General features: G+C 33.4%; 2 protein-coding genes across 2 annotated transcripts; one reads left to right on the top strand and one right to left on the bottom strand.

The window, feature by feature from the left end:
• Positions 1-6,922: 6,922 nt before the first annotated feature.
• Positions 6,923-147,870, bottom strand: Ibm1 (IAP-binding motif 1). Its single transcript, XM_073077455.1, has 3 exons — positions 146,996-147,870; positions 36,728-37,050; positions 6,923-12,166 (listed from the first exon to the last, which is right to left on the bottom strand). The coding sequence occupies exons 1-3, from the start codon at positions 147,144-147,146 to the stop codon at positions 12,011-12,013; spliced, it is 630 nt and encodes a 209-aa protein (XP_072933556.1). The 5' UTR covers positions 147,147-147,870; the 3' UTR covers positions 6,923-12,010.
• Positions 147,871-190,230: 42,360 nt separating this feature from the next.
• LOC140745223 (uncharacterized) lies at positions 190,231-192,118 on the top strand. Its single transcript, XM_073076959.1, has 2 exons — positions 190,231-190,487; positions 190,732-192,118. The coding sequence occupies exon 2, from the start codon at positions 190,740-190,742 to the stop codon at positions 192,033-192,035; it is 1,296 nt and encodes a 431-aa protein (XP_072933060.1). The 5' UTR covers positions 190,231-190,487; positions 190,732-190,739; the 3' UTR covers positions 192,036-192,118.
• Positions 192,119-250,194: the final 58,076 nt, after the last annotated feature.

Below are 250,194 nucleotides of genomic sequence, written 5' to 3'. Positions count from 1 at the left end.
TTTTGTGCGTTATTTTTTGGTATTGCTTATTTATCAGAAAAAATGAAGACAACATTTATTTACCAAAAAAATAAATAATTATTAGACGTACAGTCTACAATGAAATTAATGTTTTGGATACATAAGTTATTCTAAAGTGTATTTAATTCTGTTACTTATTGTCGTAATCCTTTGTAAATATGAAAAACACCCTGAAACCATTCGTGTAGTACAGCGCGACTTACCGGAATTTGGTAACGCACTCCGTGTTTCTTGGTTGATTTGATATAATAATTATTATAATATTGTCGCTGTATTTAGGTAATACCTTAATGTTTTTATAAATTTATATTTCGTCGCCAAATTTAATCACATCTTATCACATATAGATATCATTGTTTTATATTTTTTAATCCATTTCTATTTCAAACTTTTCTCTTTCAATCTGGGTTTGGCGATCTAAGACCTAATCTACTTTGGTTAAAAAATATTTTATGCTATACGAAAATTATTAATATTCATAACATATTTAACTACTTATTGATGAATATTACTGAACAAGAAGAATAGAACATAACCCCTCGTTCACCGTGGAAATATTATAACCGAACTAAAATCTCATCAAAATATTCCCACAGCTAATGACTGGGCGTAAAAAACCTAATCATTTAACGACACGTGTCGAAAAATGAGCCCTTTTGTAACAAAAGACGCACCTTGGGTGATTTGTTCTCGTGTGGTGAGGTAAGGGTTATCTCATAGGAATATTAATTTTTAATTGGATTATTTTGCCCACTTTAAGGGCAAATGGGGATAGTGCGGTTATTAAGATTAATAAGCAATTTTTAATAATGTATTGAATACAAAATTTAATCTTATGCGATTAAGTTTTGCTCTTTTTTCATGTTTAAAAAAGATTTAAGTGCAATTGAATCTTATTCATGGGGAAATTATGCAATTAATAAATTATAATACATGGCTATACTTACTTGGAAAAAGTTAAAAAATATATTTAGAAAATGTAGGAGTAAAAAATACATACATATCAGTCTCTAAATAAAAGTAGGCTAATAGTAAAAATTACATAAGTATCAAAATTTCATTTTTTGTGAACAAGCACTTTAATTGTTGCGCCAAATGACTATTAAGTAACTAATGGCATTTTACCGTTAAAACGTATTAGATTCCGAAATACGACTTAGCGCGTGAATGTCAAACGCTGAATTCCAGTACCTTGCACATTCACTTATATATTCATGTATGGTTATTTGATATTACAACGTCCACTAATAGACGCCTAAGTGTCCATCAGTGCATTATCTAACACTAATTCGGTCTAGCGCACCGAAATAGCCGGAATCAATCATGACGCGTACATTCGCTTCTAATATCACTTAAACACGCTGCCGCCAAATGGGAAGCCTTAATAATATTCGTGTAGAGCCACAGAATATATGGTGTCAGATGATACAAGTAACATAAAATATGAAAAATATCTTTCTTTGTGTAAAAACGTGAGATTTTCATAATATAATTCTTAAAGAAATGCTAATCAGACATTACCATTGAGGTAATATTAATACCATTTCACAGATTTACCTAGTTACCTACTTTATAGATTAGTATTTAAATGTGATGGAATTTTCAGGCTGGTGTCGAATAAATATCTAATATATCCTACCATTAATTAATATGTCCTACCATTTAAACCTGACTTCTGTGTGATAATCTAATCTTTGGCATGTAAAATCATCCCTTAATTGTAGGTAGTACTGGACATTCAATATCGATGCAAATGTCTGAGCGAGGGTGCGTGTTACTATGAAAGCGTTATTGGGTATAATTTTACGAACAAATGAAAATACAGTCCGAACAAATCATGTGTGGGGCGGGGCGGTGATGTTTTATTTTCCGGTTATTAGCAATTTAAATTTGGTATGGAAGAAACGAAAATAAAATAAAAATATTTAAGTAAAATTTATTCCTGAATTTTGAGTAGGCTTTGTAAGTAAACTATGCTGTTACGAGTAAGAAGATAATTATTACGTAGAATAAATAATTTTTAATAATTGAATTATCCTCATAAACTATTCTTCTCCTTTCTGATAAGCGTTACATGTCGCAAGAATACACATAAATTTTCTGGCATATACGCTGCACAGATTGCTAAGATATTTTAAATGTATGATTTAGACTCCAAATATGATTTAGATATGATTTATCAATATATTAATTATGGAATTTTGATACTTAAGATAATAATGTACACATAGGTATGTGTAGGTAGGTACCTACATAATATTATTTAAAAAATGACAAATTCTCTCCGTCATTGTTTAGAAATAAGTATCTAACCGTAACACCACAAGTCGTAAAACAAGAAAAAGGAATAATGCCTATTGTACACTCTCGCCCATAATACTGCTTTAATGAAGTAACACGACGCGTCAGTGTATGACACAACCCCTTTGTCTGTGGCCTTATTCTGTTCGAATATTTTTGTCCAAAATTTTTATTAAAAGAAAATCTGAAATATAAAAATCCTTGAGTGAAAATTTAGGTTTTCGTATATATTTTATTCTTTTAAATCTTTCATTTGGAGATTCGGGAAATGTTTGATTAATTTCAATTAAATAAGTTAAAAAATAAATCTAATTTTTTAAGAAATTTAATTAGTAATGTAAAATAAATATAATACATTTTTTTAAATAGAGAAGTTTAGCGCAGTTTAGATTTTTTCTCCAATATACCGTCAAAATTGTCACTGTAAAAATGTCATTTATTATTATTTATTTATTTAGTAAATAAATTATGTATTACTTGATTGTATATCGCTGTAGTTGGTATACACAATATTTTTAAAATTAATTTAGAAATATACAAACGTACTGTTTAAAAAATATTACAAATTACAGAATAAACCTCCCACAACCCGATCCAAATAACGCACCCCGAATCAAAAAAGCAATATGTAACAAATTTGTTTTTCAATTTCGTACCAATTTTGCATACGGGACTCGGTGCGGCGTAACGTAAGCAAATAAAACGTTGTATTGTGGTTTTTATGATTCGTGAATGTTATTTTTTTCTATTTTTTTCCAACTTTTATAGGCACAAGGTGGATATGAAAAGCGGATTTCTTCACCATAAAGCCGTGTTATTGTCACAGAAATTCGTTAATAACGGGGTGCGGGCGGTTTAATTTTATTTTGTCTTTTTTGCTTTGCACCTCGCCATTGGTTTATTTGATATGTCTGACTGTTCCCATTTGTGATATTTTAATTACTGGCGAAAAATGTGTGTACACGTATAATGTTTGTAGAGTTTCCCCATTTTGACTTCGCAAACGTAGAGAGCGAAACAATATAGCTGATTTTATTTATTGATGATACTATTCTTGTATGCAGTTTGTTGTAGTAGCACAAACTTGTGCAATTATAAAAAGAGACGAAATTCTGATTTTTAATTATGTATCTCCAATCACTTATATGACGTTCAACGAGAAACACTGAAATTAAATAACATTCTCAGTGTATCTTGTCATACAATACATATAAGTGTATATTAAACATCTTAAAATTCCAAATCTATTCTTTCACGAACAGCAGTCTTGTTTTTAGATTTAATAAGTTTTATTTAACTAACATTTTATCTATAATAATACACAGATATATTAAATGTTAATAATAAAAAACAACCAGATCCGTAACAGATAAACAGAAAGCAATCTATCGTCATTAACATCATGAGAAAATACACCGTTCGCTACACCCCATAATCACACCATGGATAACCCGATAGTATTGAAATCATTTGATCGATGATCGTCTTGTCTATATGCAAATAACACGCAGTTTGCAGCCAAAAAATTTGAATTTCAAATAACTATTATTTGTTTTTTTTCCCTACCTAATAGTGCGTACAATATTGCAGTGTGAATTTCGTATGCAAAAATCTCGATTTGCCGAGTTACGACATTTCACCATGCGGCCGCATAATTTACTTCGATTGGTTTTTGATGGATGCCAATCGGTTTGACGGTTTATTTGTATTTAAAAATTGATGACGAAATAATTGTCATTTTGTAAAATATGAATTTACTATTGCTCTCTGATATTATTATAATATTACAAAAATGCTTATAGCATTAATTTTAATGGCATTATCGAGTTGCCACCATGAAGTATTTTTAACTGTAGATAATGATTTATAAATTTTATAAAATTTTCCGATAAGACTCAAGTCTGTTCATCTTTTCTCATGACCATCCTAGGCTAGGAACAATATGTTAGAAATTTTGTTGAAAATAGGCAAAATTCCCTCAAATTCCCACACTTACTAAAAAAATACACAAATTCCCACAGTCGAAAAGTTACATTTGGTCTGTAACATGAATTTCGTGATTGGGAATATCTAATGGGGTGAATAATCAACAAATTGAATATAATCGACACGTTTTCGGAATTACTAACCCGCTACCTGCTGGGAGACGAATATTCCCACAGATATGTTGACTGTTTATTTAGGGTTCGATTAACTTTATATATAAATAAAAGAAAAGCGATCTACGTTTGTTTTTGAAAATATTGATGACCCGCATGGTGTTGCGGTGGCATGGTTACATTACTCCGTTACGAAGAGTTCCGAGTTCGAGCTCTAGCCAGGTAAATAACTCATGATTATGAATATTTGTGATTTAGGCGTTTCATTGATTACATAAATTATAACTCATAAAACGTTTGCGTTCAACAAATGCGTTGTTTTATTTTTTTATGTATGTCACTTTTGTTTCATTGATTTTAGGTTATGTGAGACTGATAAATTATATGTAAATAAATAAGCCCATAAATTAACTCAGAACCCAGATATAGATTCAGGTTAGTGGCAATCCTTGTCGGATATTTAAAACTCATAACAAGATTTAATAGTTATGTAAAAACCTATACTTTTCCAAGGCGTTCCACCTTAGTCCTCAGGGATAGCGGCGTATCTGTGGCCGACCTCAGGTAGGAATATCTAATCCTATCTCGGATTCATTACAAACGTCCATGGACGACAGTAGCCACATACCATCAGGTGGACTCCATGCTCGTCTGCTACTCCTATATTATTAAAAAAAAAACAAACGCCGAAACCGTCACTTTATAATCTGAACAGCCATTACATTGAAAAAAAAGACATTAAATAAACAACTAATTGACACAAATTACTTCAAAATAGACTGCATAATTAACTAAACCACCCTAAAGTTAAACAAAAATAACAGAGTTCAACAATGGTTCGCATGGTTGGAATTCTCTTAATTGAGGTGAAAATAAATTAATACAATTTATTGTTATACTCATTTTAAATGACTTGGAAAGTAAGTTTTAGCTTGTGACATGAATAGTTGATATTATAGTGTGGTAATAGAGTAATTTAGGAACTCGCGGCTTTTTGGGCAAAACTCATATCCTATCTGGTTGATTATAGATTTAGCTGCGATAGCTATTTATCATCAGGTGGACTGCATGTTCGTTCTTTTTATTTATTATAAAAAAACTTGCAACCTTCTTGTCCAGTCAACTGTAAATTGTTCAGAAAAGCGTGGCTGCGTCTGAGGATTTTAGACGCTCCATAATTATAAGATAATTACTATCTTTCTTTTACCAGACAATCACACTTCGCAAATTAGGACATAGTGTGTGACAAAAGTGATTAATATAACGTTTAGAGAGCCTCGCTAGAACTAATATTTTTTTTATTAATGTCTACTATGGCCCAATTCATATTTTTATGGCAAAAAAAAATTTAAACTCATTTATCTTTGTGTGAAATTCCTATATTGTAATTCTCATTGAACACAATAGATTTCGGGATGTACGAAATTTATTCATTTAATGATAATATTTTCAAATAACAGTTAAATACATCAAAGTTAGCAATTCGTAACAAAGTTTTGAAGTATGTGGCTGATAATAAAACTATCAAAGAATCGCTAAGTGATATACATCAAAACTAACTGACCACATAAAGTTAAGGTGCAGGTTTTCAACAAAGACTAACTTAACTAAACTATCTAACTTAGACGGATAGTGCTCAAACAGATGAGTTTGCTAACATACGAGTAACTTAGTACGTTAGACTCACTTTTAAAATGGTGCAGATAATGGTTAAAAGTTTTGATGGGCAGATTTAGGTGTATGTGAAAGACTTATATATAATTTAGTTTTAAACTAGAAATAAGTTAAGTTTTCTCGATTTATTTTTAAACGAATTGGAAGGATTCTGTAATTGGCTGTGCGTATTTTCTCATATACGCCCGCTGCGTTCTGGTTTGAATAGTGTAGTAAGGGAGACATACTTTTCCGATGCGTCCCAGCTTAGTCCTCAGGGTAGCGGCGCGCCTGTGGCCGACCTTTGGTAGGAATATCCTGTCTGGGGTTGATTACAGATGTCCATGGGCTGCAGTGGCCACTTACCATTAGGTGGACTGCATGCTTGTCTGCAACTCCCATATTATATAAAAAAAAACGCTTGTATAACAAACAGAGACCGATAGGTTAATGTACTTATCCTGCGAAGCACGAAAGCACGCATGTTAACCACTATCGTTCACCCATCCACCTATCGACCACGTCAATTTACTTAACTTTTCGATAAGTTACGACTAGCAGCTGGTCAGCAGTAATCCAGAATTCGATAAATAATTATTAATAAAGAATCCTTCCTTGATAACTCTGTAAAGTTCCAATTAATACACATTTATTGAGAGAGGCCCCAGAGATCTTTGATCTGACTTGACTTAAATCTCTTTCTATTGTGATAATAATTATTCATTATCATAGTAAAGGTTAAAGTTTTTTCTCTCAGTGAGAAATTCCTCTATTACTTACTATAACTTAGGTACTATCTCATGGTGAATAGATTATCAATGATTGTAAAATAAAATAAAACTCCAATATTATTATTTATAAAAATTATATATTATTTTTAAATAAAGTATAAAAACAAGACATATACATCAACTGGCAGTTGATTTGAAAATTATACAATAAAAATCTAATTAGCATACAAACTGAGAAGAGAAATGAACTAATTGATACGATATACAACTGAACTATAGTTATTTAACTAAACTAACATAATCTAAACTATACAGGCCGTTTAAAAATTAACTACGAAATGAAGATCACACTTTTTATAATTATAAAGTTAGTAGACAGAATGACAATTATATTTATAATTCATTTATAAATTTTAAGATTAAAAAATATTATAGTAATAATTTCAAGCGTAAGGGATTTGTTGTACGGCCGAAGAGTAACGAGAAGCGATGAAAATCTTTATATAAATTATGTATCACTGTGTGTATAAACTGAAATTCATAGAACTAAATAGAAGAACTACATGGATTAAATTGTGTGGTGTTTTTGTAATACATGTTATTGTTGTTTACAGCTTCAAATATAGGATACTTTTGGACCCAAGGAGTGACATTGTTGTCGAGTTCTTTTCTTGAGACAGATCAATATGTATGCGTTCTCACTAATATAAATCTAGACAATCCACATCCAAGTAAGAATTTCAATGTAAGTAATAAGCATTTAATCTTTATTAATAAGTCAGCTCTGGTACGGCACATTGGAGAAACAATAAGAATCGCTTATCGTTACTAGCTCGCAGTTCAACAAATCAGCAACTGAATATAAAAATATTTAGATAATATTAATGATAATTTTAAAAATACATGGGTTACTTAGAAATGGTAGGGAGTTAACTTATTACCTATGAGTAATTACAATTATATTGCTTACAGTTCATTAATTATACAAGTTATAATAGTCATGTTAAAGTAGCAGAAAGCAGGTTCTTATTCTGAAGAAAATGATCGTGATTGGTGGCAGCACTAGTCCTTTAACGGTAGTTTTAAAATAATTATTATCTTTGTATATTTTTTAATTTGGAAGTAACTAGCAAGTAGTTTAGTAGCTCATCTGATGGTAAGATACATTACTCCTGACCATGATGGAATGCCTCATATGCCTCGTCTCTATCACACCCTTCAAAATACTGCATTTCTTGACACAGTTATAAGTCAGGAATGTGCAGGCAGACGTGGCGCGGGTGCTATCACGAATGATTCTACCATATTTTTTTTAAAGAATAAACAATTAAATTATATACAATAATAAAATTTTCTATGAGTGCTCTAATAAATTCTAAAACATTCACATTCAATGAACAATTTTAGCCAAAAATTTATTCCAACACATCATTGTCTTCACAACAAGATATAATTGTCATGTAAAGCGTTAATATGGAAATTTAGAAAATTTTCTCTACATATCTTATAAAGAGAAATAAGCATACCAATTTTAATTTATGTACAAAACTCTTAATTTGCTTAAATTCAACTTATCGAGACAAGACGGTAGTAAATACAAAATTTAAGATTCAACAGTGAAAATTATTTACTAACAAATTCTAAATAAGACGGAAATAAATTTTAATCGCTATTCCTGTATTTTTTCCAAGAACTTAGCTGGAATGCTTCGTATAAGCACGTATAAGTGTAGCGTAATCAGTAAATGATATAGAAAAATACCGAAAATTTTGAGAAATAAAATCCAAATAACGCATTTGCTACCGTTCATTGTACAAGACGTCAAGCAAACAAGAGTTTCCGAGAGATCATTAGGAAAACTTCATTTTTCATTTCTATTTAATCTCCTTAAATAAATACATATCACATTTGAACACATCCTTCATTATATTTTGTTATCTTAAAACAAAACATCTAAATAAAACTACACTTCGTACTAAATTAATATTTTGTTCCCAAAACAATGTTCCCGTTGTACTGTTTTTATTTATTTCTATGCATCAGCTATTTTTTCAATCTCTGAAATCGTATCAATAAGTACAGGAATTTTAAATTTATCTAGGTAATTTTAAAATTGCTTTTTCACATTTAAATTTGAATTGTGTTTGAAATTTGCAGGTATAAATTACTGGATAAGAATTCATGGAACTTTAACGAATTGTCTTTAGCCTGAAAATGTGTTACAAATTTGTTTATTAATACATATATAACCATATACATCGGTAAAATTTCATCATTTCAACCGATTTTAAGTGATACATACAGCTACAACTGCTTTTAAACAATACAGCATCTTAAACTATGGTTGATTACCTACTTAGAACACAAAATAGCCTATGTCAAAATTCGAGTGGCACGTAAATTGTATGCTAATGGGGCTGTAAGAGATGATTGTAAAAATGAGCTAATGCATTAAAAACATAAATTTCATCGTTGAAAACAGAAACATCTTGAAGCCTCGATAAACTTAATTTCAAAGTAATCAACTAGCATCGACCTAACAATATATTACATTTATAAGATAGGATAATTAGCAAACTTACAACTTAAGCCATTTCTATACCGGTAACGAGCCCAGTCAATCTCGTCATTTACTTTATTTATGTTTACATTTTTATACCCAATAACAGTGATGATATTATGGCAGCGTATTGAGCTGATCCAGATTTCATTTCCATCACCACACATTTAAATTGTTCATAATTGATAATCCCAGACTTAGAATATAAAATGCGTCCGGTAATTCTAAAAATAATAATAAAATACCACAAAGCGATTAAATAGCATCTGAACGTAGCAATTGTAAGAATTGTAAAAGTGCAAATTCGATTTCAAATACAAATTTTAAATTAAAATTGTTCCAATAAATTAATGAACAATTTGTCAACTCATTTAATTTTGTAATTTATTTCCAATTTATTCGAACGCAACAGATTGAACGGTAAACAAAAATGACGGAGCCATTGATCAATCTTAATTAACTTATTTACAAGCAATTACTATATTAAAATAGACCTTCTCTCATAAAATTTAAACAACTTGGCACGAACCCTACTCAAGAATGGCTTACCATAAATACTACGATATTGTCTAAAATAAACATTTTTATTACAAAAATAATATAATGAGATCAATCGATGATAATTTTTAGGCTGCTCTTTGGAACAATTTATGGGGCGACAGATGTAATTCTGATACACATAAATTACTACTTTTCACTAAAACCGAAGACCAAAAATGTTTACATACTTATAAATGTTGATATTTTCAACTGAATCTACTGTTTAAAGGATTACCAATGCTTGATGCAACTGTGTTTAAAATAGAATAAGATTTAGCAATTATTGCTCGACAAAATTTTCGTTATAAACAACATTAAAGAATTCAGTATTTTAAAATTGTTATCAACTACTCTAATAATTTTAAAATTGATTCTAGTATAAAATGTTCTTTTTTAACTCGTTGATTACTTTAGTGACATAACTGTCGAAAATTTTATAATATTCGAATAAATTGCCATCTACATCATTTCTATTATAAACATTATTATTTGATAAAATTGATACTTATACTTGTTATTGACATTAACACCGAAAGCGGAATGTAAATTGGCAATTAAATATACATAATATTCAGTTACAGCTTCATAATTTTATACTATATTTTATATTTTCAAATAGCATTCCGAAATCCGAAATATTGTAAAATATTTGAAAATCTTGAAAATAATTGAAGCACTAAACATTTTAGATAAGCAATAAAATTTTGTGCATATTTTATCGATATACATAATTCTACAATATATTTATATTAATAATGTTCTTTAGCAAAATACTTAGTATCCTTTTCATTACATTCAATACATACATATCCTTAGAACAATATTTCCACAAATACAAATATTTTTCTAAAGCAGTGAAAATTAATCATATTTTCAGGCAATACTCCAATTTGAAACATCTTGGTATTGCCAAGAACTAAAGGCTGGCAAAAAAGATCACACCATTTAAAAATACAAAACTCGCAATTTTTATGATTAAAAAATATTAACTAATAGCAAAGAAAAATCTGTAACGTTATAGGTAAAACGGCCATTTTGCAAAAAAATATATTTTCAACCTTACCTTATATTTGTGGTAATACTAGACAAAGGCAAAAAACTTCATGAGAAATAGGGAACATGTTTGACTTATTATCGCTAGTTGAATTTATTATTATTTTTACACTAGTTGAATTTATTATTATTTAATAACAATATAGAAAACCAATTTCACAAATTTAATTTCTTCGAAAATGAAATTTAAAACCTTTATTAAATTTTCAATTTAAGACCATTTCATAAACCCATAAAATTCAGATTCCTAAATTTTAAAAATTCTCGTATAAAACTTTAAGTGTCTAATTTATATAATACCAACCATATTCCCTATTATATCATCATACAAAATTTACGATCCATCGCAATACAAAACTACAAATGCTTGACACTACCGGGAAGGTCCCAATTACATTGCCAACCGTACATAATTTATACAAAATTCAAGTGTACATTTACAATATAAATTGTATAAAATATACAAAGAGTGCAAACTACTTTACAAGTTACGATACGACTTAAAAGTCGTCGATGTCTTTATGTAGAATTATTAGCAATAATTCTTAAGACTTGATTGGTTAAACACAGAACATATTGCAAAATAGAAATGTTGTAGACTTAAAAACACTTGTGTTTGTAAAGTGTCTAAAATACGCTCAACACTTAAATGATCGCGCAAATATAGCAAATACTACATGTTACTGCGGTAATTAACATATTGTACTAACACAATTTATAACAATAATTCCAAGTAAATTTTATCTGTTACCCGACTGTGGAGAGTAATGTTTCTAGGTTATATATGTATGGCACTTTCAAAATATACTATGAGTTTTTGAATTTTTCGAAATCGTTGAAGTGACATAGGCTTAATTTTCAAGTAGTCAAGTTTTATAATAATTATTTATATATTATTTCTTTAATTTATTTTAGCGACACTTTACGATGTTTGCAATAAGAAATACATTTCTAATAACAATCTGTTCTGTGTTTTAAAGCGTGGCATAGAATAATCAGTAGAATTATTTCACGCACGCATATCGTTTATGTAGTACAATGTATACATGAATTCACCGCTTATTGCTTAGAAGCTTCCAGCCCAGCATGAAGATGACAGCAGTGCAGATGGAACCGGAGAGCTTGTCGGGAATGATAGAAGAGAAGATGGAGTTGTCTTCTGCTTCTTTCTCCGGTGGAAAAGGTGGATCTGGATTTGCAGCATCAGTCTGGAAAAAGATATAGATAAAGTTAGTATAATCAAAATATGTTATTTTATCTTAACAGGGTTTTCCTTTTTAAGTCAAAGTTTTTAAAATATTTTTTTTCGACACATAGCAACCAAAAATCCACTTTTCATGGTCATCGTTGACGACGATGCGAATGAAATAAATTGTAGTTACTCAAACCATGATTTATTCTAAAAAACAAATCTTACTGAGCATGTACCTACTTTTGATTCATGTCTCATATAATACGTATACCTAGATATATGTAGAAATATAATATTTTGTGACGTGATTCCCACTCAACCCAATTTATACAAATAAACAAATCAGGGTACACGATAAAGTAAGAGAACAATACAACAGTGAATAGTTATAACAATAAACTTAGCGAATCCATAAAGACTGTAAACACTGAAAGCTATAAGAACTTCTAACTAAAGCGTTTTACTTGGAAGCTCTTTTTATAGATATTAATAAAACAATGCCCTCATAAAGTTTAGTACGTGAGTTTCAAAGACTCGCGTTTAGTCACACGATACGACAACGACACGATAGCGACGACGCATTGACAAATTACGTATTTTTTTTGTAAACTTCGTATAATTTGTATCATTTTGTAATTGTTTCTACAGGGTGTCACCGTCTAATATGCAGATATTAGATTAGATTTGCAAGTAAAGTAGACAACTGATTTTTGTCGTGGTTATTTGTGTAGGTACATGTGTTTGCGTATTCATGACACCCACAATACACGAATTCATGGTAAAATATATGCAAAGGAGGAATTTAAGTTTGATATGTATTTAATTGCTGTAAATACATATTAAAATTATTATTAGTACTCAGTGAGCTACAAAAGTCATAGTAATTGCTTCACAATACACACCTTACGATACCGACGCTTAGATCCTTCAAACGATAGAATCCAATAAAACAATCCGACCACCTCACGACATAATTATCGTACGGTATAAATACGTACAAGGTAATTCAAGTGAGTGATACACTTGGCTGTTTTATTGTGAGGATAATTTAAATGGTGTTTTTATTAGTGGGGTGGAACGCATGTGTTATTGCTGAACGGGATTCGATTCCCGGCCAATAACTGTTATCTGTAGGTAGTGTTTCACGTATTGATGTACGTTGGATACAGACGTAAACAATAATTCTGAAATATACACTATCTTACTCTAATTCATTTTGAAGAAGGAAGGTAGTCAAACCACGTAGGGCACGATCTAAGATTAAGAAGGGTTAGATGGCCAAGTGCGAATTTATAGAATCTTGTGTGTGAGAACACTTTTTATGAAAAATTCGTGATGATGCTTTACTTCACTGCTAACTGATTTTTAATTTCCAACATTAACTTTGAAAAATCGGAGGTGCGTGCTTGGGATTCGAACCTGGGATGCCTTGACTGAGAGGCCGAGTTTCAACCGAGGCTTTCTATTAATTACTAACATCAAGTGGTTACCAGCTTCTAGCATGAAATTAGTAAAACATTTGTAACAAATATATTTCCATTTATATTATAGTATCAACCGATTTACTTCTACACTTTTCCATAAGTAGAAAATTCCTATGCATAGAACTAAAGTAAACATAGGGGTTTGCCAAGGTTACACTATAGTACCTCTACTTTTCATTGTTCACTGAGTCACAGTTACTAGAAATATAAGATAATTATACAATAATTATTGTTACTAACATGTTGGTTTCTTCTACTTTCATAGTCTAGTTATGAATTGATTTACTAGTTATGACTTATTATATAACATGCTGTACCTTAACTGAGAACATCCGGTAAGAAATTCAGCGGGTTTGTCTTTTTTCCGATAATCATTATATTTATTTCCTTTTTTAAACTCTGTTAAGCGGTCCATCTGATGGTAAGTGGTCACTGCAGTCCATGGACAACTGCGAAAACTATATATAGAAAATGGAAACTACCTGAAGTTGATCACATATACGTTGCCACTCCTAAGGACTGGACTTGCTTTACACGTAAAACTTTTAACACTAGAATTAGGTGTGGCGATAGTATATCCCGGTCAAACTATTATTGTACCTTTCAACCACCATTTCGTTTAAATTTTCTTATTATTGTTATGCTAAAATATTGAAATTTGGGAAGGCGGGTGAGAATCTATTCTATGTCAAAACAAAACGTGATTTAGTATCATAAATAGATGTAAAGGAATTTAACCTCCTTACAGCCTCTGGATTCGGAACAATCGAATCGCAATCGCCCTTAAATCACAACTGAAATCAACATCATAAACTATTAAATCCTTTGATAAAGATTGATCCTGACTAAGGGTTAAGATTGTAACATAACAATATGACTATGAAATAATAAAATAAATGTAATGCAAACAATCTTAAACTATTTTAATGGTTTAGAAGTAAAGTTGATTAATAAATAAATATTTTAATTAAACGAAGTATATATTATATTCCTTCCAGCGATAAAGTCGGTTGATTTTTAAAGCTTTTATTGGAATCCAGTTTAATGCTATATAAATTCCAAAAATATTATTAAAAAGAAAGTATTTCAAAAAACACCTGCGCTGTACGTTCAGTGTAAAATAAAAAAGACAAATTGATTAAGTATTAATTATTAAGAAAAATCAGTAACCCAACCCAATTTTTCATCACTTAAATACAAGGATGTTCCACAGTGAGTGCACAGCATAACACTTAATTTACCGCACGCAGCCAACATTATCTGAGACTGCTCAATAAAGCGATAGTGCTCTTTGTGGATATACCTCTAATGCTTTCGTAATTTATATTGTTTGCTCAGTAAGATTTAGTTTCGAGATTGGTAATATGAAAATTCCTTGCCATAGCTTTTCGCGGGACTATTACTTGGATTGAGATTGTACTCGTAATAAAGATAGGAGAGACTAACAATAAAGTTTATGCTAGAAATGATAAGACTGAATAAGCATCGCCATTACTAGCAATTATAGTAAAAACAAAATAAATTATTACTGCCTTTAATAGATGGAAAGCAGTCGAAGAACCTACGTGCTAGAGATTGATTTAAAAAGCTCTGATTCCTGATCAGGCTGGAGTTATTTAACTTCATTTTATTTTCGTTTAACAAAACTTTTAATTTCATACTCATATTAGTGCGTTCGTTATTTTGGATTTTAGTAATTTAATCTTGTATTGTCATCCAAGACAAATGAAATAAAAGCTTGTACAAAAGTTACTAATGAAATGAACATAAAAAAGTAATCATAAAACATTGAAAGTGCTTTCTAAAATTACGTATTTGTAAAATTACAAAACAAATTTCACTCAAATCGACAGATGTCTGAACAATAAATACGTAAGCTTTATGCCTGTCCCAATTTGGAGAGATTACAAACCACAGGTACAAAGAACCCCTCATAAATAAAATTAGGAATGAAATCCTCTTACTACATCATCCTGTAATCGAAACGTTAGTTGAACTGTATAATTTTATTATACCAAATTTCGCTCGAGCAAATTGAATACGCGCTACAAATTACTTTTTCTAAGATTGGGGGAAACAGACAGAAGATACAAATTGGTATGCAAATGAAAAAGACAGAGATATACCTGATAATTTACAAACGGCATCAATCGCGAAGAATCATTTACATTTGCATACATTTTAAGAAGTAAATAAAAGACAGAATGAGAATACCAGTATTCGTTACCCTCCTGATTTAAGATTGCAGCAATTTGAAACCAAAGCTAATGATGATACAATGCAAATTGGTTTGAATGTACACTACGTTTGTGACTTTAAATTTGCTCTTTAAGATTGAGTCGTAACTTTAGGAGATACAAAATAAACTGCATTAAAGATAAACTTAAGGATATGGGTAAATATAAAATCAAAGAAACCCATACTTAAATTGATGCAAAGACATTTTTGTCAAACTATTTGCTATTTGTTTACAATACATTGGAAATGTACCCCAATTGAAAGGATTTAAATCGGTTTTCGCTGATAACTGAGTGGAATAATTGAATTTATTTGCTATCAATAAAGGAATATCAGTAAGTCATTTGATGTATGAAAATATTTGTGTAGTCAAATTATTTGTTTTCTAATATATAAGAGTTACTTGTAAATTTTTGAAGCTATCCGAAATCTATTTATAGATTAGTAGAAAACAATGTATTTAAATAATATAACGGCTTCAATACTGAATAAACTATTGTCACATAAACGGATAAAGCCACAGATAAGCAGCAATATAATTAATTTGCTTCTTACAAGTTAATGCACAGAATTCTACTACGACGTGACAATATTGTAAAATTTCCTAAAAAAAACAATTGCAATAATAAGTTATTTGTGTAAAAATTTTACACACACTTCGAATATTTTCGCTTGATAATCCCATCTCATTGTAAAATTCATCAATTTTATTAAAACTCGAACAGGTAAACACCAGTACGCAAATCCGAGATCGTACTGCGTAATAAAAAAAAAGAATACCTTTGAAGCATAACAAAAGACGGCATCACGACAAATCGGTTCAAAGGGATTGGGGCGGATAATTTTCACTCGATACCGATCCCGCTACTTGAAACGTAAAATTCAGAACCAAATTTAAATTCTGTTCAATCGGTGTAGAGTTGAATATTCCTTGTAGCAATTTGAAGCAATCTGTCAGGTTATTTACAGTGTCGCGAAGAAAAGGTTTTATAAAAGGAGTCTCGAATGCGAATACGAATCATATTTAATTTCGCAATACTTTTCGCTTTGCAAAGAAATTGTAGTCGTCTGATGTTTACTTTTGTGCGGAATTGGGAGTTATTAATTTTGGGGAGCAATGAGCGTATTAATATAAATAGGTTTCTACAATACGCATATGTGGATGTTTATCTTGTCTAACAAAGCATCAGTAGGAAACATTTATGCGTTGTTGAATTCAGTTTGGTATTGAAGAATATTGGTTGAAGATACCTATAAATAATTTAATAAGATTTTTAAAATTTAAAGTTTTGAGATATATACAGGTACTTTCTAGGTCAATACGAACAAAATTTGATATTTTTATGTGCATCCAAAACTCTTCAGTTAACAAACATGTTACTTAAAATGTAAGTTAATAATTTTATTTAATAAGTAATTTAATAAATTAATAACGATTATTGTGTAAAGCAGAATGTCACTAGCCTATAATAAATTTACTGTTATTTATTTCCATTTAAATTCAGTCTTCCAACTTCAGTCTTAAAAAAATTACTACGAAAGTTACTGACATTTATTTTTACCATGAAATTTACGTAACAAGCTAAAACTAAAAGACCATATTGTAGTAAAAGTATTCATAGTAATAAAACATTGGCATACGGCTGTCATCGATATTACGACTGAGCGTCGTTCACGTTAAGTTTATCCGTTGCGATGGAATTGAAATAAACAATGTTGTTTTATCTTTGATCCTTGAGCTTATTTACTGTTCCCGATCTCAGTGTCTTATGGTTTGAAAGGAGGTACTTGCATCTACATGTTAGCTCGATATATAATATGAATTGCAGTATCGTTTCTGTGTACAAAAACTACGGATTAGTTCAGTAATTGCATTATTTGTCGATAAAATTTCATCGTTTGCGTCATCGAATTGATCATTTTATATTATTGGATATCTTCTTGCTTACGTCGTTGGGTAGGAGACAAAATGAAGCCATAGTTTTAGATTAATTAGATTTAAATTAAGGTTTGAAGAAACTAATATTTAATAATACAACATTTCCATTGGTTAAAGAATAACACCATATTATGTAAAACAAGGGCAGCATAGCCTCCTATGAATATTTTAAGTTCCTATATCACTATTTGATTTAAATAATAACTTTTTTCTGATTGGTCCTAAATGGCTTAAGCACTAATCAATAAAGACAATATCAAGATAAAATGAGAGTTGGTGCCGATATCATACATTGTTTCCGATAGTTTCCATTGGCTGCCTGATTGAGCGTTACTTGACGTCTCGGTACTAAAATAACAGTGAAGTGAAGTTTATCCCGGGTTTATCGCTCCATCTATGAAAATATATCGCTACTGAAGTTTTATTGATAAGTAACTTCGCCTCGCTTCGCGTATAGTATTATTGATTTCCATATTCTGTTATAAGTTACGCCATGTGTAAAATTTTACAAAATTTTGTTAAAAATTTGATGTTTACTTAGCTTTTTCCAAGCTTACTTTTTTATTAACTATTTTTTTTAGAAAAAATTATAAGTAGGTATTTCATGCCGCTTATGACTTCAAAAATCAAACATATCAATAGTATTTAATATTGATATGTCGTTAAAAAACATTCATTTTCAAAACCTATTTTCTATTTTATTTTTTAAATACTTCATAGGGCAAAACTTATAAGCTCAAATGTTTAATACATTTTTGGGTGGGTATTACCTCTATAGACAAAATAATAACACCTAAAAACAAAGCAACAAAACAATTGTAAGAAACGAACGACGCAAACTGTCAAAGCTGACATTTCTGACCGTCGCGGTCATTCGAAATCGCGATCTTGTTATCATCGTTAAAGTCCGCGACCAACAAATAATAATCTCCAGCACAACGCACATTGATGCTCCACATTGACGTTTACGAGCACACAAATAAATTAAATACGACAATAAAAAATATCGATACAGCGCGCGTGGCACGTTACTATAAAAAATGTCTGACCGCATAAACGCGTCACAATAAAAATGATGAGTTATTAGCTTTTTTTATTTTTATTTTTCCACACTGTTCTATTTTTATTTTTAGTGGCCGGTGTCTTTGTCTTTCTTGTTAGCGAAAATAATTGAAATTAAAATTTGGTTGTAAAATATATTGAAAATCATTTAATTGGATTTTTCATGATTATTTCGATTTTAATAATGTTATTTTTTTACTATTATAACCAAAAAAGTTTTTAATGTTTATACCATACCAGGGTTCTTATCATAATTCGGAAGAATATGATCAAATATTACTAGCCTTAATTAATTAATGACTACAAGAATTTCATATCCAGAATACAACTCCAATCATTTCTTTTCGTGGCATGGACTTTGCAAGAATATATTGTGTCACTAATTTGGGATCCCAAAGTAAATAATACATCATACACAATCGTTACATAATCGAATTATATGAATTAATTATTAATATGAGGTTTCCCTACATACCTAAGTGTTAATTTTTTCCTTCTTCTTACTTAAATCATTCACTATTGATCCCACACCTCATACTTTCAATCATACCAGTTACATCAAAACTCCAAAAAACAAAACATTGGGCCATTCATATTTTATGAGCAAGTCATAAGGATTTGGACTAATCGCTACCCCACTATAAAGATGAGCCTGTACATAAACCTAGGGAATACTGACGTCATAAACTGTTTATAGAACGGAATACATTATTCTGTTATGTTTTGATTTTTATTATCCAATAAATTGAATAACATTTTTGTAACGATTTTTTCCCTTATTTCTTTATATATTTCAAATTTCGAACTTTATTAAACAAAAGTTAGTTAAGATAGATTATTCCTAAAAGGCATAAATTCCTAAATAGGTAAATACATCCATGATACTCATAGTACCTATATAGCGTTAGACCGCTCGGTAGTGTTTGTTTCCATGTATGACTCGCTATAGCATTTATTTTGTCCCAACTAAATACTTATCTTATATAAAATAAATATATTTTAGTTATAACTAATTAACTTACTAATAGCACAAAAGGAGGAGAAAAAGCCACAATACATCTTAATTCGCAAGTTCACACAACAAGAAGACAACAGGCAAAACGCTATAACCCACGAGATTAATTTTACGTACGATAATAATTTCGTTTGAGCACATAAAAACGCCAATTAGCACTAAATACCTCGATAATGGACGCACCCTTTATCACAGCCATACCAGCCGCTCGTAAAAATGTTACAACTCGTGTTATTCATAAAACTACGTTATGTCATTAACATATGCGCACGCGTCGCTCGCATAAAATCGACGTCGCTATAAATCGTTGGAAAATAAAAATGTGATTCTGTTGTTTGTTCCTGTATCTAATATTCTCTTTATGGTCTATTCGCTTTGTCTAGAATATATAAAATAAAAAAATAAAAGTACCCAAAATGTATTTTATTTGTTTTTACATAAATTCCCAATTATTTATTCAGAATTAATCAAAAAAATTGTACGAGTATAATTTAACGTTTAGTGCGACATTTTATATAATTTACCCACATTTTTAAGTACTTATCGTATATCTATACCTTCATTTAACTGAGCGTATACATAGCGGTAACGTAAAGTAAGTAACTATATGTAAATATAGTTACTTATTATGTGTATGTGTGTGTGTATATATGTAAATAGTTACTTACTTTCCATTAAATTCAAAAGTAACGAGCAAGCCCACAGTAAACTATAGTGCTGAATAAAAATTAAACTTTCATGAGTCTGTCCAAACCACTCGAATATTTGATGCCGTAAATTTTGAAACCGATTTTCGAGAAACTCATTAAACTCCGTTTATTGACAGTTAAACGCCTAAATGACGTTCGATGGTGTACTAAATGCAATGCTGTGTTAATTTTTATTGGGTCCTTCTATACAATTTTACAATTCGTTCCGGAGTGTTATATAAATGGGACTCAGTATTAAAATTCCAATTTAAAATGGCGTTGTTATACGATTAAATTTGCTTTAAATTGAGTTTCCTGAATTATATTATGGAGGTGTTAATATGTTGTTTTATAGTTATACATAACTATGTACAATATATAGGGCTTTTAGCCTTTTAACATGAAATGTTTATTACATCTTTCTTTGTAAAGTAATTACTGACATAATTACCTTACTTCATTTACAAACTTATCGTCTTCTATTTTACTGTAGATTAGCCTTACATTTACGTGCTTACATTATTTTGCTTCGAACTCATCCAAGATACCTGTAATAAAACGTCTAATATCTTCCAATAATAAAAACACCATTATCCGAAATTTATTAGAAGGCTCACAATCCAATTCCTCATCTTCATTTTGGCAATAAAAAACAACTTTCAAACATTTTACGTTTGTTTTATGCCGCGCTTTTTAAAATTCGAACTCTAAAACAAAAATGGCGAGATAGGGCCCTTTTTAGAACAATAATAAAAATTAAGGTGACTGTTTCTTTAAAGTCACAGATAAGAGGGTTTTCTTAAGAATTTAATTCTTATAAGAAATCTTTTATTTTCGTCTTTATGATTGAACAGTAAAGCTATAGGGTATAAAAATAACATAAAATAGGCGGATTTCATAACGGAATAATAATAAATAGGCTGTTTAGAAGGGGTGGATCTGGAATTATATCGAAATTTTACTTTGTTTTTAATTTTGTCAAGAGTGTGTTGTGCATAAACCAATCGGTTATATATTCCTGCACATAAAATTTCATAATTATGGCACGTTCTGATACAAGGCAGTGATAGCCTAGGTTAAGGAACTTGGCCTCTCGACTGAGGGATCCGGGGTTCAAATCCCAAAACCTCTGATTTTTTGAAATTATGTGCGCATTAGAAATAAACTATCACTTGCTAACACGGTAAAAGAAAATATCACGAGAAACCTGAGAGATTTAAAAAAATCTGAAAGGTATGTGAAGTCTACCAATACGCACTTGGCCAGCGCGGTGGAAAATTGCCTAATCCGTCTCATTCTGAGAGGAGACCCGTGCCCAGCAGTTGGACAGTAATGGCTTGATGATGATGATAAAACAGTAGTAGCAAATGAACATGCAGTTTACGTGATAGTAAGTACCTGAGGTCAGCTACGGATTTGTGTCTTTCCCTTACCTTATAAACGAAAATGTAGATCTGTTCACGTAACTTTTAATATAATGTATAAATATAAATGATAGGGTATCCCAAGTTGAACCAATCAGGATTCCACTTTAATTAAAAACACTTAAGGAAAGCAAATTATGAAAGTTAAAAATAAGTACAGACTTTTCCTTGAATTGTAATGAGTAAAATGAGCTCCAAAATAACATACACACACATACAATCGAAAATCTGTCGTTTATTTTTACAACTGATATGAAACGCGTTCTTCCATCTACCGATATAAAAATGGTAGTCTTAAATTTAATATATTTTTTATTGCGTAGATTACAATAATGTTTAGACTGGGGTGTAGGGGAAGTTTTATAATTCTTTTCCTATATGTACGGTTTACTTGAGATGTAAAAAAAATGTGTACATATGAGCAGCTTTATCATTTTTGGATTTAAGTTACGGACAATGATTTTCTTTTCGTAAAACCTACAGGCTATTGACTACTTTTTATTACTAAAGCTTTTACTGATAAGGCAGAATATTTGTACAATATTCAAGAGATTATATTATAATATATTACAATGTTCTGTATATTTATAATTTCTTGTTACAAAATAATTATTCGTTAACAGTCCTTCGGGATTGTAAGGCAAAATAAGAGGTTACAAGGGAAGCGTTTCAAAGACAGCCACTGATATTTAGTTTTGTAACTTAGTCCTCACAGGTTAATCAACGTATATCCAATAATACTTCGACGCCCTTTTGTTTTAACTACAGACCAATCAATCAGTAACTACCATTAGGTGTACTACATTGTCAACTTCTATTACTTAAAATATTATTATTTCAAACATCCCAACGTCATAAATTGCGCAACTTTCTTTGTTTATTTTATTTACGCTGATACTCAAATCGAACTCGCACATTTTTATGAACGCTCAAAGTGTTGATTCGTTGATGCACGCCACATGCGATTTATTGTTAATACAAAACTCACATTTTACGCGCAACACATTTGTCATGAAATATTTTACGTAGTCAGCGCCTTTAAATTTTATAGTTATATCACTTTGACAGACGGCGGTCCTATAAAGTCGCTGATAAAGAAATGCGTTTGCAATATTTTTGTAATACTTCATAAGTTATTTTGAGTTTCGAGTGTATTATGTAAAATTACTATAACTTTTCTAAAATTTCCTCAGTATTCAATTAATAGGTAGATGTTAAAAAAACAAATGTTTTGTCAGTAAAATATGAAATTAAAAAGAATATTTTTACCGCATCATATTTATTAATTAGAAATTAATAAATATGTATGATATATTTTTATTCCAATACATCATTACAGCTCCCAATCACTCAAGTAAAACTCATCAGAAAAGATAGACACGTCAAAAAAAAATAAGAAAAAAGTTGTCTTTTCCAAAAAATCAAGAGACGCGTCACGAGTGAGACGCAATAATTCGAAAAGAAAGAAATAAAGATAAAAAGACATCGCGAGAGATTTCCCTTGTGTATGGAGTTTTTTATTATTTTTAGACTTAGGCGCGTTTTCCATCAGATAAGTGAAGCAGGGGTGAATAAGACTGGATAAGGTTTAATTATATGCGGGTATAAAAATTATAAGGGAGAATGTTATGATCTTGTATGTATGCGGCGTTTATAGCTTAGTGGCATAAATTTTGCGTTGGGGATCAGCGTTCAAGTACCAGGAACCTCGACGGCGTCACCGGAATCAAATGACGAAGACCATAAATTTTCAAAAATGTTAATTCATCCGGTTAATAGCTTAGCCCGAGAACGAACTTGGAACCTCCAAAGAAAACAATACGAAAGGGTGATGTAACAAGTTATTTTGTTATGAAGTATCTTTCTATACTCTATATTTTTCAGCGTCGTACGTGCTTAAGTACTAGTTCATGGTAAAGTGTCGTTTACTTTGCATTAATTATATCTTCATTAATGAAGTAAGCACTGATAGCAATGGCTTAACACTCGGCCTCTCAATCGAAGGTCCAAACTTCGAAAACCACCTCTGAATTCTTCAAAGTTATGTGCGTATTAGATTAATTATTACTAGTTTAAATTGAAGGAAAGCATCGTCATCAAAAACATACACACCTAAGAGTTCTGTAAAAAAGTTTTTAATATTGTGTGAAGTTTATTAATTCGCACTTAGCCATAGACTTTAACCTAAAGCCCCTCTCATAGTGGAACAGTAAAGGGTTGACAACAGCGATTCATTTTATTTTATATTTAAATTTAAAATTAAAATGTATATCTATAATTTTAATATATTTTACAACGTGAATAAAGAAGGTTTTGTAAACCTTTATTATTTTGTCTTCAAAAAATATGTCAAAGAAATTCATAAGATTGTGAAAGAAGTTTATAAATTTAATTTCGTTTGGTGCTCGCAATAATGCGTAGATATCATCTGATACGGCTAATAAGATATTGGTAGCGGGCGAGCGGGACAAAAAGGCCGACGAAAAGTACTTATGGTTGCGACAAAGAATTTAGGGTTGTCACATTATGTTATTTTCTTTTTTTAATGTTATCTTAAGCCAATCTCTTCTATTTTATTTAAGTAGTAATATTTTGTTAATTATATTTATAAAAAGATTTTTAATTTTAGCATTAACTCAAATAAAATTAATTTATTATAATTGTGTGGTGTAACTTAATTGAAATTAAATTAATTGTTATAATTATTTTATACTTAATTATAAGTAATAGTTATTTTATTACGCGAGTATATTTAAGCGAGTATATATTGAGACTTAATATATTTGTTTAAATACGAGTAATTATGTTACAAAATGTATCGCGTGTTATTATTGCAGGAGATACTTTTAATATAATCGAAAGCATGGATTAGTTAAACAAAATTAGAATGTTTAGAATAAGCATTTTTTTTATTATAATTATTTAAATGTTTTTGTTGTTTATAATAATTATATCATTAGAATTCATTTGCTAAATGGTTAAAACTTTACACCAAAATAATGTGTTTCTGTGGCAGCCCTGAAAAGAAATGAATCGCTGCCATTTTTTATACATATCGTAATGAAATCGGGCGGAATGAAAATGATTATATAAAGGAAAACCTCTATTGTTCTATGTCTGTGTATTCTTTTGTAAAATTTATGCATGTTTGAAATTAAGAAATAAATTTCTTTAACGCATACTTCCGCGTTTGACTTCTTCATTTAAAAAATATGACTGCGTGAATTCTAATTTTTTATTGTTAATTTAAAAAATATGTATTTAATATAAAAATCTACAATTCATAATTAAAAAATATATGTTTAAAAATACATTAAAATTCTGTAATCTATTTTTTATTTAATCGTATATTTTAATAAATTAATATTCAAACCCAATAATATAAAATACTTAACACTTAACCACTACAAACTCTAACATCTCTAACCCTATAACGTTAGTAGTGAAAACAATACCCTACGGTATTACTTTCCGAACATCAACGGATCATCTTACCCATTGTGCGTGCAGTTCCCATGACGATACCAGTAGATCCGAAACAGGCGTTGAAAGGGTTGAACACTTGTTATTTTATAATTCAGATCAATGTTCGTATCAATTAGTATATTGTTTCGTTAACCGTCTTTGTTGAAAAGTGTGACGAATAATTGAAAATAAAGACCACAATAAATTTATTATTGTTGGTTAATTCTTCATAATGATATTCCGTTATGGGAAATAACTAATGATGTATTTGTAAAAGATATATCGCGACGGTTCGAGTGATCCATATTCTGTTTATCATATTATAAAATTCGAAAGACTTAATGTAATTAACTTACAGAACTAATATTGTAACTACCATGGTTTTGTGTCATCGTAAAAAATCTACGCCGTTTTTTATTCTTTTTTTATTTTATAACTAAACTTGTAAAAAGAATAACTTTCGAATGGTAAGCGAACGTTTTCTTGCAAAAAATAGTTAAATAAGCACGAGTTTGCCATGACAGAAACGTTGTCACTAAGAAAAAAAATACAGTGCACAATAAAAAAAATCAAGTGTACCACTTAGATCTAAACGTCGAAACTTGTATCTCATTTTAATATTTGCAAAATTTTGTACTATAGGTTCATTTAACTCTTTAAAAAGTACAAAAAATACGAAATAGGATTGAAACAAGACAATTAAAAAGACAAAAATGCAGCGCTATTTTTAGCTTTACTGCTTCAGTAAGCATACTTACGCGTCATCTACGTCCGTGACTACTAAAAAAAAATCAAAATTTTCAAAAAACGCTTATTAATTAAAGCAACGCAATCAGCGTATATTAAGTGTCGCTCTCAAAGACCGTGCAGTGACACCACTCATTTTCCATAAATAAAAAATAGAAAAAGTATTAACTGCAAAAAGTCCACGAAATTCAGCATCCACTCCGAGTTAATGATACGGTACGACGGGAAACAAAGGTTCGGGCTGACGTCACACCGTACCGTAATATTAGAAATTCGTCTGATAAATAAAAAATAATACAATTCTTAAAATAAATAATTTACTAAAATTATAAACGATTATTAGAGCAATATAATTATAACACGAATATTTATCAGAATTTGTAAACAACTACTTAGATAATTTTACAACTAAAATTGGGCAATGATATTAAAACAATGCAATGCGCTATAACTTGATGATATCCTCTTGTTTATTGACTTCTGATTTCCCATGTTATGTAGATATTAGAAATTAATTATCACTTGTTTAAACGGCGAAGGAGAATATCGTGAGAAAACCTGCATACCTGGGAAATCTTAAAAAAAAGTTTTCAAAGGTATGTGAAGTCTACCAATTCGATCTTAACCAGCGCGGTGGACTATCGCCTAATCCCTCTTATTCTGAGAGGAGATCCGTGCCCAGGAGTGGGTCAGTAATGGGTTGATGATGGAGGTAAGTGGCATACAATTATACCGAACAACAATAAAGTCCTCAACAATAAATCTTTAAAACATAATAAAAAAACTGAATGGCTCTCGACAGCGTTTATCATAGACCACTTCAAACAAAAAGCACATACGTCGACTAGCTAACAAAATCTGAACAAAACGTACCTTTCTCGAGAAGTTAGAAAAATCTTGAACATTTCCTAAAGTTCTAACAAGACCAAGTAACATTCCCTACAGTGTAACAGCCACCAGTCAAAACTTCAAGGCTTCGAGGCTTGAGACTCCTAGTGATGTCTCGATCTTTTTCTACTTATTTTCGATTCGCCGCATAACGTCTAGCCCGACTTCCTCCATCTTAAGGCTTTGAGTCTAAGTGCTTTGTTCTTGTATTTGTTTTCATCCCTTTTTCTGAATCTGGATTTTCTAATCCGACCACATAATGCCATGTATAATGAACTGTGGGAGAATGTCACGATGCTTAGTTTGTTTACTGCTAAAGGTGGTAGAGTTGTGCTTCGAGTCCAGAGACCATGCCATCTATTTCTGCCTAATAACAACAGTGTTAAGCGTTGCTGTGTTCTGGTTTGAATTGTGTGATAAGGGAGACATACTTTTCAGTTACGTCCTCAGGGGTAGGAATGTATGTTTGGCCAATCTAGGATAGGAAAATAGTCTATATGGGGTTAATTACAGACGTCCACGGGCAGCAATAGCCATTTACCGTCAAGTGGACCGACTTCAATCAATTAAAAAAAACTTCCTGAACTTTTGGTCATTCGATCTACATAAGCAAAATTTCAGCTAAATCGGATACCGGGAAGTGGGTTAAATTTAATTTGCAAGATTTGACCTGAATATACATACACTGCAAGTTAAATTAAAACTTGTACAATATGAGAAAAGCTTTTAATTACAATATCTGAAATATCAACAACAATAAATTTATATTTCAATCACATACTGTCAATATCCGCTTCGTACTCCTGATTGCTAATGAGACTTTAAGTGTGAAAGTTCTTAGAAGTAAGCACAGGTGTTCAGAGTGACGTGATACCAAATTGTCATTTTTAAAGTTCTTAAAGCGATTTGCTAATGTCCTGATGACAATTTTTGCCAACACAGAATAGTAAAAATGCTTTGAAAAAATAGTGATGTTTTTATGAAGGTTAGTTTAACAAACTACAATTTTAAGTTGAAGATAGTAGAAAACGAATAGTAATGATAACGGTAAAATGGAAGGATAACATGAAAAAATAATTTAATTTAAATAATATATGTATAAGGAACTTTTTATTACATTTTCGTTACTGTAAACCTTTTTACCTTATTACGAGTATATCTACTATTATTATACTACTATTATAGCATCTTATTGGACCTCTCATATTATTTTCAGTCTATTTTTTTAATAAATGATTAAGTAAGTATATCTGGTGCCTTATCGAACTATGTACAATATTGTAAATTCATTAAGTTTTGTCACATTGTCCTTTACCCTATGATGACGTTCAATCCTGTCATCATAGTCTACAAAATTCACCAAAAGACCATGTTTGTAGCTACTTGTAAATTTCAACTTGTTCTTTTTTCACTAGAGAAAATTAGCCCTTGGCTTGAAAGTGCTACATTTGCTAGAGGGATTTCGGTGAGACCCTTAATCATACACGCACTACAACCTTCTTTCATTTACTAACGAGCTGTGGTTTTTCAGTCGTCTTCATTATATTCTTTGCCTTTCCCCTTTTAGGCTTTCCCTCCGTTCTATTTTGTACGGATTTGGTAATCTTATTTGAAGATACATGTATTTTTTTGGAGACTAAAAAATATTTGTTCCAGAGTTATTAAGATGTATTTCGTCTGTTTATTGCTGTTGACTATTGTGGCAACAATAACGCAAATTTGCCATCTTCTAATAAATTATAGAATAAAAAATAAATACTCTTTGAAGAAGATTTACCTTCATAAAAACATAGGCATACGAGTCACAAAGTATTAAGTCCAGCTGATATTAAATAAATGCGCTTGACCAGCGGCAGTGTGGTGGATTATGGCATAAGTATGTTCTTTTCTCTCTAAAAGGAGATCTGTGCCCAGCAATGGGACAATAAACGGTTGATGATAAAGATATTTCGTTAGCCACATTACCTTTAAAAAAAGCTTATCTTACATCTGTCAAAAAAAACTTCTCTATCCAAATCACAGCTTTCCCTTTCATAAACAGTGAATCCATTTACACCTTGTGTATCAAAATCCTATGGCTACCCTACCGTCTGACTTGTTTTACGTTTTCCACTGAATTTTCTTCTGCTTTCAATTTTTATTTTAGTCGCGCGTCTCGGCTGATTGCTCCGCACAAGTGGGCATTTCAACGGGATGGCATTTCTTTTTAATCCCTTATCTTGAAGTCGAGTGGGCCCCCATTTTTGTTGGGTGGAAATTTAAATGAGTCAGGGGTTGCTGAAGGTCGGAGGAAGGACAGGACTGTGATGTTAGATGATTATCACGTTTCGAATTTTGATGCGGATTATGTTTGAATTGGTTGAAATTAAAATATTTGGATACATGAATAGAAACGAACAAGATTTACGAAGGATACCTACATAATCTTCTAAATAAAATGTGATATGGACAGACAAACCATTTAATTAAATCATATAATTCGATGGGTCTAGAAATATGAAATTTTGCAAAAGTATTCCATAAGTTATTTGATGAGCAGTAAGAAAGGATATTTGAAAAATCGTTCCCTGAAAGGGTTAAATAGGGACTGAAAATAAGGAAGGATGTAACTAAGGAAGTTGCTTTTAAATTAGTAAGCATAAGTTTTAGTACCTTATTCGTGCCCGTATACATTGATTGATACATTACTTATCAAATTCAGAAAAGGAAGTTGAAATTTATCTTCCTCTATACCAGTAACAATTTTACCAAAAAATATGTTTACGGCATGGATTTTTAATCATTTCGCGTCAGACGCAACATCACAAACGAAAATCTCAAAAATGTACCGTCAATTTTCAATTCGACATCACCAATTTATGAATATCAATGTAAAGATTTCGCAAGGAAGGTATAAAAGGTATAAAAAAGGAGGACAGCGGACACCGTAACAAAAAGCCGAATTCATCCCTCTAGTGATCCTTGAAAATACATTTTGGCGGATGACAAAACACAAAAGTAACCGTGGAAATTCTTGCCTCTTCGGATTTTCCGCTTAATATTTTAGAGTGGTCCCTGTATTATAAGTAATATCCTTTTTATTTCCATAATCATTGTTGAATGACAGTTTGTGTTCAGGATATTATATTTAAAAGCGACGGAGTCCATTTGGATTTTTTGAAGAATTATTTTTTCTTTCGTACCCTTACGTTTCCTCGTAAATTCCTTTGTAACTCGTGTTCTTCTTAGTGTGTCCTGGTATCAGGAGTGTTAACTTAAGTTTATACTTCAAGTAAATTAGAGTATTTATCTATACTCTTAAGGAGCAGTAAGTCACTTGGAGTTACTGGTCATCATTTAAGACTACCGATTGCTTGATCAGATTTTTTCAGAAGCAAGAAAACTGTGAAAACTTTTTTTCTGTTCAGTAGGTAACTTATAAGTTTTGTTTGTATCACTGTAATTCTTGGACGCCTAAATATGGCGTATAGTTTAAGTATGGTAGCACCGTCGTCACACCTATTTTATAGGTACCAGTGTTAAGCATCGTTGTGTTTAATCGATGTGGTAAGACAATCACGCTTACATCAGGTATTCCTCAGTCCTCAACGGCAGCAAGGCGCTTACCATCAGGAGGATTACCTGCTTGTTTGTTACCTATGTTTTACTTCAGATAGCAGTACCCTAAGTATGAGTTTTTACGTTTATTACAAAAATTACTGTTTTGTTTTTGTTTACGTATTTCCCATACTATTCCAATCAGTTCTGATACAATCCGCTAGGGGCGCTGATTGGAAATGTATGGGCAAATACGTAAACAAATACAAAAACAGACATTTTTGTAAAAACGTAAAAACTCATACTAAGGGTACAGGTATCAGTATCCAATATACCTTTCAAACATCTGTCATCGTACATCTGACACGTTAACAATAACTACAACAATAAACCGAATAAGCCCGCTATAAAATCCAATTACAAGCATACATAACAATAAATCGTTTCTTGCAACCAAGCAACATAGTGTAAACATTGTGTTTCAATGACTAATAAGAATTAGAACGCTGTCGCTTTAAGCGCCAGTTCTTTGGGGTTCAAATTCGTAAACATTTCGCAGTAGCTCACAGCGACAAGGTTGTATAATTTTATTGCGTTGCTTACTATGAATAATTATATGTATATAAGTATTGTATGTGTATTCGCGAGGATCTCTCCCGCTGTGAATCAGTAAACGAAAATAGAGCATGTGATACGATTATGAGGTAGGTATTTTCATAGTTTAAACGTTCAATATTGGTAATGAATTTATCAAGTTAGATTAGCCTTTCTATAAAGTACTTGTATCTTTTTGAAATGCGACTTTACACACTAGAGGTCCTAGGTTCGAACCCTAGAGTCAAATCTCGATTTTTCGAAAGTATAGTTTCGTGTATGAGAAATATAATGAGGAAGTATTCATATAGTGAGTTTTGTAAAAAAAGATGCACAGGGTTTCAGGTTTAATCTCAGGCACATCTAACAAGAATATTTGCGTATTTTGTTTAAATTTCTATTTTAGTTCTAGATGTATGATTTTTACCACTTCGCTAGAGAACCGAATTTACACAAAAATTCCACAAGATGGCGCCTCTAAACATAAAATAACTTTATTAAACATAATACAATGAGTCATTGTTGTTAATCCGGAACTCTACCATCAAATCCGTCCAATAAGGCGTAAACTCTACCCTGATGTTTTGTGGGCAATTAATTCTCTACTAAATACTAAAATAAGTTTATTTCACACTGAACGTAAAGCCGCAATGAGAGTCAGCGATGAAAAGAAGCCGGCTTGGTTAATATGGAAAGAGCTTCTTTATAACAAAATAAAATTATAAAAATATATACCTATATTTGATTTTTTACAATTGAATAGGTACTGCATTTATATTGAGATCAAAGAATATTGACAGGTAATAAATAAATAAGTATTATTTTAGAAATTTGAGAATAGGTAACTTATAACAAGTATAAACTGCTGTTAAGAAATAGGTGTGGCGGTGGCGCTGTGGTAGTAGTAAAAAACGTTTTACCAAAATATAACAGAATCATAAGATTTTTCTACAGTCACAGCCACACACTAGGATTCCCTATTTCGTGGGATAGACACATACTTTTACAAACAACATAAATCTGTGTGCATAATTAAATATGGTTCTAGGAATTGAACCCATAAAAATATGCTTTCGCTACTACACATTGGTCATTAATTTATTATACTCATCAACTATGTAAGCATCTTAGTTACAATGCGTCAAAATGTCCAAAAATATTTGACATGTTAAGAAATTCCACCACAAACATCTCATAAATCATAGCTACTACTCTACTCGTATGAATATTTTAAAATAATCCTTACATATAATCCAGTAGACATTACATCATATGTCACAACGCGTTGACCTATTTAAGATGTTACAGATGTAAGGGAAGATGCAGATAGCGCATATTAAAGTATAACGACCAAATAATGTTATTACTTTTAATACCTTATATATAAAATTCTCGTGACACAATGTTAGGTACCGTATTCCTCCGAAGCGGCTTTACCGATTTTCACCAAAGTTTATATGCATATTCAGTAGGTCTGAGAATCGGCTACTATCTATTTTTCATACCCATAAGTGATAAGGGTTGTTCACCCTTAACATTTTTTTATTTATATGGCAACACAACGTTGGCTGGATCAGCTAGTTTAAATATATTATAATGGATTATGTAAGTATGATAATAATATACCTACCGTACTTATAGTTAAGTTTTCTCCGCGATGTTGGTACTTACATCTGATTTATATCATGTCCGTTCGTTTGTAAAACATATAAGACAAACTTTTTATAGTTTTAATACCGTCCATAAATATTATCATTTACATAGAAATTCATATTAAGCATAAGCACAATATTATCACATTTATTACAATGTAAATGATGTAATGATATTGAAACATCTTTTTTTATCAAAATTCCCTCGATTTTGATTGAAAATTATAAAGAAATTTGATAACACAATTAAAACGCAATACGCTCTATCTAATTATTTCCTATTATCTGTGGATGGATGCAGTACAAACAAATAAACCGACATACACTCGGTAACAAAAATAGTCTGTTTACGATCTAGTGATTGCGCAATTACGTTGGGCGCGTTTAAATTAATATTCACACGTGATGAGAGCATTATGTTTACTGAAAATCTGTTAGAATTAGTGCAAGACTTGTAATTCTATAAGATTTCTGAAGCGTCGAAATAATTTTACAAAGTGAAATAATTTTAAACGCGGTTGGAAGTTGGATTGATGCTTCAGTGACCACTTTAAGTCATTGGTCTCTTTTTTATAATATAGGAGTAGCCGAAGAGCAGGCAGCCCACCTGACAGTAAGTGGCTACTACCGCCATGGACAGTTGTGATCAATCCCAGACAAGATTAGATTCCTGAGGAAGCTCAGGAATGCCTCAGAAAAGTATGACTTCTTTACCACGCCCTACAAACCAAAACACAGCAGCGCTTAACACAGCTGTTATTAGGCAGAAATAGATGTGGCGGTAGTGCCGCCGGGGTCAAACCACAGAGGGTTCTACTACCCAAAGGTAGAAGAACCTGTCCCTGTTATCGTTGTAAACTTTAAGCAAGGTCTTATGGGTGGTACCAACTAACTCAACTAACTATACAATACCTCTTTTTATAATTTTGTATTGGGGCAATATTGCGAAGAATTCTCCAATGTCAACGACTTATCATCAGGTGTAAACAACATGTTTAGAATTATTATTATGACTATATATATATCCTGTATTTCAATTAATTGTATTTTAAAGGTGCTTACTTTAATGTTTAAATCTTGGCTAAAATACTGACCACAAAACGACAAATGTAAACCACAAAACCGCAAACGGAAACAGATAAGACAAAGTTGTTATTAAAAGATATTTATAGTTTAGACAATAACTTTAGAAGATATGAACTAACTACGTATTATAAAGGGGTCAATACTGCGAATAAATGAATATTATTATCTTATATATAAAATTCTCGTGTCACAATGTTAGTTACCGTACTCCTCCGAAATGGCCGAAAAGTGGTAAAACCTTTCTTAGATCTTTACAACCTTGTTAAGTCTATGTCTGCCTATCAATGGCAGTTAATCTTTACTGCGTTTTTTGCTTGCAGGTAGTAAGGAAGAGACATTTAGATGAAGCGTTTTAATTCAGTCCTCAGGAGTAGCAAAATATCTATGAGAGTTCTCTTTCCCTAAAAGCCCATCAGCCCCATATAGAAGTTCTCTTCTACATATATGGGACTGATTACATCCAAGGGCGGCAGTAACCTCCACACCGTGTTAATACTAAGGTTTAATTATCGCAATTGACACAGTATCCCAGTTGGAATCAGAAATATACTTAAAAATTGGATATTTGCCAATGAGTTAGCGATGCGTGCATATAAATTTTCATATTACAAAGACGCAGTGGCCGGCTGAATGCAAAGTGGGGCAACAGTGTGATTTAAAGTACTTCCGCGTCTCGGTAAATCAATTGAGAATCTTATGAATTTACGGCATAATACTGTAAATTATAAAGGTAATTTGCCAGTTAAATGAATGTGTTACAGGTAATTTCACAACTATCACTTCGCTGCGAAATTATTACGGATGTTAGAATTAAATTAATTTGTGGTTATTAAATAGATAATTTAGACACTAAAATTTAATATCCTGTTAGTTACAGGCTTCCTTATTTTATTAAGATTAAACCTTTAAATTAAAGAAAGTCCCACTATTTCAAAAATACTCAATATTCAAAAAAGGGTTATTAAACTGTATCTATTAATTATTAAAACATAATTATAAAAAGAAATATAAAATAGTCAGTTTTATTAAATGTAAATCGCAAAAACTATTATTTCATTTACGTATAGTAGGTATATAGAGAAGTTATCAAAAGAAAAACCTTCTCCACCCTTACGTAGCAATAACAACAAAAACACTCAGATACTAAATTTTATTTGAGCGTAAACCGGTGCGTATTGAAGATTTAATTTCCGTTTCAGTCAGCACTTTTTATTTTATTGTACCATTAACTATATAATTTGTATTGTACCCCACCTATGTTACAAGGAATATTAACGACAGCGCCTGATCATTTGAAATAGCAATTTGTTGAGTGATAGAAACATTTCCGTTACTTTTATTAAAGTGCAGGCGTTTTAATTTGTAAAATTGTTTCAATTAATATTTCGATACATAGTATATTTAATAATATTAACAACACAATACAATTCACTCCACAAAAAATGCTGCAAATATTAATAATCTCATTATTCAAATAATAACAATAATGTCATTTATTCACACACTAGGTAAATAGTTATTAGTAAAAAATATTAATTTCAATATTTTAATAAAATGTTGTTATTACAACAGTTATAAACAAACAAACCGTTAAACACATAACAACGAAAATGTAAGTAATAACTCGAACAACAAGCGTAAAAGACATAAAAATATTGACTACAATGTGCCATATCCCCGTATGACAGTTCATCGACTCAGTGAATCATTTTCATACCTACAAACGAACAAAGGTTTTAGCAGAGAGTAGAAAAATGACTAGGCATGTTAATTAGGGCTGCCAATAGGAATAAACGACTTAATCCTGACTGTTAAAAAATCTATACACAAAATAACGTAATAAATATTAAAATAATAAAAATTGGTGTGATATTTTTAGCATAAGACGTTTTTTACAAAATAAAATTTGAATTTGGTATTTAATCGCAGTTTACAATAACGACTTGTTCTCTCTTTTGAATATTTTTTTAATTTTTCGTAAGTTTTGAGAAATTGTTTTGTATTTTATGCATTAATATAATTATAATCTGGCAACCCTGTTGGTTGGGATTGCTCATTGCGGCGTAGATGTCACACTTTGTTTTACTACAACACTACTACTGCACGTATATTAATAGTTCTAGTAGTACTACTACTATTAATATACGTAATAGTAATTTGCCTTATGTATGTGAGGTCGTAGTATTCGCATTATTAGTACCTAACATAGTATTTTAAACCGATAGTTTTAGTACCGTATATGGCATAAAGTATGAATTACGAACTCCTGTACTGAGGCCTGGGTTCAATCTTGTTATATTTTGAAGTCATGCTACGAATATAATGTTATTATAATAAACATCGTAATCATATAGAAAGCTTAGTTATAAGCTCAAAGATTCTTTCAAAAGTGTAACTTGTTGTTTGTGTGGTGGATAGATCAATCACTGTAAATTTTTCTTAATCCTTTCAGGGTCCCGTAAAGAGTACCCATACCATGAGTTTTACGTTTTGACAAATATGACTGTTTTGGTATTTGTTTACGTATTGGCGCATACAATTTCTAAGTTCTGATATAATCCGCTAGGTGCGCTGATTGGAAATTATATGGGCAATACGTAAACAAATGCCAAACCAGTCATATTTCCAAAACGTAAAAACTCATGGTAAGGTTACAGTACCAATAATGTCCCACGAGTCACTACTATAGATCTAATTGCATAATTACTCTTCATATATTAACAACATTTTTATAAATTTATCATAAATTCCACTTACCACATCAGCGCCCACGCCGTCAGCGACATCCGTCCCGCCTTTGTCACGCCAGTGCTTCTCGCTGGTCACCGAGAACGTGAATGACCGTTCTCGACGGGGGCTCAGCAGCACCCCGGCTGGGGTCCGTTGGCTTCCGTATCTGAATATCTCCAGATGCCGCGTGGAGAATGGGTCATTCCCATTATCAGTGCGTGGACTGACGAAGACATCGTCTTCGAGGTCCGAGTCCAGGGTCAGCGCCAGTGGGGGGGACGAAGCGGAGCGTCGACACTGCTGAGGGGGGGCCGGTCTCTGGTCGAGGTCTGATTCGGAGTACGGACGATCTGTGGGAAAACATACTGAGTTAGATAGAGTACATTTCACCGCTCTGAAACTTAGATCTACATACTGGATGCATCTTTAATATGGTCATTAAATTTACAAAGTTAAGCAACATCGAGGGGGTTACTACCATTTCTTAAAACAATATTATTTTTATCATCTTTTTTGCAGGAAATTAAACTTTTTAAGAAAAATATGATAATTTCAGTTGGTTTTATACAATGGATAAGCAAAAAATTAATAAGGGTTTAAGTTTCTTATCATCTGTGTATGACGGGAAAATTTACTGTTCTAAGGAGTAAATAAAACTTTCCTGAACTATGATGGTTTTTAAAAGAAAGTGGTAGGCCCCCAGGTCGGCATAGAATTATGCTCAGTCATTGCTAAACATGCTACCGTCCTTCGGAGGGCACGTTAAGCTTTCGTCGCGTTTATCTTAAATAGCTGTCGTTGAACCTTGTCGAAACCTACCGTGGAACTAAAAGTCTAAATACATTTATTGTATAATCTTCATAGACACTTAACAGGCAAAGATACACGCGCGGTGTAGGCGAAACGATGGGCAATAAACATTTGATTTATAACCGAGTTTCACTTGCCTTTTAAATCATTATGCCGAATGGATATAGAACTCTCCGTGGTTCGATTACGCCACTGAAGTGAGTGCTGACTTTCGTATGAAAGTGGATAGTATTATCCATTGACCTTCCAAGTGATTTTGGTCTGAACTAAAGTAACTTTCAAAGGTCGAAGATTCGGTCATTGGCCCATACGATTTCCAAGTATCAGAACTTGGAAATCCGCTAGGGGCGCTGATTGGAAATTGTATGGGCAATTACGTAAACAAATACCAACAGTCATATTTGTCAAAACATAATTATTCATGGTAAGGGTACTGGTTAGGTTAAGTGTTTGTGAAGGTACGACTGTCACACTTATTTCTAGCGCGAAGAGCTTACACTCCCTAATATTTTGACACAGCACTATTTTAAGGGCTCCGTACCCAAAGGGTACTTTTTCTAATTCGCATACCTAATTCACCTTTTTCTCATTAATTAGTATAATAGGAGATCAGCGCAGGATTAAAATTATGCAAAATGAACCAGTGAAACACACCAGGCGCGCATAAACTACAAGGCCATGACAAATGCTTACAAAAACGACAAACTGCATCTCGATTCGAAGAGACAGAACAAAGGAGGGCAATTTGTTATCAATGAGATCGATGATCCAAGTACCAGGGTACCAGAAGGCTCAAGAGGTGAAATACAGAATGTATAAGAAACACAAATTAATAAAATCTTGTGCCGTCCGCGGGCGAAACCCGTTTTCATGACACACGTGCAGAGCCCGACCGCTGTTGGACGGGGATGGAAGATATATCTGTCTCTCTCTACCGTGCTACGTTGGAATAGTATGGATGCGGTTAGATGGGTAACCGAGTAACCGCAGTGTAGGTAAGTTTTATATTACGTAAGACAAGTCTAGTGAACTCTGGTGGCCGGTTCTATTACCCTATTGTTTTTATGGCTCGCTAGTGGTTACACGTGGTAATGTATTTTTATTTGCTCGCAAAACTTTTAAGTTGTTGCAATTTTTCCACTGATGACGAAAGTATCCGTCACTACGGAATGTTGTTAATTATTAATTATTAAAATTACCGATATTTCTTTGTTGTAACAAAGAAATTGTACGAGCTAAGAATGGAGGTACCGTTTACTTAAGTACTGTATTACTAAGATATAAAATTAAAGTTTCAACAATCTATATCAACATTGGATGTTTAGTCAATTGAAAACTTTCAATTCAATTAATAAATTTAAATAGACTTTTTATTACATTATTAAACGTAGGCGATGTTTTTAACCCTAAAATAATTACAGTTATTTTCCAATTAATGATAACTACTCTTACACAAACACAAACATTTTAATAAAATCTAGGAATTTTAAGTCTTTCGTAGCGGTTGTTAGCTCCTAACCCAATTTATATAAAACTTTTATATTATCTCCCTCGATTTTATTGCCGTTATCAAAGAATAAGAGTTACGTAGTTTCATATACGAATGGGTATAATAATACTATTCATATTTTAACTTATGTAAGCACAGATACTAGCTTTTGTCTATCATTTACTTGCATTTAAAGATTTTGTTTTGAGTTCTTTCATAATAAGGTTAAGTTAGACCAAACATAGTCCAATAGGATTGTTCATATTACAGAGTAGCTCTACTAAACTCTACTGTGTACCGTAGCTTTGTAAAGCTTTATGGAATCTGCTAACAATTTAAGCAATGCACGCATGCACTTACTTAAAATTACGAAGCATTATTATCTTTTTATTTCTTACACTTGTGAAAAATAACGTCTTACGACGTGTTACTTCAATTTAATATAAAATTATTTATTATTTTTTGTATATATAAGTTATTACAATTAGTTATGGTTAGCTTTTATTGAGAACCGTTTTTTTTAAATCCGACTTAATTTTCATGCATTCTTTTTTTTCATTTTCAGTTTCCTAGTAACTTTCAATAAGCCTTACATTTATCTTCAGTCTCCTAGTAACTTTCAATAAGCCATTCTGCTACTTAACACAAAAACCTGTCCACAAGACTCTGTCCGTATGCACACTGATACGCAGAGCTTTTTTCTTCACTGGATGCGTAACACAGGTGTCTTTTAACGTAGCTATATTACTTTTACACTTCACCAAGACGCCTTGTGTAGTTCTTATGTACTCTTAATACGGATTAGTATGGATTGAAACTTGGATCATCGTCAACTATAGATGTGTTTTTTTTTGTTTATTCAACGTATTCCGTTGTTACTGCTACCCGAGTTAATGATTTTTGTATTGAAATATTGTGGAACTAAATTAATGTTTCCTTTGCATGGTTCTTTGACCTTCACATTTATGTCCTCACGACCATGATTTAACTGACCTTCGGAAGCGTTCAGACCCTTTATTTTATGTGATTTTATACAATAAACTCTATCGTACTGTTTTATATCAATTGGTACTAGTGGTAGAACTTGTTTTGTTGTTGTTTGATTGCGACCGCCTTCTGCCTTTTTAGTAGTGTTAAGTGTTGCAGGGCTTGGTTTGAAGGTGTGATAAGGGAGACCATACGAGACATTCCAACTTAGTCCTAGCAACTAATCTAAGTTTGATTCGTCAGAATCGAATCGTAAGATCGACCTAAGTTGGGACTTCAATACAATCTGGAGTACAATAAATATCTAAGGAAAGTAACACTACATCAGATGAACTGCTACTTAGGCACATCTGCTACTGAAGCACATCTGCTACTTAGACTTCATAACAATAAATAAAATAAATAATTAAGTTTAGTTCCACTTAGAACTTCACCTACAAGCGTCACCTACAGATAAGATTTTTAATGATGTCATTCCTTTGTTGTTTTCTTAGTTCTGTTGAAACTGTGGTCTATTAAAATGATAGACACTCTAAACATGTGATTTAAATTGAAAACAACTAAGTTGGAATCCCTTACCGTCTCTAACACATATATTTTTTTATATTTTTACCGTGCCCTTCATATCATGATTACACTGCTGTAATCCATCTTTGATGAGGTTGGTGTCGCCAAAATAAAGCTTTCATATCATGATGAAATTGAATCCATTTAATTAAGTCAGAATCTAGAATCTAGATAGATAAAATGTAAATGCAGTAACTGGTTGCATTTTTTAGAAAGATGTTAAGCGGCAGAGATAAGTTGCTAGGAGGTTATACTTTCTGACTGCATTCGAAAGTTCTATGCAATCCTACTGGTTTGCAAAGTGCTTATGATATTTGTACATGTGTGTGTAGACTTAGTATAATTATGTTTGTTTGTTGTTGGAATGAGGTAATTTTTATGAAACAACGAAGTCTAGATTTCTTCTATTCATTATTAATAGACCATATATAGTTATATAAAATAAAGAACTAAATATCAATAGTTATTCTCATAAGTTTTTTTACAAGATGAAGAAGCATTCGAGCATGTTGTTATGAGCACGACTTGATGGTAACTGACCACCTACGGACATCTGTCACCAGCTCCATTTAGAACGGTTACCTGAAGCCGATCTCAGATACGGTGCCACTCCTAAGGACTGATATGGTCACTTACAATAATACGAACTGACCCGGCAAACGTTGTGTTGCCATATAAATAAAAAATGTTAAGGGTGAACTACCCTTATCACTTAGGGGTATGAAAAATAGATAGTAGCCGATTCTCAGACCTACTGAATATGCTTATAAAATTTGGTGAAAATCGGTACAGCCGTTTCGAAGGAGTACGGATGTTAGTTACATTGTGACACAAGAATTTTATATATAAGGTTATGTAAACACAAATAAAGATTTTATTAATGGTCAAGTAATTTTGTTACTTAAAAATTATTATCAATTCCGTTTTTAAACTTTTTTACATCGTAAAAATCAAAATTAAGAAATGTTATAAATAAAACAACTATTTAACCCCTGTCTAGAGGTTAGTTAATAATACGCAATATCGCTAACATTTCTATCAATTTACGGACCAATTCGTTTAGGTTATATCGCCGGACAATCTAAGATTGTCAGTATGATTTATATCACTTCGATTGCTTTAAGCCCTAAAGATATAATTATGTGCTAAGATCTGTATGCACTGTCCGTCTCAACTGCCCGCTCACGGTAAGAAATGCAAAACGATTTTAATTAGGGACACTTTAAAACATTTTCAACATTTATATTTATTTTGGTTTTAGACTAATATTAATGTTAATAATGATTTCTATTTACTTATTTATGCTAGAGCTCTGTAAAACTCTATGGAATATATGGATGCCCGCAGAGATACATAAAAAAATATTAATCTAGATTTATCCATGGTGTAAACATGTAGATCTAGATAGTTGATAGTGGCAGTGACAGATAACGTGTGTAAGGTCATCAGGATTAACATGATTTTGTAACATCAGAATCATGTGGTAATTACTATAGTTGTAAGTATTTTCTTTCCCTTTAAGGATTAAATTAAGGAAAAATAACATGTCACAAATAAAAAAATAATATTGCAGTGTTGAAACTGATAATACCGTACGCCGGACACGGCAAATCTCGTAAAGGGTGCATAAACCCTCTTATTACTTAACCTCTTGTTGACTAGTATATTTCTGTTTTGTTGTCAGATGATAATGAAATCGCTGTCCGAAATGACAACCAATATCCATTTCTGTAAAAGCTTGGGTAAATCTACAATTCATAATTGCAGTTATGAATATCATTTACGTGTTTCTTTGTTTACTTTGAAAATGATTGTAGTTTTAGTTGTTTTTGGAAATCAGTAAATGGTTATATTTTGTGTTCTTTAAGAACTTTTCAGCATACGCATTAACACCATATTTAGGTATTAATTCCATATAGAAATACAAAGTACTACGGTATTCGGATTTGAAGAACTAATAAGACACTTACACAATTCGTACTCAGTTCTTAAGTGATAACACGTTTTAAACAACCTAAAATTGTCTTACTATTCGAATATTTAAAAATAGAGTATTTAGAATGTGGTCAAGTGTTCACTTATCATCAGGAGCTTGCTCAGGAGTCATGCATGTTTGATCGTCCATGTGACCAAACTCCATGTTAAATGTGGATTCAAATTTAATCTTCAGATAATGCATCTCATTGGATCCACATCTTTCTTTTTCCTCCTCAAGTCCACTAATCAGCCAATCCAATAAAATCCTAACCAACCCGATTTGATCACCTAACATCTTGCAGTACCTTGATTTGCTAATACCTGTGTAATTATAACCTAATGAGTGGGTGCGTTCTCTAGAAACGGATAATGTCCCTTTAGGTAATACAGAATATTGAATCCATTCCATTCTTTCCAGACCTCATATCCACTAATCAGCCAATCCAATAAAATCCTAACCAAGTTTCATGGCCTGACATCTTGCGGTAGCTTGATTGGCTAGTACGTGTGCAATTCTAACCTAATCAGAGTATGAGCACTTTCCTAGAAACAAATATAGATTCCAATTACCGAAATCTTCATATAGTTCAACCATATACCTGTATTTGTTTTGAGTGCAACTCAATGAATACTATTCTTTATATTATTCTCTCAAATCCACTGATCAAGTAATCAAATAAAACTCCGACCAACCGGATTTCATCACCTGACATCTTACGGTACCTTGATTTGGTAAAACGTATATAGTTCTAACACAATGAGGGGGTGAGTGCGTTCTCTAGAAACATATATGGATTCCAGTTACCTAAATCTTTATATAATCCAACTCATTGAATCCATTTCATTCTTTTTCTACCTCAAGTGCACTAATCAGCCAATCCAATAAAATCCTAACCAACCCGATTTCATCACCGGACATCTTGCGGTACCTTGATTTGCTAATACGTGTGTAATTCTCACCTAATGAGCGGGTGCGTTCTCTAGAAACGGACAATGTACCTTTAGGTTATCCAGAATATTGAATCCATTCCATTCTTTCCATACCTCATATCCACTAATCAGCCAATCCAATAAAATCCTAACCAACTTTTTGGCCTGACATCTTGCGGTAGCTTGATTGGCTAATACGTGTGTAACTCTAACCTAATGAGCGGATGAGGACTTTTTTAGAATTTGTTTTGAGTGCAACTCAATGAATCCTATTCTTTCTATTCTTCTCTCTAATCCACTGATCAAGTAATCAAATAAAACTCCGACCTACCGGTGCGAGTTGCGAGTGTGTTCTCTACAAACATATATGGATTCCAGTTACCTAAATCTTAATATAATCAAACTCATTGAATCCATTTAATTCTTTTTCTACCTCAAGTGCACTAACCAGCCAATCCAATAAAATCCTAACCAACCCGATTTCATCACCTGACATCTTGCGGTACCTTGATTTGCTAATACGTGTGTAATTCTTACCTAATGAGCGGGTGCGTTCTCTAGAAACGGATAATGTGGGGTTTGTGCAAATCTCTCCGGGTAATTTGTGTTTTCATTATTGCACGCACTGTCCCTTGGAATTCTATGTTCTGGACCTAAGTAGGTACGCTAAATCATAGCCTGACAGTATTAGATATTACTGATAAAACACTAGTTAGTTAGAAGATGCTATCTAGAATACGCGATGACTGTAATTATATATTTTAGTAGAATGTGTATAAAAAATCAGTAATAGAGATAACAAAGATGAGAATTGGGATTTTCAACGCTTCGTTCAAACATTTTATGCAATTAGTGAAAATAATTTTATAGTTCGATATATTCTATAAACAGTATAGTTTATAATCTAAACATGTATGAAAAAGTAATAATTGATGCAATAAATCCAGTACCTCGGTAGATAAACTTCTGTAAAAGGGCATAATAATACAAATATACTATTTGTATTTTAATAAAATATCAAAGAAAAAGGTTCACAGAAATTCGGCCACAGTTGTACTCAACGCTATATTCGAAATCGGGTTCAAAGATCAATCAAGAAAAATCGTAAACTTTACGTCTTTTGCATACATAAATCTTTGTGACGGCCCATTTCTAGCTACGGCCAATAAAATAAAACCTCTAAAGCTAAATAAACTGTTTAATACTTTGTTCGAAGGTAAACATAGAGGTGTATGAGAAGTAGCATCAAACACTTGGCTGCCATAAAATGGTCAGTTTTATGACGATCGTAAATCAAGTATCGATGGATGATGTATCGACGAGAGCATTGAGACACTAATACGAAACAATGACAGTACTTAGCTTGATATGAATACAATATAATAATAATTTTAAGTGATAGTGAATATGATAATAATGTTAGGTAACAAAGAAAATCAGACTCAACATTATGAGTTTTATTTAGCTAATATTAAATCTTCTAAATAATATGACAAGGAAACTATATTACCTTTTTATTGATAAGTTCAAACATTTACATGTTTTTTTAGAAATTAGATGAACAAAATAGCTGTTGAAATTATAGGCCACCTAATATTTTAAAGTGGGTGAAATTTAACAGTTAACGCAGTAACGGATTCAACAACATCTTCAGCTTTAAACAGGTTAGTTTTGTTCAAGTAACATTTGAAATGTGCAACAGAAATTCCCATACGTCTGATTCGATGATCTATTCATGCTTAATGTCCAGTAAATGACAACAAAGAAATGAGTCGTCAAAATCCAAAACCTTGATCTCTTAATGTTTCCACTAGAACGATCCGATGACTTGCCACAAAACGCCTTTACTCCTCGCATGATTAATTGTTTGGTCATCTATGCAACTGTTTAGGGTTTCTTCTTTAGGATTATGAACTGATGATCATGAGATGACATCGCTTTTGTGTTCTGTCGTCTTATTTTCTTATTTTGGTCCTGTATTTGATTCGTTCCCAAATTGTAATTCTTGTTGCGGTTTATTGAGAGTGGTTAAACTGGCTTAATAAAATTTTATTTTCAATAAAATATTTAGAACTAAAACTTCGGTCATTAATAAAGTAACTATTTTTAATCGAAGTACTTAAACGCAATTGATAAAACCTGGATGATAAAAAAATAACAAAACCTAAAGTTTTATTCCATGAAAAACATGTATAAGTGATCAGACAAAGTAGGACACTTATTTTAAGCGCACGACGAGCGGACGATAACAAATTAAATCATTTCTACTCACAATTGCTCCCAATTACTAGTACCATCAAGTACTAAGGGCTAAGTAATTGATGTCGTAAACAGTTAGCTTTATAGCGGTGAGTTAAATCTCAGGAAAATCCACGATAATATACGATATGTTAAGGTTCACGAAATTGAGGTCAAACTGGAAGCAGTAACGTACATAAGTGAGTAAAATTTTTAGAGCTTTTTAATTGTTAAACAATAACTGCAAAAATAAACAATTGAAATATATAATTGATGAAAATATGATGAAATATATTCGAAAATACGTAGCACTTTATTCTACTTTTTTATTGAAATTGAAAACCTGCAAGCACCTGTGATTAATATTAATCGTTCCTCATGTACATACTATTTACATGTACTGAAATTAGCCATACAAGCATTGCCAGTCCTGTAGGCTAAGTTAAAAAGTTTTGGCAAATAATTATATATACGATAATTGTCACATTAACACCGTGGAATAGCCACGCGAATTAGCTGGTACGGCCAATTTGATAAGACTTTACTACGAAAAAAATGAAATCGCAATGGTTTTGATACTCAGCAGTCGTTTATGACCGACAAAACTGTTGACAGTATCGTCAGTTTCTTCCCTAGAATTTCTGCTTGATCCCTTTGAAATCAAAACGTACGTTATAAACCGGTTGAACAGTTACACGGCCAGTTAGAAGATAGGATTAAGTACTTAACAACAATTAAGTGGAAGCAAGGGGCTTGATTACAGTTATAAATAGAACCGTGATCGGTTCACGTCGCATTTATTTGTACCGCGATATAGATGATGGGATAAAATTAGAAAGAGGAATCATTATGACGGCTTTGTTTGCGTTTAGGAAGCTGTTGGTTATAATACTGCTACAGTTACTTTTCTTGTAGCTTCTGAGATCTTGATAAGATGGTCAAAACGATTGAAGCTACAGGAAGTTTAACATACGTAGATTAATTTGATAACTGTAACACATATGAATAGATCGTTTAGAAATTACAAATTATCAACATTCGACAGACAATTGGTGTAAAAGGTAATTAACTGACAATAACAAATAAAAAATCGGTAAAATATATCGGTATCTTGGTGTTGAATATCTTCGATATTTAATTTCAACGATCGAATTATAATTCTTATATCCTCACCGATCTTATAATCACATAATATTAATTACTTGCATATCACCATAAATCAAATTTCTAATAAGTATTATAACCAAGATTAATCTCTTTAAATCATTAGTTCAAGACAAAATAACAAAAGTCTTAGAAAATTAAAAGGCGAAAGAGATTTATTATAACGATTTAATTGCGATCACTGTAACCGATCTTAAATGTTAGAACCACGGGAGTAATTTCAGAACCGTTTCCATACAATTACGTATTATTAAAGTTAATTGTTGGCGCTATATACTGTGATATACCAAATCACACACAACGCACCATTAGACGCGATCAAACCATCACTCTCATAGATAGATAGACCATTGATGCTTTATTTAATGGCTCTGTGAGAAAGATAATCTTTCGAGTTATCGTCAATTTGAAATGTAACGCTTCCTTTGTAAAAATAAATAATAATGCCTCCAAAATTCTTAAGATGAGTTATTACGATCAAACGCGATCATGATAATTAAATGAGTTTAAGTCATCACGACATAATGTAATAATATGTATGAATATAAAAGTAACGTTGACTGTTTGTTAAGCTTTCAAGATCACATTTCTGAACCGAAATTAATAAATTGCTTACTAAAATAGGTAATACTGGCACCCTATCGTTCTCAATAGACCGTTAAACATTGTGTAAGATCGTTGATTTTGAAGTTACAAAATGGTATTATAAAGCATTGAAATAAATAAAAAAGCAATTTAAGCGTATTTATAAAGTTATTGGTGTATTGTTGTATGATACGAGGTTGGATAACCCAGATTAAGGTAGAGCATAACAGTTCAAAATACGACACAAATATATTCATTTGCGTAGGGGTCTAATCATAATACGAAATTGCGGTTCATTTAATAAAATTGATTCTGATTCTGACCAACAATTAATTGGTAATATTCCTAAATAACTTGGCACAGTAACAAAAACAACTACTTAGGAGCCGTCTACAAAGGCTGACTGAGACAAGTAATTACTCTACAGTTGTCCAAGCGATGTCGTATGCCATGATTCTTATGTCTTAGGAAATGGGACTGAAAATAGATAAGGTACCATGTCTTCATGAGATGGAAAAGGTACAAGTGATTTCGTAAACACAGTTCATTTTCGAACGCGCTCGCGTCCAGACCTCTCGCATTGTATGCAAATTGTCTTCAAACCTCAAACTTATTAATTATTGTTGCTGCGCACAGCTATGAATAATGAGCACAGACAGACGCCAGTACGGTCCAGACGAGAAGTGGATTTTGTGAAAATATTGAGGGCGAAAGACATTGACATCTATAATGTTTAAGATACTCGTAATAAACAAAACGTAGATAATATTGTGATACTTCATAAAAAATGTATAAAGCTCATTGCTGTTTGAATCAAATGATTTTGTTTTTCCTTTAATTATATAAATATCTCTAAAAGTATTTTTTCTTTGCAGCTTTAGAGCTTAAAAGCCGTTTAAAATAAATTTAATGATTTAGTCTTATAAATCGAGAAGTATTTTTCTTAAGTCTAGAGTATTTTTCAGCTATTGTAATGTACACTTAATGATTCGGAACACACCATCAAAGCGACGTTTCGGTACTCTACCTCAGATAGAACTCCAATCCTATAAAATTGTTAACACATCTATGTATGTAAATAAAAGTAAAAAAAAATCGAAACAAAAACATCCTGCACAATTAACCACTCGCTTGTACGGGCCAAAACTCAAAACGTCGTACTTCATTTCAACTGGTCTTTCAGGTACACTACACATCATTAACATCTGTTGAAAATTTGGAACACTGTCCGTCTGTGCCACTCGAAAACAAAATACGTTACATCTGGCCACCGTACTACGCGTGCCTTCAAATGGTAATTAGCGTTTGGGACCATTATTTTTGATGATACACATGACAGCAACTTAAGGTCCGGATGCATCTCATCTAAAAATACGCATAAAAATTACGGTAAATCCAAATTGTCGTGTTTTCTAATGACGTAGACAATGTTTTGAATGATAATAATGAAAGGTTTGTCCATCTAACGGATGAATATCAAGTACCTAGGATTAGGGCTGTAATAAGAATTGTCAATTAAATTAAAGTATTGAGTTTTTAATGTAGAGCTATTCGTAGCTCGATTGCAGCGGCTCTATCAAATGTTATTTGTGCCTTAAACGTACTAGTAGTATTAATCAGTGCAGTATATTATAATTTGAAGGGCAGAAACCCTAACATGATTCATTTCAATTTGTTCAATGCTTATAATTCTATATGGATTTGCATTTTTAGTATTTTATTAATTCTATACACTTCACACATACACTTCAGCTCACAGACATCTAGCATCACTACGTCAGCACATGACGAGACAGTGACCGATAGATCCAAAACCATCCCTAAAATAAAACGAAGTTAAGCGGTTTTATATGTAAAACAACCCTTTTTCCTTGGCTATATTTTATCAGACATCGAAATTAGAATATTATCTCACAAATCAGGAGCCCATTCTCTCAAGAATGCTCCATCAAGTTAATAAAAATAAAATCGAAAAACCGCTTCCGAAAATTCGGCCCGTATGGCCCGAAGAAATTTATTACCTTCACCACAACTTGGCTTCTGAATTTTTGGCCAATTTTATCACCACTAAAACATTTTGGCCCGTATCCGAACGTCAATTCCGGGAGCTGTGGTTTCTTACCACCAATAAGCTCTAAATTACGAATGTATTAAAAAGATAATATTTTTCGTACTTGCTGATTTCGCACACGATTTTTATTACCTTTATTTTAGTTTATTTTTTTTATGTATAGCTGAAAACGAGCATACAGTTGTTAAGTCATTTCCGTCATGTTGAACGTTAAAGCTGAAAAACAGCGCTGCGCGGGATTTCTATCCCGCGTTAGCTAAAGCTGAGCCACTTCCTATTGCCCCAGCGCATGTATGTTAAAAAAATAAATATTTGTTATGTATCGTATTCTATTGTTTATGTGTATGGCAATAAATTATTTTTATGATTTTTTTTATTATGTTGGTCTCTGATATTTGATAGAAGGAAGAGGTCATTTTTATTGATTTAAAGGGACCATATGAGTGTGCAGTTCACCTGTAAGTATCTGTTTTCTATGGTCATCTGTACTCAAATCCAGATAGGATTAGAATCCTTCATCGTGGTTTTGACACAAATATTCATAATAAGAATTCGATTGCATTTAACTGTTAAATTATTTACTTGTTAAAATCATTACCAAATTCAACGTGCTGTTCCAAAAACTACCCCTAAGTACATTTAGACTGCCAACTATGCATAAGGTTAGATATACATACATGTAATATAGGCAAATAAAAAATTAAGCAGTAATTTCTCGAGTCTACATTGTATAAGTAATAAGTAACTGTAGATAAGATCATAAAATATAATATGTTATTAACTTATTATATTTCTAATTGCTAATAGGCAATCTAATATAATTAGATCCACGATCTTGCATCGATTAAATACAATATCATATTAACTAACTTATTATAATAATGGTATAATGATTGTCCTTATGACGCCTAGTACAGGATCCCTAGTATAGTTTTCATCATTTATTAATAACAAGCTGATTTTTCGTGAGTAGCTTCGTTTCGACAAGACGCCCAACATTTTTCCTTACAGCAATGTTGGTAAATGGTAGCTTGATGGGGCAGCAAGGATAAAATATGTTGACCGGACGAATTCTAAAAATTTATTACTAACCAAATTTTTCTTTGTTAATTATCAAGATAATTATTTAAATAACGTGAAAAAATATTTGTCCTACAAAATATAAGGTTTTTATTAAGGCGTCCCCCCTCTCCAACATGTATCATAAACAAGGCCATGAAAAATAATTACTAACCAGCTGATTTTTTTTTTATTGGCTGTCTACCATTTACATAGTCTACCATGCACATTGTCCTACAAATTACATGGTATGTCATCTCGGACCTACACTTAAAAGTTGTAGTACTAATACTTAATGTAAAAATAATTAGTATCAAGCTGAGTGTTCCAGAATAGCTTCGTTTCAATGAGACGCCCAACAAATTCTCGTACGAAAGTTCTCGATTGTGGTTTATAACTAAAATAATAGGGATGAAATATGTTGATTTGACGAATCAAAAAAAAATATTACTAACCGAATTTTTTTTTATTAATTATCGAGACAATTATCTAAATAACGTGAAAAAATATTTGTCCTACAAAATATAAGGTTTTTTTTAAGGCGTCCCCCCTCTCCAACATGTATCATAAACAAGGTCATGAAAAATAATTACTAACCAGCTGATTTTTTTTTTATTAGCTGTCTAACATTTACACAGCTTACTACCCACATTGTCCTACAAATTGCGAAGTACGTTATTCCAGTCCGCCAGTTTTATAGTTTATTTATATTATATTATAGTTAAATTACAAATCTTGTAGGATTAATAAAAGTTACCCTTTTTTTTGTAGGACATTGTTTTATTTAGATAAAAATTATATTATCCTATCACGTGATACCTTTGTCCTACAGTTACTAATAAAAAAAATAATCCTGCGGAATTAACATCTTTTCAGCGTAGGTCCGAGATGACATACCATGCAATTTGTAGGACAATGTGCATGGTAGACTATGTAAATGGTAGACAGCCAATAAAAAAAAATCAGCTGGTTAGTAATTATTTTTCATGACCTTGTTTATGATACATGTTGGAGAGGGGGGACGCCTTAATAAAAACCTTATATTTTGTAGGACAAATATTTTTTCACGTTATTTAAATAATTATCTTGATAATTAACAAAGAAAAATTTGGTTAGTAATAAATTTTTAGAATTCGTCCGGTCAACATATTTTATCCTTGCTGCCCCATCAAGCTACCATTTACCAACATTGCTGTAAGGAAAAATGTTGGGCGTCTTGTCGAAACGAAGCTACTCACTAAAAATCAGCTTGTTAGTAATAAATGATGAAAACTATACTAGGGATCCTGTACCAGCCGTAATTGATTCAATTTAACAATAATTGCAACTATATTAATATAACAGAGTATGAAGTTATTTATATAAAATGCAATTAACTTCTTGTCAACTTGTCAATCATTACCTTAAGATATAGGCCAGTATTTTTTCCCATGGATAAGGAAAATGTAAAATAAAATAACAATTATATCTGTCTAAGTTTAAACAATATATGATGTGATAAATAATTGCACATAGAGGCAGTGATGGCCTACTGGTTAAGAAACTCGGCCTCCTCCTTGAGGGGTCCGAGGTTTAAATCCCTGGCCTCCCAAACCTCTGATTTTTTCAATCTTCTGGCATCCCAAACCTCTGATTTTTCAAAGTTATGTGCGTTTTAAAAATTAATGATCACTTGCTTAAACGGTTAAGGAAAACATCATGAAGAAACCTGCTTACCTGAGAATTCTTTAACAAAGTAAATGATATGTGAAGTGTACCTATTCGCACTTATTCAGAGCGATGAACTATGGCCTAATCCTTCTCATTCTGAGAGGAGGCCCATGCCCAGCAGTGGTACAGTAATGGGTTGATGGAGATGATAATGACATAGAGTCATTATTTAGAAAATATTATTAATTTTCATTAATATTTTTTAGAAGCAGTAAAAAGTTTTGAATTTGAGTATACATTTTGTAGCAAAGAAGCTTGCAGTCCACCTGACAAGCAGCACTATCGCATGAACATATGGTAAGCAATATCGTCATAAAGAACAAGTGTTCTATCTTAAGGCGATAAAATGCATCTACTCCAAAGATGGTCGCCTCACATGTAAGTCATCCACAACTTCCAGCGAAACGCAAACCTGCTTCCCGCTAGAAATGGGTGTGGCGGTCCTGCTCGAACCATACTGGCTTCACCACAAACCATTGCTGTTTCTATTATTCAAAAAGGCATATGTACCTACATGTTTATTATGATTTTCTATATTTAATGAAGAAATCGCGTATGAATACGTATGTAATTTGAAATTAAAAAATTAAGTTAACTAATTTCAAGGGCATTATTGATACCAAAAAGTGATTGAAAGTTATTGAAAGTGAAACTGATTGGAAATGTATGGGCAATACGTAAACAAATACAAAAACAGTCAGTTTTGTAAAAACGAACCATACTAATAATAAACCATATACTGTTTACAAGTTGTCAAATTTTGTTCTTTGGTTTTAATATCAAAATTTAACACTTGGTTTGGGTAGTATATTATTGATATCAAGGTTATCCATCGTGAAAAGTATACTATTCGTTACATCTACTACGGTTATAAAGTAGGAACGGAGTCTAGCTACTATAACGATCTTCGCCGACCGTGCGTAGGCGTACGGCTACCGTGATGCGATACTATCGATGATAATCGCTACCGGTTTTGTCGATACTTGTCATTTTAACGCACCTTACAAGAACGCACGTTAAATATTTTCAAATTCAAATTCAAATTCAATTCATTTATTGCAGGATAAGGTGGTATACATGCGTGAAATACATAAGTTTTGTGCTCCTATCCTAACCCAAAGGGTATGCAAATATGTCATAAGTATATAAATTACATAAATTCTAATTAAATTAACCTAAATTATTTAAATTAAAACAGGACAAAGCATACCATAATAACATTAAATCTTCATATTAAACTAATAATTATACAATAAAATTGCATGTCAGAACTAATAAAAAATATTTTCTTGTAATGGCCTATACTCAAAAAGCAGACAAGATAATAGAAATAATCGAATTTTATTTATTGATATATGGCTTTGTGGTATTTTTTATACTACGGGAGGAGCAGGCGCGCATACGGTAGATGACAATGGCTACTACAGTCCATGGACATCTATAACCAGCCCCAGATAAGACTAGATTCCAACGTAAAGTCAACTACAGATGCGCCGCTAACTTGAGGGCTAAGGTAGAACGCATCGGAAAATTATGTCTACCTTATCACACTTTTCAAACCAGAACACAGCAGCGCTTGACACTGCTGTTATTCTAAATTGTGGGACTAATATGGGCTTTATTTTTTAGCAGTCGAAGATTTGCTTTTTATATAATTCTCTAATTAACTATTTATTAAAAACTTATGTAAAAAGCTAATTCTATAAATGTATTACTTACTTTGAAGTTACTTAAGTTCACATGTTTTCAAAATCAATACCTTCATTACATTCAAATTTTTTTTTTATAATATGGGAGTAGCAGACGAGCATGCAGTCCACCTGATGGTAAGTGGCTACTGCCGCCCATGGACATCAGTAATCAACCCCAGATAGGATTGGATATTCCTACCGGAAGTCAGCCACAGATGCGCTGCTACCCCTGAGGACTAAGCTGGAACGCCTCGGAAAAGTAGATCTCCCTTACCACACCCTTCAAACCGGAACATAGCAGTGCTTAACACTGCTGTTATGAGGCAGAAATAGGTGTGGCGGTGGTGTCGCCGGAGTCGAACCACAAAGGGTTCTGCCACCTTCAAATGAGATTACGATTACTGTTTAGGTGTTTATTTTTATGTATGGTTCATGAAGGTTGGTGTTATGATTAAGGAGTGTCCATATAAATAAAGTAATTGTGTATGTCTATGGCATACACACATAGGAAATCCTATACGACTATAAAGTGTAGAAAGCATTTGTCAAAACCATCGATAAGACATGAGTAAGTGTACATCACTTAAGGGCAGTGACCCAAAAGAAGAATGATATTTTATTTTTGAGATACAAGTACTATCGTGGCATAAATTAAAGGGTTTATATTTTCTCTCTTTCTTGTGCCACGTGTTTGAGATGTGAGCGAGTCTTGAGGAGGTAGGGTCTGCAAACGTACAGGAAAAGTAAATGAAAAAATATAAAAAATATCTATAATGTTCCCCTAATATATTACTTGTTAAACAAGGGGAATTGCACATTAAAATTGACATTTTCAATAAAATAATAATAATTTTTAATAATAACAATAAATTTAGTTCTTAGGCCTGGACCAAGTCTAGGAGTACCCAGGAGAAGGAGGAGATTTACGCTCACAAAGTGTAGGTTGTTAGACTAAACACTAATCTAAAAACATTGAGGTCTGTTATACTATCCCTATATTTTTATTTACCGTTAGGTTTTTTTTTCATTATTAACAGGCATATACGAGTAGCTTCAATAGCATATGAAAATTCACATTAATAATAATGGTGATTTGGAGTTCAGGCACCAATGCAGGAAGCCAAAATTCTCTTTTACTGCAGTTTCTTATTTTTGTGTTCTCGCTCGAAAATTGTAAGGGGACGAAAAGAACCATAAAGTTTTTTTCTGCTGGCACTACATTTACAAAGACATAAACAGAACATGGACATCTTCGTTCAGCGACATATATCTATAGTATATATACAGTCATACCTAAAAACTTACTTAAACTTCATCTCACTTTCAATAAAATTAATATGAAAGAGCACATTATTGGTGATTTCAATATGATTCAACTAAGTATCCATTTACTTTAGTTTGTTTCTAGAATGGTATTACCTATTGGCCCACGGTTTTACCCAAGCATTCAGATTTATACAAATTGTGACTAATTTATTAAATCTGCCAGACCAAGGGGACCTGGGAAAGGTAGTTGTACAGTTGTACTCTGTGGTTTCCATGAAGTAACTCCATCTCTATCGCTAGTCCGTCTTCCCTCCTGCGTGCAAAAATGATGAGCACTGTTGTGTTTTCTATAGGATGTAGTTAGGCATATGTAGCATTATACTTTAGATAGATTTCCAATTCTATTTGAAGTTGATTACAGACATCAATAGCTGATGATGACCACTTACTATCGGATGGGCTGCCCATTCGTTCGCTTCTTGAATTTCATATAATGACCATTACTCATCCATGTAGAATGTGCTAAGTTGATTAGAATCTAAATTCAATTTACATACAATTCAACCGAAACGGATCAGATTTCAAAGCTGACAAAACTATTTCTTTTTCAGTCGATCGAGAGACTTTCGCGAAAAAAAGACAGAGACGAAATATATTTAACAGTTCCGTGCGGACTGTACAAAATATCATCATTACCGTTTCAAACTGGTTAGCTGGCTTGCCACTGGTTTTACGCGGTTTAACTGTGTGGGTATTAATTTTGTGTAGACACGTATAACCCGTGGTTGTGTGCGTGACATTATTCGTATTAGATTGGGTTTGAGATCAGGTTCGTAAGACAGGTAGCCGATTTTGTGACTCTCCAACCGATATTATAATGATCTGTCGTCGTTATCGATATAGATAACGAAATTTAAGACTGACGTGATTAGCATGTGTCAGTTTTAAGTTATTGCTTAGTTACAACTTCAGTAAACTCGCATGTAACCTATAATTAAGGAAAATATGTACAGTAGTCGACTACAACCAAATATAACTGAACCGACTCCTTATAATACAAGGGTTCTAGATGAAATCGACCACAGATGTGTTGCTACCCCTGAGAATTGCCTAATACGTAATTCATACGTAAGTATAGTTGTTTCATAGAAGTAAGCCGCCATCCACACCTTTCAGTCGAAACTTAAGAACTACTTCCACTAGCAATAGGTGTGAAATATAAACAGACATTACCTCGTTTCCGTAACTGTCGAGTTTTAACATTTTAATTGGACTTTTTAAATAGAAGATCATCTATAGGGCGTTAGTAAATTAAATAGGTACTTAATATGTTTTAGTTTCATACAAATCGATAATGCACAGGGTATCTAAACAAAACAGTTTTTTTTTATTTCATAATATTGTAACGAATAAGGAACATTATTAACAGGGTGTACGCAAAAAACACAATAATCTCCAATAATACGATTTTCCGCCAAAACACTGTTAGGATGGAATGATTCCGTCACATCGGAGGAATAATAGATGATAATACGGCTTGCTTTGATTATTTTGATACCAGTAGGGGTGGTAATAAATAGGGTAATAATAATCTGTATTTAGTTGGCAATGTTAGAAAAAATACCAGGCGAACATAGTTCTATCCCTCATAAATCATTATAAAAAACTCGGCTGATTAAAAATAATAATTAATTGAAAAGAAAAAAATTAGACAATTAATAAATTAATTATTTTAATTAGTTAAACTTATACTTAATATATAGGATAGTAAATTGGATGTTTTTAATTAATTAAATAAATATTTTTTGTATGACAAAAAAATATTATGTGGAATCAAAGGTAACGATAGATTTTTTTTTGTAATCTATAATTTTTGATTCTCTTCGCTCAAAAACATTACTCTCCGCAGTCGGATAAAAATAAGTTGAAACTTCTTAAATACCTACTCGTAAAAATGAAATGAAAAAAGGTGCTATCATTATGGTTTCAGTGATTTCGAGGAGTTCCACGATAGTCCTGATGGGTAGCAATGCATGTATGAAACCATTTACACGCTCGTCTGTTGAGCTCTATCATTATAAAAATAGTGCCAAAAGTGCACAGCAATTTTTATACGCTAATCCAATATGGCTTTGTTCAGAGGAGTCAATGAGCAGCTAACCAGTGGTCATAAAATCAGTTTATGACTGTTTACTGCCTACATCTCATAAACTCTGCCTTTATTATTTATAATATTAGCGCGAAATTAACTCTATATTGTAGAGTTTACAACCTATAAGGTACAACCGAGGACACCATGCAAAACAGGTTTAGGACAAAATTAACGACCGATAAAATTACATTAATTGGTGAAGTTAGTTTAAAATATAGCTAAAAGCAACAGAATAATTCAAAAAGGCGAGGCAATGGAAAGACGAAAGAGAAAAAAAATCCGTCACGAACATAGGCTAGGGAGAGAAAAAAAGAAAAAAGGTTTAAACAAGTTCAACGTTTATTTTGGTTGTGCCCCTTTCACTCTAGCGCGATTTCGGTATTGCCATCTCTGTCCCGCGGGCAGAACGCTGGACACCTGTGCTTTAGTTTCCCCACAGTACCAACGACCTCATCTCGGTATAAACTCGAAAAGACGTATACATCTGAGAATCGATTCACCGAATAAAATCATAATTCGTCCCGATAAAGAACGTTTTTGGTCGCACGTAACATAATTATAGATGTGTTATTTTTCGACGTAAGGCAATTATTGTCGTATACCGATTTGATTTCGAAAGCTCAGTTAGTTTTTTTTTTATTTAATGCGTAATGTCTCGTAATAATAATAAAAGTGGAACACCTGTTTACGGGGCTAATCCTATTGTTAAAAGTTTGGTTTGAAGTAATTTAGGGGCACGATTTTTTGTTGCGAAAATGTTTTTTCTGAAAAGTACACCTGAAGTAGAGCGGAAGGGGAGTTTATGAATAGGCTTTTTTTGCGAATTTTGTACACTTTACGTACCGGTTGTTTATTTTTGGGTCAATTTTTTTGTTTTTTTTTTTAAAGTTTAACACGCCGTTGACTTGACAGCAAGAGAGCACTTGAACATAAAATAACTATCAGATAAGCTTTTTTGTTTTATACTATATAGGAGTCAAAAATGGGCTTGCAACTCACTTAATGAGTAAGTGGCCACTGCTGTTCATAACATCTATAATCAACTCCAGGTAGGACTAGAGTCCAATATAAGGTCGGCTACCCATCCGTGCATACCCTGGAGGACTAAGTTGGAACGCCTCATTTAAGTGTATCTCCCTCACCACACCCTTTAAACCACAACATAGCAACCTTGCAGGCAGAGATAGATTTGGCGTTAGAGCCTCTGGAGTCGAACCAAGACAGGTTTAACGCTCAAAGGGTTCCGGGTTTGATCCCAATCCACACAGATATTTGAATGATGAAGATATATGTTTTGGATGTGGGTGTTTATGTTTTCGTCTTTGTGTGTGAATGGGGCTGTGAGAGTAGGAAGTATGTCTTAGTGTTTTATATTTAGACTTGAATTTTACAATTTCAGTTTATCTTCATTTAAATTTCTATAATTTACTTTAATTTTTCATAACATTGTATTATATGATAAGTAAGTTATTTTCTTATTCATATCCATACTATTAAGTCCAACACACAAGACACATAACGCGTACCATTACAAACACAATGCGTATTGATGGCCACCTTTACATTTACGTACTCGTATACTGTTACCATCAGCAAACGTGTACAATGTTATTATCTGTGATTTCTATCGTGTAACTTGTTAGAGTAAGATATATCTGTGTTTCTAGATTGCTTCCGCTGTTTACGATCTTGTATGAAATGACGAAACAACTCCCGAAGCAGTGGTAGATTGTTGACGTTCAAAAAATGTTCAATATGCATCAATTTTTAATAAATTAAATTTGAATTTGATGATAATTTATACATAACTTACTTCAACCTGTATTCGCTTGGTTATTGTTTTCATTAACTCATCCCCAAGCATCGCTATCATAATCGTTTTTATTGAAAGCTTAGCGCCTCCTAATTATAAGAAATGGTACGGGGACACCATCAATATCTGATTGTAATAATGTCCTGATTTTAATATGCTGTAATAGCATTGCTTGAATATGCTATTACACTGAATTTACACTGAGTGCGCCTGTTGCGCACTCAGTGTAAATTCATTGTTGTTCATCAATTAGTTCGATACCAACAAGCAACAATTTTATTATAAGAAAACTATCTATCATAGTTAGAAGTACGAGAAGGATAATCATCACTCTGATTAGACATGTATGAAACACATTGTCACTAAATAGAGATAACCGAGACAAAATAACAAAGCTTTATAAGCACTATACGATCCGTCGTAGTAATTAGTAAGCGAAGACCTTTCAACGTTCCCGAGAATAGAATTGAGTGACGTTTGTGACAATGTCATAGCTACACTTACCAAGTGTATATTGATCGCTCTTATCAACACTTTATTTATTGCTTACAATAAGCTTTATACTTACGTAATTATAGATTGCTGATGTGTGACACCAGCATTATAATTAAATAAAAAATAATAATGGTATAATGGTATCAGTAGTATATAGGTACATAGTTTTACTTTATTTATTTTGTAATCATCTCAGAGTAAGTACAAATAATTCGCCAAGTACGAGTCGAATTCGCACATGGAGGCTCCGTACCACCATTTATTATTTTTTACTTATTTTTATTAATTTTAATATTTTCAACAATATTTAATACTTAATGAACGATACGTAAATAACGTATAATGAAATTAAAATAATTACATTAAAATATGTTAAATGGTTCTTATTTGTATTTATTATAATACCAGTTATAGTAATAAACGGATTGTAAAATTTTCAACCGTCTTCCTAGTACGGTTTAACAGTTAGATCGAAAAATGCCGAAAAAATACGGTTTGTTGTATGGAGACCCCCTTTAATGTTCAACTTTATTTTATTTTTAGTATTTGTTGTTATAGCTGCCACCGTTATGCATCCTCTGTAAAAAATTCATGTGTCTATCTATTACGGTTCCGAAGATATAGCCCTGTGACAGACGGACAGCCAGCGAAGTCTTAGTAATAGGGTTCCGTTTTTACTCTTTAGGTACGGAACCCTAAAAATTAATACAAATAAATACAAGTCGGTTATTTTGAGCAGTATAACAATGTAACATAAATTAAGAATATTTTAATACCTGTTCTTATGTATGATAATTACAACAAACACTGTTCAACAAAGTATTTATGGAACCTAATTAGTTAGCTAAAATCCATCACCATGACCGCGTCAGCATTGTCAGTTTGTTGTCTTACCGAGAATAGTAACAATGAAGTTGACTGTATCCATAACTTATTTTATTCTCATTTAAGTACTTATCATAGTTGCATACCTATTTATCCATACTAATATTATAAAGAGGAAAACTTTGTTTGTTTGATTGTAATGAATAGGCTCAAAAACTACTGGACCGATTTTAAAAATTATTTCACCATTCGAAAGCTACATTATCCACGAGTAACATAGGCTATATATTTTATATGAAATATATTTGATAAATAGATTTTGTGGCGGTACAAAGTTTGCCGGGACAGCTAGTCTTATATATATGGCATAGATATTAGTATTATTGTCTTTATTTGGTGTTTTTCTAAACACCAATACCTTAATTACTATTTCGAAATATAGTATAATCTAGTTTTCTAATAATTATTTTTTTTATATTCGATTTCTGCAGTTATTTTATAACAACTTATTATGTTTTACTCATACTCTGAGAGTATCATAAACATCGTAAAGGTACATGCAAACTTTCTTACAATAACATGTCATAAACTGCAATATATTAGCAATATTGACGTGCGCAATGTTTATCACTAACGTTATACAAAATGAGCGAGCCAGGGGTAACAAAGTAAGGCTCGCTAATGCGTCTCCGTTTGACACAACAGCTGAAATTGATTTATTGCACGGGTTTGTTTGTTTTTCTTGTGGCTATTTTGAGATGAGCCGCAAATGAGTTGGAGAAAGGATGATTGAAGGAGGACTAGTAACCCATGGTAATAATGGGATCTGTTTAATATTCAATGCTTACTTATTTTACGCGTGTTTTAATTATTGCATGTCTGTGATAATTGTTACCAGTGTTGTGTATATGCGTACATACATGATGTAAAACTCACGCAGTTTGAACATGAAAGGCAAAACGCAAAAACAGCTGAAAGTGTTTAGCAAAAAAAATGCTGACTAGTTTTACAATTAATATTATTTTAATATATATATTTAATAATAATAATTATGACTGTAACGATTTGTTCTATTCATTATTTAAAATAAATTAGCATTCAGCATTTCTTCTCTATATATACTGTAACTGTCGCAAATTTCATACTCGTCCGTCCGCGTTATTTTCGTCAAAAAGCGGTACAAAGTTTTTGCTTCACGTATTAATACATAGATTATACTAACATCTTATTAGTGATTGAAGACTAACATAAACGAGCGATACTACATTTAATATGAAAAAAATCAAGTAGCAAGAAACTTTAACATAACACCAGCATCGAACACCGATTCAAATTCAAATTCACGTTCGAAAAAAGAATAGAATTCGAAATCGTTTTAAGAAATAATCAATTAGATTTAACAGGCCGGTTGTCAGCCGGTGAAAAAAATAACGATTTATCATTCACACTATAATCATCGTATCACGTTGACATATTCAAAATATTCTCCAAAAAAACTTATTTCGTATTCGGAAGCCACTGTGGGGAGTTTTTTAATATTCTCACAAGTCACAGGTTACTAAATTATTAGTTTTTTTTTATTCTGTTGAATAATTTATAGATTCTCTCGGTTATAGGATTCAGGGTGCGCCTTGCTGATCAGGTTAGTTTGGTTATGGAGATTGATTTTTTTTATATTAGACTTCCAATTACGTATGCAGTAATTTACCCTAGAGCGCGTAACCCTGTGACTTTTTATGACCTAATGATTTTTTTCTCACAACTATGGAAGGCCTTTTTTCTTTTTACATGGGGAAACCCTGCTCGGGTTCCTCTCAGTCGCAGTCTACGCTGCTAAGTATTAGTGAAAGAAGGTACATTACGATATGGTATGGGAATTGTCCCATACCGTGCTCTACCATACCGTTTTTACCATTTTTACGTAACAGATTGCTGTTACGTAAAAAATTAAGGGTTTCGGTATTAGTCGAGACTGACTTTTAACATGTCCTCCAAAGTACGGAATCGTACATGAAATTTTACCACTCGCGGTCACCCATCCAACTTCCGACCGCAATTTAATAACAACAATTTTTTAATTTTATTATTGTAATCGGTAATGAAATTAAATACTTACAATATTTATCGATGACTTACAGAGTTTATATACACACTTATTATAAGTCGATCTGGTCAATATAACTTTAAACAAACTAATCAAAAGTTAAAAAATAAACATATTGGGAACAGATTAAAAATCGTTTTGTATCTGTGCTACCGGACAAAGTTGAGTGACCTCGGTCAATAGCGAGGCGTCGTTTTATTTTATTTTATCTGTGCCCAGCGGGAGTTCAAGTTTATTGTTTACTGATGGCTATTAAAAAGTAGACGTGTTAGATTTTTTAAGGCTTGTAGAATGCCTGATAGCTATGTTTTGGATTTTGTCACTCAAAGTAACTGATTGATTATTTGTAATAACTTAGAAGTATACTTATAGATAAAGTCTTTTTCGTTTTTTTAATCAGAAGTAATTTATAGTTATAAAAGTAACTAACTTATATAGTATGTATTCTACCGGATTTTAAAATAATAGAAAAAAAAGATCTTTATTTCATCCACACATTGCCCTTAGCATCTCTAGATATAAGAGTTTGTATAAGTCGTTTTGTACGTTTCTCCGAGGTCTCTAGTGGTCTGGAGAGAACCATTCATAGCAGTGAAATAAATAAATTTGCAGTTATATGATTCTGATTGGAGATCATGAGAAAAGAACGATTCTTTTGGTGACGAGGGGGAAACCATGAAACATCTTAAAGGGTGCTGTGGAAGATGCACCGGGCTATGAGAGATTTTTATCCACTAACCCACATATGCCAGTCGTCTCTGGTTGAGCGGTTTTAGTGTGCACTCTTTTAGTCGACTCTTACGACGCGTATGGTATATCGTGAGGTATTCTGGTCTGGAGACTACAAGATCTACATCTACTTTCAGATCTAGCCTAACCTTACCTACATCTTTCCTTTTGATACCATCATATCTAACTACCTAATAGATACTAACAGAGGCAGTTCATTACTAAACAGCCCTCTTAACAAGCGCAACTACATATATTATCATTATAGTCCGACATAGCGTTAAACATCCTAGTGTGGTGTCACCCTTAAACATCTTGCTCCCTTATAAATTTAAACTTTGAAATCTAATTTCAGCGGTTTACGGCTAGACACTGAGCAGGCGTTGAAAACATTTGGTGAAAAAACTTCACAAACAGTTGCGCGCCCCTGAGCGCCAGATGTTCCTGACCTGCGTCAAGCACGCTGCTATTTCTCATAACGAAAACGTAAACAACGTAGCGCCATTGTAGGGTTGCCAAAATTTTGAAAAAAATATCGATGTATACTTTAGTTGGAACCTAATAGTAGAGTATGAGTATTGGGTTTAATTTCCAATAAGCAAATGTGCAACTTATGTAGAGTAATTTCATTGACATATTGATGATATTTTTCAAGATTATCATTAATATAGAAATCTTATATGTAATGAGCATGTTTTTAATTTTCTTAATCTATTGTATCTACTTAGGTTATTCAAAATGACAACTTAAAAAGAAACTGTTTTTATTTTAACAGTTTTTCTCGTAGGCGAAAATTTCAGAAACAAAATATGCTATTCTTAATTTGTAAAATTTTCTAATTGCAGACGCACTTGAAAACACATATTGTTTTGTTCTTTCATTTTGTGGTTCATTAATTCGTAAACACGTACAAAGAACATCGCAATAAGAAAACAAAATTTCCTTTTTAACGAGTTGTCTGGTATTCTATTTTTCATTACATACTGTATTTACTTCATGTAATCTCATTAAATTATACATGAAGTAAATACGGTATCGATTGCTGAAGTTTTGATTAGTAATGTATTTTGAAAATAATTATAGGTACTTGAAATATGGTATTATCAGGATTTGTGTGTATGTGTAGACCTAAATTTTTTACAAATAACATCACCTAATCTCAAAAGTGCCACCAGCACTATCAATACGAATGTGATATTAGAACAAAGAATTTAACTTTCTTAAAATATTTAGCACAATCTTCTGAAAATAAGGATATAATATATACAAAAACACTCTTGTATCAAAAAGAAACATTATGAAAAAATTTCAAGTATATCCATCGCTTACTTTTCCAGTATTGCGACCACAAACATAACAAACAAACATACGGTATTTTTTTGTAAAACTTACAAAATAACACACCCGCTATCACATATAATAATTGTCAACGATATAAAATAACTAGCTTCAATCACGACTAAACGTTACAATTATCCGAGCATCTGCTATTCGAATGAGCATTTTATCATTCACTCACAGAATTTTAATAGTGGAAGCCCTATCTCCGGAATCCACGTCTATTTATCGAGCTGGAAATAACAGAAATAGTAAACAGTTTTCTGTTTGCTATTTACTATTATTATTGTTTGGTTTCTTCTCTTGTTCGGCGCCTTTGACTTCTGCCGCTAACATAGTTCTTGGGGGAACTTTCTGAAATTAATGCGAAAATGTTGCGACTACCTGTCCAGACTGATTTGTATTTCGAATTGCAATTTATTATGATTTGTAGATTCAGGAAAAAATAAAACTTTATGTTCCAGGGTAGATTCAAACTCTCCACACTTAATTATGTCGTATAGCAGAGGAGTTAACGCAGCATTAGTATATACTCACAGATTCTGATTTAAAAAACTTAGAAAGACGAGCTTAAAATATTCGGAGAATCAACATACAGGGTGGCGCAAAATTGATCACCCTATTTTGTTTTTGAATAACTTTTGTATGTATTAAAAATGATTTTGAGTAATATACGTCTTTACCAGGACCTGTAACTTGTTTTTTTGCAAATTATAAAATATGATATCTGTCAAGTGTAAAATATCTATTAGTCAAAATTACTTTTTTTTATTCAGTACAAAAGTTATTAAAAATAAAATAAGGTGAATAATTATGCCACCCTTTACATATCTACCGTCTGTTTGAGGTAGCACTCCTTGCGAAATCGAAATAGTATACAAGTATACAGTTCATCTGATGTAGAGTGACCAATCTGACGATGAACAGTCTGCGGTGATCTCTGATGAACTGTAAATAAGATTGAAGTCTTATCAGAGATTCATCATAGATGCATTGCCACACATGAGACACTTGTATCGTTACGTGTAAAATCATCCTTACCACACCTTTCAAACATTTTTAACAAACTCAACACTATTTTTACTAGACGTGGCGGGTCTTCAGAACTCATCTGCACTGAGGAATTTAACAAAAGCATTCAAGGAATTGTTTGAAGTCGAGACCTGGCGTTTAGTGTCCACGCCGTCCAAACGATAGCCAAAGCGCGCGCCGCTAATGCTTTTAAAAGGTGCTGATTACTCATAATAGCTGTGAATGTTCTAATTAACAGAGCACACGAACCTTCCTTAGCTTACGTACATGACAAAGTATACATTGACTTGTATTCATTATTACGTGTTTTGGTTGCTGGTTGAAATTTCTCTTGGTTTTAGTGGTTGTAATTAAAGAAGCAAGCAAACATTTCTAATAATTAAATGAATAGAATTGAGTTTGAATTGTTTAATATTGTCATTATATTTATATTTCACTGGAGCCAATGAACTTGCATTGTATGCTTCAGAAGTAAATTTAAAAGTTTCAGTTTCTTAGTATACCATAGGTATACTAAGTAGTTCGACTTGTGGTTGGTGCCGGTATCACTGATAAGTACCTGATAAGTATAAGTACTACTGATTATTACACGAGGTACGCCAATTTAGTATTCATAGTAAGCGACACACCAGTGGTTGATCATTGTCGCTGTAGTTCCGGGACCAGAATAGGGCTAGGGTATCCCCTGCCTGTCATAAGAGGCGACTAAAAGGAGGCTTCCGGGGTTGTGGACGGCTCATTAAAAAGATATGTGGTTGATCATGACCACCTAACATTAGGTAAACTGATTTCATATCACAACAACAATGGTAAATTTAATGATACTTGCCACTCAAAATTCAACTTGTGTGCTTCAGCTCAAATATTCCCACAATATATAATATCTTACGGAAGTGTTCGATACTCGAAACGCTTCTAAGTATTTCGTTCACAAGTCCATTCAAAATCCTGTTCACAAGCTTTGTTACCAATTAGGAAGCAACGGCTAAGCTTACATATCAAGCGTAAAAATCACTTGTAATTCCACCCGAATACATATTCACATCGGCTACGCTACCATGTTTAGTGCTGGTCATTGATATTTTGATCAAAACAAAACATTGTTTGACTTTCTCATCGATATTTGTTTAATTCGTATGCTATATCACGTCCACACCACCTATGGTCTGTAGGCGATTGACCGATTGTGGCAATACGTGAAGAAACTATAAACAAAACCAACGAAGCTTGGACTGTGAAATCTAAAGCAGGTCTAACAATAACAGTCTTATCTAAACTGGTCGCAGTACTCAAATCAGACCAGTAAAATAGATCCCGAAAACCAGCTACATAGTTTTTGAATGAGGATCTTCTTATGATGGCGATCACTAATAATATACCGATTCATAAAGTCGCTTTAGACAGACTAACAAAGGGAACTATAGGAGACGTGTAGTTAAAATTTGCACAATCACAATCACTTAATAGTATAATACCTACTTCACAGAATGAAACATGATCAAAAATAATGGTCATTTAAATATCTTTAATGGTTTTAATACATATCACTTGTATTATGTTAGACATGGCTAAATTAATTTCAGGGAAAATGGCGTTAATATTATAAATAAAAATCTTGAGTGTGTGCAATTATCTATTAATTAATATAATGTAATCAAATTAATTAATTTTAGAAATATTTTTACTAAGTGGCTGACAGACAACATAAAGCTTAAATTAGTGACTCTATACTATAATAAAACCTTCATTTTCTTTAAGGAATACATTAATATATTTTTTTATAAATAACAAAAGACCTTTTCGTTTTATAGTGGCAGTATATTATCATGTATGTTTACAACATAAAGTTGTTAATTAAAGCTGTGTAGTAAAAGCATTTTTTAATCAACATATTGATTATTATTAAAAGAGTACGAGGCGTTGATTGAAACAATAAACTTAATATTTACATCGAGAAGAAACTGAATAACACAATAACGATCTTAAGAAGAATATGGACTTGTTTGACCGTGTAAGAGTAACGAGAAGACAAGTAAGCAGGTGATATATGACCAAATTTTTAATTTAATGGTAATTATAAAATATTACTATTTATTACTAGCTGACCCGGCAAACTTTGTACCGCCTCAGAATCTATTTATGATATATATGTATATCATATTTACTCACCTTTTGAACGTTCCCTAGACTTCCACAACTTATCGTATACTAAAATAAGCCAAATCGGTCCAGACGTTCTCGAATCTTGGCGAGACTAACGAAAAGCAATTGATTTAGTAGCTACTGTCGCACACGGATATCTTTAAATAACCCCAGATAAGAGTAGAGACCGAAAGCCGGCCAGAGATACGTTGCTACCCTTGAGGACTAAGTAAGAACGCGTAGGATAATCATATTTCCCTCACCCTTCAAAGCAAAACACAACAGCGCTTGTCATTACTTTTATTGGGCAAAAGTGAGTGTAGCTGTGGTGCCTCTGGAATCAAACCACAAAGAGTTACGTAAAATGAACTAGACTGAAGTTATTAATACAACAAACTAACTATAACAAATCCAAATGATGCATTGGGGTAAGTTGGAGCGCATCATAACAAATAATTTACCATAAAAAATGGGTACGATGGCACTCGTTTACCCACTTACAATGAAACAACTGACAATTCAGGAAGATATCGCTAAAAATAAAACGTAAACAAACGTAAAGGCTGTGCGCATCGAAAGCCTGTTTTGTGATGAGACTTGGTTTAATTTTTAAGCGACAGCGATAACAATGAAAACAACTGGGAAAATAAGGAGAGAAAATTACTTTTGATATATAAAATGACATCTCGTTTTAAGTTTTGTGACAGCAACTAGAGAATTATTATATATAACTAGCTGACCCGTGAAAGGTTGTGTTGCCACATAAATAAAAAAATGTTAAGGGTGAACAAATCTTATCACTTAGGGGTATGAAAAATAGATAGTAGCTGATTCTCAGACCTACTTAATATGCTTATATAATCGGTAAAGCCGTTTCGGAGTCGGCTAAAAATGATCGCGAATTTGTACGTTTTATCAAAAAGTTATTTTGATTACCCGTTTTATTTCACGGTGATTACAATCATTTCCAGCAAATTTATTATACTCGTACAAACAATGTATTAATTTAAAATTAAGACTTAGCTTCAAAATACCCGCTGTCGCTTACAACTTGGCCACTCAACTGCGCAGGCTGCAAAGATCCCGTTAATTTTAGTATCTACAAACAGCGCATTACGATTCAACCCGGTCACTCAGCGATACCACGTATGGATACAATACATTGGACATGCAACCGAGTCATTGGTATTCGTTTGTAGAATCGATTTTTGATGTTTTAAAAACTAATCTACAAACAAAATTTGTGACTTACAGCAGTTCTAGCTAATCGTATGCAGTGCTTTATATGGACGATATTCACTGGTGGATTCAGGAATTTTGTTTGGGGACTTGACCTAGCTGAAGGAAGATTTTGATCGCGAAAAAAAGGTATAATAAGAATTCAGTCTTCGAAAGAAGTCAAAAGTAATAAAAGAAAATGTCTGAAATTTTGTCCCCCTTAAAAAAGCTTACGTATCTACTTAAGTACCAACTAAATTTTAGGTTTTTTAAGCCACAGAAGATATTAGCTATTATATATACCCATTCCATACTACTGATTATGATGATCCAAATGCGTATTGACTTCATACATGTTTGTGAACTTTTACCAGAAGCTTTCAAAAAAGTTCTCAACCAGCGTTAGCTCATATAAATATTTAAATGTTTATGACATACCTATTATTATTACTTAAAACTATTCTAAAAAGGCTTAGTTGTTAAGTATATGATTTTAGACTAAAATTATCGCGGAATTGAGACATTTTATTATGTAACGGGTATTCACGATATGCGTTTTTAGTTAGTTGTGAGTTGTTAAGCATTTCTACTTTTAGCCTTAATTTTATTTTCTTTGAAAATTTACTGCAATTTGGTTTTATACATAATGCCTCTATACTAAGTACTTATAAGTTATTACTAAGTACTATACTAGTATTTTCTTGAATATGAAGTAAATTAAAATAGCATAGTAACGACGTTACAAGGAAAATCTTGTCTCTATGCTGTCTCGTAGAACTAGGCTGTGGAAATATACGCTACTTTATAATGAGCGCAATTAATTAATAGTATAGGTATGAACTCTATATCAGTTAATAGAAATAAAGTTATGACCATATAAAATATTAGTTACTTAGACAATAATATATTATAAAGAACATGTTGTCTTTGACTTTGAAGGTGGTAGAACACTTTGAGGTTCAACTCCGGCGGCACCACAATACCTCATAACAACAGTGTTAAACGCTGCTGTGTTCTGGTTTGAAGGGTGTGGTAAGGGAGGCATACTTTTCCGAGATGTTCCAGCTTAGTCCTCAAGAGTAGTGGCACATCTGTGGCCGATCTCAGTTAGGAATACGAGTATCTAATCCTATCTGGGGTTGATTATATTGACTGGCAGTAGCCACCTACCATCATGTGAACTGCATGCTCGTCTGCTACTGCTATATTATAAAAAAAATCTTGACTTATATAATGAGATTTTGAAGATGGTAGAGACAGTATGATTCGATGGAGGTACCACTGCAATATCTATTTATAGAGTAGAACAGTTCTTGTTTTTATGGGAGGGAGGATGCTGGCTGACTTACATATGAGGCGGCCATCTTACTCCTTAGGTATCGCAACGCCTCTGTGATCGACTTCAGGTACAACCTGTTCTATATGCTGTTAGTGACTGATATCTGGTGGACTGCATTCTACTTTGTCAAAAACTTAATCTTAATTCTCACAATTATTTATTTATATTTTATTTGATTTTATAAACTTTGTGGATAACCCACAATTTAAAGGATGTCGTAAGGGAAAAAATATTTGCACGAGGTATATCTTAACCCTGAGGGGTAACAATGTTGTTTAGCTGACCTCCGAAAGAGCTTCCACCCCTCTTGTGGTAAATTAAAAATCTGTATATAAGCGGCAGTAACTGACTATCACTTAGAATCATTTATTGCTTCAATAAAACGAAAAAAATAACATTTTATATAAGCAACAAGGTACAGACGGACAAACAATTATTTTCAATGTATATAGACCATGTCAAGTAATGCCAAGGGCATATTGAGCTATACGATTTTCCAGTTTCCATTTTCAGTAAAAACACGTTTTGATATGTTCGAGATATGTATGGACTTGTCCTTATAAGTCCAAAAAGGTTTATCTTCCATACAAATCCGGTTAATATAAACTTTACGCTACTGGAACTAAGGTACATTTTCGATTAATAAAATCAAAGGGCTTATGTTACTATACCTAGTTAAAAGCCATAGGGCTATAGCAACCAAGGACTACAAGTCCACAACTTGAATGTCAATGTTTTGTTTATATTTCTATAAAAAAACATCATCATCAATAATGCATTATTGGTAATTTTGTTTTTTATGCGCGTTTAATTTTGATGCAATATAATTGTGTGGTTATTAGGTTTAGGTTTGTTGTGATGTTGCTTTTGCGACTTCGCCTAAAAGGAGTCAACAAATAATTTTGTAGTGGTTACAACGAAATTATAACCAAAAATATGACGGTATTTTAACGCAGATCGGGAATTTTCCCAAAACATTTTAACCTTATACAACGAACTCCTATACAAAATAATAATCGTATTACATACATCGGTTATCGCCTGTAGTAATAAGGTTGTTGAACTCTCTATGGTTGGACTCCGGCGGCATCACCGCCACACCTATTTCGGCCAAGTAACGTTAAGTGCTGCTGTATTCTGGTTTCATGATTGTTGTAAGGGCGACATACGTTTTAAGGCGTCCCAACTTATTCTTTAAGAGCCTGTAGCCAAATGCCGGTAGGATTCTAATCTTGTCTGGGATTGGTGACAGATATCCATTGGCGGTTGTAGCCACTTACCATCACGGGAACTGAATGTTTGTTTGTTACTTCTTTATTATAAAACAAAATCTTTACAAATTATCTGTTTATCTATCATTCAAACTCTTCAAACTAGAATAGAGCAGCGTCTATCGCTCATACGAGTATGTCTGAAATAGGTGTGACGGTGGTTCCTCCGAACTAAGGGTTCTACCAACTTCTATTCTATTGGTGCTATTTGTTATAATTCTACACAAAATTCAGTTAAAGTACTAATGTACCAAGATAATCATATCCAAACGTTTGCAATTCAAAGACAAATTCTAATTCTAATTTCTCAGTTGTGTAAACCAATTCTACATAATTGTGGTTTCGATTCAGAACGAATTCGATTTGAAGGTTTGAATTGAAAATTGCGCAGCAGCCTACGCGAGACCGTCTGGTGCCTTTGTTTAAGACTGGGAGACCAGGAGCGATGTGGGAGAAAATCTATGCTAATATTCCACGTCATCGTCATCAACCCATTATTGATCCACTGCTAGGTACGTGTCTCCTCTTAGAATGAGAAGGATTAGGCCATAGTCGCCGTGCTGGTCAATCGCGTATTGGTAGACTTCACATACCTTTTAATTTTTCTTTATATAAATCTCTCAGGTGTGCAGGTTTCCTCACGATGTTTTCCTTCACCGTTTTAAGCAAATGATAATTAATTTTTAATTCGCATATAACTTTGAAAAATCATAGGCGCGTGATATCGTTCGAGATGCCGAGTTTCTTCATCATTAAGCTATCACTGCTTTCCAATATTATAAAGAGGTAAAGTTTGTAACTTTGATTGTTTGTTTATTTGTTTGTTTGCAAGGGCTAATCTTTGGAAATACTGGACGGATCATGAAAATTCTTTCACAATCGGAAAGCTACAGTACTCAGACTACTCAGGAATGCTATGGGCTATATATTATAATGATTGAACAAAAAGCGGGCGAAGCCGCGGGTACTACTAGTAGTATATTTTAAATGGAATGCATAACATAACAATTTTTTTATAATGTTGAAGCAAACCAGCATGCAGTCCACTTGATCGTAAGTTGCTATGGCGGCTCGTGGAAATCTGTAATCAGTCCCACATAAGATGAGATTTCTAGCAGAGGTTTGCCACAGATGCGTCGCTAAAACTTTAGCTGAATTGGAACCACAAAGGGCTGAATTGGAAACACCTTCAATATATTTTTTTTATAAAAGGTCGTAGTAGTCCATTGAAATGTTACATTTTTTAGGCCTAACCTTGCGTTTTTTAGAGGACGCAATTTTATTTTTTTGAAGTGTAGGGGGGGTCAGTGTAAAGCTAAAACCAAGTTTGTGGGGTCGCCGCCCTTGTCCCACGGCCGCCATCTTGAAAATAGGGGTTGAAATGGTTTTTATGATATATCTCTTAAACTATTTATCAGATAAAAAAAATGTATAAGCATTCTTTGTTGCAAATTAAATTCTCTACTACTTTGGTACAGTAACTTTTTGTCGTAGAACTATAAATAAAAAAGTTATAAGCGAAAATGTTAAGAAATTCGAGAAAAGAAATTATATTTTTCGATATAATTCCTTTTTTGATCATTTTATTTCGTAAAATGATTTTGTAGCTGCAGACCATTTTTGTAGCTCGTTTTTTGAGGAACAAATTTTATAAGAAACATTTTTTTATTAAGTCAATAGCTAAGGTTTTACAGCGCTCTGAAGTGATCTCATCTTCACTTCCTCCGACACTTTTCAATGGACTATAGAGTCAGTACGGTACCGGGTATGTACAACCACCTTATCTATTTCTAGCGAAGAACTGTTCTTTTGCGATTCGAGACGACCGTTTTAATCCCCAGAGCCAACGGATTTATCATCTTCTTCAGGTGAAATCTTTACCAATTACCATGAGATGAGCTGCATACTCGTTAAGTACGTCAACTTTAAAAAATATATAATAAATATCTGAATATGGGGTTATTAATGTAGCGTCAAATATACTTTTGCCATAAAAATGGCAAAGAAATTTACTATAAATTGTTATACGTAAATTCCCGCAATAATTTTACAACACCAGGCTCTTGTACTAAAGCTTTGTGTAAGGTAAGAGCACGTTCTGTTTTTACAGCCCTTTCTCTCAAGGTCTGCATGCGGCCTTCGCAGGTGAACAGACCGTAAGGCCAATTTTAAAACAAAAATATAACGTGCCTCGAACAGGATTGTGGATTTTAAATCGTATTTATGAAATCATGATTCTAATTGTTCTACTGTAAAATTTATCGTCATACGATTAATACAATTACATTATTTGTTATGGATTACGAAAATTAAATTAAATACGAACATAAAAAACGATAGTTAACACAAGCAAAAATGAAGCTGAAAACAACTACCAACTAATTTTAAAACAGCACTGATATTAAGATTGGACATAAAGATAACCATATGAGAAACTTCACACCTTTGATAAGAATATAAAACAAACCACACTTGATCACAGATTAATAAATAGTTACACTTGACACACACAGGCAAACCAAAAAACAACCAAATAATTTTCAACAAAATTAACTTTATAATATGTTACTTGTTACAGAACAGTTACAAGAATTTTCTAACAAAGAAACGTTAAACGTAAGCATTAGTTATTAATCTTGCTGCCATAACTGAAACTAACGGACAGACCATTAGCGAATGCCTTTGCAACAGATCACAAACGAAAGGAAACTATTGTCACTGTTTGTTGTATGTTGTTCGTTTCTGTTTGATTATTTTAAGATGACACAGATTGTTCATTTGAGTAGTTTTCGTACTATGTTCCTCGGGAATTTGGATTCGTTATATAGGATATGACGTCACTATACAATGTGACGTATTTTCTTGGTTATAAAATGGGTGCAAGGTGTTTATAAAACTTGAACTATTTATAAAAAAAAATTATACCACCATTATTGATATTAAATAAACAAATTTACAAAATGTAACATTATATTAATTTCATAAATATTTATAAATGAAAATGAAAATCTGATTTTATAGAAATTGATGAACTTTTAGCCGACTGCCAATTTTATTTATTTCAAAGTCTTCATGAAAATATTTAGCTTCAAACAGACACCTTAATTATGGCAAAATAATGGTAAAAGCTATAGGAAATTTAAAATAATAATTCTTGAAGAATAAAGTATTACGTAAATTAACTTTCAGTACTCATAAAATGTCACTAAGTATTGCAATAACAATACAATACACAAAGACAAACTTAATGTTACTTTCGTAACAAGATGTTTTGTAAGTAAACATCATAACATTTACAATTTACGCCAATATTTCGTTCACTGAGGCAAACCGAGATACAATTTCATATGTTTATTATTTCACATCCGGTGGAAGACTTACTTTAGTCTCTTTAGTCTAATATGGAAACACTTAAGACATCAACAACTCAAAAACTTGTTTTAGTAACAGTTGATGCACAATAAGTTGAATTAGATTTGCCAACTGTTTTGTTATCCCGGGATAAGTCCTGTTTTTTGATGTCCTGGGATATCCTCTTTTGTATCGCTGTATTTTTTTTAATTTGCGTGTACTCTAATTCTAATTTCTCAGTTGTGTAAACCAATTCTACATAATTGTGGTTTCGATTCAGAACGAATTCGATTTGAAGGTTTGAATTGAAAATTGCGCAGCAGCCTACGCGAGACCGTCTGGTGCCTTTGTTTAAGACTGGGAGACCAGGAGCGATGTGGGAGAAAATCTATGCTAATATTCCACGTCATCGTCATCAACCCATTATTGATCCACTGCTAGGTACGTGTCTCCTCTTAGAATGAGAAGGATTAGGCCATAGTCGCCGTGCTGGTCAATCGCGTATTGGTAGACTTCACATACCTTTTAATTTTTCTTTATATAAATCTCTCAGGTGTGCAGGTTTCCTCACGATGTTTTCCTTCACCGTTTTAAGCAAATGATAATTAATTTTTAATTCGCATATAACTTTGAAAAATCATAGGCGCGTGATATCGTTCGAGATGCCGAGTTTCTTCATCATTAAGCTATCACTGCTTTCCAATATTATAAAGAGGTAAAGTTTGTAACTTTGATTGTTTGTTTATTTGTTTGTTTGCAAGGGCTAATCTTTGGAAATACTGGACGGATCATGAAAATTCTTTCACAATCGGAAAGCTACAGTACTCAGACTACTCAGGAATGCTATGGGCTATATATTATAATGATTGAACAAAAAGCGGGCGAAGCCGCGGGTACTACTAGTAGTATATTTTAAATGGAATGCATAACATAACAATTTTTTTATAATGTTGAAGCAAACCAGCATGCAGTCCACTTGATCGTAAGTTGCTATGGCGGCTCGTGGAAATCTGTAATCAGTCCCACATAAGATGAGATTTCTAGCAGAGGTTTGCCACAGATGCGTCGCTAAAACTTTAGCTGAATTGGAACCACAAAGGGCTGAATTGGAAACACCTTCAATATATTTTTTTTATAAAAGGTCGTAGTAGTCCATTGAAATGTTACATTTTTTAGGCCTAACCTTGCGTTTTTTAGAGGACGCAATTTTATTTTTTTGAAGTGTAGGGGGGGTCAGTGTAAAGCTAAAACCAAGTTTGTGGGGTCGCCGCCCTTGTCCCACGGCCGCCATCTTGAAAATAGGGGTTGAAATGGTTTTTATGATATATCTCTTAAACTATTTATCAGATAAAAAAAATGTATAAGCATTCTTTGTTGCAAATTAAATTCTCTACTACTTTGGTACAGTAACTTTTTGTCGTAGAACTATAAATAAAAAAGTTATAAGCGAAAATGTTAAGAAATTCGAGAAAAGAAATTATATTTTTCGATATAATTCCTTTTTTGATCATTTTATTTCGTAAAATGATTTTGTAGCTGCAGACCATTTTTGTAGCTCGTTTTTTGAGGAACAAATTTTATAAGAAACATTTTTTTATTAAGTCAATAGCTAAGGTTTTACAGCGCTCTGAAGTGATCTCATCTTCACTTCCTCCGACACTTTTCAATGGACTATAGAGTCAGTACGGTACCGGGTATGTACAACCACCTTATCTATTTCTAGCGAAGAACTGTTCTTTTGCGATTCGAGACGACCGTTTTAATCCCCAGAGCCAACGGATTTATCATCTTCTTCAGGTGAAATCTTTACCAATTACCATGAGATGAGCTGCATACTCGTTAAGTACGTCAACTTTAAAAAATATATAATAAATATCTGAATATGGGGTTATTAATGTAGCGTCAAATATACTTTTGCCATAAAAATGGCAAAGAAATTTACTATAAATTGTTATACGTAAATTCCCGCAATAATTTTACAACACCAGGCTCTTGTACTAAAGCTTTGTGTAAGGTAAGAGCACGTTCTGTTTTTACAGCCCTTTCTCTCAAGGTCTGCATGCGGCCTTCGCAGGTGAACAGACCGTAAGGCCAATTTTAAAACAAAAATATAACGTGCCTCGAACAGGATTGTGGATTTTAAATCGTATTTATGAAATCATGATTCTAATTGTTCTACTGTAAAATTTATCGTCATACGATTAATACAATTACATTATTTGTTATGGATTACGAAAATTAAATTAAATACGAACATAAAAAACGATAGTTAACACAAGCAAAAATGAAGCTGAAAACAACTACCAACTAATTTTAAAACAGCACTGATATTAAGATTGGACATAAAGATAACCATATGAGAAACTTCACACCTTTGATAAGAATATAAAACAAACCACACTTGATCACAGATTAATAAATAGTTACACTTGACACACACAGGCAAACCAAAAAACAACCAAATAATTTTCAACAAAATTAACTTTATAATATGTTACTTGTTACAGAACAGTTACAAGAATTTTCTAACAAAGAAACGTTAAACGTAAGCATTAGTTATTAATCTTGCTGCCATAACTGAAACTAACGGACAGACCATTAGCGAATGCCTTTGCAACAGATCACAAACGAAAGGAAACTATTGTCACTGTTTGTTGTATGTTGTTCGTTTCTGTTTGATTATTTTAAGATGACACAGATTGTTCATTTGAGTAGTTTTCGTACTATGTTCCTCGGGAATTTGGATTCGTTATATAGGATATGACGTCACTATACAATGTGACGTATTTTCTTGGTTATAAAATGGGTGCAAGGTGTTTATAAAACTTGAACTATTTATAAAAAAAAATTATACCACCATTATTGATATTAAATAAACAAATTTACAAAATGTAACATTATATTAATTTCATAAATATTTATAAATGAAAATGAAAATCTGATTTTATAGAAATTGATGAACTTTTAGCCGACTGCCAATTTTATTTATTTCAAAGTCTTCATGAAAATATTTAGCTTCAAACAGACACCTTAATTATGGCAAAATAATGGTAAAAGCTATAGGAAATTTAAAATAATAATTCTTGAAGAATAAAGTATTACGTAAATTAACTTTCAGTACTCATAAAATGTCACTAAGTATTGCAATAACAATACAATACACAAAGACAAACTTAATGTTACTTTCGTAACAAGATGTTTTGTAAGTAAACATCATAACATTTACAATTTACGCCAATATTTCGTTCACTGAGGCAAACCGAGATACAATTTCATATGTTTATTATTTCACATCCGGTGGAAGACTTACTTTAGTCTCTTTAGTCTAATATGGAAACACTTAAGACATCAACAACTCAAAAACTTGTTTTAGTAACAGTTGATGCACAATAAGTTGAATTAGATTTGCCAACTGTTTTGTTATCCCGGGATAAGTCCTGTTTTTTGATGTCCTGGGATATCCTCTTTTGTATCGCTGTATTTTTTTTAATTTGCGTGTACTATACAAGATTGCAAGCGAAATTACATAGACGTGAAGTTTTAAGTTACAGTAATTAAATCTATTCGCGGTACTACGATACTCTTAAATAATATTGATTTAAAATCGATTTTAAAAATCATTGTATAGAAGTGGTAATTTGCATTAAACAAATTAATTCCATTCATGGACTGCTTTTTACAAACTTTTATTTAAGTTTTACAGATACAAACATTTGGAAGCTAATAAAAGATACTTTTCATTGACTTTGTTTTCATATTACAAACTATTGCTTCTATACTATTTAACCAAAATGGAGTAGTCCCTTCGAATCCTAGTTTTGGAGTTAAATATGGCAACCCTAAGTTAAATAAGACTAAAGCCGAGTTCAACACAGAAATAAACTGGACTCTCGCAGACAGTATGACGGCAGACCAAAATGGTCAGCATGATTCTTAGCAACGGAATCTCATTTCGTGCCTTGTTAGTATACAAAGTGCTCTGGTTGTTTACTTAATACCCACAATCGATTTACTTTTGTTTTATTAACATAATGCGTAAGCTAATGCTGTATTTAGTTTACATGCAACTTTTGTTTTAAAAGTAATAGGTATTCCCGAGTAAATATAAGGCAGTATAAAATTGGTTAATCGTAATACGTTTCTTATAGGAGTTTTACAAGGTTCGATGTTAGGGCCTCATATTACTATCTATTATATTTTTGTGGACTCATGACGGAGTAGTTTTTATGAAGGAACCAGGTTCAACTTCGGTCAGGTAAAATTTTGAATAATGAATTTTGATTTTTGCTCTGGGTTAGGGTATCTGTATTCTATGCGTCCAAGACAATCATGATATAAATAAACTTAGTGTGGTACTATAAGTATAAAAAGAATTGTCAATTGATTACTTCTATAATGTACATTTTTAACGACCCCTTTTACTTATTGTAAATTGGATTGTTTTCAAACCTATATCTTACTAAATTTTGGAATAAGTACAGAATTTGTTAGGTATATGAGCTTTAAAAGTTCATAAGCCTACGCGGTATCGCTAAGACGTTTAATAAGACAAAGCCGAGTGCTGAGTTAGTACAGAAATAAACAGGACTCAGCAGACAGTATGGCGGCGACCGAAATGGTCATCATGACTGTGGGCAACGGAATTCCGTTCCAAGCCTTATTCAGAGGATTAAACGTTATGGGTTCTTGAATCAGATTCAAACATGCGGAATATTTAAGAAATGTAAGCTTGGTATGGGCTGCAAGGCTTATACGTCCAACTGCTGGACACGGGTCACTTCGTACATCTGAGGAGGGTCTGAGTCGCACTAAATTGCTTTACTTTAATGTGAGGTGATATACGACCGGGTAAGAAGGATTCCCGGATGGATAACACGCCTGGGTCAAAAAGAGCCCTAATGGTCAGGTGGACTGATGACTTTAAGAGGGCGGCGGTTACCCGCTGGATTTAGGCAGATGCGAGGAGGCCTGTGTCTAGAAGTGGACTGTCAAAGATTATATGAATGGATGGAAGTTGGTAAATGAACACAACGTATTGGATACAAATATAGGCCTTCATCAAATTAAAACTGTTTTTAAACGATAATAATTGGCTCTGAAACTTATTAGCCAATAATTAGCTTAAAGGACCTATTTAGCCACTAGCGGTCATCCCACTCACAACAACACCTTGTAGATCGGTTAAAATCTATATAAATCGCGGAGTTACGCGTTTTGTTAAATTAATATAACTATCAAAGTTTAATAATCCCTGTTTAAGAGTATCAATTAAAATGTCGGATTTGCAATAACACACCCACATAGGTAACAATTATAATTACCGATTTATAGAACAACAAAGTAATTCACGGGATAAATTATAGTCAGACAGTCCAAAATGGATGAAAAGGTTTAATCTGATTACAGATAAGCAAATACCTATAGGCTGTAGAACAATTTTAATAATTACTACAGGCAAGACATATTTGGACAATAATTATCAAGGAATGCTATGTATTCTCATACAGTTTGAGAGTTTATTGTAATTAGTTCTGGCTTTAATAGGTATTCGGAGAGTGGGTGTGATTCATATAGTTCCAGGTAATAATTTAAAAACTATACGTATGTGCAAAAATGTTAAAAAACGTAGCTTCAGGATCAAAATGTATTTAAGGAAAGCTCTTGGTAGCAAAAATTTTTGTTGACATAAGTAGAATCCAAAATTCCAAAATTGGTAGTAAAACAGACTTTTACTTAGTGTTTTTTTTTTAAATCAAACAGTGTTGTAACAATGATTTTTTATTATGATGTTATTAAATCCATTTTAAAACAAAGTACACTTTAAACAGTAGAAATAAAACAAACAGACAAATTTTCATACAACGATTTTTTTTAACAGATACAGTATACATAACTTCGTACGCATTTTCTAATTTAAGACATCTATCAGTTACTTCAGAACTCAATCAAGCTTTGCTGAACACGTTTCAAGTTTTAGCCCAAAACTAAAATCCATTTACGGGCATCCAAATGAATTCAAATCGTCCGTCATGTCGCTGTCTTCTGACAAATTCCTAGCATTTCCATCACTAACAACACTGGGAGTAATTCCAAGCGTTTCTAACAAAAATACTTCTGCCAAGGGGACATTGCTATTTAACCTGAAATTAAAATGTCGAAAATCAATGTCCCTGTCACTCTGAACGGAATATGCATCTATCACGCCAACAGTCACTTTTTGTGAAATCTCCCGGGATTTGGGGAGACTAAAATAGTTTCTGACTCATTGAGAAAAGATTGGTTAATTGCTTTCTAATTTTAATTTGATATTTTTTGTTTGGATCGCGGTGTGGGATTTGGTCTCGTAAAAATGAGGTATCTATAAAAATATAGGAAGACAAAGATAGGATTCCCATTATAAGATTCAGAAAAACTACAAATGAATTGACATTTTTTTCATTTTGCTTTAATGATGACATGACATTTTAAATTGTAAGCGAGTTAATAAGTATATACCAAAAAAACGTCTGGAAAACTTATAATAATACGTGTCAAAACATCAAATTTAATAACCCTTTTCTATTATTTCTGAATATAATTGTATTACAAATTCAAAACAGTCACTTAAAGCTGTCGAATTAAAATGCTTAAGTCAATTTTAATTATGAAATGCAAGAATATTAATAGCAAACAATATTTCTACCGCATTCAAAGAAACAAAGCTTCTCTATGATGAATGTAATAAGTTTGGTCGAAAATAGTACAATAGGGTGCCGAAAAAACTTAATCTCAACTAAAATCTTCTGAAGTTTAAATGAATATTAATAAAGTGGGGACAAAAGCTCCCTAATTTGGGGTTCTACATTCAAATAAGTCAAGAGACAAAATGCTACTTGGTAAATACTGAGTAGCCATCGTAAGCGGTGAGCGATGAGATGTAAAGAGAAAATTGAGTTTAATCGCGACATGTCTGACATCAGATCGTCAAGTTCTTAATTTAATATCTGAATATGAAAAAAATCTACAGCAGAAAAACACAAAGACATTTTTTCTGCAATATCTATAATGGAGTACACACAGTAGAATAGCCTGTTTTGGATAACTCTTCTTATCAGGCATAATGAAATACTTTAATACGGGATACTAAAAAGTATGTTACATACTTACATAATTATGCAAATCAAATGTAAAAGAAGACGATGTGAAAGAAAAGGAACTTTATGTTGCATTAAAAACTACTCTTCACAATTTATCACATAGCAATAATAAAAATAAAAGATTTGTTATAGGAATTATTGAATAAGTAAAATAAATAAAATTTTATTCCTATCTGTATATTAAGATAACAAATAACTACTACAAGATCTCTCGACGATATTAATTACAGTTTTAAATTCTTTCGCTTCTCGTTACTCTCCGACGGTAAAACATTATACACCAGCTTAAAATTAATGATTGTTTTTTAAGACATTTTTTCGAAGATGTAAGAGAGACAGTCAATAAATTTGGGTGTAATTATACTTAAGGGTGTTTTGTTGAAAGGCAATTTGAGTTAAGACGGCATCGCGTCGTTAGATTTATTGGGAAAACAATCAGGGAGCTGATGATTAATGGTTTAAAATTGCTTAAGAAACGAAAAACTAACTGAAACTATTTATAAACACGGTTGAAGTCATGTCAGGAAAGAATAAGTATAGAAGTATGAAGAATTGTAATACATAAAAAGATGTTGTACTTTTTATTCTAGTAAACATGTGTATAGTACTTTTTAATCCTTATTAATACTAATCAATATTTCCATTGTTTTGTTTACCGAAGGTGGGTTTAACAATTTCTGCCTTCCTGATATTGTTAAATCCAGTTAAATTTAAATAGAATTGTATTAATAATCAACCTAAAAGTAATAAACAAAGAAAAGCAGAAAACATCTACTCATATTTAAACATGAAAATTAATATTGTGTAGGTAGGTACGTAATTAAAAAATATTATGAAAATAATTTTAATTATATCACCTTCAATAATTTCGATATTTTTTAGTTTCTAATCAGATACTTTTATCTATTTGATATATAAATATATATCAAATAGATAAAAGTATCTATTTGATTATTTTTAAATTTTGAGGTTGATTATAATATAATTCGATTTCATATTATCAGTGCTATAATAATATTCTTATTATTCTAGTCTTTAAAAGTTGAGACTTAACCATGCTTAAACTCTTCAAACTTAAGCGCCAACAAAAATTAATTTCATTAAACTTTTACCTTACTTCAACCATTTTCGGAGTCATTATCATAAAATAAAAAGGCCATATTTTGAGTTTAACGGTGTTCAAGGAACTTAAGTCTCTATCTGGACTTAGGTGGCTTCAGTACTCGAGTCGTTTGGACAAACTTCACTCATATTGATGCCAATTTAGCTCGATAGCTGCCGTATCGTAAAACGTTATGGTCGTGGTAAGGATACGTGCAGATGGTAACTTGGCTGTAAGTTTGAAGCTTGTGAGATTTAAAATTTGTGTAGAATATCAGATTCAAATACTGAGAAGATATTGAGTGGGTAACACTTCAAAAGTCAGAGCTTAATAATAATTAAATGGTTGATTTAAAAATTACGTTTTGATGTTTCGACTGTGGCGACACTATTGTCACATTTAATTTTGAAGAATAACTAAAGTAATAAATAGTTTAGTCGACCTTCAGTCGGCTAGGACTTCAATTAAGGAGGTAGTGTACTTCTAAGTACTATATAATGTATTGTGTGTGTTGCTGTTGGCATGTAAATAAATAGTCTAGAAATCAGAAAGCTTTTTTTGTATGTATTACATTAAAAAACCTTTTGTAAAAGGCTTATTATGATACCCCATGTGAGTTACTTACTTTATTCGTATATATAATATTTTATTTATAATCAAGTAAATTTTCTAACCAAGAGTACATAATAATAAATGAGACACCATAAACACGTAAGTAGCAAATAAGTAGATCAAAGTTATCCATATACCAAAGTTTAATCCACACTAACACTTCAAATGCTGCCATAACTTTTCTTTTATCCCGTCAATAGCGCTAGCACCGGCGATGTGTACACAGCTTAAGGGGAATTGGTCGATAATTCTTCAGTTATGGCTTATTTAGTTTATCCTATGGGTTAGAGGCAATGGACAGTAGCAATGTTTCGAGTTTATTAATATTTTTATTTTTATGGAAGTTGCTCATGGATACATGTTTATAGATTTTTTGTAGTTTCTTTAGGTTATTTGCCTGTTAAGATTTGATTTTGATAAGTTTTGATTTATTATATATTTTACAAAAACTTCTATTACTCCTCGTAATTATAAACTTAATAATGAATTTCTAAAATACCAAATTTAATAAAAGATTAACATATCCTTCCAAATAAAAAATATATATGTTCTTATTTATATTTTTTCAAAAGTTACGAACGAACTTGGGACTGCTTAAGAATGAATGAATAAACCATTAAGTTTTTATTTCTAAAGGCAAATAAATAAAAAAATGTTTTAAAAACGACATAAAACTGCATCGCTCCAAGTCACAAACAATCACCCAAAATTGACCAATCCAAAACCTACCCTATTGAAACTTAGACCAAAAAAAACGTTAAATATACCATCCACCCCACCCACCTGATGTAAGATCACAGAACGCTATTATTTTGTTTAACAGCATTGTTTGAAATATAACTAGGGGTGGTTAATCCCCAAAGCCACGTGGAGACACCCCGACTGAGTTATTTTGGAATTAGAAAAAAATAATGGTAGAAATCACATAAGGGAGTCACTATTATTGCGTTTTGAACCGAAATGTTTAATTTTAAACAGTTATAAGGTAAATAGAGTTTAGAGGTAAATACTTCGTGGTTCCACTGCGAACATCCTTTGTAATAGTATTACAAAATACTGCCAAATAATAGTATTACAAAATCTTTTGGTATGAACAGTGAATCAAGGTTAACTAATAAACGAGGCGTTGCAACTTAGTCCACGAGGAAGGCAATGCTTCTGAGCCGGGTTTGTAAAGGTGGTAAAGCCACCGTTATATGTAATTTTGTAGAATAATAGTCGTATTAAGGCGTGTATAGTAGGATTTCAATCAATAGTATAATTCGATGGGATGCATGTTTATTAGCTTCTCTTATTTTAGAAAACAGGTAGAAACACCTTTTTAAATATTTTTCAATATTTTTTTTATGGTTTTGTGACAAATATCTCAGATAGGGCAGTGATAGCCTAGTGGAAGAAACTCGGCCTCTTGATTGAAGGGTCCGAGGTTCATTTCCCAGGCACGCACGTCTGATTTTTCAAAGTTATGTGCGTATTAGAAATTAATTATCACTTCGATCGAAAACATCGTCAGGAAACCTGCGTAGCTGAGAAATCTTAAAAAAAAACTTTTCCAAGGTATGTGAGTCTACCAATACGCACTTGGCCAGCGCGGTGGACTATGCCCTAATCTATCTCTTTCCGAGAGTAGACCCGTGCCCAGCTATGGGACAATAATGGATTGATGATCAGGAAACTACATGTTCATTTTCGACTTTAACTTCATAAAAAATAACACGTCGGTTGGTAACGTAAGTACCAACACCCATGAGAGCAAATCTCTACATACCATCATTATACCATAGCACATAAAACCTAGTCTATTTTTATCGACATGGGAAATCGTTATGCCACTTGAAACATTATTACATCGAGTACTCCTGAATCCAATTCAAGAAAATAACTTGGCTACTTAATGCTTAACAACAGCCCTTGAGATGTATTATTAGTTCAATGGCAACTTATTATATGATACCATCTCGGGTCTGCAAATGATTTTGAATTATATTCTATGGGAATAAGGTTGAATAGAAAACGTTGAGTGTAGTGGATTGTGTTATGTAGAATGCATTAATTTAAAGTTATAGTGTTTGTTACTGATTTATTTTTGTACGGTGGGAAAGTTGTATATCATTAAATAAGAGGTATACCTTATCATAGATAAGGAAGTAAATTAGGACAGCATTAGGACGATAATAGGACATAAGGAAGGCGACTGTGATGCAGCTCTTACCAGTTTGATATAATTGAGTCCCGGGTTTCTATATGATATTCTTCTATATCTTTATCTTTTTATAAGATTTAAGTAGCAAACGCATTCTACCAGATGGTAAGCAGTTACTCTCGTCCATGGACGTAAGACAAGGGTTCTTACGGAAGCCAGTCATGGTGTATAACTCCTGAGGACTTAGATCGCATCGTAAGGAAGCCGCTAGTCCACATCCTTCCACAGAAACACGAGAATTGAACCACGCTAGAAATAGGTGTGATGGAGGTATCTCCCCGTAAAACCATACGGGCTCTACCACTGGCAACATATTTAAAATACATATAGATATTTAAAATTATAAATTTAGTAACCTTTTTGAAGGTGGTAGACCTTTTGTGGTTCTACTCCGGCGGCACCACCGCCACACCTATTTCTGCCTAATAACAGCAGTGTTAGGCGATGCTGTGTTGCGTTTTGAAGGGTGTGGTAAGGGAGACATACTTTTCCGAGGCGTTCCAGCTTAGTCCTCAGGGGAAGCGGCGCATCTGTGGCCGACCTCAGGTAGGAATATCTGATCCTCTCTGGGGTATTTACAGATGTCCATGGGTGGCAGTAGCCACTAACCATCAGGTGGACTGCATGCTCGTCTTCTACTTCTATATTATAAAAAAAAAAAAACCTTAAGTTTCAGAACTTAAACATAATGTTCACGATTTATTACGAGTCCTCATAGACATTAACCATTTATTATCAGAAACTACAAACGATAGGCCAATTCTAGCTTTATATATTCAAAAGGTGTTCTTGTACATGGTATAATCTTTTCTATGCAAAAATCCTAGAAAGTATGATTATTATCTAGTAATAAAGTTTCTTTGTAACGGATATAGAATAATAGTCTATTGTTAATAGAGCCTGATTCCCACAGATTACAAATGTCTTAATTATCATATAACTGTAGATTGGATTATTTTTGAAATATAAGTAGCAAGAATTTAATAAAATCTTGTAAAAAGTATATGAGCATCAAATTTCAATTTTGGTCCAGTATTTTTTAGAAAATAGAACGGATAGACGCACGATCTTATGAGGTTTGTGTTTTTCGTACGGAACTCTAAAAAGCATGCATTTCACTTGAGTAAGTGACATAGCTTTTAGACATCTGTAATCAACCCTATATAGGATTGCAGTTCTAACAGAGGTATTGATGCGTTGCTACCACCTCAAGTCGGAAACAGGGGCATTATTCATAGGAACTTATTAAGCAGCAATATAAATAAGTAGGCATGCGGTAGTTATACCGGAGTAAAACATTAAGACTTCTATCACCTTCAAAATGTGGTTACTCCTAGAAAAATATTGTATCTTTGAATTTTCATCCAATGATTCAATGGGTTCAATGGGTTTTTCCATTCCACCGATTCAATTTTTTATGTTGTTTGCTGTACTAGCTTATATTGTTAGACCTGCATAAAAATAGACAGACAAACAACGTAAATGTAAACGTATTACCCTAGCAAGTTAATTTGAAATTACAGACAGACTCCAATTTAATTTATCATACATATAGATATTATTTTACCACCGCAATACCAGGAGCCCATGTTTACAAGGCACTCAAAACAAAAAGCACGTACAATTACATGTAAACCTGTCATTTGTGCAGCTATTCCCATCCCTCTTCCTCGTCAATTAAGCCATGAAGGTGTGAAAGAGATCGCACGAGGTAGGGTCCAAGAGTAATAATTTTCTTACTCTCATCATAGTAATTGGTGAGTCCGCTTGTTTTTACCATACCTATATTTATCGATAACTTTTCTATTTCAACTTTGTATGTGGACCAGTTTTAGGGATGCCCTTCGAACTGGTTATATATCGATAAAATTGTATGACGTATAAAATACAATAACTTTAATGTCGTATTTTAGTTGGGTTTTTAAAAGCCACGCCCATAAAAATATTACCTTTTTGTCTCCTTAAATTTAAGTAATAACCAGATTCATACCTGAAACAAAGAAAAATTTATTAAAAATAGTGCATTACAGTACAACGTTTTAAATATAAATCATTCTTGTTAATGCAACACAATTATTATTTTTAAGTTTTGAAATTAATAAAAAAAACTATTCTATTAATGCGTCTTAGTGTAAAGGGTATGACATTCGTTAGGGCGTTAGGATTCCTGGTGTGGCCTCATACAAAAACGATTACACAAACACTCAGACTCTGTACCCTTACCATGAGTTTTTACCATACAAATTCCAATCAGCGCCCCTAGCGGATTGTATCAGAACTATAGTGTCAGTAACGTCACATTAAATGTCTTTGAATTGACAAAATGGCGCTTTATGTATTGTCTCTCTTTTTTGCGAACATGTGAGGCAGACAACAAGACTTACTTATTGTTACGTTTACGCAGTCTACTGAAGCAAACGGAACAGAATAATGGATTGAATAAACGTAACATAAAATTGAGGGATGTTTTGAAAACTCATGATAAGGGTACAGATCAGAAATGTATATGAAATCAGAACCGGACTAGGTCGTGGGAGTAGGTCTATATATTACATACACTTCAATATAATATCTAGCGACAAGGCAGTGCCCTACCAAGTCGAACAAAAAACGGCACGTCCTGAAGGCTGTACCATACTTTTCTCGAAGCAGTTCAAGCCATTTTCGACCCCTCTTTAACTTCGTATAGATAAAACTAGAAGTCTGAATATTCTACACATGTCAATTATTATTTTTTATCGATAAACATACATCCCCATCCAAGACCTCATCTCTGCAAGTTTATCATTAGCATTTGACACAGGAGGCCCTGGCGTAGGTAAATTATGTTTACAGAAAACTTTTTGATTTAAAATTCAACTTACCAATGTTACTAGATAGTTTAATAATTAGAGTGACAAACTATTATAAGCCCTTTAACCCTCACTCACGGTTTACCTTTTACACCACCTTCAAGCTTATAAAGGTCCCGTAATAAATGTCAAATTTGCCCTATATATTACAATTACTACTTTTTTATGGAGTTGTAAGTAACGTTATCATTACTACATTCATGCGCTATCTATACTCATTGTCCCACACTACGATGTCTACGTGAGTGCCATGAACACACATAAAGAAGAATAACACCCAGACTCAAAACAGATATTTAAATTCATCACTCTAGTATGTGCTTGGCTAGGGTTCGAACCTGGAACCGTTGACGCATCAGAACCATATAGTGACCACTCTACAACGGACGGACGCACGGATCGTCAAATTATAACCACGATCCTCAAAAAAAAAATCTAAGTGTAAAGATTGAAATTTGTGTGACAAAAGTACCTCCAGGCATCACAAAAGGTTCAACGAAACGCTATGTAAGCATATACATCTTCATATAGTTCCACTTACCTCGCAATCATTACAAAACATGACGCAATTATCCTTTATTCTCATTAAAGCTATTATGCAAAATTAGTACTACACAATGATGATATAATTCCAGTCTAGAACCGTGTTTAGGATTACTAGTTCCGAACGGCTCGTGATTAGTTCGATGCAATAATAATAATAAATACAAATGAACGACATGACAAGGTTACTACGCGATCTGGCGATTATTAGCTAGCGGTGCTCAAAGTTTCCACTATTAATGTGATTTGCAATAATAAATAATTATATGGAACTTAATAAATGCGTAAATAAAGTAATAGGTTCTGTAAATTGTAAATTTAATACGAATATCTAAAACTTTATTTGCGTAATTATTATAAAATTATTTTCAATTACCTAATTATTTTCAAACACAAGTTTAAGTATTTGCGTAAGTTATTCACAAGAATCTCATTTTTTACGTAATTCTAAAAGATAACATTGATTGTCTTTATGCCTGTATATTCTTACAGGTTTATCTGGGAAAGGTCATAACAGAGCATAACTTAATTATTAGACTAGATTATTAGATCAAACTAGAGAATTAAAAAAATAAATCTCTACCCTCATTCTCTTACAAATCTGGCTAATATGACTCCCATAATTTATTATGTTGAAATCTGTAGTCTTTTCGGCTATAGGGCCTGCCAAAGGAGACATACATATATATACATGCGTTCAAAAAACATTACCTTCCACAGTGCAGGTAAAAACTTTGACAACCACAACATTTAAACAAAGACAGCGTCAATTGTAACCAAGAACTGCAATTTTTCATTTGTGCATGTGTGCGTAATTTATGAGAATGTGTGCGTAATGTGTGACCATTGGATGCGCGCGCGCAGTTTATTGCATTTATTTATTCTTACGGTTGTAAAATTAACCTTATTATGTGTCATTATGGTTATGTGGTTATGGTTATTAACTGTTTACTTTGTAAGTGTCTACTGAAATAAAGTTAGATAAAATTCATTGCGGAAACATAAATGTATTTGATGTGTGTATGAAGATAACGTATCAGTTAAATGTATCAATAATAACTTAAATGCTTACTTTGTAAGTAATTTTGCACTTCGTAATAAAATATTACAATTAGTAGAAATTACGTAATATCTGATCTCTACTGATACAAATAGCCAATATGTTTTCAAAGATTTACAAAGTTAAGCAACATGTCGCACGGTCGGAAGTTGGATGGGTAACCGCTAGTGACTAACTTGCATTTGTCGGACTTGAAAACATTCAACTAGCATTGATCACTCCCTTTCCTCCACCAATCTATCATCATCATCATCAATAACTTCGAAAAATCAGAGGTGTGTGGCGTGCCTGTGATTTGAACCTCGGACCCCCCGATCAAAAGACCGAGTTTCTATACCACTAAACTATCACTGCTTTTGACCACCTGCTTTTTATCACCAATTTATAACGTGGAAAAATAGGCTCCAAGTCTCCCCTATGAGGCTTGCTTGCTTGCAATATAAACACTATAAACACTATGATTACCAATTACAAAACCAAAACAAACTCCACGACACCTAAAGTCGAGGGAAATGTCAAGAACAATCGTTTTTCTAAACGAAAGCCTGGCATTTCACGATAGCGGGGCTCAGTGCACAATAGTTGCGACATCTACATTGGTACTATGGGACCCACGTCTAATACCTTTAACGTGCTAGGTACTATTTATATGAAACTACATAATTAAAAAAATAAGTAAAAAGTAAATTAAGTCTTCGAATTTGCACTTGGTCAGCGCGGTGGACAATGGTGTAAATTTTTCTCAATGTGACTCGTGGCTAGCAATGGGGAAGAAATAAACCTTTTGCAATTTGAAGAAAGTCAACAAATTCAAATACCTAAGAAGTTGGATAAATAACAGTGAAAACCATGCTCAACAAAAAAAAGTCCGATTTAAAATGGCGCGCTCGATACTTTTCAAGATTAGCAAAGTGTGATAGAGACTTAAGCCACAAAATAAAAACTAATATTTTGTGCTTAAGCCTCAATCTCAGATTACGCTGCCATATCCTTTCAGTACTGTTATATGGCGTAGAAATTTGCACTCAAACACAACATAACAAAGAAATTCTACCACATTTCCAACGTATATTTAGCTGACTATGTGATCTACCTCTCCCCCTGATCATGGTCAATCCAATACTGCCCCACTGCTGGGCTCAGGCCTGCACTCTTTATGAGAACAATAGACCATAGTCCACTACGGCCTAGAAAAAGTAAGATTTTTCTGAGGATTTATAACGTATATAACTTCCTTACGATGTTTTCCTTTACCGTTAAAACATAAATGATACATAATTAATTTCTAATATTCACATAGAAATAACACATCAAAAATGTAGGACACTTGACGAAAAAAAAATTATGTTATAAATTGTCCTGACAAAGTAATATCAAATTGCGATTTTTCATTTGTCAGTCATTATCAACATAAACATTGCAATGTTTTTGTCAGAAGCCCTTGACACGACTAAGCTTTAACCATACTTCAACGCACACCTGTGGCCCACTTCTACTGCCTTACCTTCCGTCATTATTGAAATAGCTATTTGCGAGTGAATTCGAATTGCAAAGCGAATTCAATATGATATTGATATTGCTATATTGCATTTGAATTACGAGCATTATTTCGGTAATGAAGTATTTTCGTTTGTTTTGGTTGTGGAATCTTTATTAATAAGAAAAATTAAAGTGTATTTTTGAGTCATTGAAGCAAAAAAATATGAGTTTTATTAAGACTTTTTTTAAATAATATATGAGTAGCAGACGAGCATTAAGTCCATGATGATGATGATAAATGATGGTAAATCGCTACTGCCAGCCATGGATATCTGTAATCAACCCTAAATAACATTAGATTTCTACCCGAGGTCGCCTGCCCCTCCAGATACTCCAGATGCTCCACTACCCCTGAGGACTAAGCTGGAATGCCTCGGAAAAGTATGTGTCCCTTACCACACCCTTCAAACCAGAATATAACAGCGCTTAACACTGCTGTTATTAGGCAGAGATAGGTGTGGCTGTGGTGGTGCCGGAGTCGAACTACAGAGGGTCCTATCACCTTTATAAACTCTTTATAACCCTCCCTTACCACTGCCTTCAGACCAGAACTCACAACTCAACATTCTTATCGAGAAAAAATAGAACTAACAGTTATTCCACTATAAGTTTTTTTTATTTCGGAATTATGCATCTATACCTATTTCGTGACAAAATAATCTTGAGTTGAATGTACACACAATTATTTATCAATTTAAGTAATGATAGCTGCATTTACGTGCGCAGCGCACTCCGCCATAATGACTTCAATTAGGGAATCATTTTTAAAACGATATTGCTGTCAGATCGCCATAGACTTTGATTTTTTATAGTTATTTATGCTTTATAGTTTAGGTAGCGGTTCGATTCTAGAGGTGTCTCTAATGCAGCTTTTCCATAATATAGGGGAATCTCAAAAAAATATAATGATTTGCAGGTAGCATAGTGAGGTCGAGTCATGGACGCGTTTCTACACCTCATAACTAAGTTGGAACGCCTATACTGTCTGTGGAACGCCTCTTGTAAGTTTCTTTATCTTACCACACCTTTCAAACCAGGGCGCAACAGCTCGTACCACTGCTGCAGGAAAAGGTGTGACGGTGGTAGTTCCTTGTGTCTGCAAAATTCTAAACATGATTGTTGGGCAGACTTAAAGGTTAGAAGCTTATACCAGGAGTCCGAACCCCGAGACCTTCGATTGAGACACCAAGTTTCAACCACTAAGCAATCACTGCTTATCGATAATTTAAACTTTTAAGTTAAAAATATTTACAGATTAAATATACCACATTAAAACCACAAATACTGTAATCACAGTCGACCTCGTAGACTCCATTATAAGGTGCATAAACATAACAAGTACTCGCTATAACCATAATGGTACATAACCATAATGGTACATAAAGTATAGCGCACGTTCACAATCGGCTATCGCCTCGTCTGGCTCGTGACTGGCTTTTGAACTCGGTGGCTCCCGTGCTACTGAAATATAGGGTTGCCACCTTAGACTTATGGTTTAAGATGTAATTAGCCATAATTACCTACTTCATAACGCAGTCTCACCAACCAAACAACTCAGAAAAAGCAGTGATAGCCTAGTGGTTGAAACTCGGCTTCTTGATTGAATGCTACGGGGTTCAAATCCAGGGTTTTGATTTTTCAATGTGCGTATTAGAAATTAATTATTACTTGTTTTGAATGTGAAAGAAAACGTCGCGCGAATATTTGCATACCTGAGAGATCTAAAATGATCTAAAAAGATTGCAAAGGTATGTAAAGTCTACCAATACGCACTTAGCCAGCGCGATGGACTATGGCTTAATCTTTCACATTCTGAGAGGAGACTCGTGCTCAGCTGTGGGACAGTAATGGGTTGATGACAACTCACAATATGTGAAGTACACCAATACGCACTTGGCCAGTGCGGTGGATTATGGAATAATTCTTCTCATTTAGGCTGATTTTGGCTGCCTGCGATTCGAACCCCGGCCTCCTCGATTGAAAGGCCGTGAATGAACTACTTAATTTAACATTCATACCTATTGCAACTATCTTATATATAAAAGTCTCGTGTCACAATGTTAGTTACCGTAGGTACTCCTCCGAAACGGCTTTACCGATTTTCACCAAATTTTATATGCATATTCAGTAGGTCTGAGAATCGGCTACTATCTATTTTTCATACCCCTAAGTGATAAGGATTGTTTACTCTTAACATTTAAAAACGGGTCCGCTAGTTTTTATATAAAAAGTAAAATTAATATGATAAAACGTGATAAAAGTAACACCCAGACCCAGAACAAAAAATCTACTTTCATCACTAAGATTGGACGGGATCGAACCCGGAACTCTGTCTGGACGTTGACCGAGTTGATTAAGCGTCTCGCCAGCCCTGGCACCTCCGTCACTTTTTACCTCCGATCTAATGACAAAGGCATCATTATCTAATCATGACTGGTTTTTTATAAAACAACCGCTGCTACAAATAAAATAAAAAAGCTACTACTGCGGAGCTTTCGAGCTTTGAAACGTTATGATGAGCTTACCGGTATTTTATGTCGATTTCGTGCACGTTTTGTGTCATTTTTGTCACACAAAAGGCGATTTGAAGGTGGTAGAACCCTTTGTGGACCTACTTCGGCGGCACCACCGCCACACCTATTTCTGCCTCATAACAGCAGTGTTAAACGCTGCTGTGTTCTGGTGTTGAAGGGTGTGGTAAAGCAAACATACTTTTCCGAGGCGTTCCAGCTAAGTCCTATGTGCCCGACCTCAGATAGGAATATCTAATACTATCTGATATACATACAACGCCCGCGTGGACTGTATCGGAACTAAAATTTTACATTATGAGTCTTAAAAAACTGAAAAGTCAATTGTAACGACATTTAATTTTACGAATATATGTAAAGAAAAAGTTTATTTTAATTTATTATTTTTCTCTATGAACTTTTTTCTATCGTCTATTTATTTGTGACGTTTAATGTAATGTCACATAAATTTAAATAGAAAAATGTTTTAGTGGAATAAAAAACGTTAAATGTCGTTTCTCTATTTTACAGGTTTGTTTATTTATTTATTCATTTATATCATTTTAATTTTATTATTGTACAATTATAGATTAATAGAATAAAATCTCTATTTTACAGAACAACAACATTCGTTTTTTTTCACAAGAAAGATCACTATTATATATAAATACAACGCATTTATTTTGACATTTTTAATTTAATTTTGATAGCGTCATTGTTCCGTTTTTGGCACTTATACTGTGGAATTTTAGTTTTCATACGTTCCACGGGGCGCTGTATGAGCGAATTCGTAAACGTTAAACGTTGTCGAGCAAACGTAAAAACTCATACTAAGGGTAAGATAGTTCTTTTTATAAGACAGAAGTAGCGCATAAACATGCAGTCTATCTTATACCACATGAAACAGAGTTTTTACCTGAGCCGTATGGTATAGGGATTTGGTTCTCAAGCATGCACCTCTCATTTTTCGAAACGCGTTTTAAATTGCTGCACTTGCTATTACGGCGAAGACAAAACATCTACTCTAAATCTATTTCTACTACTCTTTCTTCTCAAAGATGTGTGAAGTCTATCAAATCTATAGTTAATCAACGAGGTAGATGGCTAAACTTTATTATACTTTGTGTGGAAACCTGTGCCCTGTAGTGAGACAGTAATGAATTGATGCTGATAATTATAAAGTTTATCAACAAGGGCTGAAAGGCACTTATCGTTTTATTAGATCTTAAACTTAAATTACAAATTCTATTTTCACACAGACTACTCTTTTAACAGAGAGCACGTATCGTGTTACAGATAACATGAAAACAGAGCGTGCACACAACCTGGCGTTCCTTAGGGATAATTAGGGACAAATTGAACGTTTATTACCAACGCTCCTTAGACATATGGTGTAAGGAACAAGAAATAGCGTTTTTAACAGTTAACTCTTTAGTATTTATTGTATTATTTTCCGATATACATTTTCATATCGGAAAGTGTATCAAATAAAACTTCCGATACATATAAGTGACGTTAAATAAACATTTTAAAATGAATGACTAAGTATAAACGAAATATTATATAACTGCTTTATGAATAATAATTTTAATAGGTGTATAAAATGCGGATTTCTTTATTTTGAGAAATTGATATTATTTTATATCCAAATAACTATATTGTTTGAAAAAAGCGTAATTACGTAATATGTATAAGGTAATTAATACTAATAGGTCACGTAGAGTTCTCGCTTTCCTAATCTTTACTTGTTGTTGTTTGTAATTATGTTGGTCTAATTAAAGGCTGGTTTAAAATAAGTGGAACATGAATTGTATTTTTACACTTATCTATTAATTATGTGAACATACTTATGATGATTATGTTTTGAATCTTAATCAAGACATTTCTCTCCAATTTCTTTCATAATAACAGATACTTAACATTAGTGTAGTATTTAAACAGACGAATAAAATATTTTTAATATTGCAGTTTAAAGTTACAATTTTTTTTAAATACGGATAAGCGGATAAACTTTTTTAAGTTTTCAACTCGATGTTACATAACTTATTTTTCGTGTAATAATAAATTTCTCAACAAACAAGAAACTTTGGAGTAATACAACTATGAAAGCAATCAACTCTTAAGTTTATAACTTGGACCAACACTGTTGGCGTTAAACAGACGGTTCCTTTGATAGCTACCCTTGGAATCTGACACCGTTTGGAACGCCTGAACTTGAAGCCGAGATATAGTAAGTAAGTATTGTATAAATTAGATGAGATTCAATATTTAACACTGTTTTTGAAGAGCTTCTCTATTGTATAGTCTATGTTTTAAGGTATACTGTAAATTATTATACTTTTTTTCTAATTCTTTTCGGGGATATGGATAGGTTAGAAGATGATTATGATTCTGAACATAATGTTATATGTTTCCTTCGCAAACATTTGTGCCCTTTACTTTACTTTACTTTATTCCTATACGTACAATATTCTGTACGTAGTGTACTGGATTGACTTTCAATAGTTGGCAAAGTGTGAGAAAAACTCGCTCACGGAGTGTTCGGTACCATCAATTTTTTTAACGATCAGTAATAAGGTCCCGTTCTTATTTTAATTACCGAAACCTAAAAATGGAGCTATTTTTCGCCCAACAACTTTTCATCAAGTGATGTCTCTACATACATACAATCTTCAGTATAACATGTATAGTATACCATCCCATCCCTATCTTAGGGCGTGTTTACACTACGTCGAGGCCTTTAATGCCATATTTATTTACGTTAAAACATCGAAAATAATACGCTATCTGGTGGCACGTGTTGGTACGTGTCGTTAAATTTTGGAATTCGAACATCTGCACCACCCTAAATAGCGCACGTTAAATATTTTCAAAAATAAATAAACTATCATTGACGGCGTTACTAGATTTTTGAAGCCTTTTTTATTGCTTCTTTGAGTGTATGTGACCACCCACGTCAATGTATAACTTCTGTAAGTACTTACAACCTCATAAAAAATATACATCCTACTTTAGAATTAGAAAAGAAAAATGTTTTTTTATTATGGTACAGTTAAAAGACATTAATGAAAATTCCATCAAGGTAACAGGCAGTCCGTACACCGATGCGTTTGTGGTTTGAAGGATGTGGTAAGAGGGATATACTTGATATTCGAGGCATTCCAGCATAGTTTTCAGGGGTAGCGGCGCAACTGTCGTAGACCTAGTATAGGAATCTTATCTTATCTGGGGTTAATTACAGATGACCTTGGGCAGTAGTAGCTACTTACCATCAGGTAGAATGCAAGCTCATCGTTACTCTAATCATCATCACCCATCGTAACCCATCACTGTCTCACTGCTGGGCACGGATCTCCTCTCAGAATGAGAAGGATTAGGCCATAGTCCACTGCGCTGGCCAAGTGCGTATTGCCATATTCATGTAACTTTATTTTTTTAAATATTTCTCAGGTACGCAGTTATCCTCACGATGTTTTCCTTCAATATGCATTACTCGTTACTTTACAAAACTTTAGTGCCTGGGATTCGAACCTAGGGTACTTCGCTCGAGAGGTTTCAACCTAGGCTATCACTGCCCTACCTTATATTCGTAAGTAAATGATATTATGATAGCTTTATAGTTTGTGAAAATTTGTATATGCAGCTCACACGTGCATCGTCACGACTCCTAACTGTGCACTTGGTATTCCTATGTCTAGTTCCACCGACGTGGTCAGGGTGTGTGATGTACAGTCACGAACATAACTGTTGACGGATTGATGTGATGTATCGATTGTCGATCGTTACATGGCTTGTATGGTGGTTGGTGGAATACGAGATGGATTCATACAACTAAGCTACTTGAGTATAGTATGTTTATCTCTCGCTTGGTTTGTATGTATGAGTGAGAGACATATAGTTGACATTATGGATTACAATCTTTATCGAACCAAGTTGTTATAAGTAATTCTATATTTGCATTTCCGTTTTAACATACATTAGGAGACATTGATTTTCTGTAGATTTTTTTCTATAGGTAAGGTTTTTAAAAGTACAAGATAATTGAAAAAATAATCTTAGTTGTATATTTACATGTGTGTTTATTTGTGTTCGATTGCATTTTTTGTAAATGTTTTTGTAAATATGCACCATTTTTATAAAAATATTAATATCTGTACGATGATAGATGATATATAAATTACAATACTAATTCATTTTCATAATTTCAATGATTGCCTGGCCGAGGATCGAACCCGGAACCCCTTCCCCGTCAGATCACTAACGAATCCTTTCCGCAACTTGTCGTCGTCATTGTTAAAGACCACTCAAGTTACAAAAAAATAGCAAATACATATATCTAGCTTAACGTACGAGTAAATTGAACAAAATACAGGAAAAACGATTTGCACAAAGCGTGTTTCCTACGCGTGACAGAAGTGGGTCAAGAGCGCGCATTATTCATTTTCGCGATTGTGCGCGCCGCACACGTGAGACTTGTGCGCGCTAATCTAATGCTATTTGCTATTGATTTATCTTATACGTTTTTAGCGTTTTAAGTTTTTAGTTTTATCTAGTTTTAAGGAATAGGCAGACAAAAATAATAAATTAATTATTAAATGTCAATATGAAAATATTATTATGAGTTAGAACGGATGGACGATATCATAATGGAATATCAAGTGTCTGGATATTTTTACAAAACATAACATAATCTTAACACTAAATTTGGAAGAATAATTATAAATAAGAACAATATATTTTTTATATTTTTTTGTTTTTTTAACTCCATGGAAATCTCTCAAGCTTGTGGATTTTTCAACTCCTTTATTGTCGTCACAACATATCATAATAACAAGAACCACATATCATATTTATTATCGTTAGATAGCAGTTACCTAATACAATATATAATATAAAAACGAAAACAGTTCTTTATCAAAAAAAAGTCCTAAAAGATTTTTTGTAAACAATAATTTGTACGAAAAACAAAATATCGCTTGTGCTGCTATCACAAAGATTTATTTCAGAGATCATCGCTATTAGATCTACGCTAGCTACACTTAGCAGTAATAGTGCCTGATTCTACATAATATGTCTTATTTGCATTATTAGACTACCTTTAGTCGGTAAAATAGCTTCTTTGTTGCTCTACTTTTACACAGTAATCTTCGCAGAGTTGGCTAATGCTGGGCCAACAATGTTGATCCAAAATGTAGAATAATATGGTACAATCAACTATATTAGTGCAAAAATAAATTTAATTGATCCTTTTAGAATTCAGTTCGGCAAATTGGGCCAAAAAATTGGGACCAATGTTTTTAAGAAATTGGCTCAAATATACATCAGGTACAAGGCTAGGTATTTTATTAGGCGTCTTTCAGTTGTGAGGTCAGACCTGTATGTAGTGTTATTGTAAAATTGTCACATATTGTTTGAGATATTATTCCAATCAATTAGAATAGGAAGGATAGCCCTGTGGTTGAAACTCAGCCTTTCGATCGAGAGGTCGGTGATTCGAACCTCTGATTTTTCAAAGTTATCTGCGTATTAAAAATTAATTATCATTTGCTTTAATGGTGAAGGAAATCATCATGAGGAATCCTGCATACCTATAAGATCTTTAACAAAAAAAAATCAAAGGTATGTGAAGTCTATCAATACGCACTTGGCCAGCGCGATCGATTATAGCCTAATATTCCTAATTCTGAGACGTCGGAGGTGACGACAATTTAATTGTAAGTTTAAAGATCATATTATATTTTTGACTAGGTCGTTGCAACCAATATTTATAATATTATAATATTGGTAACAAATATACAAGGTTAAGATGACTACCGAGATGAAGTTCTAGTAATAATGAGTAATGATATAATAATGACCTGGATTACGAATACATACAATCTATTAAACACGTATAACCGTCTATATATCTAATAAATTTAAGTTCTATGAAAATAAACGTCGATTCAAGGTTTTGTTGAATTAAATCAAGAAACTTAACTTAAATTAAGAACATGACTGAGCGATCACCATAACGGTGTACCTAATATAGATAGTTCTGGGTTCAATTCTAACACTTAAATGCTTTACTTGTTTGCTACTTGCAAAGATAGAATAGTCCAATGCAAAACAATTTTTCGACGTCACTCAAACCCAATTTGCAGCAATTAATACCGTAACCAACGCATTTATTGCATTAACCGCAATGGTTTATGTATTTAGTTATTAAGACGGGCAAACAACCTGTCCGTTGCCGGTTCACCCACGTGCACGTGGGCGGGTGACGTTCAACCTGAATTATTTGCTAGTACGATGTTTACAACTCTTGTCGCGTAAGGTTAACTAACTTGTATTAAGTTACGCGTTACTTGTATTAAGTTTACAGCAAGAGTATGAGTTACTTTTTCCAGCCAGTACCCTTACCATGAGTTTTTACGTTTTGACAAATTTGAATGGTTTGGTATTTGTTTACGTATTGGCCCATACAATTTCCAAGTTCCGATATAAGGTTAGGAGCGCTGATTGGAAATTGTATGGGAAAAAACGTAAACAAATACCAAAACAGTCATATTTGTCAAAACGTAAAAACTCATGGTAAGGGTAGAGTTGTGTTTCTTCGAATCTTTTATATTCGACTTTTACATTTTTCTCTATTGTTTATAAGATCGAAGAAAGGAACAAACAAGCAATAAGTTAGACCATAGTTATATAGTAGATATTACAATGTTAAGTTTTTAGTTTTTCTAAATTATTTTCCTTGAATTTTATAAGATTTTATTGTATGCTTCTTCGTCTTTTACAAATAGAGGCTATTTTTTTTATCTGTAAGCAGCAGAATAAGGGTTCTACCCGAAGTTTTATTGGATTATTATTTGTTTCTTTGACAATTAATTAATTTGTAATTAATTTATTATTATTACTATTTGAAGGTTATTTTTATTTATTACTTGTAATTTATTGATTTTTTATTTTGTTTGATTTGTTATTTTTATATGTGGCGTGTGTTTATTTTTTTATTTTACTTTTATTGACATTGACTTTTTTTTTCTAATCGATTTTTAAGTATTTCATTAGATTTAATTTGTAATTATTTTAAATTTAACAATATATAATCATATCGGAGAATTGTAACTGGTTGAGGTATTAGGTGAAGTACTCTAACGCATTAGGCAACCATGTTAGATGTAAGATATGAGTAAATATATAAATAAATAAATAAATAAAAAGTCGATCACAAATGCGTTTCCACTTCCAAGGACTAAGATATCACCTGATAAATAATTCAACTGACTTCCACATCCACCCACTAAAACTCTAGACCTATCAAACCTGGATCATAACATCTTTTACAATATCCAATTTTCAAAATGAGACCCATTTGACACCATTACAGTCGCTCCTAATATAATTCAATACAACGTATCTTGCCTTGATTTATTTAAATTATACCTCAGCTGTATAATGAAGCCAGACTGTCCTACGCATGAAGCCACAAATTATAGTTTGCGAAATATTTCGCACCTGCAAGTCGCTAAAAAGATTGGTAAATAACATTAATTTCTGCATTGAAGTGAGGATTTGGTGATAGCCTAGTGGTGGAATCTCGGATTTCGACCGAGGGATCTGAGGTTTAAACGGGCACGTATGTCTGGATTTTCAAATTAAATTGCGTATTAGAAATTAATCAGTTGGTTTAACGATGAAGAATACTATCAGGAGGAATCCTACGTACCTGAAAGTATCTTCCAATTTGCACTTGACAAGCACGGCAGTCTTTTTTTTATAATATAGGAGTAGCAGATGAGCATGCTGTCCACCTGATGGTAAGTGGCTACTGCCGCCCATGAACATCTGTAATCAACCCCAGATAGGATTAGATATTACTACCTGAAGTCGGCCACAGATGCGCCGCTACCCATGAGGACTAAGCTGGAACGCCTCGGAAAAGTCTGTCTCCCTTACCACACCCTTCAAAACGGAACACAGCAGCGCTTGACACTGCTGTTATTGGTTAGAAATAGGTGTGGCGGTGGTGCCGCCGGAGTCGAACCACAAAGGGTTCTACCACCTTAAAACTATGACTATGTCCTAAACTGTTTACACTCAGAGAGGAGACCCATACCCAGTTGTGGAACAGTAATGGATTGATGTGGACGAGGATACATTAAATTTCATAAATAATAAATTTCCTTAAGTATGCACTATAGGTTATTTAAGTTCATAGCTACTGGTCACGAGAACTTAGTACAAATGACCTCGGACCTGCCAAAACGACGTAGGTGTTTGTGAGGACACCAACATTCTAAAGGTACGACCAGTAGTTAGAGGTACCACCGTCACACCTATTTTTGGTATGAAGCAGTTCTTGTGTAATGGTGGAAAAGTGGCCGGCTCACATATGAAGCGACCATCTTAGCCCTTAGCAGTGCCAACTTATCTTTGACTGAATTCAAGTTCTACATGGAGTTACATTCATAGGTGGTATTAACCATCGGTTAGGCTGCATGCTCAATTGCAATTTTAAAATTTCAAAAAAGATATTTTGTAACATTCATCATTTTTATTAAACTCATTATCAGCAGCAGTGATAGCCTAGTGGTTAAGAAACTTGGCCTCTTGATCGAAGGGTCCGAGGTTCAAATTCCAGGCATGCACCTCTGATTTTTCAAAGTTATATGCGTATTACAAAATAATTATCACTTGCTTAAAAGGTGCATACCTTAGAAAACTTCATAAACAAATAAAGTTTTATAAAGTATGTGAAATTTACCAATACGTATTTGTTCAGCGTGATGGACTATAGCCTAACTTTTCTCATTCTGAGAAGAGACCCGTGCCCAGCAGTGGGACGATAATAGATTGTTGATCAATTAACCTACTCTCTTTTGAACTGAAATCATGATATTACTCAATCCGAAAACTAAAGTTGACTATATTATGAATATCACGTAAATGCAATATTAAGAAAAGATAGTGTCAAGTGTTTTATAAATCTGTATAAATTAAAATCGAGATAGATTGCTGGTCTCCATTTGACATTAATTAATAGATTGCTTCAAACATAATTGGTACAAGTTTACCACAGCTATAAAACTGTGACAGACAAATATAAGTAATTGACATCTGTCACCTGCATTAAATATATTGGTTGTTACCATAGCTTTGGTAATAGATTTACCATAAAAATTAGTAAAACATGTCTTAAAGGCAAAAGTATCTTCAAGGTTTTCTTCATCATCAGATTAATAATTTAATTATTATTATTGTTATAATATAGAAGTAGGAACTGAAAATACAGTGCACGTAAAGGTAAGTGGCTACTGTCACCCATGGATATTTTTAGTCAACCCCAGATAAGTAAAGACTACCTAAGATCGGCTATGAATGTATTTCTACCCCTAAGGACCAGGAACCCCTAGGACGACCCCTAGGACGTTGGGACGCCTCGGAAGACCACTGCTGTTATTACACAGAAATAGTCAACAGTTTTACATAAACTAATAAACGGAATGAAAGAATAGGTATAATTCAAGTTACAAATGGCTGGTGTTGGAACACCCAGAACATTGCGCATAATAGAAATACATTTGTAGATTCAAATACAAACGTTCGTAAAACAGATGCAGTGTGGCTATACTAATTTGTCTAGATAAGTACAACATTTCAATAGCAGCAAACCGACAGGCAAATATATCACTAACCAATGCGTACGGCTTTGCTGATACTTGATTGGTAATTGAAAAGTAAAGAGATGGAATAAAATAAATGTGGACAAAAACATGCGTAATACAACATTACTGTCAAAATGTTTAAGTTGCAGAAAAGAAAAAAAACTTATTAAAAAATATATTTTATTGTTCTCTACGGACTTATTAATGATAAGTAAATGTTAATTTACGGCATAATACGAATAATCTGGAAACCCAAAAATGGTGCGATGTTAATCAACCCCGTAAGTTGACATACATTTTCTTCGGACATTACAATCTTGAATTTAAAAAAAGTACATATCTTTTACAATAGTGAGTTAGCAAACGAGCATGCCAATGGACTGATGGTACTGATATCTGTAATCAACCACACATTAGACTACATTCTTACTTGAGGACACTTGAAAGCTGAACACAAGTGTGCATAACAATGATATAATTAGGCAGGAATAGGTGTCGCAGTTGTATATTATTATTTCTTACTAGATCAACAATTCTCGAAAATTGTCTTCAATAAACAGACATAAGACAGACAATTGTATAATAGAGAAATATTACGAGAAACTGGCTCGTGCTGCATTGCGCAAACTAAAGACTTACACGATAAAGCAGATAATTCTGATTCTGAAACCAATACTGACTCTAACGACAAAGGTATTAAAGTTGTATCAGATGAAACCAATGATATATATAGAGTGGTTAATTCGAAACGGCTTTATGTCAATGCAATAGCTTCAGAGCTGATATTTAACGACCGCGCTATAATTTATGTATAGAAGATTAAAACTATAATGTTTGTATGGTGTGTCGAAAGATTGTGGTTTTTAGGGATTACCGGTTTAAGGTAATCTTAGATTAAGATAAGATAATTAATTTGAATAGCATTATTTAATAGGAAATAAATAAAACAATTACGCTTATGTCCCCACACTAAGAATTCTTGTAGGCATCGTAGATGTTCTAAACAAATACTAAAACTACAAAAACAAATTTAATAATTGTCTGGTCGAAATCCCTTGAATGATGGATTTGAATTTGAAATTTAGTTCCTTAACACAGCTTGCTGTAGGACTTGAAATATAGAAACCGATACGTAAGAAAAAAGCATTACACCAAATCCTTTCTCTTTCTAAGTTTTACTATATACTAGTAGGTATATGTGTGTGTGCGTATGCAAAAATCGATATTTGAGTAGAAGAGCATCATGCGCGGCCGGTTGTACAAACTCCATACCGAACACGTGGAAACTTAAAATCTTTTTTGTTATTTAACTTATTCTTATCACCACTCAAATTTACACCACGCAATAAATTGCAATTCATTTAATTCGACGCAAAATTCAACACAGTTCTAAGAAATAAGTATAAAGTTTTAATGTTGAGAATTTAAATAGCTACCAATAAAGTTAGACACCTAAAGGGCTTTACGATTTAATTTTCTTTCATTATCGTCAATAAAATTGCAAGTGTTTGATCTATTTAGGAATTTGATTACATTATTAGTATTCGTCGTGCTATTGCAATAATATGCTAAAAATACGAATATAATATGAAATATAATGATTTTTTTATTGACTTTGCAGTCAAAAAATCAGAGAATGATACTCTTGTAAACGTAGAATGAAAGTGTATGTATAACGGGATGGTAAGCGGTAGGTTCTAAGTTCGATCTTTGGTCAGGCAGATATTAGAACAACGAGTTTAAATTTTGCGTCTCTTTAATAAATTCAAATTAAAAACTAATTACATTAATTATTAACGTAATTTAATGAATACTACTGGACAGGTCGTGCAGATATTAGAACAATGAATTTCTATTTTGCATTTTTTTAATAAATAAAAAAAAACTATTTGCATTACTTATTAACGTTGTTGAATACTGTTGGACAGGACGTGATCAAAGTTTTGGATACACTGTTTTTAAAGAGAAGATTAATGGATTTAATTTCATCAAAACGGTTGATATTCAGCAGTAGTTAAAATATTTTTTTTCTTATCGCTGTTGCACTGAGTTTAACCACCGTCGTATGCAGTCAAGTGCAACTGCATGGAGATGAACCTGTCAAATTCATACGTGCAGTTCCTTTGTTAATGTCGACAAATATGCAGTCCGTCTGAGGGAGCCCTTAATGCAAGACAAACGGTGTATTAAGCTCGTTCAAGATAGACAGGAACAAATGCCTATGCGCCAATAATACTAATAACCGCCCGCGGCGTTGCTTCGATTTTACACTGTACTGTCTGCGCAATATTGGAGGCGTGGCGATTCATCAGTCAATGTTCAGGTCTCAACAAATTACCTTTCCATTATAACGAACGAGCATAACTAAAATAAATAGATAAAACCATTTGTAAGCGAATAAATGTAGCGGTGTATGGAAATTCTAACCTACATTCTAACCTCACCTTAATCTGAGTCTCTGTTTTGTTGTTTCTATGTACTTATATGAATATTATTGCTGCTGTTTGGATATCTGCTTCACTGTCGTCAGTCCATTACTATCCCATTGCTGGGTATGGGTCTCCTTTCAGAATATCCATATCCATAGTCCACTGTGTTCACAAAGGAAGGTTAAAAAATGCTTTCCATCACTGTTTAGGAAAGTGAAAATTGATTACTAATATAGATTCGAACCTGCGACATCTTGTTTGCGACATTGAGTTTCTATCTACTAGACTTATCACTTGCTTTAATGAACTCCTTTCTCTTCCTATTTTAATTTGAAGGTTAAGTAAGAAAGCGTTACTTACACGAGGTGTTACTAGCATTTTAAAATTAATGAATAGTTATAATATTCAACTGAACACAAGTTAAAAATATCGTTTGTTAAAAATAACGCCATCTGTTGTCAAACTTATGAACCTTACGCTCACATTTAAAGCTTTTCTTTGTGAATACGATAGGACAAAACTAGTGTAAATACAGCAAAGAAACAGCAGTAGGACTACCATGAGTTTACAAAAGTATTACTCGCTAGCGACTGCGTAAAATAAATGTATGAAAAATTGTACAGCGCCTCTGGTGGTTACTCGTAGAACTAAAATCCGTAGTGGCGTAACTCGATACGTAAAAAACCTATCGAAATCAAATTGCTAGCGAATGTCATTATGATCTATTGCCATACAAATTCGGTCCCATGAGTCATTAATTTGACAGACGTTGTCAAGAAATACCGTAACGATAGTAGTTATGTTATTCACTAGCAAAATGACAATAGTTTTCTATTTACCATTTCTATAGTGGCGTTTCTATGCCAACTCATGGTAATGCTACAGAACAGCATCAAAATACTATAGTAAGTGGTTGTATAGACGTGAGATCGATAGCATCAGACGAGAAGTAATAAAGACGCCTCTAAGCAAAATCTACCCTGGCAAACGGGTGGAATGGAGTCGCTATTGGTAAGTAAAAAATATCAGTTAGAAAACTTACTCAGTCGACGTTCTGGTCTTCCAAATTATTTAATTAATTATTTAATTTCATTATTTAACTGAAATTAAAAAAAAAATCAAAATAAATGTGAGTACCGTTAGAGTTTAAACAATGTTTTTATTAGAAATTTATTCCTGTAATTTTATACTAGATGGCGTTGTGTACATACGACTTTATTCTACATGACTTACAAAGAAAACAGGCATAAAATCATTCACGCTGTCAAATGAACATAAAAGGCACTAAACACCAAAGCGCCCAGCATAAAACAATTCAACAAAGGCTCCTAAAGTCGAGTTTCAAGGGCTTAAAAACTGTAATTTCTTCATGAATTGAATATTAAACAAGGTACTCGACTGTTCCGGAGTCAACGTGCAGTTCTAGGAACCGGTTAGCACGCTGCTTCTGCTTTTCTCTGCAAAGTTCATGTGTATGTTGGTATATCTATATGTTGGTTGGTTGTACGCCGTGCGTTTGGTATAAGTGTTGAACTGAGAGCGATAAACTTTATGCTTTTATTCATAGTAATTTCAATTCTTATAATTAATATTATGTTTAAAGTGGTTACTAATATGCTAAGGATATTTTTACATTATTTTATGATCGCAGTTAGTTTTTTTTTGCTTTAATAAAAACACTGCTTTACTTACTCGTATGTACCTACTATTATAATTGTATTAGCGAGTTTTCTACGAGTTATTCTGCACACTTCTTTGTATGAAAAATATGTTTTCTGTTTATATAATTTATGTACTATATAGAGTGGTTAGCGAAGGATGTGATTGAATAAATACTACACGTAAGTTTTTAAATAATATACAAATATTTTGTATGAATAAGAATTAAACTATTTTACTTGTACGAAATAGATACACTGGATACACGTTCAAATATAGTCAAGTTTTGGGATCTCTTATCCTGCTTACAATATGATGGCATGAAAAAATATAAGTCATAAAAATCGAATAATCTCTTGGACAAACGAGATTTTTACCGAATTTTCTCGCATGTCCTTATAAAGAGTGGCGATATTACATATCCGCTTTACTCCTATAAATTGCACCACCAAGCTAGACAGTAGCTGTTACCCTCAAGCTAGATATTTCTTAAGTTCCTGGCGTCTTGAATCAGGTTTATTTCTGTTACTTAACCTACCTCATGTTATAGTACCATAAGTGTCTATGGAGATTACTTACTTAGATTTACAGTAGGAAAATACACTATTGAAAATAGTACCTGTTACAGTAGTATGTTCTACTGCTGGGATATCACCGTAACTATCTCTGCTAATAATAGTAGTATTATGTGGTACTATGTTATGGTATGAGGAGAGGTAAACATATATACAGGGCGTTCCAACTTAGTTCTCAGCTTAGACTCAGGATCAGAGGTTTTATCTAGTAGGACTCTATTTTCATTTGGGGTTGATTACAAATGACCATACTGCGATGACCAATTACCATCAGAAGACCATTTCTATACATATAGCCCCACACTAAGAGACTAACATCCAACTTGTGTCATATATACCATAGGCACATACGCAAATACAAGAACACCCAGACCCAGATTCAAAAATAATTATTTAGTTATCTGTCTGACCGGGGATCGAATTCGGATCCCACTATGCGTCAAGCCGATTCGGTAACTGCTCCTCCACGCAGTCCTATATATTATCGAGCAAAAAATATCTATAAAGATATAGTAATTATATCTATATCTTATATGTAAAATTCTCGTGTCACAATGTTAGTAACCGTACTCCTCCGAAACGGCTTTACCGATTTTTACCATATTTTATCTGCATATTCAGTAGGTCTGAGAATCGGCTACTATCTATTTTTCATACCCCTAAGTGTTAAGGGTTGTTCACCATTAACATTTTTTTATTTATATGGCAACAGAACGTTTGCTAGTTAGTTTATCTATAAAAGTATAAATATCTTCAAGTGTATATATTACGCAATCATTATTGCAACAGCACGCATCGCCACACTTGCAGTATCTATATAAACAGACCCGCCCGATATTGACTCTGTATAAACAAACCTTTCACGTGTTAATATTTGCAAGTACATATCAGATTATTTTGCAAACACACTTGACATACGTTTACTTATACAATAGAAAATAGGACTACATTTTGAATTATTTCTTAGAATTTTTAGTAATATGTAGGTACTGGGTAAAATTAATCAATTTTAAAAGACATCTGCCTGTAATCATAAATGTGTCTTAAGTTAATGTTCTTGTGCTTATAAAAGGTTGAAAACCGATGGAGAACCTTTTGTCCGAAAGCAATTAACTGATAATAGCAGTGGTAAGCGCTGCTGTGCTGTGGTTTCAAGGATGTTGTAAGGGAGACATACTTTTCCGAGGTGCTCCAGCTTAGTTTTCAGAGGTAGCGGCACATCTGTAGCCGAACTCAGTAAGGAATCTAATCCTATCTAGAGTTGATTACATACGTCCATGGGCGGCAGTAGCCTTACCATCAGGTGGATTGCATGCTCGTCTGCTACTCCTATACATATTACAAAAATAAATATTGAATTGAGTGTACTCATCCTTAGATGTCCATATGGATTTGAGTTCATATGTCCATCGGCATCAGTAACCACACATTATCAGATGTATGTTCATTACTCACGCTAGTACTTGGCACCTGTGTCACATAAATAGTCCACTATATTGGATCTTTAAATGTATAAGCCAATATTTGCCAATCGCGGTCTAATTGTGCAAATAGATACACACTTGATTGTGTAATAAAGTTTATCATTTCTGTGCGATGCCCTCGAATATAGCATCCATTGTAGTTACATAACAGTATACTATCAATAGCATGATGTTTTCGCGCGGTTTTGCTTGTATTATTTTTCATTTACTTTGACAAACTTTTTTAAATAAACGCTTTACGCGTAAACTCTAGAAGCTCTACATAATCTTTATTATTTTCTATATCCTTGTAAAAGGTCCATTTTAAATATGTATAGTAATTTACCGTATTTATCAGTATGTATACAAAAAAGGTTTTTATGATTTTTACGTTTATTAACTTCGGCAGAAAATGTATTAATCAATTCCAAATTAATACCTATATGCAGTAATAGTGCCACTTCGAACTGTTCTATCTTTAAATATGAATCAATAAGTATAGTCCGCGCCAAACTGCTAGTCCGCTCTGAAGTTGTTGCGAGCAGGTGAAGTTATACAATTTACTATGGCGACGCGATTCATTTCTATATTCAGAGCGGACTAGCAGTTTGGTGCCTACTATAACAATATTTTGAAATACAACCAGACAGTTAAATAACAAATATAGTGTAGTAGTGCTATCGTTGAGCACTGTTTGGCTTCCTCTGATAAGCAGTTTCAATTTACATGTTGTTTGTATTTAATTTTTAGTTTAAGGCTCTATACCATACTTTGATAAAAATAATCACAAATTTATTACTATTTTCACCACATAATTTGAAAGTTAATTCAAACTTATTAAAAATTTTGGTGAATCGATAGTTAATCGAGTGATTGTTGTTTGTGCAAATGTTTTTGTATCGGAATACCTATTACGTATTTTAATGGTACATATTATTATGGAGTTTATTATTATTTGTATAAGTAGATAAATTATATTTTGATATTTTATAAATAGCACAACTTAAAAATGCTTTTTTACAGACCAATATATTAATTTGTGACAAAAATAAGTTAAGTTAATATATCTCTCGTGACATATACCTTATTTTTTATTTTCGAGGGGGAAACCTTCAAAAGGTACCCGACAACGTGGGAGCGACGTCGGGTTATGTGGGATTTTTACCGCAGTAAAACCCCCCCGGTGGCCGTCGTCGGCGCTTGTTGGAGTTGTTGTTGGATTAGTTGTTGGAGAACTCCGGGATCTCCAACGGAACACAACCGGAGTTCTCCAAGCGCGATGCCCGAATCGGGCTCTGCCCTAGGGGAGCGTTCGCTCCTCCCACAACATTTGGTGATTACGACGGTATGCGACCACACATCCGCCGTCCTTCCCGGGTTAGCATACTGGACGGTTCGAGTTCCACTCTTGCCGCCCGCAACCCCGGAAGCCCCCTTTTAGTCGCCTCTTACGACAGGCAGGGGATACCGTAGACCTATTCTAGTCCCGGAACTACAGGGACATCGTGACATATACCTACCTACCTACTATTTGTAGAAATCTACTATCATAAAAAAAACTACAAAAAAAAACTTTTAAGTTTAATACTAACACAAAATGTAGTCTCTCGCCTTAAACAGAATTCAATATAATGCAACACTATACTCTTATCACCATACTACGCCGGAGGCAGTAGTAAAATTATCTCCGCAATAGGTAGTAAATAAGTACAATGTGGTTTGGTTATCTGCGTATGTATTTATGCATTAATTCATTTATATGTATGCTTGTTTTCATGTAAACAACTCAATGTGAGTTTTAGCACACTACGGAGGGTAATGTTTGTCGAACGTATGAATACCTCATTGTTTAGTCCTACAGCCTAAACGGTTTGACGGATTTTAATATATGAGATGTCATTCATCATCATCACCATCAACCCATTTATTTTTTTATAATATATGTGTAGCAGACGAGCATGCAGTCCACCTGATGGTAAGTGGCTACTGCCGCCCGTAGACGTCTGTAATCAACCCCAGGTAGAGATATTCCTACCTGAGGTCGGCCATAGATGCGCCGCTACCCCTGAGGACTAAGCTGGAACGCCTCGGAAAAATATGTGTCCTTTACCACACCCTTGTAACTAGAACACAGCAGCGCTTAACGCTGCTGCTATGAGGCAATCAGATATGGCTGTGGTGCCGCCGGAGTCGAATCACAAAGGGTTCTACCACCTTCAAAATATATGATCATAATATATCTGCACCGTTGCATCACGTAGGTCCTCAAATTGAATCGTAATAACTTATTGCGTAGCGAGCTTTGCTTTTGAATATATTTTCCTGGTTACTGACACGTCATTTAGGGAAACATACATATTGACAAAATATTCAGTAAAACCGTTTAATAACCGATAATACATAACAATAAATATATAATAAATTGCAATTAGTTATTGCGTAGCTGTGATTTCGAATATTTTCCTGGATAAGCACCTGTTTCAGCGTTGGAGATTAAATATTGTGCGAGAAAATATAATAGAACTGAGAACTCTATACTTATATTAACTGCGGCACGCTATTTGCTACTTTAATTTCTGTTGTATAATAGCAGTGTAATGCTGCTGTGTTCTGATTTGGCGGGTTTAGTTGATAGCCAATTATACGAAGCGTTAGTGGTACAGGTCAACATTCCTCAGAAGTTATTTTTGTGGTCAAATCTAGATAGGACACTAAACCTATTTCGGGTTACATATTCCCATGGGCACGTGTGTTCACTTGCCATAATGTGGACCACGTTTTTGTAAGATACTTTAATATCATTAACGAAACTAAAACACTAAAAAGTGATTACTTATTGGTATTTTTATCCGGGCCTGTCTTTGAAATTACTAACCAAACACTTTTACGTAAAGTAACTTTACAATTAGCAAATAACAAAATACTACTATAATACCACTTGCTCATAAATAAATTACATGGATATTTTGTGCGAGATGTAAACACATTTTTAGATTAAAACTAGCTTAGGTTTATTCGCTCCTTATCAGACAATTCCATTATATAACTTGTTTATTATAATTATCATTATAATAATTATGCAAGTGTTTTCATTAAATCGCACTAAATAGATAACGCGACCCGCTTAATAAATCATTGTTTTGATCGCTAATGATCTCTTAATCTCATTTGAATTATTGAACTATTAATAATGAATTATGTATATTTGGTTTAACTATTCATACTATATTTTACTATTGCATTATTTTCACTCGAAGGCGAAAGGTAATGTTTTTCAAGTGTATGTTTGTATGTTTCATGTGTGTTTTAATATATAAGGGGTCGTTGGATTTGCTAAATTGTGTGAGTGACATTAAGAAGATGATTTGGGAAGATGGTTTGTAGGTTGTGGTAACATATTTAACCAAGGACTTCCAATTTAATCCTCGCATAGGACCGCACCTGTGGCCGATCTCTCATAGGAATCTTATCTTAGTTGGGACTGATTACAAATTTCATGGGAGGCTTTAGCCACTTACCGATAGGTGGACTGCCTGCTCGTTTGCTCCCTCTATTTTATATATAAAATTCTCGTGTCACAATGTTAGTTACCGTACTCCTCCGAAACGGCTTTACCGATTTTCACCAAATTTTATATGCATATTCAGTAGGTCTGAAAATCGGCTACTATCTATTTTGCATACCCCTAAGCAAAGACTATAGTGACCTATGTAGCCTTAAGTGGTAAGGGTTGTCACCCTTAACATTTTTTCCTTTATATGGCAACATAATGTTTACGGGGTCAGCTAGTATTATATAAATAAAAAAGAACTTGTGTATATTTTACAGACTTATAATAAAACTTATAACTAAAACACTTACATATTGAATAACTCTGTGGGCTTAATAAAATCCAGATTGGTGTTTCCACGTAATCACGTACAAACCCAAGCAGGAACACCCACAAGACAACCATAACTTATTTCGGTTGCGGTTTGAAATACAAAATTATTGTAATTGAAAATCCCAACGCTACCGAACGAAACAATACAATAGTGATTTAAAATTTGGTGCTACTGTTCACCGCAAGATGGTACAGAGGTTTTCAAAGTTTGAATGGGTTATTCAACTTTGGGAACCAGTGTTTTTTTTTTAAACTTGGTATTTTGTGTCATCTGAGTTCAGGATTGAAATCCTAAGTACTTTACCTGGTACTTTTTAAATGAGGGCTTATGTATATACTTATATTAGTATGCCTTTGCAACTTAGGACAGAAAAAAGGAGAACTTTAAATCTATTTGAACTGCATTTAACCATGCTTGTTCAATTGTTAATTACATTAAAAAGGCAAACTAACTCCAATTTTACGAAAGAAAATTATTATGAAAAACAGAAACCCCACTGCTTAGAGATATAGCCAACCTCTTATACTCTTATACTCTTACAGAATAATATGAAGAGTAAACTATACTCTTCATATTATTCTGTAATTATGTCTTCTTTAAAATCCATCAAGCCGTTTGGGCCACAGGACTCGTCTAAGAATGATACACGCACACGCTCGAAAAACATTACTCTCCACAGTCGGGTTTAACGCCAAACCAACATTAACCTTCAAAACGCGTTATTTTTCAGTCCAACTGAAACTTTAAGAGCGGCTGACCACAAGAGATACTCGCACAAAGAAAACAACCCATTCCAATATTAGATTAGCTTTCAACGCGCCGATCCAGTTACCGTCTCCGTTTATAGACCGCGTAATATTATGTTTACGTACCGCAGGACCGTTTGTTCCACGACAACTGGTGGTTAGGGATGGGGTGTGTCGACATTGATATCGATGGAAAGTGTCGAGATTTAAAACTGTATCGAGAAGTTATAAAAAATCGACATTTGATAGAGTTACATGATCCATAGTCATAAAATTTCCGAGGTATTACATATTCAGTTTTATTTTGTTGTTCGATTCTACCACCACGCGCTTATTATGTTTACTTCGACGAACTCAAAGTAAACTCACTTTTGCTGTTTTTTTAGTTTAATTCGTGTGGTTAAAATTAGCCATATAATTATGAGGTAAAAATTATGAGACCTCATCAGTCCTCAGTGGCATCTACTCGTAAGTTATATGGAATCAATGAAAACCTACATAACTTTATATTTTAATAAGCACAAAGCCAGCTTGATGGACTGTGGGCTAAACTTTTCTCGTTTTAAGGTGGAAATCGTTGGCTTAAAGATATTTTTGCAATTATTAGGTGATATCTTGCATAATAACATTAATCCATTCATAGGATTTCATAAATATGGTAGCCAACGTTTTATGATCATCTTTTTCACCCACATGATATTTAATAGGTATTAAGTAGTATATAGCATGCAGCAGGCAGCCCACCTGATGGTAAGCAGTAGATTACAAAATAAATTTAAAATAAAAATGAAAATATGTTATATCGACAAAATATCAATAAGTATTATTGCCAGCACCACACTTATCGATGGTATCGTAGATTTGCCTGCGCACGCGCCGTGCGGTGACGCCGGTAACTCAATACTATTGTATTTATTTCATCTCGTGATACGTGATTGGTTATTATGTATATTGTTCATGTAATAAATAAAGGGCAACATAATAATATATTTTACATAAAGCTTGTTTCACATTTTTGATAATTTTATCGTCAACACGTTGTTTATGTCAATTAAGTTGGAGGTAGGTTATCCTACTGCTGGGCACCGATCGCCTTTTATAATATAGAGTTTTGTCCATGGTCCGCCACGCTGCCCAAATGTAGATTGGTAGACTTCACACACCTTTAAGATTTTTGATGGTGCACTTAAAATGTAGATTTCCTTACAATATTTTCCTTAACCGTCGAAGCAAGTGAGAATCCATAAATTTCTAATTCGCACAGAATTTAAAAAAATCAGAGATACGTGTCTGGGGTTCACACCTCAGCCATCTAGATAGAAGAGTCGAAGTTCACATCAATAGACTACGAGTATCAGTACTTACATTATTCAAAATAATGTGTAGGTAGATTTAGCCAGGCCTTCAGTTCTTGTGGGAGGCGCTTACCTCCTTTATATCCTAGTAGTGGGCAACCCAGTAGTGGGAAATAAAAGAATCCCAACCAACTCAAACGGATGCTCTTAAAACCTGCTACATTTCAAATCACAATGAAGCCACTCTAAATCGAGTCTTACGCAATAATTTACTCCATTACTGCAGCGCATCTACGACAAATGAGTTGGGCGTTTTCGGATGCAGCATTGAAGCCGTGCGTTTTATTATGGTCCATTTGATTCAGTACCCTTACCATGACTTTACGTTTTGACAAATATAACCGTTTTGGTATTTGTTTACAATTTGTCCATACAATTTCCGATCAGCGCCCCTAGCGGATTGTGTCAGAACTTGGAAATTATATAGGCCAATACGTAAACAAATACCAAAACAGTCATATTTATCGAAACGTAAAAACTCATGGTAAGGGTACAGTTTTGCTTTATATTACTTACACATAATTATGTATATGGGATTACGATACAGTATGAAAGATATTTAAATGTACTGATATTGTTATACTTACCATAAAATGCATACATATGTGGTTAGAATACTATACCATATATGATACTATAGAAGAAAGCGCTGATGCTTTCTTGGCTGTATATTTGTTTAATACACTTAGTAATGCGTTTTAAATTGCTATGTAAAGTGTATCTATTTAGTCCTTTGCAGTAATAATAGATCTGTGATTCGTTTTAAGCAGAGTAGTATCTTAATTTCAGCTTAAAGGTAGAAGCAATTACACAAAGCGTTCAATTTAATATTCCACGTTAGCTATGCATCTACTACAAGCTATTTCGTTTATTTGAAGTTATATATTGGCAATAACCAATTATCCGGAGTTGGCCTGCATGCTTGTGTGGTACATTTTATAAAAAATCCTACAACTTTGTAGCATTTACTTGCTTAAAAATTACTTTGTGTATTAATGATTTCTCATATTTCCATACATAAACCAGTGATCTTTCTTTAAAGCTGAATAAAAAATTAAAACGTTAAAACTTTTCAGCGTTTAAACGCCACATGTGAAAACATCCCGTTTACCGTTGTCCGCGATACGCAGTGTGCTAATAAATCAAAACTAAACGCTGGTTTATTCGTCGTTCGTAGATGTGCTCTATGCAGCCACTTAGAGCCTTTGTTACACCGTCGCGTAATGCATTAAGAATTTATTTATTGCACCACATTACGTAACTTGTAATGTTTATTCGGTGTTAAGAGTAAATTATTTTGAAGTTGTATTTTCTATACAACTTCAAAATAAATATATATATAGGTATAGAGAAAATTGAATATATAAATAAGGGCGTTGAATAATTTTATTCTTAGTTTTAATTTATTTATATTTCGGCTCCATTTTTTAATTTATTACTAGTTGAAACTTAGTAGTTAACCGTTTTTTTATATAGGGTTTTTATAACCAATTGAACCTTATTGTATGTTTCAGTTAAGTTACTAGTTAATTGTAATATGGAATGAGAGAATAAAATAGAAATGAGCACTGCTAAAATTAACCAATTCGCTCTACGACGGGCATTTTCTCACAACAATACACTTCGGTGTAAATCTCACATTTCATTCGTTGTTTAAGCTTACATCGAGTTAAGAGTGTAGGCAGCAGTTATTCCAAGCTTCAACTGAGCGTACGTTTATGATATATCTAGGATACTTTAACGGTACCTAAGGTTCATGCGAGAAATAAATGTTTAAAGTTAAACAGGTATTACTTAAACCTGCTTGTTTGAGAATTAGTTGTTGTTGTTCATTTGTTTATAAGGTCTACTAACTACGGTGTGGAATGCGGAGCAGTGCAGTGCCGTGGTGGTTTTCATCACATGAGTAAAAGGTCCCGGGTTCAATCCCTTTCAAGCAGACATCTAAATTACGAATCAAAGTTTGATTGTAAAGAGCACTTTTTGTTATTGTGGAAAAAATCGACGCTGATATGTCTTTTCAAAATGGAGGCATAATCCATCTCGCTGTTTAAGTCCAAATTAACACATTGGAATGAGACGGTAGATATGACATATCTTTGAGAACTTTTAGATTCGAACTTTTGACCCCCAGATTGAGATTCCACGTATCACGTGGACACATTCGGCAAAAAATATTTCATCATCACTTTAACACAGTCCCTAATTACTGATTCAAACTACCACATAGACAAACCAATTATAATTAGTAGCGATCAGTAATCGACTTTAGCGTGTGCCAGATTGTACGCCACTTGGGTAGTTGCGAGTGATCAAACATCGTGACAGACTGTCTGCTTTGACTATTAGTTAATGCCTATTTCATTAGAGACTATAAGATTTTCATAACCTAAATTGACTTGCGATCGACGCTAAAAACAAAATGGTCATTTCATCTACAGACATAGAGCGTGTCAGACACGCGTCGTGGGAGACAAGATAGTATTTTCCTGTGAATTCCTGTATACATGTGAATTAATGCATTTATATCTGGCGTACCACAGACATGGGTCGTATATGTCAAAATTTTCAAAAAAAATAGTCAATAAATATACACGTGGCCCTAAGAATGATTTAAATGAAAATAGTTCTTCATTGGCGAATCAGTGATTATAAGGATAAATGGACTACATGTCAGTAAAGCTGTTTCGTGTAAGACGATGTATACAGAAAAGAAACGATTTGTTTTTACTAATAGATGGAGTAGGCGAAACTGTAGCATTTATTTTCGATTTAGAATAAAACCTAATAATCTAACCTAACCTTACCATATTTTTTACGCATACATTAAATATACTAATTCTTCATCAACATAGACAACGCGACTTGTATGAAATTTAACCTCTGCGTGGTTTTGTATCCACGTGATCACGCGTCGCCTGCGCCTGCGCATCGTCACAGCGACAGCCAGCAATAATGGCGTTGATGGCCGATTGTGGAATAAGAAATGAATTTTATATCCAGTTAATGGATGCTACGCTACACACTGGTAAATAATTTGTTAAACATGGCAACCGTATGTGGTCTCAGAATTATAGAGCTATTAAACAAATAAGCCGTAGTCCACCACCGCGCTGAACAAATGCGAGTTAGTAGACTTTACAAACTTTCAAGATATTTTTAAAGCAACTGTCATTTTATCCCACTGCCTAACATTGGTCCCCACATCAAGAGGTCTTAATGCTATAGTCAACTAAACCAGTAAACTCAGTTGCAACTTTAAAAAAAAATACTCAATGCTCAAACGTACATTTTCCTCACTATGATTCATTTCTAATTAAACCCCTCTCACTCTAAGAAGAGATCCCTGAACAGCAGTGGGACTATAGGTACTGAGCTGACAATGAAGATGCACATAACATCGGTAAAACAAAGGCAGGGTTCGAACCCCGAATTCGTAATATCAGAGACCACTACTAGGATCCAGCTCACCTTTTAAAACAATTACTTGGTCGCAATAACAACGAAGTAAACAAAATTACAGCTCCACAAACTTAACAACTGTGTGTAAAATATGCGTAAACGCATTTGAAGTGGTGAGATATACGCCGTAATGGCTTCCAACTATTACGTACTGTGCACTCTATTCCATTTCAACAAGAACCAGCTTCGTATAACATATTGGAAGCAATTATTCTTTGAATTATTACAGGGTGCGCCGAACGATTATATTACGCTTTATACAGCAGTAACAGAGACTATTTTAAAATAATTTTCTCAGTCATAAAGTTAAAGTTCAAATCAATTGGTTGTTTACACTTCTTGGAGGTAGATTATTAAAAAAATATGTAAATATTAACTAAGTAAAGGCAGTATCGAATAATTTGAAATAAGTAATTGAGTATTGTATGTTACGGAGTTGCAATGACCTCTGATCAATTGTATTAGTTGAATAGATAAGTCCTATTCTATGTTTGTCTATTTGTTTACTTGTCGTTGCTTATATTTATGACACTCATTAACTAATCTAAAGACACCTTTTAAAATATCTGTCATTGAATACTTATTTCATTATGTGTTACATATAATATAATTTTCATCACACGCCAAAACAAAGATGTCTTCAATACTGATAGTATTACTGACCAACCAATATTAAATTGTTGTCGAATAATTAATAATGAGATGGTGTTTTTTTAAGTTTAGTTTTCTTATAGTTGCTATTGCACTAAGTAGACTTTAGAGGTTCTTATTTTGTCAAGCCTAAAGCTTAGCTTTTTTTATAATATACGAGTAACAGAGTAATCCACCTGATGGTAAGTGGCTACTGTCGCACATGAACATCCGTAATCAACCCCAGATAGGATGAGATATTCCTACCTGAGGTCGAACACAGATGCACCGCTACCCGTGAGGACGAAGGTGGAAAGCCTCGGAAAAATATGTCTCCTTTAGTCCCTTCAAACCAGAACACAGCAGCGCTTAACACTGCTGTTATGAGGTAGAAATTCAATAAAGAACCTATCCAGAACAAGATTCAGTCGTGTTGTCCCGGCCCGGAAGGGAAAAGCGATAATCTATCGTTTTATTCTCACGCGTAAACCCTTCACCAATGACCACGGAACCCTACATTACACGTGGTCTCTATAATTTTTTCATATTCCTCCCCAAGAAATCAGAACGATCACTTACAACGATTGCTTGTAAGACAATGAGCCATTGCAACGTTGTAGCTGGACTCATTAGAGTAATTGTTAATCCCTAAGGGCGTTACCAAGTTACCTTCCATCTAAGATATGTTTAGAGATTTGCATAGACCTCGCATCCTGTAATCAGTTATTCTGTAGCAACGTAAGTATTGTTGAATTACTGAAAAATGAGAACAAAATTAGAATACGTAGTATGAAATCTATGGCCGCTGACTAGTCAAAGGTCAATGATATCGCTGAGAAAACAGCAACACGTTTAATTTACATGATTAGGAATCGACCTAAAGACGATAGATAGGAAACAGACGATATAACTAAGGAAAGAAAATGTCCACTTATAAACTGCTTAAAATTGCATATACCTACTAGTCAAATAATTTCCAAGATTGGCCTTTACACAACATAACTTTTGCAGTTTAGTAGACACAAAAATAATTATACAACATGAATTTATATACCTACTCCTGATATGACAAATACATAGAGCGAATTCCATGTCATCAGCCATTGAGTATACAGGTGGTTACAAAAAATCCACATAAATCCGAAAAACATGACGCCATTCTAACCAACATTAACAAAACATAATAGAGAAACACTATTAAGCCCACCATATTATTATGGCTATTATAACCGACATTATGGTGCAGTAAGTCACAGCTAAGTACGTAAGTAAATTATTGCATGTTAAAAAGATCCCATCAATCTGTTATAACCACATAACCGTTAAAACGTGATATAACTCGTTTCATTCGAATTTACATCCAAAAAGCCGGTGTTTCTATTTGTCTCTCTTTCGTTCTTTGTTATCCGTGAGCGAGATGAAAATACAAACGTGGCTATTTAAAATTGCGTTTTTATTTAGACAAGGAACGTGGGTAATCGCAAGATTTAAGATGTTATTTTTAGCAGAACTAACAGATTCAGATTTGGATACTAAAGGTGATAGAGCTCTTTGTGTTACAAACTTCTCGGCGCTTTAGGTCCTGCAAACACTTTGTCAACCTAAGGGTCAGACTCTAACTTAAGCATTACGAAGTAATATATGACTGATCTAAATTTAAAAAATCATTCAAAATAAGTCATTACTATCATGCACATATGCACATATAATCCTAACCAGAGTATCGGAGAAAATTAGTTAATTTACTCACTTTTTCTTGCCTTTTCGTGTTTGTCCTAGATGGACAATATAAATTGAACGTGAGACTCTTCCTTTTTGACCTAGACGGAAATTGTCGAACCTCACGACATATAAATGATTTAAGCTTTTGCAGCTAAAAGAATGAAATAAAAACAAAACCCACAGACACACGATCGAATAGAAATGGCTCATAAATCTCCGCATAGCCCGTTATCACCGCTCGTGATGTCAAGCATATTATAAGTGCATTCATAATTATAATCGTTCTTAAGCCCATGCTATGCATATGCTTGAGTATTCATGTTCAAATGTGTCATCAACGTCATATTGCCGATAGCGTGGAATCGTGACTATTCGCAAATGCTCCCTCCATTAGTTTTGATAAGCGGTGATGGGTGGTGAATTATTGTTATGTTTAAAAAAAGTTAGTAAATGCTTAAAAAAGTTTGACACTTAAATGTCAAACATAAAAGTATCGAAGCGTGAGTAGGCCTCTACGTGACAAGTATCTATGTTATTCAGATTGCGTTTAATTTGAAAAATAATACATAATTTGAAAAGTATGACATTTAGTTATAGGGTTTGAGTTTAAATTCTTAATAAAACAGTAAATTTAATACCTTAGAGCTTAGACTATTAATATAAAATTTTAGTGGGCAAAATTTTAATGTCTTATTTATTACATATTTTATACAGCAATCAGTTACCAGCGATCAAAGAGATTAATGTTATTTGGATATATTTGCTTGTAACTATTGCTTGAAGCTTACTTTTAATTTGCTTGCTAAAATAATTTGCTTACATAGTTATAGATATCACTTAATCTTTCTTACTAATACAAGGTACCTAATCGGAAAATTACCCATACAATATACGATCTGCTTACTTCAAATTTCAGTTCAATAAATTCATTGCAAGTAAAGAAAAATTTACCATCATTAAATTTCAAGCGGTTAATTTTCGTCGAACATTAAATGTCATCGCTAAATCAGCCATAAGGACTACAATACGCAATTTCCCGATAATGAATCTACAGCTAACAACACTACAACATAACAAACGGTTCTAGTGCATCAGCAAAGTGCCAATTTATCAGAGCAGTGCCATCAGCAAGAAAATGGAGTGCACGCATTAGGTCCTGCGACGAATTTTAGTAAAAAAGGAAACACCAGACGCTATGGTAAATGAATTCGCTATACTTTTGCTAAATGAAGCATGTCGCTGGTTTTGTGTGCTAGACGATAGCTTACTTTTACAACTTGCTTTTTACTTTCAGCTTCAGTGTCACTGGACTTAAGATCTTACTCCCTATCCTTAGGATCGACAAGTGAGTATTATTCTACACTATCGTTTAATAGAACCGTCACATATTGTCTATCGGACGTTACACTTGCTGCTTGCAAATGATTTATGTGTTTGTTCCGGTTTTTCTAAGAGTGTGAGGAAGATATTATGTCTTTTGATTAGTCTTTGATGACTATGTTGTTAGATAGGTTTCTTAAGTTATTGCATGAAATATATTTCGAAAGCAATATAATTAATTATATAAAATAAAATATATAAACGTCACAATTACCCCAAATTTATATTATGATGGACAAAATTTCACAAATATATTACAAGAAGCTTTGTAGTAGACTACTAATTATCTTATATAGACAGTGTGTTATTATAACTGCTGTGACCCTGGTTAACAATTGCAAGAAAATTCAAGTACGCTTACACTTGAAGTTTATATTATTCCAGTTCTAAGTACCAACTCCTGAAGGGTCTTCTTACTGTAAAAAAACATAACCCGATCAACCTATAAATTGTTTTACCAACCTTTGCCTTATCTGTGCGTTCGATTCAGATCTTCCCAAGCTACATGAATCTTAAATTCAACTAACGCTTTCTCGTATCAAACTATCGTCAGATAAAACTCGTGTCAAATTACGCTTCTTATTTCAAATCAGAAGTTAATCCGACGTCTAATAAAGTTCGTATGATCGATCGGCGGTGCTTCTTACAAATTTGTTTTTGCTGTTACCTATATCCCTTAAAGACCATTTTCTACGGTATGCACTGTAAAATAAGGCACATATTCGTTTGTTTTGGTATCGTTCGCCGCAATTTTAACTTTGCTTCTTTGACCAATGTCACAGTTTTTTGTTATAGGGTTACAATGGACGAGTAAGAGTATAGAGAAGTGTGATTGAACTTTATGGTTGACTTAATTTAACGGATCTGTTTGGGACGGCTTAAGATACTGTTTATTATGTCTATCTGATTGTGTCACATCATTCTTCAATATTAATTATATATTAAAAGAGACTTATAGATGTGTACTCACCAGATAATATAAAATTCATCACTCGTGAGAAATCTCAGGATTTTGAATAACAAATGATCTTACCTGAAACAAAAAATAAAAACACATATAGTAAAATTATATCTAACAATGTAGTAATTATAGTAACTATGATAACAAATTCAAACATGAGTTTTAGATATTTTGTCGATGGCCTAAGAACAAAAAATACTTCATTTTCAAATAAAAATCAACTAAAGCTTTTATATCTTTAAAAACACAAGGCACATTCCACAAACTAATTGCAAATGTGTGAACTTATATGCTTACACTATTAGTTATCTAAGGACCCTAATAATTATAACCACTGCTCTGACTTACGAGAAAATAATCATCGAAGCGAGTCAACTACGAAGTAAACTTAACCCGGGGCATGTAAATGTAGCAACAGATTTTAACAGCTTCCACTTTGTAATTGTACACCAGAGCATAGAAACTGATCATTATATTATAAAGTATAGTGATTTACTACCGGTAGCGCTTTACTCGGGATAGAACCAGTTCCCGTCGATAAACCAGGTTTTATGAGTTAGTTTTTGTATTAATAGCTCAATAGAACTAAGATGGTTACAGTAAATATAAGAATATTGGACACACATTTGAAGACTCAAAAAAGTTGAATCAAAGAAGGACAAAGTTTATTTTAAAGAACCGAATAGCGCAGTCGTCTTTATTTTCAGAGGTTCCATTCCCAGCAAGGAAGACTTAATTATATGGTGATATTTTGTTATGTATTAAAAAGTATTGATCCGCAAGTTTTGTATTTACGTTTTATTTTTGGTATCTTGGTGATAGTATTGATCAAAAATGAAACGTATTACGAGGTACGAAAATTTGTTTGACACTGTTTGATAGTAATAGTATAGAAATAGTTCGAAAAGATCCATTCCAATAGTTCGAAAATAAATTCTCCCAATATACAGCAACGTTCTGCTGTTATAACAGAAATAGGTGTACCGGTGGCGCCTCATGCAAACGTCTGTTTACCACCTTTAGTATTAGGACAGTCTCAATCAAGATGTTTATCATCTTCATCATAATTTGCTATATTACACATGCTAACATTAACCAGGTGGGTAACATCACCCCACACATGTTCATGATGTAAAAATTGTCATAAATTATCAACATGTCATAATCAACAGTTCTATGACAGGAGTAATAATTTAATTAAAAATTTTCGAATCGCTTTGCCCACCTGGTAGACGCCAGGGTTTGCTCATTAAGATTCTAAAGGTCATCCGATAGTGGCTTGCAGGTGAATGAACCAGTGACCTTTGGTTCCTTTCTTTGCCGAGAACATTGTCTGGGACAAAATAATCTTTATATGATGATAAGTATGGTATCCAAAAGTAAAAATATTAAATGATTGCAATTACTTTGCATAAACAAAAATTACATTAAAAATTCTTGTTTGCATCTAAGATTGTAAATTATTTTCTTTCAAGCAAATATAAATAAATGTATGCCATCAAAAACAATGCTTGTAAAAAGATCCAAGTCTCGCCATTCAGTTCTTCTACCGTAAAAAGTTTTGAGATCTATGTAAAACCAAGCCGGTAAATGTATGCAGTCCCTACTTAAGGGACCTTCTGTCTTAAGGTATTATCTCACTATCTAACCTAACAACATCTCATGGGACCATACCAATATTAAAAATCTTTTATGTTTTAAATAAATTAACGTGGCAATCGTACTGCAAGTCACATTGTGTTTTCATCTTATCATATCGCATCACACAGGTAACATTAGTACGATTGCCAAGTCAATTTATTTAAAACATAAAAGATTTTTAATATTGGTATGGTCCCATGAGATGTTGTTAGGTTAGATAGTGAGATAATACCTTAAGACAGAAGGTCCCTTAAGTAGGGACTGCATACATTTACCGGCTTGGTTTTACATAGATCTCAAAACTTTTTACGGTAGAAGAACTGAATGGCGAGACTTGGATCTTTTTACAAGCATTGTTTTTGATGGCATCTCATTCCTTTTTGTAGATATTTCTACTCTTTTCCTTTCCGGTACCTTCTACTAGTTGAATCTCAACAACAGATTTTTTAAAGCCAATTAAATTTTTGTAGTTAGTCTTTGTAGTTATGTAAATAATCTTGCCATTCATCATCACTTTCATTCGAACATGACAATAAATTAAATCTAAAAAAGTTACTATTTTGACTACTGAAATTATTCCCATTAGGTATCCTCAGGAAAAAACATCTCTACTGGTTGTGATTTATTTATTTATTGTGATTTAACGTGTCTTCGTATTAAATAATCGACATCCCTTACTTTCTTCTGAATATCCGACAAAAATCATTGGTAATCTTTCACTGACTTCGTCGGACTCCGGTAATAAACCACAGTATTTACTGCTCTTGCTCAAATTCGTTTCAATTTATAATAGACTTCTGACTTCTGAAATGAAATGAAATATTTATTTAATAATGATAACATTCGTTTTAGACTTCTCGCATTTACAATAATAGTTCTCTTAGCTGTTTCAACCACAACAATTTGTTTAGGGGTATATAGTATCGCCTTCTGATGTAGAATTCCATTTGTTGACAAGAAAGTATTGAAAGCTCTATTACAAAATTTCGTCCCACTATCTGATCTCATACATTTGTTCGACTTGCTAGTTCCCTTTTCAACACTTTATATTTTTGAAATTTCTTAAAGACTCACTCTTATGTTTTAGAAAATAAACATTCATCGTGTCATTCGAGAATAATAGTCGATAAATAATAACATGTACCTTGAACCGTTGAGTGAAGTAGCTTCCATGGGACCACCTAAATCTGTATGTACGATCTCCAGTATATCGTTCGTTCGCGTTCAGAGGTTTGGAAATGGTTTCTCACTAGTCGTCATATCCGTCGTAATGTTCACATTATCAAGACCAGTCACAATATTCTTTAAAATTCGCATATATTCCGGATTAATATGGGCTAGTCTTCTATGCCAATATTTATTTGACATTGTCAAATTACATATCGGTGATTTGACAAATTGTTTAAATTTATATATACCATTTACGTTGTGGCCAGTTGCGATGATATTATCCATAGAATTACTAATAGTGCAACCGTTTTTCAAGAAATTAACAGTAAATCCTTTTTCAGTAAATTTACTCACCGCTAACAAATTCATACTTAAATTATTAGTCTGCACTTGTCTTCTGCATTCAACCTGTAGTTATTTTTAGAATTAATATTTCCAGAGTATATTAATAATACATATTTTCAGCTAGACTATATTTTTATTCACTTCTATTTAAAACTTAGCTCACCGAACAATATCATTTTATATATAACTATTATGTTTGTTTTGTACGAGCAATGGAGCAAAAAAAAATACCCTAATTGTGCAATGGACGGTTGTTTAAATTCAACATTAAACTGTGCATTTTCGTTTTTTTATAGCTATCATTTTTTTAGGGAGGTAAGTCGGTGTTTGCTGTTGTACCGAGCCACTAGGAGCTGATATTTTTGGTGATCATGGCAAGAATATGTTATAAAGTGGCTATCTAAGCTCGATTTATATAACAGTTTCTTATTTCGAATAATTTGAAACGAACTTAACTAAATTTATGTAATATTACGTATCAAATATAACGTAAGTTGAAAACATGATTTTTTGTTTGTGTAGATATTGGTTTGTCTTTAAGGCCATTTGGTAGATTTAGGTCTAAAACGGATAGGGCAAAAGGAATTGTGTAATAAGGGTAATCCGTTTAGAAGTTATTAGGGTTTTTCATTTTGAACATTGTAAATTTGTATATGTAAGCTTATTATTTTCATACAGACATTTATTTAAGCGCAATAAGGCCGAAATTTGCACATTTGTTTCCTTGGAAACAAACTTATTATTATTTTATAATACGGTGACAGTTGCTTTACCTCACGACAGTTATTGTATTTTTTATATGTTACCGTTATATTGTAGAATACGTTAGCATACACATTAACTAGGCAGTCTTAAGATTAGCTAGAAAATATGCAGATTAACTATGTAGTTAAAATTCGAAACATCTTTTCAGACTTGTTCTTAGGGCTAAAACACATGCCTTTTTACGACACGACGATGTATCGTGACACATAGCGACATTGTGCCACAAAGCGATATTGTTTCGTGAAAATATACAATGTTTGTCGTAAATTCATGACACGACGACGCATCATGACATGCACGGGTCGACGTCAAGGGGTGAAAATTGATACAATCTTCGTTTTGTACTTTAGGTAATGGGCAAGCTTGTCCCTGTAGTTCCGGGACTAGAATAGGGCTACGGTATCCCCTGCCTGTCGTAAGAGGCGACTAAAAGGGGGCTTCCGGGGTTGCGGGCGGCAAGAGTGGGAGCTCGAACCGTCCAGTATGCTACCCCGGGAAGGACGGCGGTATGTGTGGTCGCATACCGTCGTAATCACCAGATGTTGCGGGAGGAGCGAACGCTCCCCTAGGGCAGAGCCCGATTCGGGCATCGCGCTTGGAGGACTCCGGTTGTGTTCCGTTGGAGATCCTGGAGTTCTCCAACAAGCGCCGAGGACGGCCACCGGGGGGGTTTTAGTGCGGTAAAAATCCCACATAACCCGACGTCGCTCCCACGTCGTCGGGTACCTTTTGAAGGTTTCCTCCTCGAAAAGAAAAAAAAAAAAGGTAATGGGCAAGCTAATCTGCGTTTTAACTGATTTAGGCACATTAGCCGTAACATCTAGTTTTTTGTCATGACATTTGTCAGAAATTCGGAATGTTTTTGATATTATATTACTTTTTAGGGTTCCATACCCAAAGGGTAAAAACGGAACCCTATTTCTAAGCTGTCTGTCTGACATAGAGCTCTATTTCTGGAACCTTTATAGATAGAAACTTATTTTTTTACGGAATGGGAATGAACTTATTTTTTAATGGTGGCCGCTTTAACAACAAGTACTAAAAGTAAGAAGAAAAACTTTTATATAAATGAGAGTTGCCATACAAGGACCTTCTTTTTCTTTATAAGGAGGAAATCTTCAAAAGGTACTCGACGACGTGGGAGTGACGCCGGGTGGCCGTCTTCAACGTTTGTTGGAGAACTCCGGGATCTCCGATGGAACGCAACCGAAGTCCTCCAAGCGCAATGCCCCGATCAAGCTCTGCCCTGGGCAGTTTTCGCTCCTCCTAAACTATCCCGTGTTCACGACGGTATGCGACTACACATATCGCCGTCCTTCCCAGGGACACTTATTGGACGGTTCGAGCTCCTTGCTGCCACTCCCAACTCTGGAAGCCCCCTTTTAGTCGCTTCTTACGACAGGCACGGGATATCGTAGCCCTTTTTTAGTCCAGGAACTACAGGGACAAACATATAAGGACCTGCTATTTTTTGCCGTTTTTCATTTTAATGATTGAACCGTAGATGTTACAGTTGAAATGTTCACAATGCATTATATGGCAGCTATAATATCAATTAGTAAAAATAAAAATAAATAAACAAATATTTTTGTGGTACGGAACCCTCAGTGTAAGAGTTCGATTCGCACTTCACCAATTATTTGTATTGAATTTAAATTGAAGTTGGAATAGAAAACGTCTTATGTCTCGAGAATAGAAACAATTGAAGTCGTCGCCAATAATAGTAGGGGAGCCCAAGACGGGATTTTGAGAGTGACTCGAACGCGGCAGATTAAGATATGGGAGATACCTTACATCCTATAGAGTATCTTAAACCATCCATTTTGGGGGTTCAACCAGGGAACTCCGTCAGATTATTAAAAAAAAATAGTATTATCTATAGTAGCTTAATTACATGCTGAAAACAATAAATTTTAACCTGACGATTTGAGGGCAGCGTTAGGGAGTAATAAGGTTGCAAAAAAATCTATACCTGGACATACTCGAGTGCGGTATTTTTTTTAATATAAACGAAATAATGCTAGAAAAATGCTGTGTAACAAACTAAAGGAAAAGGCTAATTTTATGGAAAATACATTATTCTTCATACATTCTCATTCTATTTTATTTTCGAAGAGTCACTAACAGTCTTTCGAATCGGATCGTCAGTCTTTCGAATGGGCGACTCATCTGGGGTAACTTCATATCCCCTTTGAAAATCGAATGCGCTGGTTACTTTTTTTTCCATTTTTGCCTCTCGTATGGCTGCCCCCCCCCCCCCCCCTATGCAAACCAGCAGATAAACATATTTCCGGCATCAGAGATATATACTCTATCACTAACCTGCCGCGCCTTGAGTATGTCTGACTCTGCGTTTTACATCTTTCGAATCGTCTAGAAACTATTCCCACGGTGAATCGAAAAATATCACACAACCTTTCCTTCACTCTAACGTGTAATCTACACAATCATATAGGTCCTATCGACGCTCGAGTTTCTACCCATTTAACATCATGGGCTCCCCTACTACTCGTACATTTCGCGGACAGAAACATAGATTCATTAACTGCAAATGTAACTTTGTCATCCTATATAACTTATATAGGATACAAAGTTATTTAATGTAGTTGGTGTATCTAGATAACTGGACAGAAATTGCAAAATATTTTAGTTTTCCCATGAGTTATATACTAAACACTAATTGTATTCTCAATTTCAACCTTCTATGTCTGCTAGAAGTGCCTTAAACTTTTGATGATCGGTCAGTCAGTGAGTGAGTGAGTGACAAAATTACGAACTTTGACTACTTGTAATTCTTAAACTACTGGTTCAAATTTAATGAAATTTGAAATATACCGTGTCTACACAATGCTTGCTTGGCTCCTGAAAATTCAGGCTTCTAGCTTCATATGCAACGAAGTTACAGGAGGTCGAAAATGGGCCGAATTGCTTCGAGAAAAGAATACTACGGCCGTGCCGCTTTTTTTGGCTTTGGCTCGACTTGGCGGAGGCACTGCCGTGCCTCCAGATTACAAACATAAGAATAATCATAACTAAATTAGATACTTCTCACGAATTTTTTTTTGGATATAGTATATTTTATTTATTATAACATAACGAAGATTTTTAGAATCTTGCAGTTACTTTAGCATTCGCATTCAATAATAATAATATAAGAAAAATACCAATGTCAATAATATTTTTCCAATAAGTTACTATAACGCACTTAATAAATACCGTTATTTTAACAATAAACAAAGCAACGTTACTTACAGTTTCCAGATAATCCCCACCAGATATTATAATGCTCAATAAAGCTGTTCCGACTTCTGAGTATAGATTAAATAAAACTAACCGCAAACAATGCCTTCTCAGAAAACAGCCTATTCTAACCAAAAGGTGAGCAGGAAAATCAATCCTTTGTCAACTACAAAGAAGTTATTCGTCACTTTATTGTAACTTAACTGTAATTTTGAGAACGTTTTAAGAAGGTGGTATATTTGAAAGTAACAGAACCTTTAGTCGTTTTACTCCGGAGTCACAATTATTGATGCGATGTTAAGATGCTATTCTCAGGCAAAACAATACATCTGTGGCCGTCTTCAAGCCAGACTCCAAACCCATCTGTAATTGATTACAAATGTCCACGGCTCCTAATAACTAGTTTTGGAAAGAGACCTGTGTGCAGCGACGTTAGATGAAAATTGTATTATAAGCCATGCAGGTAATCACGCAAGATTCAGACATTTCATTTTAAGCAAACTCCTCACACTTTTCCTTCAACATCACTGACATTCAGTTCATAAATATATAAAGAGCATTGATACATTTATGCTCGTGCAAGAGATAAAAATAACATTAACTTATTATATTAGGATGCGGAAAAAGTTAAATTAAAATTATTGAATCTAGAATTGGGAAGCAGTTCTCGAATATACAACAAACCAATAAAAATAAATTCTAGGAAAACGCCTTACCCCTTGAATAACAGGAATATCGATCCTATGAGTTTACAAAGAAAAGATTGGTCACCATAATTATGTTAGAACAGTTCCGATTAAGCCGTAGATTGAAAAGTTTCTTAGAAGGTTGTTTACGAGGAAACAAGAGATGGATTGCGCGAAATACAACTATTACTTTGAAGGTATCTAAGACTGAGATTAAGCAAATCTATGTTTAAATTTAAATGGAAATTTAATATAAGTGGGCAATTGATTATAAATTGGTTATTAGATGAAACGACAAAATTTATTGGACAAAATGCAATCTTGTGTAAAACGTAGACATTATTACTAAATATTATAAGCAAATAAGTAAATCGGACTAATCGAAAAAAATTAACATAAATAATATTCATTATTAAAATATCAAACGCAATAGGTTTGAACGTTTCAAATTTATTTTGAAACTAAATTTATATGGAAAAAAATGGTTTAAGAAAAAAATTTAAAAAATCAAACCAAATTGTTCTTCCACTCTTGGCAAAAACAATTAACTGACCCAAAATAATATAAAACAAAAACAACATAACCCGACTCATCTGAAACAAAAACGTAAGCCATAATCCGAATTTATTGCGAGAAACTGGTTTTTGATTGCCCTCAAAATCTTAAACTGTAAGATGTCGGTTTTTTGGTACAAATGTCAATGGGTTAGACCACGATATCATCCAATTTCATCAACGATTCATTTGATGTATATACTGTAAATATTTAATCCTTATTAGAATAAGCATTTTCAACTTTTACTTGATATAATAGTATGAAAATTCTGATTTAAACATTTTAAATCAGTGGGCCCAAAATCATGAAATGCATGAATACCTTTTATAACTTAGATAAGCACTAATACTTATTTGTTTTTGAAAATAATTATTATATCAGCAGATTCGGATATATCGGCATCAAGGTAGCAGCTTAAAAGTCTGTAATATTTGAGTTAAAGATTTTTTTGAGATCCTAAAGTTTACGTTGCCTAGCGTTAAGTAAACGTTTAACACAACGTTTAGTTTTGTCAGTTGTACGTTTGACTCGATATTTTTTTTTATAAAATAGAAGTAGCAGACGAGCATTCAGTCCACCTGATGGTAAGTGGCTACTGCCGCCCATGGACATCTGTTATCAACCCCAGATAGGATTAGATATCCCTGAGGTTGGCCACCGCTACCCTGAGGACTAAGCTGGAACGCCTCGGAAAAGTCTGTCTTCCTTACCACACCCTTCAAAACGGAACACAGCAGCGCCTAACACTGCTGTTAGTAGGTATAAATATGTGTGGCGGTGGTGCCGCCGGAGTCGAACCACAAAGGGTTCTACCACTTTCAAAAGATCATTTCAAGATTAGACGAGGAATAAAAAGGAATTTAAGGAAAAAAAAAGAATGTAACAATGCGATAAAGATGTTTAGTCTGTAACTAAACATTAATAAGTAAGACTACATTATTGTTCATTTTATATTCTAAAAAATTCAGTTTTAATGAAGACTTTATCAACAGCATCGCTTTAAATGTCGTGGATCGTCACGATTCGTCATAATAACTGAAGATGGGCTTTTACAAGAATTCTTTCGTAACATTAACAATGTTGTTGGAATTTTTTATTAGTTTGTGGGATTCTGTACAGTCATACCATACGTTTAAAAAAAATAGATGGGAATATAACCAATTTAGTTGTGAATGATGACTGCCACCTTTTAACACAGTGTTCTAATTGTAACTAATGTGAGATGTAATAGGTCGTATAGTCCTATCTAAAGTCTATTAATGCTTCTTTTGTAATAGGTCGTATAGTCCTATCTGAAGTCTATTAATGCTTCTTTTTAACACCAGTTTGGGAAATAGCAGAGGAGCCACACCGATATCACAAATATTTTATTCAAAAGCTCCTTTATGATATTCTTTTATGTCATCTGCAAGAGATGTCGTTATTTTAATGGATCTTAACTTGAACAACAGTTAGCTAAAGTACATTTTATTCTAGTTTTATAAAAAAATAACTCTATATCATAAATTTATTACTGAGCTAACGGTCGTCAATATGTAGCAGGTAGTGATTCATCAATGAATTATGGCAAAAATATACGAATTACTTAAAGTTAACTCTCCGCCTATTAATAGAAACTTCGTATACAGAACTTATGGGTAAACCATATGAATGATATTTCTATACGGTATACAAAATGATTAAATAACATTAAAATGTTTTAAACGTTTGTTTGTGTTTATTGTCGTGTTAGTATGAACATCGTTCACACGCTTGCTTACTCTGGCCCAGTTTTAATAATGCTAGCATTAAAACTGTTAATAATGCCTCCAACTTAGAAGCAAGTTACGAGAAATTTAATGTAACGTCTCACTTAATCGCCGATAAAACAAAAGCTGAAGCATAATGGAGTAATTTTGAAGTCTAATAAAGTGTATCATTATTTTTCTTGAGTACTGATGCATGTACGTTCCCACGTTCAAATGCAATTACATAACGTCGTTGTTAATATTGTTCTATTGAGAACTATTATAATTGAGTTAAACATTACACGAAGTTGTATGTGCTTTCAAATTTACCGGCAAATCAAGTTGGAGTCCAATTAAATTATGTTCTGTATTTAAGAACCAAAAATATATTTATACAACATAATATAAGTACTCGGTATATTTCTAATTTGGATTTCCAATTTTCAAATTCCAAAATCAGTATTCGATTATTTACGTCCTACGGCAGCTTAACTCAGTAAATATACCAAATATAAGCTTTTTCCATTGAGGTAACTTGAAAGTGATGGTATGATGAAACAGACAGACAACTATAAACGTGATTTTAATAGAGATGTTTTTCAGAAAAGTTAAGATTCGAAGTATAAGGAAAATGAATAATAAATAAGAAATGAAACAGCTTTAATTAATAAATTCATAAAATTAAGAAACATGGAGATATAACTAATAATTTACTACAATTAATAGCTTTACGCTTTATATTTGTACCATACAACTTAGGACAATGGCCGAGCCTTTGTCTCATAATAATTGGTGACACGTGGACAGAAACATCTGGTGTAGAATTACAACAATTATAATTATAAACACAATTGCTGGTTATGACCATAGATTTAATGAGAAATAGAAAGGGCGAACAGACTGGATATATTGTGGTGAAATCACGTAAGACAAACATATTTTCATATGAGACTTGCTTGGTTTTCGAGGTATTGTATCAAGGGTAAATGAACGCATCTACGGCTGACCTCATTTAAGACTAAATATATTTTGAAGTTGATTATACACGTCGTTCAAAGACGGCAGTGTGGACAACTCATTTGGAACAACCATAATTTTTATAAAATTAAATAATGTTTATTTTTCATTTTATTGACATTGTTATTACATTACAATGTTGCTGAATTTACTTATGGTTTTAAATGTAGTGTCACTGAAATTGTAACTTTATTTCTGTTAGTGAGAAAACATATTACACAAATCGTACTCAGATAGTGATCGTTACGTCACACTAATTCAAATCTTTACAACTACTGCATGAAATAAGTAGATGACGCTTTTAATTTGAAACAAGTATAAAGTGGTTTTCCAGTACCCACAACGGTTATTGAATAATATGAAAAATTACAATCCCTATTCATTTCTACGTATTCTTTAGTTATGACGAAGCTTATCAACAGCTGAGTGGATAATGACGAAAATAGAATTGTGTGCCGTTCAATATTGTACTTGAGCTGATTTACAATATAATGAATTACTTCAATGAGATTTTATCAATAACTTTGAACGAATTATTGGTTCTGTTGTTTTGAAGAGTGGGTAAATAGTATAACATGAGAATAGTTCGTAAATCTGTTAATTGTCTTATCATTAGTTTCGGGTCAAATAGTTATGTAGTGTACATTACTTAGTATGAGTTTTTACGTTTTTACAAAAATGACTGTTTTGGTATTTATTTACGTATTTGCTTATACATTTCCAATCAGCACCCCTAGCTGATGGCTGTGGATTGTATCGGAACTGATTGGAAATATATGAGAAATACGTAAACCAAAACATAACAGTAATTTTTGTTAAAACGTAAAAACTCGTACTAAGGGTACAGTATTGCGTGCATTGCCGAAATTTGTTAACACACTTCGTGCTTATTCATTATTAAGTATATACTTTGAACAGTGAACTTATATTTATTTAGGATTTCATAACATTGAATAAATATTGTGTCCGTTTTTACAAAATGATCTTACTAGTACCTACATACAAGTATATTTTTGAAAATACATATGTCAAATTCCAACAAAATATTGTTTTCAAATCTTAATTCGAGGATTTTGTCCGCAGTTTGCATTGTATATCTGAAGATTTCTAATCTCTTAGTTTGATTAAAATATCTTCAATATCGTCATGAGTACTATTGCTCGAGACTAATTAATTAAGATGATCGCTTGTTAAGTTGATTACATCTAAATGATCAACTTCCTGTATAATAATGTCTTCCAAAAGGTTTACTTTTTATTTATTTGACTTTGTTTAAATGGTTCTTAGGTCTGGAACTTTAATGGATGAGGTAATTTTTTTTTTTTTATAATTTTAGACTATCCAAACAGATAGCGCATTTTCCGTGGAAGGTCCAACTATTGAAGTTTTTTTTATAATATAGGAGTAGCAGACAAGCATGCAGTTCATCTGATGGTAAGTGGCTACTGCAGCTCATGGACACCTGTATTCAACAACAGATAGGATTAGATATTCCTATCTGCGGTCGGCAACAGACACGCCGCTACCCCTGAGGACTAATCTGGAAAGCTTCAGAGTATGTCTCCATTAACACCCCCTTTAAACAGCGCTTGACACTGCTGTTATTAGGCAGAAATAAGTACGATGGAGGTGCCGCCGGAGTCAAACCACAAAGGGTTCTACCACATTCGAATTATCTTATTATTGTTTCACCATATTTAGGCATATTAGGCATTCCAAATTAGTCCGCCAACTTATCCGTAACTCATCTACGTCACTTATTACCTAGATATGATTTTTTAATAACCATCTAACCAACTAATGTTAAGAATAAAAGTTAAATTGGATCTAGGTTTTATATGAAAATAACTGTAAATATAAACGGTGGGCATATTGACATACTGACATAGTCTGCCGTAATTGGAAAGCCCTAAAGCAATATTCATCCTTGACATTTTAATATACCTACTCTACTATAATTTGCGGAGATATTATGGATTTATACTAAGGTTTAAAGGATTAGAATAAGGAATTTTAATGCTTAGAAATATGTATTTTCTCAATGAATCATCATGTCAAAAGAAACGTATCGTTTAAAGACGTGTTTCAAAACTATGCTAATAGATGGCGTTACTTGTATGTTTCATTTTGCATTTTCTATGTTTAATTAATAATTTCTATGTTAGGTATGGTTTAAATATAGTTACTCGTATATCGAGTGATTAAGTGATTTGATTATGTATTTGGTTTGTTTAAGTTTATATCGACTATCACTTGAACTCCTTGGTTAAATATAACAATAAGAATTTTTAACCAAATTAAAGTTACTATATTCTTATTAAATGCCCTATTAAAAATCTGATGAAACCACATCCAAAAGCGATAATTGTATGATGTTTACTTTATGATTTTTCATATTCCACTTAGGTAAGTGTACCATTGACCTACTAAAAATAGACGTTTCTGGTTGAAAATGCAGCAAGTTAAAGTATAAAATCATCTTGACACACTAACACGAGTAATTGGAGAAGCTCTGGTCCCCGAAGCTCCTTGACATTTAGTACTTCATCCTTTATGTACGATCATTAGCTGAACGTAGAGTAGGAATAAAATAGAGATACAAAACTATGTACTAGTTACATAAATTCTGGAATTACAGTCTTATTAGAATTTTCGAAGTCATGTGTGTATTAGAAATCAATTAGAACTTTTTTACCCCAATGTGGGTATTTTTTTAAATCGTATCATCATCATTAACCTATCACTGTCCCATCCCACTGCTGGGCACGGGTCTCCTCTCAGAATAAGAAAGATTAGGCCATAGTCCACCGCGTTGACCAAGTGCGAATTGGTAGACTTCATATACCTTTGAAAAGTTTTTTTTTAATCTTTTTTTATCGGGTTTCATCGCGATGTTTTCCGATACCGCTTTAAGCAAGTGATCATTAATTTCTAATATGCACATAACTTTGAAAAAATAGAGGTGCGTGCCTGGGATTTGAAACTCAGACATCCCGATCAAGAGACTGAGTTTCTTAACCACTAGGCTATCACTGCTTTTAACTTTTTTGATCTTATGTTCGTACATAATGTATCATTCTTTACACGCCTTACAGACCAAACGGTGTCACATGAGTATGAGTGATCACACTTAACGTGTCTTCAATGTGAAATAATATTACTAAAAAACTTAAATTTGCGCTAGACTTATACGAAAATAGGCTTTAAATAGCTAAGGTTAGTTAAGTCTAATTAGATTTAGTGACTATACATGTGTTAGACTGGTTCGAAGGTGGTAGAACCCTTAGTAGTTCGGCTACGGCGGCACCACCTCCACACCTTTCTGTTTCATAACAGCAGTGTTTAACGTTATGATCTCATTTGAAGGGTTTGGTAAGTGACACGTATTTTTCCGAGGCATTCCAGCTTAGTCCTCACGTGTAGCGGTGCATCTGTGACGACCTCACGCAGGAATATCTAATCCTGTCTGGTGTTGATGATCCATGGGCGGCAGTAGCCACTTACCATCAGGTGGACTGCATGCTTGACTACTACTCATATATTATAAAAAAGAAACCTATACATAATCTCATTCGATATAATAAATGTTGACATTGGTCACTCTACACTTATTACTACTCTATGGTGGAGGTAGTAACGACGCAGTTGCGTTACCCTTCGACCTAATTTCCCTGTTCATGAAGTTCATTAATGCAATCATAGCGCATATTTAAAGGATTGCATAATAATTACAGTATTTACTCATGTTTATTTCTCGCTCATAAACTGCGTAAAGTTTCAATTAAAAAATAAATAAGAAAGTTTACTTTGCGCAGTGGTAAATAGGTATATCGGTGAGAGGTGCGGTGGCTAGGCTGACGTGTATGTATTTTAAATTATATTCTTAGTCTAGATTTGTTTTGGTTGTTCCTGTAGTTCCGGGACTAGAATAGGGCTACGGTATCCCCTGCCTGTCGTAAGAGGCGACTAAAAAGGGGCTTCCGGGGTTGCGGGCGGCAAGAGTGGGAGCTCGAACCGTCCAGTAAACGACCCCGGGAAGGACGGCGGTATGTGTGGTCGCATACTGTCGAGAACATCAGATGGTTTGGGAGGAGCGAAAAATGCTCTCCCAGGGCAGAGCCCGATCGGGGCATCGTGCTTGGAGGACTCCGGTTGTGTTCCGTTGGAGATCCCGGAGTTCTCCAACAAGCGATGAGGACGGCCACCGGGGGGGTTTTAGTGCGGTAAAAATCCCACATAACTCGAAGTTGCTCCCACGTCGTCGGGTACCTTTTGAAGGTTTCCCCCTAGATAAAAAAATTAAAAAAAAGAAAAACAAAAAATGGTTTGTTTTGTACTCATTTTTGTGTATCATCAAGACACGCAAGATATGGATAAACTAAGTTGTTGTGTTTTGGATTGGGCCGGGAATCGAACCTGGAACTGTATGCAAAACAAACTGTCAATGTAGTTGCAGTAAACGTATAGTAAAAATAAATATACAATCTTTTGACCATAAAATTCTGGAAGTTTTACGTCTTTTTGGATGAATAGATGTAAAAGTTGACGAAAAGAATGGTACAGAATAAAACCAAGTAACCGAGACTACTTATAAAAGACAAAGTTTTCACCACTTTAAGTAATAACTTGTATAAAACTTTACGACAAAATTAGCTTTCGATCAGACGAACAGACAAAAAATAATGTTGACTTAATTATTGCCTAAAAGAAAGCACGATTTTCAATTGTAAATACAAAAAATCTTAGTTATTAATTTCACAAATAACTTTCAAGTGAAAATAAATTATTTTAGATCGCGGGAACATTGAAAGCAAATCTTTACAATTTATAAAAATGGGGATCTTTTCAAACTTTATTGACCATGAAATGGGTTAACTAAAGAATATTATTCACACTTGTTATACAAATATTTGTGGTTTTAATTGTAGTTATATTTAAATTATGTTTATAGTAAACATAATAATTATTAATTATAACATTAACAGGTTAGCTATTTTAATAAAAATCTACATTGAGGTTGAGAGTTGATTTGGGGTCATATTATTATGTTAAATAAAATTTGTTTTACAAGTTATGATTTTAAAGTATAATTGTTAACCTGACTTGTGTTTTGAAACAAGTTAATCTTGAAATATAATTTATAAATTGTGATTACTTTTTAAGAATTTGTATTAACTTCTGAGGTGTATTTTTTAAAGTCTAACTAGTATATGATCGTTACTTTATATTTAGATAGTTATCGACTTTCACGGGCTAGGATAGAATAAGAGTATTAGCTAATCACGATCCGTTTCTACCCATGAAAACTAATTTAAGTGATCAACTTCACCGAACCACGAACCAAGAGAAGATTTGACATCATAAAGCAGGTCAGATTAGATTTGTTACGGACGCAATCATAAAAAGATAAACCAAGAACATTTTAGTAAATTTATATCAAGTTATTTGCTAGTTATAAATTAATCTATACTAATATTATAAAGAGGAAAACTTTGTTTGTTTGGTTGATTGTAATGAATAGGCTCAAAAACTACTGGACCGATTTTAAAAATTCTTTCACCATCCGAAAGCTACGTTATACACGAGTAACATAGGCTATATTTTATATGAAACTAGCTGACCCGGCAAACGTTATGTTGCCATATAAATAAAAAAAAATTACGAGACTTTTATATATTAGATATATTTGATAAATAGATTTTGAGGCGGTACATAGTTTGCCGAGTCAGCTAGTCATAATATAAATGAACTTATAATATATAAATTATTAAGACTATAAAATAATCTGCTCTTTGATCTTTCTCTTCTCTTTCATATAATCACCTGCTATTATAAAAATGAGACTTACTTAATACTTAATTTGAAGGGTTACAAGCAGGAGCTTGTCTAAACAAAAATAAAGACAAAACGAAACTCGAATTCAATCAGCATGTGCCTCCTTTGAATTCAAAGCTCGTTGCAATAAAATTATTATTCCTCCCAGCCATCCACGTAAAAGACAAAAAAAATCTTCAAAAAACGATGAAAATATACCAAATCGGAGCTAGAAGCACAGACATAAACCCTATTGAACATGTCTGGCCCTGACAAAAAAAAACAAAAAGGGAAAAGGGCACCTGCTTCGGACAACACCTGTGGAATACATTATTATCCCCTCACATGTGGGCTCGGGGCAAAAAATCTGAGTAACAGTACATTTTATAAGATCGTCCATTTGTAAATATGAAGTTCGATTTGACGTAGTTTTTAATGCTTTTTCAAGACTTTTAATGGACTTCATCTTCATGATGAAAGAGATTGGATAAAAATTGAATTTAGTTGAAATTAAGGAGAATAATACTACAATACTAATACACACAATTAAAATAATTAATATATTATTCAACGGTGAAATAAAAGATATCGATAAATGATTTCAGTAATTAAACTGTGCGTTATAGTTGCCAATGGTAATGGAATGGTAATGGAAGGAAGATGGACGGATTTGTTAAATATTAGTTATATTCTACAAATCAATCCTTGTAACAATCGTGCCTTATAAACCCAAAAAGTAAATGTCACAGCGATGACAAACGAAAACATTTTGAAAATGAACCCCTTGACAAAAACTATTATGATCTTTGAAATCGCTCAAGCGTCTCTTTCCCGTCGATTGTAATCGAACTTAGTACTCCAAAGCGTGACTTACTTTCAAAATAAAAAGTCACTAACGATACATCAAAGCACTCTTATTGAGAAAGTGGTAAAGCCGGTAATTTGTTAAAAACAGTTTTTGTAACTGCAAAAAGTAATTGGTTTCAAGTTGTTTTAACAATCGAAGGGACCACACAAGACAATAATGAACTTTGCTTTTTGATTCTGAATAAAAAATCGTCGTGACAATTCTATACGCCAATATTAAAAAAACGGTTCTTCTAAATAAAATAATTAAATGGATTGTGCTGTTAATAAACTTAATAAAAGCATAAGCCTAGTGGTAAAGAAACTCGGCCTCTCGATCGAGATTGGTATTTGAACCTCGGACTTCTCAATCGAGAGGCCGAGTTATCAGAGGCCGAGAGATCAGAGATGCGTATAGGAGGCCTGGTGGCCTCCTTTGCGCATCTCTGATTTTTCGAAATTATGTGCGTATTAGAAATTAATTAAAACTTGCTAAAACGGCGAAGGAAAACATCGTGAGGAAACCTGCATACCTGAGATATTTATAAAAAAAACTCAAAGGTGTGTGAAGTCTACCAATACGCAGTTGGCCAGCGCGGTGGACTATGGCCTAATCCTTCTCATACTGAGAGGATACCTGTGTCCAGCTGTGGGACACTAATGGGTTGATGATGAACCTTAATATTTTAAACGTTTTACAATTTTCAAAACTAGCTATACTAAGGACATGAAATACGTATGAGCATAAAAAGTTTGTTCTATAGAAGAATCTTATAAGGCACATACATATAGAAAAAATATATAGATCTTATAAGTACCTATGAGTAATCTGATACGGGTATTGTTAGAATAATAATTTAAAGTTAAAATTTATTAGAAATAAATTAAGCAGACTATGATATTGTTCTAAAATAGAAATCTGGTATTACAAACCATAAAAATACATGTACTTAATAAATATAGATTATAGATTTTTATGCATTCATATTTCTCAATTTGTTTTCTCTAGACCAACAAGGCACCTAATTCTCTACATACTTCATTGTTTTTACGTCCGCGGGAGTTAGTCGCAGACCGATAATAGTTTAATAATATTAAATCTATTTCAAGTCTAGGATATAAACAGAGCCAGACACAGAATTAACTCCACAATAGTAGTTTTCGATTTCTTCGCCCGCGATACGTTCGATTGCGATCGATTCGATTTTCCTTTCGAATGCCGTTTCGTTTCGAGTCCATTGCCAATGCTAAGTATTGGCACAAGCTTTAGAACCGAAGCGATGTAAAAACGTGATTAAAAATTTAATTCGTTCATATTTATTGTATTAATATTTATAATTTAGATTTTTCGTAAGTGAGATCTTCATGATGCCATCACCACGAAGATGAATATTAATTACTATTCCAAAACTCGTATAGCCCTTTATATAACCTAATAAGCCCTGCATTAATATTTAAATTTCCACGTTATAAAATTCTTATAACTTATTATTTTCTATGGATTTACTTTAATTCCTCCTACTCCATATATTGGCATTTTGAAGTAACTATTAAATAACAATAGTTTGTCCAGTCTTTGTTGCCCACACAATATAAATAAAGCTTAAGTAAGTTGTGGTTTCGTTTATCATAGTAAAAGGAAAATATTTTTTCTAAAATTTCTTTCTGCCCGCTTTCATCTTCAAACTTGCAAAGCCTTAGTTCGTGACTGCTGCCACGATTCAGAGCAAGTTTAAGTATCTTGTTTCAAGTTTGAACTAGTTCACGTAGTTTGTCTCTCTCTTAAGGCTCTATACTTATTGAATCTTGTACGTTAACCTGCCTACCTATATTGCGCACGATGTAATTTTACAATTTCACGGTTAGGGCTATGATTTAATGTGATGGACTATTAAATATATATAAAATATTATAACGTTCAGGATTTTACGTGTGATATCATAATGAATTATTAGTATCGTTAATTAATCCTTCTTTTTTATCTGCGTTTAAAGGCTTATTTAATTGATATTTTTAGTTCTTTTAAATTACATACTTACGCCAGAATTTGTCACGGTTAGATTATGAGTAGTGTAACATTGTTTACCTGGTCCGTCGACTATAACTTTTTCCTTCATTGTTCAAAGGAACATGTTACAACAGGTCCGTAGTGGACGCTCAATGTAAACACAAGCTATTTTCGGCTTGATTGACGAGCGTGGCTTGACACTGTTTATGAGTTAGCGGTGCAGTTATATTACGTAGGTATGGCTTCATAGTCCAATGAAGTAAACGTTTGACATTAGTATTTTCTTATCTTATTTGTTTTACTTCTAATTCTAATAAGCTTATTATTTGCCTGACATTTATTATTATGATGCTCTTTTATTTATTATGATGCTCTCTTAAATCATACTTATAAAGGATTTTCATTTCAAGATTTTATTCATTATCACTAATATTATCCTTCTTTAGTATTTATTTTGCAATTTATTGCCAGTTCCTATTTTTTACCGTTTTTGACATAGTCAAGAGAAGAGTTGAAATATATTCTGAATATGAATTTGAAATAGGCAATTGAAGAAAACTGTTCTAATATTCATAAATTTTCTACATTTGTAAAATTATATAATGAATGGTAATAAAATTGTATGTACCTTTGTCAACTTCAACACCTACAATTTTATGTGAAGTTCTAAATTTTGTACTTTTTTAAGTTTTATTAAATTGTTGCTAATATTCTAACTGTGCAAGTAGGTAAATAATCTGTGTAGGTCATGATAAATAATTCTTGCTTTGTGTTTGCGACATTAACGCATGTAAGTTGTGTTATTTTTATCTTGATTGACGAACCGACGGCTTGACACTGTTTACGACTTAACTGCACGCGTTTCAATAATACGCGCATTTTGTCAGCTATTTACATTTAGAATTTCATTACTGTTGTGTATTAATCCTGTGTCAGTCTTGTATGCATCTTCGATACTGTGTGTGTGGTTATTTTGTGATCTAATTTTCTTTTTAACTTCAACGTTACTTTTAAAAACATCGAAAATACTTTATTTTAAAACAGTTTTTCGAAATAAATGAATGAATTCAAAATTATATATTGGCCACACACCTTCTGAACAGCAAAATAGATTCTCGGTGGCACCAAAAAAAAATATGTACTGTTTGCCATTTTCACAAATAATTGGTATGTTTGTCAAGGAGTACGGTTTTGATGATCAATAAAAATATTTTTTTACAAAATAATAAATTTATTTCATAATATCCCACAATTGTCGGAACCGTAAATTGTAAACACAATCCAGTTTAATATTATTTGTATAGACGATTACATGCAGCACTTAACTATATTTATACTGTAGTTGTATTTAAATAATAATCACGATAATATTGAGAATGCTTACATGAGAAATCACAAAAGTGTAAATGCAATATTTACAATCATAAAATCAATTAGATATACCAGCTAACATCTACGGCAGCATAATATTTTCGTTTATACAAATTAGGAAACACTGTTTCATATTATTTTACATTTAAATGAAACAAAACATCACTTATTGAAAAAAATCTAGAATGTAACAAAAATATAACTATCGGTTTATTTATATTTACAGTTAAGTTAAAATTATAAATTTCATGACATCTGTACGATCGAAGACTCTCCATAATAAAAAGATTTAGATATTTTAAGATTCCGTTAAAATATATTTAACTAATATTTGGCGTCTATTCAAATCAAAAACAATTGAAGCACTTATCAAATATGACTATCGAAATTATTTGGAACTGAACAAAATTTGAGATCCATATGAACGTTCCACTATAGAGAAATGTTTATTGACAAAATATTTATCCAAATGATTGAAATAAATTAAACTACCCAAAACATAATTATGCTACTTAAAATTGATAAAACAAAATAAGAGATCAAATGGAATTTAAAAATAAAACTTAACAGCACTAAAGTGATGAATTATAAAATTCGCATTACTTCAACTAATTTTAGCGGAGAATATTATGTAGTAATATTGCAATAAATAACTACGAGTTACATATTACAATAGATAAAGTAAATCACTGATATAAACAGCGATGGCTTAGTGACCTAGTAAAATTATTTTGTACGAAGTGTAATTAAATGACAAAAAATATTGTATAACAGAATCCATATAAATAAATGCACAAAATTTGTAGAAAATTATAATTCTATGAAAACAATGGGTACAAGAGGCGTTTTGTCGAACTTCACTCAAATCCAGAATCGTAAAGCAAAATTCATAGAAAAGCGGATAAATGTGTTAGAATCGCATAACCAATTTAAAATTAAAGTATTTTTTAAACTGATTTTTTGTGCTCAATTTAACAAATAATTTAATTTCAAATTGGGTAAAACCACCATTAACAATTTAAGTGCAGTTTGACACAACATCTCACGAAATGAATTACAATGACGGAATGGACTTAAAAATACGTAACAACAGTCCAGATCTGCTTTGCAGTATCACCGTTAACAATACTTATCTAGAACAATCTTCATTTTATCTGATGGTATTGAAGAGGGACGAAGCGAGGGACACTTTTATTATCGCGACAACCATCACCAAATTCACGATGTAGGTCGAATTGCATCTTAACTGGTAAGGTGGTATGTTAGGCTCACGAGGGCACTCACCTCGCCGATTTTCCTGGACTTCTTGACCAGGTTGCCGTGATACCAAGATGTGGCATAGAACCTCGTACAACTCGGCTAGGAGCCGGTTCAATCGTGAAAAGTTCTCCTCGGTCGCCTCTCTCTCGCTCGGCAAGTTGAACGCTATAGCCATCTTTGTCCCTCAAAACGCCTTTTTCTACGGAAGAAGCGTGGACAGATCGCGGTTTGTTTTGTATGCATAAATGCTGTGTGCGTGTTTGGGTTTCCTCGCCCTTCACTCTTTCGTTTTCTTTATCAACTTCGACTCAAACTTTTATTAAGTTTCGGTTTTTCTTCAGATTTTTAAAAGTTCACATGTGTCGGTTTTTTATGTTTCTTTTTCTCATTCTTGATACGCACTTGTAAAAATAAGGCAATAAAAAATCTCGCGACCGAAAAAATTTCAAAAGCCTATTTCTAAATTAGGTTCAACAGAGTTCACTTTGACACTTAAAAATGGCACACTCAGTCTACAGACTTAGAATTTCGTCACAGTTCAATTTGGCGCTAACGAGATCACTAAATCGAAGACTTCAAAAGTTCACAAGTTCACAGAAAAGTTCGGTCGAAAACTCCGGCGTGATCATTGTCCGTAATTCACTCGCAATTCAGCGATAACCGGCGGCGGTCGATGACACAATCGCGCTAACTAACGCACTATGCATCGCTTAGGCTTCTCGATGTAAACAAACTGACACTTCGCACTGCGCTCGACAAAAGAGGTCGGCTGACGACTATTGTACGTGCGGCCGGCGCGGAAGCGGATCGTGTAATAAGGGATAATACTTCGTGCACATCATTGCCTCGCTCGACGCGCCCGTCGCTGTGTTGGTGCGGTGCATAAAGTGAACACACGCTCACACAAGCGTACCCTATTTGATTATAAATAGTTGAACGCACGGTAGCACGTTCCCTTCGCACTCTACCACTACAATCACCGGTGACACCGTATGTCATATCTCGTTCCCTCTCGCAGATTAGTGAATCTATTGTCTCGCTTGGAACTGGTTACATCACTGTGACAGCAGCGATTGAGAGAGTTGCGCTTTCTCGGTCTGTTGTGGGGTTGAGATCCCTTTGTGAGAGGGACGCAAGTATTGGTGGTAGTTTTGAGTTTGGTAGCAAGAAAGCGCGGCAAACTAAACTGGCCAATGGGGTGGCTTATTGGGTATGGGGTGAGGTGACGTAAGAATGGAGGGCTCGCGTCCACGGGGTTGTTAAACGGAGTGCGTTCACTCGGTTACGAGCTTGCCACTGTAGCCCTACTATACGTTTCGCGAGCGACACCCGCGATGTTTTAACTGCTCTTTGTTCAGACACATTTAAAGCTGGTTTAATGCGAGTTTAGGATCGAGCGTTCGATGCCGTGACAGGAAAGCCCGTGTGTGTTTTATTCGTAGTAATTTGGTAATGGTTTAGTACGTTCGCGTGTATAAAACGGTTTTATCGTCGCGGTTTTGCTATGAACTGGGCTTGTGCAACCTAAGGTGTTTTTGGGTTTATTGGCGCTTAGGGCAAAGTGGAAACCTTTGTTTAAACTGGCTCAATATGGGCAATAAAATTGATAACTAGCGTTTAGACGTGAAATTATCCCACAAAACGTGCGTCTTACGAAATTTTTTGTTTGAACGTTTTTTCTTGACTCTTTCATGTAGTGTTAAATAAGTGTAAAAAAAATATTTGAGGATTTTTTGAGGCTCTTACGTTGATTTAAATATATGGAAAAATATTTTTATAAAAGCTGAGTTGTCGATAGAATCTTAATATGTCCGAGGCTTAATATACCATATGTCGGTGGTGAAGAAATAACGAAAATTTAAAATAATTCCAGCAAAATACCTTATCTTATGTCTGAACAAAGTGCATGTGGAATATGAATAAATTTTATCTTCCAGAAATGAATGTTTTTCAGGTGATGGCGACTCTTCTATAAAGTACTCACAAAAGTATACACACATTCAATTTACAAACTAGACAAAAATGTGAAATATCGAAATACAATAATAACTAAAACTATATTATAAGAACAATATTTTAAAATCGATGGCTATTAGGTACCAAGTGTTTATTAAAAAAACTATGTAAAAACACATTGTAAAGATATCACACATACCTAGATACTCATCATAATCTTTTTACTTTATTTTATGGTTGTGAAAACATTTACAGAAATATGCATAATAAAACTTACCTATTTTATATTTTCACAAAAGATACCATTCTTATATTCACAAAACAGCATATATTTAAAATATCAGTGTACAAGAGCACAATAATGATTTAATGAGACTGAATAGGTTGTATCGATACTAAAATGTATACAAGTTCAAACATGCTTTGTGATCGCATGAGTTAACAGAAATGAAAGTAGGTTATGGAATGGTTAACCATGTTTTGTGGGTTAAGGGAGGACTATTCCTGGGCAGATATTAACAGTCACGAAAAACACTAAAACTCTATTAGAAAAAAAACGAAAAGTACTCTAATAGAAGTAATGCAAGAATTAGAAATGACTTAGAAAATATCATTCCAAAAAGATAATAGTTTTATCTTTAATAACTAATGTTAATCATTGTAGAAGATAACTGAAGAAATGTAGCAAATACATAACGCTATAGTCATTTTGATAAAATTAATAATAACTATTGCATTGACATCACAAACACTGAAGTTATTTTTAAAATAAGTATAAGAAGTACATCATTTTAGTAGGTTTATCCATCTGGATTCTGAATAATTGGTCACACATTACAAACGATGAGTAAGTCGCGTGCTTTAAAAAGTATTTATGGTCAATAACCAGGTGATGGAAATTGTACAGGTTTTTATATACGCAGGTAAGATTGCACAATAGGTCTTTTTGAACGCAAAGGGTCTTTCTAAGTACCTTGTTCGCAATTTGTAAAGTCAAGCAGATAAACATGAATATTATGTCTTGCATGCAAATAAATCAAGTTTGTTAATATAACACAATTTTGAACGTTTTTCAATACATGATGAGTAGAAGTAGAGGACGATATTTAATACTGAAGTAGCAAAATATTAAGTAATACCATGAATATTTTGTACTGAGAAAGTAAACAATTTCGATAATAAATAATAATAACCATCGGTGATCATACATCTCTGTTTGAAAACAAAAAAAACAACTAGAAATTGAACTAGCAAACGAGCATGCACTCGAGATATGTAAATACTTTTGCTCAAATAATTAATACTCTGTAATTGACCTGTAAAATGTAGTGCTATATAAAAGTTAAAATAAAACGATTTTATTAAACTTATCCTTACTAATCCTTACAGTAGAAAAGTTTAGTACCACAACCCCTCCACTAGATGGCGTTACTCAGCGCAAAACTCAATTTAAATATTTGTTCACCGTCATCCGTGAGTTTTATCAATGCTTTTAATCTTGATTTAATTTAATATTAAGTTATATTTACAATAATTTATTTATTTTATCTTACTTTTGCGCTTACTTAAGGATAAAGTTAAACAATTAGTAAAATTCCAGAGACTTACATGAATGTTTTTCATCGTAACCTGTTAAAATATTTATTTAAGAAAATTTTCAACTACGTATTTATTTTAAAATAATTATCAAGTTCACGTTAGTAAAAAATATAGATTGTAAGATGAGAAAAATAACAAGGCGATTTAAAATTATAAGACACCAAAAAGGCTAACACGGGAAAAGAAAACGACCAAAAAGCCACTGTCTCCTGTAAGCTGCATGTCCACGGTATCAAAAGGCCCGGGTAAATCGTAATCCAGCGTGGCGGCTACCGGTCGATTTCACGGGCTTGATTGGCCTTTGTACAGTTTGTGTGGTGCAAGAGAGAGACTTACTGGTGGACGCCTCGGAATCAGGGAAGTGAAATACTGATTTGTAGTGTGTATGCAATCAGGAGGAATAAGAGCGGTCCTAACGTGCTTCCTAGAATACAACAAAAACACCACTTTCCATTAGTGTGGTATAAAGCTTAATCGTTAGCTATCTCATTACAAACATTAAATAATAAAAAGGATTTTTATTGATATGATCGTTAATTCGCTAAGAACAAAACGAAGGTAATACTAACATTTTATTTAATACCAATATTTTTGTAGGAACTATTATTTGTACTTATTTTAAAAGTCGTAAAGTTTTTAGACCACAATAAATTGGACTTCGTAATTTAGACTTAATTTTTAAGTGGTAAGCTGTTGGTTAGCAAAATATAATTAGGTACTTTTCGAACCCTTATTGAATTTCAAAACATTTTTTGGAGAACACATTAATAACCAAACATTAAAACATAACCACTTAGGTGACAATTGACAAAACTGTGACTTATTTTTGTCAATTGTGACCTACGTGGGTTAAATATTACAATAAAGACATGAGTTACCAATATTGATGTCAACTTGTTAACAGCATTGCGGTACTATCACCATACCAATCAGACTCCCAAATGCTTCCAACTTCGATCTAATTTAAATTTAATTTTTGGGTCTGAGTGATTGTGTAATGCAAGTGTATGACACTCATGACACAGGTAATCTTATGTGAAACAAATAGAACAGAAATCGTCACACTCCGTTAAGATTTACATCCGGTTTTTTGGGACCATACTAATCTAAAATGTTATATTTTAATCATAATAAAGCCCTAGCTTAATTTATCAACAAACGTGTTTAAACATAATTATGCAGATGATATTATTGTCAACGTAGTTAACAGGAATTGGGATTACTATGGAAATACGAGTAACATCAAATTATCTTTTAATTTATGGTTTAAATCACACTTTTTGATGTCAATGTTTGTGCGTCGTAATGAATTTACAGCTCTTCTCCATTACCATATAATATCCGTGTCCAATTTCAACATTACATGCATTCGGATAAATGCAAATGTGACTTTAGAGTCATCGAAATTAATATTATTCGCCGTTGAAGACCTAAAAGATAATTATCTGACGCGCTGAAAGTTAGATAAATATTGTAGGTCTAATAACGGTTGCTGTTAGAGTTAAATGTATTTAACTTAAAGTCGCAGAAACGAATAATGTATAGAAACGTAGACAAGCAACGTTTTGTAAAGTAGTTAAAATGGTTGTCTTCTAAGATTACAGAGTTGATAATGCTATTTATTTACCAGATAGGTACTTCGTTTAGTCTTCTCTAACACGTAGGAATAACACAGACAATGTATCGGAAATTATATTAGAAAGTTTACGTTGTATCTACATTAAATTAAGTTTTTTTTTGTAAAATACAAGTACATATATATGTAATCTCTTTATCTATCTGACGCTATCAATTTCTGTCATTTGATACTGATCAGGACTTTCGTCTGGCCTTGAATCATCATTGTGCTTTTAGTTTGGTTTTGTCTTTCGTGATCTATACAAAAACAGCTCATTATTGTTGTATACATAATAATAATATAACAACAATAATACACTTTAGCTCTGTGCAGTTGTTACGAAGGACTGTTGTTAGTTACGAAAGACAAACAATGGGGTATTTTTGGTTTCGATTGACCACTTACTTAAAATAGTTTACATTTATTTTGATTTTTGATGAATTTCAGCATATGTGTTTTAAGCCATGTAGCTTATTATTTTTAATTATTTATTTCATTACTTATGTATCTATTTTGAAGTATTTTGGTACATAGGTGGCATATATTTTGGCTTTGAATTGTTGCAACGTAATTTTGTCAATACACATCATGGATTTCCACGAAGCATCACACTATTAACTGTCTTTACGTACTTACTGTCCAATACATATAATGTTATTTATTAGTAGAACATTCCAGTCGATCCACTGTGCAATTAATTAACTGTGCATAAATCACTCAAATGAGGCTCCCATATTTGCATGTGCAGTTAATTTTGACCACTCCAATGTTGGAACTCGGCCTCCTCCAGCACCTGATGTCACTTGATAGATTACAGCTCTATCGATAGATAGATAGACAGACGAAGATAAATATTATAGATAAACAGATAGTTCGAATCAGCTTACAGACTCAAATTTCTGAATCTTAAAAGTCAAGAGGTAGCTGTAGGTTATATATTAGTGTAATGAAAAATATTCTAGACAAATTTGAATTCTGTTTCAAATGACCATAATTCAAAATTGTTTTTGTATACCTTTTTTAACCAAGCAATGTATAGGCAATCAGTAGATATTTGTGGTTTTTCTGTTGTACTGATGATTATCTATCCTCTCCTTTGACAGCTGTTTCGCTATGGAAAAGTTAACAGTAGGTATTTAACTTCGTTCAATTATCTACAATCGGTCATAGCCTACAGTTTAACATACTAATATAATGTTTAACATACTACGTCTAATGGACATCATATAATCCAATCGGAGCACACAAGTTAGTAGTTAATTTATGTGCACCGACTCAAGGACCGTAAAATTGTTAGTGTCTTAAATTTTTGGTGTCCTTTTTCTTAAGATCAATCACTCATTACTACTGTCCTTAAGGACAACGTAGGAACGCGCCATTTTAATTTTCATACCTCTTACATACATTTAAGAATTAAGATCTTTTTTTAAAGCAGAACTAATAGAGTTCTACCACCTTTAGTCACAAACTGTATCTGTCACATTTCTAATTCCCACAGCTTTCACTTATGCTCAGCGTGGTGTATCACCACCATCCATACTTAGTCTTGAGCAAAAGTGTGTACTTAATGAGTTTGTACCGCGTACCGCAAAATAATACGAATTCGCGAAATAACAGGTGTGCCGACGATACAATCTCTTGTCATAACTAGCACGTATTGTAATAAAGGAGGAATGTATAGAGCTGATATTACGGATATTTAGGCGTTTTGGTGCGATATTAATTAACTGATACTCTTAAATCGGTTTTAAAATTGCGTACATTCGAGTGTTTTAAAATACAACGATGTTTTCGATTAAAACATAATATTTATATGTTTATTGCTAAGAGAACAACAGGTACGCCGGGAGCAAATTTGAGTGGGATAACAAACTCACATAACCCTGTCTCTTTCTCAAGATACAGTTTTACCTTTTATTTTTTACTTCTCAAAAATAAGATATTTGTTTATAAGGATTATATTTGTTCATAACATCTAAGTTTTTATTGCGGGGAAATTTTGTACTTTGAAAACTACATTTCCAATTGTATTCGTGTTCCTCTCGTTCCCAGTAGTATAATTATAGAGCTGATTATAATTTTGTAGAAGTTTGAAGATTTAACAGCTCTATATAAATCCCAGTCGTCGTCCAACGAACCGGCCAGCGGACTAATCTGCACATCGCGGATTGCAATTTATTAACGCGTGTCACATGTGCACGCGATTTGAGTTCCAGCTCTTTTGTTCGCGTTATTGACAGAAACGTATGCAGATATAAATGTGGTAGAACGTTTTTTGGTTCGAATCCTAGGCCACATCTATTTCTGTTTATGACAGCAGTGTTAAGTGCTGCTGTGTTCTGTTTTAAAGGATGTGCTAAAAGACAGATACTTATAAAAGAAATTTCAACTTAGTCCTCATGGGTAGCAGCGCATCTGTTGACTTCAGGCAGAACTTACATCCTTACCTATTTGCCTATATCTGACCTTGTTTCTGTTATCTTGCCTATAAATGTCTATTTCATCATCATCATCAACCCATTATTGTCCCACTGCTGGGCACAGGTCTCCTCTTAGAATGAGAAGGATTAGGCCATAGTCTACCCCGCTGGCCAAGTGCATATTGGTAGACTTTTGAGAACATTTGAGATATATTTTTTATATAAATCCCTCAGGTATGCAGATTTCCTCACGATGTTTTCCTTCACTGTTGTAGCAAGTCATAATTAATTTCTAATACGCACATAATTCCGAAAAATCAGAGGTGGCCTGTGATTTGAACTTAGGACCCCTCGATCGAGAGGCCGAGTTTCCTAATCATTAGGCTATCATAGCTTTTAAATGTCTATTTGAATATTAAGAATTCTTTACTGTATTTGGGCATTGTGTATTTATAAGAGTATTTACGAAACAACAAAAATTCATCATGTTTCTTCATCATCATATTTGATATAACCAGTTTTCAGCCAAAATATTCTATGAATTGGCATTATTGTTGCGTCTTTTTCTTCTTCGTTCCCATATGTCACAGAGGCCTATGCTCAGCGGTGGACCTTAAAGGAAGCTATTGTATTAACCTCTAGATAACAATTTTCGGAGAAATACCCATTTAAGGTGCTGTAACCCTTTAGCTCTAAACCATACTAAACTTAAACCATAGATATTATATTGATCCTTTGTTTAAAACTATATCGATACATCTCCAATATTTACCAACTATTCATATTGGACGCAATATTGCAAAGCTCCATATGTTATCCCCGTCAACCCTCAGCTGTTTTTAATAGTTTGTAAGCCACCCTCGCCAGATGAAATGAATTTTTCATGAAACAACCTGACTGAAAATAATCCTACAACTATTAATACGTCCTGCAAATATTAACGGAGCTATATGTATGTTTTATAAGGAACTAAATGTAGAAAGATGTTGTTTAGTAGGTGGTAGAACCCTTTGTAGTTCGACTCCGGCGGCACCACCGCCACACCTATTTCTGCCTAATAATAGCAGTGTTAGGCGCTGCTGTGTTCCGGTTTGAAGGGTGTGGTAAGGGAGACAGACTTTTCCGAGGCGTTCCAGCTTAGTCCTCAGGGGTAGCGGCGCATCTGTGGTCGACCTCAGGTAGGAATATCTAATCCTATCTGGGGTTGATTACAGATGTCCATGGGCGGCAGTAGCCACTTACCATCAGGTGGACTGCATGCTCGTCTGCTACTCTTATATTATAAAATAAAAAGATATTAAGTATATTATAATTGATTCATGTAAGTAATCGCATTATTTTTCTGCTATTATTATTAATGAAAGCTGAAAGCAGCAAACAAGCATGTAGTCCATCTGGTGGTAAATAGCTACTGCCACTATTATACATTTCTAATTTAGTCCAGATGAGTTTAAAGTCCTACTTGACGTTGGTCACCTGAGGACTACGTTCGAATGCCTTGGATAAGTTGGTTTGAATGTGGTAGAACCCTGTGTGTTTCGACTCCCGCGGCACCACCGCCACAACTATTTCTGCCACAGTAACAGCAGTGTTAAACGCTGCTGGTTTGAAGGGTATAGTAAGGGAGACATACTTTTCTGAGGAGTTCCAGCTTAGTCCTCAAGAATAGCGGCGCATCTGTGACCGACCTCAGGTAGAAATATCTAATCCTATCTGCGTGGATTACAGATGTCCATGGGCGGCAGTAGCCGCTTACCATCAGGAGGACTGCATGCTCGTCTGCTACTCCTGTATTATAAAATGTATCTTCTGCTACTCCTACAAACCGCAACACAGGAGCGTTACGTTGTGTTGCAATTTGTTATTTTACATAATCACATAATTTTGTAATAACATAGAAATAGCAAATTTAAACTTAAATATCTGTAATTAACCACAGATAGAATAGGAAACGTGCCTCAGGTCATCCACAAAAACGGTGCCCTTTAGAACTCATAATATTCTGATTAACTTTCTTATCACCCTCATCAAAACATAGCCCTGGAGCACTTAACAGCGCTGTTATACAAAATAATAGAAATATTATAGAAATGTTGTGTTCTCGTAGATATGTTGTAAAAAAGAATAGCATTGGTTAAAGCCACCAAAACCAAACACAACAAAAATATTTATTCACCAATTTCATTTCGAACATTAAGGTTCCAACAGCAACAAATGACACAGGTCACTACAAAACTAAGCAACGCGCAAAAAACGAGATAACACGTTTGGAGGGCTCACAGCAAAAAATGAATAGCTCTTCCCTACTACATTTGGTGGTGTCGGTGAAAAAATACTATCCACAGCTGAGTGCGACAAAAAGTGTAAACATGGCTTTTTTACATGTTCGGACATGAACAAAATGAACGTGGACTGGAGATAACCTTAAGGTGACGTCGCCTGTTTTCGGACTTTATAAAAACTATAAATTACTACATCAATTTTTTTTTTGGCTTAAACTTATAATATAAATATTGGTGAATTTCCGTGATTTCACTGAAAGAATAATTCTAAATTAGTTGTAATAATAATAATAACTTTTTTTGAGCGGCTGATATTTGTTAGTAGTACAGAGTGCTTATTTTTTATGTATACTGGCTGTTTTTCCTGTGTTTATTAGTTTATGTGGCTTTGGTATAAAGTTTAACTTTCAGTGTTTTCACATAAAAATAGAATAATAAATCACTTTATTTGGCTTATTCACTATTCGCAAATAAACCTTAAATACTTCACCCAAACCTGTCAGCTCAAAGGCAAATTGTTGAATCATTTTTTAATAAATAAAAAAAAAAATATTATTACCACCTGTAGCTTTAAATGAAACACGGAAACAGCTACATATGAAATTTACAGTCGACTAACGATTAATGTAAGGCAGACAACTGCATTCAACGGTAAGGTCACATAATTTATAACGCACCTCTGCACTTTATGAAGCCTACAACTTGAAACAAAATACGTATGACTCCCATACACTTATAGGTCATGCACTTTTGTTTTAATGTTTGTATAACTTTTAAATGTGCTTAAAACAATTTTAGAGTTAACACTTCCATTTTATGATTTTAAGTGGAGTCTGATTTTTATCGTCTCTTGTATTTTTTATGACTTATGTGGTACTTTACAATCTTATTTACTTAAATACGATGATTAAGCTAGTAAGTATGGAATAGTATTATCAATTAATTTATTTTAAAAGATAATGAACGCTTTGTGTTATACTCCCAAAATATGTCTTTATATATTAGTCGTATATAACTTACCGATTCGAAGGGTGGGTAAATTATGTAACTAATACTAATTGAGGCCAAATAGTCATATATCTATTGATAGTTTGATTTATTACTTCAATTAGGATTCGTATATAATGCGCATTACCTATATTTAAATAAGGAAATGTACATAAAAAAAAATCAATAAAAATCGGACACAATTAATTGAAACTGTTAATTTTTATTGTTTCTTCAATGAAATTTTATTTTTGTGTGGAAATCATTAAGTTAAAAGGTTCCAATCATATCATATTCAAAAACTTGTCTATATTATGTACATTCACCCTACTAAACTTCATTACGCACTAAGTTTTGTATACAAAATCACGTGGCGTACAAAAAAAAACTTTGTAGGAAATATTGGTAAGTTTGTAAAGCTATTAAGAGATAAGAGTAGTCCCATTAGAGAGCAGATAACCGAAGTTATTGAAAGTAAAAACGGTACCAATTTCCTAATATACAGGCGGTGATAAGAAATAATGAAAAGATTTCACTTGTACTTTGTAAGGAATTAGAAATTTATGCGTATGTTGTTCGTGAAAGTATAAAAGCCATATACTTAACTGAAAAGTTTTTAATATCTTCTGTACCATTTGGATACCCAATATTAATATAGATTAATATTGGGTATCCAAATGGTACAGAAGATATTAAAAACTTTTCAGTTGCCACATATCGTGGGGGCTCGTCTGCTACTCCTATGTTATAACAAAATTAAAAGAGAAGCTGCAAGACGGGCTAGCTCAGATGGATTGCCTTTCATCTTCGCTGTGAAAGGCGCTAGCGCACTCACTACACATCTGGATGATCATAAATAAATCATTACATTCTGGTGTGTTTCACACACTGATTACACACTGGTTATCTTAGTTACCACACTATACCTTTGTTGAAAAATAGAGATGCCAACTTTGTAGAAAATTACAGGCCAATTTCTATAATTCCTTTACTTACAAGTCTTCGAAAGTCTAGAATGTTCTGTTCTAGCTTGGTTTTAAAAGACTTGTTATGCCGGAATGCTGGAACGGATTTGTAAAAGTTTCTACCGCAATCTATTTAGTTTTCTTTGTTGAGGACCTTCCTGAGGAAGTTGTAGATAGTCTATTGATGTCATCTACACTGACTTCAGCAAGGCTTTCGACAAAGTAAAGCATTAAATATTGCTAAGAAATTTGCTTTCTTTCATCTTGCGGAACAGCCGGAATTTCCCTGAAATGGTGCAGATCTTATTAAGAGAATAGGAAATCTGCGGATGTAGCGGGCGGGTACAAGTCTAAGCCGTTTGTTACCCTGGGGTTCCTCAAGGCTCGCGTTTGGGACCTTTGTTATTTAATTATTTAGTTAATGACTTGAATTAATGTTTCGTTCGTTCTAAATTTTTAATGTTTGCCGATGACCTAAATGTTTAATGTTCAAGTAAACTCAGTAGACTCAGTATTTCACTAAAGACGGACTTGGACTATAGACTAGTTTAATAGAGAAAGTTGAATGCTATGGATTTAAATGTCAAAAATTGTCAAGTGATTTGCTTTACTAGGCAAAAGACACCTGTAGCATTACCATGAGTTGGCATAGAAACGCCACTATCGAAATGGTAAATAGAAAACTATTGTCATTTTGCTAGTGAATAACATAACTACTATCGTTACGGTATTTCTTGACAACGTCTGTCAAATTAATGACTCATGGGACCGAATTTGTATGGCAATAGATTATAATGACATTCGCTAGCGATTTGATTTCGATAGGTTTTTTACGTATCGAGTTACGTCACTACGGATTTTAGTTCTACGAGTAACCACCAGAGGCGCTGTACAATTTTTCATACATTTATTTTACGCAGTCGCTAGCGAGTAATACTTTTGTAAACTCATGGTAGTCCTACTGTTCCTCGTTCATGTTTCATAAACGGCGTGCCCCTTGATGAGACGGACAGTATTCGCAATTTGAGATTACACTTGGGTACGACAAATAAATTGATTTTGAGAGAAAGGAAATTTTGGTATCATAAAATGTATATTGTGTATAATATTATTAAATTTTAATAATTAAAGAAATTGTAAGCAATTTAACGCAATATAAATGCAAATAATCAATTTTACTGAGACAACTACCTATTAGTCAGCAAGTTCTTAGCTCGTGTAGAAATTACAAAAACAATTTCTTTAGGCAGGTTTTACAAAGTTCGTGAATACTACAAAAGACTTTTAAATAGGGCAATTCTAACTCAAAAATCAAAAAGGATCGGCCCTTTCTTATGCAAAAGAAAATGGGCGCATTGCGTACCCCACATTCGGAGGTAGGTACCTATTTAACAAATGCACTTGCTAAGCCAAAACACGTGTTCAAACATAAAAGATTTGCAACGTATTAGGTGGGTCAATAGCAAAAAATACACTAAAGCAGGGCTTCTCAATCTTTTTCATATCACGAATTCCTTACTATATTATAATGTTTCACGAACTGCTGTTTATTTCTTGTATTTATTATATAACAAAAATAAATAGTGTACAACATTATAACGTACACATTATAATTAGATGTCAGTTAAATGTATAATTAAGTACCTGAAACATACATATTTACCATAGATATTTATTTATTGGATAATAATAATTTACCATAGATTACGTAATCAAACCTTTATAAAATTGCAAGGTTAAATTGGCTTCACGGCTCAACAGAACCCTTCCAAAATATTATCCTCTAGGGGGTCGCAAGCCGCACTTTGAAAAACACTGTACTAAAGTATACAAAACTTTTCGAAATAAGGGTAAGGATAAGGTCAGTCGCAATAAGGTTGAGTTTTGTTTGTAAAAAAGTAGGTTAAAAAATATTATACCTGTTACGCAAAGGGTGGTTTTCAAACTGTGAGCGTTTAGGAACTTAGTTAATATTCTCACAGGTTTTTTTATGATAGATCTACACTAGGATTTTAGGTAAGTAAAGTACATACAAATACGAAATCACGATCGAACAAAATCACCAAATGACTATGTGTACTCGATGTTTCGAGGCTTTCATAAATTGATTAATTTAATAATGTTTGTCAATTTTGCATATTTATGTACGTATTGTATCATGACGTCAGAAATTACATCAATGTAGTATTCATTGTATGTATGTAATGGCAAAACTAATTTATTTTAGAATTCGTATTAAATAAGTTGTGTACCAAAAATTGCGTAACAGTATTTTATCAAACGCTGTTGCAATTAGAATAAAACTAGTTTTGATCAATTTGAGCAATTTGATTGAGCCCAACCTAAACAGCTACAACAATAAACTGCATCAGACGCTTGTTGTACTACGATCTAGTAAGCGATGAGCGATGAGTAAGCGATGATCTAGTAAGTGATGATGATGGTCTAAGATCCTTTGGTAAATATCATTTATAGTAGAGGATCCCACTATAGGACGACCTTCACCGAGCTGGATAATGGATGAAAAGTACTTTAAGCCGTATTAAATACGTCGATAATTATATTGCCAATGAGTCGTCTAAGAAATTTCAGTCCAGAATATAATTTTTTTACAATCAAAAATTTTATTTTTTCTTAACAATACACTGGTCTGGTTTATGGAATAATCACATACCAATCGAAAGTATGAAGCATAGAGAATATGCACATGTTAGGTTGACTATTATTTTCCTGTCACAACCCTTGGGTAAGCGAAGGACTGTGACTGGAAAAAATAGTCAACCTAACATATTTATTAACATAGTTTGCATATTATATAGTCGTCATACTTTCGATTATTATGTATTTTTTCTATTAAAGAAACCAGTAAAATGTTTAAGAAAAAAAAATTAATCATATTCTGGACTGAAATTTTTTAGTCAACCCATTTGTAATATACTTTTTGACATTTTTATTTTGATATAAAACACGTTTCATTCATTAACCAGCTCAGTCGTCCTATAGTGGGATCCTCTACTAATGACTACTCTATGAATGACATTTAAAGATGATGATGATGTGAAGTAAGGTAAATATAAAATAGTTACGGCAGTATATTTCCTATTAAAACAATAAAAAATACTGATATTATCGCACGCGATAAGGCAAGTGCCCTACCCTGAATCTAGGTTGATTGGACGACAGTTAGTGTTATCCTGATCTAGATCGGCACAGAGTCCTTTGTTGGAACAACTTACTGTCAATAAGATTTGTATCAAGGTCTGGTACCCGATGCTTCAGATAAACATTGTTTTCATCTATTCTTTGTTTAAAAATGTTAGTTATAAAAAATAATTTATTTTAGGGCTCTTGGCCCTAAAATAAATTATTTTTATTTTACCCATTCAGATGTATTTCTAGTCTGCTAACAAAAAACATTGTACATTTTCTACTTTATTTAAGAAGGTTGTATATTTGGAGGATTGATTATTTTATTTATTTTTTTATTTCATAATATAGGAGCAGCAGACGAGCGTGCAGTCCACCTGATGGTAAGTGGCTACTGCCGCTCATTGACATCTGTAATCAACCCCAGATAGAATTAGATATTCCTACCTGAGATCGGCCATAGATGCGCCGCTGCTCCTGAGGACTAAGCTAAAATTCCAACATTGTTTAACACTGAAGCAGGAGAAATAGGATTGACTGCATCACTACAGCCACATTTAGCAGTAGTGTTCTGGTTTATATGGTGCGGTAAGGCAAAAACATTTGCGAGGTGTTCCAACTTAGTTTTCAAAGATGGAATTGCATCCATGATCGAATTTAGGTAAGATTTTCATGTTTTTAGGGTTATGTTACTTATAGGTGAGCATGCGGTAATGAGCATTTACTATTAGACGTACTGCATACACGTTTACTAGCATGAACTGCATTCTCGTTACCTACTTCTATTAATAAAAAATACTTAAAATCAGTCTTAATGTCCTGACTCAACCAATGAACTAAACAATCTATATTATTTCTTGTCGAAATAATCGAAGTGTTAGCATCATTCTACACTGTAAAGTGATCCGTACGAAGGGCTCAGCTGTGTCAATATTGTTACCGTCTCGATACTGTATTGGTCACATACACCGTCTTTGGTTTTACTTTTTGTGTAGCACCTTTTAAAAATAATAGTGCCTCGAATAAGCTAAAAAAATAAGAATGTAATCATATGAAATTAATATTACATAACGTGAAGATTTGTCCAAAATATAGCAAAGATAGTAAAAGTATCTCAAAAAATATTAATTTATGCGAAATTGTATTCATTTCTTTAGTACTACCTATAGATATACGAAACGCACATAAAAATTATATCGATTTCCTTCAGTTATTGTACCTAATAGTAGAATATAGTAGACACAATAGAAAAAAATATGTAATAGTACATCATTGGTCAGTAGTCCTAATATAATTCGATTACTATAACATAAAAAACCCTCATTTGCGTTATTACTATTATCTTCAATTCGTTACTTATGATCTACAAGGCTTTGTCTACATTTTTTTTCTCAGACTGATTGAAATTCCGGTTATTCCAAAATAATTTACACGTTTATCCAGACAATCACTTCCCAAAAATTACTTGACACAGCAAACATTGAACACCGAAAATCAACAAAGTTTGGACATCAATTTCGAATTTGGAGCCGAAAAAATCACTTTCTCCGCCCACATTCGTCAGCTTTGCCTCATAAAGTATGCTCGTACAGATTATGAACCCAGAAATACGTTTCACTTTTTTACTTTTTTAACAAGTTCACAAATAATGAAATAAAACTATTTCTTGATCCAAAATATTATTTTCGCTCAAAGTGTCATTCACACTCACTTTTTTTTCAAATGATTCTACAAATTTTTTATCAAATAAATTGTTGTGCCTGCATTTTTTTCGGATATTATTTATCAGATTCTTATTTAAATTAATTTGATTAATTAATTCAAAATTAATTAAGTTTTAAATTTTGATGCGATGTAAGTCTTTTTAGTGGTAATATAATTATGACGATCACATCACCTGATTTTATATGTTTTTTTATATTTTTATACTACATTTTGGCATAGCTGAATCTGTAGTACTAGTCTGTACACACACTAATCTTAGTTTCGCGTGCTAGCAGATAGCTCGTGCTAAAATAACTGATGACGATTTAACTAAATTTATTGATTCACCCGCAGTACACATTTTTTTAATGATTTCCATAAATCGAGGGAACAAATTGGTAGAGATTTTTTGTACTTTTTAAATTCCAATGTGTAGCCGAAGAAAAATAAAACATTAGATTAAAATCTTGGATTTTTTCAAAGTATTCTTAGTTGTACGCGTCCTTTTAGTTGTACGCTTGTCAACAAAAACAGGAAATGAACCATATTTGCTTAATAGCGTCTAAATGACTCATTAAGCACACAATGAAAACCAAAATCTATTAAAAGTAATACTTCCGGTGATAATAATTACCTATCGTACCTGTATTTAAAATTACCACTGACACGATAATTATTTAGTTACACTTACGTTTTGTTTGCTTTAACAAAGTATTATACTTTTAAAGCAGTTATAGCTCTAAATTATTCATCATCATCATCAATCCATTACTGTCCCACTGCTGGGCACGGATCTCCTCTTATAATCAGAAGGAATGAGAATTGGCCAAGTGCGTATTTTAGACTTCACATACCTTTGAGACTTTTTGTTTTTTATAAAATCTCTCAGGTATTTTCCTTCGCCGTTTAAGCAAGTGATAGTTAATTTCTAATACCCTCATAACTTTGAAAAATCAGAGGTGCCTGGGATTTGAACCTCAGACGATCCTCGATCGAGAGGCCGAGTTCCTTAACCACTAGGCTATCACTGCTTGTTATGCTTACACAAAAAAGATAAATTGTAGCTTCATAAAAATCAAAGATAATTGTTAAAATGGTTTAATGATGGGCATTACTGGGCGACAGTGGCTCTTAATAATTATATTGCATGGGACTTTCAATTACGGTGACATCGTTAATCTAATGATCCATGGTTCAGTTATGGAATCGTTTCCGGATTTTCCCATGCAGGTCGACTAATGAATGTGTATGGCCAAACGGTTGAAGGTTTTTTTATAATATAGATGTAAACAAGCGCGCAGTCCACCTGATGGTAAGTGATTACTGGCGCCCATGGACTTTTGTAATGAATCCTCGTTTAGAATTTGAGGCTGAATTTGACACGATTACACTATCACTGATTTAATAGAATAAAATAAGTTGGTAGAGACAGTTGCGGTTCTACTCCGGAGGCAACACCGCCACACCTATTTCTGCGTGCTAACAACAGTGTTAAGTGCTACTGCGGTTTGAAGGGTGTGGTAAGGAAGTCATGACTTATCCGAGGTATTCCTGCTTAGTCCTCAGTGGTAGCAGCTCATCTGTAGCTGACCTCAGGTAGGACTCATATCTGAGGTCGATTACGATGGATAGTAGCTACCTACAGGTACTATCAGGTGGATTGGATGCTAATTATAATAATAATGCTAAGAATAGAGCGCCTAATACTAACCGAAAATAAAATACCGAGATCTAACTATTATAACTAAAACACCGTACAATAAGGCAACCGACAATTATATAGTTTTACGAACCGTCTGAGTATTCTTTATTCCTCATATCTGAAGTTGATTACGGATGTCCATGGATAGTAGCTACCTACGATCAGGTGGATTGGATGATCATTTCCTATTTCTATAAACCCTGCTCCGTTAAAAATAGAGCGCCTAATACTAACCAAAAATAAAATGCAGAGATTTAATTATTATCACTAAAACACCGTACAATAAGTTAAGTGGACGTAACGAGGCAACCGACAATTATATAGTTTTACGAACCGTCTGAGTATTGTTTATTGCAGCTCTGGAGAGCGGCAGTATTTTTGGTTTTATGTGTTTTGACAGCAGTTAGTATTAAACGGATTTGAGACTTCGAAATTGAAGTAGCTAACGAGAATGCAGCTCCCCTGAGTCATGTGCACTGGTTTTTTTATAAATAATTTTATTAACACCTATTTTGTAGTGTGAGGCAGTTCTTGCTTATAGTAAAATTAATCGTGGATTTTTTTTGTAAAAGTAAATGTCACAATTATATATAAAATATATATTAATTATTATTAAATAATAAATAAATTAATTAAATTGTAACGTAGCAATGTAGGTATGTTATTACAAAATTCACGGTGCCCAAGTTCAAGAATCACGGTTTAAAAATTCTTAAATAGTGAATATTTACAATTAGGTACTTTTGGTGCATTTTTGTTCATAAAAATTATAAAAACCAAATAAAATTAAATTTAATAAGTATGAATTATTTGTTTTACATTATCTACAAGATCCGGACGAAAACTGTTGGTGCCTTCCGAACCCTTCCGAACAAAATAAAACAGTATTAAGAACTTAACGATTTTCTCATACTCAAACTAATACCTGCAGTACTAAAGTATTTTCATAAAACAGTTATCACCAAACATAATTAAACCATTGTCTTGAGGTAAGGAAATACGGTACCTATAAATTGTGAAGCGAGACGTCGTTTAAGCACGCCATATTTTAAATAGTACCATAAAAACATCCCATGAACGCCAAAATCACTGACCCACCGTTATTTAAACATGCTGTAGGTTTAGAGGACTTGTTGGATAGTTACTGGATAGCGAGAAGCGATAGAAATTAATAGATCATGTTTATACCTAAACTATGAGGTAGACGGGCTACCGGATGGAAAGCAGTCACCGTCGCCTATGGACATTTGCAACACCAGAAGAGTCACCAATGCATCGCTGGCTTTGGAGGAGAGCTCTTTTTACACCTTTTTTGAAGAGCCCCATGTCATAGAGCTCCGGGAATACCTCGGGAGGAACTTCATTCCAAATCTTGCACGTCCGTGGCAAGAACGTCCGTGCAAATCCAATCGTGGAGGACCGCCACGAGTCCAGTTGGTATGGATGGAACTTCATCTTTCGACGAGTGGTGCGGTGGAGAAATGGTGACGTATGCAGCAGGTCAAATAGGTCCTCGGAAAATTATGTTAGTTATTAGCGTATAAAAGACAAAGCGTAACACACAGGTGCCAGCGAATTTTTTGGGCTATCATACTATCATACATAAATATTTTTATTTGAAACGATTAGAAAAAGTATCAATAAAACCTGGATATTAAAAAATCGAATGTATAAGTTTCGTAAATGTTTTTCTTAAATGACCCAGTAAAACTATATAATTATTATAAAAATATAACGGCCATAATTTTTGTTTGACACTGTTTGGGCTGCAGAGCACGCCAAAGAATCAGACATAGATACAACATACATATAATGATTACGCATTTTTACATGTACTTATCATAATTTGGAACCGCAGTATTTTACAACGTCTATTCGCAATATCATCAGAATATTACAGGCACTCGAAAAACACTTCTCTGTAGTCAGGAAAAAATCGCTTCGCACATCGCTTATCGTACACGGTCAAACAGCCAGTCCCACAAGTCCATGTAATAGATGACAGAGATCAAGTTAGACTGTTCGGTTCAGGACCAAAAAACGTACCATTGATCTTGCTACTAGAACGTGACGGTATTAAATATTTTATTGGCAGTTAAAGTCGGTTTATTATCCAACTCGAGATTAGGATAATAGGTAGAATCATTAGGGTGACGATCAGCTACTTTTTACGCCGCTTTCACAGTTTGGTGTCTTTCTGTTTATTTTCTGAGTTATGAGTTCATTATTCATGAATAACTCCTGAATAATAATATTTTGTAATAAGGCTTTCTATACTCAGTAGTAAGGACATTTTATTATGTAACAGGTACTCAGGATATGCATAAACTATCGGCAATAAAGAAAATAAAAACGCAAGTCACAAAGAGTGCAAAGTACGGTGCGTAAGGATATTGTTAGTGTTGTCAGTCGAGATATGAAACCTAGAAAAGAAAAACGAACTAAGCGTAGGGTAGATAGATTAATCCACCACTAGTCCTTGTCAACGGTTTCGCCGTGACCACGACCCATGAAACTGGGTCGAAATATTGGCAATAAAGAAATTAAAACACGCATATCATGAGTACCTGTCACATAATAAAATGTCTCAATTCCACAATAATTTTAGTCTAAAATCAGAAAGGAATTGTTGTATTATTTAATTGTTGTTTTTTATTCGCATCATTATTATTTATTTGTTATATGTTGTGCTATTTAAATGCTGGCTACCGGCAATTGATCTTATAACTCTAGTATGGTAACAGAGGTGCCACAGATAGGTTTGTGTAAATTAAATAAATATTTCTGTACGATATTATTCCATTAAAATAGTTATTGAAAATAAGTACTTTGTGTCTCGAATAATATCAATACTACTATTGCTACTGTATAAAAGTACCTTTTGGAATGTAAGACGTCAGCTGGCGACGTCACCAATGACATACGAAATATGATATGAATCATTTACTTATATAGCCGGCGTCGCTAACGGAGGTATGGATCTAACATAAAAAAGATAATTGCAAAAGAAATGAATCCATCCGTCAGACCAAAAGCTGAATAATATACCAAATAACGATCATCCCGGGAGCTCTAAGCGTTTAATAGGGTAATAACTATGTCTTAATTTGTTAGTATTTACGTTTGTTCATCCCGAGATTGATTTTAAAGCCGATCTGATTTATCACATACCTGATTCCCTGGAGATTCAGAGACAAAGGAATCCACACTTTGGACGCTTACAACCATAATATTGACTTTGGTATTTATTGCAATGTGCTTCAGAGTTAGTGCTTCCGTTTTGAATAATGATATGCTTTTCTTGGGAATTGAAAAATAGGGTAAAGTTATTGCAGTAGGTTTCGGGTTAGTTATTTATCCTTTCACTTCCAAAATAAGCTTCGTAGCAGTTATTTGGAATAAGTTTTCATCCTCTATTTAGTTTAGTTGGGATGAATTTTCAAGGCAGTGATAGCCTAGTGGTTAAGGAAGTCGGCCTCTCGATCGTGGGGTCTGAGTTCAAATCCCAGACCTCTGATTTTTCAAAGCTATGCGTATTAGAAATTAATTATCAGTTGCTAAACGAAAGTTTTACTTACAATTCTCGGCCGCTTAACATATATTATAAAGTACTTGATAACTATTACCAATACAAAATTTCAATTAAGTTAAGTGTATGTATATTTTAATATAAATCAGAATATTTTATGTCTAAGCAGCAAACTTTATTACCTATGAAGTGAATAAATTAATGCATTAATATTTCGAGGAACATTTCGTACGAATCTCATTAACCCATTTAACGCTATTTAGATAATAATTAATAAGCTAGATACTAATCATGTTAACGAAGTTATAAATCAAATTAGAAATCTTAACTGATAGTACAAATCTAACTAAGAACCTTATTCTACTAAAGTTTGGTGCTTAAATTTAAACTTATATTTTTTTGTTTTAATAAGGACTGAGTTAGGTTTGTTGATTAAAAAAGTAGTTAATACCGCGAATCGAAATAATAATTATCAATCTTAGTAACTGTTTCATTTTATTTTTATAAGTAACATAACATTAAAAATTTTAATCTGTTATCATAAATACTATAAAGTTGAATATCAACAGTGGTTACCATACATACCATACAAATATGCCTTCCTAGGGATCCTGGTTCGGTCCCGACGAATATATTAAGTTGATATTTAAATTATGAATTTAGATTATTTTTCTGGGTCTGGGTGTTTGTATAATAATCTGTTTGTGTCCGTTTGTGGGCCACAATATATTAACATAAGGCGGCATTATATTTCATACTTTTATTTGAACCAATTTCCTTTAATGTTTCAACAACTTTTAAGTAGAACTTTGATAGTAGATAGTTTGAAACAAAGACAATAGACAATAACCAGGTATCAAGCCTTGACAGTGTAATTACAGGAGCTATTAGAGAGCTCGAAGGGAGCGATTAGGGAGTGGCGAAGTATCTAATCGGATTAGCAGTTTTGAAGGCTGACTTTAAGATAATTGGGGTTCAGAAGCTGGAATGTTCTAGATAGTAGTAATGAAATTGAAGTGTCTGTCTGTCATTTTAATAAGACTCTCAATAAGACTTAACGACTCTAATATTAATAAGCGGGACGGAGTGATAAACTTTAGAAGGTGGTAGAATCCATTGTGGTTCGACTCCTCCGGCACCACCGCCACATCTTTTTCTGCCTCATAATAGCAGTGTTAAGTGCTGCAGTGTTCTGGTTTGAAGTATCTACTATCCCGAGGCATTCTAGCTTAGTCCTCAGGGACAGCGGCGCATCTGTGGTCGTCCTCAGGAATCTTATCTTATTTGGGGTTCGTTGCCGATGTTATGTACGGCAAAAGTTACTTAACATCAGATGGACTTTATGCTCGTATGCTACTTCTATATACATAATACTATATATACAACATTAAGCAAACGTAAGTATCATCGTTAACAGTTAACAAACCAACCGTTACAATATTGTAAAATTACATCGAACTTCACGCCTGAATTAACTGCAAGTTTGAACTTGACCTAGCCTGCAAGAACTCGCAATAAACCTATTGTTGTTAATTACTCATCAAAGTGTTCCTTGTAACATTAAACCTTTACTCAAGTAAATAAATGCTACAATCGCTTGGGGTGTAGAAGGAAGTTGGTAGATGCTACCTGCTTATGCGGTTATGGATTCAAGCACGCGATGTTGAATCGCGTTAGAATCAGTCACAGTTTATCCATGAATCAATTGTATGACGAATCGTTCTCGGGACTTTTTGCAAAACACTGTTTGAAAATTAAATAAATTCTACGTATCGAGCGACATTGTGTTTGTTCTCATGATGTCAACGTTATCTAAATAAAACTTATTAATAATCCTATATTAAAATTCGCTAAATCATGGAATTATGAAGTCACAAACATCTGAACCGTCTGTGTATCAGACCAGTGACTGCTAACAATGCCAGTCATATTTAAAAGCCACAGTATATTATTAGTATATTATCATTACTATAATTATAGTTCTATTTTGCATATTTAATATTTTCAAATTTCATTTTTCATATTGCCTGAACATATCTATTACAAAATATTAATAAAATCCTTCTTGTTATTTAACCAAAATACTCAAGTAAATTATGTATATTCAAGTAAGTAAACCTACTCATCATGCCATTTTTTAACGAATATGATTTCAAAAATCGTTAAAAAATGCTATCAAACATTTCTCTGATAACATTTTTTTACAAAATAGGCGTTATGCTAAAACATAACACGTTGATAATTTACCAAACAACAGTTAGGTACTTCTTTATAATAATCCTTAGTGAGGTCAGAAAGACTGGTAGCAGGTTACCGTTACTTGAACAAGATAATGAGCTTCAAGATTACTTACAATATTTTATTACTATACTAGAAGTTCTATACAGGTCAGGAAATTGTGCGTTGATTGATATGGGGACAGATTATGTTAAAGATAGGGTAAGAAGTTAGGTAAAAAGGTCTAAATGCATGTGGATCATATTGACTAGCTGTACAATGACTTGTTGACAAAAAAAGACAAACCCACTAAGTTTCTTACCGGATCTTCTCAGTAGAGGTCGCGTTCCGATCCGGTAGTAGTTTAAGAAAAATATTGTAACTGACAATTTGTAAGTGCCGTCGTTGGCCTATACAAATAAATATATTTCATTTCATTGTGTTTGAAACTCCGCACTCTATATAAAACTCTCCCTAGGTCGACTGTATCGTCTTAGAAAAGCTTTCTTTAGTATACGTTTTAAATCAGTACATATCAACGCAAAACAACCGTTCAAGTTACCCGTTGAAAAACAGAATTAGCTAAAAACATAATTAGCTTACAATTTTGAATCAAAGTAATAAATATTAATTTGCAGTAATAAATTTCAGTAAACTCTAAATAAATTGAATCTCCTTTAGTTTCGTAAGTTTTTGGTCTGTTAACAGTTTTTACTAATATAATTTCTTAAATGCATTTTGATGTCAACTTAAATTTTCTTAGAAATGAAATAAGTTTCTAAGAACTTTAAGTGTCAAAAATGTTTCCAATAAATACCTGTTATGACTTTATAACAGTTAAACATTTATTTTTATATGAGCGTTAGATTTATTTTTTCTTTTAAATTGGCTTTATCTTAACATTTTTATTCAACTTATATAAAATTTATTGTTTTTTACACCACTTTACAGTACAGTTTCTTATAGTAACGTTATGATTCAGCATACAATCGTCTATTTCTTGCTTTCCCCGATACTGTTACAACAATTTTCCCACGATCATTGTTTTCAATAAAAACCGCTTCGGCTACATGCCACTGTAACTTTACAACTTTATATTTACTTTCTTTAAACTTATTATCATTTGTATCACCTGCCTTATCTCTATCAACAAAAAGATCAGAATATACTTTATCGTTAGTATTATTAACTTTGTTTCTATGTTAATTGTGGCTATATGAATTAATTTCACGACACGCGCTACATCCGTGTTTTTAGGAGATTTTATCTTTAGATCTTACTGCACTTTAATTATTATAAACGGTGCGTTTCAAAGTAATTAGAACTAATTTATCATAGTTAACCTTTTCGTGATTCTTTATTTGGATTCGGATTCTTTATGGATTTGTTCAAGTTAATCCGGTTGTAATTAAATTAAAGTGAATCATAATAGTTAATAATTAAATGTGGTTACTAAAATTTATCAATATTTATCATTGAATATTTGTTTTTTTTTGCCAATTTAAGTTTTTTTACTATTGAATTAAGTACTTCCGAATATATAATACAATTTAATAACTGTGATGTATAATTTACCTTAATGCTCTATTACGTATTTGAAGATGAAATCAGTTTAATCTTGCATATCCCAAAATATTTATGTGCCAGATTTAAATTCTCGAGCTCATAACTTTCGGGGACAAAAAACCGTAAGCCGCATTTTAGGGTTGTCCCATTTAACACCGAGGGCATATTGCCACAAATAATCCCGAAGCGCCATCTTAACGTCAAGTTGCAGCCAAAATTACAATTCTACCGAAAGAATTACAATTATACTTCCCTTTATTACAGAACGGGAAATTTTTCGTACATTTTTTATGGCAGCATTGGAATAGGCCTTTTTAGCGTCCCCTCTAAAGTGGCGACGGAATGTTAAGGTTTTATCGTTAAAATTAATGTAACGATACGAGCGATGCGATGTAATTCAAAAGCATCGCTGTGATACGAGTGTAATACTTATTAATGCTGAAGATTTTCTGCCATTATCTCAGTATTTTCAGCAACTTTTATTGGAATGGCAGTTTTTTTCTATAATACATTGAATTCTGCACCCATGCGTTTGATTATAAGTAAGAATAACACGAGCAGTTATAATCTAGTGGTTGAAACTCAACTTCTGAAGCGAGAGATCTAGAACAACATCCCAGATTGAATACTAACCCCAGATTAATTAATTTAAAAAGTCGTCCGTTGAAACCTCTCATTTCTACAACATTAACAATAATAATATCTTTCTAAATTACATATGAATATCTTAGTTTCAGTATTTTGAATAGTTCGAATTAAATTTATGTTGTTTTGAATTTATTCGGATCAAAAGTAAACATAAATAAACAACAAATCACAGTTTTACAATCTAACACTAAACTGCTCGCAGGTTTGTTCCGGCCCTCGCCCTAACCGAAGCCATAGCCCAAATGACCGAATATAATGACCCAACTATTGTATTCGCCCCAGCGTCCGCGAAGCCTCATTTATTTTTATAACTCTATGGGTTTTTTAACAAAAAATATATAAAAGAATGACGGACATCGGCGACGATGGGCGAAATTGATGTCTCGTGACGTTGTTCTAAATTTAAATGTGTCCCGGTCATTTTTTTGTCATTTTTTGTGCGGTCGTCAACTGTCCCATTCGCATTTTGAGGGTTGTAAGTGGATGGTTTATTTCGTGGTTGTCTTTGATAGGTGATTCCTTTTGTGATTAAATGTAATTTTTGTGGTTGTTTTGTCTTTTTAAGAGCCCTTAAATCGGTTTTAAGGTCTTATTCTGAAATTTGTTCAGTTTGTGCCAGCTTAGTATTGGCCCACTGCTGAACACAATTTTCAGAAAATTAGAGTACTGGGTCAAACCTTGGCCCCCAGAGTTAGCTCTTTTGATGTTGCTCATTACGTTGATTACATTATAAAATATTTTTTTATCTAGCTTCGCGGTTACCATCTATTTTTAGGATAGATAAATTTGGTCAACATACTTCACTACACCAAAAAGTTATACAATGCGTTGAAGTTGATTACTGGTAATTTTGCCTCATACTTATTACCCTTTCATAATTCTTCTATTATCATTTTGGTCCTATCTAAAGTTTATGGATATAAAACATAACATTCTACATTATAGGGTTAAAATCCTGAGTTGAAATCTCTCCTCAACGTCAAAATATTAATTTTAAGCATAAAAATCTGCTAACAATGTACACTTATGCACAAAAAGCAACTGGGGCAACCCAATTATTTCGAACGGAGCCATGTTTGCTGTGATCTTCATACTATCTGCCGGAGACTTGGATGGCCACTCAAATTTTGCATAACCAATTAGTTCCGTGCAAACTAAAACAGACGTCTTTCGAGCTTGAATGAACAGAAATCTGTGGAGACGATATTCATTTTAAAATATTTGTATATATGTTATTATAATTAAAATGTTTGACTGAAAAAAAACACAATTCAAAAATTGAAATATAGGTCAGAAAATGTTTTCCGATATTAAAAAGGGTGGGTCTGTGCTCTGGGTTTTCTGTGCTCTTAATAGAATACGTAATTTTTAAATTGATATAACATAAATTATTAGTGTTGCCTTGCTCTACAAATCGTTTGTTCTACTTTTTTACAATACGAGTAACAAGGCTTAGTAAACCGATAGTCAACTGATAATATCACGCTATAAATATCATAATTCATATCATTCGCAATTTGCTTTTGTCTGTATTAATTTTAAGTAATATGAAAATATATTTTACTTAAAATACGTCTTGATTGATTTGAAGATTTATTGCCAATTCTGGCAAGCAGTGACAACTCAATCATCCGTAGAAGATTCAAATCCAGAATCCAAGACATATAATAAATTATCATTTTTTACTTAAATGTGTCTGTATTTAAAAGTCTGAATTTAAAACTGAAAACTGTATTTAAAAATAATCTGTATGCCATAAAAAACATGGATGACCACTACATGGATTTCGTAATAAGTTAATCATTTTTAAAAAGTGTTTATTATAATGCTATAATATTCCATAATCCTACAATTTCTTTGATGGAAATAAAGTCTGTAATTACAGAACAAAAACTATTTTTACCGTTGAAAATACTTAATCATCTTATATTTTGCTTTTATGGTCAAACCATACAGACAAAAGACACTTTATGTACAGTAGTTAATTATCACACTGTGTTTGACACTGTGTCTTCCGTGTTTTCACTTCAAAAGTGCCAGAGACAACGTTAGTTTTTAGTTCAAAAACCATCCTAATATTAACTTCAGTAAGTGAAGTTAAGGTTGAAAGTTAGTTGAGTTAGCTTAATGAAAGACGCCGCCATTGGCATAATGTTTGCATATGCAAAAGGGTGGTCGAGTGTTTTTCCTATTGATTAAGCGGAGTGACGCTACTGGCGTAGAGGTAAGTGTTTTAATATAAAATTAGTTTTCAAATTTACTTCCTTTTTCCATATTTTTCGGATAAAACGATAATGAACTGTACCCTTAGTCTCATACTAATGTATCCTAATGTATCCTTAGTATGAGTATTGACGTTTTTACAAAAATAACTATTTTTGTAAAAACGTCAAAACTCTACTACTATTTTTGTTTACGTATTTCCTATGCATTTTCAATCAGTTCTGATACAGGCCGCTAGGGACGCTGCTAGGAAATGTATAGGCAAATACGTAAAATACAAAAACAGTTATTTTTGTAAAAACGTCAATACTCATACTAAGGATACATTCTATGTACCAGCTTGCAACACGTCTAGGATTTTATAAATTACATGAGTTTTTTTCGTTGAAAAGCCTACTTTGAGACTCCTATAAAAATCTATTAACGACTTTATTAACATAGGAGAGATTGATTTTATTAATAAGACCTTAGTTTTTTTCAAGGTTTATCTATCCTTATGGGCAAAGAAATGAAACACGTTTGTATCTATAGCGTATAAATTTTACATACCCACACATGTTTATATTTTTTTAAAATAACTATTTGATGATAAGTAAAGCCCGATGCACGCAACTGTACCAAAATAACCCAATACGGCTCTACATTCAATTCAACCACTACGAATAATTTTGTTTATACAAATCGCCAAAACTATCGGACAGTGGGTTTGGATTGTCAATTAACCAAAATTAAGGGATCGTACCTTCATTCGAAATGTAGTTTATATACTTATGTATCGATAGAAATGGCTACTATGACATTTTGCGCAACATTTATCTAATCAGAAATCCTATATAATTTGAATGAGACAAGAACTTTTCACTTTGTAAATACACATGATAAATCCAAAATATAAAGCTAAGCGCATCTAGGTATATTTAAATAAGGTGAATTTACGTCAGTTACTCTGTAGTTATCTATCAGGAAGAAAAGCTGATCCAAACATTTATATTCTACTTAATATTTAATTTTTACTTTACTTTTTATTTATTCTTAAAATATTAATGCCATGTCTTTAACACAGTTACTCTATGGATCCAAGGACCGTTTATATTGCACGCTGTCTTAGATGTAAAGTGCTTTGACACCAAACACAGTGTGTTGTTTCACTCGGGCTGTTTAGTTTTGAGGTAATTAGACTGAAGATGACCCCGCGGGCCCAATGTTATGGTTAATGGGTATGTAGCTTTAATATGTGTATTTAGGTACATCTCCATGTTATTACTTGAATTGACTTAAGAACGACAAGAAGTTCCGTAAAAATAAATGATCTTCAACCAACTACGGTCTCATTTATTGCTGGCTTAGTGTAGACAGATTTTACACACCATGGAGATCATAATGGAAAACTTTCATTATCTTCGTGTCCTTATGTATAACTATTAGGACCGCAAGATACACCATATCGCTATTCGAAATATCTTTCAATATTAAGCTAAAGTCGGCAAGTGCCAATAGTATTGTACTACTAATAATATTAATCAGAAATAAGTGCGGCGGTAGTATCTTAGTACCTTTAAATTTCTCTACCCTTTTGCTGTCCCACTGCCGGCCACAGGCACCCATCACACGGGCCAAATGCAGATTTTGAGGCTTAAACACCCCTGAGAACATTTTTAAAATAACCCTCAGACGTGTTAATTACAAAATATATGTTTGTATTAAAAATATATTTGAAATACGATCTATATGACCTTTATGAGCATTTAAGACGAAAATAATTTTACACATAAATCATTTATTCAGAGCAACTACAATACAATAAAAAAAAAAAATTAAACAATATTAAAAGTTAAAATACTAAAATTAACACGAAAAATTTATAAATAAAATAAATGAGCGAAATCGCTGCCCCGAGGAAGTGTACCCAAGATACTGGCAGCTTTACACCTTATGCTACAAATAACTGACCATAATACAGTATAATACAAGAAATCACATAAAATTGAATCATGCATGATATTTTCAATCACAGCCTATAAATTCTCTGTGTAATCCTGTATTATTGTGTAAAGTATAAATTATAAGCGATAGCGATTTTACGCTTTTATTTTTATTTCAATTTTTCTAATTGTTAGAAATGTAATGAAATGATTAGTACCTGCTAAAATCGTGTCCATTTTTTTATAATTTGCCATTAGAACTTCATCTATATGTTGTCGACCACATTATTATGGCAATGTAAATAATTTATACTTTTTATGTATTATGTGAATGAAATAATAAATAAAACTTAACACATTACTGTGTTTAAAAACAATATCTTAATGTTTATCCGATTTTAAATTGTATGTGCACAATTTCTTTTGTAGTTTCCTTACAATAAATATTACATAACGCTGTAATTTACTCTTACTCTTTGTAAAACTAATAACACAATCAATATCACTCTATCTAAGGTCTTGACACATACAATTTTAATGATTGGTTTACATACTTTATAAAGCATGAAATCGCGTTCTCTCATCACTTACACCACACAATCGTTAAATTCAAAACCAACTGCCGTTAACAGTGACCCTGGGTGTTTATTGTTTCTAGTTTTAATTGAAGCTAACAGAGGCTTGGTCGCGGTTGTGAAAACAAAACCACCTGCGATCGCTGTGGTGAACTAACTGATCAGTTTACTCATACATGTAGAGTATAGGTAGCCTATTGATTGGAAATTCGGCTTCTCAATATGGGAGTCGGAGGTTTGAATCCCAGGCCCGCATCCCTGATTTTCAAAGTTAAGTGCAAGTTAATTAATTATCATTTCCTTTAACGATAGAGGAATCGTGAGGAAACCTATACGACTAAAAGTTTTAAAAAATCTCAAAAGTTTCTTAAATATAGCAATCCGTACATGACCTTTGTAACTGTCGAGCTAATGATATAAATGCGAATGTGTGTTCGTTTGTTTGTTTGCTACATTTCATTGTCATGAAATGTATACACCACAGACCTATATAGGACTTCAGTTGGCCCCATGCTGAGACTATTTTAACACCAGAATTTAATAAATGTTTATAAGCAATATTTATTTTGTATTAAATCTTTTTTCCGTAGACATCTTGTTTTATTTTGTTGACTAAATTTATGGACGACACGGTAGATTTTGATAATGATGATTCTTCGACTTTTTTTTACCAAAACATTCGTAGAGCACTAGTAAAATAAATCTAGACGATCGATTTCTCGAAAATCTATCTTCGATTTTTCGATTTCAAAATCGATTTTTATAGCAGAACCGAATCGACTTTTGAAACGATTTTCTCTCTGACGGAGAATTAACAATGAACATCTCTAAATCTTTCTTAACAAGTGTCAGTCGATCGGATAAAAGTGGCACGCTTGGTTTTCATACAAATGAAGGTACATGTGTCATCTATTTAGATATAGGTCTGTGGTATACACTCGTTGCCAAGAGTTCAGAAAAGGACATGGATACCTTTTATCTTAAAAAACACTATTGTTCCTAAGGGATTGATAAAAACCCCTGACCGTGAGCGAATCTGTGGTAAAAGCTAGTTTTGATTATAAAAAGGTACAATATAATATCATACAGTATTTCCTTATTTATGGACTTATTCATACCTAAGTATCTACTTAGTTTAAATTGTTTTAATGGAAGCAAATTTGGCATTATAAAACTTCAAACTATAATTACAACACCAAACAAATTTGTAAAGTTTTGAAATACCAAATTGTAGGTTAATAAAATAATTTAATGTGTAATGTTTGGAAATTTCGTTTTTAAGGAAATTTCATAAAGTTTTTTAAGTAGATCATTCTTCCTTACGTGAAGTTTGTGCTCCGAGGACATTAAATGATCCATCAATTACAATTTAAACTTTTATGAAGTGTCTGTGAAGCAATTACAGTTTGTTATTGATTTTAAAACCGATACATTGTACCATAGCTGATTCTTCAAAGAAAATAATTTGACATAATTAATAACTTTTGTGTAACTAGTAATAATAGTAAAGAAGAATGCCGTCCACCTTTTTATATTTATACCTAAATGATGAACCAGACGTGCCACCTGAATTCACCTGATGGTATGTGGTCACGGCCGCCCATGGACATGTGACAAACCAAATAAAACAGCGGTCCTACCGTGAGTTGATCACATATTCGTTGCGATTCTTGAGGACTAAGATTATCGCCTCTTATATTGGTCAACCGTACCATTGTAATAAATTAGAAATCTACTAACTAATAAAAATAATATTTTTTCGTTTCAAATAAAAATATTACACATTTATTTTATCTTACTTTAAAAACACAATCTAATACGATAAAATAAACAAAAAATGTGAAAAATATTTTTTTCTACAGATAAGATAAATAGATTATTATGAAAATTGCCCTAAAATATGGAAATTAAGCAATAAAATTAGCGAAACATTAGGCGCGGCACACGCCAGCCTAGTCATGGCAACAGTTGTTCAGTGTGTCTGGCGCTTAAATTATCTTTAAGATAAAATTAAAAAATACCAATTGGCCCTAATTAGGATTCCCTGGGGATGACAACATTAAGGCATTTGTCTCAACGTTAACGGTAAGTCTAATTTTAAATCCTAGCTACGCGTCTCTTTTCAAATCATAGGAATTCGCAAGGTACAACCTGTAACTTCACTGGAGAAGTACAACCTTCTTTTTAATGTGAAACAGTTCTTATATTTTAGGTACATGTGAGGCGACGATCATAGATTTATCTTAGTCCTCGGAAGTGTCAGCGTACCTGTGATCAAGAACCTATGTCTGTATGGATTTGGTACAGATGTTCAGAGATCACGATTCAATTACATGCTAGTCTGCTACTTCATCTGCCTATACAAAGACATTAAGCAAATTCTTGAAGAGTGAAAATTGAAATTGAAAATTGAGGGAGCGATATAGGCTATTTTTTAAGCAGTCCAATTTTTTTTGTTTTTGACCTTATAATAATTATCTAATGAATACCTCATTCATAATTAATTTAACTCGTTTCTCGCTAACAGTCAGACTTAGTCGGTTCTTTGACAAATTACACAGTGACAGAAATATTAGCGACTTTGTTAACATATAACCCAAAATAGTTTTGAAATTAGCAACTGATAATATCTTTAGATCCATAATTTAGTAAAACTTGTGGACATTGCACGGAGCCGGAGTCTCCCTTCTGTCAAAAACCCTATGCAAGATAGCAATCAATTTGGTCTAGAACATTAAAATGTGTTTTAAGTCCAAATTATTGGCTAATTAGCTTTTTAATTAGTGCACCATCTGTGTGAAATCTGAAACCCTTTTTAATTATTTAAAAATATTTGTTGCTCGATGACGGTGTTACTGTCGTACGTATTGCGCCGGGTTGCCTTGTAACAACAGTGTTGCATTGGTTACAGGGGGCTTACCACCTTCTTTTGAAAACCATCATAGTTCAGAAAAGTTTTATTTCCTATTTAAAACAGTAAAAAAATCCGTCATACATAGTTGAACAAACTTAAACTCTTATTATTTTTCCGCTTATCCATTGTATAAAACCGACTCAAATTGTCATATTTTGCTTAAAAATTTAAATTTCCTGCAAAAAAGTAAAAGTATGATTAAAATAATATTGTTTTAAGAGATGGTAGTAACCCCCAGAAAGTTTTATTACAATATTGCATCAACTTTTTTTTTCGTACCACCTCCTTAAATCAGTTTTGTTTTATTCCTGCCGAGTGATGTAAAATAATAACTGATTTGTCTATTCCTCATCCAAGAGGAAACGAGACGTCGAAACCAGTATCATCTCTTTCGCAACTCAGTCTTGATTGTGTACCGTCATACGCAGTTGAACAAACTTAAACCCTTATTCTTTTTCCGCATAGCCGGTGTGTAAAACCAACTGAAATTGTCATATTTTGCTTAAAAAAATACCTGCAAGAAAATAATTTCGAGCAACATCATACAAAACTGCTTATTGTAATATTGTAAAAACAATCTTATTTTGACAAGGTATGAATAAAATAATATTGTTTTAAGAGATGATAGTAACCTCCCTGGACGGTAGAAGCTTAATTCTCAGTGACTGTGACCATTTACCATCATGTGAACTGTATGCATACCTGCTGTTTCAATTTTATAAAAATCTAGTGTTAACGCTGTTTTGTTCTGCTGTGTTCTAGTATAAAACTTCCTTTCTTAGAATGATACGTAAGTTATCATAATTAGCTCCAATTTTTAGGTACTATCATAAATATTATAGAATCTAAAGGATTCTGTAAAATATTCAGTAAAGGATGATGCTATGATTTTTATCGTACTATAGGCTTGCGTTTGGCTGCAACGTTACCTGATGTTAAGTGAGATGCAACCTTGGATAAAACACGCTTGCCAAGAAGTAGCCTATTTAAATATTTAAATATTTTTGATTCTTATTTTGATTAACTTGTAGTAGATTATTTGTGTAAAAAAAAGTTATAATTAATTTTCCACTTCCATAAAATAAAACTATAAGAAGCAAAGTAATATTCACTTTCAAATCTTATAAGGCGAGATATTATTAAAGCGACTTTGTATGTGCGTTTGATGCAACAACGTAGGATATTAAATTCGAACGAATTTCAACCGTATACTTGCGTCTTATGGAGTAATATGGTAATTTTTATATCAACAAAGGAAGATAAAAAGCTTCCAGTACAGTGAAAATACACGAGTATAGATTTGTGTCTGCTATTTTGCGTTTGTACACAAATCTATGTTCGATCTATCGAAAACGTGTTGGTAAACTGTCAAATATTATCTTAAGGGCTTTATGACTTTAAGTATACTACTAATAAACAATCATGCCAACTATCATGCCAAGAGCATAAACAGGGTAGTTTTTACGATTTTATTGTAATCAGGTGTTCAATAATTTGTATAAAATAAATAGATATCAGTGTTTCTCTCTGAAATGTTCATAATTGGCTATTAAATATAGCTAAAATAATGAATAGGACAAGGTTCAGTGAGCAAGAGATAAGATGACATAATGAGGTGATATCGTTCCATATGTTTCCATTATTTTTTTCAATGTCAATGTCGTAATAACTTTTTTACAGTAACCTTCCGTTACTATACATATTATTTTTGTCATCTGAAGAAACTCAGCGCGCACGTCACCATTTCCAAAGCGTATGTTTTCACAATGATCAACCGTTATAGTTTTACACGTGCGCTCAGTGTAATATAATGCACTTTATTTATGATAACATAATGCCTTCGGGTCAGTCATTTTTTATTTACGCGATGGCTTCTTGGTTAAACCATTTTGCCATTGACTATGCTCCTTGGAAGATTTCAAACTTTTTTTTTACAATTAACTAGGAAATAAGCGTGCAGTCCACCTGATATGGCTACATCTCTAATCAACCTCAGATAAACTTTATCAACCTCAGATAGACTTAAATACGTTCCCTCAGGAGTAGCAACCCATCTGTGACCGACCACAGATAGGATTTCTTTTGATGATTGATATACGATGTTCAAGGGTGACAATGATCGTTTATTATTCGACTGATTGAATTTTTGTTAGCTACTTCAATATCAAGAAAAAACATCTGACAAAAGACCTATTCCATTCGGTATCAATTCGAGTATGACTTGTTATGTGTCCTTATGTATATATTTGTGTGTTATCCATTACACCTTTTCCGGGAGACATACGAGTACATTCCAGCTAAGTTCACAGGGGTAGTGGCGCATCTCTGGCCGACCTCAGATAGGAATTAAATCCTATCTGGGGTTGATTACCGATGTCCATGGGCGACAGTACCCACTTACCATCAGGTGGACTGTTTACTCGCGTGCTACTCCTAAATTATAAAAAAAAACATTGTAATGTGTTAAGTTTACTAATATGCTTTTGACTAGCTTAGTGGACTATGGTAAGAGGTCTCGTTAAAATGAAGTGTTGTACTTCATTTTAACGAGACCTCTTCAATATTAAAGCTCTGATGACAAAATGAGGCAATCTTTCTTACAGAAAGATAGGACAGTAATGAATTGATGATGGCACGAACTAAGGTATCAACAAGGTACTATCCATCCGTACATATAAAGTGGTCCTGTCTGCCCGTGCGACATACAATACGTATAGCGTACTCACTATAGAGATGATTAGTAAGGGCGTGTTTACAATGTATTTGTCAAATATAATTTTTAATTATCTAGAATCAAATGAATAATTTCTTTTTATCTAAGACCGTTAACGTAAGTGTATATTAATATATGTATATTTGACACATAATGACAAATAATGTGTGTGTTATTGTGTCAATAGCTACTGTGATATGTACATTTTACAAAAAAATAGTGTTTTGGTATTTGTTTACGTATTTGCCCATACATTTCCCCTAGCGGACTATATCAGAACTGATTGGAAATATATGGGAATTACGTAAACAAAAACAAAAATAGTAAAACCGTAAAAACTCATACTAATTGCACATTATATCGTCACTCGAATGTGACTTTGATTACAAATGTCTACAGCAAGTTACGGCACTTTTTCTTAAAATGATAATTAATTGAATACAACTACCCATTCTTACAAATGAGCCTCCATTTATAATTAAATTAAAAGTTAGGTGTGATTTAACTATCACCAATTAAAGATCCGTTTAAATGGAATTAATTTATTAAAGGTAGTTATTATGTCTCGCTGTTATTAAGCGTACTTGAAACTGTCAATTAGTTTTGTTAAAAAGCTATTATTAAAGCTGTGCTCAATCATATTATGAGCCTAATCAAAAAAGTTTTTATTCTCACAAAGTATTCCTAGTACCTTATAAGAACAACTTTGTAACGAAACCTGTATGTATGATGTATGAGAATTCATTTTCTCTTTAAGTAAAATCTATGAACCTGTATTTGACCTGTGTGATGTTTATTGATTTTTTAACAGTAGGTAAATATTCCAATGCTATTGTTACCCTAGTCGCTTAAACTATTCGCATTTCTTGAGAGAAGACCCGTGCCCAGCAGTGGGACATTGAGTTATAGAAGACTAAATGTATCTACCTATTTTGGTACGATAAGAGTCTTCTATACGAAAAATGATTTCCAAATTAATCCTAGGGGCTATCCCTGAGGGCTAATGTTTCTGTTGTCTCTATGTACCTTAGGAAAGATTCGACGTTGACTAGAAAAATATCTATGGGTGGCAATGACCACTTAGGGAGCTAATACCAGAGCGACGATGGTAGCCGGTCTCGTCATCATCGGCTATTGTCGACAATCGCTGCGTATCGTTAGCGACCATCATTGACTGTTGTCGACCGTTGCCGCCTGTGGTCATTGACTGCCATCTGTCGTGACAAGTTGTCTGCAACCGACAATGGTTTATCTACTTTACCGACTGCGTCCTAGTTTGCAACAGACTTCAAATTAATGAAAAGAAAGTGAAGCTCAATGATTTTGGTTGTTACAAAAACCTAGAAGGTACGTATGTACAGTGAATCCACAAATTGCACGAAGAAAATGGAATATGACGACGTGACGAAGCGCTTGTAACGCCGTGGTTGCTTTCATTAAGAATTCATAAGTATCAATTTGTATGACACACTGAATTCACTGCAAAATGGAAATTATGTTGAGTCACTATTACTAAGAAAGTGCAGTAATGAGGAAACGCCTAGTATGAAAACTGTTAGTGTTATCGTTATAAATTGCAAAAGAATTGATAATATTTAGTTTATAATTTTTTACCAAAGTTTGAGATAGTAATCTTATATTAATAGGTCTATCAAGAGGAAAATTAGAAAAAAATATGTGTTAACTTATGTACGTATACTTTACAGCTTAATACAGCTTTTATGACCTTTCATGTCCATTGCACATAATCAGGCAATTCTAATCACTGATTTTTAAGCAAAAATAATATAACTTATTATAGTCCAAACTGCTAGTCCGTTCTGAATTTGTTGCGAACAATGTAGTCATACAATTTGCTAGGGCGACGCGATTCATGTCTATATTCAGAACGTACTAGCTGTTTTACGCGGACTATACCCAACAATATTATTGTAACGATAAAGTCACCAGTGTGACCACGTCTCTATGCGCACGCGCAGCTGCGGCTACCGGTTCTGCGACTGCCTTGTACCCGGCGAGCCTACACCGCTTGTAAATGAGGGTTCAAAGTTGTTTCATATTTAGAGGTACTGCCGTCACACTTTATAGAAATGATTTTGGATCTAAAAATGATAATGTTATAAATTAGGATAGTCAGATAGGAATAACGAAAAGTTTGTTTTTTTAACAGTAGGTAAATATTCCAATGCTATTGTTACCCTAGAAAAAAGGAGTGATAGCCTAATGGTTTATAAACTCAGCCTCTCGAACGAGGTGTCCGAGGTTCAAATCCTAGGCGCACATCTTAATTAATTATTACTTAAAACATCGTGAGGAAACCTGCATACCTGAGAGATATTATTATTATTTATATAAAAAAAAATCTCAATGGTATCTGAAGTCTACCAATACACACTTGGCCAACGCGGTAGACTATGGCTTAATCGTTCTAATTCTGAGAGGAGACCCGTACCCAGCAGTGGGACAATATGGGTTGATGACATGACGATGACATGATTGTTACCCTTGGACATTAGTCACTAAATGCAAACGATATCTTGAAGTAGCCATAGGAATATAATAACTAAGTGAGAAAGTATATTATGTACTTAACAATACCATACACCAATCATGACAGCTGAAACCGATCTGCCCTTTCGAGCTTAAAAGGACATGTAAGCTTGAGCATGTAAAAGGACATGTTATTTAAATCACGAAAGCGCAAGTAACTCACTAGCGGTCACCCATCCAACTGATGACAGTGCACGATGTTGCTTAAACTAACAGACGGCTTATATGTCCTTAAGGACAGAAGCACAAATTAATCACTAAAGTTCACCCATCAGTTAGTCGACTTCGTCCGAGGTTGCTTAAACAGAATCGATTACGTCCAATCCAAGCAACTTACGTATTGAAACCCAGATTGCAATCCGTGGTAGGTATTCTTTCTCATAACATAAAAATAGCAAACGAGCATGCAGTACATTAGATGGTAAGTGGCCACATGTTCCAAAAGTAGTTCTACCACCTACAAATTGTACTACAACTACGGTACTACCGATAACAATTGTCAAAGGGTGTCTTAATTTAACTTTAAAGGTAATAGTTGAATCCTCGCTAATCCAATTTATAGCACCTCGCTCGCCTCACGTTCTGAGGTGTGCCCGACTGCATTACTCGAGACTACTAGCGATTGGAGATATTGGTTTACTTAACTAGGCTTGACTCGTGGTGTTACGTACGATTCATTGCTAGGAGGATTAAGTTACACATCCTATTAGGATATTAGGTGGACTAAAGTCTAAGCTCCTCTGAGAGGAATTCCGTGTCCAGCAGTGCGACATTAAATAACTTTAGTAATTGCTATAATTCTATATAATAATAGTTGATCCGGCAAACGTTGTGTTACCATATAAATAAAAAAATATTAAGAGTGAAAACCCTTATCACTTAGGGGTATGAAAAATAGATAGTAGCCGATTCTCAGACCTACTGGAAATGCATATAAAATTTGGTGAAAATCGGTGAAGCCGTTTCGGAGGAGTACGGTAACTAACATTGTGACACGAGAATTTTATATATAAGATAATACTGTACTAGCAATACAAAGTGAAAGAACTAGTAAGGTTCGATCATGACGGTTCCATCGCCACATCTATTTCTAGTTCTTGTGTTTCGGTAAAAGGGTCTGAATACCGGCTGACATGTAGCAGCAACGCATGTGTTAAAACCTCTGTTTTATATGGAATTGGATACATAAATGTCATTGCGACAATGACCACTTATCATCAGAATGCTCATTTGCCTCTTCAATCTAGTAAGTATTATATGAAAAGTAATAAGTTAATAGTTATATATTCCAATTTGAATGCTTTGCACACAAACATTTTACTCACACAAAGCCATGAAAGTAAATAAGACAGATTAAAAAAATATTCTGATGTTCCATCTCAAGTACCCTTTCTGGGACCACTATTAAAGTTGCACATTAGTAAAAAATATGTTAATTATAAAATATTAGTTGTAAACAAGATTTCCATAAGTACCTATCACACTCAAGATACTAAATATTAGTCCCTTCACGCTTCAAAGCACAAACGCCAAATGTAAGCAAGAATAAATCCTAATCAACTTCCCCACTAGAATAATACAGGACCTAATAAGAAACCTAGATTTAGTGCTGAATAATGCATAGCCCGCATCGAGCCTAGGCATTAAGTGGGGTCTGCGAAACGTATAACGTACAAACGCAATTCTAAATTTAAATATCATCGTGCGAGCGAGACGGAGATATGCTCGTGCGCATGACACGGATATTGATGTTCTGGATGTGACAAACTGTATTTCATTAGCTTTTAAATTGCATGTGATATCTGTCGTAACACACATCTTCACACATCTGTGTTTTTAAACATGAAAAGTAAATACAAATTGAATGATAAAAGGTTTTTCAAAATTCAATTTATTTGTAAAGATTTTTTGTGGGGAAACCCTGCATGGATTCCCTCTGACGCAGGGCTAGCGGAAAGGATATGCTGGACCTTAAAATAAATACCAAAATAATGTAATAAAATGAAAAATCTAATTTATCCAAATTTCCCCTGTGTTCTCTTCCCCCCCCCCCCTCCCCCTTTTTGCAACGGACTGGGAATACTGGAGCTTACCGCAGCTCTAGTATTCCCAGTCCGTTCCAGAATAGCCTGGTCTCGAGAATACAGAGAAAATACTACTACCTATAGTCTGCGTCAAACTGCAAGTTGTTGCGAGCAGATGTAGTCATACAACTGGCTATGAAGACGTCATTCATTTCGATATTCAAGCGGACTAGCAGTTTTACGCGGACTACACCTATCTACCTACTCACCTACCGACTATAGGTTGTGACCTATCTAGTTTCACTAATTCGGTGATAAACACGCCCCCCGCGTACGCTGTCCGTGCGTAAACCTGACCCCGCCGTTGAACTCGACTACGCCGTCTCATTTTATTTTTACTCTGTGGTTTTGTTGTGATTCTTGTAGCGTGCCAGTTGTAGGAGTGTATTTTATATTGAGCTTTTGGTTGAGTTAATATGCGTTTGACGGTCCGGGTTCGATTCTCATGACTTATGCTTTGATTGATTTTAAAGTCATGTCTCTAGTTGTTATTAAGCGTTTATTTTTGTAATCTTGAATTGAAACTAACAGTATATTTTGTATTTTTGGACTATTAAACATGTTGCTTTAGCGATATAAGAAAAATTCATGTGGATGTATGTATGTTTTGAAATATAAATATCAATACAATAAGAAAGTCGCAGAACCCTTTGTGGTTCGACGGAGGCACCACCTTCACACCCTTTTTCTGCCTAAACAGTGTTAAGTAATGCTAGCCTCTATATTTTGGTTTGAAAAGAGTTATACATATTCGAGATGGTCCAATTTTGTCCTTAGGGGTAGCAGCGCATCTATGGTCAATTTCAGGTGGGAATATAATCTTATCTAAGGTTTTTTTTATATAATATTGGTGTAGCAGACGAGCATGCAGTCCACCTGATGGTAAGTGGCTCCTGTCGACCACGGACATCTGTAATACACCCCAGATAGGATTAGATATTCCTACCTGAAGTCGGCCACAGATGCGCCATACCCCTGAGGACTAAGCTGGAACGCCTCGGAAAAGTATGTTTCCCTTACCACACCCTTCAAAACGGAACACAGCAGCGCCTAACACTGCTGCTATTAGGCAGAAATAGGTGTGGCGGTGGTGCCACCGGAGTCGAACCACAAAGGGTTCTACCACCTTCAAATAAGGTTGATTACCGATGTTCATTGGCGGTAGTAACCACTAAGCTTACCATCATGGACTGCATGTTCGCATGCTTTCAGCGGTTAAGACTAATCTACAACACAAGGCAAGCACAGTATTAGCATAATAATCCAAGTAGCTAGAACACGTGACACAGTAGGTACTCGAACTACAATAACTAGTTCTTATGTAAGTTATACAATGAATATTTTATAGTTGTTATGTAAAATGAGACAACTTAACCACAACTTAAGTTCAATCACGTATTCTGTAAATACATATAATATGGTATGTCTGTCATTTCTAAATAATTTAACAAGTTCTTGTGCTTATTTGCACGATATTTATTAAAAAGTATCTTATACCTATATAAAATTCTCGTGTCACAATGTTAGTTACCGTACTCCTCCGAAACGGCTTTACCGATTTTTACCAAATTTTCTATGCATATTCAGTAGGTCTGGGAATCGGCTACTACATATTTTTCATACCCCTAAGTGTAAGTAAGTTCATACCCTTAACATCTTTTTATTTATATAGCAACACAACGTTTGCCAGGTCAGCTAGTAGGTACCTATATAATATACTTTTTAATAAAATTAAGGTAATTGGTCTCCTAATATGTAAGTCAGTCGGGATTCGTAAAGCATAGGTATTTTTATCTTCATAATATTTCAGTATCCTGAATATATAAAAAACGGTACACGGGCCTCCACGCAGCTGTAAACTGTTGATAGGAACTTAAATGAAAAGATAATTATCACCTCTTTAAATATTTTAAAATAAATAATTATGACACCGTCAGTTTTAACTTCACTCGAAAATCGGTGCGGCCAAAAGCTTCACATTCAAAATTTACAAAATAACAATGATTTAGGTACAGAAAACGTATAAAAATTAAAAGTGTGATGTTTAAGTGAAGGAAAATTATGCTTTTGCATATATCAAACAAAGATGCATTGTTAATAATATCAAACAAAATCAAGTAATAAAATTTTAAGTGTGAAAGTGTAGAAATATAAATGTATCTGTATATTTGATTACTACGAGTGCTGCTACTCAGGTAAGGGTTGTAAAACCAAGAGATTATTAAAAATATAGAGCTATAAAGTGCATATTGTCATGATCTTCATATAAAATCTTTAAGTTTTCATATTGACTTACTACCAATTGTTAATACTCGTGGGTGACACTTTTTCCCTTGTCCTTTCTATAGCGGCTATATATTGAATGGTTGGTTATAAAATAAAAATATATCCCATGAAAGAACAATGGTAGTTAAATTTTTGTTTCATTTCTTTCAACAGATTGAACCATGGAGCAAATATTCTTGATTGAAGTTTTTGTGAAGAAAATAATACTAAAAATAGAACCACCTGAGAAAGACGAATATGAACTCAAAATGGAAGCAGAGGCAAAAAAGAGGGAAGCGGAGGCCTTAGCTGCAGCAGAAGCAGCTAAAAAAGGGAAAGGTAAGGCAAAGCCTCCAAAGAAACCAAAAAAAGGAAAGAAAGGGAAAGAACCACCAATGCCTTCGGAAGAAGAAATGAAATTCATGCAAACTTGTACAATGCAAATGACGTGTCTTCCAGTTTTTGACTTTTACGTAGCACACGATAACTTCATAGCTCCACCACCACCCGCACCTCCACCAAAAAAAGGTAAAGGTAAAAAACCTCCAAAACCAAAAAAAGGCAAAAAAGGAAAAGTCGCACCCAGAAAAATTGTGTTACCATCCGAGCCTTTACCACAACCGCCTTATTTTGGAGTGGGCAATTCTACCATGTTTTTATCCAGGCCTTCTAAACTAGAAGAGGTGTTAAGGAAGACTCCGATTTACATCACAGTTTGGAATCGAGATGAGAACCTCAATTGTATCGGATTCTGCTATGTCCATTGGCATGAATCATTCTTTAATTGCCTACAAAGGGCGGCGGAGTTAAACCCGGTTAATATGGACCAAGCTGAGTATCGAGACACAACTAAAGCCGAAATGATCACTAATACAGTAGAACTAACCCGACCGCTGCAATGTGAAGAAGATTTAAAGTCATCGGGTGAAGTTGAATTTTACATCCGACTCACGTGTATGGGTAATCGAATCTTGAGCTACTTCGTTGCTTTACCAGAAATGGAACGGCTACCTGGCAGAAAGTACTTATCAGACGACTTGAAACTGAAAGACGTTGAAGTAGTCAGACACTGGGAAGGCACAACAATAGATGCAGTACCACCTGTGTGCTATATTTTCGGTGCTCCAGACATTTGTAGGGAGCCAATAAGACCTGTAGAAGAACCAAGAGTCTACGAAGACTTTGTAGCACCTTTCACTAGGAGTGAGCTTGCTATTTTAGCCATGGGATTCCCGAAAGGGCCTTGTGGTGGTACAAACTGTCCTAAGCGCATGGAGTATAGAGGAAGCCAGCATCAGTTCATTCATGGGGAGACAGTCAAAGGAAAGTACCAGCATGGTTCATTTGTGAATAAACGAGACGTCCATGGCCCTTGCGGAAGATTGGACTGTCCTTTAGCCAAGAAAGTACGATCTTATCTCTGTTCTGAGGGTAGCTACAAGCCATGCAAGAAACCTTGTTGTAAAGATTATTATTGATTTATTTCCTAAATTAAATTGTTAACAATTTTGTGAAAAATTGAAAATCATCCGTCCATAATAAAGTTAATAGTATAGTCAAATACTTCTTTAACTTTAAAATCGAATTTGCACTTGAAAAATAGACCCAGAGTAGTCCAACCGGGGGGCACTACCGCATTATTTTGTAATGTGAAATAGTTTTTCGTTTCTTTGGAAGGTTGTGGATGCTGGTTGATTGACTTGAATTGATTTTATTATCATTACAAAGATGGTCGCTTTGATTAGTAATAGCTACTAAACCTCTTACCTGAAGATGGACTGCGTGCTCATTTTTATAAACTCGAATCGTGGATAGATTAAGTATTAAGCAAGGCCGAAAACGAAACTTGTCATTAGGTTTACAGTAATGACTTTAAGTAAATTCATAATTACAAAGATGTGTACAAAGGAAACAATAAACTTTCTCTTTCCAAAATCACACGTCCAAGCGGGTCAAAATTTAAATGTAACGAAATTTAAACCACTAATGAGTCATAAAGGCTGTTTCTTACCGTTAGGTGGCTTATTGCAGACGAAGCCAATTCAAAATTTAAAGGCGCGAGACTGGTTTTAATTAAACTTGTTGTTTTGGTTTGATCTACACACAAATGTACTGTATACATAGTACGTTATTTATATGAGAGTTATCAAAAGTTAGATTTAATAGATGACGATGATGATAGACATATCATGGTATGATTCCAGAAATATCATTATCACACTAACTTTTGTCTAATGACATCAGTGTTCAGCGCTGCAAAATATTGGATCGATTGATTATGACTTACGGATGTTAATCCTGAGACAAACAATGCATCTGTGGTTAGTCTCAGGTAGACTTTCTATCCTATCTGGGATTGATTACAGATTTTCATAGGTAACGAAGGGAACTTACTATGAAGTTTCTTAGACGTATGCATAGCTACGCCTACATTGCTATATTTTAGAAAAAGATAAAATACGTAAATAAACACTAAGTCCATCTAAATAATCAAGCCTATTACCATCCTCGATTGCAGCTTTATAATAAACTTAGGACCTTCCATCAGGACTTAATAATTCTATTATTCTCAGAATGCCATCAAAACACGCAGGAGAGAAAACGGATTCCACGAAACGATCATCATTTGCGATATGCGATTAACAAAGTGAAGACTCCATTCTCTTGTCCCATATGTAGCCAACCATATGTTGAATAAATCAGATCTGAGGATATCAACTTTATTTTCAAAGACGTAAGGATTGTTTAGATCGCAAAGCTTATTTGGTTTTTCACCAAAATAATTGCAATTATTAGTAAGATTTTGACACCAGTAATTTACGCGTTACGCCCCGTGGGCCAGAATGTGCATTTGCACTTTTAAGGATCTGATTCAAATGCGTATTGTTTTGTTGTTCGTAAAATTGAATGGAAAATGTCCACTTTCCAAATTTCACTTTTGATGACTGTTTTTGATTTAACACCAGGTCATCCTCAAACTATTTTAATGTCGCTCTAAACAATGCTGACATGTGCGAATTGATAGAGTTGACACACTTGAGAACTTTAACGAAACAACTCTACACTTACATGAATGTTTCCTAACGATGATTTCATTTAAAGCTAGTATTTATAGAAGCCGTAAAATAATTCATAATTTTAAAGTAGAAAAAAATTAAAGGGCCTTAGATTTGAACCTAACACTTCTAATCTCTCAACAACAACAACAACATTCATGAAGGTGGTAAAACCCTTTGTGGTTCGACTCCGGCGGCACCACCGCCACACCTATTTCTGCCTAATAACAGCAGTGTTAGGCGTTGCTGTGTTCCGTTTTGAAGGGTGTGGTAAGGGAGACAGACTTTTCCGAGGCGTTCCAGCTTAGTCCTCAGGGGTAGCGGCACATCTGTGGCCGACCTCAGGTAGGAATATCTAATCCTATCTGGGGTTGATTACAGATATCCATGGGCGACAATAGCCACTTACCATCAGGTGGACTACATGCTCGTCGGCTAATCCGATATTATAAAAAAAATCTAGGCTATCATTGCTTCTTAAACATTGATCAGGAATAGTTATTAGATAAATTATAATTAATCGTAAGCTTTTTTATGCTTCGCAGAATATATCAATGTCTACATTTATCGTTAGACAACATTTATTAAATCTTGTATATAATATATCAGCCCTCGAGTGCTTCCAGTAACTATAATATTGGCCGTTAACATGTCTTTATCGGCCCACGATGAAATAGAGTTGTTAAACATGTCCCCTATATTCTTAGAAGACACAGGACTACATGTTATAGCTAACTATATTTCATAAGGGACTTCAGTAATTAAATCTTGTAGACTATCTATAGGATATTTTAATTCCTTTCGAGTTGTACGGAAAAGTACGTGAATAATGTAAAAGAAGTAGTATTTCGTATTCCCTCATAGGTAAATGATATAGATTTTATTATGCAGTTGAATTAGGAATATATCCTGCCCGCGTATACTTGCTATGCGCAAGTACTAAGTTGTAATGTGTGTCTTACCATACTCTTCAAACCACAATTATACAACAATAGATAGCAACAATTGATACGGGTATCACAAGTGTAGGGTAGCGCTGTCATCTTCTGGTGACAAGGAAGAGGCACGAGGCGTCCTAAGTTTGTTTCTACGGGTTTCAACGTATCTGTGGCCGATCTTGTGTACGATTCTAATTCTATCTGTGTTTGATAGCAGTTTGCCGTTTCTATAATAAAGTTAAAGATCTCATAAATATACATAATGTTAACGTCATTTTTATAATCATACCTACAGGCATATAAACATTAGTAATTATGAGACCTGCTTTTACATTATAAAAACAAACATAGCAGCACACAAGAATATTTTAAATAAATTATAGCACGCACATCGAAGTGTGTGTGTATTACGAATGCCACAGTAATGGCGACAATTACTACAATCATTAGCGAGCTTATAATTTTTAAATCGCGGAAGTTTACTACGACACGACTCTGTAAATAGCTTGTTCCAGCGTAGTATTTGTACGTATGAGGTTGTTTAATGTTTACGACCACGACGCGGCGACTGACCCGTCCGTAGGAATGATTCATGTCGTTGGTGTTAAGTTACGGTAATAAGATTTCTAGTGGGTACATAATAATATTATAACGTAATCGATAGCTGTAACTTATTAATAATACTTCGCTACTTCCATAGAATATATTTTGAAATCTAAGTCAGCGAACTATGCCTAACGTTCAGTCCTTAATGAAAAAAAAAAAAATTGTCTATAAAATAGTAGTATCATAGTGCAGTAAATATCACGCATCTTCAGTCCTGGGGAGAGAGCCGTGCCCAGCAGTGAGACATTAAGAAAGTCGCGTCCTATTCTTTCAATGTAACAAAGTACATCGAAATAATTATTATTTACCAACACTACAACACAAATGCCGTTATTTAGTTAGTATTGCTAAAGTATTACTTTTATTTTGAATTTGTATAGGGTAAAGCCGTCACAATTTGACCACGAGGTAGTTACGAATTTTTTTTGTTAAATCCGTCGTCTCAGTGAGTTACGATTAATCGCAACGACATCGTAGTCGTAACTCTAAAGGCGCATTCACAGTTGCAAGTTGCAGCGATTAGGTTAATGTATTCAAATTGATGCAAACGACTCAACTATATGCGTGCCACGCAACCCGATATGAAATACAAGGTCTTTTTGATAAAACTGCGGGCTTATTTCAAGGGCGGTCGATATTTTTTATTATTATCATACGGTATTTCATGCACCTGTACTTGAAATTGGACAAGATCTTTTAATTTTAGAATTGCAGAGACCTCTGTGAAAAATATCTGAAACCGCCGTCAACTATTTCTGCCTTATTATAGCTGATGCCGCTATGCAAATAATTATTGATGGACTTCAGATAGGACTCGTATCATGGATTGATTATAAATGTCTATGGCCAGTAATGATGTTATCAGATAGACAGCATGCGGGTTTGCTGATTTAATTTCATACTTTTTATAACAAAGAACTAGCCGAGCGTGCAGTTCATTAGAGGCTGAGTGGCTACTGCCGCTCAGGGACGTGTAATTAGGTACGAAGGTGGTAGAACCCTATGTGGTTCGACTCCGGCGGCACCACCGCCACACCTATTTCTACCTAATAACAGCAGTGTCAGGCGCTGCTGTGTTCCGGTTTGAAGGGTGTGGTAAGGGAGACAGACTTTTCTAGGCGTTCCAGCTTAGTCCTTAGGGGAAGCGGCGCATCTGTGGCCGACCTCAGGTAGGAATATCTAATCCTATCTGGGGTTGATTACAGATGTTCATGGGCGGCAGTAGCTACTTACCATCAGGTGGACTGTATGCTCGTCTGCTACTCCTATATTATTATTATTATTATTTGTATATATAAAGTACCAAGGGAGTAGTACGGTACTTTATATTAATTACAATCTAGCGTAATTTAAGACTAATGAGTAATTCTACGCTAACTAAAACTGCTAAATAATCGTATAATGAAGGTGGCGTCCTCTAACACTGCACTTCTTTGTCTTATCAAATAAGGGAGTAGACACATTGTTCTTGTGTTCTATAATGTTCACTTATCATTATTTCACTAACACCACACTGTGTCATATCACTAGCTCAAAGGGTTTAGTCCGTTTCTTCTCACTAGGTCCGTCGTATCGAGGAGCTGGATTGCCTCGATATTGATGTGATGGTGAAGTCTTTTTTGATGACCTTCTGCATAAGTACTTATCACTTTTTTAACAAGGTCTATATTATAGACCTATATTATAAAAAAGGTATGTTAGCCACATGGGCGTTACTGCCCCTGAGGAGAAAATTGGAACGACTTGGATAAATATGTCTCCCACTTGTATCACACCGGTACCACACTCTTCGGACAGGAACACAGCAATACTTAACGCTGCTGTTAGCCAGGTCAGATGTGGTGTGATACTTCCAAGGCCGAAGTACAATACTTTCTACCACCTCAAAGTATATACATTTTCTGCTTAATTGCATACAAAATGACATTAAAAATTTAGTTGTACTTTCAAAATGTTGCTTTTGTTAAATTTTAATTATTACATTTAGCAATCATATGAAATTGTACAAACATAATTATCTTGAGTGGCTATTGACACAAAAGGAGGCCTCTTTGTTAAACTTAAAACATTATCCTTACATCGATAAGTTATCTAGTGATTTTGTAATAAGCTCTTATAGAACAATGGAGTGAAATTATGAAACTTATGCAGTTTTAAAACAATACCTAGTGTTTGCTTATTGCGTTATTTAGCTTATAATGATGTAAGTGTTAATTAATTTTGTGATATAAGTTACCTAATAAAACTATGATGGTGTGACGGTGGGTCTAAAAGCATAATATTTTTCATATGATTTTCTTGTACAAAATATGATGCAAAATTTGATCAGTGTTTTTTTTGAAAATTCTGATAAATGTTAAAGGTTGTATAGACTCTGAAAGATTACTTCATAATGAACTACAAAACAAGTTGTATTTGTTGTAACAGCAAAATGTATTAAGCACGAGATAATAGGTATTAGTCTAATATCAAAACAAATGTTACGTGAAACGTGTAAATGATGTAAAACAGATACTTAACATATGTAGAAATTTGTAAATATAAAACCAATTTAATATATAGCCATTTTAAAACATATGTTTGTATATATTTTTTTATAATATAGGAGTAGCAGACGAGCATGCAGTCCACCTGATGGTAAGTGGCTACTGCCGCCCATGGACATCTGTAATCAACCCCAGATAGGATTAGATATTCTTACCTAAGGTCGGCCACAGATGCGCCGCTAACCCTGAGGACTAGTCTCTCTCCCTTACCACACCCTTCAAAACGGAATACAGCAGCGCCTAACACTGTTGTTATTAGGTAGAAATAGGTGTGGTGGTGGTGCTGCCCGAGTCGAACCACGAAGGGTTCTTCCACCTTCAAATTATATTTATAATCTATACTAACTGTATATTTAACTTTTTTATTACACTAAATTAGTGTGTGTTGTTGTGTAGTGTAGGAAATATTTACTACTCAAAATTATTCCTGTATTCAAAGACCCACGACTTTTCTCAAAATGAGAAAATTAAGGCCACCACGATATCCGAGTTGAAACTGAACAGTCTGTCTGAAAACATCCGTATCCACTACTCAATCTAGATAATAGTTTTTGGACTAAATTTACATGATACGAGTATATTCGATTATACTAAGTATTTATTAGATATATAATTTATCCATTTCGCGACTATTACACTTATCATATGGAGACTTTGAGAAATTTAATTGGATTTTAGTTAACAACCTAAGGTAGAGCGAAGGCTCTCACGTCAGTGTAAGGGTTGCAAATGAATTAATATCAGGCGCTGTATGTTGGTCGGCTGGTTTGATGTAGGTATTTCATCCCTCTATAATATCTAAACTTTTATAATTGACACAAACAAAAAAAATGTAATCAAACCTGTTGAAATGTAAGTTAAATGTTTATAAATAATGCTTATATCTCAAAAAATGGAATGTTACATAGGTTTGGGTACTTCATTGTTCACAGCGAATTGAGCAGGAATACCAAAATCTGGCTTTCAGTCTCCTACTACGTAATAATTGACCCAATTTTGAACTCAACACCTCCTACATAAAAGGAATAAAAATATAGAGCTACAATCAACTTGTGTTGATCGAGCCTGAAACTTGCCGTGAAAAGTATTTTGAAGCACTTAACCACTGTCCAGTTGAGCTAAGCCTAAATTAGCAACTACACTCTAATAACTACTTACCACTATGACTCATAACTGTCTCATTAGTATTACTAACCATTTCGCTGTTGAATTGTTGTAGTCGGATGAATCACTGACCTCCAACGCTGAGCGTGGTCAAAACTGATGTAATATTTGTAATCTTTTGCGCTGTTTTCAAGTACTATATTGATATGCTATCTTCGGCACTGTGACCACTGCAACTTATAGATTATTTTATTTGAATTTAAATATATTTGGTGACCTAAATAAAGATTTATGTCTAAACTAGTTTTTTTGCCCGCGGCTTCGCCCGCGTTTAAAAGAAAATAATATGACATACTAACATACATAAAACTGAAAATTCGTACCTTCATTGGAATGTACAACAACTTTGCTAAAGATCATCACTTAATCAAATGCATAGTTTACGATTCAATTAATCAATCAAATAATCGAATTTTTTGGTCCAAAAGATCGATTCTCCGATTAATCGATCTTAGATCACCATCCCTACTTCCCGTGGGTTTTCCGGGATAAAAACTATTCTATGTCCTTTCACGGGTCTCAGACTATCTTTGTTAAAATTTCATTTAAATCGGTTCAGTGGTTTAGGCGTGAAGAAGAGACAACCAGACAGACAGACAGAGTTACTTTCGGATTTATAATATTAGTAAGGATTTATCATTTTAATTGAATTAATGTAACAAACGATCATGAAATCCACTTGATGGTAACTAATAGTTTTCCTCAAGTAGGTAGAGCCAAAGTCTCATATTAGATTTGCCACATACTTCAAATCAGATCGAAGCACCGTCTGATGTTACTGTAAAAGACAATATAACCGCAAACACAAAGGTACCACAATAACCACAAAGAATACTTGTATAAGGGCAGATTATCAAAATTTTATTCACTGTCTTTATATAGGACTACTAGCTGACCCAGCAAACGTTGTATTGCCATATAAATAAAAAAAAATTTAGGGTTGTACTACCCCTAACATTTAGGGGGATGAAAAATAGATGTTGGCCGATTCTCATAGATACCGGATAAGCACAAAAAAATGGCAACGAAAACTGTGACACGAGAATTTTATATATTAGATTACGGAACCAAGGTAATAATACGAATTCATGAGCTTTTGAAGTTCGTAAAAGCTTTATTCATATTGTCATTAGTTCAAATAACAAATATATCATGAAGTGCTGTTTATAGAGTGTCGTCCCTTTATTTTAACAAGTGGGAGTAACATATGTCCAGTAGCACTAATTGCTCTTTGATGTTTATAGATTATAAGCAAATACTGTATCAGTAACTAGTTTTATGAGGGCAATGGTTCAAATTTGATTGTACAGTAATGCAATACGACAGACTTTGTATCGTAAGTAGTCTTGGTGGTGACTGGAGATCTTGATCTCGATCTCGTAAAACAGATACAAAAACAGTCCAAGTTTAGAGAGATTGTTGAAGAAGGAAATAAGCCCACAGGCCACCTGAAGTTAATCATAGTTGTCCTAATCATGAGGAACTCTGATACCAACTAAATTAATCTCATAGAAGGCCCGTGCGTAGCACAAACATTTGAAAACATATTTAAACACAGTGAAGCACGGGTATTTAAGTATTTGTTCAAAGCTTGCTTCAAATATTTGCAATTTGCCATTTGGTATCGGTTTTTTGAGCGTACATCATAGTGTTGAAACTTCAAATATGTGTGGAGCCTGCACATGCGCAAAGTCCAGTTGCTAGGAGACCATGACGTGGGTGACAGTTTAAAAATATAAACAAATAAGTTTCCAAATGTGTGAGCAAAGTCTTTGTTCAAATATTTGTTTATGTCATGTATGTAAGAAGATGAGGACATCTTTCCACCAAAACGCAAGAGCACTACAAATATGGTACTATCCTGATCGACATATATTTGCTCTATCACCTGCCAGTTACATGTTTTTAAATTAAACTTATTTAAATGTGTAAAATTATGAATACATAAATATAACTATATCTTACAAATCTGGTCTAGATATAGTACCTACTTCATATTCGATGAAATTATATTATAATTTCCTCGAATCGAGTAAAACCCGCTTAGATAATCCTAAGTTCATCCACTTAACCTTACATCCAACTGAGAGGTTCAATTATCTCACAGGTCCAATATTCCCTAATTGCGTCGCCAGTGGAAGTTTGTCGGAACTATCCTCAACTCACTCGTTACGATATCGAGCGTTCAGACAGTTCCGTTTGGTTTAATCAGGGAAACTTTGACGACACCGTTGATTAAAGTTAAGTGTTATTGATTTCTTTAAAGGATTACAATAAACGTGATATAAATTATTGAATTGTTAATTAACTTTAATCAAAGTATTATAAATTAATTTTGTACTTTTGAAAGATTTGTATATATTTTGTTTATTTATAAAATTATTAATGAACTTTAATCTACACATATAAATAAAATAGGAGTGTCTGTTTTTAATATTGACATAAGCGCTTTTTACTACATGCATATGAATATATACAGGGTGAATTTTTAAAACGGGCCTTCAGGGCCAAATCCGAAACTATAAGGATTAGCGAAAAATGCTGAAAGGAGTTACGAGGCCGATTTTGATAAAAACTAAAACTGCATCATTACTTTTTTAAAATATCTTTTTCCCTAGTCGGGAATCGAACAAGTTCATTTTGAAAAAAAAATGCACCCTCTATATTATTCCACTATCTGATAGTGTTGCTTATAAGGATCAAAATCTGGAAAGTAATGATAAATGACAAACTAAAGGAAAAGCCTCAAATTTAAGAAAATACATATTTTTTCATATTAATTTGGCAGTTAAGTTCCCGCCATTCATCAATTTAAATATTTCGTGTATTAACATTTTTTTGGCTCAATGTTTCTAATCATTCGAAACGGACGTTTTGTTTCCCAATAATTTATATTTTTATGTCCGATTTAGCTATGGGCGGAGTTTCGTTTAATACAGATGTAAAGTTGACAATTTGCGAGAATTACTTTTCAGAGAAAATCCGAGTGATCTAAAAAAAGAGATATAGAAAATCATATTTAACGTTGAAACGAAGTTTTAAACAACAAACAATAAGAATTTACTATTTAATCAGTTATCTATTTTCATTAAAAATAAATCCTAAAAACGGCGGTAACTTATTTGCCAAATTATTACTTTCTCATACTAAGCCGTATGTCATAGTCATAACATCGAATAATTAGTTGATTAACCAACAAATTCTTCAATGGTATGACTTATGTATGTTTCTAAAGAATTATACATAAATCATTTGTTATGTATAATCCTTAAGGATTAGTATGCCAATGTATGGAAAAATACGTATTTTCTTCAAATTTTTCCTTTTCCTTTAATTTGTCACATAACATTACTTCCCAGAATTTGATCCTTATAAGCGACACTATCAGATAGTGGAATAATATAGAGGTGTCTTTTTTTTTCAAAATGAACTCGTTCGATTCCCGGCTGAGGAAAAAAATATTTTAAAAAACTAATGATGCAGTTTTAGTTTTTATCAAAATCGGCCTCGTAACTCCTTTCAGCTTTTTTCGCTAATCCTTATAGTTTCGGATTTGACCCTGAAGGCCCGTTTTAAAAATTCACCCTGTATACGGTACATACAAACCAAAATAATATTTTTTACAATTTTTGTCTGTCTGTTCCGGCTAATTTCTGAAATGGCTGGATCAATTTTGACGGGATTTTTATTGGCAGGTAGCTGAGGTAATAAGGAGTAACTTAGGCTACTTATATTTTATGTTATATATATTGTTAGATTTCTTTTTAACGCGGGTAAACCGCGGGGCACGGCTAGTCAGTGTAAATAAATTTAGTCCTATTGAAATAATTGTATATATTTTGTTTATTTTTAAACTTATTTTTATATAATAATAAAGGAGTAACAGACGAGCATGCACTCCACATGACGTAAGTATCTACCGTCTGCCATGGACATAATTATCTAATGAACCCCACATAAGATGAAGAAGACATAGCTGGAATGCCCCGCAAATGTATGTCCCTCTTACCACACCCTACAAACCAAAACACTTGTGTGTCACACCATTTCATTAAAAATGTTATTCAAATTTGTATTTTTGGCTAAAAATAACCATTTAAAAACGTTTATAAGTTATGTGATAGCTAAAACAAAAATTGATTACACATCTAATTTTATGAGAACCTACTTTAAAGTAACATGGTACTAAATTACCCCTTTATGCAAAAAGTAATATTCTCAATTTGCCCCAAACAATAAATTGGGGCTAATTGGGAATATTTCAAACAATTAATTTGTGGGTATACGGTTGCCTGAAAACAGTTGAAACTTTGTAAACAGCTTTTTGTCCTAATATCGTGGTTGGGCGGGATACAAAGAGAATATAATTAATTTTGTCCAAAATATTTCGTTTTAAAATTAATTTTGTGGCTTTTGTTGTATAATTTTAATTTTAAATGGCATCCTGATATTTTATGGATGCGTGCTTTGATGTTACGTGATATATTAATTTCATAATAAAATTAGTTGTCAAATTAATTAAAATACTTTTTAATGTAATGTATGTTGATAAAACTCTTCATACTTCGATTTTGAAGGCGCCAGCTATAGTGGTGTATAATTGTATATAGCTATCACACCTATAGTGCAAATACTAAAGAAGTATAACGCTACTTTATTCTGGTTTTTGAATCAATATACTCTGCTTTACCGTAGTATACTCTAACTTGTCTAAGTCTAACTTAAACTTATACTAAGACTAGCTGACCCGGCAAACGTTGTGTTGCCACATAAAAAAAGAAAATGTTAAGGGTGAACAACGCTTATCACTTAGGGGTATGAAAAATAGATAGTAGCCGATTTTCAGACCTACTGAATATGCATATAAAATTTGGTGTAAATCGGTACAGCCGTTTCGGAGGAGTACGGTAACGAACATTGTGACGCGAGAATTTTATATACTCGTACATATAAGATTGATTCACTTGTGAAGACGTTTCAAATGAATAGTGATTGGTGAATTATAGGTATGACTACATTTTTTTATAAAATTGCAGTAGCAACAATCATATCATTACAGTTGATCTGATTGTTGATGGTATCTGCAGCCCATAGACATCTGTAACCAACTTTATATAGAACAGTATTTCTATTTGAAGCTGATCACAGATGCTTCAATCTGCTTAATGAACAAAAACTAAAATAAATTATTTAGACTACGGTAATTGTAATCCTAATAAAATAAATAAAACCATAAGATAGACCTACCAGAGATAAGCCGTGTCAACGATAAAAACTCTTCACCATAATTAAAGCTAATTCATCACCGCCACACGCATTTCGACAGTCATTCTGATTTTAACCCTTTTTGTTATATTCAAAAGATTAACGGAAATCAAAAATGATTCAGGGATGCTACCACACTTGTCTGTTGTCGTATTATTAGTACCGTTTTCGGATTTTGTCACTTTAATAAAATACGCTATAAAGTATAAAGATAGAATCTGTAAGTAATAAATAGTTATAAATAACATATTTAAAAATATTTTGAACAATCAAATGACGAGATTAAAGATAATGAGCAATGAGCATTGAGCACCCTTAAAAGTGTAACCATTCAACACCACTCTATTTCTGCTTAATATCTACATAGTAACACTACCACCTAAATATTCTGCAATACTTACATAAGAAATTCTTAGTACTAAGTGGTAGTAAATATTTAAGGCCGATCGCGAGTATAACTCCAAAATAAAGTTTGTAGGGCTGTTCACATATGTTCATAACCTAACCATTAGTTAAACTTCTTCTTTAGTTCGAAGAAAGGTAAAATGTGGCGCAGTCTGAATCAATCATCTCTCAACAATAAGCGACATTAAAAGATTAATATTGGTCATTTGGACTATATTAACATTACCGGTCAACCATGGCACTACTTACCAAATTTAAGCTGCTACTCAAAAACCCTTAATAGTATCCTCACTACCTTGTAACACAGTAACAGAGATCAAAATTAACTACACAACCCTTTTAAGTTTATTCGTGTGGATCTTCACTATTCAAAACTTCCTAATTATAATTTGAATCGTTTAGAAGTTAAATATTTTCGGCATTAAATAGATGAAAAAATGCTCCAAGACATCGTCTTGAGTTTGGTCAACCGCGTGGAAGAACAGAGAGGGCGTAGAGACTTGTCGCATTAAATTATTCTTTAGCAGAATTTTAATTTATTAATTAATTCTAGAATTTTATGGGCAAGCTTTCTACTACATATTTTGTTTCATTTTCATTTTATGTTTAGTTTTTAACTTTTTTTACGAAAATACATAAATCTGAAATACTTTTTTGTTTAAAACAAAATAAAATATATTTCTCTAACATATGACTATAATATTAAATTCATACTTTATTGTTAAAGCGCTACAATTATCTCACGATAATATTTATTGTCATTAAAAAAGTAAAGTAAAGTTAATACTTTATTAATTTTAATAATTTTAACTTGTGTTTCTGACGTTAAATTTATAACAGTTTTTTTCCATGAGAATTAACAAATTAAAATACAATATAAAAACTCTACGTCGTTTGTCAGTCCGATTGTAAATATAAATAATACCAATGATTCATCCGCTAAAAAAACATCATTTAAACTAATCGCATCACATCCCACAATCGCATTTAAAAACAATAATTAATTCCGAACACATCTCCACAGCTTCCTGTTCTCTGATGAGTCACATCAGAAGTAGAACGGTGGTACGGGTAGGCACCGACCGGTGAAAAAGTCGAGTGTGTACGCACCTTATCTCTTGCATCAGATTGTATACAGCGTGATCCAATGTAGGCCAGTGACTCAGTTCGTGGCAATGAACTTGATTGTAATATGGTATATTGATTGCGAAGGGTGGGAAAACTTTCTCTGAATAATTAAATATAATTAATTGTGTTTTCATATTCGCGTCTTTATAATAAATGCAAAACATACAAATATCCTTAAAACGAAATTCTAAATAATTAAATGTATTTACACGTGATGAATTTTTAAGTTATGTTTTTCTTTAATTTGTCTTCTAAACATCCTTAAAGAATAATATGTTTTGAGAAATAATTGTTAAGTACGTATAGATAATGTTGTAATTAAGCATGTTACTTTACAATAATTGTAACATAACCCCTTATTATTTTTATATACACAGGATATATTATAATGTGTGTATTACACTATTTCGGTCATAACAAACGGGGTAATGAATTCATAAGTGGATAATGGCAATGCACTTTATTTCGTAACAGAACATTTATTGCAGAATATGATTATAAGGTGAATACTCTTATAAGTAGCCAATTTACCCATCAATATCAGTCAGTAGCCTATGATGAAATAATAATTTGAAAGCGGCTAACTTACAAAAATAATTATATGTTTTGATTAAAACTATATTTGCAAGTTTTCAGGTATATTTAAGTTCAGAAAGGTGGATGTTGGTAGGTAATACCAACACTTATATTTTAGAGATTTTTCAAGAAAGAAGTTCTAGAATGATCCGGTATTCCGCATTCTATAGTTCTACCACCCCATGAATATTCTTCTAAGATCATATACCTAAATATGAAAATAAAAATGCTAAATGGTCGTGGCATGCAATTAAAAACATTAATTTCACATTTTAACACAGAGTAACGACCACGATACGTCTATAAGAACTTTGACCCTAGTAATGACGTCATTCACCATGTAATTTCAATTTGGAAACAAAGCAAGCACTTGTTTACAACGCAATTTGCCGTTGTTCAACTAATCTATGGTGTCTGGTGTGTACAGTCTAGAGCAGTCTAGACACGTGAGATTGTTAACTGTACACATCGTAAAATGTTCAGCTGATTGATTTTATTGGACGATTTGTGATTTTTGTATAAACATGATTTATTTGTTTGGTAATTTAGAAGCCTATCGTGTATTTTACGCTAAGAAATATAAAACTACGAACCTATAACGTCGTTAGGTATTATATTAAAATAAAATAGCAATGGTATAGAAAATAAAATTTAATCACTACTTCTGAATTTTAATGGCTTCTTTTTTCTTTAAATTGCATACATTACATAAATAATTTAATATAAACTACAAATAATTAATTATGTAAAAAAAAATTATAATAATATTACTATTGATTACAAAACAATAAAAAAAATTGTATAAATAAAATATTCAACCTTAAACATCAATTAGATTTGTATGTTTTGTATTTTTTCGTGCAATATTTGTCTAGTAGCAGCCTGTATCTAACATGCGCCCGCGCAGATGACTCATACTCCGATCGTCAAACACTCTCTCACGACAAAGGAAGAGAATTAAAAAATAAATATAACCTAAGTCATCTATTACATTAACGCTTACTCTATTTGTACTCTGTGTATTTGTATGATCGGTTTTTGAATGTTTATTACACGAACATTATTATAGGATTTCGTATTATTTAACTGACTTCTCAAAGATACATATAAATAAAATTGGAGTGTGTGTTTTTAATATTGAAATAACCGCTTTTTACTATATGCATATGAATAATATTCATTGAATATACATACGGTACATACAACAAAATAACATTTTTTACAATTTTTGTCTGTCTGTCTGTTTGTTCTGGATAATCTCGGAAATGGCTGGGCCGATTTTGACGGGACTTTTATCGGCAGGTAGCTAATGTAATAAGGAGGACTTAGGCTACTTATATTTTAGAACTAGCTGTGCTCATGGTTCTTTTTAACGCGGGTGAAATTGCGGGACACAGCTAGTTAATGAATATATCTGTTTAGTGAATAGAGGCAGCAATAATAATCTAGTGACGCAACACGGCGCCTCCGTCCGAAGTTTAAATCAGGCAAATTCAATTTACATCTCATTTATTCAATTATTTGAAGGTGGTAGAACCCTTTGTGGTTCGACTCCGGCGGTACCACCGCCACACCTATTTCTACCTAACAACAGCAGTGTTAGGCGCTGCTGTGTTCCGGTTCGAAGGGTGTGGTAAGGGAGACAGACTTTTCCGAGGCGTTCCAGCTTAGTCCTCAGGGGTAACGGTGCATCTGTGGCCGACCTCAGGTAGGAATATAAATTTACTTTTGAATGTTTTTTATCTGACTCTACTTTTGTGTTCACACAAGCTAATGCAAAGCTCAGCGTAGACCTCACACTATATGACTATACCTATGTAAAGTTTATACAACCAATATAGTTTTACCAGAGAGGTCCTACGGCCACACCTATGTACCTATATGCTTATATATTTTTTATCTTATATTAAATTATTTTATTTTATAGTAGGGTCGTTGTCATATATTCCTGACCGTAATATCATTATTTAAAGATCCATTGTTGAATTTAACGCCCCAAAAATACACAGGCGTCTTTTTTAGTTACAATGTATTTTTATACGTCTTTAGGTCCTAAAATAACGACACAATGATCTATTATACGGTTTTATTTGAAATAACGGCTTTCTACGTGACTTCTGGATTATTACCCTATTTAACTATATGAAGTAACTCACATGATACTTATAAACATGTGGATAAAGTTGAAAATTGTTTTTTGTATGTAAGAGTATAGTTTATTGGTGTTATAAATCATAAAATTCGTAAATTCACTTTGACTTATGATTTTGTGATTTGATGTGATGGGAACTGATGTCACTAAAATGTACCGGTTAAATAAAATTGACGAGCTAACAGTCAAGAGATTTGTAAACATTGTTGAGATACATATGTAGGTAGAATCCTTTGTGGTTCGATTCCGGCGGCACCACCTATGCACCTCATCATCATCGACCAATTATTGTCCCACTGCTGAGCACGGGTCTCCTCTGAGAATGAGAAGGATTAGGCCATAGTCCACTACGCTGGCCAAGTGCGACCACCTTTGCACCTATTTCTACCTAATAACAGTAGTGTTAAGCGCATCTGTGTTTTAGTTTGAAGGCGCTCTATCCACACATTTGAATTTGTAACGTTGTTGACGTTTGACATGCGTACGAACGCAGCATGATACTTATACGTCTTCCTTAACCCCAATGTTCCAGTGGTGGGTATGGGTCTCCTCGCAGAAAAAGAAGGGATTAGGCTATTAAACAATGCGTATCAAGTACGAATTAGTAGAACTATGATAACTTATTTTTAAAGACCTCACAGCCTGAGATTGCTATACAATCTACCTTTATTTAAAACTAGCTGACCCGGCAAACTTTGTACCGCCTCAAAATCTATTTATCAAATATATTTCATATAAAATATAGCATATGTTACTCGTAGATAATGTAGCTTTCGAATGGTGAAAGAAGTAAAATAAGAAATGCATGTCTGAGATTTAAACCCTGAGTTAAATTTTAACTAGGCTATTACTGCTAATGGGCTCTTTAAAGAAGTGATAATAACGCAGAATATACTAAATGTTCCTAAAAGATGACTTAACAATCACCTAACATTTACAATTAGTACTAAAATTCATGTGTCGTTAGCGAAGTAAGACATAAATCACAAAGTAGAGAACGTTATTATCGGTTAGGTACTTGTTTCACCGTTGGCGAATAAAGATTGAACATTAAGCGTTGTCATTCTAAAGAAAAAAGCCATGATAGCTTAGTGGTTAAGAAACTCGGGCTTTTGATCGAGGGTTCCGATGTTCTTCCATGCATGCACCTCTAATTTTCAAAGTTATGTACCCACAAACCCAGAGTTCTTATACACATAAGAAATTAATTTTCACTAGCTTAAATGGTGAAGAAAAATATCGTGAGAAAACCTATGTACCTGAGAAATCTTTAAAAAAGTTTTCAAAGGTACGTGAAGTCTACCAAATCGCACTTTGCTAGCGCGATGGACTGTGGCTAACGTAAAAACCAAATTTCGATAGCTTTAGAATAATAAATAAGAAGAATTTGGTATTTTACATTGTTAAGAAGTTATGTTTTTGAAAACCTTACTAACATGTAAGACTACTTGTAAAACATGGCTTATATTTAAAACAAATGTGAAGAATATTCTTTATTCTTTGATTAATCGCTTCTCGTATAACTTTTTCAATGCAACAAGGTACAAAACGTAAAATTACAATGTTTTTCTATTTGATTTAACGCGAGAGGTATAGAAAAGGCTTTAGTAGACATTATTTTTGATTTAGTGACTTCATCTTTAGTTTTTGGTATTTTGTAAGTATGTGGTGGAAGTAGTTAGGAAGTCCTTATAGGCTGTATATGTCACAAAGTCCATACTAACGTATGACAGTTATGGCAGATGATTTATACCATAACCGTAGATGCCATACGTATAAAATTATTGTCACTTATAACTATCCAAAAGTGGTAGAACCGTCTGTGGTTCGACTCCGACGGCACCATCTCAGCTATTTCAGCCTTATAACAGCAGTGTTAAACGCTGCTGTGTTTTGGTTTGAAAGCTGTGGTAAGGGAGACATACGTGTCCTAGGCATTCCAGCTTAGTCTCGAAAGTAGCGGCGCATCTGTGGCCGAACTCTGCTAACAATCTAATCTTATCTGGAATTACAAATGTCCATGGGCCGCAGGAGCCACTTACCACCATGTAAACAGCATGTTTATCCGCTAGTCCTATAGTACAAGTATAAAAAAGCCTCGCATGATAAAATTTGTCAATCCGGTCAAGTTGACATTTTACAGAACTTTCAAGTATTGTACTTAAATCTTATCAAAAACATCATATTATATTATCAATCTTATAATAAAGATGATGGATATATGGATGGATACGTTAAGTAATCGGTACGCCAACGAATAACTAACAATAGATCTACTTATCGGTGATGAAATGTGACGAAAGCACAAGTGTTTATAAGTGAGGTGTTTACGGAAGATAACATTGGTTGCGTGTGGTGTAACATAAAAGCGTGAGCGATTTTGCGGAGAAAAGTTTTGTTTTGGTATCAATGACAACGTTAGACGGACAGATATGAAAGTTTATTTGACTTTTAAATATCCATTACTTTTTTATATAATATAGAAGTAGCAGACGAGCATGCAGTCCACCTGATGGTAAGTGGCTACTGACGCCCATGGACATCTGTAATCAACCCCAGGTAAGATTAGATATTCCTACCTGAGGACCGCCACAGATGCGCCGCTACACCTGAGGACTAAGCTGGAACGCCTCGGAAAATTCGGTGTCCCTTACCACACCCTTCAAAACTGAACACAGCAGCGCCTAAAAATTACTATTACTCTGCTGGAAATGGGCCTCCTCTCGAAGTAAGAGAGGTTTAGGCCTTAGTTCACTGCGCTCTCAATCACCTATGTCAGCTTTTTATATTAAAGAATTCTCAGGAATATGGGATTCCTCGCGATATTTTCCCTCATAGCTATAGCAAGATGAAGTTAATTCCAAATACATAACATAATTTGAAAATTAAAACACAGAAGCACCGACCTGTACTTGTCATAAATGCGAGGATATCTCGATTACTTTCTATAAATAACGCTTCTTATCCACTCAATCGGACACCTATGACTTAGATCACCACCCAATATTCAGATAATGAGTGCCGTCAAATTTTATTAAAAACTTCGTTGTGTATCGAAGCTTTATGGCGACAGAGCCAATGGTTTGTTAATCGTGTCGAAATGCTGATAACAGAGCACCAGTCTTTGTTTGTAGGTTATTGACTCCGTTGGAAGCTCTGAATCATGAAAGCTTGGGAATTCTAGTTCTTGGAAATTGTTCCTGTGACTAAAGTATTTTTATAAGAAAAATGTACGGTCCAATAAAGAGTGGTCACCGTTGTCGAGGGGGGGTAAAAACGCTTATTAAATTAAGAGTGTTGAGATGAGATTGATTACAGATATGTACCTTGAAGTGTGTATATCTGTTAAACCTCAAACTAAATCTATTTTAGTTCATTTTAAGATCTTCAGTGATTCTCAGGTCTGCAACGACTAAGGACTAAGTTGAAACGTCATAGGGATGTCTGTAAAGGATGGCGGTAGAGGGGAATGGTTTCAGATTGACTTACATAAAAAACGACCACTTTAATCCTCAGGTATCCTTCAGGCAGAACCTGTTCCATATGAAGTTGGTCGCAGATACCAATGGGCAGTGACCACTTATCATCGGTTGGACTGTAAGCTCGTTTGTTTCAATATTTCAAAAAACAAAATGCTTTTAAAAACAAAATACAGGTATACCATAAAATAGTTGCATGTCTAAATATATATGTCGGAGCAAATACAGCAGTCCAAACAAGTGCACGTGCGCCGGTCCTATAAAAAGGGTAGTACTGGCGACATCGAGGCATTACTGCTCGAGCTGTGGAACAGTGCGGACCTCCTTAGGACGTCGTTATGCTGCCCGAAGAATAAACGAAGCTCAACAATTCTCGTGTGGTTTGCTTTCGAAGGTTTCATCGAGTCATTCATCAACATCATAACAATAATTATGACGTCAGCGGTGCTGACGTCACGCCTTTTAAACTGTTACTCCGTTATCAGAATTGGGATCGGAACAAGCTCCAATCTCGCCTACATCCTCATCAGCTGCGGCATCCTTCCACCTCTCATACCAGGATCATCACCAGATAGCACCACATTGCGAGGTGCTATTACAATAGGCACTTCACATCTACTACCTGGCACATCGATAGAGGGCGTCCCAGAAAAGTGGCCTATGATCAGCTTCATTGTTGCATACGGGCGACACGTTTGATACTTGTGTGGTCTATTGTTTCAATTTTATAATGTTCACCTAATGTTTGAGTGTTCACAGGATAAGAAACTACTATAGCTGCTTATTGGTGTTATTGCAACTACACTGGACTTGTGTTGACCGCAAACGGAATGGGTGGCCTATGATACGGGTGGCCATAAGGCAGGATACTTTTTGACTGTGGTAAAACCAAGGCGGTGAGTTAGTAAGTGCATTTTCGGTAAGCGACTTTGGGCTCTTAAAAGATTAACGTACTTGGGGTACTTCACAGTTCAAGAATTAAGCCACTGATAACGTAGTGTTCGGTAGCGAATAACCTTAATACGAGTTAATCAGGATTAGCCGAGTGGAAATTTTAATATTCAGTTTGTTTATCTGACCTACAGGAACAGCACACGAGGACGTGTGACTCCGTCACGATGGCAGAGTCGGAGAAGGTCACCAGTAATAACACAGTTGAAAAAAAAAGAGAAGAAAAAAAAAAAATAAAAAATTGTCATGTTTTAGCTTTTCCCTTATTCCTGACGAATGGACGAGTTCCCTGGACAGCAACATTTAACTTCTGCGTTTCTCCAAATAGGTTTTATAGGGAATAGTTGATAATTATAAACCGTGTCTGCGGAATCTGCAGAAGGAATTTTACAGGAGGCGGATCCACAACTTCATCACTAGTAACAGCATCCCAAGTGTCAGTGGACAATGAAGAGGGTGGTTCGGTGACCTAAATAACCGGTCAGCAGTTATTTTATTTTTCTGTTAGATCTCTAATATTGGAAAATCCTATTCTAACGCTAATTACAACTTTATGAAACCTACCATATCCCGTATTACTAGTCTGATATTTTAAATATTTTCATAAACCTTGTGGACCACGGCGTACGTGACCGCTCAGAACCACAGCATCGATTACTTATCGATTATCGACGAGCAAGTTAATATGTCTACAAATTTTCAGAGCCCCTGTGGACCACGGCGTTCAAGACCGCTCAGCGCCACAGCATCGACCCTGTTCCTTTTTCCTTTAGAGCCCCTGTGGACCACGGCGTTCAAGACCGCTCAGCGCCACAGCATCATCCCTATCTTCGAGAACTATAACAAAACATAATCACGAGCAAGTAATTATGTCAAAAAAAAAAAACAAAAAAAAAAAAAAAAAAAAAGATTTCAGAGCCTCTGTGGACCACGGCGTTCAGGACCGCTCAGCGCCACAGCATCGACCCTGTTCCTTTTTCCTTTAGAGCCACTGTGGACCACGGCGTTCAAGACCGCTCAGCGCCACAGCATCATCCCTATCTTCGAGAAATATAACAAAACATAATCTGGAGAGTAATACCTCTGAGCTACCACGAGTTACCCTTGTGGAGCCGTGGTAGACACGTATTCACCACAGATCGCCGAGAAACTTTAAATAACCTAAACATTATGACAGTTCTGTGGATAGAACTCATAATAACGACCCATATTTATTTACAAGACAGGTGCATGGGAAATGTCTTAATGTGCCGCTTTTATAACACCATCTGTAATCTGTAATGGCAACATGTGTTGCTTACAGATACCTGCCTCAAAGAAATTATTTTCTTTCAGAGTTTGAACTTCACAACGCAGGCAGGCGCAGAGCACGCGCCGCCTGTCAGAATGGCCGTGTCGGAGCAAATACAGCAGTCCTCCTATTATAAAGTGAAATGATTAAACACCTGAGGTAAAACTACCTGCATCTTAAGTAGGAAAACAAGTGCACGTGCGCCGGTCCTATAAAAAGGGTAGTACTGGCGACATCGAGGCATTACTGCTCGAGCTGTGGAACAGTGCGGACCTCCTTAGGACGTCGTTATGCTGCCCGAAGAATAAACGAAGCTCAACAATTCTCGTGTGGTTTGCTTTCGAAGGTTTCATCGAGTCATTCATCAACATCATAACAATAATTATGACGTCAGCGGTGCTGACGTCACGCCTTTTAAACTGTTACTCCGTTATATATATCTCAAAGGTGACTGACTGAAATAGTGCTCTATCAACGCACAGCCCAAGCCACTGGACGGTTCGGGCTGAAATTTGGCATGCAGGTAGATGTTATGACGTAGGCATCCGCTAAGAAAGGATTTTGATCAATTCTACCCCCAAGGGGATAAAATAGGGGATGAAATTATTACTTCGTAACGCGAGCGAAGCCGCGGGCAAAAGCTCGTTTCATATATTTTCCGGTGATGACGCTGCAGTCGAAATCGTTGTTATAAATAAAATTATAAAGTTATTTTATAATGGCCGTGAACTGTTGTAAGTCAGGCGTAGGAGTCAAACCATTGACGTCAATAGGTTTCAGTAGGTACTAAATGCAAAGACACCGCACAATACGTCATGACTACCTTACGATATCGTCCGTCAGTTATTTCAAGGTGGTAGAATTATTTGTGGTTTGACTCCGGCGGCACCACCGCCACACCTATTTGTACCTAATAACAGCAGTGTTAGGCGCCGCTGTGTTCCGGCTTGAAGGGAGACAGACTTTTCCGAGGCGTTCCAGCTTAGTCCTCAGGGGTAGCGGCGCATCTGTGGCCGACCTCAGGTGGGAACATATAATCCTATCTGGGGTTGATTACAGATGTTCATGGGCGGCAGTAGCCACTTACCATCAGGTGGACTGTATGCTCTTCTGCTACTCCTATATTATAAAAAAAAATCGTCCGAGTCGCAACATGACAAACGAGCTACCGGATTACCTTTACTACTAATTACTTCGTCTTCAACCTATTATTGTCCCAATGCTGGGCAAGGCACGGGGTCTCCTTTCAATATCTTTATTTAATAATCAAAGGGGTTTAGGCAATAAACTTTAGCGTTAGCCAAATGCATATTTGTAGGTCTCACATACCTTTAAGAACTTTCTTACTTGAATTTGGACGGTAATGGTTTTGATCGTATAAATATGTCACATTCATTGGCGCGCCCGGCAGCCCAAAAGCGTGACGGATTTTAACATATGAGTTGTTGTTAAATTCGTCTAAATTGTGGGAGAAGCCATAAAATTTTATAGATATTTTTTATATAGTCGGTTTTTTATAATACTTGCTATTTATTTATTAAAGAACTCTCAGATGTGCAGCAGTGCGGTTCGCATTAGGAGTTTAAAAAAACTGAATAGTCATTGTAACGACATTTTACAAATATAAATAGAATGTATTTATTTTTACATTTTTAATTTAATGTTGATAGCATACTTCTGTTTTTTAAACTTTTACTGCGGAATATTAGTTCCGATAAGGTCCACGGGAGCGTTGTAGGAGCGAATTCGTAAACGTTGAACATTTTCGAGCAAACGTCAAAACTGGTGCTAAGGTTACAGGTTTCCTCACGACTTGGGAGCCACTAGTGAAATATTTTTCAAAAAACATATTTTCAAAAAATATCGCACCCGTGACTCTATTTAATTGGTAAGCCGATTATCACGGTGGTCTCTTGTATTTTAATGAATTCCTATTTTTAATATTTTAAGTGACCATTACATTAATGATCCTTTTAGAGCCATTATTTATGAATCATAATTGCCCATTGTCTCTCTAGTTTACAAGCAATTAGCATATATTATTAGGCCATTAGTGGAGTAGTTCACTAGGCGAGATAGCTAAGGTGTGGCGGAAAATTATGGACAAATTATTCTCTAAAATATATTTTAGGTAGGCAATTATTGCTTATGGTATACTAGATTATGGTATAGAAATAATATTGTAGTGTTTACATTTTTGTCACAAGAAGTAAGTACCTACCTAAGTATACAAGATTTTCTTCAAGTAATATTTTGGATTTTTCATTAGGTTACATAAAATCTAGTTATATGAAGACAAAGACGGAATGACAATCAATATCGTACTTATTTTTGCCTTATAACACCTGTGCTGTTTTTTAGTTTGAACAGTGCGGTAAAGGCTTAAATGAAGTATACCATAGTTCTTAGAGATTCCAATGCCTCACTGGCTCTCCTCAGCTATGAATTTACTCGTATGTTAGCTACAACGGAAAAACCCAGAGGCCTTTAATAATGGCTTTCTAAATGAAGTGTTCAATTCATTTTACTTCTTTATATAAATACGACGAAGTAAAAGGAAGAGATAAACAACTGTATAGTTGATTTAAACCAACCATGGACTTCAGACTGATACATAAACTGAATAAAACTGTACATCTAGATTCTAGGTCACACTACCTGCATAGACCAAGGTTACACATATATTATACATTTCTCACGTTTACGCATCCCGTATGTGCAATGTGTATGATTCATATTCAATTCAACGTGTTATCCAGTAACACCTTCAGATTCGTTATAATGGATTCTAGGACCTATTGTGAATTCTTAGAGATAAGCGATATCGATCCATATATCTCTTTACATAAAGCAGTGATAGCCTAGTGATTAAAAAACTCGGCCTCTCGATCGATGGGTCCGAGGTTCAAACTTCAGGCACCTCTGATTTTTCAAAATTATGTGAAACATCGTGAGGAAACCTGTATACCTGAGAGATTTATAAAATAAATTCAAAGGTATGCGAAGTCCACCAATACGCACTTGGCCAGCGCGGTGGACTATGGCCTAATCCTTCTTATTCTGAGAGGAGACCCGTGCCCAGCAGTGGGACAATAATGGGTTGATGATGATAATGATCTCTATACTATCAATATCGCAATACAGTGATAGCGGTGTGGTTAAGAATACTCATTCGAGGCATTCCAACTTAGTCTTAAGGAGTAGCAAAATGTGTTTCCGGTAGGAAAATATGCTATAAATGAGCTTTTGCCCGCGGCTTCGCTCGCGTTACGAAGTCATATTTTCATCCCCTATTTTATCCCCTTGGGGGTAGAAGTGATCAAAATCCTTTCTTAGCGGATGCCTACGTCATAACATCTACCTGCAAGCCAAATTCAGCCCGATTCGTCCAGTGGTTTGGGCTGTGCGTTGATAGATCACTATGACAGTCAGTCACCTTTGAGTTATATATATTTAAATTGCAGCAATGACGACACGACACGACTTATGAATGGATCTTTTCGAAATATAATTTAGCAGTTTATGCAAATCATTAACACGTTAATTTTGTAAGCCCGATGACAAACAAATTAATGAATAGTACAAACGGCCATTCATAGACCTGTGCCATCATTTTCAAAATAGCTTTAGTCATTTCTGCGTAACCCTTTCTAGAGGCACGCTCAAATTGGTATACAAATTTTTAATTTTAACTTCACGGGACTTTACCCCTTATTTTCTGTTTCATAGAAGATGATATCCTGTGTCAAAATGAAAAGGATTCGTTACTAATCGATCAATAATGGTTGTATTGAAATCAATCGCAGGTGTTCAAGTGATATGCCTTTTTTCCATCCCGTGTGTGTGAGCTATTGTTGTTACCCTATTGTCATCACACAAACATAATTTTTCATACACCTTTTCATACTATGGTTCTTATGCTCTGAACAGTAAGAGAAAATTTTGATTAACATTGTGTTTTTGTGTGCAGATATTTTTGTGTCGTATCAATGTGTTGAGCCTTCTCTGTAAGTCAAGTTATGTATACAAAGTTATTTCGAGCTTTAAGTCGATGGTTCAAAGTTAAGGTTTGAGTAAAGGATAGATAAGCAATTTGCTGTTTGTTTAAATATACAAGCAACTTTGTTTTTTGTTTTTAAGATAAGCTGTGATACTTATGGACAATAAATTGAAACAACTATTCGTAATGTTCTACGAAATATTATAGGTGTCTTGTTATGTTTTAAACTTAAGTAATATTGAAGTAAGTTTAATAATATTTCAAAGGTAAGTCATGAAAAAAATCTTATAAAATCATATATTTGATTTATTTGATTCTGACATTTTTAATGTTTTTGACAACAAATAATCATAACATAACTTGGACTCAAATAACTCATCAAAATATAACTTACTAGAACCAAATAATTTATACAAAAAGCTAAATGAATATCATATTTCTAGACACTAGAATTAATACGCGAACTGAAACAAAGCGGAACAAAGGCACAATACACTCGGAGAATGAATGGATGTGCTATTGTCTTAATTATTATATGCAATTTTTTTGCTGTAATTGTACCAATCTCTCATTTTAACGAATATCACAGATTAAATGACACAAATTAAATGGCTGTATTCAAAGTAAAATGTAACTTGTGGCAGAATATTTTAGCTTCGAGGAAAGGTCCCAACCTACATAACTACGAGTACATAAGGCACCTACGTATCAGCGTTGTACCTATTTGTTCTTTACAACAAATCGTTTGCGTTTATACATTTAACCAATCACATTGCAAACATGACGTTTCAATACACAACTGAATGAATTTGCAAAAGTTGTAGTACATATAATTTTGTTATTTGTAAGTGTTATTTGTAAATTTAATGGTGATTTAAGAAACATATAAATAGGTAATAGGTAAACATAAAAATACCTATAAGTTATTTTAGTGTATACCATGCATTTTTTATTATCACCAAACTTGACGCCATTAATAACCGCATTAATATAAATAAATTAACTTTCCTATATATATTGCAACTTCTGGTTTGGTTACGGTATTTCATTTACACAAGTGAAGTATACCTACTTGATTTTGAAAATTTTAAACTCTTTACCCAGGATTGAATGAACTTTCACTGTATGAAGTCAAAATGAATAGCGCACCGTCATGCAAATATTGAAATAATTATCGTCCATTAACAAATAGCAACAATAACAGTGAATATAACTTTAGCGGCGCGAAACGAACATCAGTCACCTTGCATTTGACTGCAATATTCATTAAGCGACTTACAACGCCACTGATACTCTATTGTACTCTGTTCTGTTGCATTACGGTTTCGGGGTTTAGGGTTGGTCGTTCCGTTTTTAAATGTTTCATTTAAAATAATCACAGGCATTTTTCCTTGACAGTACTTGCATGCAATACTTGTATTGTAAAGTTATAATAATACGTTTGATGATTGTAAAATAAACGCCATATCCTTATTATTACAATTATTGAAAACTAGCTGACCCGGCAAACTTTGCACCGCCTCAAAATCTATTTATGAAATGTATTTCATATAAAATATAGCCTATATTACTCGTGGATAGTGTGGCTTTCGAATGGTGAATTATTTTTAAAATCGGTCCAGTAGTTTTTGAGCCTATTCATTACAATCAAACAAACAAACAAAGTTTTCCTCTTTATAATATTAGTATAGATATAATAATAAAATAAAATAACGAAGGCCGAGGTTAGTGTGTACCAATGGATCTAACACGCAGAAGGTTCCAGGTTTAATCCAGAAGCTTAAATGATCGATGTAAAATTCTAGATCGAAATAGTTTGTACCTTCTATGAATAACTGTAAACATCCCCACATTTCCCAAGATTAGAGTCCTACCTAAGGAAGGTCACAGACGCCATGCTTTTCAACTCTGCCTAATAATAACAATCTTACTTGTAAGATATAGGTATAGCAGTGTTGTTTCTTCTTTCGAACCACAAAGGTTTCTACCACCATTAAGTGGAGTATACCGAGTATGCAGTAACGAATGTAGATAGCGTCATATTTTATCAAAACATCATGCAAAAATCAGACTAAGAAAGATACCAATCACAAAACTTTCTCTTTTCTTAGTCACACGTTAGCTCAACGTTGATGTCTGACGTAAAAATTTATGATCGCAATGATGTCAAGATCAACATGAATCATACGTTATGAATTTATACATTTTTAAGTTAAGAGTAGGTACCTACTAGCAAACTGAAATAGTAGTGTCTAGTGAGTCAACTTTGTATTTCTACAAAGAACATTACGTAATCTCTTGTTCAAAAATGATATGCACAATAATTTGATAAATCATTATTTGTCTAGTGATTTCGTTATTGAATTAAGTATTCCTATGATTGTTTTTCGACGTGAGTTAAATAAGTGTAAATTCTATGAGGTTTTCACGCTTCGAAAATTATATTTTTTTAAACATTTCAGTTCATCGCCGTATTGTAGTACCTATAGTTACTTTAATACATTTTTCTATATTATTTGCCTATGTACCTCTTTTTAATATATTTATTCTTCTCAATGCTTCTATACGAAAATAATTAATTTTGAATGTACATTACCTAGTATGTACCATCTGTTACTTTTCCATTTTTTGTATCCACAATAAAAGTTTAATTTATGTTTCAAACATTACTATTAAATCACATAATTTCATCCCTTATTTTACCAACCCTAGACCGTCCGTGGCTGTCGTGCCAATGATTAATCGCGTCTATGAAGCCTGGTAATTTCAGCATTGTATCGCGAAAAACTAGCTGAAAACTAGCGGGTTTAATTAAATTAATACGTCAGACCCACGGCCCGCCTTTCGAATGTTTGTGGTAATGATTTTGTGCAATTAACGATTTTAATTTCGTCCGCCATATCAATCGTTGACGGATCAATTTGGAGTAAAAGCCAACCGTTAACATGCGGTTTTTGGACAAATTTATTTAATGGAAGAATAGGTGGTAGTTACTAATAGGTACTTATCAGAAATATTTTTGATGAGATAATTAATAGGGTTATTTAAAGGAGAATGCCCTTTATTTTAACCCTTATTTATATTAACCCTTATATATTTTAACCCTTAACAAAATATGACGTCATCAGTCAAAAATAATGAAAGTGATAAAATATATACGGTCAAGTACAGTAAAATGTAGTAAAACATTTGGAAAAACAACTGTCTTTCCAAAAAAACTTGCTAAAACAAAAATTGTTTTACGTAACAATGCTTGCAAACTTAAACACCCACCTGTTAACAAAAATCAGAAAACAAAATCGCTTTGGGAATAGTTCGCAAAACACATTCACACACTTGTCTCTCAGGAAATCTTTATGATAATGCTACCAATTTGAATATGTCAATAACTTCACATAATTTGCATAAGCGATGTTGAGTTCACACCTTACAAGCATATCGATTTAATACGAAGAAAACAGAAGTCATAGTTAATCTGGCCTATGAAATATTGTATTCAGATGCGGTAACATTTGTCATGGACAAATTATTTAAATTTTTCACAGTGAAGTATGCAAAGCAGCAATCTCACTCGATCAGGCTGCAAATGAGAAATTTATACAAAAATGCAAGTGCAAGGATTTTGCACGGTACCAGGTTGAATTTCGTGGGATTCGTGAGATGGTTAGCGTTAGCAGTGCTTTAAATGCAGAAGAAGTATTTGCTTATATATTTTTGTATAAGGGAAGATAAGGAAATATTTATATTGTATTAAATAGAATGTAATAAAAAAAGGTACCTACTAAACTAAATTTAGTTTTTCCTTATTTTCGGTATTCCATCTTATAGTTGAATGAAATGTAATATTTAATAATACTAAAGTAACTAAGATGAACGCATAATTAATAGATAGATTGACCAAAAGAACTACTAAATTGAAGGCTTTTAAAGTCAAAAGATTTCCAAAGAAAAAATATATTTACTTAAGAATCTCGAAATTAAATAAATAAAGATAAAACTACACCCAGTGCATATGAAATGAACAGGAGTAAAAACAAGAGAGACTTTGTACTTTTTCGAGATTGCATACAAACGAACTCTTATGCAAATTACGTGAATAAGAAGTGTTACTTCCTGCACGGAATTTTGCGAATGGGTGCCTACATTATGATAATCGACCCTAATTTGAATATTTCACATGGTCAATTTGACTAGTAACCACACAACGAATAAAAAGACAAACGATTTGTTATATCGATATTTAATTCAAATGAAGTAGAAAACTTGTTAGCTGCTTGAGATATGGTTGCAAAGAAGGGAGAGAATATTTTAAGGTAATTTAATCTTTTGTAAAGAAAAGGGATTATAGAAGATAATAATGGAATATTAGGGAATGATGTTCTACACGTAATTGACTTTTGCAAATATTTCGTGACAAGTTGATACCTGAGAATGTGTTGATTGTTTCGTTCCCATAGTTGGGATTGTTGAAATTGATTATATTTTGATTGAATATATTGTAAGCAATGTAAACAATTTTATTAAAATATTTTGAGGAATCTTAATCAAATCGAAAATAAGTATTATTGATGCTTTAAAATGTTAAAATACTTTTGAAAGTTCCCACCCTTAATATTATGAAAATTCAAGTGGAAGGAGAAACAATTAATTCTGTATAATGTATCATACATAATGACAGGGATTTACTTACTAGTTAAATAAATCTAGACCTAATATTATTTTTAACGAAGAAAACCTTCGACGATGAACAAAATTTTCATTACGACTATCCTTTATTTTCAACAAATGAGACTATAATAATACACAAGCAAAAAAGCATCTGAATTATGGCACTATTTTCGGATTTTTAATTAGAAGTCTATAAATCACTAAAAGTAAAACAAAGACTAAAGTCAGACATACGATTAACCATCGTTGCCAAAACGGAAACTGTTCGCATTCTTTTAGAATGCGTTCCTTGTGGGTGCCTCTCATGGATTTATTAACCTGTTTTACCGTATTTATCTTTTTTTGATATTTATTTTGTTTTGGTGTTGATGCAATGATGTGTTGACCTACTTTTGGAATTCTAAATGAGCCGCTTTTGTAAAATAATAATAGTTTACAAAATATTACGAAAATGTTTGAATGAAAATTGTTTTTAAAATAACGGTCCCTACATTACGTATATTGAGTATATTAAAAAATATTGAAATTATTTTGTATTAAGCGACTGAAAACTATGAAGAAATAAGGAAAGAAACAAGGATAAATAAAAACTAAATTATAGTGACAATTAGTAAAATGTAGCTAATGACAAAAATAATGACATGATATCTGATATCTAATAGAAAATTTTGGTCAAATACACATCAAGAAGTAAATAATCATACGAAAATAAATTTTGAAATATGATCTGGAATATAAAGCTAAAGCTTTGTGGAAACTAACACCAATGAGAAAAATAATTAATAGTCCAGTGTTCAAAGCCATATTTTTCACCACAACAATTAATAATACCATCACAAAAAAGCAGTAAATAAGACAAACCCTAATCAGATCTGCAACTTTCTTTCCCTTCCCATATTCGGCGACAGATCATAAACTTGCTAATTATTTATCGGAACGGCGTTTTCCTCTCCAACCGGTTCTGAATCAAGCCAATGATTTGTTTTGATCCTCTCTTTTTGGGTTACTTGCTCAGGGTCAGTTATGTTTTGAGTTTTTGCAAACAATCTTTTTATTTTGTGAATCATTTCAAGATTTTATCGATTGAATGTGTCGCTGGGGCCGTATAATATTTAAATAAAGTCTAGCAATAACCAAAGTTTAGAAATTAGACATTTTAAAAGCTACTAGAAGTCATTCTGTTTAATTAGTTTTTATGGAAAAGCTTTTAAGATTGTATGACTGCCTAATCTCTGTTTTTCACCGATTTCATGAAGGATGTACGAGTATATCTCCTCGTCACGAATATTTTTATCATAATACATTAAAATTTTAAGTTTTGTTTCTCTTTTCCTCAGTTCTAAAATATGTGTGAGATATCAATGTATTGTACATATTTATTTATAATTAACAAACTTATGCATCTAAAATACACTTTATTAGTATATTACATTACTGTGCATTCTCCTATCAAGATCTTAACTACGTGTGTACAAGCAATTATTAAAAAATAAAGCTTTGTTAATACAAAAATACTTTTTTAACTTTACTGTGCGCAAACTGACGCATGCTAAACACGTAGATCGACATTTACCAAAATACTGAATATGACTCAAACAAGGCTATAAGCACTCTTAATTTTTGTATAGACTTGCGTAACTCTAACAAAAACATTACACTTTCAACAGTCAAAAATAGACTTTAAAGTGTGCTTTTAAAGCTTAAATTTCAATATAAAATTTCAAAACTTAGAGCGTTTTCAAGTCTGTATAGCACCCAACGCTCAGTGCAGGTGTCTTCGGAACAAAAGGGTTTAGGTTCGATACCCGTTCGCTGTAGGATTTGAGGGAAAAAAATAACACCAAGTATCGCGTATTAATGATGCGGCGATATTTAAACGAGTTATAAACTGTGGGTCGTTTAATTCTCGTACAATCCGCGCGCAGCGGTTTTTTTTTATTTTTTCGATCATTTGTAACCGTAAGGGTATCGGATGGATGCATTAATGCGCAACGTTTTTGCAAATGTTTACACAGACTCGGCTTTGATCTTTAAAATTGTGTTTAAAAAGCACAATTTTAAATGCAATGTAGATTTCATTTAAAATTACTTTTTATGTATCTGTCTACCAAAGTCTACAAAAAGTTTTTAAAAATGATTTAAAATGAAAAATAATTTAGGTATAAGAATCACTCAGCAATAAAAGACTTTTATTTAAAAATATTGTATTGATTCAAAAGATAATTTAATTTTATTATTTTTATAACGGAAACATCACCGTAAACTTTGTTATCTCATAAAAAGCAAAATATACATTCGTGTTTAATTAAAAAACATTCGGGAATTATATATAGGTGACTATTTTTATTACAAAAAATACGCCATGCTGCAGTATAACTTTTTAATAGCATGTCTGCTATATGCTTTTGCTATTTCCGCAAATAAAACACAACAACCAGAATAAATTGAACCCTGAGAGTTGAAAGGCAAAAACTTGGCTCGCATCCGATAGCAGAAACCAAGAGTCACTGTCATCAATCAGTCGCTATAAAGAATAACACTAACCTTTGGGAGCTATAACACTGTTACAACTCTTTGTTATGTAATGTTATTAAGAAAATAACGTTTATTTTAACAACAGATTTTAATGTCTACATAATATAATGATTTAAATGGCGTGTCTTAAACAATAACTGAGATACTTTTAGTTTCAACCTTTTTTTTTATTCTGGAGCAATTCAGTCAGAAGTTCAGAATATGCCTTAAAATTCCTATCACAAGCAAACAAGCAAGCAATTTCCACGTTTTGGCAAGAACTGTTGTATCCATATAAAAATATGGTGCGCTTCGAATTGGGTTGTAAACAACGAAATATGGTTTAGTAAATTAAACAAGATATTTTTTAATAATTTAAATGAGATATTTTTTAATAAATTAAACAATATCTGATTATTTATTGAACTGCTGAAAAAATATTATCTTGATATTAAATTCCGTTAATTCCGACTAAACGGTTATCTAATTACTAATACATGCATTCGCTCAATACAGTTATTGGAAATACTAAAAAGGTTGCGACAGACAGACAACATTTTATATCATTTTAATCGCCTCGTAATCGTGTTTTACATATAGTCAGACAGGACAACCTTAATTTGAAAATAATAACGTCTGACTAATTCACAGAACAATATAAACACAGAGAACAAACATTATAATTTTTATTAATAAAATTGCGATTACGCAACAACATTTTTAAGACAGTGGCTATTAAAATTGGCTAATCAATATAATTTTGATATTTCAGTTTTTTAATAAAATATTAATAAACTACTACTCTTTAATGACCGCTTACTTTAGAAGAAATATAAAATAGCACAAGTAAACATATAAACAAATAAATATACAATAATAATAAAATAAATAATAAATCAATATTCAAATGCGACGAAATAGCTGTTGACTTTTATTTTCATGACTTAAGTTAAAATCTTTTTATTAAATGATATCGCTTAATTTTTTTTACTAATAATATTTTTTGGATAATTTGACACAATACTCTAAGAGTAGTACAGGTACACAGAGCATTTATTCATTATAAACTTATGTTTGCAACTTCTATATATTTCTAATCTGTGGAAGAAAGCAATTCGTCACACCAAACGATTGTTTTCCGATATCGATCCTTTGCAAATGCGAAATACCAAGAACTCGGTTCGGTTCAGTTTAAAATGAAATTTACAGTAATTATATTGCTTTCAATTGTGTGGAATTTACTTCAAAGCAAATAAATTATGAGACACAGATGGGTTTGTTGGAATTATTTAAATATATGTTGCAACAATTTGTCTAGCAGTATCCAGGGCATCATTATTAATCATTAAATTCTCATTGTCAACACTTCGGAGAATTTGGTCCTTTATAAGCGATACAATCCGATAGTGGGATCAATATTTTTAATGAACTCGTTCGATTCTTGTCTAGGTAAATAGAATTTTGTTTGTGTAATGATGCAGTTTTAATTTTGGTCATAATGGGCCTCATATTAGTAAATTCAAACATATGTTTGCACCTAGGTAACAAATGTAAATGGCTGCCATTTTGTAATTGCTGAGAAAATAAATAATAATCGGTATTTTGTCGATAAAATTAACGGTAGGTACTTTACACCAGTAAAAGCTCCGATACCAACTACCAGACACCCTATATATTAAAATGTTATATAAATCTTGGTTTGTACAATTTATCCTCACCCATTACAGAGTAAAGGAATACAAGTAAATTGAAAGTCAAAATGCATCGAATGCAATTCTGTACATGAAATCCATTCCACAAGCACATCAGAATCACTTTGCCAAATTGGAGAAACAAACTTGTTTACAGGAAACAATAACCACGTAATAAACATAAACATAAACAGACGCGTCTGCGAGTCTCGCTGCGGGTACGGTTACGCTAATTGAAGTTTAGAGTTAGATGATCTTATAAATACGTAATGTATTTCTATAATTTAATGATAAATTGAAAACTATTTTACGTTTTTAATTCATCATTTAATGATATATTCGGATATGAAACTTTTTATGCTTAAAAATAACAATGTTATAAATATAAACAAACGAGTTTACGCGTCTCGCTTCCAGTACGGTTCCGCTAATTGAAGTTTAGAGTTATACTAACTTATAAATACGTAATGTATTTCTATTGTTTAATGATAAATTCCGATATGAAACGTTTTTATACTTACAAATAACCATGTTATAAAAATAACTTCAGAGCGGACTAGCAGTTTGGCGCTATATCTTTTTCACTATATCTCTTCCTCAACACGCCTGATAAGAATTTACCAATGCTTAGCGAAAGGATAGTAGGTAATTGACGTGCAAAAATAATTATATAAATAATTCGCTTTGAATAAAAATTTTTGATCGTGATTTTTAACACAGCCATTTCAATGTAGAAACAGAATACATTGAATTTCAAATAAAACTTTACTAAATATATTGTTAATAATTTACCGACATTTATTTTTATTTTTATTGATAAATTGATTGAAGAATCGCTGTCCCAACGTTAAAAAAGAAAGCTTAGCATCGTATCAAATTTAAATAAGGAGCATAAATTAAAAATATTCCATTGAAATCCTAATTGCCCCGCGCTACTTCAAAGGTTACTCCAACGTACCCGTAAGGCGTTGCAAGAAATGCGGGTATGACTCACCCCGACGTACCCCGCGGTCAACGCTCACACAATGCTGTCTGGCGGAAAATATACAGCCATGACCTAGCGCAATACAATGAACTTTGAGCCACCGAATTTAACGCTAATCTGATTTTAATTTTAGCGTCGGAATTTTAAAATTAGATTTACAATTCACGTTAAAAATAAACAATCCAAACAATTATGAATCATTAATTAGGTTTTTTTTCTGAATTTAAAATACTTAATGAACGTAATTTAAATAAATACATTTTAAATTTGTGAAATAAATTCAGATTCGGGTTGATTACAAATGTTTATGATTTAGGAGAGCGATGATAGAATAGTGGTTAGAATTTTAGCTTCTGAATCGGAGGGATCGAGGTTCGTATCCCGGGCATACTCATCTGATTTTTAAGTAATGTGTATATTCAAGTAAATTATCAATTGGTGTAACGTTTAAGGAAAACATCGTAAGGTAACTTGCAGTTGTATTTCATAAGCGCTATGGATTATGGCCTAAATCCCTCTCACTCTAAGACGAGACCCGTGCATCGCTGTGGTACAGCATGATTAACACTCCAGGCCTCTCATGCCTCATCATGGAGCTTGATTCTTGTCCAAGATTGGAACCAACAAATTTTACTAAATTCACGTGTCAAATAAAAACTTAACCTAGGAAGCAAAATAAAAACTTTCCATATTAAATAGTAAGAGAAAATGTTTTTTCTTAATTCGATCAAAACCTGAATCCCGTAACGCCGCAGCACCTGCGCTGCAGACGTCTGCAATAACACTCCGCAGCGCCAATTGAGCTCATTTGTTATTCTGAACTCAAGATCTTTCTATTAAATTTTATAAGGTCTTAAGTTGGTTTACATAGTAATACTTATTATCTTGGAATTGCATTAGCGATTTGATAGGTTTTTGGCTATGTATATTAAGTAGTTTTAAAATTACTAGTATAAGGAAATAAATAAAGTGTCATAAATATGACTGTGTATCTGTTTGGACTACTATCGAATTCTCATATATAGAATTTACCTATTTTCTTACGAGGATTAAAAAAGTATATGCATGAGGTGATAGATGCATCATTAAAATTTTACACATGCGTTATCCAGTAAGAAGGTGCCCTATGTGATTCGACATCTAAGGCATCCCCACTACGCTTTCTTTCTCTAATAACATGAAGTGCATGCTCATTTGCAACATCTATATTATAAAAAATCTAGGGGTTTTATACTATGTCCCTGTAGTTCCGGGACCAGAATAGGGCTGCGGTATCCCCTGCTTGTCGTAAGAGGTGACTAAAAGGGGGCTTCCAGGGTTCGGAGCGAAAAGAGTGGGAGCTCGACCGCCCGCGTAGCGACCCCGGGAAGGACGGCGGTATGTGTGGTCGCATAACATCATATAAACCAGATGGTGTGGTGATACAATCTCACCTGGGTGGAGCCCGACGGGGCAGTGCGCTGAGAGGACTCCAGTTGCGTTCCTTTGGAGATCCCGGAGCCTTGGGTTAGTGCGGTAAAAGTCCCACATAACCCCGTGTTGCTTCCACGGCACCGGGTACCTTTTGAACTTTTACGAGGGTTTTCCCCTCGAAAAGAAAAAAAGGGGTTTTATAATAAGTATATTAATCTTAGGTAGGTTAAATAAGAAAAACTGGTATTCGAGTTATGGCATAATTATTTAACTTTTCTTTATCGTCATAAATAATAAAACATATATATTTTTCCATTAAATTTAGGACTATATCCTGTTATAAAAGTTTACTATAAGAAAGATGTCTTACCATATTTTTAAGATGACAAATTATCGGAAGTCATTAAGTACGTTCATATAATACGTTCACCTCATTTCCTCTCAAGTGGTTCGATTTTATGGGTTTTAAATTGAGTAATTAAGAACCTTAAGCTATAAAATGTTTTATACTGTAGAGTACTAAAACTGTAACGCTAAACGTCAAATAACTGGCTTTGAGTAGTTATATAGTCTGTGAGAAAAATCATTAAGTTTGTTCACGGTCACTACAAAACTTTTTTTTAATATCCAAGTAGCAAATGAGTGCTCTCAATGAAATCAAATTAACAAAGAAATTTAATGAAATAGAATAAATTTAAATTTTGTGAGAAAATTTCAGAATGACACATGTTTATGATTTAGGAGAACAGTGATAGCCTTGTAGTTAAATACGTAGCTTGTGAATCCGCGTACTGAGTTTCGAATCCTAGGCTAGCGCTTCTTAGCACAGGGTACCTTTTGAAGGTTTCCCCCTCGATAACAAAAAAAAAAACAGGCTAGCACCTCTATTTTTTCAGTCATGTGCGTATTTGATGTTAATTACCACTTGGAGTAACGGTAAAGTAAAACATAAATAAAAGAAAGAAAGAAAGAAAGAAAGAAAATACTTTATACAAGCATATTGCAACACACAGTACAATTGCAAATAGACAAAATAATTAAAAAAAGCACGGTTATAAAACTAGTTACTAAAAAAATAAGACAATATGTATAATATAATATATAAGTATATAAATAAGACAGAATCCTTATAAAAATGTAAGAGTAAAAAAAAATAAAAAATAAAAATACAATACATAACTAAACTTCTATGTGCTGCAACAAACGTGAATGGGAACAAACTCAGAGAATGCCATGAGCAGGTAGACTGCGTCTTGGCTCTGATTTTCAGTTAGCCCCGTATCGTAATGTTGGTCGGACGGCTGTCCGCGTGCTTGCTAATGGTGCCGTATTAATACAATTTACATCATGAGGAAACCTGCATTCGTATTTGCAAGCCCTAAGGATCATAGCCTGAGAGGAGACCCGCGTCTAGCAGTGGAACAGCGTTGTCGCCCCAAGCCTCTCCCCATTTACATCTCTATGATCCGTGTCAAACAAAAACCTAATCTAGACAGCAAAAATATGTAAATAGTACTAAATTTGTAACGCTAAACGTCAAAGAACTGGCTTTGAGTAGTTATACTCGTATAGTCTGTGGGAAAAATCATTAAGTTTGTTCACAGTCCCTATATAAGATTTTTTTTAAATATCCAAGTAGGAAACTAGTGCTCTTCACCTGATAAGTATCAACACCCATGGACGTCTGTAATCAACTATAGATAAGATTAGAAATCTACTAAGGTCGGCTACAGACCATAGGATTGGTAGAATTAGAATAAGTTGGAATGTCTCGAAAAAGTATGTCCCTTGCCACTCCCTTCAAACCAGAACACAACAACGTTTAACACTGCTGATATAACAGAAATAAGTGTGGCGATGGGACCTTCGGAGTCGAACTAAAATGGGTTCTACCACGTTCAGAATACAAAAAGGTTTTCCTTAGACGTAATGCGTTTACGTTTTACATGATTCTAACGTTTCCATACATATAATAGCAAAAAATACATCCAGACAAATTGAAAATATAGCTAGTACCTGAAAAAATATGGCGTTCATACATAAAAACGTCTGAAAGGAGCTCCCGTGGGACCCCTTTCCGTAAGGCATGCATTACTTAGTGCGTCAAACGGACTGTAATCATCACGTGCCATGACTCACTACTAGGGCTTGTTCATATGGAACCTATTTTTCAAACGAATGCTAAAAAAAATATTATGTGTATATATTAAAAATTTACTATTTAGGTATAGTCCACGTAAAACTGCTAGTAAGCTCTGAATATAGAAATGAATCGCGTCGCCATAGCAAATTGTATGACACCTGCTCGTAACAACTTCAGAGCGGTCTAGCAGTTTAGCGGGGACTATAACATTCTACTATTATTATCGTATTTTAAGCTGATGTCTATTTCTTGTTATATTTGATTTTGAGTTATTTATATTTATTTGATGAGTTGTTATGACATATTTTGTTCACATTACTTATTAAAATTAACTCGTACTGGCGTATGGACTGTAATCACCACGTGCTATGACTCACTATTAGGGCTTGTTCATATTGAACCAATTTTTCAGGCGAATGCTAAAAAAGTTAAAATATTATGTCCAATAAATATTATGCCTAATTCTACTATTATTATCGTAATATTTTGAGCTACGCTATGTATGTCTAATTCTCTTTATATGTATCGATTTTGTGTTATGACATATTGTGTTGTTCCAATTACTTATCAAGACCAACTGGTGCTATGTAATCTGGTATTATGATCTGTACTTGCAAGGTTAAATTTATGGACCACACTAAACTTCCCTATGTAATATAACTTACAAATAAATCGCTGAAAATAATGTTTAACATATTTCAGAGCGTTTTACTTTTACTTAAAAATAGTTTTTATTGTACGTCACATATTACACATGTAAAATAATAGACTAAAAACATTGTAAACACACACATCATTATTACTTGCATTGTATGTCGCATGCACATATTCGAAACTACTACTACATACATACAGCCAACAAAAACCTTTTAATTCATGATTGAACTTTCGGGCTACGCGGACATCATACTTAAGCCTTTTAGCTTTTACTGTAAATTGAAGTTTTATTATATCTCCAAGTAGGTATTAATAATTATAAATTTTCTTTAATTTTAATAAATGGCTTCGTCTCTCTACTGAAAATGACTCATAACGATAACTCCTGTAAACTAGCCTTTACCCCACTGAATGATGCCTGAAAACTCTTTATTCTCTTTTCATTCAGGCTTTCGAGGGTAGGATTCGTATGAAACGCTAATTATGCAACGGTTTTAATTATGACGAACTGTGAGCCACTTCGCATGACGTCATACGTGACAGTTCAACTGTAAGGTATGACTCTTCGTAACAACACTGTTATAGTTCTCTGCAAATATTTGAGGCTTTTGTTGATTTCGATTGCATTTTATTTCTAGCATAAATTTGATAGTAATTACATAGTGTATTCGTGATTAGTATAAATCTACAAGATTCACAACTTCTGCATATCATAACAATATATTATTATTATTTACTTCAATATAAATGCTTATAAGGCTAATATGAGGCTGTTAGAAACAGAGTAGCCTTACTACAAAAACTTGATTTACAATATGGAGAAAAGTAAAATTGTATAGTCCGCTCCGAAGTTGTTGCGAGGAGGTGTAGTCATAAAATTTGCTATGACTACGCGATTCATTTCTATATTCAGAGCGGACGAGCAGCTTTACGCGGACTATACAACATTTTAAATTACGAAAATACAGATACTCGTAGGTCAAAAATCATTAAAATGCATTTCTGCCACTCTTGTTCTAGCAGTTCATATGATATGAATGAATATATAATGACATTTTATATTTCATAGCATTACAGTAGAATTGTGCGTCGTGGGTGCTATAGACCATGTACGAGTAGTATAACCCGAACACTTATGTCCAGAACAGTTTGTTCAGATGTTAGCGTATCCAGGGATCGAACCCGGTACCGTATGGACGTTACACAGACATGACTCGCTCTACCACTATTCTATATTGTAGGTAGGTTTGTATATCTTTGTGTATATTATCAACGACACAATGAATCGTATTATGGAATTAAGTAGAAAGCAAATTGGACTCTGACACTAAACAGCAAAATAAACTACTTTCATGAATATAAAAATAATAATTATAGTTTAAAAACTAAAAACCACGCACAAAATCGCACAAGGAAAATCATTAATCCCCATTCCTGACGATCCTAATGAGGAGATTTTGATAAAATTATTAAAATCGTGTATTGTCATCGGCTCTTGATAATTGTTCAAAATTTTAAATTAATCGCACCGTTCAAAGTGGATAAAAATCGAGTTCAAAGATTCAGTAGCATAAATACATACATACATGGATACAATCCAAGCTAATAAAGGTGTGGTAATAAGGTTCCATTTAGTTTCACTACATAAATGACCTACACATTTAATATGAAATAAGGAGTTGCAACATATTCCATAAACCATATTTCACGTTTATTCCATCGTTGCTTTGTTACCAACTTTTCCAACTTCATTAATTTCCTTACACATTAAAAGCGCCATTTTAATAATGAAGAAGTCTGGCTATAGAGCCACAAAACAGGCGTTTTTCAAAAACTGTACAATAATATTATTTTTGTGGTTGTCTGTACATTATATATTTTTTATTTTGATTGTAATTGTGATTTCTTTGATTTTTCTAAAAATATCAGATGTTTGTTATATCTTTGCATGCATGTGTAACTAGTGTGTCATCTTCATTTAAGACAGTTATGCTATAATCGTACCATATCACATTTCAGGTTGTATGTATTTTGAGTACACACATTTTATTTCACTATTTTCACAGGGTATTTAGTTTAAAGTGACGGAGCAATACATTATAACTGTGCTTTTTCTGTATAAACTTTTTTTATGAATACAAAATTTATTTCAAAAGTCCTATATTTATTTGAATACAGCTAAAGTTACGCCTTTATTATAGACTACGCTTTCTTCACCATTACGACGACGATTTCACAAATCGTTAAACACAAACAGACATAATTATCAACCAGATTTAGATCGACAAATGCACAAAGATATGAAATTATAATCTTTTGTTCCAAAAGCGGGTTTTGTGGCCCCACCTTATTTCAGTGCAAGGCTTAAGATAAGCGGATCAGGGCCATTTCCATCAAATGTCCACTTTTGGAGGCGAGACGAATTATTAGCTTGGCTGACGTATTACTTATGCACTCTACGCTCTTAGATAATGTATGTTAGTTAACATGGTGTGTATAGTAATAATAATGTTTTAGCATATGCTAGCAGGGATTAATTGGCCAAACACTGGCCAAGTCCTCGTCATCAGCAATGATTGATTAAGATATGATATGATATGATGATTATATCATAACATTCGGTCCTATTCTGTACTAGTGAAACCATTGTCATGTGCATTTTTTAAGGTCGTGGACTTGTGTAGGTTGGTAAACTACTAAGAATCAGCAACTCATAATGTAAGTGTTAATATTATAAAATACATGAAATTTTATGTTGCTTAGTAGAATCGATACTTTTAACTTACTTAGTTACTATTTTTCTATTGTCACCATATTATCATAGTAAATAGGCAGAGCTAACGTAAAGGTGGGTACAGACTGCTGTAACGTAACATGCAATGGAACAAGCAGTGAAATAATTTACCGTCCACATTGTCGCAACGTATCATGTAACAGAATTCCTATAGTGTAGACACAATAGGCGGGCGAACAGAGGATTTTAAACTCGTGCGCGCCGTGAACCGGCGTTTGTCGATTTTTTCGCACATCAACAATCATCGTTGCTAATATTTCGTCGTCACGATTCTTTTCGGTGTTCTCGACAGACTGAGCTTTGTTCGCCGCGAGCATGCTGGAAACAGCACCCTTACCATCAGCTTTTACGTTTTGACGAGTATGTCGGTTTTGGTATTTGTTTACGTATTTATATTTGTATACAATTTCCAATCAGCGCCCCTAGCGGATTGTATCAGAACTATAGTGTCAGTATTAACGTAACATTAAATGTATAAATTGACAAAATGACGCTTTATGTTTTGTCTCTCTTTTTTAAGAACGTGTGAGGTAGACAAAAAGACTTGAGCACTTATTGTTACGTTTACTCAGTCTACAGAAGAAAACGGAACAGAATAATGGATTGAGTAAACGTAACGTAAAACTGTGGCTTGTTTTGAAAACTCATGGAAAGGGTACAGATGCGAGTGAGTACATGCTTAGTTCGTGCGCGCGCTGCGTCCGCACTCATGAAGTGCTCCTTTCATATTACATTGCATGTTATGTTACAACAGTCTGTACCCACCTTTAGATACACACTTTTCAACATACTCGTACCTTTCCAAGCTACATATTCAAAGCACGAATATCCAAAACATCATCTAAACATTTTCACTAACTTACCAACTCCATGTAAACTACACACAATCATAGTATCACGGCCATTACGAACCTTGTTTTATGGTTTAATTTCCTGAATGAACATTTCATTTGTCACAGTTGGCTCGAATATAGGTTTTATGTTAGTCATAAAAGTAATTCGATAGACTACAATGTGTCTGATTAAATGTTAGAGGGAATCTAGTTAGTGGGAGAAATTGGTGTATACACACGTACTGTTATAGGTGCATATGGAAATTGCTAACAAAATTTAATGGGCCGCCTCTTATCATAATTCAAAGTGTATTCATTTACAAATTGAACATATATAATAGAACATTGAAATAAATTTTCAATACTATTCATGTATGTATTCTTAAAAAATATATGTCAAAAATCATAAAAAAATAATTTAGGTATCGCTATGAATACGTACGAAAAATAAATGAAAGAAAATACACATTTGTAAAAAGTTTGCTTAGTTTTATTTTTGAATAGGTTCCGATATTGGTAGGATTTTTTTATTTGTTGCAATTCTTCTAAATTCTAACAGTAGGTAACATATCTATAATTATAATATGAATGATAGAACGTAACACCGATAGATAGGTACTGAGAGATACATCTACCGACTGTATACCTACTTGTAATAGGTACTAAGTAACTTATATGTATAAACAAAATTCAATATCACGTATATGAAGCTTTATTACAAACATAATATAGGAAAATGTATTCGTATCCAGCATCTGTCATTAACTTCGGTCCCGACCAACAAAAATCATAAGAGGGATTACGTCTTTTATCAAAACCGCATACAGCATTGCAATGAATATCCCTATTATTCCTAGAAAGGAAATTGTTCCTTTTTTAATTCCCACAGGACCGGCCCAGATTGGAATAGTTCATCCCACAAAGGATACAGTTTACAATCTTGTGTCATTATCCGTTGAATACAAAGGAATCTGCGAGATCGCTTCGGGAACATTTTACGTTAAGGCATAGTGTGTTATTTATTTACCAAGGAGACTAATATTTTGGATTATATATTCTTTTTTTTTATAAGATGGACAAATGAACTTGCTGTCCACCTAATGGTAAAAGGTCACTGATACAAATGTAATTCGTTGCCAAACGTCCTCGGTGGTATTCATCGCATATGTTACAGACATATAGTCCGCGTAAAACTGCTAGTCCGCTCTGAATATAGAAATTAATCGCGTCGCCATAGTAAATTGTATGACTACACCTGCTCGCAACAACTTCAGAGCGGACTAGCAGTTTGGCACGCACTATACCTATGTGACGAATAATAATAACTTATAATACTAATAATATAATATAACATAAAATTGTAAGTACATTTCAGAAATTTGAAGCCTCTGGTCCCTGAGTTAGTCGAAACTGTGGTTCAAGAACCAGCGTCTATGTGATGAATAGGATACATGATTTTTTGTGACAATAAAAAAATAAAATTAAATTTTCAATGATAAAAACACATAAATCTACCGGGTATTGGCTTACCGGGTAAGAATCATCCAGATAACTCTATAAGTACCTACCTACATAAAAACGTAACTGCATGTGACATCACGCCAATTATTTGAAAAAATGCTATTGATAATATGATAGGACTTAAACCCCACATTTACTATTTACGCCATTTACTATTTAAATAATAATTATAACATTAACTATAACTGTTTCCATTAGATAAGTAAAGTAGAAAGTTAAAACTTACTCTTAACTGTAACAATTACGTTGGAACGACCGACCATAATTAGAGCTCTATTTAATTTTATGCTATTCTTTCGAATACTGCAAATAAATGTGTTTGCACGTCCGCTTGTTTGCTGTTTCAGAATGTTTGAGGGAATTCTTTACGACACATTATCTATGGATAAGGCTAGCTATATACGATAAACTTGGATAAAGACTCTTGACTTGTTTTGTCAACATCGGCGTCGTTTACCTACCCTTAGAAATATCCAGGCGTGTGTTATTAAAAAATAGTGGCGTGAACCTGTGATTCGAAACGCAGACCCCTAGATTAAGAGGTGGAATATTAACACTAGGATTACTGCTGCCGTCATTCTTTAATTTTAATACTCATTGCTACTTAAACAGTTTAGGTACTGTTGAGTAGTAGAATGAGTGATACTTCTCCAAAAATTCAACTCAATCGAAAAACGTAAACCTATAAATATGTCAAAATGTTCACTATAAATAAGCAAAAATACTTCTGTAACTGAGCTTAAATAGACGCCCTCTTATACGGACGCACTGTTATATATAAAAGATGGTAGAATTCTTTGTGGATCGACTCTGGCGGCCCACCGCCACACCTATTTCTACCTCAAATTAGCAGCGTTAAACGCCGCTGTGTTTTGGTCTGAAGGGTGTGGTAAGGGAGACATACTTTTCCGAGGCGTTCCAGCATAGACCTCAGGGGTAGCAGCGCATCTGTGGTCGACCTCAGTTATGAGATGTCCATGGGCGGCAGTAGCCACTTACCATCAGGTGGACTGCATGCTCGTCTGCTCCTCCTATATTATAAAAAAAACAGTAAGTTACACACATCATGGGCGGCAGTGAGTGGTCTCTTACCTTCAAGCGGTCTATATCCTATTTTATTACTTCAATCTTATTAAAAAAACATTTCGCGAGTTTCATCCGCATAATTAGTTCCTTAGTCCTTTGTAACTAAACACCTTTAACAATACTACTACACTCTTTCATCTTTCACTTCGCATTATATCAATTTACAATCACACCCGCACACCATAAACAATTTAGGGCCATCAAGCAAACAGTATAATAAGCAGTACGGTACCCGTAATGCGCGGCATTATCGTTATCTATTCAATAAACCGATTTGTTTTTAACTAATTTATGGCGTTTAGACATGGAATACACCGCCCATGGATACAAAGATGTAGAGATGCTAGAAGTGGTCTGGTGAACGCAGTATAAGTAAAGTAGATTTTTGTACATGACATTAGATATAGTTTATTTATTACTCCTGGTACTTATTCGTTGTATAATAACTATTTGATAAATTTTAGATGTATCACAGAAATGTTTGTAAGTTCTAACTTCCAATAGAATGAGGCTACTCCGAAGGCCTGATATAATATCCGTAGTTTCGTCTAAAGTTCCATAATTAATTCTAGCTTCATAAATAATATAATTAATATGTAATATATTAATATGTAAGTATGTCTTTCAAAAATCCCATTTGGAACGGATACAAAAGGTTCTTTGATTTTTTTCCATAACAAACTTCTAATCAAGTGCAAGATAAACGTAAAACTATTATCAAATTTACTTACTACGATTGAAATAGATACTTTGAACAACGTCCTCAACTTATACGTTTTTAAAAAACTTCCAGTAACTTCCAACTTTCACTAAAAAGTAAGTAAAAAGTAAACTAATTTTCAAAAAATAGTCACTTCCAGTATTTTAACTTAAGAACATAAGGGTCACTTACTAAGCCTCTAAGCGGGCGCTAGAAATGAGATTTTAACTATGGGTATTACATGTAAATTAATTAATAACCACTCTTGAACCATGATGTAGTGTGTTTTGCGGTTATTAGTAACCCGGTTACAGCTGTATACATTATTATAAAGCGCCCGAAAAAAGTTAACTTTATGTTTAAGTTGCAGTTAGTTAATAAATGTAAGTTAGTTTGTTATAGTCCGCGCCAAACTGCTAGTCTATTGTCTATTAGTCAATGTACACATTTTATTAAGTACCTACCTACATTTTTCGTTACAAAAGTATAGTCCGCGTAAAACTGCTAGTCCGCTCTGAAGTTGTTGCGAGCAGGTGTAGTCATACAATTTGCTATGGCGACGCAATTCATTTCTGTATTCAGAGCGGACTAGCAGTTTTACGCGGACTATACTTTTGTAACGAAAAATGTAGGTAGGTACTTAATAAAATGTGTACATTGACTAATAGACAATGCACAGTTTAAAACCAAGATTTGCCAACTTAATGGTTTTTCCAGTGAAACTAGTGACTTCTATATCTCTTTTAGTATCTCCCATCCTATTATTAGAAACCAATGGTTAAGTACAAAGGGAACTAGTGTTGCCTACTTCACTCCCACAATTTAGACGACGACAGTTCACATGTTAAAATCCGTCAAGCCCTCAGGACTGTAAGGTGCCAAAGACTAACACATACATACATACATACGTTTGAAAAACTTTACCCTTTGCAGTAAGGTATTTCTGCCTAATAACAGCAGTGTTAGGCGCTGCTGCGTTCCGTTTTGAAGGGTGTGGTAAGGGAGACATACTTTTCCCAGGCGTTCCAGCTTAGTCCTCAGGGGTAGCGGCGCATCTGTGGCCGACCTCAGGTAGGAATATCTAATCCTATCTGGGGTTGACTACAGATGTTCATGGGCGGCAGTAGCCACTTGCCATCAAGTGGACTGCATACTCGTCTGCTACTCCTATATTATAAAAAAAAGGTAAAAACGGCGCCTTTCTGCGAAGGTGCCCTTATTCACACCACTAACATCGCAGCGCAAAGACTACATAGAAATTTTCCCGTTGACACATGTATTTGAGACTTTCTATGTATTTCTATCTAAGCTAATTCGAATTATCTAAGCTATTATGAGATCTTAAGCCATTAAACTAGCACCTGGATTAACGTTACATTTCCCACGCAAAAAACACCCGTCAAAAATATCGTAAACGCATAAGAATCGCTCGTAAATCGCCATATCATCTTTAAAATTCATATCGATTACAAAGGCGCATTACTTTTTTATTACCCCTAATGAATAAACCCCTAAAGATGAACACGGACTGCTAAATAATAAAGTTTAAACGCTTCGCATAAAAATGTTGTAAAGGACATTCAGTTTTTTAGGGTTATGCATGCTATATACTATTATTAACATAAAGTACTGAACTCTGAATTAAAAAAATATTGGGAATTATTAGAAGGCTGAAAACATAATTATGATTCTTATGTTAGAAATAAAATCTTCGTCCATTTCATAGTAAGTGGTCCACTGAATTTATGGATAGGTATATAATACTATCAGTAGATTAGAGTAGGAGAGTAATCCTCGATTGAAAGTTGCAACAACTCGCATAATCCTCCTTACAATATCCTTCTAAAAAAAATCAGCTGCGCATGGCACTGTAGTTATGATAGAAACAAAAAGAGAAATAAGACAAAATGCATAAATTTAGAAGCATATTGAGACTAGACTGAGTTAAAACATTAACATAGTAATCGTTAATAGCAAGAGAAAAAATACGGAACCCACAATTTCATTGGGCACCAGTTATTACATTGTATATCTGTCATTTTCTTTTTATTTCTTTCCATTATCTATGGTTGACGAATGGGGTGTTAAATAAAACTTTGTCATTCTATATTTGAACTTGGCCCCCTTTTGCATTTAACCCTTGACAGTTCAACGCTGGTCGGAACGACCCTAAATGTTTTTTTTTGCATTATTTTCCCGTTTTGATTTTTGTATTGTTGAATACAATGTTTCTTTAATACATTGTAAGATTAACACAAATAATATTTTGATACGGTTTCACTTTGAACCAATTAGTAACACTCAAAGCGATCCCAAAATAATCTTAATGTACTCGTCTCGAGTACGGTTTGAAAAAATAACATATACTTGATATTGTTACGTGCAACCCTTTATGGAGTTTTTTGGTTTTTTTGTGTCTGGGGAAAAGTATTAGCAAATGCTCCTAATATGTTAAATTGTGAATGTTAAATTATATATTTTTGGATTTTAAATAAGGCGAAGAATCAAACACATCTTCCAGACACCAGACGATTATTATTCAGCGTTATAGATAACAATAAAACAAAATATATAATTGTTATAACATGAAACATAGAATAATTCTATATAATAATTATTATTGTACACCGTCTCTTACAATATTTAAGTATTAAATGACAGTTTTCAGACAAATTGAAATAGATACGCAAAATTCCATGATGTCTCCATAATCATAAATACACTTGTATTACAGATACAGATACAGAAGAATTTGCGGATTTTTATATATGTATATTAGTCCGTACGTCAAATTAGGACATGAAAATGTTAATACAATTACTCTTGACTTTAGACTGAATGCCCACAAATTAATCATAAATTATAAATCAAATGAAATGCGGTTCCACGCAATATCAACAACAAAACAAGGCTTAATCAATTCGCTTTTAGCACGAAACCCAATAGTCACCCAATATTCATAGCACTTGTATTGCTAATTACGATGCAAACTGATAATTAACACATTAGCATCCAAATAACGGCGACAAAAGGTGTTAGGCAGCGGGATTTGGTTAACGTGTGTTTTCGACTTGTTTTGGGGAGACTATTCGACGGTAAATGGTGCGTGTTTAGGCATTAGAAAACCTGAAAGATCCTTTAAGGAATGAAGATGCGTGTGGCGGAATGGTTTTACATACCGGTCTGAGACACAGGGATTTCCAGGTTACATTAAAATTTTAAATTATCAAAATAAATAGATTTCTATTCGAGGATCTAGTGTTTGAATATCGTTATTCATGGTATCCGTGACAAAGAGTCCAGAGGACAACTCCGTATCCATCACCGAAAGCTTTATGTTGTACACCAAAAGACACAGTTTTTTTTTTCAATACAGAAGTAACAGTCCACCTGTCTGACATCTGCCATCAACTACAGATTGGAGTCCTACTTATGGACTGCCGGTCGCGTTGCTTCTCTTAAGGACTAAGTTGACACGTTTCCATTAAATATGTCTCCCATACCATACCAAGTTGACTAATTTGAAACTTCTACATATAAGCACACCAAATACTACAAGGCATAATTACTTGTAACTTTAAGTATGCCTTAATAATCTTATATATCTTATTTCCTATTTCTAAATAAATATTATCTCCGACGCACTCTTAACCCTCGTACGAGTTGCATCAACCCACCCGTTTCTGCACTGAAGTGGCCTGATTACTCCATTTATTCTATTAAGTCGGTAATTGTTCTGAACGGCTTGCGTCTAGTTGGTTCGTCATTACGCATATTGTGCTTTGTTGAGATGTCTGTTTGATGGAATAAGTATTATATGTTTAAATCATTGTTTTATAAATGGAGAAATGAAAATGTGTCTGAAAAATATGACAAAATATAAAGTTAGTGTTGTAAGGCAACCGTTGTTAGTAGTTTTGAAAAGATATGTCATTACCAACTTTTACGTTAAATTTTATTGTTGTAAACTGTAATTGAAGTGAAACTATGCACCTTCATTTTTTCCACTTTGGCGCTGTATTTATTATACGAAACGGCATTATTAGTGTTTCTTCCGAAAAGATAAGAATGGAAGTCTTTAAAATATCAGAAAGTGTGTTTTGGGTGATATTTCATTCCATATAACTAAAATAAATAAAATCCTGCCCAAATTTAACGGTACTTTCTCACGTAGACCCAAAATCCCTAGAGGAAAGGATTAAACCGTTAAAATACTTAATTTTAAAAGATCATTCTCTGTGAAATTTAGCAATGACATCGTGACCCAATAAAAAACGAAATGTCATCATTACAAAAACGCCGAAACGGATAAAAAAGATGATTCCCACGAAATGACAGTCAATCAATAAAATCATAAAATAGTTTGACATGTAATGACAAACTTGCCTATGGATAAAAAGAAAATAAAGAACTGTGAGCTATTATTATGACGGGTTTTGATGTTGCAAAAAATGGTTTAGGGGAAAATAGGCGAAAAAAGGACCATGAAATTATTAGGAATATTTTTACCCCGAATAGCATTTATTGGTTGGGGAAATAAGTTAAGTAAGCAGTAACCTTCGATCAACAATAGTGCTTAAAGTATTATTCATTAAAGAATCAAAGAATATTGGACTTACATTCGGGATCTGGAGTTAAGTTATGCCTGGCAGAAATTATTTACAGTTTGATTTAACGATGAAAGTCAAGATCACGGGGAAACTTACATGCCTGATAATTCCATATAAAATGATTAGATGAATGTGAAGTTTTCTGTATACCTTCCTTATTGAAAACTTCATAAAGTGGAATGGAAACACCGCACTCTAGGACATTTCTTTTTACCAAATAGTTTGTAACGGTGCTGTAATGTTTCGTGTGGTTTTTGTAAGGAATTTCCACTAATGATTTCTATCTCTAGATTACTAGGCAGCCACCTAACATTCAGCCTAATATTTTAGACATAGAGATGCAATCCTTATTTCATTTGCTGCATCCATTCCAAACCCTTCATTGTTCGTGCACGAAGCATAAGCTGACCAAGCGGATCAAACCAGCTCTCACCGGTCAAAAACAAAGCCAATAGTTACACACTTCTGCAACAAATGCACTCATCACTGCACTCATAATTCCATGTCCATTAAGCACACAGGGTTGTTTGCTCAGCCACGGGGTGCGAGCGGATTACAGAGCTGTTGACTTAACTAATGCGCGCCATCTAGCCGTGGGCGAGGTAAACAGACGACTGTTTTGTCTGCGATTATGAGAGTTTCCAATTAGTTTCAGGTTAGTCACAGCTCACTTGGATAAGTTTATCGATATATTTTTGGGTGAATTTTTACTTAAATATTTCAATTATGTGTCAATTACTTGACGCTACAGACAAAATACCTTAAAGAAGCACTTAAACACTGATTTCTAGTTTAAAAGGTATCTTAAAGCTTAAACATAATAATAAATAAGCTTGGAAGTCTTCATATTTCAAAATAATAGCAGACATTTTGATGGAGGGATATTTAAAAAAAACATATTTACCAACATTTACCCGTAAAATATTACTTATAAGCTTACAAGCATTAATGCGTTTTAGTAAACGAATACTGGTACACTTATAGTGAACGTGCCTAGATATGTACTAGCATTACGTCTCTTGACGAGAGGAAGCCTCACAGTCAACAGGCAAATATTGGACGTATCCGAAAGCTGGTTCCGCAGACACAGCTCCAATAGCCCCAAATCCACAAATACTGGAGCACACGTAGTTTGTAAACCGGGAGGCAAACATATGGATGGAGTGGTTCAATCGGCCGTACTACGCTGATAAGTGCTAGTTAGTACCGTTTGCAAGGAAGGGTTAGGTTTGGTAAGACTTTTTGAACAGTCCTACGCATGATGTTTCAATTTTAGGTAGAAATACTATACAGGGTGGAAAAAAGGCACAAAAAGTCCTGAGCCTAAAGTACTAAAGATATTTGATTTAAAATTTGTTTGGAGGCTTGGGAGATGGATAAGTTCATGTGGTTTAATTTATTATCGTATGAAAGTATCCCTGTATAATTCTAAGGTTAATAGTAATTTATATAACTACTTGTAAATTTCTCTATGCACAGAAAGACTGACGGTCAGAAAACTAGATAAAACAGTTTAATACAATGTTTCTCACAGAGGCAACTTAGGTAACTACATCCTAAACAAAATATTATAGAGCAGCGTAGAGCCACGGTCTAAACAATCAATTTAGTGAACCAATCAGTCCCAAGTGATTGGTTTTCATTTATTTAAATACATGAAACATCAAAAATATTTTTGTATAGGAAGTAGAAGTTGGAAAAGTTTTTTCTGTCGGTACAATAAGCCTGTGCGCTGGCATGCGGTCTGTTTGCCCGGAGTCACTGACGTCATAGAGGCTTGCTTATTAGCCGCTCGATTAAGGGACTGATGTACATTTTGCGTATAAAGTAGATTTTATTAGATTTAGTTGTAATGTAGGTTCTGAATGCAATTTTGGTAAAGGTGATAAGAATAAAGGGTAGTAAAATATAAATAAGAATGCAGGACAGGATAGGTCTATTTCCACCATGTAACAACAATACAGTTTTTCAGTATTTTGGTGATGTATGGTAAAAAATTGAAATTTACATACAAAGTTTCAACTCAATTATTTAAAGTTGTAGGATCAAAACGAAAAAAATTAAATACCTTATCTTTTATACTTTATCCTCTATCAAGTTCTTACATAAGTATGATGTTGATATTTACTGTATTTCTTAAATTAATAACACGACTATGTACTTTACCTACGTGAATTGAATTTGAAAGTTATAAAAAATAATACCACCTTTAGTATAGTTTGCTATCCGCTTCCTACCATATTATTATATTAAAAATCCGTATGTTAGTAAATATAAATAGTATTTTAGCACTACTACTTTCCTCTATAACTATATCTGCACTCATTCATAAATGATTTAGTGTATTGATAATACATATTACCAAGCCAAACAACTTAACTGCCAACGGAAACTCAGTCGAACCAATCGAATCAGGTCGTCAATCTGAGCTTAGTACCAAAATAGAGGCCAATTAGCAGCGGAAATGGTCCATCGCAGTACAATCAGACACTAAACCAGCAATCAGACGACCGATACCAAATATCGGCACAATGCCTTAGCTCATCCCCGTAACAAGCATGCATCCAAATGTACAATACCCTTAATTGAGGGACTAATCGTCGAATTCAAAGCACAATTTAGATACTAGGCTTCAGCCTTAGTTTATGTCTATTAACACGTTCACAGTGAGTGCCCCACATGTGGGTCATTTTGAAGTCACTCTGATACGTGCGTGCACCACATGTGGGCCACAGATCTATACAAATTAGGATCGTTTTCATAGTCTACACGTGTGATTTGTTTTATTTTTCATTGCATACACGTATGAACACTGAAATGTAAAATAAAATGGCGCAACGACCAGGGGATATTCTCATAGGGTTGCCAAGTAATACATTTTTAAAGTTAATAAAATAAATCAATGCTTTTTGTACTATTAGAATGTAAATAAAACATAGATAGATCTTTTGTAATCAAATGTTTTAATAAGAAAGTAAATGTGATAAAGAAACAATTAAAAAAATGAAGAAAATTAACCAAGAATCAACAAAAAAATAGTTTAATGACAAACGTTATAGTACTGGTACAGGATCCCTAGTATAGTTTTCATCATTTATTACTAACAAGCTGATTTTTCGTGAGTAGCTTCGTTTCGACAAGACGCCCAACATTTTTCCTTACAGCAATGTTGGTAAATGGTAGCTTGATGGGGCAGCAAGGATAAAATATGTTGACCGGACGAATTCTAAAAATTTATTACTAACCAAATTTTTCTTTGTTAATTATCAAGATAATTATTTAAATAACGTGAAAAAATTTTTGTCCTACAAAATATAAGGTTTTTATTAAGGCGTCCCCCCTCTCCAACATGTATCATAAACAAGGTCATGAAAAATAATTACTAACCAGCTGATTTTTTTTTTATTGGCTGTCTACCATTTACATAGTCTACCATGCACATTGTCCTACAAATTACATGGTATGTCATCTCGGACCTACACTTAAAAGTTGTAGTACTAATACTTAATGTAAAAATAATTAGTATCAAGCTGAGTGTTCCAGAATAGCTTCGTTTCAATGAGACGCCCAACAAATTCTCGTACGAAAGTTCTCGATTGTGGTTTATAACTAAAATAATAGGGATGAAATATGTTGATTTGACGAATCAAAAAAAAATATTACTAACCGAATTTTTTTTTATTAATTATCGAGACAATTATCTAAATAACGTGAAAAAATATTTGTCCTACAAAATATAAGGTTTTTTTTAAAGCGTCCCCCGTCTCCAACATGTATCATAAACAAGGTCATGAAAAATAATTACTAACCAGCTGATTTTTTTTTTATTAGCTGTCTAACATTTACACAGCTTACTACCCACATTGTCCTACAAATTGCGAAGTACGTTATTCCAGTCCGCCAGTTTTATAGTTTATTTATATTATATTATAGTTAAATAACAAATCTTGTAGGATTAATATAAGTTACCATTTTTTTTGTAGGACATTGTTTTATTTAGATAAAAATTATATTATCCTATCACGTGATACCTTTGTCCTACAGTTACTAATAAAAAAAATAATCCTGCGGAATTAACATCTTTTCAGCGTAGGTCCGAGATGACATACCATGCAATTTGTAGGACAATGTGCATGGTAGACTATGTAAATGGTAGACAGCCAATAAAAAAAAAATCAGCTGGTTAGTAATTATTTTTCATGACCTTATTTATGATACATGTTGGAGAGGGGGGACGCCTTAATGAAAACCTTATATTTTGTAGGACAAAAATTTTTTCACGTTATTTAAATAATTATCTTGATAATTAACAAAGTAAAATTTGGTTACTAATAAATTTTTAGAATTCGTCCGGTCAACATATTTTATCCTTGCTGCCCCATCAAGCTACCATTTACCAACATTGCTGTAAGGAAAAATGTTGGGCGTCTTGTCGAAACGAAGCTACTCACGAAAAATCAGCTTGTTATTAATAAATGATGAAAACTATACTAGGGATCCTGTACTATACGGTAGGCAGAGAGCTTTATTGCATTGAATACATTCAGTATAAGTCTTCTTTGTTTTACTTCGAGCCTCGGAAGCAGAACTGCCTCCCTCAATCATGGCTTTATAACAACCAACGCAACGTTTTCTTATTATTTTGTCCGTTTTTCTCGGAATTTTTGTTAGGCTATGCCTGGAAGTGGATGAGGAACTGGAAGTAGAATGTGTTCTCATCGTTGGTCCTGAAGTAGGTGCTGCATCGTGTATGTGTATGTAATAAAACGCCTCCTAAGGCGTTTTATTATACGTTCACTTTTCACCCTACACGTGCGTATTTAAAATGAGAGGCAATGAATTTTTAGTTCGTACGTGAGTGCACCACATGTGGGTCATTAAAAAAATTAAAAAAAAACATAAGAAGGGTAGTTTTAATTAAATATTTATTATAAGCTGTCATATAATACAAACTTTGCTTATCATATTTTCTCAAAACGCATTTACACGTGAGGGGTTCTTTTCATATATTGTAGGTGCACTGTTAACGTGTTAAGTACCGTGTTTCTAGACAATATTTGATGTTAAAATTTATTGTCTTAAAATGTGTTGAGGAAAAAGAGAATTTCTGTAAAGTTTTTTAAGAAATATTTTGTTTTCTTTTAATACAACCTGTTTTAAATTACTTTGGTTTTCACTGCTCAGTGAAATGAAATTGAAGAAACAAACAAACATTTTGAAGGTGGTAGAAATCTATGTGGTTCGACTCCGGCCGACTATTTCTGCCTCCTAACAGCAGCGTTAAGTGCTGCTGTCTTCTGGTTTGAAGGGTGTAGTAAGGGAGTCATACTTTTCCGAGGCCTTTCAGCATAGATCTCAGGGGTAGCGGCGCATCTGTGGCCGACCTCAAGTGAAATATCCTATCTGGGGTTGATTACAGATGTCCATGGGCGGCAGTAGCCACTTACCATCAGGTGGACTGCATGTTCGTTGGCTACTCCTATATTATAAAAAAAGCAAACGATCATGCAGTCCATCACATTTTAAAACTCATACTCATGGTACTGTTGTCCAAAAGTTCCTTTACATTGATGTACATTTAGGTAAATCAATTGATAACTTATTGATAACGACGAAACCCAACAACATCGGCGTTACGCGAAATAAGCTTACATAACCAAATTCTTTTTAATGATAGGTACGAAGTAACATAAATTTTACGCCAACCTGTATAACAAAGGTATAAGGGTAACTCCGCGATTATACTTGAGTCTAATTATTTATATCTTTTAAGAAATGAATTTTATTCTGAGACATTATCCTTAATGCTTATGTACTTATAAATGATTTGCGAAACAAATTTGTGTTTACGTAGAAGGCAAAAGGTTTGGGTCGCTGAAAAAAAATCTCGTGAGTAGCTCATCAAAAGATCATTACGTTTAATCCGCTGCAGCCGTCCGTTGACCCGCGGGTATAGGTAATTGTTTCAGTTAATACGTAACATAATCGATGCAGTGCTATTATGCAGCGTAATCTGTGGACCGGTCGCGAAGTCACGCCTATTTGTTATACAGTGTGTTTCTTTTTTTAATGTTCTATTTTCTTACTTTTTTTCGCTGTTAGATTATTATCATTGCTACGACTTGTTATTTAGTAGTAAACTTCAAATGTCGCTGGGTAACAGCTATGCCGAAATATAACAGCTTCTTGATAAAAATAATACAATAAAATACGTATGAACAAAAGAAGATGTTTTTCCAGGATAATGTTTTTTTTTAATTCGAAAATAAATATCATAAAATTATTTTTTCGAAGTGATAAATTAACGCTCAATGCAAAATAACCTAAGATCAACAATTGTGCAGACGATAAAAGCACCTTTAAAACTTAATTAATCACTTAAGTTTTTTCACTTTAGAAAAAATCATATGTAACATTAAAATCTTACATGCTCCAGTAAGTGCCGTACGTCGAGCTACAACGTAC

This window comes from Epargyreus clarus, unplaced genomic scaffold (genome assembly GCF_041222505.1).
Source record: "Epargyreus clarus isolate Ecla_fem2 unplaced genomic scaffold, WU_Ecla_fem_2.2 ptg000010l, whole genome shotgun sequence".
Taxonomy (NCBI): domain Eukaryota; kingdom Metazoa; phylum Arthropoda; class Insecta; order Lepidoptera; family Hesperiidae; genus Epargyreus; species Epargyreus clarus.
The sequence above is the reverse complement of the archived record's forward strand: the minus strand, read 5'-3'. Positions and strand labels throughout refer to the sequence as shown.

Bases quoted from the DNA above. Each gene is read 5' to 3' on its own strand.
- Ibm1 (XM_073077455.1), bottom strand. From the start codon at position 147,146: ATGGCTATAGCGTTCAACTTGCCGAGCGAGAGAGAGGCGACCGAGGAG. The intron at 37,051-146,995 runs GTGAGTGCCCTC...GTTTTCCCACAG, and splicing joins AGTCCAGGAAAATCGGCGAG to ATCGTCCGTACTCCGAATCA. The intron at 12,167-36,727 runs GTAAGTGGAATT...ATCTTTTTCCAG, and splicing joins ACGGCGTGGGCGCTGATGTG to ACTGATGCTGCAAATCCAGA.
- LOC140745223 (XM_073076959.1), top strand. From the start codon at position 190,740: ATGGAGCAAATATTCTTGATTGAAGTTTTTGTGAAGAAAATAATACTA.